General features: G+C 45.1%; 2 protein-coding genes across 2 annotated transcripts; one reads left to right on the top strand and one right to left on the bottom strand.

The window, feature by feature from the left end:
- Positions 1 to 39109: 39109 nt before the first annotated feature.
- UBALD2 (UBA like domain containing 2) lies at positions 39110 to 57925 on the top strand. Its single transcript, XM_088482506.1, has 3 exons — positions 39110 to 39350; positions 44736 to 44798; positions 52966 to 57925. Exons 1-3 carry the CDS (start codon positions 39231 to 39233, stop codon positions 53284 to 53286), a joined length of 504 nt encoding a protein of 167 aa, XP_088338632.1. The 5' UTR covers positions 39110 to 39230; the 3' UTR covers positions 53287 to 57925.
- Positions 57926 to 63007: 5082 nt separating this feature from the next.
- Positions 63008 to 182711, bottom strand: QRICH2 (glutamine rich 2). Its single transcript, XM_088482743.1, has 16 exons — positions 182298 to 182711; positions 160153 to 160257; positions 152325 to 152435; positions 147893 to 147991; positions 137790 to 137862; positions 133858 to 133946; positions 128914 to 129036; positions 128344 to 128418; positions 118018 to 118182; positions 111134 to 111255; positions 103411 to 103476; positions 98064 to 98165; positions 87214 to 87373; positions 86850 to 86937; positions 68761 to 68877; positions 63008 to 63150 (listed from the first exon to the last, which is right to left on the bottom strand). The coding sequence occupies exons 1-16, from the start codon at positions 182709 to 182711 to the stop codon at positions 63008 to 63010; spliced, it is 2052 nt and encodes a 683-aa protein (XP_088338869.1).
- Positions 182712 to 205045: the final 22334 nt, after the last annotated feature.

Below are 205045 nucleotides of genomic sequence, written 5' to 3'. Positions count from 1 at the left end.
CTACTGTGTGCGCATCCTAAGGCTCTTATAGAAGGTAATAGAGAAAGGGATATGCAGTTGGGAAGCCGGCGGACCTAATCCCAACAGCCGGCTTCCCGACTGCCTTATCCCGGTGAGGGTCAAATGACAGGCGTCTAAATCTAGACGCCTGTCATTTTACTGCTGGGAGACCGGCGCCCGGCATCCTGATCGAAGGGACGCCGGGCGCCAAGCGCGGATAGCCGCGCGGGAGGGGAGATAGATTTAGTGTTCCGGGGGGGGGGGGAATTTAGGGATAGGCACCCCCCGGGAGGTTAGGTTTAGGCTACGGGAAGGGAGGGTTAGGCCCCCCCCAGGGGGGGATTTAGGGTTACGCACCCCCCCCCGAGGGACTTAGGTTTAGGCGGTGGGGACGGGGGGGTTAGGTTTAGGCACTTAGAGGGGGAATTAGGGTTATGCACCCCTAAGAGAGGGTTAGGGGGTAGAATTAGGTTAGTCAATACTTACTTTAGGACGATCGGGATTTCCTCTGCCGGGATGCCGCTGTCGGGATTCTAACCTAATTTCGAGAAAGGATGGCTGGACGCAATTATCTGGGAGTCCAAAGTAAATCTACTAAAGGAAATCCCAGACAACTATTTTGTTCTAAAGATACCCAGCAGTTAGCTGCGAAACCATTCCTGGAGGTAAACTAATAAACAGGCTTCTTGATATAGAGCTGAGGGGTCTATTTACTAAGCAGTGTTAGGAGTCAGAGTGAAAAGTGATAAGGTGCCAGCCAATCCACTCCCAACTGTCATTTTACAAACACAGCCTGTGAGATGGCAGTTGGGAGCTGATTGGCTGGCACCTTATCACTTTCTTATCACTTTTCATTCTGTCTCCTAACACTGCTTAGTAAATAGACCCCTAAATCTGGTAAGGCCAAACCTCGACGTTCTTTTGGAAGGGTTAGTCAGATTTTTATTTGAAGTTGGATATCATCGTAAATGACAAATCTGACAGAATTTACACCAGAAAAAAATTATTAACATTGAAAACAGATAGTTAATAAATACACAATTTTTAGACACTAAGGACCGTATTCAATTAGGTGCGAAAAGCCGTGATCGGCGAAAAAGTATCGCCGATTGCGTCTTTTCGCCAGGAGAAATTTATTAGCCGCATTCAATTGCAAAGACTTTTCGTGTACACAGAAAATCAATGCAATGTAATAGGCACAAAAGTTTTGCCTATGAATACCCGGCGGGAAAAAGTGCAGAATTGCGGTTTTGGGGTGCAAAAGTGCGGAAACCACTCTGCACCCTTTGAACAGCCCCCCAAAGGATAACTGCGTCAAAAAAAAAGCAAATAAAAAAAATAGTAACACCCCAAAAAAGCACTTAGGAAATGGGGGCGAAAAAGTACAAAATGGGAGTACAAACGCAAAAACTAGCGAAATAGACTTTTGGGGGGGTCTGCAAGTATGGGGGAGGTGTTTTTTTTTATTGCAGGTGTTTGCTGAAGGTGCGTTGTTTGCGCAACTTAAGACTTGACTTTATCGATTTTTAACTATGTTTGCACCCATTTTCAAGTACTCCAAATTTGACAGGACTACTTACTTTCACCAAAATAAAACTGCTTAATGCTATTCTTCACCACTTGTGCAAAACCGCTATTTTGGAGCAATTGACAACACTAAAGTACCCCAAATAGCTTCAGTAGGGCTAATCGGGGACATCTAGATTGATCCCCAATGTTAGTGCATCTTTTGGGGGGTGTCAGACTGATTTCCACAATTCTTCCAACACTTTTCGCCGAGTTTCGCCGGGACGCGTTTTCGTGTCCTTTGGAATTGAATACGGCGAATAGTGGGAGCATGCGTGATACTTTTTTGCATGCAAAACTGGCGATGTCGGCAAAAAGTCTGGCATGTGAAAAAGTATCGCAAGTGCTAAAACAATTGAATACGGGCCTTAGGGCCAAATGTAATAGGGTGATAGGTTAGAAAAAGTGAGAGTTTAGCAGTAAAACTCTCACACTACTACATTGATCGAGTTGTATTTTCACAACAGGAAACACCTGGATGAGAGTTTAAGGGGTATATTTATCAATGTTCGTTTATACTTTCGATTTGATGTTCGATTTAGCTCACCTCAAACCGAATCAAATTGAAAGTACAAATTCCTCTTTAAATCCTTCATTTACTAAAATTCGATTTTAGAAGCATTTTCTAAATCGAATTCGATTTGGTTTTGAACATTGATTGCTGTTCGATTTGGCATGTTCATGTACAAATCGAACAGCAAATCCACTTCAAAACGAACTTCAAATCCCCGACTGAATAGAACTGCTTCATGCTTTCACTTTCAGCATGAGCAAGTTTGTTTTCACAGATACATGCATACATCAGTGAGATGCATGCATGTATCTTACTGTAACAAGCTTAGAAACAGATACATTTATTAAAAAAAATGATGTGGGGTCCCCCCCAAAACAGAACCAACCCCGGACTTTTCAGTCCTGGTTGTCTAAGTACAGGGGAAAAATTGCGTAGGGTTCCCCCTGTACTTAGCACAACCAGCACTGGGCTCTGATCCTGTCCTGGAATTACAGGGGAAAAAATGCGTAGGGCCCCCTGTAATCTCCAGAACCAGCAACGGACCCTTTCACCGGGCCCCCCAGCTGCAACAACAGCCCTGACCGCTATTCAGCCCAGGCATTCCTGGGGAGTTGGGGACACCCTATTAAGTGGTCCCCTCTCCACGGCACCCCTGGCCTAGACTGATAGCCCGAGGCTAACCCGGCCACCCCATGGCGGTGGGTGGCGGGTTGATAGTGTAAGTGTAGTGCATTTTAAATAGTTTAAAATATTGTCTTTTGCTGTGCGGCCGCTGTGCTTGTGCACAGCCAAACATCGACCTGCTTGCGAGCGCTCAGGCGCAAAAAGAGCGGGTCTGAGACCCAATGTTTTTACTTTTCTTTTATTACACAACACCCACACTATCAACCCATCATCCACTGCCCAGGGGTGATGGGGATAGCCACGGGCTATCAGCCTAGGCCATGGGTGCCCAGGAGAAGGGGACCCCTTTATTGGGGGGGCTCCAACTCCCCAGGGATCCCTGGCCTGGGCTGACTAGCGGTCAGGGCTGATGCTGTGGCTGGAGGGCCCGGTGAAAGGGCTCCACTGGCTGTGGCATCAGCCCCCACTAGAAAGGGTCCGGTGCTGGTTCTGGAGATTACTGGGGAACCCTACGCATATTTGCCCCTGTAATTCCAGAACCAGGACAGGATCAGAGCCCAGTGTTGGTTGTGCTAAGTACAGGGGGAACCCTACACAATTTTTCCCCTGTACTTAGACAACCAGGACTGGCTATGAAAAGTCCGGGGCTAGTTCTGTTTTAGGGGGGAACCCCATGTCATTTTTTTATTAATTTAACTCTTTTTAAGCTTGTTACAGTAAGATACATGCATGCATCTCACTGATATATGCATGTATCTGTGTCAATCTGACCTGCTCATGCTGCAATTGAAACCATGAAGCAGGTTTATTCATTTGGTGATTTGAAGTTCAATTTTGTGTTCAATTTCAGAACGCATCATAGTAAATAAGGGATTTGTTATTGGTCTATGTAAAAGTACCAATGTTTTTGCGATGTTCGATTTTGTGCGGGATTTAAGTGAAATTCGGTTTAGTGTTCAATTTTAAATTCAATTTTGCCTTTAGTAAATACCCATATGTAAAATCGAATGTCATATCACTCAAAAATCAAAATCGACCTTTAGTAAATTTACCCCTAAATCTTGAGAGTTTGCATGTTCTATGACTATTACATTGGTTGAGTTTAAAAATGTGAGTTTTCTCTCACATTTTATAAACTCTCACCCTATTACATTTGGCCCTAACACACCGTTGATGCCCGTTGGTGTCCATTGATTGTGAAACAAACTCAAAACTGATGCTTTAAATCTGTATGTGTGTTGCTAGTTCAATCATTATCTAGTCCACAGGTTCTCAAACTCGGTCCTCAGGACCCCAAACAGTGCATATTTTCCAGGTCTCCTCAAAGAATCACAAGTGAAATCATTAACTCCACCTGTGGATCTTTTAAAATGTGTCAGTGAGTAACGTGCACCTGCTGAGTTACCTGGAAAAAGTGAACTGTGTGGGGTCCTGAGGACAGAGTTTGAGAACCACTGATCTTATGTAGCTTGTCCAGCTGTAGGAAAAAAATATATATAACGATTAAAAAAGTTGTGTTTGTATTCCCTATGGGTTTATAATTAAGAATTTTTTTTAGGAAATGACTGAAGGAGTTTCATGAAGGAGTTTCACAATTTTTGCAGTTTCAAGTGAAATGACAATTGGAATATTATGGATTATGAAATGTATGTAACTGTCCCTGGAAAGGTTGATGACCTTCAATAGTGTGTGGTAGCTCCACCAAGTACAGCATAAGAAGTCTTTTTGGCCACAGTGTATAAGAAAAGTGCAGGAGCATAGAAGTGCATTGAAGTTTAGATTTGGAGGAGAAAGATGGAGTCCTAGTCAAATGTACAGTCAGGTGCATAAATATTGGGACATTGACCGAATTTTAATATTTTGGCCTCTATTCACCACCACAATGGCTTTGAAATGAAACAAACAAGATGTGCTTTAACTGCAGACTTTCAGATTTAATTTGAGGGTAATTACATCCAAATCAGGTGAAGGAATTACAACGGTTTCTATATGTGCCTCCCACTTTTTAAGGGGCCAAAAGTAATGGGACAAACTAAACAATCCTAAATCTAACTTTCACTTTTTAATAATTTGTTGCAAATCCTTTGCAGGCAATTACAGCCTGAAGTCTGGAACGCATAGACATCACCAGACGCTGGGTTTCATCCCTGGTGATGCTCTGCCAGGCCTCTACTGCAAATGTCTTCAGTTCCTGCTTGTTCTTGGGGCATTTTCCCAATATTTATGCACCTGACTGTATATGCTTGTATATTTATCAATCTCATTGTAGCATTGTCACTGCCTTACACATTCACCAACTATTTCTCATGCAATCCTGGTTCCGGTATATCACGTTTTTAACTTGCTGCCATTTATACTATGCTCACCCATCAGAAACAGGATATACATTCTTGAAAATACCATATTTTGGGAGGGCCTAACATGAGTAATGCTGACACTGCTATATTGTGATACTTATAAAATGAACATAATCCAATGAAGGGTGGAAATATATATGTTACACTACCCTCAACATTCAACTGAGACTGCAGTGATCAATGATCTACATTGTCACAGACTGCATCTTGCTCACCATAATGCAATGGCTATGCTCTCTCCCCCTAAGCCAGCCACAAGTGCTTGCTGTGCACGCAGTTCCGGATGACTGGAACACAATGTCAGCTGGTTGCATGTGCAGAACAGCATGGCCACTTGGATATTGCTGTTACCTGATTTTTGGACAGGATTTTGACCCTGCCATTTGTCTGCCCCTTTTTGGATTATATGCTAATGGATACTTGTGCACCAAATTTAGACCAGTCTTTGACCACGGCCTCAGTTTACTCCCTAAACTATTTCTGTTGGGTGTCTGTTGAACTTGGACTAGACTTGATTACTGCCTTTGCTTGCTCCTTTAACCCTTTATCTGCTGGATACCTCTGCTAGATTCTGATTTTTGCCTTATCCTTCAAAGCCTTATGGATTTCCTGTACCTGACCATGGACTGTTTCCGGCTATGAGTTGAGGGGCTGATTCAGACCCGCTCGCGAGCGCTGAGCCATGACTTCTGATTATTTCATCCAGTAGTAGCATGCACTGCAAATAGCATGGGGTATAGGACTGTGCCATCTAGTCTACAGAAATTTTTCATACATTCAATTAGAATTCCATGGTCCATGTACCAAATGCTGCAAAAAGATCCAGAAGCATTAAGATTGAACAATTACCTCTGTCTCTTGCCATTAGAAGATCACTTTCTCAATAACCTTTCCTAGAAAAGGATCATGCAGTTGGGATCTAAATGAGGTTTGTTTTTCTAGAATAGGTCTAACAATTGCTTTCTTTAGTGATTCAGGGAAAATGCATGTGTGCAAAGAGCATTGTACTTTTTTTTGCAAATACTGTACCAATTGTATTAATACACCATATTAGAAGCTTGGTTGTGGCAGGGTACAGATCACAGGGGGCGGGATGCAACCTTCAGATAATGTGAACAATGTTTTCTACATCCAGGGGGTAAAACCTAGTCCGAGATGCCAGATGGCTTACATTTGTTGGCTTGGAGACTTGGCACTCATTTGATGGAACAGTTGGGATTTCAACCCGGATGGAGGATATTTTAACTGTCAAGAAGTTAGCAAACTGTTATGGCATACCTAGGAAAACACATAAACTCCAAGAACCATGCTACACAGGTTTTCACCTATAACAGCTGCCGTTTTGCTTAGAGATGTATACTATCACCGGTACTTGGATGTTGCCAGGACTTAACTCAGGATAGTTGGAGCTTATATAATAACTAGGTAGCTGCAGGAAGCTTAGCTGGAGTGGAGAGACACAAGGTAACCTGTGACAGGAACCTGCAGGTATACCGCTAGCAGCAGTGAGGTTAAATACAATGCTGACAGGTATATTACACAAGCAGGAATCCAATGAGTAATACCGGGGGCAAGGCTGGAAAATGTTTGGGAAAAACACAGACAGTAACTCATGGTAAACAGGGACCGAGGTCACAGCAGGAGCACTGCAATCAGCTTCTGGCAGAACAAGACGCTATAACCGGCAGGGAGGCTGAGCCCTGCCTTTTACCATAAGCAGGGACCAATCAGAATGTCTCCTCAGAGACATGCCCTCTAACCAAAAATCATCTGCAACTGTGCGGCTGCATGTAGTAGCAGCCAGGAGGCATCTCAGCTGCTAGTAACAGCATGAACCATAATCCAGAGCGGCCTCTTCAGACCCAGCTACCATAGTAACAGTCGAGACCAGAATCCCCAGTGGCCGTGAGATGCGGCGTCCCGGTCGCTTAGCAACAGCCGGGACCCACCGAAGATTGTGAGCCGCTGCTCCAGGCATGCAATTTGCTTTCTATCCTAAATAGTACAGTGAGTTGAATTTTAAACATGGTTTCAATAGTATAGAATGCTAAAATAAGAGATATTGTAAGAACTTACCCTTGTTATCTCTATTTCTACGAAGTCCATAGGGTTCCACAGGATACCTTGGGGTATTGGTGATGATGTCAGGCATTGGACACCACAGAGTTACATTTTCTTCCTCCCAGGATGCACTGGGGTCCCTCTTCTATACCCCGCCCCCGAGCCAAGGCATCTCAGTTTCGTAACAAGCCATAGGCCAGAGGAGGAGAACAAAGAGAGAGAAGTCTGGAACACACAAGAATCACATTCTCACCAGAAGGAGACGGATAAACCGGTGACCAGATCAAAGCCCATCTGCAGTACAGGTGCGACAGGGCGGGAGTCCTGTGGAACCCTATGGACTTCGTAGAAATAGAGATAACAAGGGTAAGTTCTTACCATATATCTTATTTTCTACATCAGTGTCCATAGGGTATCCACAGGATACCTTGGGGATGTCCCAAAGCAGTATCCTTTAAGAGTGGGGACACTCCTGTGCTGGAAGGAGAATCCGCCGCCCGAAGGAAGCATCCTGAGAGGCGAAGGTATCAAATGCATAATACCTCACAAAGGTATGGATAGAAGACCACATGGCTGCCTTGCACAGCTGCACTACAGAGGCACCATGACGAGCTGCCCATGAAGAACCCACAGACCGAGTAGAGTGAGCTTTAAGAGAGGATGGTACAGACAGGCCCTCATGAATGTAAGCCTCAGAAATCGCCATGCGAATCCATCCTGCCAAGGTTTGCTTAGTGGCAGGCCAACCCTTCTTATGGAAACTATAGAGGACAAACAGAGAGTCTGATTTCCTAAATGAACTGGTACGGTCAACATAAATCCTAAGAGCCCATATCACATACAAGGAGGCCTCACCAGCAGATAGGTCTGGGGAATTAAAGGCCGGTACTATAATTTCCTCATTGATGTGGAAACTAGATACCACCTTAGGTAGGAACCCAGGGCAAGTGCGCAGCACTGCCCTGTCCCAATGAAAAATTAGGAATGGGGGGGCGACATGAAAGAGCCCCCAAATCTGACACTCTTCTGGCCGAGGCAATGGCCAGAAGAAACACAGTCTTAGCTATGTGCCATTTTAAATCCACTGAGCCCAGTGGTTCAAATGGCGGTCCTTGGAGAGCCCTAAAGAACACAGATAAAGTCCCAAGGAGTCACAGGTGGAACAAAGGGAGGCTGGATGTGAAGTACACCTTGCATAAAAGTGTGGACATCAGCAAGTGAGCAATCCTACACTGAAACCACACTGAGAGGGCAGAAACCTGCACCTTCAGTGAAGCAAGGCGAAGACTGTGATCTAAGGGCCTGATTCAGAGCTGGACGCAATTAGCGCTCGCTCGTTCTGAAAAAGGGTGTGGCTATTCAAATGAACCGTACGCTCCTTGCGGTCTGTTGCCGCCTCCATGTCTGAACGAGCGAACAAAACATGCGGACGTTTATTTGATAAAAACGCCCCCTGGCCGTTCGCATCATACGTTATGTCCGCTATTTATTAGATTAATCGAGTACATCGACGGCGTATGAACTGCTCGCTATTCTTGTGGTTGGTTTTTCCTACCACTACATTGCGAGCAGTTCTGACTATAAAACAACCAAGTGACGTGGTCAATGACGCTGCTGTATTAATTATGCACACCCATAAAACGCCCGCTTTGACCTTTAAGCACTCCTGCGTTCTGATCTCCACTCCCCGTTTTCAAGCACCTTCCCCTGTTACCACCCACATACGCCTCATTCTGTCACTCAAAATAGCAGGCATTCGCTATATAGCGAACAAACGATTTTCAGCCGCACTGACTGAAAAACCGTACGCATGCGTAGATGGCCGAACATCGCTCGGAACGAGCGTACTGCCACTTACGAGCGGCTCTGAATCAGGCCCTAAGTCCGCTTGTAGGAAAGCCAAAATCCTGGATATCCTAAAAACCTGAGGATCATAGCCTCTAGGTCGACACCATTCAAAGAAAGTATGCCACACTCGGTGGTAAATTCTTGCAGAAGCCGGCTTCCGAGCTCTGAGCATGGTGTTAACAACTTAGTTGGAATAACCCCTGGACCTTAAGAGGGCAGTCTCAACAGCCATGCCATCAAAGACAGACGGCCCAGGTCCGGGTGATGACAAGGACCTTGAGACAACAGGTCCGGACGTAGAGGCAACCGCATCGGAGCGTCTATGGATAGGCTCCTGAGACCCGAGTACCAGTGCCGTCTGGGCCACGCTGGAGCTATCAGCAGGAGCGTGCTGCCTTCTTGCTTGAATTTGCGAATCACTCGAGGAAGAAGGGAGAACGGAGGGAAGAAGTACGCATACTGGAAGGTCCACCGGACCGACAGCTCGTCTACCAGAAGTGCCTCTGTCTCTTGTTCTTGACCCGTACACAGGAAGCTTGTTGTTGTGTCGGGAGGCCATGAGATCCATCTCTGGAAGGCCCCACTTGTTCACCAGTAGCTGAAATACCTCCTGGTGAAGACAACACTCCTGGATGCACGTCTTGATGGCTGAGAAAGTCTGCTTCCCAGTTGAGGACTCCTGGTATGAACACTGCCGAGATGGTAGGGAGATTGCCTTCCGCCCACGCTAGAATGCGGGACACCTCTGTCAGGGCCGCCTGACTGCGGGTTCCTCCTTGGTGGTTTATGTAAGCCACTGTGGTGGCGTTGTCCGACTGCACCTGCACGGTGCAGTCCGTGGTGGACATGTCTTGCTTGTTGGAGAGCTTTGAATACTGCCCTTAGTTCCAAGATGTTGATTGGAAGCACAGATTCTGCTGGCGTCCACCTTCCCTGGAAGAAGTGTGGACCCGCACTGCTTCCCAACCTCGAAGACTGGCGTCCATCGTCAGAAGGACCCAGTCCGCAATCCAAAAGGGGCGCCCCTGTTCAGGTGAGTAGTCTGCTGCCACCAGGCTAACGACAGATGTACCTCCGGTGACAGCACCATTGTCTGTGTCTTTATCCGGTGAGGCAACCCATTCCATCTGGAGAGGATCAACCTCTGCAGAGGTCTGGAGTGAAACTGGGCAAACTCCACCATGTCGAACATCGACACCATGGATCCCAGTAACCTCATAGCCAAGTGAATAAACACACGGCGACTACGCAGGCAACTGCGTATTTTTGCCTGTAATGCAGAGATCTTTTCCACCGTCACAAAGATCCTCTGATGTTGGGAGTCCAACAGGGCTCTGAGTTGGAGCATCCTCTGTGATGGCACCAGGGATGACTTCTTCCAGTTTATCAGCCAGCCGTGAGCCTGCACACACAGAGACTGTCAATTGCAGATGGCGCTGAAGGATCTCTGGAGACCGTGCCAACAGCAGAAGGTCGTCCAGATAGGGCATCAAGCGGACTCCCTGCATCCGCAGGTGGGCTGCCATGACTGCCATGACTTTGGTAAACACTCGAGGTGCTGTGGCCAGACCAAAGGGCAGTGCCTGAAATTGGAAGTGTTGGTCTCCTACTGCAAACCTGAGGAAACGCTGGTGTGCTGAGACAATGGGAATATGCAGGTAAGCATCCTGAATATCTAGCGACACCATAAAATCCCTAGGCTCCATCGCCAAAATAATGGAACGCAGGGTCTCCATCCTGACCCGAGGAACCCTCAAGAATTTGTTGAGTGATTTGAGGTTGAGGATGGGCTTGTAAGACCCACTGGGTTTCTGTACCAGAAAAAGATTGGAGTAATCCTCTCTGGGACAACAGGACCGGCACTATAACTCCAGCCTAGAGCATAGAGTGGATCACTTTCCGGAATTCCCGGGCCTTGTCTTGGTCTGGCTTGTGGTGAAAAACCGGCTGGGAGGCCTCCGCCAGAAGGAGAGGGCGTACCCCTGAGAGACCACTTCTCTTACCCAAGTGTCTACGGTTGTGAGACACCAGCACCAGGCAAACTGAAAAAGCCGGCCTCCTACTTTGGGGTCCCCCATGGGGAGGTCTGTCCCGTCAGGCTGAGGGCTTATCGTCCGACTTGGGAGTTGGATGTCTTGTACACCAAGCCTGCTTCTTTGGCTTGGCAGATTTCTTGGCCCCTGCATGTCTAGGAAAGGACTGCACTTTGAACTTACCCTGGACCCTATAGGGCCGAAAGGACGAAGTACCAGACCCTGATGGGACTGTCGCTGATGGCAGACACGCAGACTTAGCAGTTGCCAGAGTGGCCACAATTTTGTCCAGATCAGGGCCAAACAGGTCCTGTCCATTAAAGGGCAAGCATTCCAGTCCTCTTTTGGAATCTGCGTCTGCTTTCCAAGAACGCAACCAGAGGGTGCGGCGCGCAGCCTCTGTTGCTGGGGAAATTCTGGAAGTGAGAAGCCCTATATCTAAGGCTGCCTCATTAATGTACGTAGCTGAGTCTTTGAGGTTACCCACTAACTCCACCTGCTCAGGTGACGAGTCAGCGTCTAGAGACATCTCCAAGCTATCAGCCCAACGCTCCATGGCTCTGGCAACCCAGCACACGGCCATTGCCAGTCTGGACGCCCCCTGCAAGGGAATAAATGGATTTCAGGCATATTTCCACCTTGCGATCCGTAGCATCCTTTAAGGACATGGAGGGCATGGGCAATGTAGCACTCCTCACAAGGCGTGTGACATGAGAATCGACCTGTGGAGGGGTTTCCCATTTGGAAAAATAATTATCGGCAAAGGGGTATGCAAAAGCCAAACGTTTTTGAGACTGGTACCGCCTACTTGGATTTTTCCACGCCTCCTCTAAATGATCCACTAACTGACCAGATAGAGTAAATACAGTGGCATCACCGTTAATATCCTTAAAGAAGGCATATTTAATTTGGCCACGGGTGGGTCGTCATCTGTAATAACCAAGACCGCATGGACTGCCCGTATAAGGCCAGGTATATATATTTTAGACTTGGACTCCACCTCCTTAGTACGAGAGAGCTCCTGATCTGAGAGGGCAAAAATCTCCCCGTCATCAGACGTCATGTCATCCTCATCATAATGAGCTGTCTGAGACATCAAAGACCGCTTAGTAGGCGGCAATGATGACTCCCCCTGTAAAACGTCTGTCAGGTGCTGTACCGTATTAGACAATGCGTTTACCCACGCAGGTTCCTGGGAGACCTGGGGGGGCGAAAGTGGGAGACACTGGGGTACCATCAGCTGTCTAGTGAACCCCTGCATGGGTGATGACCCTAACGACTGCTGCGATAACCCCAATTGGGGAAACAGGGGGCATCGCCAGCTGGCCCACAAGGGTTGTAAGTGCCTTAGCAAAACAAGCCCAGGGCGGTTCCTACACAGGTGCAGTGACAGAAATCGGGCGTGAAATTATATAACATACCCGACATAAACCTTCAGTGTGCCCCTCACCCTCCGCTATTGGTACAGTACATGCAGTACACTTTAGCTGGAGAGGAAATTCACGTTCACTCTAAGACATGATGAGTGTAACGGAGTGTATGTGACTCCCCTCACAGAGAATATGTTTACTGTGAGGCAATGAATACCCTGCAACACCGCACTGCAAGGGCTTTTGCAGAAGAACAGGGATAGTAAAATGGCTGACAGTCAGAAGTGAAAGTACAGGCAGACAGAGCTAGCATTAAGTGTCATACAATGCAGAAATAAATCCCTCCACTATCAGCACTGAGATCAACTACACGCACACACAGCCTGGTAGGAAACAGTGCAGCATACTCTGACCTTACTCTGGAGGAGAGGTATGCGAGGGAACCTGGACCGCGATGCCACCTGTATCAGCTTCCAGTAGCGTTTGCACACTTCATTATAAAATGGCCGCCGAGAGGCAGAGAGGAGGCGGGCCTGGTGGAGGAGCACTGACACAGCCCGCCAGACCGCTGTGGAGAGGCACTGTGCAGCGGGGGAGGTGCCGGCTGTTAGACAGGGAAAGCGCGCTCCCCTGGCATGCTATTAACCCCTGGGATGCCACACTGTACCGCACATGCTGCGGCCCGCTGTCCCTGGTGGTCTAGTGGAAGCGCAGGTTAATACCTGGCTCCACGCGCAGCTTGTCCCCTACAGGACTGTGTTACCGGCGGGTACCCTCCGCGGGACCCAGCCGCTTACCTGCCCCCTTGAATCCAGCCACAGTCCAGGTAATCCGGGGTCACCACTAGCTGTGACCCCAGATACCTACCAGCATCCCCGGATCAGTACCGGCATTCTGGTCCGGCGGGGTGTAAGAGCGACAGCATGGACGTCAGTACTGACTGTCCCTGCTGTACAGCTCATTTGCCACAGCCACAGCTGCATGTAGAAAACTTCAGGGGCCATTATAGCCCCACTCTGCTTGCAAGTGATTCGACTCCTGGCCGGACACCAACGAAACTGACTGTCTTGGCTCGGGGTATAGGAGAGGGACGCCAGTGCATCCTGGGAGGATAAAAATTTAACTCTGTATTGTCCGATGCCTGACATCATCACCAATACCCCAAGGTATCCTGTGGATACCCTATGGACCCTGATGTAGAAAGAAAATTTTTGATTGTCAGCTTTGGTAGCAAGGAGTATTACAGTTGCCCTTTGACTATCTGTTTCCTGCACACACTACACACACTAACACACATGCTGGCAGCACTGCAAACATTCCACAATCTAAACAATGAGAGAGGAAGTGAGTCACCCTCCAAAACAAAAGACACGCTCTCGTGGTTTTTCTATAGGGTTAACAACATTTACACAACTGACACAAGGCCCAATCCTGTTAGTAACATAGGGGCTGATTCAGCATTGCACACAGATTGCCGATTATCGGGAATCTGCGCGTACGAAGGACCCATTCTGCGATTGTGCAGAATGGGTCCTGCATAATCACACGTAGACCCTTCTGTGCATCTTCCTGATTGACAGGCAGAGGCATTTAAGTGGGGGGGGGTCGGGTCTGCCGCAGTTCCCTGAAATGGGTGCATGTCCGCCCCGGTTTCCAGGAGTGGCAAGGCCAGGGACTGCGTTGACTGATGCAGTTTCCTGGCCTTGCAAGCTGGCCAGTCTGAGTAAGCTGAGGCTTACTCATCTGGCTGCGTCCACCATCGCGAACATCGACCACTGATGGTCGCGATGGTGATCCCAGCCTGCAACCTCGGTCGCAGTGCTGGGATCGCAAATGAAGCAGGAGGTGTCATTTCAACTCCTACTCTATTTGCATATTTACATTGACAGAATTGCAAAGCTGACTATGTGCATCTTTGAAATTCCATTTCAACCTGAATCAGCCCAATAGTTTGGTATGCAGCTCACAAAATATCCTTTGCAAAAATCTACTGGAAAACATCATAGAGCGTACAGATCGATATAAATTGTAAACTACCATCAATTATTTGATTTAATTATTTAATGCCCAGCTTTAAGCTTTATTTGTTGTTACATTTAATAGCATATTAGAGCGGAATTGGCGGTTCGATTCCCGTCAGCGGCAGCCCGACAGGAGCAGAGTGCGACGCAGCTGAAGCCCGACAGCGCTGGAAATCCCGATCGTGGATAGGTAAGTATCCACTAACCTAACCTAACCCCCCTAACCCTCCTTAGGGGTGCCTAACCCTAACTTCCCCCCCAAGTGCCTAACCCTAAGTCCCCCGGGGGGGTGCCTAACCCTAAGTCCCCCCCAGGGGTGCCTAACCCTAACCCTCCCTCCCCCTAGCCTAACCCTCCCGGGGGGCTGCCTAACCCTAAGTCCCCCCCGGGAGCCCTAAACCTATCCCTCCCCCCCCCGCGGCTGTCCGCTCGTGGCGCCCGGCATCACTACGATCGTGATGCCGGGCGCCGGTCTCCCGGCGTCGGGGAAATGCGGGCGTCTACATCTAGACGCCCGGCATTTCACCCTTGCCGGGATAAGACAGTCGGGAAGCCGGCTGCCGGTATTTAGGCAGTCGGCTTCCCGATTGCCTCCCATTAGAGCAATTACTTTGGATAGCATTTTTGTTTTCATTTATTTTATGTGGTGACTCAACTGGCTGAACTCATTTTGATTTTCCTTGTTTGTAAAGTTATTCAGTTTAGATAATGAAATCCTAATAATTTATTTTCCTGTTGCACTTGGTACTCCATCTATGTATTTTGTGCACATGCAGTGTTAAAATGCTTCATACATTCTGTGGCAACACACAAGTATATGTTGAGAATATGCAGCACAGTTCATAGGAAACACTGCCTCACCTTGCTACATAATAACACTACATCTGCAACTACCACAGTTACAACATTGCCTAATCTAAAGCACACACCGATGCACACCAAAATGATACATTGTACACATTGTATAGAGTGTACGCCCGATCCATCATTTACTACAGTCATTCATCACATTGTGCCATCTGCTATTCAGCAAAGCAGGTGGGACGATGCAATGAATGACGCAGTGCAGTTACATGGAGCATGTAATGATGCACTGCGCCATCATACACCTAATCGTGCAGTGTGTACGCCGTGCGAGATGTTTCGTTACATCGCACCGCCGCTGAGTCACACATTGTATAGTGTCTACCCAGCTTAAGAAACAGGTTGTTACAATTGTTACAGTCCTGCCTCCTAATAATCAGTAACTGCAGTAAAAGAACCCTGTTTTTTATGGATGCATACAGTATGTTGATGCGGTTTAGGATTTACAACACTGACTGTACACCCCCTAAAAATACATTTTATTTATAATTACATTTTATTTTTAATTAGGTGGCTCATTCAAATACTTTTACTGGGATGTAGTCATAATGTCGACATTTACATTGTAAAGATTCACAATGTTGGCACCACAATGGAGCCGCGAGACCTGGTCACCACTATTTATTTATTATTTATTTTTTATTAACTGTTTTTTTTATATAGCGCAGCTTGTTGTGTTGCGCTTTACAATTGGGAACAACATTAATAGAACAAACTGGGTAATAACAGACAGACATAGAGGTAAGAGGGCCCTGCGCGCAAGCTTACAATCTATGGGGCAAGACCACCAGGGACAATTTGTCAACATTTCAATCATGTCGACATTTCATCAGTGTTGATATGAATGTCAATGTGGTCAATGTTGACATGCCAAGCATGTTGACACGATGAACATCGACAAAATATACCAAACACATTCTAATTCATGATTATTAGCCTTGTTACAAAAAAAGGCTAGCAATACAATAACCTATTTGGACATTACACTATTAGTCATACAATCATAATAATAAAGGTGCTAACTGCATGTAATAAGATAGGGGATTAAATAAAGAGACTACGGCCGGGTATACATCAGAACGATGTGTTCCTGGTCAATCCGCTGGCTGACGGGCTAACATACCGCACTGTGCATACACACTGCACGATGCAGTGGTACAACGGCGCAATGTACCATGCCTTGCTGCATTTAGCACCAAAAGACATTGTGTATGAGCCGTGGGAGCGCACAAATGCACAATATGTCGTTCTCATTTGCCCGAAAACGACATATCGTGCCGATGTCATTCTGGTATGTACCCAGACTAGGGATGACAACATATATCAGAATCACAAGAAATCCAATAAGCAGACAATAAATTAATATTTGGATTTGTCTACAGACCCTGACTGCTTTACATATATAATATTTGTGACTAAATCACTGGAAAGGTTATCGAGGGGAGATATATATGCCCCAGGTTTTTAGCTTCTGTCTGATAATATGAGATATGGTAAGAACTTACCCTTGTTATCTCTATTTCTACGAAGTCCATAGGGTTCCACAGGATACCTTGGGGTATAGGTGTGACGTCAGTCGCAGGGCACCAAAGAGTTAAGCTTTCAGCCTCCCAGGATGCACTAGGTCCCCCTCCTATACCCCGCCCCCGAGCCAAGGCACCTCAGTTAGTTACCAAGCCATAGGCCGGAGGAGGAGAAGGAAGAGAGAGAACAAAGATCTGGACACATACAAGAATCACATTCTCACCAGAGGGAGACGGAAAACCGGTGACCAGAGCAAAGCCCATCTGCAGCACAGGTGCGACAGGGCGGGAGTCCTGTGGAACCCTATGGACTTCGTAGAAATAGAGATAACAAGGGTAAGTTCTTACCATATCTCATATTTTCTACTTCAGGGTCCATAGGGTATCCACAGGATACCTTGGGGATGTCCCAAAGCAGTATCCTTTAAGGGTGGGGACGCTCCTGTGCAGAAAGGAGAATCCGCCGCCCGAAGGAAGCATCCTGAGAGGCGAAGGTGTCAAACCTGTAATACCTCACGAAGGTATGGACAGAAGACCACGTAGCAGCCTTGCAGATCTGAACTGCCGAGGCACCACGTCGAGCTGCCCACGAAGGACCCACAGACCTAGTGGAATGAGCCTTCAGAGAAGGAGGGACCGGTAGGCCTTCATGAAGATAAGCTTCAGAAATAGCCATACGGATCCAGGCTGCCAAAGTTTGCTTTGAAGCAGGCCAACCCTTTTTACGGAAGCCAAAGAGGACAAACAAAGCGTCCGACTTCCTAAACGAAGAAGTGCGGTCAACATAAGTCCTTAAGGCCCGCACAACATCCAAAGAGGCCTCACCCACGGAAAGACCCGGTGAGTTAAAGGCCGGAACAACTATTTCCTCGTTAATATGAAACTGGGAAACAACTTTGGGAAGAAACTCGGGCCGAGTGCGGAGCACTGCCCTGTTCCCATAAAAAAACCAAGAAAGGGGGTCTACAAGAAAGAGCCCCTAACTCAGAAACACGTCTGGCCGAAGCAATGGCCAGAAGGAAAACAGTCTTAGCTGTTAGCCATTTAAGATCCACTGAGCCCAGTGGTTCAAACGGCGGTCCTTGGAGAGCCCTCAGGACCACAGCCAAATCCCAAGGCGCCACAGGTGGAACAAAGGGCGGCTGAATGCGGAGAACACCCTGCATAAAGGTGCGCACATCCGGGATTGTAGCAATCCTACGGTGAAACCAGACAGATAGGGCCGAAACCTGTACCTTCAAAGAAGCAAGGCGAAGCCCATGATCTAGTCCCGCTTGCAGGAAGGCGAGAATCCGAGACAGACGAAACTCCCGCGGTGCATAACCTCTCGGTCGACACCACTGGAAGAACGTATGCCACACGCGATGGTATATCCTCGCGGAAGACGGTTTCCGAGCTCGTAACATGGTACGCACCACAGAGCTGGAAAACCCCCGGGACCTCAGCATGGCCGTCTCAACAGCCACGCCGTCAAAGACAGCCGAGTTAGGTCCGGGTGAAGGCAAGGACCCTGAGACAGAAGGTCCGGTCGTAGCGGCAACCGCAGAGGAATGTCCACGGACAGACCCTGAAGGTCTGAGAACCAGTGCCGTCTGGGCCACGCGGGAGCTATCAACAGGAGCGTCCCTCCTTCCTGTTTGAATTTCCGGATTACCCGTGGAAGAAGGGAGACCGGAGGGAACAGGTATGCGAACCGGAACGTCCACCGGACGGACAGAGCATCCACCAGAGACGCCCCTTCGTCTCTTGTGCGAGACCCGTACACCGGCAACTTGTTGTTGTGCCGGGACGCCATGAGGTCGATTTCTGGAAGACCCCACCTGTCCACCAGTAGTTGAAAAACGTCCGGGTGCAGGGACCATTCCCCCGGATGAACGTCCTGGCGACTTAGAAAGTCCGCCTCCCAATTGAGCACTCCCGGGATGAAAACCGCTGATATGGCCGGAAGATTGCGCTCCGCCCAAACCAGGATCCGAGAGACCTCTACGAGAGCCGCCCGACTGCGAGTTCCTCCTTGCCTGTTTATGTAGGCCACGGTGGTAGCGTTGTCCGACTGGACCTGCACCGGGCGACCCTGGAGAAACTGCTGTGCCTGCTGGAGAGCATTGAAGACCGCACGGAGTTCCAAGATATTTATTGGAAGCTCCGCTTCTGTCGGCGTCCACCTGCCCTGGAACAAGTGTGGACCCGAAACTGCTCCCCAGCCCCGAAGACTGGCGTCCGTTGTCAACAGGACCCAATTTGGAACCCAGAACGGACGTCCCTTGTTGAGGTGGGTCGTCTGTAACCACCACGTAAGGGACAGGCGAACCTCCTGGGTGAGCACAATCGTCTGGGACTTCAGAGACTGAGTCAGCCCGTTCCACTTGGACAGGATCAGGTGCTGCAGAGGTCTGGAGTGAAACTGGGCGTATTCCACCATGTCGAACACCGACACCATGGAGCCCAGTAACCTCATCGCCGAGTGTAAGGACACCCGGCGGCTGTGCAGACAACTGCGCACCCTTGACTGTAAAGCAGAGATCTTGTCCTCCGTCACGAAGATCCTTTGCTGTCCCGAGTCCAATAAGGCTCCAAGATGCAGAATCCTCCGAGACGGGATTAGAGTGGACTTCTGCCAGTTGATTAGCCAGCCGTGCTGTTGCAGCAGTGCAATGGTCAGGTCCAAGTGGCGTAACAGGAGCTCTGGAGATCCTGCCACCAATAACAGGTCGTCCAAATACGGCAACATGCGGACTCCCTGCAGCCGCAGAGAAGCCGCCATGACCGCCATCACCTTGGTGAAAACACGTGGTGCTGTTGCCAGGCCAAAAGGTAACGCCCGAAACTGGAAGTGGTCGCTGCTGATTGCAAACCTGAGGAACTGTTGATGGCGCCAAAGAATAGGGACATGCAGGTAAGCGTCCTGTATGTCCAATGACACCAAGTAGTCCCCAGGTTCCAGCTCCAGAATGATGGACCGTAGGGTCTCCATCCGAAACTTCGGGACCCGCAAAGACTTGTTGAGTGCTTTGAGGTTGAGAATCGGACGATATGACCCATTGGGTTTCTGTACCAAAAATAGATTTGAATAGAAACCCTGGCCCCTCTGGGAGAATGGAACCGCCACTATAACTCCAGCCTGGAGCATAGTGTGCAATACCTTCCGCAGCTCCGTAGCCTTGTTCCGGTCTGATGGGAGACCCGTGGTGAAGAAGCGAGCCGGGGGTCTGTGCCGGAAGGAGAGGGCGTATCCGTGGGAAACCACCTCCAGAACCCAAGTGTCTGTCGTAGTAGTCGACCAACACTGGGCGAACTGTAGCAGGCGGCCTCCCACCCTGGGATCCCCCAAAGGGAGGCCCGGACCGTCAGGCCGCAGGCTTGCCATCTGGCTTGGGGGCCGGACGTCTGGTACTCCATGCCTGCTTCCGGGGCTTGACCGATTTCTTAGGGCCAGCCTGTCGAGGAAACGACTGTGGTTTGGGCCTGCCCTGGGCCCTAGATGACCGAAAGGACGATGGTCCCGAACCAGAAGGAGCAGCGGCCGACGGGAGACAGGCAGATTTGGCTGCCGCCAGCGTGGCCACAATCTTATCCAGATCCGGACCGAAGAGAACTTCTCCGGTAAACGGCAACGCTTCCAGACCTTTCTTGGAATCTGCGTCCGCCTTCCAGGATCGCAGGCACAAGGTGCGACGAGCAGCTACCGCTGCTGAAGAAATTCTAGACACCAGAGTACTAATGTCTAGAGCCGCCTCGTTGATGTAGGTGGCCGAATCACGGAGATTGCCAATCAACTCCGCCTGATCGGCCGGACAGTCGGATTCAAAAGAAGCCTCTAATGAATCCGCCCAGCGCTCCATCGCTCTGGCAACCCAGCAAATGGCCATAGCCGGCCGTGCTGCCCCCCCTGCAAGGGAATAAGCGGACTTCAGGCAGATTTCTACCTTGCGGTCCGTAGCATCCTTAAGGGAGGACATGGATGGCATCGGCAATGTGGCACTACGGACAAGACGGGTCACGTGAGAATCCACCTGTGGAGGGGATTCCCACTTCGCAAAATAATTATCCGCGAACGGATAAGCCACCGCCAGGCGTCTCTGCGGCTGGTATCTTTTGCCAGGTTGTTTCCACGCCTCCTCTAAATGGTCCACCAACTGACCCGAAAGAGGAAAGACTGTGGCATCGCCCTTCACATCTTTGAAAAAGGCATACTTAGATTTAGCCGCTGGGGGAACTTCGTCCTCAATCACCAAGGCTGTGCGGACCGCCCGAATAAGTCCAGGAATATATACTTTGGACTTAGCATCAGCGTCCTTAGTATGGAGAGGTTCCTGATCGTAAGGATCTAGAATCTCCCCATCATCAGACGTCCCTTCGTCATCCTCATAAGGAGCGGACAGAGACGCCACCGGCCTTTTATGAGACCGCATCACAGACTCCCCTTGCAACACATCCGACAAGTGCTGTACAGAACTCGTCAGGGAGTTAACCCACGCTGGCTCCTGAGAACCCGGGAGCGGGGAAATAGGGAGACTGTGGGGTACCACCAATTGTCGTGGGAACCCCTGCATGGGTGACGACACCACAGACTGCTGGGACAAACCCATCGGAGTAAACGCGGGCTGCGGAGCTAACTGGCCCACTAAAGCTGTTAACGCCTGAGCGAAACAAGCCCAGGGCGGCTCCTGTACCGGTGCTGTAACCGTAATAGGCCGCGCCATGGACAAACACTGCCGGCAAAGGCCCTCCGCGCTACCCTCCCCCTCCGCTAACGGTACTTTGCACGTGGTACACTGTAGCCGGAGGGGAAAATCACTTTCAGACATGATGGCACCACGTATGTGACCTCTCTCACCAATTAAGTATTAAATAGGCGAGAGACCACCCTGCAGCACCGCACCGCAAGGGCTTTAGCAGAAAGAACAGGGACAGTAATAAAGCTGACAGTTTAGAGAGAAAAGATTACAGGCAGCAGCGCTAGCACAGTCACATACAATGCAGAAAAATAACAATTCCTGCACTAACAGCGCTGATCACTCAACTACACAGACACAGGGCCTGGTAGGACACAGCGCTGCATACACAGACCTGACCACAGCGGAGGAGAGGTATGCGGGGGGACCCAGACCATGATGCTTCCTTCCAGCGCTTCCAGCAGCGTTCACCATGCGTTCTGGAGAAGATGGCCGCCGAGGAGCAGAGAGGAGGCTGGCCTGGGGGAGGAGCGCTGCCACAGGACCAGTCGGCAGCATGCAGAGAGGGCTGTGTGCAGCGGGGGAGGCGCCGGCTGTGAGACAGGGAAGGCGCGCTCCCCTGGCATGCATTTAACCCCTGGGACGCCGCAGCGCTACCGCTCTGCTGCGGTCCGCTGTCCCAGGGGGTAGTGGAAGCGCAGGTTGGTCGCCTGGCTCCACGCTGCAGCCAGTCCCCAGGGAGCCCCCTGCCTGGGGACTTAGGACCATGTGATCAGCGGGGACCCACCGCGGGACCCCGCTGCTTACCTCTGTCCCCCTTGAATCCGGCCATGGTCCGGAGCATCTGGGGTCACCGCTAGCTGTGACCCCAGACGCCCACCAGCATCCCCGGATCAGTACCGGCGTTCTGGTACCGGCGGGGTGTAGGGAAGACAGCATGGACGTCAGGACTGACTGTCCATGCTGTTCATCCAGTTGTGCAGCCACAGCTGCATGAAGAATAAGCTTCAGGGGCTCTTCTAGCCCCCACTCCAACAGGTGCACCCGACTCCGGCCGGGCACCAAACTAAACTGAGGTGCCTTGGCTCGGGGGCGGGGTATAGGAGGGGGACCTAGTGCATCCTGGGAGGCTGAAAGCTTAACTCTTTGGTGCCCTGCGACTGACGTCACACCTATACCCCAAGGTATCCTGTGGATACCCTATGGACCCTGAAGTAGAAAGAAAGAATCTGATTCTAATTAGCAGCTTTGATTGCCAGAGGGTACAGGTAGAGCCGGCCAGGCCAGGATTTACTTTTTTGTTTTATTTTTTGTGCTGCTAATAAAACTAGCTGCGGTTACTTGTACCAAGGCCCGTGGCTGGTGAACTAATATTTGGCTGCTGCATGACAAGTGCAACCATTTACCCTAGGAGTCGGCACCCTTACCATGATCTTGCCACAGATTATAAATAAGAAGATTATTACCTGCTAATCACCTACTATGCAATACTTTGGTAGAAGGTTTTGTCATCATTATACACTTTGGTTATTAACAACCCATCATTAACCAAGTACTGCACTAGGTAATGCTTAGTGAGATTAAAATAACCCATTTTGAATCGATTGTGTATAGCAGCATAATTACACCATGCAAAATATACAGATGCAAGAGTAAGCCATTACTGCACTTATGCAGTACGGAAATGCATATTTTATGCAACAAAAATACCTATGCATACACACGCCCCCTGTACTTTAGCCAAACTTTTATCCATTCCATTATCATTCTTTAAAATCCAAGGACTGTCATATTTTCAGTTTTTGGATTCATTTATTGTGAGATGACATATTAAATGTGTCCTCATACATCTAGCCTCCTTGCGCATTAAACAGCCCTTCTAGTCGCTTCATGCCGTATCCTGACTCTGTAGCGCTGAGCGTCTTTACGTGCAACTTTTTCACATTCAAACCTGTGTTACCCGTCACAGCCGCTGACACTGTAACATAGCATTTCGCATGCATGTACACCCGCAGGCGCACACAGAATTAGGCATGCCGCATATCATTTTAATCAGCAAAAGCTGCTTGTGCGTAAGATGCATTTCAAGGGATAAAGACACACGAAACGACGCTCAGTGCTACCGAGTCACATGGCGATCACGTTATGTGTAAGGCGATTTGTAGTGCACGGGGGATAGATGTAGGTAATCACATCTGTAGGGTATAGGGTCCCTTCCTAATGAAAGAACATTATTTTCTGTCCCCTTTTATGTAAGTGTGGTTTTTTTTACATATAATTAGCCTCGATAAACCACAAAACACTGCTTGGTATATCCATACTGACAGGTACGTATATCCATAACAGCATTTTTCAACCACTGTGAGCAGTTGTCAAGTGTGCCGCAGCGGTTAGCACAGCGCACTTGTACTGCAGTGTGTTTTATCCTGAGGATGCCAATGTACTGTGTTTTATTCCTGTGGAGACCAATGGGTGTGTTTTGTATGTGGGAGCCAATATGTATGTTTTTTCATTGGTCACGCAGGCCGCATCGCTGGATAGTGTCTTGGCAAATGTAAAGTCTTGTGTAGTGTGTCTCAAGTTGAAAATCACTGATCCATACTTTTACACTGTAACTGAATCTAATGTCTTATTTTTTCTTATATATGCTAAATGGATGACATATACACATCTATGCATTGTTTTCTTTTAAATTAATATTATAAATAAATGATACATAAGAAAACAAAGACATAAGAGAATGTCACAATAATGGCTGATAAACACGTCATAGTTAAATATACCGTATATAACACACAAAATGCCTTATTCTGAGATGGATGCAGAAGCGGCTGCGTCTTTAGCCGCAGTCCAATGGCAGGAGCAGTTTCTCCATCTGACTATGGCCTCCTGTGTGAGTGGCTGTGCGTCTTTGAATTCAGCCGCTTTTGGCGACATACCTGCGACACGCCAGCGTCGGCTTCGCCACCCACGCTACCTACCAGGAATTCCCACTAAAATTCTCAGACCCAGTGTCATACTTCTCTGTGCGCAGACAATCAGCACTCATGCGTGGTGCGACTCGGACACATGCGCAGTACAAAAAACATCAGTCAACTGCGCACATAACAGTCAGGGAGAAGGGGGTAATGTGAACAAAAATGTTTGAAAATAGGGGCGGAAGGTGTGAGATATGATCAGTGTCCATCTGTATTTCTCTTTATCTAGAAGGAACAAAATATTTCACTGTACAAGGTCTTCTGCTCCAGCCACATGAAGCAATGTTGCATCATGCTCCCTTACAGTAAACATGATTCCCAATGATAACCCAATCAAAATAAGTCAGATCATTATTGGGTATGTTGGTAAATACAGTCAGATCATGACTGTGCAGTCTTCTTTTTACCACCAGTGTGCAACCAGATTGGACAGAGGGCCTCATCCAGACCCACTGGCAAGCGCTGAGAGCTCGCAAGTGGGTCGATGTTGAGGCCCTGCGCACGCACAGTGGCCGCACTGCGCGTGCGCAAGCCCTGGAGCGAGAGAGAAATTCTCGCGCTCCGGGGATCACTACAAAAGGGGCGGCTGTCAATGGTGATCGACAGCTTGCACCGTTTTGTAGGCGGGGTGGGGGGGGTGGCTGGCCAAACGGAGGCGTTCCCGACGGAACGTCTGCCGTTTGGAGGCGGCCCCACTGACATCAGTCGTGATGTAAGTGGTGAGCTTCCAGCTCTAATAGAGCCGAAAGCTCACTGGGGCTTGCGGTAGACGAGACCCTACCACAAGGGTCTCGACGCAAGCCCCAATGGTAGCGATGGATCAACCTGGCCGCTCGCTAAAGCTGTGGGTGGTCACCCACTGCCTAGTGAGCATCCAGGAGGCCGGCTCTGAACTTAGAAGCGGCCGCCCTCATTCAGAGCGAGCGCTCGCATTTTGCGAGCGGCTCTGAATGAGGTCCAGAGGCCCCGTTGCCCAGCTCTTGCGCTGCGAAGTAACAGGACACAGACCATGTCTGAGCAGTTTGGTGTGTGATTTTTTTTTTTATTTCGATTATTATTTTTATTCAGTTCTTCAAAAAGAAAGGGATAACTAAACATTTACAAACAGTTAAGCCAATCAAGCAATAGCAGTAAGATATAAATGGGTCAGTCCAATTAGCCGCGAAGGGTGCGAGTTGCCTTTGCCATGGAGTTTAAATGCAGGCAACGCCACCTCATCTCACACCCCTCACGGCCAGCTCTCAGCCCGAATTTCGCTCCATTTTACTCGTAGCCCTAAGGGGCTGTGAGCAATTTTGTGCAAGTTCGGGCTGCCGTAAAGTGCGGCTGTTGTCGCAATGTCTCACATCCACGAGTACATTGTGGCTAATTGGATTGACCCCTAAAAAATATGAGATATGGTAAGCACTTACCTTTGTTATCTCTATTTCTACGAAGTCCATAGGGTTCCACAGGATACCTTGGGGTATAGGTGATGACGTCAGGCATCGGACACCATAGAGTTAAGTTTTCAGCCACCCAGGATGCACTAGGGTCCCCCTCCTATACCCCAACCCAGAGCCAAGGCATCTCAGTTACGTACCAAGCCATAGGCCAGAGGAGGAGAAGGAAGAGAGAGAAAAAAGATCTGGACACACACAAGAATCACATTCTCAAAAGAAGGAGACGGAAAAACCGATGACCAGAGTAAAGCCCATCTGCAGCACAGGTGCGACAGGGCGGGAGTCCTGTGGAACCCTATGGACTTCGTAGAAATAGAGATAACAAAGGTAAGTTCTTACCATATCTCATATTTTCTACATCAGGGTCCATAGGGTATCCACAGGATACCTTGGGGATGTCCCAAAGCAGTATCCTTCAAGGGTGGGGACGCTCGTGTGCTGAAAGGAGAATCCGCCGCCCGATGGAAGCATCCTGAGAGGCAAAGGTGTCAAACGCGTAATACCTCACAAAGTTATGGACAGAGGACCACGTGGCAGCCTTGCAGATCTGAACTGCAGAGGCACCACGTCGAGCTGCCCATGAAGGACCCACAGACCTAGTGGAATGAGCCCTCACAGAGGGTGGAACCGGAAGGTCTTCATGAAGATAAGCTTCTGAAATTGCCATACGGATCCGACCTGCCAAAGTTTGCTTTGAAGCAGGCCAACCCTTTTTACAGAAGCCATAGAGGACGAACGAGGCGTCCGACTTCCTAAACAAAGAAGTGCGGTCAACATAAATCCTTAAGGCCCGCACAGCGTCCAAAGCGGCCTCACCCACTGAAAGATCAGGTGAGTTAAAAGCCGGCACAACGATTTCCTCGTTGATATGAAAACGTGAAACAACTTTGTGAAGAAAATCAGGTCCAGTGCGCAGCACTGCCCTGTTCCCATTAAAAATCAGGAATGGGGGTCTACAGGAGAGAGCAGAGTCAGAAACACGTCTGGCCGAAGCGATGGCCAGAAGGAAAATTGTTTTAGCTATTAGCCATTTAAGATCCACTGAGCCCAGTGGTTCAAACGGCGGTCCCTGGAGAACCCTCAGGACCACAGCTAAATCCCAAGGCGCCACCGGTGGAACAAATGGCGGTTGAATTCGAAGAACACTTTACATAAAGGTGCGCACATCAGGGATTGTAGCAATCCTACGATGGAACCAGACAGACAGGGCAAATACCTGCACCTTCAAAGAAGCGAGGCAAAGCCCATGGTCTAGTCCCGCCTGTAGGAAAGCTAACACTCTAGACAGATGGAACTCCCGAGGTGCATAACCTCTCGGCCGACACCACTGGAAGAACGTATGCCGCACACGATGGTATATCCTTGCAGAAGATGGCTTCCGAGCTCTTAGCATAGTTCGTACTACAGAGCTGGAAACCCCCCTGGACCTTAACATGGCCATCTCAACAGCCACGCCGTCAAAGACAGCAGAGTCAGGTCCGGGTGAAGACAAGGACCCTGTGACAGTAGGTCCGGTCGTAGCGGCAACCACAGAGGAATGTCCACGGACAGACCCTGAAGGTCTGAGAACCAGTGCCTTCTGGGCCACGCGGGAGCTATCAACAGGAGCGTCCCTCCTTCCTGTTTGAATTTCCGGATTACCCGTGGAAGAAGGGAAAACGGAGGAAAGAGATAAGCAAACCGGAACGTCCACTGGACGGACAGAGCATCCACACCTTTTCGTCTCTTGTGCGAGACCCGTACACCGGCAACTTGTTGTTGTGCCGTGACGCCATGAGGTCGATCTCTGGAAGACCCCATCTGTCCACCAGAAGTTGAAAGACGTCCTGGTGCAGAGACCACTCCCCCGTATGAACGTCCTGGCGACTGAGAAAGTCCGCCTCCCAGTTGAGGACTCCCGGGATCAATACTGCTGAAATGGCCGTGAGATTGCGCTCCGCCCAGACCAGGATGCGGGACACCTCTACGAGTGCCGCCCGACTTCGGGTTCCTCCTTGCCGATTTATGTAGGCCACGGTGGTGGCGTTGTCCAACTGGACCTGCACGGGGTGAACCCGATGTGCCTGCTGGAGAGCATTGAAAATGGCGCGGAGTTCCAAGATATTTATTGGAAGCTCCTTTTCCGCCTGAGTCCATCTGCCCTGGAACAAGTGTGGACCCGTGACCGCTCCCCAGCCCCGAAGACTGGCGACCGTTGTCAATAGGACCCAATTCGCCACCCAAAACGGATGACCCTTGTTGAGATGGGTCTGTAACCACCAGGCAAGGGACAGGCGAACCTCCGGAGTGAGCACCATCGTCTGGGATTTTAGACTCTGAGGCAGTCCATTCCATTTGGACAGGATCAATTGCTGCAAAGGTCTGGAGTGAAACTGGGCATATTCCACCATGTCGAATACTGACACCATGGAGCCCAGTAACCTCATCACCGAGTGTAGAGACACACGGCGACTCTGCAGACAACTGCGCACCCTCAACTGCAAGGCAGAGACCTTTTCCCTCGTCACAAAGATCCTCTGCTGACTGGAGTTCAATAAGGCTCCGAGGTGCAGAATACTCTGAGACGGGATCAGGGTGGACTTTTGCCAGTTTATCAACCAGCCGTGCCGTTGCAGTACTGCAATCGTCAGGTCCAAGTGACGTAGAAGGAGCTCTGGAGACCCTGCTACCAACAAAAGGTCATCTAGGTACGGCAACATGCGGACTCCCTGCAGCCGCAGGGACGCCGCCATGACCGCCATAACCTTGGTGAATACACGTGGTGCTGTCGCCAGGCCAAAAGGTAACGCCCGGAACTGAAAGTGATCGTTGCGGATTGCAAACCTGAGGAACTGTTGGTGACGCAAAAGAATAGGGACATGCAGGTAAGCGTCCTGTATGTCCAACGACACCATGTAATCCCCAGGTTCCAGCGCCAGAATGATGGACCGTAAAGTCTCCATCCAAAACCGCGGCACCCGCAAGGACTTGTTAAGGGCCTTGAGGTTGAGAATCGGACGGTACGACTCATTGGGTTTCTGCACCCTGGCCCCTCTGGGAGAATGGAACAGGCACTATAACTCCAGCCTGGAGCATAGTGTGCAAAACCTTCCGCAGTTCCAAGGCTTTGTTCTGGTCTAAGGGAAGACCCGTGGTGAAGAATCGGGATGGGGCTTGTGCCGAAAAGAGAGGGCATACCTGTGAGAAACCACCTCGTGAACCCAAGTGTCTGTCGTAGTTGCCGACCAATACTGGGCGAACTGCAGCAGGCGGCCTCCCACCTTGGGATCCCCCAAAGGGAGGCCCGGACCGTCAGGTACTCCAGGCCTGTTTCCTGGGCTTGGCCGATTTCTTGGGCCCAGCCTGTCAGGGAAAGGACTGTGCTATAGGCCTACCCTGGGCCCTATAAGGCCGAAAGGACGACGTACCCGAAATGGAAGGGTCCGCAGCAGACGGGAGACATGCAGACTTGGCTGCCGCCAGCGTGGCCACGATTTTGTCCAGATCCGGACCAAAAAGGACTTCTCCATTAAAGGGCAAAGCTTCCAATCCCTTTTTGGAATCAGCGTCCGCCTTCCAGGATCGCAACCATAAGGTACGACGAGCAGCAACAGCTGACGAAGAAATGCGAGAAGTGAGGGTACTAATATCCAAGGCCGCTTCATTGATGTAAGTAGCCGAATCCCGGAGGTTGCCTACCAACTCGGACTGTTCAGCCGAACAGTCGGAATCCAAAGACGCCTCCAAACTATCAGCCCAGCGCTACATAGCTCTGGCTACCCAATATACGGCCATAGCCGGTCTGGATGCCCCCGCCCCGCGAGGGAATAAATGGACTTTAGGCAGATCTCCACCTTACGGTCCGTAGCATCCTTCAAGGAGGACATGGGCAATGTGGCACTTCGGACTAGGCGTATCACATGAGAATCCACCTGAGGAGGGGATTCCCACTTAGAGAAATAATTGTCCGCAAACGGATAAGCCACCGCTAAAGGTCTTTGAGGCTGATACCGTTTGCCAGGATGTTTCCACGCCTCCTCTAAATGGTCTACTAACTGACCCGAAAGAGGAAACACTGTGGCGTCACCCTTAATATCCTTGAAAAAGGCATATTTGGACTTTGACACTGGAGGATCATCATCCTCAATAACTAAAGCTGTACGGACAGCACGAATAAGGCCAGGAATATAAACCCTAGACTTAGCGTCCGACTCTTTAGTACGGAGAGGTTCTTGGTCAGAGAGATCCAGAATCTCCCCATCATCGGACGTCCCGTCGTCATCCTCATAAAGAGCGGACAGAGACGCCACCGGCCGCTTGTGAGGCCGCAACACAGACTCCCCTTGTAACACGTCCGACAAATGCTGTACAGAACATGTCAGAGAATTAACCCACGCAGGCTCCTGAGAGACCTGAGGAGGGGAAATAGGGAGACTGTGGGGTACCATCAGTTGTCTCGGGAACCCCTGCATGGGTGATGACACCACTGACTGCTGGGACAATCCCATCTGACAGAACGCAGGTTGTGGAGCTAACTGGCCCACTAGGGTTGTAAGCGCTTTGGCGAAACAAGCCCAGGGCGGTTCCTGTACCGAAGCCGTGACAGTAATTGGTCGCGCCAATAAAAAACACTGCCGACATAGCCCTTCCGCGTTACCCTCCCCCTCCGCTATTGGTACCTTGCACGTAGTACACAGAAGCTGGAGATGAAAATCACTCTCAGACATAATGGCAAGTATGTTACCCCTCTCACTGATACTCGGTAGTATAGTGGGAGAACCGCCCTGCAATCACCGCACCGCAAGGGCTATAGCAGAAGAAGAGCAGGGACAGTGAAAAGGCTGACAGTAGAAAGTGAAAGTACAGGCAGCAGACGCTAGCAGCAGTCACATACAATGCAAAGAAATTAATCCCTGCACTATCAGCGCTGATCCTCAACTACGCAGAGACAGAGCCTGGTAGGACACAGCGCTGCATACACAGACCTGTTCCAACGGAGGAGAGGTATGCCGGGGGACCCAGACCATGATGCCACCGATCAGCAGCTTCCAGCAGCGTTCACCATGCTTCTGCAAAGATGGCCATCGAGGAGCAGAGAGGAGGCCGGCCTGGGGGAAGAGCGCTGCCACAGGGCCAATCGGCAGGTGCAGAGAGGGCTGTGTGCAGCGGGGGAGGTGACGGCTGTGTACAGGGAAGGCGCGCTCCCCTGGCATGCAATTAACCCCTGGGACGCCGCAGCGCTACCGCTCAGCTGCGGTCCGCTGTCCCAGGGGGGTAGTGGAAGCGCAGGTTTGTTACCTGGCTCCACGCTGCAGCCAGTCCCCAGGGAGCCCCCTGTCTGGGGACTCTGGACCATGTTTCAGCAGGGACCCACTGCGGGACCCCGCTGCTTACCTGCTGTCCCCCTTGAATCCGGCCATGGTCCAAAACATCTGGGGTCACCACTAGCTGTGACCCCAGATGCTTACCAGCATCCACGGATCAGTACCGGCGTTCTGGTACCGGCGTGGGTGTAGGAAAGACAGCATGGACGTCAGTAGGGACTGTCCATGCTGTACTTCCAGATGGGCAGCCACAGCTACCTTGAAGAAAACGTCAGGGGCTATCCTTAGCCCCCCTCTAAACAGGTGCTCGATTCCGAGCCGGGCACCAACGAAACTGAGATGCCTTGGCTCGGGAGCGGGGTATAGGAGGGGGACCCTAGTGCATCCTGGGAGGCTGAAAACTTAACTCTATGGTGCCCGATGCCTGACGTCATCACCTATACCCCAAGGTATCCTGTGGATACCCTATGGACCCTGATGTAGAAATATATCCAGCTCAATAAAAATTTATTGAGTAAAAGAAAATATATATATATATATCCGGCTAATATTGACTAAAATGGAAACACAGATAAATTATAAAGTAATGTATAAAAGAATGTTAAAGCGAGCTCAATGACCATCATCAAATATAGAAATATCAGTCATCACACATGAAAGGAATACAACAAATGAAAATTAGAACAATCAAAACAACAGAAGTAAAACAATAATATGAATAGAATTAGAAATAAAAGAAAAGTAAAATAACTGTCTGCCCTTTAGGTGTGGTTAAACGTCCTAGCATTGTGGTTCCAGGACATAGAAATATTATAGTATTTGACCCATCAGAGATATTTCAAACAGGGAAGCGCAGAAACACAGGAGGAGGATGGATGAGGGGGATTACAACATATCCGAAAAAATATATACCTCTATAGAGTGATAACCAATGACTGACTATCAGTATGTATCAAATAATAGAGAATTAGACATTATCAGTACCTAGCTGCCTGTAAAGATAACAATTTGTCGATTGAAAGATTTTAAGACATTTTGCTGCATGGGGAATTCCAAAGAATCAGTAAATATACCCCATATAGCTTAGAATGTTTCTACACCTTTCTCAATGTGTCGGAAAGCAGCTTGTCACTCAAAATAAAAACCTTTAAAAGGTCAAGTTTCGCTTCAGAGACCTGGGGGGGCGGGGGGGTGAGCAGGATGTCCATTTTCGGGAGGATTGCCTTTTGAGCAACTGTCAAATATAGAAGGTTGCAGAGACTGGGTTGTAGGAATAGTAAAGGGACCCATGGGTCAAAATCGTATTTATATAAATTAGAACTTTATTCCAGAAGTGATTGATTTTCTGCAGAACTAAAAGCAATGGTGTAAGATGGCATTGTCCTGTTAACATTTACACAGAAGCGTTACATAATGACCTGGTACATAATGTTTCCTTAGAAAGGGATCACACAGATTTCCAATTATCGGGAATCTGCGCATGTGCCTGACCTGTACTGCACATGTTCAGTACGGGTCTGCGATCCTGCACGCAGTCCAGTGATTGACAATCTGCTGCCATTTCTGGTCGGGGAAGTGGCGGTGACAGCCTCCGTTACCCAAAACGGAGGCATGTCGCCACCATTGGGGGAGGATGGAGAGGCCAGGATCTCCATCGGCTGACTGAGATTTCCTGGCCTCTTATACTCAGCGGCCAGCTTGCGTGACCCCATGGTCACTCAGGCGGGCAACGGGATCGCAGATGATCCAATGCTATGTCCTAGGACACAGCTCGGATCAGTAATGCATGCAAGAGACATGACGCCTCTGTTCTGCAGTGATTTCTGAAAATGAAGTGATTTTGGAAGCTATACTGATTTCTGGGCCTAATTCAGACCCGCTCGCGAGCGCTGAGTGCTCGCAAGCGGGTCGATGTTGGCCAAATGCGCATACGCACGAGGGAGCCGGCTCCGTCGTGCGCATGTGCGAGACCCCGATAGCGACTATGGGTCTCGCTACAAAGGGGGAGTGCTGTCGATGGTGAGTAACAGCACGCCACTGTTGGTGGGCGTGCCGAGGGCATTGCTGCCCAGACGGAGGCATTCCCATGGGAACGCCTACCGTCTGGGGCCGGCCCCACTAACATCACAAGTGATGTCAGTGGGAGTGCTCTCGGCTCTGATAGAGTCGATAGCACTCCAGGGCTTGCGGCAGACGAGACCCTACCACAAGGGTCTCGTCGCAAGCCCGATGGTCGCGATGGTCTTGACCATCACGACCATCTTTTTGGCCGCTCGCTATAGCTAACTGTGATCACCACAGCTATGCGAGCGGCCAGGAGGCCACTCTAAAATTCAGAGGGACGGCCCTGATTCAGAGCGAGCGCTCTGTCAGAGCGTCCGGCTCTGAATCAGGCCCTCTGTTCTATAAGTCAGTCAGCTCCTGATATACCCCATTCCAAACAGTCATTTACTCCTAATCTGCATAGTTATCCAGATTATAGGCCAGGACAGTGTAAAAAAATGAAGGCTGCAGGTGTATTTCAGGATCCAGTCTTCAACCGTACATCAGGTATCCCAGCTAGTACATCATTTAATGAGAAAGTGGCAAATCAAAATTCTCTGCTAACTGTTGAAATGTGAGCAAAGTGCTCCCAGGATTAAACACATCCCTAATTTGTGCAATTCCTTTTCACCTCTAAAGTGCAAATTGTTTATCAGAGAGGCCCAGTAGAAAACCAGGATTACCTCATATACTCATATATTTCATAATCAGGACAGATCTTTTCAATTTTTTGTTAATGGCATGCCAAGTATAATACGTATTCCTGAAATATAATATTCTATCGTGTCAGAGGAGGGAGCTTAGACTTTGGAGTCTGCAGCAGGGCCACAGGGGAGTAAAGATGTAAAAACTCTTCCAACATGGGGTTGAGGAAGCATCGATGTACTCAGTGCCAGATTAATGTCTACACTGGCCTGGAGCTGAAATTTATAAAGGGCCTATTGGTGTGACTAGTGCAGGGCTCGACAAATCCCAGGGGCCAGGTCGCCATGGCTACCAGATTTGGCTGCCAGACTACTAGATTTTGCAGTGAGGGAGGAAGCAGATCCTCATCAACTCATGTGCTGAGTGTCGCCTGCGGTGACTGCTGTGCCTCTGTCCGTCCCGGCCTGCACTGACGACTCCTCTCCAGTAGTAGGGTCTATGGAGTGACCACGAGGGGAGGGGGCTTTGTTGTACTTTCTAGCACCATTATTTTATGTGAAATGTGGTGCGTTATTACTGGGGGGTGGTGCAGGGGAGTTGTGCAGAGCAGTGAGGGGGCCTCCATTTTACTGTATCCATTCAACTGTGACCATTTTGTGGACAAGTATAGTGTGTATAACAGTTGCAGAGCTGTGCTCCTCACTCACTCCTGTAATTTTTTTTTGAGGGGACTGTGGTCTGGCTCCTACACTTTCATCCTGGCTCCTAGATTTTAGAAACATTTGTCAAGCCCTGGACTAATGATGGGGGAGGAGTGCTTGTGAGCAGTATCGTAACAAGGCGGCACTGCACCTTGTGCCTTCCCCGCCCCTTACGCTATTGACATCATTACATCATGCCTAGGGGAGGGGTTGCCTGCACTAGCTCTGTAGTAGTGCTAGTGGCTATCGGGTGCTGTTCCAGGCACCCTTCAAGCCACATGCAGGTGCCGTTACATTAAGGTGCCAGTGCCTGCTCCATTTATTCTGTGGTTCTGAGGTATTTACACTTTCAATGAGCATTGCTGACTGTACTACACTACCTCACCCATCATAGAGCATCTCAGTGACCGACATATATTGCAGAGCATCACAGTAACTGACATATCATACAGAGAGCATTGGAGTGACTGTACAGTTCTGAAATATAATGGCGGACCAATAAACTTATATACAGTACAGGGGGAATAATTAGCAATAAAATACCTGGCCTGCACTATACAGTACAAGAGACAAAGGGGCCCTTTACAGTATAAGAGGAAACAATGAGGCTCAATGTGGATCCTACATTATACATGAGGGGACAGTGCAGGTCTATAAGTGCCCTATACAGTAGTGGGAAGCATATATATCTCTCTCTCTCAACTCACAGTTAGAAGCTGGTTGGATGTGCTGTCTGGGGGGTGATTGGGTGGGGCATCAGATGACCGGAGTTTTGGTTCCACTCGTGGGACACAGCAGTGGATGGACAATAAGGCAGAGCTTAGCGCGGCCGGAGGCTGCATAGTGGCGGAGCTTCGGACGGCTCCCGATGGGGGAAAGGTGGGAGGTGATTAATGTGGCTTCGGATCTGTCGGCCAGGAGGTGAATGGCCAGGGCATTGGAATGCTGTTGGAAGTGACAGGAAATATGTTTTTTTTTTCTTCGGTCTGCACTACGCTGACTGGATCCTGTGGGCATATTTTAATCGGAGGACCTGGAGCTGCAGCTCCACCAGCCCCATTGTTAATCCGGCCCTGGATGTACTAATAACCACTGCACAGTATAAAGCAGGGGTCTTCAAACTTGGCCCTCCAGATGCTGTGGAACTACACATCCCAGCATGCACTGCACATAGTTTTAGCATGCTGTTATATCAAAAAGGTGGCAGTGCATGCTGGGATGTGTAGTTCCACAGCAGCTGGAGGGCCAAGTTTGAAGACCCCTGATATAAAGGAACAAAACTGAGTGTTGATAAGCAGCTATATCAGGGAAGGCTATTCCTCCACATAACCTTACCTTTAGTAATTTGTGACAATATATCCTAGGTTTTTTCCCCTGCCACAAAAATGACAGAAACAATTAAGTACATTTAAGTATGTCTATGCGGGATATGTAAATAGGGATCATTTGCATTATATAAGTTAATTTAGGGAATAATATATATTTAATGACAGCCTAGCATGGAGAGATATAAGTTATTCCAGTTACGTTTTAGCTGTTCAAATTTAGATATTATTATAGAATAATTCACCTTATATAAATCTGACAGATGACGGGGTATATATAATGCCAAGGTATTTCATTTTATCATGGACTATTCGAAAATGAGACAAAGCTTTGGTAGAGGGGGCATCAAGACTGACGCTACCAATTAGGAGAGCTTCTGATTTGTCAAAATTAATTCTGTAGCCAGCAGTTAGAGACCATCAATGGTCATTGGCACATAAGGCTATCTTATATTCTGTCTGACCCAAGTGGATATTGGAGTAAGTCTGACACTGTCGCAGTCGGATTGCCAAAGGCTCTATGGTTAGGGCAAACAACTGGGGGAAGAGAGGGCAGTCCTGTCGAGTACCCCATTGAATATCAAAGGAAATGGAGATAGCCATTGCCCAAGATCTGAGCATAAGGATTCAAGTATAATATTTTCAGTAATGCTATAAAGTCCCCAGGAAACCCAAAGCGACCGAGTCTCAAAAAGATGGTGCCATGTCATTATATCAAATGCTTTTTCAGAGTCAAGCAATAAGAGAACCCTAGACCCTGGGTCCTCAGAGGACTGAAGATATTGCAGCACCATGAGAACCTAGAGGACAATGGTCACTGCCTGCCAACCCCAAATGAACTCTTGTTTGATCCCCATGAATTATAGTAAGCATAATATCCTTCAGTCTTTCTGCTAAGAATTTTATAATCAGTATTTAATGGGGATATTGGCCTGTAGGACACTGGCAGTTCAAGATTCCGCACTGGTTTAGGCAGCACCATAATCAGGGTGGCATTAAAATATAGTTATAGATTTAGTAGAATGTAGAGCATTATAACTTTTGGTCAGTAGAGTCGCTAAAGAATATTTACGAATGTGATCAGGTTCACTGTTCAAACCATCTGGTATCAGTGCTTTGGCAGATTTGAGAGAAATTATCACCTTCTTTACCTCTTCATCTGTAAATGAGGCCATTAAAGAGTCAGCCTGGGCAAAAGTGATATGAGGTGGAGTAATTGTGTCTCCAAAGGTGCATTTATTAAATCAGTGAATGGGGTCTTATCTGTATATATATTAATATCATATATTAATATTAATACCGCGATACTTTTACTGTCACCAACTCAAGTACTGTGTCTATCCCCTTAATGTAGTTATGTTGTTCAACTCATAGGGTCCCTTTATAAGGTTAGAAAGTTAGCTGCTCAATGTATTCCCATAAAGATAGTATTTGTATAGAGAGTATCCCACACGTTCAGCGGTAACTTGGGCTATTATCGTGTAAAAGTGGGCTTTATTTTGGTATTAATGTATCTAAAGCTGGTTACATACTAGACTAAGGGACTAGAACTACACATCCCAGCATGCCCTGCCAGTTTTGCTATTTGGCCATGCTAAAACCATTGTAAGCCATGCTGGGATTTGTAGCACTACTATAAGCTCCTGTGAAGACCCTGCGGCCGACACCATGCTTCTGGATGCAGGGGAGCAATATATCAGGCGGTCGTACACCAGATCGTGCAGTGTATACGGACCATCCGATATATATTGTGCTGTCGCATCTGCCGTCACTGGGTACACACACCGTCTAGTGCAGTGTTGGCTAACCTTGACACTCCAGCTGTTATGGAACTACATAACCCAGCATGCACTGCTACAGTTTTGCTATTAGGGCATGCTAAAACTGTGGCAGGGCATGCTGGGATATATAGTTCCACAACAGCTGGAGTGTCAAGGTTAGCCAACACTGGTCTGTGTACCCGGCATTAGATTTATGAGTGGGATTTACTTTAAAGGCGGAAAATAGAGACATTTCATTTTGTTGGTACTTGTGTACTTTACGGATTCATTGCAGAGAGAACCCAATGAATGTTTTAAATGGTACTTGTGTACTTTATGTACACAAGTACCGAAAGTTGTCCCCACCTAAAGAAGAACGTTGTCGCTCGCCACACTTCGGGCTCTGTGCTTCTCTACGCTTTCCAGAAGGTTATATTCCCCCTCTATGCCCACTTGGATGGTAGGGAATGACTCTGGACACTGGCTGATGACGTCAGGGTCCTCACTTATTATTATTATCAATCATGGTAATGTCTAAATCCCCTTCACGTAGAGGACCCTGACGTCATCAGCCAGTGTCCAGCGTCATTCCCTACCTTCCAAGTGGACATAGAGGGGGAATATAACCTTGTGGCGAGCGTAGAGAAGCACCGAGCCCGAACCGTGGCGAGCACACAACTTTCTTCTTTAGGTGGGGACAACTTTCGTAAAGTACACAAGTACCATTTAAATCATTCATTGGGTTTTCTCTGCAATGAGTCCGTAAAGTACACAAGTACCATTTTGTTTCCAAATAAGATTGTGAGGTGGTTTTAAACTACTCCACAGTATTTTGGGTGTAGTTTTAATGCAATAAAATACATGGCCTCTTATGTTAACTTAAACATGTCACTGTTTTTTCATTCCCATGCTATGCATTATAGTGTACCTGACCATCCCACAGTAACCACCGAGGGACTAAGCTCCTGTTAGCAGTGAAGCTGTGGAGTTACTAATGTGTGAAACTACAAGATCCCTCCGCATTGATGCCGGAACGCCCCAGTGTTTGCACTGTACACGCGGCGGCGGCGGCGGGGTCTCCTAGGACTCTCACCCTCACAAAAGTCCTCAATGAACTTGGCCACATTTCCCTGTTGTCACATACGGGCACTCAGCGACCAATCAGGCACCGTCAGATCCCTGAGCCCTGCGTTCAAACTCTCCAGCTACAGCCAAACAGCGGCTTCCAGGCCTAGTCGGCTCCTGGCAGCCAATTAGCGGCCGGCGTGACTATCTCTGCGCTCGTCAACACAAACAGGCAGCCTATCAGCACGGTCCAAAACATCAAGATAGGCGGGCACAACAACAGAGAAGACGTCTTCGCCAATCACAGAGCGCCGAGACCCAAAACAAGCCGGAGAACCAATAGCCGAGCGGCTCACGGAGCGCAGTGACATAGATTGGCAGCTCTATGAACTAATGAGTGGCTGCGGTGCAAAGCCAAGCCCCGCCCTACAGTGGGTGACGCGCTGGGAGACTATCTGTGGCTGGAGAGGACATAGCGGCGAGGCGGCCGGGCGTGGAGCGGTGCCCGGGGATGTCGGTAAATATGGAGGAACTGCGGCACCAGGTTATGATTAATCAGTTTGTGCTGGCGGCAGGGTGCGCGGCGGATCAGGCCAAGCAGCTACTGCAGGCGGCACACTGGCAATTTGAGGTGAGACGGCGCATACTGTTTATACACACGCCCTGTGCTGAGATGTGTATACACAGACATACACCACGCTGGTAGCCGCACACGCCAGCTCTCCCTTCACATTGTATGTATACAACACACATTTACACTGCATGTGACATGCTGAACCTGTGTCTAAATAGTTACCTGTTTTTGTATCTCACAATGCTAATTCATGATTATATGTTAATAAATGTGTGATTGTAATTAAAAAAAACAAAACCTATGTATGTGTGTACCCACTACTTTTTGCACTATGTAGTGAATGCCTTGTGGTAAGCAAGGTTGGCATTGTTTTGTTTTTTTCCTCCTAACTGTGCCAGCCAAGGATTGTTACCACCATAATGTATAATAGCGTGGGATCTGCCCTAGTGGCCACGCTGACATTGGAAAATTTGACTCACTAAAGTATATATGTAATGTATAAAGCTTTCTTAAAAAAAAACAACAACTTTGCTTTAGTTTGAGCTATAGACCATCATATTTATACCTTTTTGTATTGTTGCTATGGGGTTAAAACTAATGATTTAAATAAAAGCCAGTGCTTTCTGTTCCATAGTGGATAGCTCACTAAACTACAGTATACCCTTATTTTAATGCTCCTTGTAAAACCTATTTATATACACCACACTAATACCACTTTCAGATCGTCAACCTGGGAAATACACGAATTTATCAACATATCGGGGACTTCGACCATGGTCATTTGCCTTCACACATAGCAAAAACCATGGTAGATGGACGTTCACATGCTAAAACCCGTGTATTTGTACTATGTATGAAAGGGGTATAATTATCATTCCTATTCAGGAATTTATCCTAAAGCTGGGTACACACTAGACGATGTGTGTACCCAGTGATGGAAGATAGGACCGCACAATATATCTGGCGGTCAGTACATACTGCCCGATCAGGTGTATGAATGCCTGATATATATCGTTTCCCTGACGGATATTTAGATTGGCCTGCACTGCAGACAGATCTGAAGATGCGACGAGTGACACACACAATAGTACGTACACACTGGACGATGTGGTTGATTTGTCATTCAGATGTGCCTCAAAACGACAAATTGTTCAATTTATCGTCTGTGTGCCCAGCTTAAGATAATGCAGGCATGCTTGTTTTTGTTAATTGTTTGGGTATATTGTGTTTGCCCACTGTGCTTTATATTTATTTACAGTGTATTTGATGACAGCAGACTTCCCATATGAAGTACACTTTTGAAAATTATGTACATGGTTTTTCATATAACCAAAACTTGTATAGACCACTTGGATTTTACATGTAGAGAAAAATATGCATCAACAAAACAATAATATATTTTATTCTAACAATTTAAATGTTTTTTTTTTTTGTGATTATATGAAATAAAAAATTACACATATATATGTGTGTGTGTGTGTGTGTGTATATATGTGTAGGACAAATTAAATCATCACACCGAGGGGCATATGTATCAAAGCTTGATGTGAGGTAAAATTATGAAATGTATATCACAACTATCACTTCTTAAACACCGCCTGCAAAATGCAAGTTAGAAGCTGATTGGTTGGTGATCTATATCTCACTATTTTATCTCACATCAAGCTGTGATACATATGCACCCTATATGTGTGTGTGTGTGTGTATATATAATATATAATTTCTATATCTCCCATAATGCCCTTTTTTATTTATTAATAATATATATTATAATAATATTACATGAGATTTGGAGTCTGTTTAGTCTGCATTTGTGACCAATGATCCTTTGCTGAATCCTATAGAAGTGGTAGTAATGGTGTGAAGCCCACTTCTATTTATAAACACAGTAATTGTATCTCTCATATGTACTTGCTTGAACTATGAGCCTAGAATATAACCATGTTGGCCATCTGTTAGGAGGTGCTGTTCATAGGGATAATTCAATGTGAAACCGTTTTGAATTAGAGGATGTTAAAAATGACATGGCCTGCTGACTAAACATTTGACAGAAGAAGGAACTACAAACCTATATATACGCATGATCATCCATTCCATATGGGCCGATTTAAATTTTTTATGGGGTCGACTATAATTAATGGGTACCCGACAAAGCAATTTAATGTTGCTCTAATTGGGGGTGAGTACTGCAGGTGCCCACATTTCTGCTCAACGCTTCCTGAGGTGGCGAGCAGCAATGTGCAGAAAGTCCTGCATTTGGGCACCAAAACAGCGCTTTTTGCATCATCCCCATTAGTTTACGCGGGTTTAGTCGCTTTGTGGGGCTAAACCCTGTGCTTGTGGACACGACAATTGCAACAATTAATGGGCGGCCAAAGCAATTGAATTGCTCCATCGGGCGGCGATTCATTATCGCGCCCCCCCCCTCCAAAAAAAAAAAATTGAATCGTCCCCATAGTCTCACATAATGTGTGTACACTTAATATCTATAGTTGTTCATGATAAACATTGAAAGCATAACCTCCATGATGTGGAAAATCCCCAGATCTGCAAGTACATTTTTGCATTGCATGAAAACTTTACTTGGTGAATGCAGGTTCTCCCTTCACCCCCCACATAACAATAGAATATACTGTCACTTTGATGGCGTGGCCTGCCTTGTTTTATTGCTCTAATAACTTTCCTGGCTAATTGCTGTAGGATTATTTACAAATATTGCTCAAAGGTGCAAATTTACTGTAAACCATAGCTGTAAATAAGACCTTTTGTTTTTCTGTGTGTAATTTGCTCTAGTCTAGGAACTAATTTTGTATTGCTTTTCAGGTTTACTGCAGATTTGCACCTCTGAGCTATATTAGTAAATGCCCCTTTTATGTGAGCGATTCTCATTCCAAAGGGCAACCGGAGTCGTGTGGCTGCTTCTTGGTATATGGCATTCTTTTTTTTCTTTTTTTTTGGCAGTGGTGACAATGTTCTAAAGTAGGATTTGTCACTAATTGGCTGTATGTCAATCGATGTTGACGCTTCACTATCGCACACAAAATATGTTTGGTGAAGCCAGTAGTATATACATATGTAAAGGAATGGGATGAAATGGGACAATTTGAGGACTGTTCAGTTAGCGGCGCAGTGCCAGCAGTCTATTGCTTTTCCTGCACATTGTAGCCACCAATATTGCAAATTTTTTCTTGGAAGTGAAAATTTATCGTAACTGTAATTCCCAGAGATGAACGCAGCTGAAAACCGCAGCCGCTCATTCCTGGGAATTGAATATAGAGAAGTGGACTGAACATAACAAGCAGAGGAAAAGCGTGATAATAAGGGAGGTGTGCTTAAATAAGAATACATATCTATGTAGTCTTCCTTTTTGGATGGAGTAAAATGTTCTAATTCTGAATATATATAAAACAATGTTTTATTAATAAATGTGTGTGCAGGAATGCTTTATTGTGAAACAGTCGTCGGATTTATTTATTATTTTGAAGCATGTTTGCGGTACCTCACAAAGGAAAAGGTTGCGATGCCCATCTATACCTCATTATATTTAGTCTAGACCCTAATTTACATGACTCCCTAGTGGTTGCATATTTAATTTAAGGATGTTGAGTGTCTCTAAATATCCATTCACGTGAGATAATGCTCAAAACTTATATCCGAACAGTATTTGTCGAATAGCTTTTCTTTTGTTCTATATGCACCCCTGAGCATGGTGTCACACACAGGCTTTTTCAGCTCCAGAAGTGCTCAGGCCTGATCTCTGTTGCAGCTGGAAAGTGCAGTGATTAAAACGTATTGTGTATTTGAGTGTTCTGAATGTAATGCATTTTAATTGGAGAGCGTTTTACTGAGTGCTGTGGATATTTGATGTCCATGTTTTAAAAACTGCTCTGGTTTATTTAATGCATCATCTGTGTTTTATTCCTAGAAATGAATGATTGCAACTGAACAGTTTACACTTTTTACTTTAAATATGGGGAAACATGTTTTATGTTCCCTGTAAAATTGTATTCTGTAAATGATGACTAAAAATAATACTTTGACATATTTAAAAAAAAAAATACAAACCTACAACTATTGACAATCAAATGCTAATGTTTAATACCCCTTCAACTATTTTTTTTTTTTTTATTGCATGTCCTGTAGTTTGAGTATTCAATGTTTTGTTTTTTTTCATTACTGTTGTAAATGTTTTTCAAGACAAATGATTACAATATATTTACCTCTGTACTGTGTTTGTTAATGAGACGTTCAGCATTTGAAATAGGATGTGTTGAGGTCTCGTCTGTGTCGCATGTTTCTATTGTGAAATTCCGCAGTGTGGCTCTTGGGTAGTGAAGGAGTTAACCCTCATTGTTATTGTTGTCAGTTTTGTCTCCTCCTGGCTCTGCTGCTCACACACACATACAGATGTACACATACCTACTCTTCTCTTTCATTTATTGGCAATTTGGAAAATCTGTGTCAGTTGTGTTTATTAATGGACTATGCGTGTAACCCTCTTATCCAAAGACCAAATTCATTGTTTACAGTAATACATGGAGTAGGTGGGGGCAGGGCAGTTCTCTCCACCGTGTAATGCTTTCTGCATCTGTTGCACAATAATGTATAAGGAAGACAGTGTATGATCCTGCGTCTGTTCGTCACAAAGTATAGAATAATACTGTACTAATGTATACTTTATCGTAATGTGAAAGGCTTGTTTTTTTTCATGAACATATTAGACATGTATAAGATACAACAGCTTGATCTTTGCAAATCACTTGCATTTTGATGAACATGGTTATTGTGCTTCATGTATAACTGTGTACACTTCTAAGCAGGAGCTGTGTCTTTTGTTCAGTCACGTTATGGCGTGAAAGCGGTCTGATATACACAGACCTGCTAAATGAAAGCAAAGCACTCCCATGTACAAGATTATTACATCTCAGGTTTATGTATGTCTCCAGCTGTCTGCATGTAAATCCATGTGCCATATTTTTCATCTTCACATTTACTGGCAAATACTGAATGGGCTAAATAGCATAATGTGTGCTTATTAGATCACCGAGAACCCTGCGTTTTATGCTTCAAAGTCAGTAGAATTGTTTAAATTGTGTTTTTTGCTTTTTGTGAGGTAATATGTTCAATGAAAGCAGCCATCATTATTTAGTCTGAGATGTTGGACCCTCCCTTTCTGGCTGTACATGTCTTAGACAAATCTGGGTTAATTCTTGTTCCACAACACCAGAGGTGTGAGTTCTGTGTTTACATGCCATCCATCTCCTCTCCAGACCAGCTTGCATGTTTACTCAGTGGGGTAGCCTTTGTACTTGTCAGCTCACTTTCACACAGAAAGGCCATAGCTGTTTTTGATTTCCAGTTCATCTTTTGATTGTTGGTTAATTTAAAAAGGTTTGTTCCACATAATCTGATTTCCCTTATTTTGTTCTTCTCTGTATTCAGACAGCTCTCAGCACCTTTTTCCAGGAATCCAACATACCCAGTGCACAGCATCATCCGCACATGGTAATTATGATTGCCCTATCTTGCATGACATTTGTTGGGTGTTCTATCAATATCTAAAGGGTTAATGTCACTCTTTAAGTACATGGGTCTGTCCCTGCTGACAGGAATGTGTAATGCAGATCAGTGAGTGATTTTGGTGTCCTGCAATGCATGTGAACACAGCAGGGAGCAGAGTGTGTAACCACCACAGCAAAATGGCCTCCAGCAAAGTGAGAGCTTCTGGTGGGCTGGGCAGCAGAATCTAGTTTTGCATAAGTGTCTGGTTTATATATATATATATATATATATATATATATATATTTCCTCTGGCAGCGGCACTCCACAAGAGATAACAGTAGGCAGGAGTAATGCATTACTCCTGCCTACTGTTATCTCTTGTGGAGTGCCGCTGCCAGAGGAACTATATCTGGGACCATTGTTGGTTACATGCGGAGGGCACCCTTCTTTGCTGATGACTGTGAGTGCCATTTCCCTGGATATATTATTATATATTCTCCATAGTAGCCGTATTTTAGATTCTTCATTTACTGCAGAATTTAAATATTTAGGCTCAATAAATTAAGATTTTTGTTTTCTGTAACCTGAATCTTTCCTTTTTAATAAAGGTAATTTCAATATAAAGATAACTATAAGCTAGTGGTTCTCAATCTCTACCCTCAGGACTCCACACAGGTCACGTTTTCCAGGTCACCCAGCAGGTGCACAGGTGTAGTCATTACTCACTGACACCTTTTATAAGATCCACAGATGGAGCTATTTATTTCACTTTTGATTCTGTGAGGAGACCTGGAAAACAAAGACCTGTTTGGGGTCCCGAGGACCGAGTTTGAGAACCTATGCTATAAGCCATATCAAGTGACCCTGAACTCTTGGAGGTACCAGGTACCTTTTGGGTGGCACAATAAGGCTTTTTTCGGGCGACTAGTCTGCATTGAGAGGGCAAAAAGAATAAAAAATTAGCCTGGTACATCGCTGTCAAAACTAACACACTCCCAGTCTAGGTTAAATATATATAAAATAAGAATGTTTGGAAGCATCTAACAAAATTAGCTTTCTCATTAGTCTCTGACATAGGGGGTCTTCTTAATGGGCACCCAATAATGCAATTCAATTGTTTTTGGGCACCCGTTAATTATTGCACTTGTCATACCCAATTAGACCAAGTTTAGCCGCATAAAACTGCTAAACCCTTCTACAGTCCTGGTTAAGGCCGCCAAAACCAGGAATTATCGCACATTTCTGCTCGCCTCCTCAGCAGGGGAAGAGCAGAAATGCAGGCGCCTGCGGATATCGCGTCCAAACAGAACAACAATTGAATTGTTTTGTTGGTTGCACGGTACTGACAGCCACTGGCGCTAACAATTGAATCGCTCCCTTACAATATATGTAAGGCTTTCTTGAGCAAATGTACTATTAAATAAACATGTCAATTCTTCACTGTAGTTTTCTTCACTGTAGTTTTCTTTATAGAAATTTTAATCAGAAGTCAACTAACCGCTAAAGTACACCTTTAATGCAATATTAATAGAAAAGTGTAGTAGCAATTTGCTGTTATTAAATCACACCCACACAATCTATGGTCAATTTGGTCAGAATGATTTTTGTCGGTTTGGTTATCCCTTATCTTTGCTAAATCCATGGCTAATATTTTTCCCAAAAATCGCTTGGAAATTTATGTATTTTTTTTTTTATGATTGAGTTAGGTCAAGAACATCTATTTCTAACTTCTCCAACACGAACAGATGCCGGGCGCATGCGCATACAATATAAAAAGACACAAAATAACCAATGTATAGTATTGTCATAAAAATGGAGTATAGCCTATATGTGGAGAAATGCTAATTTGTTATAGAGAAATTATGGGCGTCCCCCACCCACAATAAGACACCACTTTGTGTTCATAAAGGTTTTTTATCTTCTACTTGTGATTCAATCCCACCACCACAGGTTTAAGAGGAGATAGCGTACCCCGCTCACTTATTTGGAGGTATCGCTAAATACATAAAGGTTTCTTTTATATGTTCCAAGTATATATAGCAGCAAAGACTAATCAGTGTACCACACTAACGGTCTATCAGACGTATTCACTCATATGAAGGTTTCTTTTAGGGTTGATGAAACCAAGCCAACAGGAGGTAAAAGATCCAAATCCATCAAGTTTGTATAAATTCTGTATGTGTGCTGATCATGCAATGGTAAAAGAAATTTCTCTTGAAGGATATATCCGCTTAACCTCACAAGAAGGTGGTTGACCGTATTCTTCATGTGAAAACCTTGTTAATTGTATGCATCAATCACCCCTATTCTAACTACCTAATGTTGCACATTATAATCATGGACCTAATTCCTTGTAAGAAAGACAACCAGTGATTCTGCCTGAACTTCCTCCTTTGGCTCTGAGTTCCAGTCAGACTATCCTCACAGTGAAAAATCCCTTTCTATGTTGGTAATGAAAATGGCAATTCCCAGGTCACCGTGTATTCCCCCTGGTCCTGGGTGGAAAAAAACCTTTGTTGTCCTTTTTAAATATATTTGTAAACCCCAGATTGTTTTATAATTTAACCTACCAATGAATCCTCTTGCGTTCTTCATAAGTCTTCCTTATACACCATATTAACATGCTCACAAGTGATTGTTAAAATTACATTTTGGTTTTTTTATGCGTTTATGGCCTGTTTTGTGAATCCCGGGATTGTATTGGTAGAAGCTGTTACCAAACAACTGTGTATATGGGCCATATTGTACATCCTGATTCCTTTACAGATAACTTAACTCCTCCCACATGCAGAAAAAGTGTATGATAGAACATTTATAAAGCTGTGCATGCCATCCTCTCAGTCACAGTGACGTCACTGCTCCAGTTAATCATTCAATCCACATAGAGTATCTGTCAGTCCCTCTGTATAACTTGACAGCCACCTGCCCTTCGGTAATTAAAATTACTGGTGCGTTTATATGTATTTTATTACGCACTGTAATACACAACCTTTTTGCTTTCTATTACTATTACAGCTTGTATTTGTTTATTTGTGCTTCTTTCACCTCCCCACATCTGTATCTCATCATATCTGTATCCCCACAAATTAACAGACATGATGTGCCGTGATTGTTTTTTCAGGTTGTTGTAAAGATTTACTGATAATCATTCCTCTAGGAAAGTTGATTTTTCTTTTTTGTTTGTTTTTGTTTTTTTATGCTCTGTGAGGTTACAGGCAAGAAAATTTTTTAACCTAGAAATAGTGGCGTAACTAGGGTATTTGGAGCCCAAGGCAAATGTAAAAATGGAGGCCCCCCTCCCCTTCTACTATGTGCGCGCGCCGAAGAATGGGCGTGGTCACTTAAAAATGGGGTGTGTCCACATGACACACCCCTTTATCGTCACTCTGAACATTCCTTTCCATATGCACCTCAACCCCAGTAGTGCCCCTTATACAGTTCCCCCAGTATGCAATGCCCCCAGTAGTGGTCCTCCCTATGCAGGCCCCCAGTAGTGGTCCCCTAGTAGTAAGCCCCTAATATAGTGCCCCCAGTAGTAGTTTCCCCCCCCCCCCCGCAGTAGTAGCCCCCCCCCTATTAATGGTGCCACCAGTACTGGCAGCTCCCCCCCCTCCAGTAATGGTGCTACCAGTAGTAGTAGAAGTAGCTCCCCCCCAGGATTGGTGTCCCCAGGAGTAGTAGTAGTAGCTTCCCCCCCCCCCCCCCCAATAATGGTACCCCCAGAAGTGGTAGCTCCCCCCAAAGTAATGGTGCCCCTAGTAGTGGTAGCTCCCCCTCCCAGTAACTGTGCCCCCAGTAGTAGCAGAAGCTCCCTCCCAGCAATGGTGTCCCCAGTAGTAGTAGTAACTCCCCCCCAGTAATGGTGCCTCCAGTAGTAGTAGCTTCCCCCCCCCCCCCCCAGTAATGGTGCCCCCAGTAGTAGTAGCAGCTCCACCCCCCTACCCCCCCCCCAGTAATGGTGCCCCCGGTAGTAATAGTAGAAGCTTTCCCCCCCCAGTAATGGTGCACCCAGTAGTAGTAGCTTCCCCCCCAGTAATGGTGCCCCCAGTAGTAGTACCCCCCCCCCTCCCCCCACACCCACCCATAGTGCAGACACGCAAGTTACAGAAAAAAATGCACTTGCCTGAATCCACGCTCCGGCTCCGGTCACTGCTCCCGTCACACGTCAGTCCTCCCGGGCTGGCGCTCTCAGCATTATGGGAGAGACGTTATGACGTCTCTCCCATTACCCACTGCATGAGCCGGAAGGCAGAGCTCATGAGTGAGCTCCAGCCCGACTCTTGCAGTGGGCGCTGCAGCAGTCAATGAGTCTGTCTGACTCTCATTGGCTGCCGATTCACACACAAATCGCTGCTGCTTGGCGGTGATGTGTGTGTTAGCACAGCCTGAGCCCGCCTCCCACCCTCCTACTGGCGCTATTGGGTAAGCGCTCAGAGGGAGGGAAGGGGCTGGGCTGTGCAGCACAGGACTGGCGCTGGGCGCAGGGAAGCCTAGTGCCGGTACTGTGTAAATGTGTAGCGCTGATTGCACACATTGCGGTCGGCGCTACACTGCATAACTAGGGCGGGCCCCCCCCCCCCCCCACCTTAGATACGCCACTGCCTGGAAATCTATAAAATGTATTAAAGTACACAGACATCCCTGACAAGCATAGTAAGAAATGCCCAGAGAACAGAATAATCTAACCCAAAAGTGTAGAATGTGAGCTTTGCTCCGCTTTTATCTATATTAGTTGGATATCATATTTGTACCTGCATTTAAAAACAGGAAGGAGTGATTCTGAGGCGTTGGGGAAATGGTATAGTGAGGAGATTCTGCATTTTTGTTAACTCATTTCCTGCTAAAGTGCAGGGCCTGCAGCACGTTTACAATTAAAAATACATTGTCCTAAAAATCCAGTCCTGGTTGTTTATAGCTGATAAGGCGTGGGAGTCTGACCATCCAGTGTCTGTATAAGTGACCTTTGATTAGCTCCTCCTTGTGTTTACACATTCTATTTTAAGTGTCCTTTGCACCCAGCATATCAATATGTCATAAGTAGTCACTCATCTCCCGTATACAACTGGTAATGCCATGTGTCAAAATGGAAAACTACACTATTCAGACATCGGTGAAGAACTGCACTTTTAGGGCCTGATTCTGAGTCTGACGTAGAAGCGCACAGCAGCGTCTATTGGCGGTCGCTTCTCTGTGACTTTATGCAAATGCAGCTACACAGTTCTTTGTGTACATTGTGCCGGCGAATGTGCACAGAATTATGGTGCATACACACGATCAGATTTTTTCTTCAGATATGGACGATAACGATTTAAAAATCGTTCAGTCGTTCATATCTGAAGGAAAATCGTTCATATCTGACATGCCTGAACGATGGACGATCAACGATGCGCGTTCCCGTTTGTCAGATAACGATATCTGACATCTGATGGGTTTGCAGTCAGACTTGGACGATTCCATTCATTTTAATGCAGTCAAAAATCGCTCAATCGCTCAAATCGTTCAAATCGTTCAGATCGTTCAGATCGTTCAGATCGTTCAGATCGTTCAGATCGTTTAATCGTTCAATCGTTCATCTGACAAATCTGACCGTGTGTACGATCCAAAAGATGCTCACTTTCAGCATCTGTACATAGTGTTCACGCGAGACCGGTGGCAGGGCTTCCCTGTGCGCGCGTGCGTTCCCGAAAAGGGGGCGTAGCTGACCAGGATGGGGTGTGGGTTCACGTGACACATCCCCCAATTCGTCACTCTTGGGGGAAGCCCTGCACCTTTGTAAAAGCTCTCCCCTCACTGTGATTAGCTGCCATGAACACTACATCTATTCACGCGCTGACGATCAAAACTTTTCCCACCTGCGGGGACACTGCGGACTGGTAATGTGGTTGGTTAGAAAATTGAGCCTCTGCAAAATCATTCGCAATTGGCGATTTCCCCGGCATTTTAGGTGAGACGCTTATTCTGAGATCGCATAGGGTTGCTCAGAGGTTGGATATGCGACCAATACTTTCACTGTTGTCTGTAAGGGATGGATGTGAGATGCTGGAGGTGGGTGGCGGCTGGCGGAGTCATTAGCATATATTTGCAAGACCACTGTGTATGAAATTGTAGCAGTGACTGGCATTGTGTGCACACACTGGACGACTCGTAAAGATGCAGTGTCGTCAACTATTTCCCTTAAACTCCCCGGGAAACTTTCCGGCACTCCTGGACAGACTGTCTTGCTAAACTGTGCATTGTGACTAACGACCTACCGTGCGTCCTTAATGATTTCAGTGCATCGTTAAAGAGATTGGCAGATCTAACCTGCAGTAGGTAAGATCTGAAGATACTACAAATGACCCGTGGGACTGCACATCGGATCGTTATTGTTCCTGGAAGCTGCACGATTTGCATGTTTTTAAACAATGTATCGTTCCGATGCATCGTTTTTCGTGCAAATTGTGCCTAAAATCGTCCAGTCTTATGTCTTAACAAAAAATGGCAACTGTTTAAATTCTCTGGATCATGATGCACATTGCTAATTAGTTACAATTACCATATTTTTTGTGTCTTTTATGTTTGTAGACTTGCTGTCACTACCTTACAGTGCTGTTAATGTTATCGTTCAGATGACCCGTGGTCCTCTTTCTTCATATGAAAAGAGCACACTTTTATAGTGCAAATTAAATCAATGTAAAATGATGATTATGAGCAACTGGACCTTCTTCGTGGCTTAAAATACAGCAGCAATAAGGACCACTAACTGCACACAATGTTTATAACAAAAGAGCCTCTACACTAAAAATGCAACTGGGGAAAATACTTGACAGAATTTTCCCCAGGATCTATTTCACAGGCACTCTACCTGGCACTGTCCTGCTCCAGGAGTCTGCCGGCCAAGAGTTGTGCTCTGTCTTTATGGGCTCGATTCAGTTGAACACGAATTAATGACAGGTTGAGTTTCCCATATCCAAATATTCCGAAATACGGAATTATTTTGGCATGACTGAGATAATGAAACCTTTGATTTTTGATGATTCAATGTACACAAACTTTATCTAAAGCACAAATTATTAAAAATTTAATAAAATTACCTTCAGGCTGTGTGTATATGAAACATAAATGAAAGTCCTATGTACACAAACTTTGTTTGAGCCACAATATTATTGAAAGTATTATATAACATTACCTGCATGCTGTGTGTATAAGGTGTATATAACACATAAATGCATTTTGTGTGTATATTTGGGTCCAATTCCCAAGATATTTCATTATGATATGCAAATATTCCAAAATACGGAATATTCCGTTATCCAAAATTCCTCTGGTCCCAAGCATTTTGGACATGGGAGACTCCACCTGTAGCTCTGGGAGGGAGCTCCCGAAGCTATTCAATTCAGCGCGCTGTTAAGGATTTCTTCTCGCACCTTTCCAGGGGTGCGAGCAAAAATCTGACAAAAGTACAGGCGTGATGCTGTTTTCTGTCCTTAGCGCCGCAGAAACAGCATCGCGCTGGGAAGTTTAGTCGGAGAAGGCCCGTTCTTGCGACTAAACACCCTGTTTAAGGAGCGGGAGAACGGGCATTCTCTTCTGACCCAACCACGCTGAATTGAATAGCTCCGGGAGCTCCCTCCTGCCATTATTTCATTTGCGTTCAATTGAATCGAGCCCTAAGAGACACGGCAGGATTTGGACGGTGGGAGCATTGCAGAGAGCGTAGCTGGGAGAGTGCAGATGTGCACTGTGTGTCTGCGTGCATTGCTGGACGCAGTTTTATCTGTGTCCAGCCAGCAAGTGGTAAATATCTGCAATAGTCTTTAAAAATTATGTCTGTGTCTAGTCAGATTACACTGCCCTCATCTGGCTGGTAAATTTACCTGGGGTGAACACTGCTTAAATGAAGAATAATTTTGTCTCTACAGCAAAATTCTACTGGGCATCACATATGGAGTGGACGTCTGTGCCTGTACAGGTCCTGCTGTTCCACGGTGTATTTTTGGCATAACTTTTGAGTTGTTAAGCCCACAATCATTACTTATTTATGAGGATTAAGTGTTGTATTTTATTATCTTGATGTTTTTTTAATCCTTGCCAAGAAGTCTAAAAAATGTTTGTATCCTGAATAGTTATTGATGATTTTATAGAAATTTTAGTAAATTTATTAATTATGGCCTTACTTTCTTTATTTCAGATGTGTACACCGAGTAACACCCCAGCCACTCCGCCCAACTTCCCTGATGCTCTGGCCATGTTCTCTAAGCTGCGGACCTCTGAGAGCTTGCAGAACAGCAACAGTCCAGCCGCCTCCAATGCTTGTTCTCCTCCAGGCAACTTCAACCCCTATTGGGCCTCCTCACCACCCAGCCAACAGCCTGTTTGGCTTCCTCCAGCCTCTCCCACCACACACCTCCATCATCACCACCACCATCATCCACAACCAGCATGGCCTCCCAACTCGCAGCCTGCAGGGGGCCCCCAGAAAGCCATGACTGCAATGGATGGGCAGAGATAAGACTGGGTTTGAGTGCACTGAAGAGGGGAGGAAGCTGTGATGAGTGGCTCCCTTCTCTTTGTTTTCCTTCTATTAAGTTTTATGAACTGACTTTTTTTTTTTTTTTTTCTAGTCTGTTTTATTTTATAAATAAGAGGTTCTGATTTTTCATCAAGAACAGAGAAAGTAGAAGGAGGGGTAAGAATGGTGACCTCCTCCACATCACTTTTTAATATATAAGTATAATATATAAAGATTTGAATTTATGAGAGGTGCTGGAGGGAGGGGCTTGGAGCATGCAAAGACACGTTAATAAATACATAACCTGTTCTGAACCTAGAAGGAACACCTTTTAACTGTTTAACAAATGGAAAGAAACTTTGTGATTGTTCCTCCTGTCCGCTACTCTTCCTCAATCTGTAATCATAACAGAATATTTTAACCTAGTCTTTTGAAATGATCTAGAACCACATTGTGTCCATCTGTTCATTGCTGGATAGTCAGAGTACAAGACACCGGCTGGATCAGAGGATCTTCTATGGGCAGTTTTAGGATGCTTGCACAGAAGATAGTAGCTTGGCTGTGACTTAGAGTTGGTGCTTGGTAAAAGGTTTTTACTGATAGACGCCATTCATCCTAATGCTCCTTCTGTCTTATCATGTCTGGCATCAGAGCAATACCAGCTTCATCAATAACTAAGTTTGTTATCCACTTACAATACCTCAAATTGGCACTTCTGGAATGACGGTCATTATGGGAATATGGAATAAAGAAAAGAGCGCTACAGTGGCATCCCAAGTTGTTGTTTTTTTATTTTGCAGGAGGGTTTAAACTAAAGACAAGTTTCAATACCATACCGCAGTTTCTATGTTATGAAGGACGAAAGGAAATGTGCATAAAGCCATGCCTAGATGTGGAAGGAAATACCTTCAAGTGGTCATCTTTTTATATGCTTCTAAAAAAGGAGGCATCCTATGGATATTTGAGACCTTTTCTCCACTTTTGCTTCCATGCCCAGCTGGGAGCAAAACAGTTTGTGCTACTCCCAGAGCAAAAAAACAAACCACCAGATGACGTCCATAGCAACCATTGTATCTGGCCCAAGGCAAATACTGCCTTGTCTGCAGCTCCTCTGTTGTCACGTTATACAGTGTGTGCTGGTACAATATTATAAACCTATAAACGTCTCCAGCTACACAAATTTATAATAAACATTTAATGGAGCTTATTCACCAAAAAGAGATGTTTGTGTAATAACATTTAAAGTGGCAGTATGAAGAGAACTATTTTAATCATGTTTGGTAATATTATGGAATAACTGAAGTTCAGTTTTATGTATATTGTTCTTTTCACCAGATGTAGGTGTTGGGCAGTGTGACCTGCAATTACTGTCAATAAAAAGGGGCTTTGGCTAAAAGCATTCCATTACTGGCTAAGTATGTGGCACAGCTTGGAGGAGGAGCGGTACACAAGTGCCATATTTTTATCAGGTAGTTTCTTATTCAAAATATTACACTTCCATTTTAGTAAGTGTATCAGTTAATTAGTATGGTTTATTCTTACTATGGGCAGAAACTGAGTTACCGTAGTTTTAAAAGGGCTACCAGTAATATTTACAGATAAGTATTTAGTTGTCTTACTGAGGATATTCATATTAAGGATAAACACCTGCCCTCTTCTTACTGTCCAAATTAAATCCAATATAAAAATGTCTGGTCATGAGAACTATTAATATCTGTATTTGTGAATAAGTACACAATGCGTTTTCATACAGGTTTAGGGGGGTATGGCATGTTTATTTCACCCAATTGAGTGGTAAAACATTGGACAAGTTGGGGAGATTATGGTATGTCTCTGTATATCTCACATTTGTTGTGGCAACTGATATATTGTGCTGACCAATGTCCATGTTCTCCGATAATACTTTGGTCATTTCAGAATGGGCTGATCTAGCTAGTTAACAATCCTATTTAACAGATTCTGGCTTGGGTGTACCAAATGACTGAGTTTGAAACAAACGGTATGCTAAGGCCCCAATCTGTGTACACTCGGTGTTGGGATGACCTGTGTTGTGAACGCACAAGAATTCATATTTAATATATAGAATAAATCAATGTTCGACATTGATCAAATGATTACCTGTGTGGGTAGCTTTAAACAGTACATCCTCTCAAAAATGCTATAAGAAAAATATTAAAAGCATTTTGCCTAATTAAACGTATTATGATGGGTATTGCAGTTTACCGAAAATTATGTTTCAAATAGTCTATCCAATAGTGGCATTTGGAAGAAAGTAGACTAAAATGTATTTCCTTTTTTATCTGGGGGTTGGGGTGTAGTAGTCATACTGGAAATGCTTTAAACTGCTGATTTGGGGCAGTAGTTAATATCGGGAGTTATTCCATTGTTGTACCCAACATAATAATGTTTGTTACGTGATTGCTCTACGCACTCTGCCGCAGCAGTTACAGCCCTATTGACTGTGAAAGTAATTTGGTAAGTTTTCAAGCCTTCCACTATTCCCTATACTTAAATGAAAGAACAGTATTCCTGTTCTGACAGAAGCTTTGTTCAAAGCATTTTATTTTATTTATTTTTTTCTCCCTGAAGTATAGTTTAGTGTATTCCGCCACTAGGTGGCACTGTTTTTAGTGGTGGATCTAATTTCAGTTCTATAAAGTAAGGAATGCTAGTGTTCATAAATGTGACCGATTTATACTCTTCATAATCTCTAGTTTGAAATGCCTGCGTTCACTATCTGTGTGGAGGCAGCCATGTAGAAGACCAACTCAGTATTTGTGAGGATTCCTATCCCTCCTGTCTGCACTGACATTATTGATGAATACGGCAGTGCAGTGGTAAATTTATAGTGTAATACATTTATTTAAGTGCATCTATAGGCGTCGGATAACAGGAAATCACTCCCCAGGGCTATGCGTTTGTTATTGTGATACAGCAAAAGCAGGGGCCAAACACACCATTACTCTGTGTCGTCATGAAAATGAGGCATTATAGGACGTCACCGAGCTAAGCCACTTTACTGCAGGTAGTTAATAGTATTGGGAACATGTCAAACTTGTTGCATTCTTTAGTTGCAAAAACATCTATCATAAGCATTTTCAATTACACTAATCCCAAATGAGTGAATGCAGTGACCTTGCTGAGAAGTTTGGAAAAAACCTTAAGGGGCTTAATGTTCCTTCGTCGTACTGTAAATGTGAAATTAGGAATGTGACAAACAATTCTGCCATCCATATAGTGGTTTAGGGCCGGTACCTTAATCTACCTCTGCAATTAATGGCACCTGTAATGTGCTTGTACGGGATGGGTGCTTTTACTCAAATACCAGTTTAGCTGAACTTACTAGCAATTAGTCATTGTAACAAATCCAATGTGTGTTGGCGATTTGTATCTTTTTTTTTTTTTTAATCTTTTTGTAAAATGCAGTCTATAAGTATGTCTTCTCTTTGCCTGCTATGCTGTTACTTTCTGTTGTCCATGTCCCCAATTAATTTAATACTTAAACCATGCCCTGTGTGGCAGTGCCCCCAGGCTATTGAATTGTAAATGTGGAAGATTGACAGGAGGCCTTTTGGGAGGAGCTGAAGGTATTAGGGAATAGACCAAGACCGTATCTGCATGCAGAGGAATACAAAGGGAAAGTACAGTGTGCTCTTGTGATTTTGGATTTGCTGCAATATTTCCGTGTGATGGGTAAGAACATGGGAATCTATAGCTTACTATATTTCTGAACAAATAGCATCGGCATTCATCTGATCAGTCTAATGAGATTACTAAAATGTTATCCATGTTAACAAGCTCATTATGACATGCAAGTCTGGCTATAGTTAAGGAAGAGGCTTTGCTATTTGTAATAGGCTCTTCATTGATGGAACAAGGCATGTAAAACCACTTGGGCTTAAAATAATTGCAGTGAAATGCTTCTTGTTTCTGGATTACATCTTCAGTGCATTTACTAGAAAAGAGAGAATCTTGTGGTACTTCTATTTTTACTGATTAGATAAATCAGTATTTTATATAGAACAGTCAGCAGCCATACTCCTAAAGGTAAAGTAGTATTTTACATATTCAATACAGTCCGAGCTACCAACTGGGTGACACAGAGCTTTTATACATAAAAAAATGAACTGAATAGGGCTGCACTTTTAAATCCGGCCAGAACATTGGGAGTAACATACAAAATAAAGTACTTGCATTAAGGTAATGCAAGATGTAAAAGAGTATAGTACAGTCAGGTCAGTGACTGGTTGCTCAGTGTGTGTGTGTTTTTTTGACCATGGTCTGAGAAGCCATTTTACTGTTTGAGTGGTGATGGCTGAAAGATTAGGCCAAGTCAGTCCTCTGCAGTAGCATTGTGAGTTTGACATTAAATATAATATAGTACACTGGTAATAGTTGAAAACCTAGTATGCAAGGTGTATTATAAACCTCATGATGTGGGCTTGCGTGCCCTTCTGGTTAAATGGGTTTGTATGCACAATCACAGGCAACTAAAGGGGGCAGGGGAGGCACGTAGCTCCTGCTTTCTCCTCACACAAGTGGGTATTGGGTCAAAATCATGTTTAACTCCAAGTACTGAGGAGTATTCTTTTTATTTTTAATTTAAAGAGAAAAAAAATAAATGCTTTTTTTAACCCAATCTGAGCAGTCTGTATTTTTGAACAGTATGATGACAAAGTGTTTGTATATCTTATAAGCTTATGTAGTAGCATATTTGACAAAAACCTAGCTGTATAACAAACATTGGTGTTCCAACATTTAAAATATTCAAATGTTTGGAATCTAATGTATGAGTGGGGTTAGTGATAAGTTGCAGTTAGTGTGTGTGTGTGTGTGTGTGTGTGTGTGTGTGTGTGTGTGTGGAGTATGGAAGGACAAATAGCTTTGTGCACTGCGCATGCAAGTTAACAAAAAGCTTCAAGTAACATTAACGCATACAGCTGTAGCAAACTTTAAACTGACTTAAAATGCATAACTTGCCACTACAATGAAAAATACATGATGCATTAACCACTTGCCTGGCGTGGTGGCATCAGATGCCACCACAGCAAACTAGGCTTTCCCTAATATGGTCGCATCCGATGGAACTATGTCTGAGACACATACTGGTGGCTGCCAAAAGTTAATCTTCCAGCTGCCAGGCTCTGCACCTCCAACCAGCCCCTCAGTTGGCATGGAACCTCTCGGGTGGGAGAGGGGGTACAGAAGGGTGAACCTGGGCTGACTGCATTGCAGCACCCATGCCTCCCCCTGCTGCTAATCTGTCATTATTTGATAATTGGGAACTGCTACCGTGCCTGTAAAATGAGAATTTTTATATTCTTTCGTACAGAATTCACATTTTGGTAACATCACACCAAAACATCACCAGTGGTTTCTGAGAAGCAATTGTTGCTGCTCATCTGTTTGGTAAAGGTTAACACCATTTCCAAACTATTTGAATGTCTATTTTACACTGAGAGAACTTTTACAAATGGAGAACAACAGCTGACAAGCTTTGCAGGTGTGTGTGCCTGAGCAAATACAGCCAAAGATCACACTATGGGCCTGATTCAGACTCGGTCGCAAGCGCTGAGCGCTCGCAACCGTGTCGATGGTGGCCCACAGCGCATGCGCGAGACCCGGCTAGAGACAGGCAATCCGTCGCTCCGGGTCTCGCACCAAAGGGGGCAAGCTGTCGATGCTGAGTGACAGCTCTGGGCCTTGCGATGAACGAGACCCTACCGCAAGGGTCTCGTCGCAAGCCCGATGGTCACGATGGTCTTGACCATCGCGACCATAATCATGGCCGCTCGCTATAGCTGTGGGTGGTCACCTACAGCTATGCGAGCAGCCAAGAGGCCGCTCCAAAAAAAAAAAATAGCCCGGCCCTGATTCAGAGCGAGCGGCTCTGAATCAGGCCCTATGCTCCTGAAAATGTACACCCAGGCTGTATCTGAGGATCTAAAGGCCTCTGCATAGTAAATGTTAAAATTCATGACTTTACTATCTGAAAACTACTGAGTTTGAACATGTATGTCTTTCATGGCTGGTACCCTATAGGCTACATTGCAGTAGCTTTGGTTTGAAAAGTTTCACCCAAATTAAATGCAAGGCTTCTGTGACGGTGTCCTCTGGGCAAGTGAAATACTGTAAATGAGAAGTTGGGTAAATCTAATGCAAAATTCAATATTTGGTGAAAACCAACGCATTACCACAGGAACCTCATATCAACTTTCACGCATGGTAGTAGGGGTAGATGATTTGCGGTCATTTCTCTTTTTTGGCCGGAAGAGACTCAATCATTGAATCCAAAATGAACTCACCTTTATATTAAAGTATTCTAGAAGAAAATGTGAGGCTGTCTTTCTCAAAACTGAAACTTGGCCAAAACATAGTTACAACAGGACAGAGGGATTGATTCAGAGATGGACAGAAATGCAGAGCCTCACACAAGCATCTGTGCAATTTCGTCCATCTAAAATGCTAATGTAGAAGGTGCCGGGAGGAAACAGACACCTTCTTACTGTGATCGAGGTCAAAACGGCTCTGCATGCGAGATTGCAGGACCCGTTCTGCACTTGCACAGAATAGATCTGTCGTATGTGCAGACCACTCACTATCGGAGATGCACGCTAACCATTGGGTTACATCTCTGTATCAGGCTGAGATCTGCAAAACTCCAGCAACCTACAGCTGAAAAGGAAAAGCTGTTATTGAAATGCTGAATCAAAGTCCAGATTTGTTCTCCATAGATCTCCAACATCAGTAAGCTGAAGCAGTGTTGAAGGGTATTTACTCAAATAAGAGACAAACGTGTAAAAGGGTTGGGTACGGGATTCCGACTGTCAGAATCACGACAGTGGCATCCCGGCTATATTTAACCCTAACCCTGTTCCTCCCCCTAACCATAAATCACCCCTTATATAGCCTAACCCTAACTCTCTTGTGTAAGTAGACGCCTCCTGCCGCCTTCTGTGATTTGCTGCTGGATCTGAAAACACAGCATGAGATCACTCTGTGATCGGTCTTCTGAAGTGTTTTTTTATGCTGCCGGGCCAGTGACACTGCATCTGAATACACAGGCACTCATCTCGGCACACCTCAAAAATGGGGCAGACGCCCCCATTTTCAAGAACTCTGTCCATTGCCGCCCAGTCCATAACACCAAACAGCCGCAGCATGCCAATTATCCTGTAGCTTAGGGGGCACTGTAAGCGATCTCACACAATCATAGATGTATGTAAACTATAGGGCTTGTGTACAGCTCTGAATTAGGCCCTTTGTCCTTGGAAAATTAAATTTTCATTGAATGTGTCCAAATAAGGTATTTTATTTCCTTTTATATTGTCTCTAACTGTGAACGGTAAATAATCCCTTTAAAGACACATCTTCCTGTACTCACTGGTGCACCATTCTCCAAAAACAATTAAGGAAAAAGGTGATTATACTGTCCTACTTAATTTTTTTCATGTACATATAACTAAAGAGTTTCATACTCTAAATTCTTCAGACCTACCCCATTCTTTGGTGAGAGCTTGCTATCTAATGCTGGGTACACACTGACAGCTATGTTGGCCGATCAATTGATCGGCCAACATATCGGGTGCCCGTCGGCCAGGGTGTACCAGCGATATGTCTGTGAACGACGTCGATCACAGACATAGCGTCGGCTCTGCTGCACAGCCAATGGCAGATATATCTCTATGGGTGGTCCGCTAACTGTCGGTACACTTGCAGCAGAGGCCAGGAGAGGGGGTCGCATCACAACCCCTGGCCAGCAGGACCCACGGCCAGGAGAAAACATACACACTGAACTACTATCATCTGCAGATATATCTATCAGATGTGTACCCAGCTTAAGGGTAAATCTATGGCAGTCAGTGCAGTTTTACAATGTGTCCTAAATGGGTGGAGATTTGTGATTATGAGGGGAATTCAATATGAAACGTAAACTTCGCTGTCGAAGTTTACGTTTCATATCGGAGCTTTTACCTGGGATAAAGTATCGGGCGCGTGTCCGCTTATCCCCGTATTCAATATGAAACTAACGAAAACGGTAGCCTGCGAAGTGGGATTTGCGTAAAGTTACGACATTTTCCTTAAAAAAATTGTAGGACCCCCCTAAAGTTGTAAAAACATGGGGGATCACTATGGGTACCCCCGTTTTAGCCTGTAATTGAAAGTCGGGGATTTAAATAGCCGCAGCAGGTGTTTTTTCCCGACATTGAAGAAGTGATGCAGAAGAGCACTTAGGTTATTTTTTTCGTTTTTTTAAGTGGTCCCATCAAATTTGGGGTACATGAAAATGGGTACTAGCATATTTTGATGTCCCTAAAGTAAGTTTTTAAAAATTCTGCATTTGTGCACCTGCCGCTATAAATCTATTCTAGAAAACATATGCCGCATACTTGCAGAATAGCCCTGAACCTATTTCCCTATTGTTAAACAATTTTTTCCCATTTTTTTTTTTTCACCCCAATTTTTTAATTAATTTTTTTGGGGTGTCCCTATTTTTTTAAAAACTTTTTTTGACACAGTTCTTTTTTAAATGTCATTCCCAGGGGTGCAGGCTATTTTTTTTAAGCCTGCACCCCTAAACCCCAATTCTGCACTTTTTTTCGACACCTATTCAGTGGTGAAAAGTTATCCCCGTTTTTTATCAAAGACTTTTCGAACCTGCGAAAAATATTTGAAATTGAATACGGTGTAAAACTAAAACTTGCGATAATGACGTCATAGGTGCGATATTAACGCAAAAACTGAGTTTTCGCTCCCATATTGAATACCCCTAAAAGTCTCTATATGCAATGCAGCTTGTGTATATTATGTGTCCAGATTAGAATGGCTGGTTTGACAACCTTATGTATAATGCAAATTCTCTTTCCCTTAAATCAGGGGTCGGGAACCTTTTTTTCTGCCGAGGGCTATTTTGTTATATATAACATTGTTCGCTGGTGCAGGCCATGCCCCCTCCGTGTGATGTCACATAGTGGAGGGGCCACAATCGCCAGTGATTACAGCAATGCCCAGAGCATCCTGAGGATGCTCCGGGGAGCTGTAAGGGCAGCGGTGTGACCATCTGAAGTGCCCTAAGGACGCTCCAGACGGCACTGCTGCATAGATTCTGGCTGCAGTGTGCCATTCTAGGCACCCTGCTACCCAGATGAAGCTAGCAGACAAAAGCTCAGAGGGCCAGACCAAATTATTCTGAGGACCTTATACGGTCCCCGGGCAGGAGGTTCCCCATCCCTGCCTTAAACATAAATGATCTGGACAGATTTTTCAATTGACTAATGACCTAAATCTTCTGAAAATGGCTTAGTAACTTGTGCTACCTTGAGGAGACGCATGAACATTTGGTCTGTAATACATGAATGTAATGAGAAGAAAGGAAAGCATTCCAATTGTAATATCTGTACAAATGCTGATAAAGTGCCACTTGGGTACTGCTGAGAGTAGGAATCCTGGACAAAGTGCCTACATGTGTGGACCCTATCCATACCTTCCTATATTACCCAGTTCAGCAAGCCAATGCTCTTACAATGACTTAGATAGTTATTTGTTAAAAAGATACGCCTTCACAATGAATGTAGCAGTGTCCCCTTCTAGGGAAAGCATTTCCAAATAACATGTACTGCAGTTACTTTATTGTGCCACCTTATCCCAACATTCCAGTGCAAACATGTACTATGTGCATGGACTATACAATCTAAATATCAATCTACAAATTCAGATTGTTTTACAGCACCAGCTTCTGTCCATACTGCTGCTTGATAGTTGTATCTATCTGGAGTGCTAGATTCTTCTGACTCCAGCTAGGGCTATCTGCTTGTGCATCAAGATGGGGAAGAGAGGCAGAACTAGGATGCTCCTCTGATGTCTCTGACAAAACGAAGGATTTAAAAAAAGAATGAGGGACATTAAAATGCATAAATGTGACAAAATATATTATTTGTAGCTAATACAGCATGTTTACTACAGTAATATTAATACAGTTGCACTAGCAGGGGACAGCTTTCTTACATGGCTTAATATAGTCAACATCCTTGGTGCCCAAATAGTGTGGGGAGCATGCAGACCTGGGACTTTTACATGGTGGAGAGTGAGTAGCAGCAGAATATGATGAGATCCAGCAGTGTCTGAGATACTATGTCAGTATTACTTTAGGTCGAAGCTTGAAAATAAAGGGGAGGCTATGACTATTTGGGGAGGTAAAAATTATTAAAACATACACTAAGCAATGTATTAAACAGTCATGTTTTATATATGAAAACATGCAAATAAAGCCTGTTGTGAAATTGTTACAATTAATAAAAACATTTTGTGGTTTTGCTAGTGCTACACACAATTGCTAGAAAAACTGGAGACACCTGTCTAGTAGCACATGGGTCCTCCTTTCAGTTGGATTACAGCAGCAACACAATGGGGGCATGGACTCCACAAACTGTCCGACGTACTGAGTAGATGGTGTACAACATTCCTCCTGAATAGTGTTGCACAATTCTCTGTTCGCCTGTGGTGGAACCCTGCTATTGATGGCATGTTGAACTGCATCCTACATGTGTTCGATTGAGTTAAAATCCAGCGAACAAGGGGGCCAACTCGTGATGCCAAACTCTGAGGAATGCTGAAAGTCTACTCACATCTGAGTGACTGCAGAACATGAAGGGTGTGGTATAAGAGATAGACAAAAAATAGTTAGACAATGTCTAGATCTATCCCAGTTGTTAGACAGTCAGTAGATCGACAGGTACAAAAGGTCGACACACTAAAGGTCGACATGATCAAAAGGTCGACACGGAAATGGTCGACATTTTTTTTTAAATATTTTTTTGGCGTAAATACCATTCGGCCCCTTGCGGGCTCGTGTCGCTCGCCACGCTGCGGGCACGGTGGCTCACTTTGCTCGCCACATGGATTTATTCCCCCTCCATGCCCACTTGGATGGTAGGGAATGACGTTGGACACTGTCTCATCTTAAGTGCCTAACCCTAAAAAAAAAAAGTCGATCATTTTTGTGTCGACCATTTTCATGTTGACCTTTTGACCATGTCGACCATTTGTACCTGTCAACCTTTAGTGTGTCGATCTTTTGTACCTGTCGATCTATAGTATTGACTAACAACTGGGGTCGATCTAGACATTGTCTAACTAATTACTGTCTATCTACAGTCCGGCACCCAACATGAAAGGGTACAAATGATCCATAAGGATGGTAACTTAGTTTCCGCCAGTCAGTGATGCCTACAGCTGTATCAGGGCTCCTAATGCGTGCCAGGTGAAAAGACTCCACAACATAACTGAGCCACTGCCGCCCTGTACTGTCTCTTGTTGGCATGCAGGGTCCATTGCCTTGTAGGGTTTTCTCTACACACTCAATCGCCCATCTGCTCAAAATAGTTTGAAGCTCGACTTGTCGGACCAAGCTACACACTCGCAGTCAGTGTCCAGTGGCGGTGTGCAGAGCCTTGTGCTGTAGGGTCAACAGTGGGACTTGAGTGGGCAGATGGTTCCTGTAATTTATAAAACAAAGGGAACTTTGTACTGTTCGAACAGTGATGTTACTTGTGGCCCAGGGTTTACTGGCCCACAGGGAGTGGGCCCCATCTCCTCCTCTAGGGATCATGTTCCAGACTGTGCAATGAATTGTACACTGTTACTCTATTGGATGGGTCAGTTACCGTGAAGCAGGGCCACTGCAAAACTTCGGTTCTTGGTTTTCTTCTATAGAAACTACACCAATATTTGCCTGATGGTTAGCCAAGCTACTGTGGTGGATGACCACACCAATTTAAGAATGGGCTTCTACTACTGCATTCCCCTGGTGGGCCATTTATACGCCAGTCCGGCACTGTTGTGGCCCCAGCATTAAATGTTGCAGTTACATGCGGCAGTGTCGCACACCAGTCGGATGTTACAATGCATACTAAACTATGCTGTCCACGAATGTCCAGTGTTTCGTCAGCCTCAGCAGTGGTGTTGCACGCTGGGTGTCTTTCCTGATGTGCAGTTATGGTACACCCTTGAAATTATTGCATGTAAAAATCCAAATTTCTTGTCAATTTTTTGAAGATGACCTCTAGCACCTACTATCAAGCTTCATTCAAAGTAGCTTAAATTGTGGTACGCACTGCAAATTATACGAGAACAGATTGCAGATCTATCAGCCTAATATATAGTACTTCACTTGCGGAAGATACCATTTACTGCAGGGGTGTGGGCATGTACTGGGAAGGAAGCAGCTGTCTTGAGTTTTTCTGGCACGTGTGTGTATGCGTAAGTCTGTCTCTTTGAGAGAGGTTTACTAAATGGCGGATTTTCAATGTCGCCAATGATTGACAGCTTTGACTGATGGATTACAAAGGTCAATAATTTTGCCAAATCAGGTGTTTAGCATTAATTACTATTTCTATTTCTAAAATAACTAACAAACCTTGAAATGTCTATCTCTCCGCAATAAATTAAAGTATGTAATGTTAATAAGTCTATGCTAATTAAGGTATATGGTTTATAAAATGGCCAGAAGAAGTAGGTCCCAGGAAACCAAGTTTATAGGCAAGCACATTCTGCTGGGCTTGTGGTGGTCTTGTGGGAGAATGCACCTCTGCGTGCAGTATAGGAGAGGTGCGAGGGACACAAAGTGCTCTAGTGAATGCAGTGTTTAGGGGTAGAACGACGTTACATAGATCTTTTGCATAGAGCACAGGTTCTCAAACTCGGTCCTCAGGACCCCAAACAGTGCATGTTTTCCAGGTCTCCTCACATAATTACAAGTGAAATAATTATCTCCGCCTGTGGATTTTTTAAAATGTGTTGGTGAGTACTGACTACACCTGTGTACCTGCTGGGTGATCTGGAACATGTGACCTGTGTGGGGGTCCTGAGGACCGAGTTTGAGATCCACTGGCATAGAGGTCTTGTCTGTTTTATATTTAAACAGCCCCTCCCCGCCACACACACCCTTTCCCCTCCGGGACTGCTTTAACAATGTTTCTGTAGTGACCCTGACCTGTCTTCCCCATTGCCGTAAACATTCTGGCTGACATTCATCGGATGTTTTTAGATTTATCCACTTTTTACATTTGCCAATAACATTAGATTATACTTCATTTTTTTTGGTTTAGTTAAACAATAGCTCATTCAATTTTAAGTACATCAATTGGTGTTGAGGGATTTTTGAATTGACTGTCATAAAACAACATAATTTGGCTATAGTTATTTGTAATTGGCTGAATATTGATTTCACACCCAGTAGCTATTTATAACACATTTCCATTTGTCGCAACATCTAAATGATTATTATATTACATGTCTCTGTCATTGCTGTCATCCTGACTCTTAAGGGGTATATTTACTAAGGTGTGGGCAGTGGCGGTTCTAGGGACGGGCTAACAGTCCCGGTCCCCCCCCCCCCAGCGCTAGCCGCCATAGGGAGGCTCCATTTGCCGGGCGCCTGCTGATATTTGTTATCAGCAGGCACCCGGCTCCCTCCCTGCAGCAGCAGCCGAAAGCTATGGGAGGGACGTCATGACTTCTCTCCCATAGATCCGTGGAGCCGGAGCTAACTCCTGAGCTCCGGCTCCAGCAGAGAGCACTATGAGAGGGACGTCATGACGTCTCTCCCATAGATCCATGGTGGAGCCGCGGTCGGACCGGATAGCAGCGGATGCAGGAGCGGGGCCTAAGGGTAAGTATTGTGTTTTTGTATTTTAATTGTATTTTTTTTTCCAGAAGGGAGGCCTGGGGGCATGGCTATAGGGGGGCATTACTACTGGAAACATGGCTATAGGGGGCATTACTACTGGAGGCACTACTATAGGGGGCATGGCTATAGGGGGGCATTACTACTGGTGGCACTACTATAGGGGGCATTACAACTGTGGGCCCTACTATAGGGGGCATTACTACTTGGGCACTACTATAAGGGGCATTACCTCTGCAGGCACTACTAATCAGGGCACTGCATGGGGGGCACCACTGCTGTGAGCATTGTATTAGGGGCACTACTACTGTGAGCATTGTATTAAGGGCACTACTACTGTGGGCCTTGTGTATAAGGGGCACCACTGTGTGTCATAACATGAATAAGGGACGTAATTTGAATTGGGGATACTGTATTATAAAGGTAATTTCTGTGTGTGGCACAATGTATTATACAGGGCATTACTGCCTGTGGCATGTATTATACAGGTTCTTACTGCATATGGCATAATGTGTTATACAGGGCATTACTGCGTGTGGCATAATGTGTTGTACAGGGCATTACTGCGTGTGGCATAATGTGTTGTACAGGGCATTACTGCATATGGCATAATGTGTTATAAAGGCCATTACTGCATGTGGCATAATGTGTTATACAGGGCATTACTGCGTGTGACATAATGTGTTATACAGGGCATTACTGCGTGTGGCATAATGTGTTCTACAGGGCATTACTGCCACATGGCAATTATTCACAAAAACAAGTAGAAAGAAAACTGATTGGCGCAATAACTGCCGCACAACAAAACTCCAAAGGATTCCTTATAAGCCTTTACAACCAATTACAATTACAATCCTTCCTCAAAAGCAACACACACGTTTTAGAATGCTGTCCTACCTGGGGGCTCAAACTTATCACCTCTCACGTGGCAGTCAGACACCTTACACCTGGAGCTTCTGAGGAAGGATTGTAATCCGAAACGTGTTAAGCTTGGTGGAAGAGTGGAAGGGACATGGATCTGTGGACTCAAAGAGTAAAGGACTATCCAAGGATTGGGTTGGGTGTCCGGAACCCCCATCTTTGCATTTGTTTCCATCTTCTGGTACCAGTATCCATGTGAATCCCTACATTGTATCAACTTGGCGATGCTATATGTTTGTTTATTTTTATAACCATGTGAGTGTAATAAAAGCTTGTTTTTTAATCTGTATTGCCTATGGAGTTACACTATATATATTTTCTTGTTCCCTTTGAGGAAAGAAAAAGGTATATTGAAGGATAAAGGGGACAAAGAAAAAATACTAATTGATGGACTCTGAAAGAAAACATGTATTGAGAAAGTAAGAGACCGTACTTCATCCATCTCTTGTTTGAACTACTAACAGCGCCTATTCAGAACTCTTTTTTTTTTTTTATTGACATGGCAATTATTCGCCACGAGGGGAGAGCTTGTGGGAAGCCCAGCACCTTCATAAGTGCTTGGCACGCCCCACAGTGTGATGAATTGGGGGTGTTCCGCAAGGGGGAGGGGGGTGCGGGCAACTGTGAACTTTAGCCCTGAGCGCCACAATGTCTAGAACCGGCCCTGGGTGCGGGTGTTTAAAAGTGGAGATGTTGCCCGTAGCAACCAATCAGATTCTACTTAGATTGATCTAGCACCTTCTAGAAGATAATAGCTAGGACCTGATTGGTTGCTATGGGCAACATCTCCACTTCTAAAAATTTAGTAAATATAACATTAAGTTCCTCCATATACCTCTAACTACAACATCAGTTCATAAATAGGATACCTGAGTTGCATCCAGTTGGCTTGGCACTCTGAGGGGGATGGGGCAGAGTCCTGATATCCCATGAGGCCAGAGAGGTTTCAGATGCCTGAGAAATTTTCGCACAGGTTTTGGAATCCCCTTTGGAATTTAAATAAAGGTAATTATGAAAAATGTAAAATTGGTAATACAACTATCTATATGACCAGGAGTTTTGCTCCACCATATTGATCCTCTCTGATCTATTATAAGGAATGACTATATTACTCTCTATTGATATGCACCACAGTACAGTAAATCATTCCCTTCTTTATCACCATGTGTTTGCTGGGGTTATTTGTTAAGAAATGTTATATTTTTCCTTATTGCAAACCAATGAAAAGAATACAAACAAAAGTAATTTCAGGAAAACATCCGTATAAAAACCCTATTTCTCCTTCATCCACCAGGGGACACTGGAGCCTCAGTACAATGGGGTATAGGAGTGTGTTAACCGGGAGCTGGCACCTTTAAATAAAAATCTACTGGTAGCTAGCTCCTCCCCCTCTATGCCCCCCCAGGTCAGTCTAAAAAATGTGCCCTGGGAGCTGGACGTAAGCCTCCTTAGGGCTCCGGAAATATACTCTACAGCATGAGGACAGACAGGCAGCCTACTGCCCCTGCCTGTCTGCGCCGAGGGAGCTGCCAGGGAGATCCTCACCGCTGCTGCATGCGGTTGGCGCTGAGGTCTCCTGCTACAGAGACCTCAGTCTCTAGGGTACCCAAAGACGCACTACATGCAGTGCACGTCGCGGGACCCAGTAGAATATGCCCGCCGCCGGCAGCACAGGCAGGGTTAAGGTTAGTGTTCCCTGGCTCCCTGGTTAGCAGAGGAGCCAGGACATGTATTTCGGCGGGCATTCACAGTGCGCTCCGCTAGCGCTGAGAGCTCTATAGCGGGGGGGCGGAGCCTAAGTTTCCCTTCTGCTCCTGCCTCCCAGCAGCCTCAGCGCTTCCAGAAGGTCGCTGGTGGCCATTTTACACGCACTACAGGGTGGAGAGAGCTGTGCAGGAGTCAGGCTAGTGCTCTGTGTATCAGCACTTGCATTTTTTATTCTTGTTATCAGCACTCTTCTGTTAGCGCTGCAAGCATTATAGTTTATCTCCCTCTGTGCCCCTTTCAGGTCTCTGTGTGGTGTGATTGAAAAATCTGTTAATGCATTACTGTCCTTTTCTCTGTGTGTGTGGGTGTGGTGTCTGTAACAGACATGTCTACCAAGGGGTCTAAAGCTGCACAAAAGTCTTTTTCATGCCAGACTTGTGGTGAAAAATTCACACAGGGACAATCTAATGATTCCTTACTGTGTGATAAATGTGTGTCTTTACCTCAAGATACTAATCTTGAAGTCTAGCCTAGGTGGTCTGAACAATTGACTGCAGTTATATCAAATCTGTCATCAGAGCTGGAACCCGCTCGTAAGGACAGGGAGAGGCTGAGACAAACAGCAGCTGAACCAGATTGGGCTCGCTCTCTGGCCAGATCTGTTGAGGGACTAAAAGCAATGTCCCAGGCCCCACCTGCTTCTTCTTCTCCTGCTCAAGTCCTTAGTAAGAGATTGATTCATAATCCCTTACACTGGGATGAGTCAGATGAGGAGTTGCAGGACACTGAAGAGGGCGAGGTTCAGGAAGAGGAAATTTACATTCCTGAAGACCCCAAACCTGCATCTCAGGGCGTGGATGCTTTAATTTCAGCAATACGCCAGGTGTTGCATGTAGAGGATTTAGAGGTTACTGAAAAACCATCTATTTTCGGTAAAAGATTTAAACAGTCTGTTACCTTTCCAGCATCAGAAGAGCTGGATGAGATTCTTTTTTCCGCATGGAAACACCAAGACAAAAAATTTAAAATCTCTAAGAAATATCTGTCTTATTACCCTTTCCCACCTGACAGTAGGAGATTATGTGAAACTCCTCCAGCTGTGGACCCGTCAGTAGCCCGTCTTTCCAAGAAAACGGTGCTTCCGGTGCCTGGCGCGGTTTTCCTAAAGGAAACCTCGGATAGGAAGATGGAACACACATTGAAATCCTTGTATACAGTTGCAGGGGTTTTGATGCGTCCAGCACTAGTTAGTTGCTGGGTAAATAAGGCCATTGAAGCCTGGGCGCTGCAGCTGGCTGAGGGGATTAAGACAGGTACGCAAACTGACGACTTAATTCAGTTAGCCGAACAGATCGCAGAGTCGGCTGCTTTCCTCGGAGAAGCGTCTAAGGACATTTGTAATCTATCCGCCTGATCTTCATCATTAGCTATATTTGCTAGAAGGGCTCTGTGGCTGCGTCAATGGCAGGCAGATGCAGTCCAAGAGAGCGGTAGAGGCCCTTCCCTTTACTTCCATACTTAGTTCCATACTTAGACGATCTATTGATAAAGGCCTCTTCGGAAGCTCGGCTGTTAAGGGACATTCGCTTAACTCAGAGCACCCTCCTGCAACACGGTTGGATACTAAATTTCAAAAAGTCCTCCCTGATCCCCACACAGCGTTTACTATTCCTGGGAATGATACTGGACACAGTGCAGCAAAGAGTTTTCCTGCCTCAAGACAAAGCTGCCTCCATTCAGCATATGGTGCAACTGGTCTTACAACATCGCCAAGTGTCTGTGCATCTCTGTATCTGCCTTCTGGGGAAGATGGTGGCGGCCTTCAAGGCGATTGAGTATGCAAGATTTCATGCCCGTCCTTTTCAACTGGATCTCCTCTCCCAGTGGTCAGGATCCCACCTTTTTCTCCATCAGAGAGTTCTCCTGGCACCTCAGACTCGAACATCTCTCATTTGGTGGCTGAACCCTTCCCACCTGCTGGCAGGGAAAAGGTTTGCGGTGTGGGATTGGACCCTCCTCACCACGGACGCAAGTCTGAAGAGCTGGGGAGCAGAGACTCTGGGAAAGCATTTTCAGGGGCACTGGACACAGCAGGAAGCCAGATTGCCCATAAATATCCTAGAGTTGAGAGCGGTATTTTATGCTCTCCAGCTGGCGCATCCGCTGCTGGAGGGGCAGGCAAGCAGAGTGCAGTCGGACAACGCCACTGCAGTGGCGTATATAAACAGGCAGGGCAGCACAAAAAGCAGAGCCGCCATGAGGGAGGTAACCAGGATTCTGCTTTGAGCAGAGGAATTCGCAGTAGCGATTTCGGCGATCTTCATCCCAGGTGTAGAAAACTGGGAGGCCGACTACCTCAGTCGGCAGGATGTTCATCCAGGGGAATGGTCTCTCAATCCTCAGGTGTTCCAGCAACTAACTCTAAGGTGGGGCTGTCCTCAAGCCGACCTTATGGCATCAAGGTTAAAACCACCAACTACCAGTTTACTACTCCAGAACAAGGGATCCACGGGCAGCTGCAGTAGACGCACTGTCGGCTCTGTGGAAGTTTCATTACATTTACCTATTCCCTCCGTTTCCGCTCATTCCGCGCCTGCTTCAAAGAATCAAGCGGGAAGGGATCAAGGTGCTTCTGATAGCACCAGATTGGCCCAGACGAGCATGGTACTCCCAGATACAGAATCTGTTAATAGACGAGCCGTGGCCACTGCCTCTTCAGGACGACCTCCTTCATCAGGGCCCATTTGTTTATCGCGACTTAAGGCGGCTTCGTTTGACGGCCTGGCTATTGAAAGGGCCAACCTCAGAAAGAAGGGTATTCCGTCTAGTGTCATTCCCACAATGATTCGGGCTAGGAAAGAAGTCACTTCTCAACATTACTACCGCATATGGAAGACATATGTGGCTTGGTGTGAGAGACGTAATTCTCCTCCTTCAGTCTTTAAGGTATCACGTCTCCTTCTTTTTCTTCAGGCTGGTCTCACAGCAGGCCTTCGTCTAGGTTCATTAAAAGTACAGGTATCCGCATTGTCCATTTTCTTTCAGAGGAAATTGGCTTTGCTTCTGGATATAGAGACTTTTCTCCAGGGAGTTGTGAGGATTCAACCCCCCTTTGTGCCTCCCACAGCACCATGGGATTTGGATTTGGCCTTCCTCCAGTCTGATACTTTTGAGCCATTACAGAGAGTGGAGATAAAGTACTTACCCTGGAAGGTGGTTCTGTTGGTGGCTCTCGCTTTGGCAAGGCGTGTGTCAGAACTCAGGGCCTCATTCAGAGGCGGTCGGAGGATGCAAGCGGTCGCTCAGAAACTGGGCGGCCACTTGCATCCTGACCGCCCGCCTCTGTTGCGGTCGTTAACCCACAGCCTAACACCCACAGCTCTAACGACCGCTCCGGTGATGGTCGCGATGGTCAGAGACCATCGGGGCTTACGACGAGACCCTAGGGTAGGGTCTCACTTGACGTAAGCCCGGGAGAGCTTCTGGCTCTGTCTGAGCCGGAAGCTCTCCACTGGCCGCCCCCAAACGGTAGGCGTTCCCGTTTGGGCTGCCACCCCCCGGTCCGCCTTCCAAACGGGGCGAACTTTGGATCGAGACCCGCTACGACCGGCGCTGTCGGTCGTAGCGGGTCTCACGCATGCGCACGCCGCCGCCGTCGTGCGTATGCTCTGTGGGGGGCCATCGACCCGGTCTGAGTGCATCGGCGCTAACGACCGGGTCTGAATGACCCCCTCAGTGCTTTATCCTGCCGCCCTCATCTTATTTTCCATGAGAATAGGGCGGAGCTGCGTACTCAAAGGGCTTTTCTTCCCAAAGTGGTGACGGCTTTTCATATAAACCAGCCTATCGTGGTTCTGGTGTTTTAAGGATGACTCTTCCAATTCAAAATCCTTGGATGTAGTCAGAGCACTCCGGATTTACATTGAAAGGACTGCCTCCCTCCGTAAATCGGATGCTTTGTTTATTCGGTTTGATGTGGCCCGTCCAGGTTGGCCTGCCTCCAAACAGAGCATTTCTAGATGGATTCGCTTCACTATCAGGCAAGCATATGTGGTGGCTTTCAAACAACCACCGGGTCCTATTACGGCGCATTCTACGCGCTCGGTAGGTCCTTCATGGACGGCTGCTCGTGGGGTTTCCTTAAACCAACTTTGTAGCTGGTTTAAGGAAACCAGCATTTTTGCGCGCAATAGACACGCACTTTTGCGTATGCAGCTAAGGGTAAGTCATACGGTTGTGTAGTAGTCGCATTATTGTGTATGTGACTAGTCGCACAATAGCGTATACATAGTTACGGTTGTGCTGCCACGTGTTTGAACAAAGCCGTTGAGGTTTACATTTTTCAATTGTTGCCAATAACTGGGTTAACGTGTATTTTTCTGCGCAGGAAAAAAGTGTGTAACTGTGAGTGTTCGTTTAGGGCGTAACTCGGGACCTAAATGTTAAGGGTATCGTAGGACCCTTAAGTGCTAGGCGCAGTGAGGTGGCCTAGTGATTCGGTAGCAGCATACCGTTTACTTTTCCACAGAGCAGGTGTATGGTTTGTTATTTTTGTTAGGGTTCGGCCCCCAGCGTGATTATAGCGTTCAGTAATCAATGTGTGTGATCTGTTAGGCTTATTTGAACACTGTGACCGGACGCCTTTCGCCTAGGCCGGCCCTGGTCACGGGTTAGCGTTTTCGGACTCACAGTCAGTGACCACCTGTCACTGACTCCGCCCACTGCGCCGTGGGCGTGTAACGATGCTGCCACCACCAAACTCTACCATCGGCGTTTGGAACCGCTTTTTACTTTCATCCTTTGATTCATATATCACACCGTGACAAAATATCTATGTAGGATGACCAGAAATAATATTCGCTTTGGTCTTCCTGCAATAATCATGAAAAAACAAACACTTCTAAGCTCTTAAGGTGCATACACACAACGATTTTTTGAATGATTATCGCTAAACGATATCGTTTAACGATAATCGTTTGAAAAAATCGTTCACTTTCTGAGTCAAACGATGAAAGATTATTGTTCATGCGCGTTCACGTTTGTAGTTTGTAGTTCAGTCAGACTTGTCAACTCAACGATTTTCATTAAGCTAATATGCAAAAATAATTTGTAGTTCATAAAAATCGTTCATTACATTTAAATGAACATAGTAAATGAACAACTTTAGTAAACGATTTTAGTTCATTTTTTCAAGGTAGAAAATCGTTTACTAAAATCGTTCATTAACTCAATCGTTGTGTAACTTTGCTTGGTATCGTATACAGACAGAGTCTCCCTAGCCCGCATTTCAAAGGAAAGGCTTCTTCAGTCAACACCCAACCCTCCACTGCCAGGCTAGGGTAATTACCATATCCATCCCTAGGTGAGGATGTCTAACGAGCAGTTTGTCTCCAAAGGTCAAGACATGTTACATTTCTATAAGTGCATTTAAACCCATATTACATACAAAAAAATGTTCAAACATGTCATAGACTATACTACTACACTTTATACACCAATGCATTGCAGATGCAGCGCTCTACCGGACCATATGTGTATATTAATACAGGTTACTATGAACCATGTGCAGTGTGCTTTTAAACTGTCCACTTTAACTGTTTCAGCGCTGGTTGCAGTGGGAGCTGGCTCTCCCTGTCCCGCACTCCCCCAGTGCAGCGGGTCCAGGCCGCGTCATATAGAACACTAAAAGCACACTTATTAACACTCAGCGCCTAGCCCAGAGTATACATTTACAATGGGTGCCTGGCGCCTTTTTGTCCTTTTTAAAAATGGCGGCACAGCACGGGAGTTAACCCCTTCAGTGCTGTGGCAGCCATTAACCCCGTGTGGCCTGCCTCCAGCCACACTCACTATAATTGAACCGCATAATCATGGCTAGATTGTGATTGTGAGCTGGTGGGAGGGTGGACGAAATCAACTGGAACACAAAGGGTACTTTGCTACCCCCTAGCAGTTGAAACGTAGTCAAAAAGGGATTTTATTGTATGGGAGCATCTTCCTTCCATAGGTGAGTGAAAGCATCTAGAGGGTTCGGTGGATACACCCTTTTTCCAAGGCGTCCACAGGTAAGTGAAAGTATCTTGACTGTCTTTCACCAGTTTAAATCATTATTGAAAAACGTAGGAGTTGTCTCAAGATGAGAGCCATGCAAACAATAGAGATGTTAGACAATGATGTGATGCTAATGGAAGCGCCGCTTGGATCGGCCCATCGTATTATGCATACAAACTACTGTACTTATGCAATAAGGTATTGTGATGTATGGGTTAAGATAACGATGAAGAGTGTTAGACCGTTTCCCAGAATTGGTAGTTTTGATAAAGATGTATTGAATAATGTCCGGGACCACATCAGTCTGATGCGGTCTCAAGGTAAGAAGGTAAAATATTATGAATGTTTAAAATAGTGGCAGCATGAAGGGGATGCATGGCTTAAAAATGTGCAAGCGACACAAACTAGCGTCGCGAACGCATTGCCAGAAAATACACCCGCAGTGCTGGATTGCAATGCGTACGAGCCGCAAAATAGTGCGTATGTGCAGCAAGGTAGCATTGCGGAAGGTATTGCCAGCAGTTCCCGTGCACCACCACCACCTTATGTGGATGGGGGTGCAAGTACAGTTATCGAAAAAAAAACATAAAAATTTAACAAGCAGTTTGTACCCTCTCTTAAGCAACCATAAAGAAAATGTTCATAATGTGGATGATGAGCCTATTGTAATGTCTGCCGTTTCCCATGCTGTACCATGACAATCACGAGTGGTGCCGCCATCTCCATCGGTAACAGCAAGGGAAGTGCTAACACCCTCTGCACCTGTAGAGGAAGTTGTTAATACCAACAGCAACAGATTAAACCCCCAGCCAGGTAACAAGGTCAAGGGTAGCAGCGCTGCCGGTCTGCATCCCATTCGGACAATAACTGTTCCGAATGGAAATGCAGATGCGAACGGTGTAGTGCCCGCGAGGGAAGTGGTAATGCATTGTCCTTGGACAAGGGCAGAACTAAATTCCATCATAAATGATTTCCCCGATCCCAAAAAGGAACTAGCCAAATGTCAAAGATTTTTGAGGAATTTGGGTAGTTCTCATGAGCCAACTAATAAAGATTGGCGAGTGGTGTTAAGGGCCTATCTACCACGCAATATAGACGTGACAAAATTTATCACAGATTGTGTATTGGATGGTGACGTTCCCTTAACAGACCAAGTAAATCAAGGTAACATTTCCCGCATTGTAATTCAATTGGGTATATATTTTCCAGTAGTAGTTAACTGGAACAAAATTTTCACCATAAAGCAAAAAGAGAGTGAATCTGCAGAAGATTATTGCGACCGGGCTCTGCAGGCTATCACCCAGTACACTGGGTTAGAGGATATTAAAGATAGCACTCACCACAGGGGAATGATAGTCACGGTACTCATGGACGGTCTTAAAGAGAACCTAAAGACCCGGGTTCAGACCTCGCAGCCTGGCTGGAGGGTAGTCACAATAGACACCCTCATAGAATCTGCCATAGAACATGATAAAAACATCTCAAAGAAGAGAGAGACCCAGAGCGAAAAGTTAATGGCTGTCAGTATCCAGGCTCTGGAAGGAATGACGGTAACATCACAGCCAGCAGACACATCTGCACCCACACTCACACCTGAACAGCTACACGCTCTCACTAATCCCATGCAACAGCAAACACAGCCCTATCCCACATACCCTACACAACCACAGTCCCATACTACCCACAAACTTCATGCCCCCCACAATACCCATATCCTCCATATCCCTACCCATATCCACCACCTTTCCCCCCTGCTCAAATCTTACAACAATCGGTGTCTTAATCTGATCCACGAGCATGTTTTAATTGTAAACAATTAGGACATTTTAAATAGAAACTGTCTGGTAAAAAGGGTAGGACCCCCAAACTAGAGAGTACCTGGATATCCCCATAAAGGATATGCACAGAAGCCAGCAAATGTCCAACAGGACCAGCTCCAACAATTGTGGCCGTTAATGCATTATTGTAGAGTGATAGCCAACGCTAGGGGTCAAGTCATACCTGTAGTCTACAGATAGTCAGGTTAACGGGAAGTACTAGGGAAGAACCGGTCATGATGGTTGATGTAGCTGGTACTAAATATCCTTTTCTTGTAGACACAGGGGCGACCAGGTCAGTGATAAAATCTCCCGTTAATTTACAGGTGACCAACGAGACAGTACCAACAATGGGTGTAACAGGTAAAGTGCAACATTATCCTTTAACAAAGTCCACAGAGGTTACTATCGGGCAGTTGCATACCAGGCATTCTTTTCTCCTAGCTGCTGCGGCTCCTACTAACCTACTGGGCAGAGACTTGTTATGTAAGATGGGATGTGTTATATATTGCACCCCTGATGGTGTATTTTCAGATATCCCAGAGAGAATGGTATACGAGGTGCGGGATATGTTGGACACTCCTCAAAGGATAATGTATCACTCTACAGTTTTAAATGAAACTCCATCACAGGTAGATGAAATGTTGTCCCTAATTCCAGATTCCCTTTGGACTAAAGATGGACAGGACACTGGATTAATGGCAAACGTAAGCCCGTAATGGTAAATTTAAAAAGCGGTAGGCAAGCTCCAAAAATTCCCCAGTACCCACTAAAACAGGAGGTAGAATTAGGGGTTTTTCCAATAATTGAGCGATTATTGCAACAGGGAATTTTAGTTTGTACAGCAAGTGTAGCCAACAGTCCCATCTTTCCAGTGAAGAAGAGTAGTGGGAGGGGTTATAGGCTGGTACAAGACCTTAGATGTGTTAATAAGGTAGTAGAGAGCCAATTCCCCATAGTGCCAAATCCAGCTGTCATCCTTATGCAGATCCCACCAAATGCAACCCATTTCACTGTCATTGACCTCTATTCTGCTTTCTTCTCTGTGCCTCTCCACCCTGACTGTCAGTATGTATTCGCATTCACATACAGAGGTGTACAATATACATGGGCACGGTTGCCCCAAGGTTTCATAGACAGCCCCAGTATCTTCTCCCAGGCCTTGCACGACTGTTTACAATTTTTTCAACCTGCCAATGGATCTGTTCTAATTCAATATGTGGATGATTTATTGCTATGTTCTGACTCGTTTATGTCATGTTTGAAAGATACTAAACTTTTGTTGCTTCATCTCTCGCATACAGGACACAAGGTTGCTATGGACAAACTACAGCCGTGCCAATCCAGAGTAAAATATTTGGGACACTGTCTAACTCAGGGGTTATGACATCTCACAAATGACAGAATCCAGGCCATACAGAACATGACACTGCCGCAGAACCAGCAGCAAATTCGTACCTTCTTGGGAATGTGTGGATACTGTAGAATGTGGATCCCAGGTTTTTCTATTTTGGCCTTGCCTTTACAGGACTTTCTCAAAGCCCGATCGTGTCATACACACAGAGGAATCAGAGCAAGCTTTCCTTAATCTTAAGGATAGTCTGACAAAAGCACCTGCATTGGGAATACCTGATTATGAAAAACCTTTTGATTTGTATTGTACGGAAGCCAATGGTTGTGCTGCAGGTGTCCTCACACAAAAACATGGTGATGCCAGTGGGCCCGTTGCATACTGCAGTGCCCAATTGGACACTGTGGCAAGATCACTCCCCACCTGTTTGAGAAGTGTAGCAGCTACTGCTCTATTGGTGAGTAAAAGTGAGGACGTAGTACTGGGCCATGATATGATTGTATACACTCCTCATGCTGTATCTGCTCTGCTGAACTCTACCCAAACCAGACATGTTTCTTCAGCTAGGTTTACCAAATTTGAATTAGCTCTAATTGCACCTGCAAACATCACTGTTAAACGTTGTAGTACGCTGAATCCAGCAATGTATTTACCATATGTACAACATGATGTACAAAGGGTAGAAGGGGACGAGTTGCTGGCGGGAGGTGAGTTCAGCAGACATAATGATGCACACGATTGTATGGAATATCTAAATCAGACCATTACTGCTAGACCTGACATACGTGACACACCTTTAGAGAATGTAGATGTGACTTTTTACACGGATGGGAGTTGTCATAGACAAACAGACACAGGTGAGTTATGTACAGGTTATGCTGTTGTAAATGACACAGACATCATAGAAGCTGAACCTCTTGGTCCTCCTCACTCAGCCCAGGTGGCAGAGTTAGTAGCACTAACAAGAGCGTGTGAAATGGCAGCAGGCAAGTCTGCTAACATTTACACTGACTCTAGGTATTCGTTCGGGGTGGTGCACGATTTCGGGGCTCTATGGCATCTGAGAAATTTTATGACAGCAGCAGGCACACCAGTTGCACACTCCAGACACATAAAACAATTATTAAAAGCAAGTCAACTGCCCAAAACAGTGGCAGTAATTAAGTGTAAAGCCCATACATGTGAGGATGATCCGGTGTCACAGGGCAACAACAGAGCCGATGAAGCTGCAAAATGGGCAACAGGGTTAAAAATGTTTTCTCCAACTGCACAAATTATGTCTTTTCAAACAGTTGACATGCTAAAATTAATTGAGATGCAAAATTTGTGTTCAACTCTGGAGGGACGGACAAGGTAAGCCAGTAGCCCCCAAAGCATATTACCCCAGCCTGGCTGAGGCAGCCCACGGTCTGACTCATCTAGTAAAGCAAGGTATGTGTAAATTGGTGAGGGCATACTAGTGCGCAACGGGTTTTTCTTCCCAAGCAGAAAAGAGAGCAATTTCCTGTCTGACCTGCTTGAGGAAGAACATAGGGAAAGCGCTCCCTACCGAACCATCCCACATTCCATCAAATGATGGACCTTTCCAGGTAATACAAATTGATTTCATCCAATTACCACCCTGCAGGAACCTTAAGTATGTGTTAGTGTGCACTGACGTATTTTCCAACTGGGTTGAGGCCTACCCAGCGGCCACTAATACTGCTGCGTTTACTGCCAAGAAAATAGTTCAGGAATTTGTATGCAGGTACGGTATCCCTAAAATCGACAGTGACAGGGGTACTCATTTCACAGGTGATGTTTTTCAAAATATGTGTAAGCTGATGGGTATTAATAGCTGACTTCACACCCCCTACTGACCGCAAGCCAGCGCCAAGGTAGAGAGGATGAACGGGACTATTAAAAACAAGTTAAGTAAAATCATGGCAGAGACTGGACTAGGATGGACAGAAGTGTTACCACTGGTTCTGCATAGTATAATTACCACTCCTAGACCCCTCTAAATCTGTCCCCCTTTGAAATACTGTTCGGTAGACAACCTCATTTGATTATAAGTCCACAGGAAGACTTGAAGGGTAACAACGAGGTAACTGTAAGGTATCTTATATCAATGAGTAAGCAGTTAAAACAACAGCAGCAGAAACTGAAATTGTTGTCCAATGATATGTCTGAAACTAACTGTCATGATGTTGAACCAGGAGAATATGTTATGATCAGAAATTTCTTGCGTTCAGGTTGTTTGACTGATCGGTGGGAAGGTCCATACCAGGTGCTGCTGACAAGTACTACACCTTTGAAGGTGGCTGAGAGAGATACCTGGGTCCATTCTACTCATTGCAAAAAGGTAATCAACCGGTGGAGAAACAAGTCGGAGACAAGGCTGATAACGTGGACCTGTCTATCGCGAGCTTATTCCGGGAGGATTGAAAAGGTCGTAGTGAGATACCTGAACTAAAAGAAATTTGTTGTGACAATGGACTGGCCTGCTGTGTTCATTTTCATATTCTTTTCCAGAGTTTTCACCATTCTGGTTGGTTCGGGGATATCCGGTTTCTGTGATGAGGGCCCAATTGAGGAGATGGGAGCTGATGGCAGTGCTGATGGAGTGGAGTCAGGAGGAGTGCAATGCCAATCAGGGGAGTGTCTGACCAATCTCAGTACTGTTATTGTTAAGAGAGCTATAATTCCGGATACTCGGGGATGGTGTGGAGGTTTATCATCTGAAGATTCCTGTATTTGTGAGCTTTGTGGGTCCCTAGTTGATGAGAACTGTATTCAACGGTGCCAGCCAAATATAACCCATACTGGGGTGGGTATCCTTTAGAGGATTATCATAGCATGGTAGGCAAAGTGTTAAATCAAACTGATTGCTGGGTGTGTTCACATGTGCCACATGGACAGCATAACGTAGGGTTGGTGCCATTTCTGTTGAATATCACGGAAATTTTAGAATTACAAAATGTGAAAACATTGGATGGAAAATTCCTCTCATCCAAACCATCTCATTTCAAACTCTATCAATTCTAAGTAGATAGATCACTTTTGTGTTTAAACATAACCAACCCCAATAAACCCGGGAGTTGGGAAGTGACGGGGAATAATCAGACGATGACCTTCTCAAAGAGAGCTGATAATGAGTCCATAAACCATGATCTGTTACGCTCAATTAAATCCAGTGGGAATCATTTTAGGTACTGGTACACATTGAGTTCCACCAAAGAAATAATTGGTAAGGTGCCAGATTGTTATTGAGCTAAAATAATACAACCAGAGACTTGCATGTACCAGATGGAAGACCCTGAGATAGGATTGTTTGCAAGGGAAATGTGTTTAATGATAATGATACATACTATTCCTTATGTTCTTCCCGATAATGTGTATTTTATATGTGGAAGAAAGGCGTATAAGTGTCTCTCCCCGAGTTCCGAAGGTTTGTGTTACCTGGGAAGAGTAATCCTAGAAGTTATGACCCTCACACATGTTGAAATGCTCGGTATCCATAAAAACACACCATCACCATATCTTCACACGCAGTATGAACACAGAGGCAAACAAAATATGATACCTGGTGACGTGCATAAAGCCACTCAGCTAATTAGTGAGACAACTGGCTTCCAAGTTTTAGTCACACTGGATCCCACCAGAATCGCTCGGGGTACATTAAATTTTAGACATATTCAGGAACTTGCTAAATTGATAGATAATATCACTGAGATGTATGATGACACATTCAGGTATACAGGGAGAGAATTGCAAGCGTACAAAAAAGAACTGGTGCAACACAGACTAGTGCTGAATTATTTAACTGCTGTTACTGGAGGGTATTGCGTAACATTGGCCACCCAATTTGGAGTAAAATGTTGCACCTATGTCACCAAGGATACCAGTGACCCCAAAGAGGTGATAGACCGGAAGATGGACGAATTTCTGCAGCTAAAATGGGAGTTTCGTAAGAACCATAATGCTTCAGTGGCTGAAGTAGGGGAGAAAATAGAAGGATGGGTCTCATGATTGAACCCAGTGAAATGGTTCTCAGGCCTAGGGGAATGGGTCCAGGAAGTGATCGACAGCATAGGCAAATTCTTTATCCTTATACTGATTGTCATCATAATAATTGGCCTATGTGTCCGGTGTGTTCCTATTGTGTTGAAGTGTGGAAATTGTAAAAATAGAGTAAAACAAAAGAACGAAATTATGATGGTGGTCAGTAATGGCAATATGAATACTGAGGTAAATATAGAACTGCACTACAACCCTGAACTAGGAAACACCATCATCTAATGTATTATATTTAGACGTGCATAGAATGTATTATTGAAATGTTACTTTTGAAACACCTCAGATAATGTAAAGTCTCAATTTCCCTTCAAGACTGCCTTTATAGGATTGATGCATCCCCACATCACCCCCATGATCTTCCAAGATCTGCGGTGTGCGTATAATAGTAGTCTTATGTCCCCAATCATAGACACATTATTGATGGATTAAGAACCACCTTGTGCCATCCCATAATAACACTAAATAGTATATAAATGTAAGCCTAAATTATATTTTAAAATCAGATTGTGATAGCATGTTGTTCGCTATCAAAGGGTGGACTGTCGAAGCTGGATAATTGGCTGAGACAAGATCAGCTTAAAATTAGATCGTAACTATGCCATCTTGCGACTGGCCGCAAGATGCCATCTTGTAAATGAGATCGCAAGACGCCATTTTGCGAGTGGCCACCCAGCGCCATTTTAGCTAAACTCACAAGTACATATGGCGATGTTACTGTTAGCATCATGCAATTGCATCTTACACCATTCCTCATACACACATAAATACGCACAATTGCGCTGTTAGCTAGTCGCACATTAGAGAATGCATAAGATCCTGTATGAAAATGCTGTTTATTAGCGTCATGCGCACGCATCTGCCCCAAGTTAACTAGCGTCTTTCTATCAAACCCCACATACTTACACATTACATATTTACATACAAGGTTCCATAAGCTTTAAAGTATAAGATTCAAGTTTGTTCATTTATTATAATTGCTGTGAAATAAAGGTTATTTAGTAGCTCAGGTTTAATACATAAGTATGCCGTGCTTTGTATTATATTGATCTGCACCCTCTCCACAGCTTCCCGGTATCTTTGGTGGGAAGATCGCAACATGCACTCGCAACTTAAGGACCGCAGAGACTTCAAGCACCGAAATGTACATAATAAGACCAACTGTTAGGATTTGCATGAGGCTGGAGACAGAGGCTACTAGCTGCCAGAGGCTGGACTGTGTCTATTTGAATCAACCTGTTAAATGCTCTGTAACAGTTGCCTCCCCCTAGGGGAACCAATGGCATCAGCAACCAGCCTTTCTATTGTGTTGTCTATTTCTGGGGGGGTATAAATATGTGTGCTCTGACCCTGGGTTGCTAGTCTTCTTGCTGAATGCTGATTGACGGAGGTTTCTTGCTGATGCCGGGATCTGGTCCAGAGCGCATGCGTATGTATAACTGAACTTGGGTCTGTATAATTTCTTTGCGCTAAATTGTACTTAGATCATAGCGTGTAACTGACTGTACTTTTTCTTGAATAATACTTTGTGCTTTGGAACCACAGGTTCAAGGTCTGGAGTCTTTATTTACTATATGGCTGCGTACGCAAAATAGCGTCATCCTTAGAGGTTTATAGGATGGATATTAGAAGTTATAGGCAGGAGTGTATAGAGGTTCAAAGTCAGTATTGTTGTTCTCAATAAGAAACTTTTGGCAGGGCCGCAACTAGGAGGGGGTTAAGGGGGCACGTGACCTGGGTGCCGGACTTGAGGGGGTGCCGGGAAGAGGCTTCTGGGAGGCTAGGTTGCTGCTCTTGTGGGTTTGGAGCAGCATCTCGGCCATGAGAGGCACAGAGACACCATCAAGTCTAATGTGGTGCCGATCGCAAGCCAATCTGCAAAGCCTGCCAAGTCCGTGAGCTCCAATTGGTTCGCGAGCGGCGCCGCATTACAATGACTGCAGTACTGACAGTTCCCCAGCGTGTGGCAGCCCTGTCCTGTGCCACCCCGAGCTCACCCACCGCACGGCCCTGGCAGGTAAGAGAAGGGAGGTGGCGCCTTACTGTGGCTTAATGTGTAAGGAGTCTTACTGTGTCATAATGTATAAGAGGCATTACTGTGGCAGAATGTGTTGTAAGGGGCATTACTGTGTTGCATAAAGCGTTGTAAGGGACGCATTTCTATATATCTGCTTATTATTCCAAGTCGTACAGAACAAGGGTCTTTCTGTGAAATTGGGTGTTTCCGGGCTGAAACAATACAAGCGTGAGAGTATTGTGGGCATGTATCGAAGGCTCTGTGCGATTCTGAGTGGTGTGTCTGGAATATATACCAACACATAAATGCAACACACCTCTAAGTTTCCAATCGGATGCTGTCACAGCAATCAAACGTCCAATTGTCATATACACATACACACACACACTGATGCATTGCATCAATGTCACATACACACAGATGCATTGCATGAACGTCATATAAACATATACACACACGGATGCATTGCATGAACGTCATACACATACACACATGGATGCATTTCATGAACGCCATATACACACACACTTATGTATTGCATGAGTATTGCATTTTAACACCATGTATTGTTTGTTTATATTTCAACCTCTAATTCATATTTGTGATGCATGGTGAGAAATGGTGAACAGAATTGGTACAGTCAGCCACATGTACAGTTCACCATTCTCTATAGCTCCCTAGATAAAGAAAATGTGTTTAATGTTTTTATTTTCTATAATATGGCACATGAACAAAAGGAATTATTTGTAGATTTTGTTAATCTTTTTGTTTCACCACCTTATGTCTCCACTTGCCAATGTATCTCCTCATTCCAACCACATCACAGCTCCTGTAGTTGCACAGACTTGGCACAAATGGCTGGTAATGCTTCTGCCTTACAGTAGCCAAACACATTCTTCAGCAGAAGCTAGAAATGTTATTATACTACTTTATGTACCAAGAGTTCTCCACACCTCTGTAGACTGTAAGCTCATATGGGCAGGGCCATCTTTACCTTCTGTTTCATGTCAGTATAAATTACTTATTGTATGCCCTTATTATACAGAGCCTCATAATGGGCGGGATGCATGACGCATCGCATTCAGGTTGCAATGCATCCCGCCACTCTTCGCATGCATGCCGGTGTTAATTACGCCGGTTTGCATGAACAAAATCACAAAGGACAGCTCACTTGGTAAGAGCTGTCCATTGCGAATGAGGGACTTCCGGGTCTATGACACAGAAATCCTTCTGGTGTCATTTTGCGCATGCGCAGAATGACACACACACCGCAGGGGGTGCTGGGAAGGATCCAATTGGATCCCTCTCACAGCACTCTCCAAATAGAAGCCCCATGGCTTCTATAGGGTAACTGCATCAGAAGATGGCGTTACCCACCACATCCAAGCCCCGGAGATGCAGGTGTCCAATGATGGGGGCAGGGCTGGATTATTAGAGCCATTAACCCCGCCCCCACACTGCAAAATGGCGCAAATAAGGCATCTATAAAGAGAAGGCGGTGCCAAATAACACAATTATGATGGAATTGTGTCATATTGGACCCACCCACGGCCAGTGATTCCCAGCATTATCTCCCCATCTTTACCACTTCTGAAGGAAGTGGGTGGGATGCAGGAGGAGCACCAACTCTTCTAAGAGCCCGGGGGACTCCAAAAAAAATTTGCCAGTGTTTCAGAGGTTCCAGGAAAGTTGGTAAGTATGCACTAATAGTACAGCATGAATTTATAGATTCCATCTCCCTCATCTGTCTAAGAAACCTAAACCTCAAGATCATGCTATGGATCACTCCTAATATACATCTCTAAGCCACTTATCAGCCACAATGCAGTCAAACGTAATAGTAAACCTCCATAGAGCAACAATTTGCATCAGCCTCTAAATTTGCTGAAAGTAAGAATTACATGTAGGTTCCTTATGATCTATCACTTTACGATAAGTTAATAAAAGATTGTTCCTTACCATCCATGGTATGAATGGCTGGAAGACGGATATCCATCCTACCCCGATAGATGTGCCCATCCAAACCTTGAAGATCTACCTCCCTCTGCTGGTGTCAAGATGGAATTAGAATAAAATGTACGGTATGGGAAAGTACAGAGTATTGCGTAGAATAACAGGTTATAAGGAAATAAATAACAGCAGCTCTATATTATACGCAGCATATAAAATATGCCTTAAAAGCAGGGAAGAGGGGTAAAGAAAGAACCCATAGAAAATAAAACTATAATGATCAAAATGTAACAAGTTTTTGCATGTGTTGCAATTGATAGTAACATGTATATAATATATCCTAATTATGTCACTCATGATTAATTTCTCTTACCTTTAGGCCACCCATCATATATCCTTCCTCTTGTGGGGCACATGGGGTGATACCCTGCAGCCTGGTATAGCGCCGTTGAGAGGAGGTCAGTGTGTGACTTCCCCCGCAGCTTCGGGAGCTTGACATATATCCATAATCACTAAGCTCAGGAATGTGTTCACTAATTCAAAAAGAAAACAGCACAAAGGATGAAACCAATTTCCACTTAAGGTCTTCTAATAATTTCAACTCACACATGCTGGAAACTTTCGTACAGTTGCATGTTACTTAGACATGCCTAGAGACCAGAGAAATCACAGCAAAACATGTGCAAGAGCCTTGCGGGAGAACGGGCTATAGAAATAATAAAATAAATAAATTCTGATGGAGTAGGCGAAATATTCTGCAGAACAATTTGGGAAATTTTGCTCCTTTTTGGCCTTGTCGATAAACTTCCTTAACAAAGGTCCCTGTTTGGTTTTGCCATGCCTCTAACCTGCAGAGTGGTGATGGGTGTATAGGGCATTCATTACCATAATGAGATAGGTCCATTTTTAAATTATGCTGGGTCATACTTGCCGACCTTTTGGCTGCCCCTTCGGAAGGAAGGGGTGGGGCTTGCCAGGTTTTTGGGTCTGAGGTGTAATGATGCAATTTCACCACCGTAGCTGGGGGGCAGAGCCACGATGACACCATTCATTGAGTCATCGGCCGCCTGTGCCACCCACTTCACTGGGGAAGTGGGCAGCTATGGCCAGATGGCCCCAGCTTCCAGGAAACCTGTTCACCTTTCCAGGTGGCCAGGAGCACCACATGATTTTCAGGAGCCTCCCAACCATTCTGTGGTAGGCAAGTATGTGCTGGGTACAACAGCAGTAAACCATATTTTAATCCTTACTTATTTTCATGAGGTGCTATTTTATGATATATGCCCGTAATGTTGTGATGATTTTACCATGGTTCAATGTTATGTGCTGCTACTGCACACTTACGGAGATTATATCCCTGCGGATACACCAGCAGATTGGTATAGTCATCGTCTGTGCAGTAATAGTCTGGAACAGAGGTAGGCAACCTCCGGCACTCCAACTGCTGTGGAACTACACATGCCAGCATGCCACGCCACAGTTTTAGCATAACTTATCTGTAAAACTATGGCATGGAATGCTGGGATGTGTAGTTCCACAGCAACTTGAGTGCCACAGGTTGCCTACCCTGTTCTGGAATTATTTTGCTCTTTGGATATGAAGAAACAGGGCTAACTGCGCCTTCTTTAACGTTTGTAGGCATATCTGTAAGGCCTCTAGTTCTGTTAAGTCTGATGGAGTCTCGGTTTGTACAAAGATATTTCTTTCTGGATAGTGATGAAATGTTATCTGTCTAAATTATTTATGATATCTACAACCAGGACCCATTTATCTTTGATAGAGTGTAACCATAAGTGTGCATAATGCATAGTTCTGCTCCCTATAGTAGTGATCACTGTGATTTGGCATTTCACTTTTAATCTAGAAAGCCTGAAAGGGCTACCTAGGGACAGAAGGGACATCATAGCTGTTGTATTGCCACCCTGATTTATAACTTCTTGTGTCTTTTGAAATAGTAACATGATGAGGGAGGCTGAGAACCTGGATCTTCTTCAATCGATTTACAGTAGATCTCCTTCCAGAGGAGTTCAGTATCATGGGATCCTATTTCTACATTGTGTGTATCTCCCCCAATCTATAAGCGCGCAACTGAGCCTAGGGTAATACAGAATTTCTTTTACTTTTTCAGGAGATCTAAAGCTTCTCGAAACATGTCCTGTCTATAGGGTTTCTAAGTGGACCCCTATTTCCTAGTGTGGAATAGCAGTCTTAGCAGATGTGCTGGATATAGGGCTTATGCAGAGTTGAAGAGCGTATTTTGCGTGAGTTAACACTGTGCATGTGATGCCTCATCGTATGCATATTAATCACATCTACACTTAACAACCAAAGAGGCAGAACTGGGTTGTATTCCGAGGAATCGTATTGACAAATATGCACATTTTCTCTTGGCTTCTTTTGGCCAATATATGCCTTTGTTAATAGCCCTATAATTAGGTGTGAATTGCTGAAGTCTGGAGCCTTCATTCCCGAGCTCAGGCTGACTGCAGAAAGTGCTGGGATGGTGTACCCATCCGGCCTACCATGTAGGACGAGGCTCCCATATGCGATTGAGCTGTATTTGAATATAATCAGGATTAATTGAAAAGCTAAGTACAATTAGATAATTTTAATTAATTAACTTAAACTGTGTGTGTATTGTCATTAATGTCACTCTGTTGCTGCACTCCTGAATGCTTTGTTTCCACCGGAAACACCATCCAATTGTTGCACCAGTAACGATGGAATGACACTGCGGCTGACCAAACCAATTGTTTGGTGGCAGTATATTGAAAAACATTACATCACGTTATCCTGTATTTTCATATAACACATACTTCCTAGCATTTCATTAGTCGGGACAATAGTCTTGACTGATGGGAAAGTACAACAGAATCATGATTGTCTCACCTAAGTCAGGATATTTGGGAGGTAAGCACATGAGGCAGCATTGCATCCTCCCAGTAGTAAAGACAATGTTAACATTTTGCATGTCGGCTGTATTAATTTTTTTCATGCAGGTGAGCACTTGGCACCACAATCTTTCTGCATCAGTGTGCTTGGAGCCCACCACCCTAGAGGAACAGAAAAATCTGATGCGGCACAGGGCGCATTTAAGACCCGTTACGGATTTGGAATAGCGGAAGAGCACTCACCGGAACGCTGGACGGAGCGTCAGAGGTCTAACCAGGGCCGGTGCAACGTTTCTCGGCACCCTAGGCAAAACTGCAGCCTACTGAACCGCCCCCCAGCACCGCCAGCAATACCCACTTCCAGCCCATCAGGTGAAAGTGACGAAGCGTCATCTTAGTTTCAAAGCCACCACCTGAATTTAGTACAATAATAATGTCTCTCTTAGAGACATCCTTAATATTGTGATGGGCAGACTCTACGGCACCCCTCCCCCCAGATTCCGGTGCCTCTAGGCAGCTGCCTAATGGTAGACCCGCCCTGGGTCTGACCTGGAAGTGACAGACATATGACAGTCATTATTCAGAAGCCACGATGCAGCCATTGCAGCTGTCAGGAGCAGGTAAGTGACCACTGTGTCACCAGGGACAAAATATCGACATTCTAACATGTCAATATTTAATCAATGTCAAAATGATGAATGTCGACATGGTTAATGTCAACATTCTAATGTCAACAATATGACTGTTGACATATCTTACCACACCTCCTGTCTTCTATATATAGTTTTGAGTATGGTTTCAAATCACCTGCAAGGTTAAAGCTTCACCAAAATGACATATCCCCAACTAATAGAACAGTGACGGGTCCTCTGCTAGTACCTTTGCTGATCAACAGATTCCACCTGTGCAGTCTTCTCTCCAGGACTACGAGACAGGCAGTGAAGTCACAGTTGAAGGTCAGATCCAAGACTGTGTGCCGAGCAGTGGGCTACCCCCTTACCTGCTACCAGCAGCTATCTTTTGAGTGATATATATTTGTAAAGGTTGTTCCAGCGCAAGATTTCCTTTGATGAAACCACTGTGAAAAGGGCTGGAGAAACGCGTCAGTGACATTTTCCCAGCAAGAGGAATGTACTTCATGCTGTCAGGCTGGAGGCAAAAAACACAGAGAGAGTGCACCCCTTGCTCACTGTAAGCACAGTATTTCTGCAAGTCAGAATATATAGGCTCTGGATAAAAAAAATGGAGCTCCAGCACAAAGAGGCAGTGAAGAGGCGGTAAGAAACATGGGACAGTGAAAGCTCCATTGTGGGCAGCTGGTTATCAAATAGTGCATACAAATAGTTGGCACTTGTGCTTATAACAGTGGCACCTGTAAACCCTGTAGATCAGTGATTCCCAACCTCGGTCCTCAAGGCACACCAACAGTCCTGGTTTTAGTGATATCTATGCTTAAGCACAGATGGTTAAATCAAAATAACTGAGGTACTAATTAAGCCATCTGTGCTTAGGTATGACTAGCCTTAAAACCTGGACTGTTAGTGTGCCTTGAGTACCATTGTTGGGAACTCCTGCTGTAGATCCATACCGCTGGTTGTTTTTGGTGGATGACATCATGCTGGTTTTACATCTGATTATTAGAGACATTGGAATCTCTCTATGTATTTTAAGCAGTGGCGGATTTTACCTAGGGGCAGCAGCCCCCCCCCCCCAGTAAAATGTGCCACTTTAGTGAGCCAGTTGCAGTCCGTGAGTGCACTGGCTACCCAGGGACTGGCAGTGGCTTCCCAATGGAAGCTGTACCTGCCCGGCAGATGCAGGACAGGCAGGCCCAGAGGGATGTGTTTTCTGCCCCTGGGACTGCCAGTCAGGCTGCGATTTAGAAGAGAGCAACTTCGAGTGGAAGCAGCTGCTGCGTCTTTCGACTTCGAGGGGCTGCAGGCGATGCAGTCCCTCGCAGCCAAAAGAGAGTGCATTGCACTCTGGCTCCTAATACGCCTCTGAAAATAGCCTGGAACTCTATAAATATACTAATTTTAGAGCTCTGAACTTTGATTGACTTACTAATTATTTTTCTGTAAAGAGCTCCACCTTCACCCTTTGTGTAATTATGGACCTGATTCTGAGTCGGACGCAGCCCCATTTATGTCCGCAAACAGTGAGTTTTAGCAAAGTGTACATGTGCAAAAGCAAATTTACGCAATTTTGCATATTTTCGGGTCAGACAAATGTTGCCTGGAACCCCTCTTGCGTGAAATGTGCATTTCTGGGGGAAGCTGGTTGGCAACATTGTGGCCGTATGTAAATGATCAGTCTTGTGGCAGTGTCATGGGAGCAGTGTCGGACTGGGACATGAAGGGCCCACAGGGGAAATGCAATGGTAGGGGCCCACTGAAGGGAGGTGATGCATAGCTAAAGGGGTGTGGCCAGTGTCGGACTGGGGCATGAAGGGCCCACCAGGGGATTGCAATAGTAGGGGCCCGCTGAAGGGGTGTAACCATCTACCAAAGTGGGTTTACGTGTATGTGCAAATAGATGAAGGGGGAGTTAACTTGCGATAGACCGTTAGTCCTCTTAAATACAAGAGAAAGGGTTGTCCTGATCATTGCCAGACTAAGGTCCACATGGGCCTGGAGCTGAAATTTATTAAGGGCCTATTGTGTGGAGGTGTGACTACTGATGTGGGAGCGTGACCAGTGCAGTGTGGGTGTGGTCAGCACAGGGTGTGTGGTTTGTGCCACGGGGTGCAGGGGCAGGATTTTTATGGGGGGGGGGCGTTTCCAAATACAAATATATATTATGTATTGTGTGTATAGTTATTATATATATATATATATATATATATACACACACACACACACACACACACATACATACACATATGTCACACGTACCTTACATGCACACACATATATACAAAGACATGTCAGATTAGCAATAGAACTAGAGAGTCTTGGGCCGAGTAGCAGTGCCACCAGTAGTGGTCCCCCGATGCAATGCCCCAGCAGTGGTATTTCTAAGCAGTGCCCCCAGAAGTGGTCCCCCCCTATGCAGTGCCCCCAGTAGTAGTCCCCCCTATTCAATACCCCAGTAGTAATCCCCCCTATGCAGTGCCCCCAGTAGTAGTCCTCCCCCCCATACAGTGCCCCCAGTAGTGGCCACCCTCCCCTATACAGTGTCCCTAGTAGCGTCTCCCCGTATACAGTGCCCCCAGCAATGGCCACCATCCCCATACAGTACCCCCAGTAGTGCCCCCCCTATGCTGTTCCAGTCTCTGTGCCCCCTTACACACACACAAAAATGCAACTTACCTGATCCCTGCTCCTGCCAATGACCACCGCTGTGCGCTCCACCGGGCCTGCTCCCGCTTGACACTATGGGATTCGAGAGCGGGACGTCTCTCCCATCACCCGCTGCGGAGTGATGGGAGAGACCTCATAAGTGAGCTCCTGCTGGCTCCCTCAGTGGACAACGCAGCAGCCAATGAGAGTTTGTCTGACTCTCATTGGCTGCTATAACAAACACACAACCACCGCCGTCGGCTGTGTGTTGGTAAACTGTGTAGTGCAGACCGCTCACTGCAGTCTGCCCTACACTTGGGGCCCGAGGGACACTAGCAGAGGTGCAGCGGCGGCTATGGGCCCCTGCACCAGAGCAGGCTACCTGGTGCAATGCACCGACGCTAGTTCCGCCCCCAAACAAACTTACCTTGCAGCAGATTAGATTGGTACAGGAACGAGCAGGCTGGCACCATTTAATTAGGCCCCTTCCCCTCATGGCAAAATGCCGCGATTCGCGGGTCAGTCGGGAGGGCGGCAGGGCCAAATGAATAGGTTCGAATTAAATTGCGTCATATTGGCTCAGCCTCCTCCATATTGACCCGCGAATTGCAGGAATTTGCTGTGAGAGGGCGGGGCTTAAGAACATGGTGCCTGCACTCCAGTCTGTCAGGGGGGGTTTCTGAGTACCCAGAAACCCCCCATGTGTGCGCTACTGGGCTGTGGCTAATTCCATGGGGGTATAGCTAGCGCCTACCTTCAACTATTTTAATTGATAGGAGCAGATTCAATTACTCACAATCTGAGATGCGGATTGTGCTAAATATGCCCCTTATAGTCTTATAATATCGTTATACCAACCCTTGGACACTAACATAGAATCATAAACTGATACAGGCAGCCGCATCCCACAGACAGAGTAGAAATCACAGTCAAAGGGTTTCAGGATACTAAGCTTAAATCACAGCACAGATATTAACCCCTTAACTAGCGACGTTACATGTGATGCGACTGCAGCTAGGAGCGCTTCAGCTGGCAAGGTCGCATCGCATCACCAGCGAGTACATCGCGTATAATTGGATTAACCCCATAGACTTCTGAATTGCCAGCTTGGAATCACAAAGAAAGAGTTGACACAATAAATGGCAAAATAGCCCAAAATTATACATTGTGTTGTCAATTCTTATTTCAATAACAATAACACTGAGGATGATAAATTTGAAAGTGGAATATTTGTATGTGCCGGGCAGGTCTTAAAAAGTTCCTAAACTTGAGACACTGGTCTTTCTATGCCGCCTGTGTCTGTCCTGTTCCTTCCGTCTTCTTCTTGACTCTGTTCCTGATACAGTGCGGAGCGAAATTGCGATCGCAGCTACAAATTCGTACACATGTATGTGGCGTGGAACGCATGGACTTTTTTTGCCATGCGCAATATTGATGGATGGAACGCACACCCATCATATCCGGCCATGCGCAGCAATCAGCTGGAATTGAATACAGAGTGAAACGCATGGAACTTCCTGTAATGCGCATTATTAAAGATTGGAATGCATGATGATATATCCGGTCATGTGCAGTAATTGGTCGGGATACCGACTGGAACGCATATTGCGGAAGCATATTGCTCATTTATGGACTCGTAATTATACACGTATGTTCTTAATGATCTAAATTCAAGGGGGTATTTATTGAGGATCAGGGAGGATCAGCCACAAACGCTTCTGAGGAAGAACCAGTCCTGGTTCGAAACACGTTAAGCGGTGTGGCTGCATTAACTGCTGGACGCTGTGGTGGAGATATTTATCTGATTTGGCCGGAATTGTTATGAAATACCGGTTTGATTCCCGTCAGCGGCAGCCCGACAGGAGCAGAGTGCGACGCAGCGGAAGCCCGATAGCGCTGGAAATCCCGATCGTGGATAGGTAAGTATCCACTAACCTAACCTAACCCCCCTAACCCTAACCCTCCTTAGGGGTGCTTAACCCTAACTCCCCCCCCCAAGTGCCTAACCCTAATCCCCCCTCTAAGCGCCTAACCCTAACCACCCCCTTCCCCGCTGCCTAAACCTAAGTCCCCCGGGGGGGTGCCTAACCCTAAGTCCCCCCCGGGGGTGCCTAACCCTAACCCTCCCTCCGCCTAGCCTAACCCTCCCGAGGGGCTGCCTAACCGTAAGTCCCCCCCCGGGAGCCCTAAACCTAACCCTCCCCCCCCGCGGCTGTCCGCTCGCGGCGCCCGGCATCACTACGCCCGGCATTTCACCTTTGCCTGTATTTAGGCAGTCGGCTCCCCGATTGCCTCCCGATTTGGAGGAGTATTGAGGAGTATCCGGAACTCTGTTTACAACACTGATATAAGATCTGGCCTGATGAGTATATGCTGATCCCATACACATGCTGATGTGTTATATGCTTGTTATTATGTTATACTTGTGAGTGCATTTTAAAGAATTAAAACTTTTTAAAATTGGTATAAAAGGTGTCTGCACTACTGGTTTTCTTTCTTTTTTTCATATTATCCAATTCCGATTATCAATGTTGGAATATATATGCTGGAATTATCCTTCACTACATGACCTATCTGAATGAGGATGATCTATATGGATTGACCCACAAATCATTAAAAGAGTTTAGCAAAAAGGATTTGCATATTTATAATGACGCTGGACTTTTAAGGGTGATTATCCTTTTTTATGATTGCATGATTACAGTTTTTTTGCCAATTATTGTATTATATTATTGCTGAGCTGTTATTTGATTTGGGTAGTTGTGTGAACCTCCCTTTAAGACATATGCTGCATTCTTAATCTGTTTTTGCGCATAATCACAGAAATCCCTTTTTTCCCCAGAGTGTCACAGTGCCCACCATATAATGCAGAGAGTGTCACAGTGCCCACCATATAATGCAGAGAGTGTCACAGTGTCCATCATATAATGCAGAGTGCACCAGTGACCAACATATATTTACAGAGTGCCGCAGTGGCCACCATATAATGCAGAGAGTGCCGCAGTGCCCACCATAAAATGCAGAGTTGCCGCAGTGGCCACCATATAATGCAGAGAGTGCCGCAGTGCCCCCATTCGTGGCCTGCTAAGCCCCACCCCCTCACTGAAAGGGGCGTGGCCACAAAGCCCTGAGGCCCACCGGGGAATTACACTATTCCCCGCCAGCCCAGTCTGAGCCTGCATGGGAGTGATGATGGTTGCGGCTGTGGACGGATAAACAGTGGGCATCGCAGGCTCCCACTTGAAACCATACGGACATTCGCATTAGCCTTTTAAGATGGTAAATCTGTCTTCCATGGCTTCCCGCAATTACTCGTACAGCCACTTTGTGTCTGAATCAGAATCGGGCCCAATATTTTCTGCCACTCTTTTCACTCAGGTTATATGCTTTCTACCAGCCTCGATCTACTCCCCTAAATGTATGCTTCCCTTTGTGTCATGCAGTGGCAGTGGCCCTAACTTCCACTCTACCAGCCTCTATCTACTCCCCTAAATGTATGCTTCCCTCAGTGTCATTCAGTGGCAGTAGCCCTACCTTCCACTCTACCAGCCTCTATCTACTCCCCTAAATGTATGCTTCCCTTGGTGTCATGCAGTGGCAGTGGCCCTACCTTCCACTCTACCAGCCTCTATCTACTCCCCTAAATGTATGCTTCCTCTGTGTCATGCAGTGGCCCTACCTTCCACTCTACCAGCCTCTATCTACTCCCCTAAATGTATGCTTCCTTCTGTGTCATGCAGTGGCAGTGGCCCTACCTTCCACTCTACAAGCCTCTTTCTACTCCCCTAAATATATGCTTCCCTTTGTGTCATGCAGTGGCCCTACCTTCCACTCTACCAGCCTCTATCTGCTCCCCTAAATGTATGCTTCCCTTTGTGTCATGCAGTGGCAGTGGCCCTACCTTCCACTCTACCAGCCTCTATCTACTCCCCTAAATGTATGCTTCCTCTGTGTCATGCAGTGGCCCTACCTTCCACTCTACCAGCCTCTATCTACTCCCCTAAATGTATGCTTCCTTCTGTGTCATGCAGTGGCAGTGGCCCTACCTTCCACTCTACAAGCCTCTTTCTACTCCCCTAAATATATGCTTCCCTTTGTGTCATGCAGTGGCCCTACCTTCCACTCTACCAGCCTCTATCTACTCCCCTAAATGTATGCTTCCCTTTGTGTCATGCAGTGGTGGTAGCCCTACCTTCCACTCTACCAGCCTCTATCTACTCCCCTAAATGTATGCTTCCCTCGGTGTCATGCAGCGGCAGTAGCCCTACCTTCCACTCTACCAGCCTCTATCTGCTTATATTGTAAAGCCCACATCTCTCATACTCAAATTCCTTGCCCGAGTGTCCTGGAGTGCTGCAAAGGGCATACCAGCAATTTCTAATTGTCATACTGATGGCTTTCATTGGTCCCCAAAAATTAATCTGCTTTTTCTGCATTTACTGTCGCATGTTATCTGAACTGGTGGATGCTCTTTAGTACTGCTGCCTTAAATTGGCCAATTCTGACTTTAGACTGCCAGAATAATGAACGATTGATAAGATATTTTGATGTTTCCAAATAGCTAGTTTTCATATATTGTGTAACTCTTAAAAAATTAGCACACACAGAAACTAAATAAACATTAAAATCAGTGAAGACATAGCCCTTCCCCCTCTTGTTTGCTATTGGTGGGGATATCTGCTGTGCATTAGTTTCGGAGGTTTCGGATGCATTGGTAGCAATGATGTCCAGCTTCATTCAGGAGACCGCTATCTTTTCTACTTATGCATTAGTCCCATGGAGCACATACTGTTATATGAATGCTTCTGTAAAGATGTAAGTAGAGTAACTAGCCGTCTTGTTCCAACAAGAAATAGTTTTTCTGGAAGTGTGTATAAAAATAAATTTCCAATACCTGTAAATAATATGTGAGCTTATTCACAAAAATCTATTGCTTTGTTGATGGAGGGAAGTTCTAGAAACAAAAAAAAGATTCTGACAAGAAATAATTTCTAATGACTCTGAAGCAGCAAAATGTTATGAATCAAGTTCTATGTGACCTGTCTACTAACCTGCGTCCGTGCTGCCGGATTTGTTCTAGTTCAAACACCGTAAAGGGCCGGTTAGAGCGATGTGATGGTAGCCCAGGAAGGGTTGGGATGGTTAATATCTGTCTATTCACAAAATGAGAGGAAAACAGGTATTTAGTTCTAACAATCTATTTCTTTGATTCCATTGAGGACTATGCCCATGGGTCATAGAGGCTGTTCATAGAGTTAGGAACTTCATTTGTATTTGGCACATATTTAGAAAATGTCTCTTCCCCCTAATATCTCCTCCGCATGAACCTCTGCATTAACTAAGCCCATATAATAAGTAAGAAAGGCTCAAACAAACAAGAACAATTTTCCTGTCTGGAACTCTGCTGAACAAAAGAAAAGCATAAAGGGTGAAACGCTGTGTCTGCCATAGGAACCAGAGAATTGGATTTATCGTAAATATAAAAATCCTGTTGTCTCTACTTCCCTCATTAGATGCAAAAAGTGATGGTAAAATCTTGTGAACATTTGTACAGAACCCGTGCCCCAGGAAGCACTCACCGATCTGACATAATGAGCTATAATATTATCATGTGCTTTTTAGTTGCTGGACAACATCCCTTTTAGTGTCTCAGAGTCTTCTTCAGATAAAGATCCACCCTTCCCTAAAGATAGGAAAACAATGTCTTGAGTTTGGTGGAATTTAAGACCACCTAAGGTTGAAAACCCACATAGGGAAATGTAATTGGTAGTTCTCCCAGTTCTGAAACTCGTTTACCAGAAAAACCATGGAAACCAAATTAAGGTCCCATGGAGCTACTGGAGGAGCATATGGAGGTTTGACAAAGGTAATGCAGATAGTAATGCAAAAATAACAATAGAACTATTTTTTGGTAAATTATTTTTGTATTTTTAAACACCGAGCACCTTTGTCTATTTCTTCACATAATCAACTCCTTCATTTAAACATTTATCATATCACATGCTTCTCCTCCCCCTACTTATTGTATCATTTACTCCTAACTCCCCACAGCGGCACCTAACACTTGGTTGCTCATGTCCTGCTGCTTGTGTTATGTAGCTATGTTTATAAACCATGTCCTTGTCCTACATTACTATTAACTGTTTTTCTTGCTCATTTATGTACTGTGTAAGGCTTTGAGGTGCCATATAAATAAAGGATAATAATAATAAATCTGTCCACAAGCTTTAGAATCCCTTTGTTGAACTCTGCTGCCTCCAGTCCATTGAACCAGTTGTTTATTGCACGCTTCATCTCATTATCCTTTCCAAAACGCTTTCCGTCCAGGAACTCTTTGAGGTTAGTGAAAAAGTGAAACCGATTGGAGCAAGCTCCAGACTATAGGGTGGATGATCGAAAACCTCTCATCCAAAACAGTGACAAATGATGGACACCTGGTTAATCTTCATCATGCACGTATGTTTGTCCATTATTGAACAGTTCTCACATCACCATACACCTACTTTACTTGATGATATATTTTGCCAGATCTCTTTCTGCGCATTAAAGAATCTATTAACCCTCCACACTTTACAGTCGGAGGGATTTTGTATCAGGATGCTGGTGGTCGAAATCCCAGTGCCGGTCAGAATACCGGCGCGGGAATCCGGACATCGCTTGAGATGCCGATACCGGAATCCCGATAGCTGGCATCCAGAACGTTAGTATAGCGGGGCGGGTTAGGTTTAGGCCGTGGGAGGTTTAGGTTTAGGAACCACTGGGGGGGTAAGGTTAGGCTGAATGAGTGGAGGATTATGATTAGGCTGTGGGGGTTAGGTTTAGGCACTACCGGGGGGGAGTGGGGTTAGGGTTAGGCACTAAGGGGGAAGAGTTAGGTTTAGGCACTAACGGGGAGGGTTAGGGTTAAGGTTAGGATGCAGGAAGGAAGGGTTAGGGGATGAAGAGGGGGGGGTTATCATACCTATCGAGCCCCTGTCGGGATTCTGAGCATCGGGATGCCGCTGTTGGTCTTCTAACCGCTGGCATCCCGACTGTCGGTCTCCCGTATGTATTCCAATTTTAACAATGCACAACATTGCTAAAAACAACCATAACAGTACGACACTCACAGAGGGCTTAGAAAACTGGCTAAGGAGACTGTTGGACCATGAATTTGGGAGGATGAATGACCTGCGCAGCGGGAATATGCAAACGGTCTTTACTTTCTGCATTACCCTCGCACATGCCATACACCCTCTGCAAAAATGTTTGCTCCACTGGTACAGTAGATACATTCTTTTGAAAATAGAATGAGAGGGTTGAGATCTGTATGCCAATTTCATGCGATGTTGCCAGGCTGAAGAGTAGAGCAGAAAACTGATGATAAAGAGATTTTACTGCAAATCTGAGAAGATACCGATGGTCCTCCTAGTTTGGGACATGCAAATATGCCTCTTTGAGGTCAATGGAAGTTACTTGTCGTGCTTATTGACCTTAAGGACTCCATCTTGAATCTGTGGAGAGACTCTGGCCCATGTAAAGGTGCATTTATCCAAACAAAACGTGCAGGTGCTTGAATTACTGTTACAAGAATCCATGCACACCCACGTCTTCTATGTTCAAGCGGGACATCACTCACCTTTGCTTGAGAGTCACCACTTTGGAGATAAGACAATAATACCTCTTATAGGCTTCTTACACAACTCCATAACACACAGATCCAACAAGCCATCAAAAGGAGAGCCATGCATTTCCAAATTTATGATCTCGATAACTGAGGCCTGCAAAATTATGGGTCTATTTACTAGGTCTTGGATGGAGATAAAGTGAACGGAGATAAAGTACCAGCCAATCAGCTCCTAACTGCCATGTCACAGGCTGGGTTTGAAAAATGACAGAAGCTGGTTGGCTGATCTCCGTCCACTTTATCGCCATCCAAGGCTTAGTAAATAGACCCCTATATTTGGATATGAGGACTTCCTGAATATGTCCTCATACATGGCTTCTTTGATGCTCCTACAAACAATTTTGGCAAAACTCTTGAATTAGACCACAATGACACTGGGCACATAGAATCTTAACAATGAGGGGTCAATGCATAGAAAGCCCCAGAGATGTGATATGTAGCTCTATCACTTCACGCAAAAGGAGGAACTCTTAAGAAAAAAACAAATGTAGATGGTATGGAATTAAATGGCCACAAATTACTCATCTTTCAAGATCTCTCTAGTGTACACTACAACGGTATAGTCTGCTGAAACCCTATATAGCAGAGCTACGCAACCGTGATCTTAAATACATATGAGGATTTCTTCTAAACCTCCAAATGATGCACAGAGTGATATTGCTCTCCAAGCGGGCACTTTCAGATCTGGATAACTTCTGCTCTGCTTTAGTTCTAGATAAGATCACTGTTCCCAATTGGCAAGACCTATCTCTCCCTGTAGACACACTGACTGGTGTGCCTCAAAGTGAATGTTGAAACACAAGAAAATATATATATTTTTTTAAATAGTGAAATAGCAGGAGTCTGTGAGATCCTCAAGGTCTGAGTACAGTTATTTGTCTTCCTCTTGAGGGGGAAAAGTTAGAATCAGATTCCTCACAGAACTAAGTAAAGGTGGCACCCTTACTTTTGTCAGGTTAACTAGTTACACACAGTCCGATAATTTGTCGTCCTGATCAAAAACAAAGTGATTTTTCGGCAAATTGAAAGCTCCAATAACTGTGCGATACATTATGCCAGTGGCGGGACTAGCGGCGGTGCAGCCGGTGGCTTGCACCTGGGGCCCATAGCCGCCTGCATCCAACAGCGCCGCTGCACCCACCGCCAGTGGCCCCCGGGCCCCACAGTATTTAAGTGTAGTGCAGACCGCAGTGAGAGCAATCCGCACTCAACAGTAACAAATAATCCGCCTCCAGCAGCAGCTGTGTGTTTGTTATAGCAGTCAATGAGAGTCAGACAGACTCTCATTGGCTGCTGAGTCCACGGAGGGAGTCGGCTGGAGCTTACTCATGAGCTCCGCTTTCCATCTTCCCCCGCAGCGGGTGATGGGAGAGACAGCAAGACGTCTCTCCCATAGTGCAGAGCAGGCCGGGATGAGCGGCCTGGCGGTCGCGGCAGGAGCGGGGATTCAGGTAAGTTATGTGTGTGTGTGCGTGTGTAAGTGTCACAGGCACTGCATAGGGGGGGCGCTACTAAGGGGCACTGTATAGGTGGGGTTGCTACTGGGTGCACTGTACGGGGGGGGGCAACTATTGGGGGCACTGTATAGAGGGGGAGACCACTACTGGGGGCAATGCATATTCTTGCACCTGGGCCCACCTATCTCTAGTTCTGCCACTGCATTTTGCAGTTTTTTTTATTAGAAGTTACTGATTTTCCGCCACATCACACTGATATTGCATATGTCCGCCCACAAGGAGGATGACATAGTGACAGGAGAACATAGGGAATATGGGCAGATTATTGAGAATGCACGCACACTGCTCGAAATCGGGAAATTGAAGCAGAGATTTTCAGTCTTGTATGACAGATCAGATAAACGAAGGAATGCATTTGTTGATGCTTTCTAACCGTATTTTCAGTGAAACGCTGAAACGATCGTTCATACGCACTATACAATAAATCAGGCCGATCACCCATTTATTGTCAAATCGGCCCAATAATTGTATAGTGTGTACTTAGCTTTAGGAGCTTCAAAAATCTACTCCTGAGACTTTGCTGCCTTTTTCTAGCCATCATGATTGCAGTATACTACTTCCTGCAGTGCAATATTGTCCAAATAATGTTTCAGAGATTGTAGTAACAGTCTGTTTGAAGTCAACACTGCTTTTATACAGACAGGGGGTTTGTAATTAAACATCATATTTATTTGGGACACCTGTAGGAATTGTTTGCATCATCTTTCAAGGCTTAATTTACTTCCATTGCTGCAGAACAGCTGTAAGTTCTTGTTCCATGGAAAAGTTTTTTTAGAAGTCTGAAATTTAACCTCAAGCAGTTTACCACTCATCTTTGTACCATTTCAGGGTAATTACGGGACTTGTTTTTGTTTGCTTAAACTTCTATTACAAAATGGGAAAAATTGGGGGTGTTCTAGCAGAAAATGAGTGCATTTACTCATTTCAGATAAAAATGTAATAAATTAATTGAAATACAGAATACACATTTTTATTCCTGCAGCCATTCTCTCTGGGTGCTTAGTGTAAAATGATATCTCCAGATGGGAAGGTATATAGAGGGGGTGGGAGGAACTTTCAGAATTTGTGCAGAATTCAAATGAAGTGTCTAACACTGGACCTGCCCATATCTCATGGTTGCAGTGTCCCCCAATCGGATGATAGAGAAACAGGGGGAAAAATATTCTGGTGGAACACATATTAGGTTAAGTACTTAAGAAATAAAATAAAACTTACGGTCCTGGCACCACCATATTGACTGGACGGTCACAAGAGATGCAGTGAAATCTTGTAATCAGTTGCCTGGGGGTAAATAATGCAAAGGTTGAACAAACTGTTATTCCCCCCCACTGCCAGTGCTATTTTTAAGCAGGAACAAGCAGGAACTTCGTTCCTCAACCTCTCAGTAACTATGACATAATGTGCTGGGCCAACATGTATTTTCTATGAGATAAGTTTTATTTTTAAAAGTCCCTTTTCAGTGTTTTCTTTTCTAAATACCGTTGGTGTACGCTGGGCTGAACATTGACCCGGGGAGCCTGTTCTGGGCCTTCCACTGGATGGATTTGGATGAAAACTTCACAGAAGGGTGGCAATTGGTCTGGGATGCCTAATGGAATGGTTGGGGTCTACTAGTGGATGGATTTGAACATCACATAATAAACGTAATAACTTTAAGATTTAAACCCGGGCAACGCCGGGTACGTCAGTTAGTGTAGAATAAATAAAAGGAAAAAAAAAATCTAAAATAAATTGATCAAATTAACTTATAAGGAACTGTTCAAACTTCAAATGTCTTTATAAAACTTGATTTCTGTTTGGAAATATTTTGAAACAACTGAAATGCCAATTACCAAGAATTAACCATTGGATGTATATAATACATGAGTCAAATGGAACTTCTGGAGATATTTTCTAAACTAGGTATAAAAACTACTAAGAATTGTGGTTGCTGTCAATTTAATAGTTGCGGCACACTTCGCAGTTGGATTTGACCTCCAAACCGCTGGATTTACTATTTAGAGGTTTAGAGGATGATTGTTAAACAGCAGATGTATGGCAAATGGCAAAACCACCAGCGCTTTGGTCACAATCGCCAGAAATAATGCTGGAAAAGCTGTTTAGTGAATCCTCATATTCTGATTGCCAAACACTTAATAATTATGAAGGCAATCATTGTTGATTAAGGGGCAAAAACAATTAATTTTTCTTATGGGTGCATCATTGTTTTATGAATATTCTAGGACATATTAAAAGATTATTTTAAGAGGGCAATATTATTTTAACATTCTTGTAAGGGAACAATATTATGTAATACTTAAATTTGTTTATATTTTAAGGACAGGGGCTTTTATTATTACATGAATTGGGCACCATTTATACTGACATGAAATTGTAACTGCCCCCATCATAAATAATTATTGACCCCTTCATTTAATTAATACATAATATTGTCCCATACAATTATGTTAAAATAATTGCTCTCTTTATTTCAACAAACACATATTAATTTGCACCCCTAATATAATCAGAAAACATTTTTCCTCCCACATGTATTGTGGTATTTTGTAACTTGCTGGATTTTTGGTGGCTTTCTAGTGGTTTTGCTTTTAGTAAATCTAGTGGGTTGAAAAAAATTGGAAACCATTTGTTTCACAAAATTTACATTTTAGTACATTTCAACCTAATTTTAAGTAAGTGCTGAGAGCACAGGATAATAAATAGATGTAAGAGCCCAGGAGGTTATTGTTGTTTGCTTAGTTTATTATAAAATAAACATTTAAAAGAAACCAACGTACTGGAAATAATATGTCAGCGTAATTCTTAAGTTTCTGTGTTTTATTTTTGTTTATAAAGAAACTGTTTTGCATCTATATTTATTCATGCCAATTTATCACAATTTAGATAAGATAAACATACTTTTTTTTTTTAAACATTAATTTTTATTGAATTTTCAATTTTGTTTTTGTAAAGACATACAAAAAAAAAAAAAGAGGCAGGGTACAGAAAAAAGAGAAAGGGGAAAAGTATGACAAGGGTGAAATACAGGCAATTGTCAATCAAAATCAAATCAAAACAAAACAAAATCAGTGTATGACCTACACAGACAGTAAAAAAAACACTCCATAACTCCCATTATACAAACCAAAATATAGAACACATCCAAACTTGGATATATCAATGTGTGGTTATTGGAAGGCATGGATCCGTCATTATAAATTCATGCCAGCTGCACCACTTAATCATTGGTGAGTTAACAGAAGAAGAGTAAGAGCAATTTAGAGTTTCCATCCAGAAACTATAATTTATTTTGGACTAGGGGTGTGCACCGGCCACTTTTCGTGTTTTGTGTTTTGGTTTTGGATCTGGATCTTTCTTCGTGTTTTGGATCTGGATTGGTTTTGCCAAAACCACCCTTCCGTGTTTTGGGTTCTGGGTTCTGGGTTTTGGATCTGTATTTTTTTTAAAAAAAGAATAAAAACAGCTAAAATCACAGAATGTGTTGGTTTTTCTGCTCCTATGCTATTATTAACCTCAATAACCTTAATTTCCACTCATTTCCAGTCTATTCTGAACACCTCACACCTCACAATAGTGTTTTTATGTCCAAAAGGCTATGCTAAGCAACACGAGTGGGCGGCACAAACACGTGGCCCATCTAGGAGTGGCACTGCAGTGGCAGACAGGATGGCAGTTTGAAAAACTAGGCCCCAAACAGTACATAATGCAAAGAAAAAAAAGAGGTGCAAGATGGAATTGTCCTTGGGCCCTCCCACCCACCCTTATGTTGTATAAACAGGACATGCACACTTTAACAAACCAATCATTTCAGCGCCAGGGTCTGCCACACGGCTGAAATGATTGGTTCATTTGGGCCCCCACAAAACAAGCTGGCAATTAATCTGTCCCTGCACAAACTGGCTCTACGTAGGCAAGATGTCGTCCTCATCCACCGATTCCTCACCCTCTTCAGTGTTGTGTACATCCTCATCCTCACAGACTATTAACTCGTCCCCGCTGGAATCCACCACCACAGGTCCCTCTGTACTTTCTGGAGGCTAGTCTCCCTGGAAGAGTTGGTAATTCATTTTTATGAACATCATCTTCTCCACATTTTGTGGAAGCAACCTCCTACGCCTTTCGCTGACAAGGTTCCCGGCTGCACTAAACACTCTTTCGGAGTACACACTGGAGGCAACTCAGGTAAAATAGAGCCAGTTTGTACAGGGGCCTCCAAATTGCCTCTTTTTCCTGCCAGTACAGGTACGGACTGTCTGACATGCCTACTTGGATGCTGTCACCGATGTAATCCTCCACCATTCTGTCAATGGTGACAGTATCATATGCAGTGACAGTAGACATGTCAGAAATTGTTGCCAGGTCCTTCAGTCCGGACCAGATGTCCAAACTTGGTCCTGCCTGCCCTGCATCACCGCCAGAGGGTTGCTTAGGATACCTAAGTTTTTTCCTGGCAGCCCCAGTTGCGGGAGAAAATGAAGAAGGAGCTGTTGACATGTCACGTTCCGCTTCAGCTGACAGTGTTTTCACCAGCAGGTCTTTGCACCTCTGCAGGCTTGTGTCGGCCAGAAAGAGAGACACCACATAGGCTTTAAACCTAGGATCGAGCACGGTGGCCAAAATGTAGTGGACTGATTTCAACATTGACCACCCTGGAATCCTGGCAAAGCGAATGAAGGGCTTCATCCACAAGTCCCACATGCCGAGCGGAATCGCTCCGTCTTAGCTCCTCCTTCACTTTCTCCAGCTGCTTCTGCAAAAGCCTGATGAGGGGAATGACCTGACTCAAGCTGGCAGTGTCTGAACTGACTTCACGTGTGGCAAGTTCGAAGGGCTGGAGAATCTTGCACAACACAGAAATCATTCTCCACTGCGCTTGAGTCAGGTGCATACCCCCTCCTTTGCCTATGTCATAGGTGGATGTATAGGCTTGAATGGCCTTTTGCTGCTCCTCCATCCTCTGAAGCATATAGAGGGTTGAGTTCCACCGCATCACAACCTCTTGCTTCAGGTGATGGCGGGGCAGGTTCAAGAGTGTTTGCTGGCGCTCCAGTCTTCGGCATGCAGTCGCTGAATGGCGAAAGTGGTCAGAAATTTTTCGGGCCACCCAAAGTGTCTCCTGCACACCCCTGTCGCTTTTTAGAAAATTCTGCACCACCAAGTTTATTGTGTGAGCAAAACATGGGACGTGCTGGAATTTGCCCAGATGTAATGCCCGCACAATATTGGTGGCGTTGTCAGATATCACAAATCCCCAGGAGAGTCTAAGTGGGGTAAGCCACTGGGCGATGATTTCCCTCAGTTTCTCTAAGAGGTTGTCAGTGGTGTGCCTCTTACTGAAACCGGTGATACACAGCGTAGCCTGCCTTGGAACGAGCTGGCGTTTCTGAGATGCTGCTACTGGTGACACTGCTGTTGTTGCTGCATAAGGTGATACATCTACCCAGTGGGCTGTCACAGTCATATAGTCCTTAGTCTGCCCTGTTCCACTTGTCCACATGTCCGTGGTTAAGTGGACATTGGGTACAACCGCATTTTTCAGGACACTGAGGACACTTTATCTGACGTTTCTGTACAGTCTCGGTATCGCCTGCCTAGTGAAGTGGAATCTAGATGGGATTTGGAACCGGGGACACACTACCTCCATCAATTGCCTAAATCCCACTGCACTAATGGCTAATACCGGATGCACGTCTAACACCTACATAGCAGTCAAGGCCTCAGTTACACGTTTTGCTTCAGGATGACTGCTGTCGTACTTCATCCTCCTCGCTAAGGACTGTTGGAGGGTCAATTGTTTAGTAAAAGTAGTGGTGTTCCTACTTCCTCTCTGGGATGATGAACGACTCCCAGCAGCAGCAACAGCAGCAGCGGCAGCAGGAGGCGTAGCAATGCAGGATCCTCCGGAGGAATCCCGTATAGGAGAGTCAGTCATGCCAGTGACATGGCCTGCAGGACTACTTCCGATCCTGACTAAGGAGGAAATTGACGAGGAGGGAGTTGACTGTGTGGTTTGCAGGCGCTTGGATACAATAGGACAACGGGATTTAGGTGTCCCTGGACTGCTTATGGTCTTAGCCAAAGTTTCTGAACTTGACAGTAACTTTTTATGAACGCGCTGCAGGTGCCGTATAAGGGAGGATGTTCCTAGGTGGTTAACGTCCCTACCCCTACTTATTTCACCTTTACATATGGTACATATGGCAAGACAGTTGTTGTCCGGATTTGGATAGAAATATTGCCAGACCAAAGAGGTGGAATGTTTGGTCTTCTGCCCAGGCATGACCGTGATGGGCTTTTTCATCCCACGGACAACTGTCTCCCCCGGAGCCTGATTTAAACAAACCACATCACCATCAGAATCCTCCTCGCCAACTTCCTCCTCAGCGCCAGTTACACCAGTATCCTCATCCTGTTATACTTCAACAGTGACATCTTCAATTTGCATATCAGCAAGTGGACTGTGGGTGCTCCTTTCAGCACTTGCAGGGGGCGTGCAAATGGTGGAAAGAGCCACCTCTTCCCGTCCAGTGCTGGGAAGGTCAGGCATCGCAACCGCCACCACACTTGGACTCTCCTTGGGGATTTGTGATATCTTCTTAGAACGCACAGTTCTTCGCTGTGCTTTTGCCAGCTTAACTCGTTAGATTTTTTTAGCGGGAGGAGGGATTCCATCGTCATGTGAAGCTGAACCACTAGTCATGAACATAGGGAAAGACCTTAGCCGTTCCTTGCCACTCCGTGTCGTAAATGGCATATTGGCAAGTTTATGTTTCTCCTCAGATGATTTAAATGTTTTTTTCAAGGTCATTTTCCTGAACTTCGTCATTTGGGATTGTATGTGCCCTCTACTATGACATTGGGCATTGGCCTTGGCAGACGACGTTGATGGCATGTTATCGTCTATGTCATGACTAGTGGCAGCAGCTTCAGCACTAGGAGGAAGTGGTTCTTGATCTTTCCCTATTTTATGTTTATCGGAGAAAGTTTGGTCCTCCATTTATGTTATATTGATATATACGTGCGGCTAAGGCGCACACAAACACAGAAAATAATTTTTTATTTTTGTTGGAGAGTAGTGCACTTTGTGGGTTACACCACCCTTTAAGAAATGAGCCAGCCGGCTCTTTACTTATGGGACACAGGCGCACGCTTGGCGCTGCTCCTTTGTTGATGCACGTGCAGCTGCAGCCCACACAATTCACAAAGACAGAAAAAAAAAAGAAGAATTTGGGGGTTACACCACCTTTTAACAGACAGACAAACGCTTGGCGCTGCTGCTTTGAGGATGCACGTACAGTGCAGACAATTCACAAACACAGAAGAAAATGTTTTATTTTTGTTGGAGTGCACTTTGGGGGTTACACCATCCTTTAACAGACAGACGCACACTTGGCGCTACTCCTTTGTTGATGCACGTGCAGCCACAGTGCACACAATTCACAAACACAGAAAATATTTTTTTATTTGTGTTTGGAGTGCACTTTGGGGGTTACAGCACCCTTTAACGGTCAAGCCAGCCGGCCCTTTACCTATGACACAGGTGCATGCTTGGCGCAACTTTGTCGATGCACGTGCGGCTACTGCGCACACAATTCACAAACACAAAAAAATATATTTTTTTATTTTGTTTGGAGTGCCCTTTGGGGGTTACAGCACCCTTTAATGGAAACAAACACAAAAAAATATATTTTTTTATTTTGTTTGGAGTGCCCTTTGGGGGTTACAGCACCCTTTAATGGACAAGCCAGCCGGCCCTTTACTTATGGGACACAGGCGCACGCTTGGCGCTGCTCCTTTGTTGATGCGCGTGCAGCCACAGTGCACACAATTCACAAACACAGAAAAAATATTTATTTTTTTTGCACTTGGGGGGAGCACCCCTGATGGACAGAGCACCCCATGGACAACACTACAGCACCCTTTTAGGACTGGGACACTGCACAGGACTGTGGAGTGGACACAGCCCCTATGGACAACTGACTGCACAACACAGTCCAGCCAGCCCCTATGGTCTTTGGAGGAGTGGACACAGCCCCTATGGACAACAGCAGCACAGCACAACACAGCCAGCCCCTATGGACTTTGGAGGAGTGGACACAGCCCCTATGGACAACAGCAGCAAAGCACAGCACAACACTAAACTACACTACACTACACAGCCCAGCCAGTCCTAACTTCCACCCTCCCTCTTCACTGTCCACAGCCGAGTGAGAAAATGGTGCCGACGCGGGTACCTTATATAGAATCCAAAACCCGCAAGACCCGGAAGGCGGGATGATGACGTTTTGCCTCGATTTCAGATCAGAGTCAGGCGGGAAAAGTCGAGCCTGACTCGGATCGGGAGGGCTCGGGGGGGTTCGGATTTCAGAAATCCGAACCCGCTCACCCCTATTTTGGACTTTATCAAAGATCGGGGGGGAGGCTTAACCTGCTTCCAGAACTGGGCAATAGCTGCCTTGGTATCAATAAACACCATTCATGGCTAATAAAATATCTATGGTGGGTGGGAACATCATCCTAAACATACATTTTTAATGCAAAAGTTCTAGTCAGGAGTTTCTAGCTTATTTATAGATGCAATGTGACAAATTACAAAATTTGTGTTTTTATTGTATACTATGCAAATGTTTTTGGTAATTTGTGCGATAGATGAAAAGGATGCCATTTAATTTGCCATCTCAGGCAGCAGAATGGCCATGCAGTAACCTACTACCTACCACTGCTTAAATTACCTAATCTTTAAAGATTCTAATCCTTTTGACAAATAACAGCACTGACTTAATCTCAATATATCTGGGACTCTAGACCATACAGCAAATACATATAAATATAAAAACTACATACAACAACTAGTTACAGGTACTTTGTTACAAATAGTGCTTTATTTATTATACGAATTCCCCATTCCACTTAGTGATCTATACTCAGAGCTACTTACTTGCGGATACCTGCAGCTTCATCTGATTCATACTGGGCAGGCCGTTCCTTCAGCAATTGGCGGATTTCTTTCCAACGGTCCTCTAATTTATTCTTAAAAGGATCCAGCTCCATGCGGTCCAACTGTAGAGGTGAATCATATAATACAGACACATATCTGTATACAGGTGTTTATATGTACGTTATAGCTAGCATCCTATACATCCACAACATTCTATCCATGGCAACCTTTCTTAAAATATATAGGCCAACCCAAATTGTAAATGTGGATTGCCATAATAAGCATAATCATATATTTTAAGACCAATGCAATGAAGCTCAGATATGACTTGCGTGAATACTATTTTCTGCTATTTGATCAGATCTAAGTGTTTGCAGAAATGTGAAGATCCACCATATTTTAGCACAATTCACAAAATGTAGCCACTTTCTGCAGTACAGATAAGAAAAAGGACAGATATACTCTTCTCACCCCCTAAAAATACTGAAATGACAAGCAGATGCATATACTCCCACCAGACAACTGACATCTTCACGAGTTGCAAACCTGCAATGTGGTTTTTTCAGGAGGGCACAAAAACAAATGGTAAATACGGCAGATTAAATAAACATTTGGTTGACTAATGTTATAAATTATGGTATATATAATATATAAATGTTGGAAAGCAAAGTGATATAAACCCCTTTTATTTCCCAGAACAGTGCCTGCATTTGTTGTAAGCAAGGTTTTATGTCAGGAACTAATATGGTCAGTCCGGTTTGATGCTACTCGCTAAAGAGGCATGACTACTTGATCTTTAGAACTGACTATCAGGATTCCTTGCATGGAGGTATGGACTTAGGAGCTCACTCAGACCCGCTCACAAGATGCGTACGCTCGCTCCCAGCATATGCAAATTCGGCAAAGTGACGGTATGGCAGGCGATCGCACGGCAAGGCATATGCATGCCCACTATGTCTTGGCGTGCGATCGCTTTGTGTATGTAAACACCCACCAGCCTATCTTAAGACGCCCACTTGCACACGTCATCTCCACGAAGTGTATGTACCATCAGTACATTGGGTACCATCGGATGCGATCGCAGCGCTTGAGGCAGACCATACTCTACCACAAGCACTTCAGTGTGAAATACAACCAGGTGACGTGTACTATGACGCTGCCTGTTAATTATGTACGCCTCCGCAACAGCGTTAAGACGCTCAGGCACGCCTGTGTTTGCACCTCCACTCCGCAGTTTCTAGCGGCCTGCCCCTGTTACCACCCACAAACGGCTTCTCCTGTCACTCATTCTGCCGGGCAGTCTATGCGCAGCGAGCGAACTCTTCCCGATCTCTCTCACTGGTTCACACACGTGTACTGGGATGCGTACGCAGAATGCGAAAATCGGCTAGCTGAGAGCGAACGCTTCTTAGCGACTAGGTCTGAATCGAGCCCTTAGTTGCTAACATCACTCAGGCTATGGTCCCATGTGAGTACCAGACATGACCAGTAGAATGAAACTGACTGACCAAGGTGCAGATGGAATGAGCAATAAAGCACTAAGGATACTGGTGGCTGCAATGTATAAGTGTGAATGAAACACAAGGGGCATGGGTATGGGATGCCGGCGCTCGAGATACTGGCGGTCATAATCCCGACGCTGGCATCCCAACAGGGTTAGGATACTGACACATGTCAGGTAAGTATCCTAACCATACCCCTAACCCTCACCGATCCCTAAATTTAACCTCCCCCTAGTGCCTAAACCTAACCCTTGCCCCCTAGTGCCTAACCGTAACCTCAGTACTTAGCATTGAGATGCCGTGCCAGGATTCTGACTGGTGTCAGGATTCTGGTGCAGTCATTGTGAGCGTCTGCATCCCAGCTGTTTGGATTTTAACTACCTCCTGCACAAGGCACATTAGATACTGAGAGACCAGTGGTAACATCCAACGGACCAAGGACTGCAGGTGATATCTTGCGGCAGGGATAACGAGAGTTGGAACCAAATGTAGGAGCCAAGATGTGTCAGAGTAGTAGGGCCAGCTGAGACTAAAGCTGGGTACACACTGTATAATATAATGTACGAGATATCGTTCTGATGCGGATTGGAACGTTATATTGTACACATTGTATAGTGTGTACAATCCGATCAGTCTTTAACGATGGTCGTTCATCCCATCATTTCAATCTGCTGTTCTGCACAGCAGATGGGGCAATGCAATGAATGACGCGGTGCTGTTACATGCAGCATGTAATGATACATTTACACATTGCGCTGTCGCACACCAGATTGTGCAATATGTATAGTTACATCGGATCACAACGTCGCTGGGAAAGCACATCATATATTGTGTACTCAGCTTAACATTGTGCCAAAAGTCTGGTACACAGAGCAGGCTCAAATAGCCAGCCGGGAGGACCACGGGGTGCCAGGGTCAGAACTATGGGAGACAATGGAGGCGCCTGCCTGCCCCAATTAGGGCTGTAACTATGTACCCGGAGTGTACCGTCACATCCGCCCAATACATGGCACCCCTTCCCAGCACCTGAGAAGCCACCATACACTAGTGGAGAACTCCATGTCAGACCACCAGCTGTTGCCTTGGTCTATCTATAACCTGTCTGCATGCAATTGCTACATTACAGTGTCAGCGGCTGTGTCCGGGGGGGTGCACCAAATTATAACTTGCGTCAGGGATGAACTTACGCCACTGCAGGGTGCACCTAATTATGCTGGTGGTAATGTGACTGCAGTTATAAAATAGTCTTCTGGCTGCGCACCTGCCGCTAAAGCAGAGGAAAGATCTTTATGTTTTCCTCTGCTAAGGATCAAAGTACAAGATGGAAGATAAGATGTCGGGTCTGGTGTGTAAGAGAATACTTCTTCACAATTACCATTTTATTTGTTTTTTATACTAGCTTAAATCTGAAAATGTTGTATATATAACATGTCTTTACAGCTATGCGGATGTTGGAGTCATGCAACCATTGAAAATGAAAAAGTTGCTTGAAATAAGTAAAAAATAAATAAAAGAAATTTACCAACAAGAAAGCAAAAACTTATTGGTAGCTGATTTTTACTCTGTGCTTTAGTCCCTGGTGCTACATAGGACCTGATCCAGAGTCACACGTAATGCCAGTGGGCCTGATCCAGAGTCACACGTAATGCCAGTGTGCCTGTTCCAGAGTCACACGTAATGCCAGTGGGCCTGTTCCAGAGTCACACGTAATGCCAGTGGGCCTGATCCAGAGTCACACGTAATGCCAGTGGGCCCGATCCAGAGTCACACACAATGCCAGTGGGCCTGATCCAGAGTCACACGTAATGCCAGTGGGCCCGATCCAGAGTCACATGTAATGCCAGTGGGCCCGATTATGGGCGCCGAGAAGGGGGGGGAGCGGGTACAGTTTACCCGGGCTTGCTAGAGGGGCCCGGCTGGGGCCCGTGCCCGGCGTTGCCCCCCCTCCCTCACAGCAGCTCAGCACACAGCTTGTGCCGGGCTGCTGTGTGAGACTGCTCGCGGCTGCTGCAGCAGCCGGCAAGTCTCCTATGGCTGTGGGGGGAGCGATCAAACTGATCGCGCCCCCCCCCCTGCTTAGCACTGGGCTGGGGGGCTTACAGCGCCCCCCTCCCCGGCGCGCATTGCCGCTGTGCGGCGCTGAAAAAGTGATTATTATTTATTTTTTCCAAGGGGACGTGCCCACGCCTCCCGCAATTAGGCCACGCCCCCTCCATTACCAGGGCCCGGCCAGGCACTCAACAGCCCTGGGCCCGATCCAGAGTCACACGTAATGCCAGTGGGCCCGATCCAGAGTCACACATAATGCCAGTGGGCCTGATTCAGAGTTGTATGCTAATGCCATTGCAGCTGCTGTGCGAAAAATATGCAAATGTCGCAGACACTGACTAATGTATTGAGACGCCCACCTGCAGCTTTTCAAATCCAAGCAACTGCATACAAAGACACAGCATCGGTCGCAGAACCTTTGATAATCTGAGTTGCTCTTTGGTCACTCAGAATGGTCGCGTGTACTGAGATGCTGGAGACACTTTCACTGCGTATGGGATCACAGGCGCAGGCTCTGACATGCCCTGAAAACATGCCTGCATTTTTAGCTGGCACTTCCCATTACCTCCCACAAACGCTCCCTGACTGTCAATGACACTGCGAGTAAATAGTGATTGCGAGTGACTACACTAATGTACATTGATGCATGTGCGACTCAGACGCATGTGCAGCTTTCCAATTATCGCTCAACTGCGTAAACATCACAATAGCGTATAATTCTGGATCAGGTCCAATATTTGCACAAATAGATAATGTTTTTCATATACGCAAGCGTCTAATAAAGGCCTAATTTATCAAAGAGTGTTATCATTTACAACAAGTGATAAAAATTGTTGCGTATGATAAATGGTGCTCCAGCCAATCAGCTCACGCCATTTTTCTAACTGATGACAGTTGGGAGCTGATTGGCTGGAGCACCATTTATCATACGCAACGAGTATTATCACTTGTTGTGAATGATAACACTCGTTGATAAATAAGGCCAAGTCACTAAAGAGTCACAGTGGATGCGTCCCATGACGTGTATGCACAGAGGCAGTGTTGAGATTGAGACGCAAGGTATCCAAAGGGTCTTAAAAATGTGCTAGGCATTCCTGGGCAGTGGTTATTCAGACACTAGAATATGGTCCGCCTTATGGGAGTGTCGTGGTACTGGCTGCAAACTCAGGTGCTGAATCGCTTACATAGGAAGCCATACTCTGACGGAGATTCGGCACCTAGCTTGGTGCTGGTGCAGGTTTGGATGGTGCGACAAGCGATACTTCAGCATCTAAAGATGCTGAAAGTGGGCGTCTGACTCTTTGCACATGCAGATGCACAACTGCATACCAGGGAAAGGCTTCTCGTGGTATTTTCATATAGTCGCACCAGTGGACGCGGCATCATCCGTCTCCGAATGAGGCCCATTGTTACCTGTTCCCTGTCTCCAAGAATCTATACTTTATACCATCAATTAGGAATTATTGTAAAGAAATGGAATTTCTCCAGCAATGAGCTCAGCATTTATATAAAAAAATAAGCCACTTCCAATTTGCCCTAGTGCTAGAAAGCTGCATATATTCTATTGTGAATGAAAATGACACATACATGGACTACATGATCATAACTAACCTACTCTGGGAAAACATATACAAATTACTGCACTACTAACTCAATTACTCAAGTATCATTGTTGGGCTAATCTTTCACAGTTACTTTTAAATTTGTTATCTTAGCAATACAACTTACAACTTGCTTTAGTGTCCAGCTGCACTCAGTATGAACTATTCCTTTATTATTCTGTCACCCAGAAAAACTAAGGGCCTGATTCAGACCCACTCGCGAGCGGCTGTCCGCTCGCAAGTGGGTCGATGGTGTGCACTGCGCATGCGCACGACGGAGGGAGCTCCGTCGTGCGCATGCGCGAGACGCGACGAGCGAAGGACTTTCCTTTCGCTCGGAGTGTCTCACCAAAGGGGGCGTGCTGTCGATGTTGATTGACAGCACGCCCCCTTTGGTGGGCGTGCCTCCCAGACGGGGGCGTTCCCAAGGGAACGCCTACCGTCAGAAGCCGGCCCCACTGACATCGCTAGTGATGTCAGTGGGAGTGATTTTGGCTCTGATAGAGCCAAAATCACTTCTGGCCTTGCGGTTGAGAAACTCAACCACAGGCTTCGGCTCGCAGTGGTGATGGTCGCGATGGTCAAGACCATCGCGACCATCAACCTGCACGCTCGTATATGCTGTGGGTGGTGACCCACAGCTATACGAGCGTCCAGGAGGACGCTCCATAATTATGGAGGTGGGCCCTGATTCAGAGCGAGCGCTCTGGTCAGAGCGTCCGGCTCTGAATCAGGGCCTAAGCCTCCACCTCTGGAACTCTCTCCCTCTCCCCATCAGAGGGCCTGATTCAGACCCGCTCGCAAGTGGGTCGATGGTGGTCCAGTGCTCACGCGTGAGCCCCGGAGCGAGCGCAAAAAGCACTCGCTCCGGGACTCACTACAAAAGGGGCGGCTCTCGATGTTGATCGACAACTCGCCCCATTTTGTAGGCGTGGCGGGGGGGTGGCTTCACAAATGGAGGCGTTCCCATGCGAATGCCTGCCGTTTGTGGGCGGCCCTACTGACATCCCTAGTGATGTCAGTAGGTGGACTTCCTGCTCTAATAGTGCAGGAAGTCCACTGGGGCTTGCGGCAATGAGACCCTACCACAAGGGTCTCGTCGCAAGCCCGTTGGTCACGATCATCGCGACCATCATCATGGCCGCTCGCAGAAGCTGTGGCTGGTAACTCACAGCTATGCGAGCGGCCAAGAGGCCGCAACACAAAAAAAAAAGCACACGCCCTGATTCAGAGAGAACGCACGCTTTTTGCGAGCGGCTCTGAATCAGGCCCTGACTCTCCACCTTTCTACAATCATTCAAACGGGCTCTCAAGACTCACTACTTCATTAATGCTTTCCACTCTTCATCATAACTTGTGGCTACATGTTCCTTCCTCCCCGTCTACCCCATCTGTGTCACACCTGTTTATCTACCCCTCCCTTTTAGAATGTAAGCTCTTACGAGCAGGGCCCTCTACCCTCTTGTGCGTCTCCTTACATTACATTCATCTATTTCTTACTCCCCACTAGGGCATCTAACACTTGGTTGCTTATGCTCTGTTGCTTATGTGGGTATTATGGTCGCTAATGTAGCAATGTATATAATCCATGTCCTTGTCATGCATTGTATTGAATTGTACTGTATTGTAAGTCACTGGTCAACTTTTTGTTTATGTACTTTGTAAGGCGCTGCGGAACATTTGTGGCACCATATAAAGTAATGATAATAATAATATACATGAACTGACTCACTTTACTCTGCATTTCAATGTTGATCTTCTCCAGCATTTTCTGCCAGTCCTGCTCCTGCCCGCTCACTCTGCCCAGCAGCTCCTGCATCATACCGCTCAGTTGTTCAGTGGTCTCATCAAACCGTGCCTGACTCACATTATCTTCCACTGCAAGCTTTTCTGCTTGCTAGCCAGCCAGGGAGAAGATTGGTAGAATGAGAGAAGCATGACAAAGATAAAATGATAGGCAACATTATACACATATATATAAAAAACAAGGAAAAGAGAGGAACCAGTATTATAGAACTAGATGGGCTCATATGGTATTTCTCAATTAAGTACTAGCATGCTGTGCCCGGTGTTGCCCAGGTCAAGGAATTAACAGCACCACATATTGTTTACCTACCCCAATACACAGTCCCCTCTCTTTTCTCCCTCTCCTCAATATAGCCCCCCCTTCATACACTCTTCAATACACAATCCTCCACTTCACTCACTGACAACATTATACAGCCCCCTCTTCACTCACCGTACCTAATAAACAGTCCTCTTCATTCAACATACCTAATACACAGTCCTCCTCTTCACTCACCACACCTAGTACACAGTCCTCCTCTTCCCTCACCATACCTAATGCACAGTCCTCCTCTTCACTCACCATACCTAATACACAGTCCTCCTCTTCCCTCACCATACCTAATACACAGTCCTCCTCTTCCCTCACCATACCTAATACACAGTCCTCCTCTTCACTCACCATACCTAATACACAGTCCTCCTCTTCACTCACCACACCTAGTACACAGTCCTCCTCTTCACTGACCACACCTAGTACACAGTCCTCCTCTTCACTCACCATACCTACTACACAGTCCTCCTCTTCACTCACCATACCTACTACACAGTCCTCCTCTTCACTCACCATACCTACTACACAGTCCTCCTCTTCACTCACCACACCTAATACACAGTCCTCCTCTTCACTCCCCACACCTAGTACACAGTCCTCCTCTTCCCTCACCACACCTAATACACAGTCCTCCTCTTCACTCACCACACCTAATACACAGTCCTCCTCTTCACTCACCACACCTAGTACACAGTCCTCCTCTTCCCTCACCACACCTAATACACAGTCCTCCTCTTCACTCACCATACCTAATACACAGTCCTCCACTTCACTCACCATACCTAATACACAGTCCTCCTCTTCACTCACCATACTTAATACACAGTCCTCCTCTTCACTCACCATACCTAATACACAGACCTCCTCTTCACTCACCATACCTAATACACAGTCCTCCTCTTCACTCACCATGCCTAATACACAGTCCTCCTCTTCACCCACCATTCCTAATACACAGTTCTCCTCTACACTCACAACAATATACAGCCCATTCTTCACTCATTGTCCCCAATATTCAGTCTTCCTCTTTACTCACTTACAACAATATACAGACCCCTATTCACTCACTGTCCCCAATACATAGCCCTCCTCCACTCTCTTTGGAATTGTTCAACAGGTGCCTATTAGCATAAGGTAGTATAATGGGCTTCTGTGGGTGCCCGCAACTACAGGCACTTTGCATGCAACTCAGAATAGCCCCAGGGGGTGTCTATCCCCTCCCAAAAATGGTTCTCCCCCTCGGGTGTTGTTTCCCCTTCCCCGTTTTTATGATAGAGGTAAGTGTGTGTGTGTGTGTGTGAGTGAAGCAGCATCCGATGCTCCTCCATGGGAAGCTGTCGCTCAACCATGCCATATCCCAGGGCCACAAACCCAGCCTATTATAGGCTAAGAGGAGCAGCAATTAGCATCTTCATAGCCTCTCAGATGTCAGTGTCTGATGCTCCATGTGGGGTTGCTCTTTGTGCAATTAAAATACTGGCTGAGTTACATGTCAAGTATTCACTGTTTTGGCACCTTACAAACTGCTTAGTTTTTCCTAATGGCAGCACTGTCCTGTATATACTGTGTATATTAGTTGACAGTGATAACCTACAGCAGAGGTTCAGAAACTCTGCCATTACAGTTCAGGTTTTAAGGATCTCCAAGCTTGAGCACAGGTGAATTAATTAGTAACCATCTTGGCTCAAGCATCCTTAAAACCTGGACTGTAATGATGGAGTTTAGGAACCTCTGCCCTAGAGGGATAATACAAAATTGGTCCTTTCCTTTCACACTCCACCTTATTATGAATATTAATGGTTTGTAATAATGTTTTTTGTCTTATCAGTGTGAACTTGAAAAGAGGATTATTGGCAATTACAACATTGCTGACATACAAACTAGCCCAGGAGCTGGGCACTTAAAAGTTAATGAGTTAACAAAACTTAAGCTCCTCCCCTCTGCAGCCTCTCCGCAATGGCTCTTCAGTGAAAACTTAAGCTGCATACACACGTATAGATTTTCTGTCCAACCATCCAACTAGTTGATTGGTTGGAATGAATATCTGGTAAGGTATGAAAGCAAATGGCAATCAGCAAGTTGCTCCCAAATGCTTGAAAATTGACAAAAACTGTTGTTTGAACAAATTGTTTAGATCAAACATTTAACAAACTTGTCTGAACGTCCATTTTCATCTGTTTTCTGGCATTTAGGAGCAAATTGCTGATCATCAGTTACTCCTATACGTTACCAGATTTTCATTCCAACCAATCAACTAGTTGGATGCTTGGACAGAAAATCTTTACGTGTGTACCCAGCTTTACAAAGCCCCAATGATAGGGTAAACAGTGGACCATAAGGCGCAAATTTACACTCCAAGAAACATTCAGAGATTAATAATTGTATTTATATGGTGCTTTTCTCCCACAGGACTCAAAGTCGCTTAACAGACATCAGAAAAAATGGTACATTGTTAAAGGATTAGGTATTGCAGAAAATAGAAAACCACATGGAGATAATAAAAAAAAAACAGGACCTAAAGAGCACAATAAACATTAACTGAACCAATAAGCGTAAGGGCAGGAAAACAATATTCCTCAAAAGGAATCAAGGAATCTGTGATATTGAAATAAAATAACTACCAAAAATCTGCATCTCTCTTTCTTCCTATTGTGGACACTGCAACCATTGGAATGTTCCAAACCAGTCCCTATGGGAGGATACGGCCAGAAATAGATCTGTGCAGCACCTTTTGCTGAAAGAAAGCATCCTTACATACAAAAATGTTAAAACTGTAAAATTTGGTAAAATTATAGACCTAAGATTAGGTTGCTGTTCGACACAGAATGGGATTGAAATGCCGGTGGCTCAAATCCCAACAGCGGATGGCAGACATGAGGAGATCCCGGCTGGGGTAGGTAAGTATACTAACCCTCCCCTGTCATCCCCCTAACCCTCCGTTAGTGGTGCCTAAGCCTAACCTCCCCCTCAGAGGTGCCTAAACCTAACACCCCCTCCCTGCACCCTAAACCTAACGCTCTCGGGGGGGGTGCCTAAACCTAACCTCCCACCGGTGGTGCCTACCCCTAACCTCCCCTCGGTGGTGCCTAACCCTAACCCGCCCTCCTAGGGGTGCCTATCCCTAATCTCCCCCCCAAACCTAACGCTAACCCCACTAGACTCCCTATTAATAACCCTCCCCACTGCAGTTAACGCTAAGGGCGCCCCGGACTTACCTTTGTTTGGGCTGGCGTCCTCAGCGTTCCGGCGTTGGGATTAACATAGGTGTCGGTATTTTGACGCCTATGTTACATCCCTTGCCTGGATTCCGCTGTCGGCATTGAGGCCGCCAGTCTCATCACTACATCCCGTTTGACACAGCTAATTGGCTGGGGTCCCATGATGCACAGCCCATGAAGCACTCACTCATCTGGTAGACTGAGCGGAGATATTTTTGGGAACTGATTGTTCTGAGCTGAAGAAAACTTGATGGATTACTTCTCTAATCCTCCTAACAATTATGAGTTTTGTTGCAAGCAATATCTTTTCTGCATGTCATAAAGTACAAGCAGAGAATCTGACTTTCAAAAACCAGAAGATCTTTTCAAACAGATCTTCAATGATGCAATGTAACCATGTCTCACAGGGGCCTAACTAGGTATTTGAAGACCCCATAAAAAAAGTTTAAAAGGACCCCTATGCACCACCCAATGGTGAAAAAGTTATATAATACATGTAACTTTGACAAGGGCCTCAAAACAGCTGCACCCCTTGCAGCTATGGTGCCTGAGAATCCAGATTGTTTCAAAGAAAAGATCAATACTCTGATTGATATGAAAATTAAACAAATTTTGGCTAACAATATGGTTAAAAATATGACAGCCCTGTGATCATGGAATATCAAAAAAGGTGACATATGATAACGTTTCCAATTCAGAAAAGCTCCTTGCAGAGGAGGTGGCCAAAGGAATACTGTCATCCATGTAAGGAACAATGGACCTGATTCAGAAATGTACGTAAACCCGATGGTGTTTTTTCTCTTTTTTTACTTTCTGGGGTAGCATGGCTATAAGTGGCAATAGATAAATGAATTGACTGAAAATTCTACAACTATCATTGCATCCACTAAGCGTGCCTGTAGATCCTTGTGTCTTGAGCAGAACCAATTCTCATTGCAATTTAAGCGAGATGCCATCATGCTGATCTCTGGAAGACCACACATTTTTATATGCTGGTGAAAAGACAATCCCCACGCATAACGGTTTGTTTGCTCAGGAAATAAACCTCCCAATTTTCCACTCCTTTTGTCACATTTGTATTTGTCTTTGGAACCGTCTGAAAGCTGGACGGCCTAATATAATTCCTGCTCATGGACTAGAACAGAGATATAGGAGTGTATTGGAGTGCACTGTGTGTTAAACTGGTAGGGAAGATTTGGCTGCTGGTGACTGGAGTCACTGGTGACACAGCTGGAGTCTTGATGGGAACCAGAGGATAGGTGCTTGAGGCACACAGGTGCAGGTATATAGAATAGGGAAAGCTTTAGTACATCAACCAGGCTAGAACCAGTAGAATTCTGGATCACATGGAACCCGGAGTAGCTCTGGACCAAAGTACTGAATGACAGGAATGGGACCGGAATGCTGGACAACCATAATGTGACTGGAATGCTGGACAACCAGAATGGGACTGGAATACTGGATAACCGGAATGGCACTGAAACACCAGAATGGGACCAGAATGATGGATCACTGGAATGGAACCGGAGTACTGGCACCAGCAGCGCAGCAAGGTGGCAACTGCACCCGAAGTCTCAAGGCAAAGATAGAGAACCCGCAGGAGTAGCACAAAGCTAGGCTGCAGACACTATTGCACTGGCACCGATAGTCTCAAATTAAAATCCTTTTATATCCCCAAGTCATCAAGGATTGGCTACAGGCGTCAGGTGATGGAATACTGGTCTCCTGTTGGTGGGGATCTGGTCACCTAATCCAGATGTCATGGCGGCGTCCAGCAGCCGGAGCCGGGTAGGATGCCACTCGTGGACACCGGGGAAACCACTGACAGCTACAGAGAGAGGTAGTAGCTGTCACAGCTGGACAGATGATGCCTGAACACGCTGAAGATCTGCCATGGAGCAGGAGCATGGAGTCAGCTAAGTGACGTGGCAGCAGGGCAGAGAGAAGTGGTTTGTGACACCTGGAATGCATATTGCTGAAATTGCTGGAATATATATTTCCTCACATTTAATGATCTTGGCTGATACCTGCATTACAAGGGAGATTTTGGTTCCGTCTCGATGATTTATGTAAGCTGTAGCAGTGACAGTGTTTGATGGACTATGGACTACCCTGCCCTTCAGGAAAGGTTGAAATTTTACCAGAGTTATTGTCACTGCTTTAAGTTTAGGACCATAAATGGGCATCTCTGACCTTGAAGATAAAGGTTCAGTGTCCCAACTCCCCATCCTTGACTGCAATCTACAGTCACAATGGTTCAGTACCAGATGGGGAAGCACCAGCCCCTGTTCAAATTATCTGCTCTCAACCACCACAAGAGAGATTGTTGGTTGGACATGGAAACATTTGACACAATATTGTTTTGAAAAGTCCAGGAATGGAAGCATCACATAATGCATTGCATCAAAAGTGAAGACCATTTTCTCCAATAGCTTCATGCATAAAATAACAATTGTTCTTTTGAGATTCAAGATAACTCCCAAAAATATGGATGGTGAACACTGCGCTGAGGGGTAATCAAACTTGATTTTTGAAAATGTATGATCCACCCTTGAGACACAATGATTATAGTCCTCCCAAAGATTGATAGAAGCACTGTCTATAATTATAGGCAAAATACATAACTGAGACCTGGGTCTTGGTCTTGGTTACACAATGCAACTTTGCTTATCTCCAGTAACAGGGGTGATGATGAATATCTTCCAAATTAGCAGTTAAATCCTTACAACACATTTTTCTCCTGTGCAAATGGTTGTTCATCATAAGAGTATCTCTATTATACCTCTTACACAAAGGTCTGGAAAGGAAGCTATTCATTGGTCTTGTAACAACAGAAGATGGGCTCCACTTCATCATTTCTGGGTGCAGGTGCATAACTATTCAACTGAGCAGTTTAAAAATGATCTGCCTCTAACCCCTGAATGGGCGCTTTTTGGTATTTCTCCAAAGGGCCAAAATATCTCTAGAGGTGGTAAAAAACTGCTGCTTGCAATTAGTGCGACAGCTTCTAAGGCTATTTTCCAAGTATGGATACACCCTGAATCTTTGTCCTTATTTAAGGTCATACTCTTTTCTCTTTTCCGGATGGAATGGGAGAGAGTGGTGTTGGAGGGAGATAAGAAAGTGGAACAGTTTTTGGGTGTGTGGGAAAGCTACATTACAACTTTATCCAGTGCTGTTAGATCTCAACTCCACGGCTCATTGTCCAATTCTGTTTGGTATATGTCCCAAATGATAGAAGATGATCCTCCCATTGTCCTCTAGTTTTCTCCTTTTCAGTTGGTTATGGGGAATTTAAGGGGAGGGTGCGAGCGCAACTCTTTTTTTTTTTCTTTTCGTTTTTTTCTCTTTTGACTATTGTTTTTATCGGTCAATATTGCTATATATTAAGATGATGGTATCATATAATGTCTCTGTGAATCTTCATCGCCCTAAGGTTATCCTTAACCTTTGGAATGTTTTGTTTCCAAATCTCATATTGTAACCAAAGTCGTTTCATTTGTTGATATTGTACAACTACTTTTGTGTTATACCTTTTCTGACAATGTGATACACTGATCATCTATTGGTCATATGTAGCTGTACATTCTATTTGTCATATGCTGCCGTAACATTCATTGCTTCAATAAAAATAAATGACAAAAAAGAAGATGGGCTCCACTGCAGACAAAGCTGAGCGTTCTACAACCCTGTTCTTTGCTCATCAAAGGCTTTGGAGGACTGGTGCAGGGGGCTACCTACCTTTCTACCCCTCTGTTGTAAGTCATGTCGGCTAAATATACCTCCTAGATGTAGAATTGTAGGCCGGGATGTAACAAGAGTGAAATCTTTAACATTTTGCTCACATTGCATTCCCCAGAAGGGAGAAATCTCTTTCATTCAGTGTCTTGACAGATAATCGTATCAAGTTCTGGAAAAATTAGCATATTTTTATAAAAAAGCTGAGACTCAAGTATTTTTGGACTTAATATCAGCATTCCAGACATCAACCAAAGTGCACATCTAGCAACTATGGTTCAGGCTGAGACAGTAATAAGGCCTGCACCCAGGACTGCCTTGCCCAAGTATCCTGATGTATTCCTGATGAATAAAGGTGGCAACTCTACCGTCTGCCTGTCAGACTGTAACCCCTCAATGTCCTGTTCTGACCATATATCAATGGCTTTATTGACCTATTCCGATGATAAATGGATCTTAATGCAGCATCAGCGCCACATAAATAGATTACTAAAATATCCTCAAATGTTTGGCCCCTACCATACTTGAGGGGCGGAATTTGGAATGGGTATTGTTAGCGATTGGATAAGCTGTTGTGTCCACCTTAGGTGGAAATTCTCAGCTAGTGATCTTGTTAGATGACAAAGCATAAACTACAAGATATTTCCATGGAATTTGGGATTATTTGATCTGGGTTTGGCCAGTCCTACCCAAGGAGTTCCTTTGTACATGAAGCGCTGCAGCAGCCAAGAATAGTAGAAGTAAATAAAATAATGTAAAATAAAGTGTTTGTGTTTGGCTGCCAAAGGCTACTGATTCCTTGGGCCCTTAGTTATAAACTGGGGAGCAACTGCTGTGGGGCTGTACAGGGAAGAAGCTTAAGCAACCCATTTGTGGGTGGGTCTAGCATGTGAGATGCACCCACTCACAGGAGCATGGCATAGCACCCAGCAGCTGGGACTAAAGACTTCACTACTGTATTAGGATGGCGGGACAGTCCCATAATAGCTGCATTTTTAGCAGCATGTATGTAGATGCTAAAATGGAACACAAAAAATGAAAGCGCTATAGCTTTATATTGTACATCTCTCATGTAAATAACACATAAACAAAATCTATTTTCTGTCATAGGGATAGATGTATGAAGAATTTAAGTTTGACATAACATCAAGTCATCTTATACACACACATTCCGCAGCACATATCCAAACCCACTGCTCCATGCTCCTTCCTCACCATCTACCCCATCTGTGTTGCCCCTGTCTGTCTGCCCCTCCCATTTAGAATGTAAGCTCTCATGAGCAGGGCCCTCATTCCTCACGTGCTTCTCCTCCCCCTACTTATAGTATCTTTTACTCCTAACTCCCCAATTGGCACCTAACACTTGGTTGCTGAGACCCTGCTGCTTGTGTTATGCAGCTATGTGCATAAACCATTTCCTTATCCTGTATTGTTTTATATTACTATTAACTGTTTTTCTTGTGTGCTCATTTATGTACTATGTAAGGCGCTGCTGAACCTTTGTGGCGCCAAATAAATAAAGGATAATATTATTATTATTATTATTATTATTATTATTATTAAGTCCCACAGTAGCAGTGTCCCCAATAGGAAAAGAAAGTGGTACAGTTAGCAGGGGGAAATAGGCTATGAATATTTCTTTGCATGTTATCTCAGAGGCCAGGGTCGAAACTAGGATTTTTGTCACCAGGGGCAAAACAGTAATTTGGCGCCCCCCCCTGGTAATTCCCCCTGCAGCAGTGCCCCTATAGTAATGTCCCCTGAGGTAATGCCCCTGTAGTAGTGCCCCTGTAGTAGTGCCCATATGATAATGCCCCCATAGTAATGCCCCTGTAGTAGTGCCCATATTGTAATGCCCCCATAGTAATGCCCATATATTAATACCCCATAGTAATGCCCCTGTAGAGCCCATGCTCCCATATTAATGCCCTTGTGGTAATGCCCATGCCCCCATTATAATGCCCCTGTGATAATGCCCATGCCCCCATAACAATGCCCCTGTGGTAATGCCTCTGTAGTGCCCATGCCCCAATAGTAATGCTCCTGTAGTGCTCATGCCCCTGTAGTGCCTATGCCCCCATAGTAATGCCCCTGTGGTAATGCCCATGCCCCCATAGTAATGCTCCTGTGGTAATTCCCATGCCCCCATAATAATGCCCCTGTAGTGCTCATGCCCCATTAGTAATGCCCCTTATTGCCCATGCCCCCATAATAATGCCCCTGTGGTAATGCCCATGCCCCCAATAATAATTCCCCTGTGGTAATAGTAATGCCCCTGTGGTAATGCCCATGCCCCCATAGTAATGCCCATCCCCCATAGTAATGCAGCTGTGGTAATGCCCATGCCCCCATAATAATGCCCCTGTGGTAATGCCCATGCCCCTGTGGTAATGCCCATGTCCCCATAGTAATGCCCCTGTGGTAATGCCCATGCCCCCATAGTAATGCCCCTGTCATAATGCCCATGCCCCTGTAGTGCAGCTTATTAAAAAAAAAATACTTACCTTGAACCCTGCTCCTGCATCCAGCGTCGCGTCCACTCCGCCGGCTGCTCCTCGGCACTATGGGGGAGACGTCATGTGCCCATGGGGAGAGCCGGAAGCTGGAGTTCGGGAGAGAACTCAAGCCTCCGGCTACACCGAATCGCTGCAGAGAAGGACCCAGGCGCCCGCTGGTAATAAATATTACCAGCGGACGTCTGGCTTGGAGCCTCTCTGCAGCGTCAGGCTGGAGGTCACTGGCACCGGGAACAGCGGCTCACCCGGTGCACGTGCACCTCCAGCCCCCCCTAGTTGCGGCCCTGCAGAGGCTGACCATAAATGAAAAAGAATGTGAAGCCCTACAGGGCTATATGGCTATCTAAGGCTGTTTCCACCAGTACCTGTTACATTACAGCGAATAATGGTAATGTGTCCTCACTAGGGCTTATTTCAAATGTGTGCGTTTAGCCAAGTACTGCAGCACACAGCCACCCGGAGCTTACCACGTCTATCTCCAGATCTGTGTGTTCCTTGTCCACTTTCTTCTCATCCAGTTTCTCCAAAGACTGGTACAGGATCTGATGAACAAGACAATGTGTGATGCACTGTGATCATCCAAAAAAGGATGCAGGTGAAATGTAGAAGAGGGAGTGTGGGGGATTTAGGAGTAGCTAAGTAGGGGGAGAGTTTGAAAGAAAAAAAGAGAGAAAAGAGCTAAACAGATCATGATGGGAAGCCAAAAGGGTGTAAACGGCAGTGATGTAATTAGGGGTGTGTGAGCGGTGCCACGGCACAGAGCGCAGTGCCCTGTGGGCGGCACCGCTGCTCACCTATGGCCTCTGCATATGGCTAGCAGGGTGCCTGGAACGGCCAAGCGGAATTGCTTCCTCAATGCCGCTGGACTCTCCAGGAAGGCACCCTGCAGCTTTACAGCCCCCCGGATCATACTGAGGATGCTCCGATCAGAGCTGTAATTACTGGGGCTGCCAGTACAGGTGGCAAAAAAAGCCCTGCTAAAGCCTTGGTAAATAGGAATAGAGGATGTAATAATAAAATGTTTAAGCCTTCCTCACATTGATGTGCTCCTGCTTCTGCTGATTATCCTGGATTAGCGATTCAGTGGTCTTGTTTAACCGCCCACACTCTTCCTGCAGCTGCAACATTGTGTGCTGGATATGACCAAGGTGTGCCTCGTCCTGAGAGAGCAAAGTAAATTGTTTAGAGATTATGGAAAACAAAGAGACATGAGAAAATCTAAAGTGAGTGGTTTGGATAATCAAACTAAAATGAAATGCCCAAATCCTTTCTCCTGGTCAAAAAATAGTAGCCCAGTGCTGGACAAATTCCAGGAATCAAAGTAGCCATAGTAATGATTATAGCTCCAATGTCACTTCAAATTCGAAAAGTGGTTGTAGACAATAAAAGTCGTGGTCCATAGACATGGTTACCAGAGACTATTGGGACTATGCTACATGTTCAGTTACCTGAATCAGAAGCTGAGATACCTTCTTGCCCTGTTGCCTGGCTATGTAATCAGTCACCAGTTCCTGAAGCTGTCCATACCTGCAAACTGGCTGGCAGACCTTATCAAATATATAAATGCTGCAAGCTAGACAAGTTATCTCTGCCTAGGATGTGGCAGTGAGGACAAGTAGCTGAGACTTTGTACCAACTTGGGTTCAGGTAATAAAGTGGCAGTGAGAATAGATATACGGGCCTTCATGCCATCCTGGGTTGAGTTCTGGCTGTAAAGTGGCAGTGATGACAGATGATGGATGAGTCTTCATGCCATCCTGTGCTAAGACTTCAATGACAGTGAGAGGTTGTGGGTGGCTGTAAGATTGTTGGGGGAGACTCATGGCAAAGATTGTTGAGAAGAAACATGTTATATTCTGTAGAAATTATGGGAAGATGTCTGTAAGAGAAACAATAGATCACAGGACAGTTTAATCTGTGTCTATAATTATTAGTATGTTACAATAAGGAGTGATTGAGTCTGATGGCCATTTATAGGGCTAGAAAGGAGTTTTGTTTTCCCTACTGATTTGAAAAAGTAAAAAGTCTCTTTGGCAAATTTTATGTTTTCTTCCTCTGGATCAACAGAACTCAGACTCTTTTCATTTCGATGGAACAGTGTATATTCTCAACCCTATGAAGAACTAGCTGTTGCCCGATTGTTCGCCCACAATGAAATCGCTTCTGTTAACATTTTTGTTATTTCAGGTGTTCTAGTTGTATTGCTTTGCATAGGGACCCTGTCGCTGGAGTGGCCCACATGACCAGCTGCGCTATAAAGACTGGTGGCAGCAGTGCCTTCACCCACCACTCACATCAATGTCACTGTGCACCCTGTGAGCAGACTGCTACGTAGCCTATCCTATTCAAGTGAGCGGACTCAAAGCACCTCTCCCCCCACCCTTACCGGCCGTGCGCATGGTTCCACTCCTATCTATTGCATTGATAATGCTAATACACTTTGTTCAGCTTTATCGTGATGGATCGAGATGAAACAAAGTGTACGCTATTTCCAATACAAAATGAGGCAGTTTTCATGAAAATGGGTTCAGTAGTTTTTCCGCCAACTTGGAACAAACAGACACAATGTTCTTATTATATCAGTATAGATGTAACCTTTCACTTGCCAGGTTCAACCAAGTGTAAGTAAAATTATGTAAAATTTCAGTTCAGTTAAATAAATGTACACTAATTGCAGAAAACTGTAGTTTATTTAGTAATTTTTACAAAGTGCTATTTCATAGAAAAAAGCAAATAACATACTTATAAGGACATTTGTGTAAACTAGTTAGTTGCTGTTTTGCAATAAAAGTTGACTTAAAGCAAAAGACGCAGTGTGTTATCTGTTGGCTCTGGGAGAGAATGTGTTAAAATGATATTTGAAATTCTGATTTAAAACACTCATACAGTAGATAGAATGCTTTCTGTTGTACGCCATATGCAGACAACACACACAATTAGTGAAAACTCATCAACTCAGTGGGTGTAGATCGCCACCTTGTGTCCATTGTTTGTAGCAATGTTCTGACCTGTAGGTGAAGGGATTCATCAGCTACTGACTGCTCCATACTGGCTTTTCCCTGCTTCTGCTTCTCAAGCAGATCCTCCTGTCCCTTCTCTATGTCTTGATTGTTAGCACTTGGTGACAGAATGGGACATTCACATCAAATAATCTGTATTCTTCAATTACACAACTCTAAGGAATAGTTTTCTCTACTCTAATTGAGGTACATAACACTGCAAAACAGCAACTGGAATGAATATTAGACACGAGGGTGAAGAACCAAAGTTTTGTTTAGTGAAACTCCCCAATGTACATCTACAGCTACCTGTACTCTTCTCACTCTTTCATGTACTTTTTCCCATCCTCATTCGTTCTTTGGACGAGATGTAACGGGGTCCAAGTTTTCTGTGTGAGACAAACTCAAACCTTCTCGTACATTTAAAGGTCCATGTTTGTCTCACCATTAGGCAAATGTAATAGCCTATGAACTGAGTTTGAGGCTATAACATTTATGGGAGTCCGATGGGGTGGCTGCATGCTAGGGAGCACTGAGCAGACTGAAAAATAAAATTGTACTTCACGGTGTGTGAGTCTTGTCTTTATAATATTTCTTTTGCAGGTGAACTAGAGGTATCAGTGGGCCCTTAATATTTATTATTATTTATTTATTATTTATTAATACCCCATATGCTGGTACTTGTGGTTTTCCAAGTACCAGCATGTGGGGGAGACTTGATGGGACCCCTTTTCTCCAGCAAAAGACAATGTTATTATTTACATTTTTTAACACACATTCACACTATCAATCCGGAACCTGGTGGCCAGGGGTGCCGGTGATAGTTCCAGACTATCAGCCCAGGCCTGGGGTGCCCTGGCGAGAGGAAACCCTTTATTGGGGGGGTCCCCACTTTCCCAGGGTTCCCATGTCTGGGCTGATTAGCATCAGGTATAATGTTTTTGGCCTGGGGACCCGGTGAAAGGGTTTCCCTGTCTGTGGCATTATATCCCCACTAGAAAGAGTCTGGTGCAGGTTATGGAAATTCCGGGGACCCCTACTCACTTTGTCCCCTGTATTTCCACAACTAGGACTGGCTCAACAGAGCCTGGTGCTGGTTCTTAAAATACAGGGGACCCCTACACATTTTATCCCCTGTATTTTAAAAACCAGGACAAGCTCAACAGAGCCTGGTGCTTGTTCTTAAAATACAGGGGAACCCTACGCATATTTCCCCTACATTTTAAGAACCAGGACAGGCTCAACAGAGCCCAGGGCTGGTTTTGCTTGTGGGGAAGGGACGCACGTAATTTCTTATTTTTCTTTAATGTTTACTTTTTTTAACAAACAGAAGCATGCATGGATCTCATGGATCTGTGCATTTTTCTGTGTAACTCGGACCTGTTCAGGCTAGACTCACTAGCCTGAAGCAGGTCTGTTTTTTTTTCAAGTTTACAGACAGTAATAGTGTGCGAGTTAAACACTCACATTCTATTACATTGCCTACGTTGTGTCCTGGATGCGTGTTTTGCCATTGCGAGCTTCGGGGGTGTGAGAAACATGTGAGTTTGCATGCTTTCACACCCTAGTACATAGGGTGAGTTCTAAAAATGTGCGAGTATAGCTCTATATCCGCACATTTTCCAAACTCGGACACTATTACATCTCGCCCTTTATCTTTCACTATTATTTAATCTAATCTTTTGATTTTTATTATTTTGTTTTGCTTTGCTTATTTTAATTTTCACTATTTAGTTCCATTTATTGAAGCCAATCCTGCCACATTTTTTTAATCCCGGGATTCGGGGTTGAAAAAAATCTCAATCCCGGGATTGAGTTGTACAATGAAAGACACATTTATAAAAGAAAGAATATAATAATAATTATAATATACACATTCATTGCAGGAACAAAAATAAAACACATTCATTGACCCCAAGCCACCCACTGAAGAATAATTCTGACCTCACCTCCTAGCTGTCAGACTCTCAGGCTCAGCCACTTTAGCAGATGAAAGTCAGTGGAAGAAAAGAGAGGCGCTCAGTCTCCCAGTCCCTCCCTCGCCCGCCTCAGCCACTTAATTTCATTGTCTGTACTCTGCAGAATCTCTCTGTGCATGCATAGTGCACTGTGTGGGCTGGAGTCTGGACTGGCGTGCGGCTGAGTGACCTATGACGTCACTGCGCCACATTACCATTACAGGTCCGGTAATGTCTAAATCCCCTTCACGGAGAGGACCCTGACGTCATCAGCCAGTGTCCAGCATCATTCCCTGCCATCCATGTGGGCATAGAGGGGGAATATAACCACCGTGCCCAAAGCGTGGCGACAATGTATTTCTTTAGCTGGCTGTCATGGGCAGGAACTGCACTTCCGCCCTCACTCACGTCACTTCCAGGTCCCTAGCACAAAGGGGAAATACAGCCTACCTTACAGGTCCTGGCCCAGGACGCGTCTGAGTCGCTGAAAGAACTCAGCGCTGCTGGTGCCAGAAGAACAAGTAAGCACAGTCAGTCTGTGACTGCAGTTAATTGCATGCGCCGCTGCGGAGGACGATGCAGCAACGCATTAACTTTGATCCAGAGATTGGTGCCTTCAATCCCGCAATTAAAATCCGGGATTTTGTGGCTAAATAATGGGATGCAGAGAATGGCTTCCCTAGTTCCACTCTTTCTCTGCAAGGTAATACATAGCGTTCTCCCAGCCTCCTCTCTCACCTGCGGTGAACTAGCTCCAGATTGAGCTCACTGGTTTCTGACTTCTGGTCACTAATTACTCTCTGTCTCTCATGTCCACTGCTTTCTGCAACTGTTCCAGTTGAAAGTAGCAATATGTGAGTAAATCACAGAATTGGATGGTTGGAATTCAGTGAATCTCACAAATAGAGCAAATAGAAGGAAAATGGGATTGGTAAATAAGAAGAGACTGCATAAAGGAAGAGTAGCTGAGTGCTAGAGGTATAGAATTAATCAGCTGAGGCTGCGAAAGAGACAACTCCCTCACCGGTTTTATCTCCTCTTTCAGGTCCTCAATCTCTCGACACAGGATGTTCACCTTCTCCTGAAGGTCAGGAAGATTGTTGGTGTGGTCACCTGGAAGGAGATGGGGTACATTTTACATAACATCAGTATTTGGCCAGCTGCTCAGGGCATGCATGCTGAGCCTTATGCTACATACAACAGGGAAATATATTTGTGAGATCAGAGAGAATAAAGTTGTGTGTGTGTATATGTGCGTGTATGAGGGGGAGGGGGATCATGCGATGTAGCAATAGCTTGTAAATGCTTAAAAGACTATCCAAAGTGTAAACCAGAGGTTCCCAAAAGCAGTCCTCAAGGCTCCCCAACAGTACAGGTTTTAGAGATATCCATGGTTGAGCACAGGTGGTTAAATCAAATAGACTGAGGTACCAAATAGGTCACCTGTGGTCAAGCATGAATATCCTTAAAACCTGGACTGTAAGGGTGCCTTGAGGACCGAGTTTGGGAACCTCTGCTGTAAACAATAAAAAAAAAACAGCTTTGCAATTTATGGTGGATTGCAGAGCATCAAATATTGTTCTGTGACCCTCAGAAGGCTGGTTGTGGACAAGTTCCACTGTGGAGTCTATATAACCAATGAACAATGTGCTAAACAAATAATCAGTGTAATTCATTGCTTTCAATCCTCTGTGACTACGCAGCCTATTCATCACCACTTAATTTCTACAAAAGCAGGTGAAAATGCTGAATTGCTACGGATTCCGCAGTGAGTTAGAATGTTAATTATCGGTGTCTGAACGGACCCCGTAAATTAACATCGTGAATAGACCCCCTACATGTGATCAGGCATATATTCCACTATGTGGTATTTTCACCCAGTAATTAATTTTTCAAATGCACCATTTTTTTGCAACAGCTGTATCATACTTGCCTACTTTTGAAAAAGCATTTCTGGAGATTTTGAAAGCAACACCTATGAGCGCGGCGGAAAAGTGGACGTGTATTGCTACATCTAAGAGGCGTATCATAAAAACTTATATCCAAATGTAAACAAGCCCAAAAGCAGTTAATACGATTTTTTTGTTGATGGAATCACACTGACACTTTTCAGAAAATGCATGTAGCCATAGGGATCATTGTGCCTTATAACCAATGCAGGGAAATGCTACTAATGATCCCATTTGAATATATATATATATATATATATATCTGTATTTTTTTTAATATAACAGCTTCAAGATTGGGGGTAAGGCACAATCAGGGAGATTGCTAGACTTTTCAGGGAGTCAGAGAGATTACTACTGTCGAAGCTGAGTAATTGGCTGAGACAAGTTAAGTTTAAAATTGAATCGCGGCGACGCCATCTTGCGACTGGCCGCAAGACGCCATCTTGAAAATGAGATTGCAAGATCCAATTTTGCGAATGGCCGCCTAAGCGCCATTTTAGATAAACTCACATTTTAGTACATGTGGCGATAATACTATTAGCACCATGCGATTGCATCTCCCATCATTTCTCATATACACAATAATACGCATAATAGCGCTGTTAACTAGTTGCATATTAGCGAATGCACAAGACCCCGAATGAAAACACCGTTTAGTAGCTAAATGCGCATGCATCCGCACCAAGTTAACTAGCATCTTCATATCAAACCCCGTACACCCACACATTACATATTCACTTACAAGGTTCCATTAGCTTTAAGATATACGATTTAAGTTGGTTCAGTTAATATAAACGCTGTGAAATAAAGATATTTGATAACTAAGGTTTTATACATGCTAAACAAGCCGTGTTTGGTTTCGTACTGATGCGTACTCTTTCCACAGTATTCCGGTGTTATCGGTGGGGAGATCGTATCATGCATTCTCGAGTTATGGATCGCAGAGACTTCAAGCAACAAAATGTATTAACTGTTAGGATGATACAGGGGGCGGGAAGGGAGAGACCCCCAGCTGTTAGAGGCAGGGAGAGTCTATTTGAACCAGCCTGTTAAATGCTCCGTAACAGACGGATCCCCCTTGGGAACCAATAGCATCAGCAACAAACGTCTCTATTGTTTTGTCTATTCCTGGGGGGTATAAATATGTGTGCTCAAACACTGGGTTTTTAGTCTTCGTGCTGCATGCTGATAGACGAGGGGTTTCTTGCTGATGCCTAACACCTGGTACCGGAAGCGCTGCGTATGTATACTGTACTTGGGTCTGTATAATTCCTTTTTAAATTGTGTCTGGATCAATTGCGTGTAACTGTCTGAACTTTTACTTGAATAATACTTGTGCTTTGAAACCACAGATTCCGGGTCTAAGGACCTTATTCAGAGGCGGCCGTAGGTCTACGACCGCACGGCCGCCTCGATGTTTGGCAGTGCGCATTCGCACGAGGGAGCCGGCTCCCTCGTGCGCATGTGTGAGACCCGCTACCCATGGGAACGCCTACCGTTTGGGGGAGGCCCCACTGACATCACAAGTGATGTCAGTGGAGAGCTTCCGGCTCTGACAGAGCCAGAAGCTCTCCGGGGCTTATGACAAGTGAGACCCTACCCTAGGGTCTCATCGTAAGCCCCGATGGTCGCGATGGTCACCCGAGCGGTCGTTAGAGCTGTGGATGTAAACCCACAGCCTAACGACCGCAACAGAGGCGGGCGGTCAGGATGCAAGTGGCCGCCCAGTTTCTGAGCAACCGCTTGCATCCTCCGACCGCCTCTGAATGAGGTCCTAAGTCTTTATTTACTGTATGACTGCGTATGCAAGTTAGCGTCATCCTTAGAAGGTATAGGCAGGTTATAAGAAGGTATAGGAAGGAGTGTATAGAGATTCTGATCCAGTATCGTTACTACTATTTCAGGGAGTCTCTCTGACAATGAGAGGAGAGTTGGCACGTATGAGCTGTATCATCACTTGCTTTCTAGATTTACAAATATGTAAATTATAGTGAATGTTTTTTAGCACTAAATGTTAGCTCACATTCACAATCACATTTCAACAATCTGAAAACCTAAATTAATAAAACTGAGCAATAAAAAAAAGAAAACCATACACTTGCGCTATATGATATTCTAGTAAAATACACCTGTAATGAGGGATGTGCAAAATAAATAAATAAAAGGAAATGGTGTTAAAAGTCCAAATGTCATAATGCCACAATGGGTATTTTATACTGAACTACACCACTAAAACAATCTCCAAATTTATAGTGATAGTTCTCTGCTCTGTTTGTCACATTTTCAAACTCTGCAGCAAATCAGGGGAAGCAAAGTTGTTAAAATAGGTTCCACAGCCCCCCTCCCCTAACCCCCGCTGATGAAACATAACAATCGTCTGCCCGATGTGTCGTGCCTGATGTCACAACTTGGCGGGCATTTACATGTGCCCGCCCAGTTGTGATGTCAGTCACCAGCGGCCAGTGCAGCAAGTGTACGAGCGGCCGACGGACCACTCGTACACACCACGCTATGCTTTACACCTGACGCATATCGTCTGTACACTCTGGCCGAAGCACACGTGATATATATGTGTCGGCCTGTGTGCACCCAGCGTTGCACACACATTTAACTTCTTCCAGGCTAAGGCAGAGTCAGACTCTAGCTAGGGGCTACGTCACTGTGGCAGATTGCTGCATCCTAGTTAGTGACCTGGCATGTAGCACAATCTTTGCTTCATAAATGACTTCTGAATAAATTCCTGATTAAATACTTTATAGCTGTCCTGCCAGTAAGGTTACCCAGGTCACACTACTGTGTACAAAAATACAGGTTTAGATTTCATTTCTCCATTACATTACCAGGGATGTGCAATTCAACTTGGATTCAGTTGATATCAGGTTGCAATAACAAAATAAGGTCACTGTTTTCATGTTGGCTAATGACCAGTTTCAGAAACTTTACTACTTTACATAAATCCAGCTTTATGTTATTGTGTTTGCTGTAGTACAATATATACAAGTTTTACTTGTAGTACTTTCTTGTGGATGTCCAGTGTCTGTAATGTCTGGCTTATCTCTCCCACTAATGGTTTTGGAATCCTGTTAAGAGAAGAAGAGAAAACCATTAGGCCTATGTTCTAAGGGCCTGATTCAGACCCGGTCGCTAGATGCGTACGCTCGCTTCCAGAGTATGCAAATTCGGAACACACTCAGCAAGGCAGGCGATCACATGGCAAGGCATAAGCACACCCACTATGTCTTGGCGTGCGATCACTTTGTGTATGCAGACGCCCGCCAGCCTGTCTTAAGACGCCCACTTGCGCACGTCATCTCCAGGAAGTGTATACAACCATCGGTACATCAGGTACCATCGTGAGCATTCGCAGCACTTGTGGTTGCCTTTACCCTACCGCAAGCACTGCGAACACTTCAGTGTAAAAACCAGCCAGGTGACGTGTACTATGACGCTGCCTATTAATTATGCACGCCTCTGAAACGGCGTTGAAACACTCAGGCACACCTGCGTTCGCACCTCCACTCCCCCGTTACTACTGGCCTGCCCCTGTTACCACCCACAAACGGCCTCTCCTGTCACTCATTCCACTGGGCTGTCTTTGCTGGGCGGGCGAGCGAGCGCTTCCCGATCGCTCGGACTAGTTCACGCACGTGCACTGCGATGCATGTGCACATTAGCAAACATCGCCAGCAACGAGCGAACGCTTGCTAGCGACTGGGTCTGAATCAGGCCCTAAGCCTTTTGAGTGGACGGAGATAATATATCACACAATTTTGAGATGCAATCTATATATAAGTGCTACATTTAGATTTAATGCATGCTCTGAGCAAACGGATACAGTCATTGTACTATAGAAACACTGGGTAAATGAGGTTATTGTTCATTGTGAAAACTCAATTGAAATTACATAAGCTTGTGCCTAAGCAGATTGTTGACTTCTATCTTAAGTGGAAATAATGGACAAAATTATGCTTGCCTACACTCCCAGACTTTCCTTGAGACTCCTGACTTGTTGAAAGTAGACAACTCTCTTGGATCCTGCCCATTTTCCAACAAAGTGGGTAGCGCCATGATGATACAGTTCAACTTGAATGTTGTCATCATGGCCCCGTCCCTGGTGCATACAGCAGCAATTTGCAGTATTATACCGTTGGGGGCGAGGCTGGAATTTTGCAAATCATTGCAACATTCACCCCCTGCAGATAGCACCCGGACATACCATCTCTGGGTCTTTTGGAGACTAACATGGAATAGGGCAGTAGTTCCCAAACTCGGTCCTCAGGAACCCACACAGTTCACGTTTTGCAGGTCACACAGCAGGTGCACAGGTGTAATCATTACTCACTGACACATTTTAAAAGATCCACAGGTGGAGCTAATATCTCACTTGTGATTCTGTGAGGAGACCTGGAAAACATGCACCGTTTGGGGTCCTGAGGACCGAGTTTGAGAACCTGTGGAATAGGGCATTTCAGGTCGTGAACGGGCAGAGACGATGCAGTCGGACACAACCATCCTGATTTGTGGGAGTGTCATGGGAGTCTCGTGGGTGTACATGAAAAGCTCGGTGCATATGCGGTGCAGGTGCCCATACTAATGGTGATGGATGTGGCAGACAGCATAAAAACAATGTGCGGCATAGGTTTCCGCTTGCACATGCACGAACACGCACATTAGTAGATCATATACTCGCATTAGCATAAGGTAGTAAATCGGATTACAGGGGCTGCCGGCAACTACAGCCACTTTGCGTGAAATTCAGAATCAGCCCCATAGGCTCATTTTGCTACAGTGCATATATTATAGGTGCACAATTTCAATTAATAGCAGCAACCAATAAACTATCATGGCCTGACGCCAGGGCCGGTGTTACCATTACGCTGCTTTAGGCAATTGCCTAAGGGCGCCGGCTCCTGAGGGGCGCAGTTAGTTGACTGAAGTCGCCAGCACAAGAATTAAAAAAGTCTCTGAAAGATACATCCTTTTGCTACTTAGTACTGACAGCAGAAGCTGATTATGTAGACAGCTGCTGCACCCGTACTTTTCCCCTGCATTCTATTCATGTATAACATGCCTGGCTGGTTCAGCATTGCGGGCCGGTAGCAGTGTCCGTCCTCTTCCCTTCTCCCCCTCTTTGAAAGTACACATATGACCTGAGGTATTTATATACATTTGTGGTATATTCAGCCCATAATACAGCCAGACACTTTCTGGGGCAGCTCACACATCATGTGGAATAGTAATATTACAGAAGTTGCATTGAATATTGGATGGATCATAGCTTCATGATCAATTTAATATTCATTATGAAATATGGTGCTGATGTGGTGTTGAATGTACACCTGGTTAGCGTATGTTGTGTAAATTTACACTGTGCATTCTCAGAAAATGAGCGTGCCTTAAAAGCGGCTGTGCACAGTCATGTGCACTTTAAACCCTTACCACCAAAGAGGAGGAACTGGGAGTTTGGATGAGGGGTAGCGGGGAGAAGAAAAGAGTTTGGGGGGTGGGTGTTGGGGGTGCTAGGCTGAAGCTATGCCTAGGGTGCCAAGAAACCTTGCCCCAGCCCTGCCTAATGCAGAAAGTATTACAGCAGTTTGCATAGTGTTTCTGCATGATTAGAAAGAGAACACAAGCATATCTGGGACTGTAGACACACTCAGAATTGGAAAGGCATAATGGGGGTGGGAATGGGTGTTCTCACACAAGCGAAGCTAAGGGCCGATGTTGAGATGTACACATCTCAGGATATGTATGACTCTGTATTTATGCAATGTTAGCATATGAGCCCATACTAACATGGAACAGAATACTACAGTTACCACCTGCTCAGTTAAATCCAGCTTCTAAAGGTGCGTATCCACTACACGAGAGTAGAATGACTGTACGAGTACAACATTGTAATCATGCAATCGTTCATCATCCTGTGCAGTGGATAATGTGCCCACACTGAACAATATGTTGCTCAGTGCAGGCACCCTCCCTATTCACCGTACATGCACAACCTGTCGATGTTGACAGGTTAGCCTGCATGTTCAGGTGATGACAAATGAAAAGCGGGAATGCGCATCCCTGGTCGGTTTCGACATTTTACTGCATGATTAATGAACGATTAATGAGCGACTGAACGATTACGATGTCGTAATTGTTCAATCGCTCATTTTTCTCATCTAGTGGATACGCGTCTTAAGAAGAACCTCTCCACAGCGGCAGAAACTATCATTATGTAACGCTGCATGTCTGGCACCGAGCGTTCATAACTGAAATTGATGTAGAGTCACAGGCATATCATGCACATCTTCACTTGTGACTGTGTAGGTGTAAAGCTGGGTACACCTTGGATCGATGTGTACCCGGACGTTATGGTAGTCGATGGGCTGACATAACGTATCTCCGGTACACACCAGAACATTGTAATGATGGATGGAATGATCTCTCGTTTGTCCTTCATTACCTTGCACGCCGCTGCATATTGTCCTGTTGGATAACTGAGGGAGCACTCAGACTAACTTTACACACTGAATGAAATGACCGATATGTTGGTCCGATTCGGCCAGAAAGGACATATCGGGCCAATATCACTCCAGTGTGTACCCGGCTTAACTGGGCTATAATGGGGTGTTCTCATATAGGCTAAAGTTCAGAGAGGATGTGTTGACAGAAATGTGGCCCATATAGAGTTGTGTGTATGCATAAATGTATAATATATTTTGTCACACAGATCTTTTGCATCAAGGCTTGTGCAAGTGCACACTGATAATGACGACAGCTACGCATAGGAGCGATCTGTCCTCAGAGTTGCATACCACTCTGCATGCTGATGAATATACATATTTAGGGGCCCATTTATCAACGAGTTTTATCATATGCAATGAGTGATAATACTCATTGTGTGTGATAATGGTGCTGCAGCCAATCAGCTCCTAACTGTCATCTGTTTGAAAAATGACAGCTGAGAGCTGATTGGCTAGAGCACCATTTATTACAGAGCTCATGACGGAGGCTCAGTTCTTCACACCCTCATCAGATAAGGTAACCTGCATATCTCACGGCCGGGGTACAACATGGATGTTTAGCACACACCCAGGAGGCTGTGCCGAAGGTACCCGGTGATTACTACTGTCATGTCTCAATCCAGTTGCAGATGTTTCTAACAGTGGCATATTCTCAGAGGGGAGGGCAGTTTAAGTTCTATTGAAATTAAATTAGCTAATTTATTTGTGCATGTAAGGTGTATTTGAGCACCTTATTATTCTGCTCACCTAAAGATTTAGTCATTTTCTTTACAGATATTGTGGACATTATTATAACAAATATAGGTATATACTGTGACACAGTTAGGTAAGGGGGTCCCTCTCCTGGGTAGAGGACTCCTTCCTTTCACACACAGCAGCTGGGAAACAGTACGCCAGACTGGATGCAAGTACAAGCTGGTCGGCGCCAGTCTTTATCGTACAATCTCAGAAACAACATAAAGAAAACATAAACATAAATCCTAGCCCTGTCGGGGCACTAACTTCACAGGTAGTTCCCTCACTACCAGAACCTGGCAGGGCCTAATGCCCTCGCCAGCAACAAAGGCACAGCACAGCACTTACAGTTAGGTTTTCAAGTGTCTCTGAGCAAACTCCCTGTCTGCTCTCCCAGGTGAGACACTCAGCGCTAAACACATTAGGCTTATATTGGCCACTCTGAGGTGGAAACCCGAACAAGCCTGTTACCAGGCTGCGAGAACCAAAACCTGGAGTGGCCGTGGGTGGAGCCCTCCCTCTCCTCTCACCCACAACCCCCAGGTCCCAAACCGGCTTTTCAAAAAGCTGAAACTCAAGCCTGCTACACTGCAGACTTTCTTCTGGGGGTTTAAAACACATAAGACAGGAATATGAGACAAATGTACCTGCCACAGACCACTTTACCAGTGATCCTATCACATATCCCCCCCCTTTGTTTTGACCTGTGGGGCGGAACAACTGAAGCCCCCAATCAATGAACGCGTGACAACGCGTCAGCATTGGCCAGCTGGCTTCCTGGCCTGTGTTCCACTGAAAATTTAAAAGTTTGTAACGCCAAGAACATCTCATAATTCTCGCATTACTGTCCTTATTTTCGGACATCCACTTCAAAGGGGCATGGTCAGTGATCAATTTGACCTTTCTTCCAACCAAGTAGTACCTGAGAGCCTCTAATGCCCACTTTATGGCCAACGCCTCCTTCTCCACTGTGGCATAGTTTCTCTCATGTACATTCAACTTTCTGCTTAGATAGAAAATAGGGTGTTCCTCACCCTCCTTGTTCTGGGACAGGACCGCTCCTATACCTACTTCTGATGCATCGGTTTGTACTATGAATTCCCTTTCAAAATTAGGAGTCATCAGGACTGGTTGGGAACACAACGCTACTTTCAACTCCTGAAAAGCTTTCTCTGCCTCAGGACTCCATTCTACCATGACTTTTTGTTTGCCTTTGGTCAGGTCAGTCAGTGGGACTGCCATGGTGGCAAAGTTGGGTATAAACCTCCTGTAGTACCCCGTAATTCCCAAGAAGGCTCTCACCTGCTTCTTATTCAGAGGCCGTGGCCAGTTTTGTATGGCATCAACTTTATTGAGCTGAGGCTTTATCAGGCCTCTGCCAATGGTGTATCCCAGATATTTTACTTCCTCCATGCCTAGACAACACTTTTTTGGGTTGGCTGTCAAACCTGCCTTATAGATGGAGTCCAAAACTGCTTGTACCCTGGGTAAGTGAGACTGCCAATCAGGACTATGAATGACCACGTCATCCAGATAAGCAGCCGCATACCGTCTATGGGGCCTTAGAATCCTGTCCATCATTCTTTGGAAGGTAGCAGGTGCCCCATGTAGCCCAAAGGGCAACATCTTGTACTGAAACAAGCCCTCTGGTGCTGAAAAAGCTGTCTTTTGTTTGGCGCTCTCGGTTAACGGTACTTGCCAATACCCTTTGGTTAGGTCAAGAGTGGTTAAATACCTTGCCGTCCCTAGTCTCTCAATCAGTTCATCCACTCTTGGCATCGGGTAGGCATCGAATTTTGAAACACTGTTCAACTTTCGGAAGTCATTGCAGAAACGCACACTCCCGTCGGGCTTTGGAATCAACACAATGGGACTTGACCATTCACTATGTGATTCTTCAATAACCCCTAACTCTAGCATATTTTTAATTTCTTTCGACACCGATGCTCTTGGTGCTTCTGGTAACCTATAGGGCTTTAGATTAACTTTAACCCCTGGGTCAGTGATGATGTCATGTTTAACGACCAAGGTTTTCCCAGGTACGTCAGAGAACAGCACCCTATTTCTGACCAGAAACTCCTTGACCTCTCGTTGTTGAATTGCCGACAGGGTTTTTGCCACTGTCACTTCGGGAACTAGGGGTCCTGGATTTACTGGAGCAAAGCTGCGTAACCTAGCATTGCGGTTGTATACCCTCTGCCGTGCCTGTTGAGCCGGTTCCAGGTGCTGTCTTATTATTGGCACCTCTATAATAGGCACTGGAACTAGTGGACCCTTAAAATGTGGCCTGGGAGCATGATACTGACACTCAGGGCAGGATGCGCAAAAGTCAGATACCTCTTTATGAAGCCTGGGCCAGAAAAACCTCTGCATTATTCGCTCAGTGGTTTTCTCTACCCCTAGATGGCCTGCCGTTATATGACCATGGGCCAGATACAACACTGTTCTTCTGTAGGCTTTGGGAACTATTAGTTGTTCCACAACGTCTTCCCTCTTCTTAGTCACCTGATATAACAAATCCTGACACATTGCCATGTGGGGATAGGACAAAGGACTATCAGGGTCTATGGGTTTACCATCAACTACTTTTACATTCTCCCTGGCTTTTACCAAAGTAGGGTCATTCAACTGCTCCACGGCAAAGACCTCTCTTCTGACCTCTAAATCAGGCAGACGATCCACTGGCCCAACAACACTTCCCACCTCAATGGGAGGCACATCAGTTGGCGGGCCACCGTCACGCTCCGCATTCTCTAGTTCGCCAATCATAGTAGAAAAAGGGAATAACTCTGACTCAGAAGAAACTCCCTCCTCCACTACATCGACAACCTTCTCAAATGGATCGGGGTTGTTCACTTCTGGAACAAAACGGCTTTCCCACAACTTCCAGAAGTGAGCAAAGTCTCTCCCCAATATTGCATCGTACATCAGACCATGCACCAAACCCACAGAAACTATAGAAGAACCACATGGTGTCTCGATGTTCACCTCGGCAGTAACATAATATCGAGTATCCCCATGTATGCAGGTCACACCAACAGTTTTCCCCTTACGCCTCAAGGGGTTCACCAGCTCAGCTTTTATAAGTGTCACCAAGCTACCAGAGTCTAACAGTGCCTCTACTCGGTTGCCATCTACAGTGAGTACACACATGTGCTTATCAGTCTCAGCCTGCCGGTCAGCCGTACAGGCTGTCTGTGCAAAGAAAGACCCCCTGCGGTAGACATGAGCAGTATCACATTGCATAGGTTCAGTTGTAAGTGAACAATTAGCGGAAATATGGCCGAAGTCACCACACCGGAAACACTGAATCATATTAATGTCTAGTCGTTTACAGGGCAAGAACCTTCCTGGCCTGGCAGGCCTGTCTCCAGGTTCTACACCCTCAGTCTTAGGTACATCCCACCTCCCAGCACCCTTCTCCCCTGGAACAGTCTTACCAGTGTCTCTGGGAGTTCGCCGGTGCGCCATCGGGGCTCGGTGGGGCATACTCATCAGCTCCTCAGCCGCCACATACCTCTCCACCAGCTCGACCAACTGGTCCGCGGACTTAGGGTCTGCATGGCTCACCCACTTGCGCAGAGTCACAGGTAATGATCGCAGGTACCGGACCATCACGACCCTTTCCACGATCTGTGGTCCCGTCAGCGTCTCGGGCTGTAGCCATTTTGAGGACAGATGGACGAGGTCATGCATCTGTGAACGAGGAGGCTTGTCCATATGGAACTCCCAGCGGTGGACCCGTTGGGAACGAACAAAGGTGGTGACTCCCAAGTGAGTTAGGATCTCCTGTTTTAGTTTTTTATAGTCCTTGGCATCAGCCAGGCATAAGTCGAAATATGCTTTTTGTGGCTCCCCAGACAAAAAAGGTGCCACCAGACTTGCCCACTGCTCCTTGGGCCAACTCTCCCTTTCGGCTGTTCTTTCAAATGCGGCGAGGTAGGCCTCCACATCATCGCTCGAAGTCATCTTTTGGAGGAAGTGACTGGCTCGTATGGAGTGAGTGGTGGTGGGAGGACCAGTGGTAACATCTCTGGGCTGGGCGACCAGGTGCTGTACCACCTCTTTTATGGCCTGGCTGTTTTCCGCTAAGGCCCGGCTGTTTTCCGCTAAGGCCTGGCGGGTTTCCTAGACGGCGACCTGTTGTTGCCTCTGGGCTGTCTCCAAGGCCAACAGTTGCACCCTGGTGGATTCCTGCTGAGCCCTGGTAGATTCCTGCTGAAGTTTGTTCGTCTCCTGCTGAGCTCTGGTAGATTCCTGCTGAGCTGTTGTAGCTTGGAGCAAGGCCTTAATAATGTCCTCCATTTTGTCCTGGGGTGTAGGTTGGAAGCTGAACCTTGCCTCTCTGAGCATTGGCTGACGCCTCCTCTATGGGACTCCAAGGACACAGTGTTATTTCCACACTCACAAATTGGGTGTCTGTCCCTTTAATTTTTAAACGGAAAGTTTTCCTCTCGCTGCAACTTCAGTGTGTGTGGCATTCTCCACCATATTGTGACACAGTTAGGTAAGGGGGTCCCTCTCCTGGGTAGAGGACTCTTTCCTTTCACACACAGCAGCTGGGAAACAGTACGCCATACTGGATGCAAGTACAAGCTGGTCGGCGCCAGTCTTTATTGTACAATCTCAGAAACAACATAAAGAAAACATAAACATAAATCCTAGCCCTGTCGGGGCACTAACTTCACAGGTAGTTCCCTCACTACCAGAACCTGGCAGGGCCTAATGCCCTCGCCAGCAACAAAGGCACAGCACAGCACTTACAGTTAGGTTTTCAAGTGTCTCTGAGCAAACTCCCTGTCTGCTCTCCCAGGTGAGACACTCAGCCCTAAACACACTAGGCTTATATTGGCCACTCTCAGGTGGAAACCCTAACAAGCCTGTTACCAGGCTGCGAGAACCAAAACCTGGAGTGGCCGTGGGTGGAGCCCTCCCTCTCCTCTCACCCACAACCCCCAGGTCCCAAACCGGCTTTTCAAAAAGCTGAAACTCAAGCCTGCTACACTGCAGACTTTCTCCTGGGGGTTTAAAACACATAAGACAGGAATCTGGGACAAATGTACCTGCCACAGACCACTTTACCAGTGATCCTATCACAATACATTATGGATTCATTAATCTCAGTATATACTGTACTGTACACCTTATAAGGATTGCCTGGGGCAGCATCTGAAGACCATGGCTCCGGGCGACCGGTCAGAAGTTCTGCCACTGGCAAGCAGAGGGTTTTTTTTTGTATTATCCTCCTGATTCGTCTGCTCTGCATTGTCACCTTGGGATTCGGTCAAATTTTTCAATAAATCTGTGATGCTGTAGAGTTGTAGCAGCTCCTAATAAGTACTGCTGTCCGGGGCCGTAACTAGGGGTGTGCGTGTGGTGCCGCTGCACCAAGCCTTGTGGGTGGCACCGCCACTCACCCACTCTCCCTGCATCTGACTAGCAGGGTGCTGTTCCAGTCAGAATCCCTGCAGCAATATCTGCTGCCCGGAGCATCCTTAGGATGCTTCAGATGTGCACACCACTGTCCTTACAGCCCCCCGGAGTATCCTGAGGATGCTCTATACATTGCTGTCATTCCCAGTGATTACGGTCCTGCCACCTCCGCATGACATCATGTGAAGGAACCGTGGCCTGTATGTGTGCTGGGACCCGCAGTTACAGCACTGCTCGTGTCATTGGCTATAATACATTACTCAATTCTCCTTCAGTGAACAGCAACTAGTGTGACTGTGTTAACAATAAATGTCACTAATTCTTTGTTATAAAATCTGGCAATGGTAATGTTAGTGTAAACAAACATGACATTCTGCACTTCTACATGTACTTACAGGTAGAGCTGCCAATTTTCCTCCAGGCTACTTACTGGGCATTTCACCAAAGCCTCACACAATTCTTCCAAATGTACTATATTGTTCAGCTCATCTGCACTGGGAAACCTTGCCAAGTTCTCCTCCAAGTCCTTCTACCATAACACACACAGAAGAGGGAACAGATTTTGCTACATTATTAACATATAAATGAAGATATTTAATAAGTAAATGTGTCCCATGCTACTGCAGTTACTTTACTCTCCCTATATTTATCAAGAGGAATGTAAATAGGTATTACAATCTTGTACACCTACATTTTATGCTCTTACCCCTATCATCTTCTCTCTTACCCCCAGACTCTGAGTTCAAGTACTTGTTAGTGCAGCGTAGCTATTTTGCTTCACCCTATGTTTCCTTTAGCTGGCACTCTACTCACCCCAACATTTATAGAGAAAAAGAGAATCAGTTTTATTAGGTGCGCTCAGATCCTCAAATGACGCTATGTATAAAAACAGTTTTTATTGGATATACATTCAAAAACAAGTATCCTTTTGTCTATAGTAACAAGAGTACTAATGTCCTACTCTATTTGTTGTGTATGAAAATAAATATTTTTTTGTTTTTATAAAAATTGTATGTCCTTAAAAAAGGTCATCAAGTTAAATATAATATTACAATTTATATAGAAATACAGTCAGGTCCATAAATATTGGGACATTGACAGATTTTTCAGATTTTGGCCTCTATTCACCACCACAATGGTTTTGAAATGAAACAAACAAGATGTGCTTTAACTGCAGACTTTCAGATTTAATTTGAGGGTAATTTGAGGGTAATTACATCCAAATCGGGTGAACGGTGTAGGAATTACAACAGTTTCAACATGTGCCTCCCACTTTTTAAGGGGCCAAAAGTAATGGGACTATCAACTCAAAAGCTATTTCATGGACAGGTGTGGGCTATTCCCTCGTTATTTCATTATCAATTAAGCAGGTAAAAGGTCTGGAGTTGATTCTAGGTGGGACATTTGCATTTGGAATCAGTTGCTGTCAACTCTCAATATGAGATCCAAAGAGCTGTCACTATCAGTGAAGCAAGCCATCATTAGGCTGAAAAATCAAAACAAACCCATCAGAGAGATAGCAAAAACATTAGGTGTGGCCAAATCAACTGTTTGGAACATTCTTAAAAAGAAAGAACGCACCAGAGAGCTCAGCAACACCAAAAGACCCGGAAGACCATGGAAAACAACTGTGGTGGATGACAAAAGAATTATTTCCCTGGTGAAGAAAAACCCCTTCACAACAGTTGGCCAAATCAAGAACACTCTCCAGGAGGTACATGTATATGTGTCAAAGTCAACAATCAAGAGAAGACTTCACAAGAGTGAATATAGAGGGTTCACCACAAGATGCAAACCATTGGTGAGCCACAAAAACAGGAAGACCAGATTAGAGTTTGCCAAACAACATCTAAAAAAGCCATTACAGTTCTGGAACAACATCCTATTGACAGATGAGACAAAGATCAACTTGTACCAGAGTGATGGGAAGAGAAGAGAAGGAAAGGAACTGCTCATGATCCAAAACATACCACCTCATCAGTGAAGTATGATGGTGGTAGTGTCATGGCGTGGGCATGTATGGCTGCCAATGGAACTGGTTCCCTTGTATTTATTGATGATGTGACTGCTGACAAAAGCAGCAGAATGAATTCTGAAGTGTTTCGGGCAATATTATATGCTCATATTGAGTCAAATGCTTCCAAACTCATTGGACGGCGCTTCACAGTGCAGATGGACAATGACCCGAAGCATACTGCAAATGCAACCAAAGAGTTTTTTAAGGCTAAAAAGTGGAATATTATGCAATGGCCAAGTCAATCCCCTGACCTGAATCCGATTGAGCATGCATTTCACTTGATGAAGACAAAACTGAAGGGAAAATGCCCCAAGAATAAGTAGGAACTGAAGATATTTGCAGTAGAGGCCTGGCAGAGCATCACCAGGGATGAAACCCAGCGTCTGGTGATGTCTATGCGTTCCAGACTTCAGGCTGTAATTGCCTGCAAATGATTTGCAACAAAGTATTAAAAAGTGAAAGTTAGATTTAGGATTGTTTAGTTTGTCCCATTACTTTTGGCCCCTTAAAAAGTCGGAGGCACATATAGAAACCGTTGTAATTCCTACACCATTCACCTGATTTGGATGTAATTACTCTCAAATTAAATCTGAAAGTCTGCAGTTAAATCACATCTTGTTTGTTTCATTTCAAAACCATTGTGGTGGTGAATAGAGGACAAAATATGAAAATTCTGTCAATGTCCCAATATTTATGGACCTGACTGTTTATATCCACTGACTTAGAGCCAATCCAGACTAAGTTAAAACGACGAGGTGAATCCAACTAATTAATATACAGGGGACTACATCAAGATCACTTTCCCTGGCTGAAGGACAAGTGTATGTATGCACACATAAAATTGGACATTTTTAGTGTCCGCTATGGAGAACTGCTATCTTTATAGCTTAACACGTGTGTGCTAAATAAATAACTGGGCATACACTATACAATTATCTGTCAGATATCTGTCCAATCTGGCTGGTTGGAATGAAAACCTGGTAATGTATGGGAGCAAATGACAATCAACCGTTTGCTCACAAACACTGAAGAAAAGACAAAAGATGTCATTCAGACAAATTGGTTAAAACAAATTAGTTTAACCAATTTGAACAATCATTTTTGTCCATTTTCTAGTGTTTAAGATCATATGGTCGATTGTTATAGGCTCCCGTACATTACCAGATTTTCATTCCAACCAGCCAGATTGGACAGATATCTGACAGATAATTGTAGAGTGTATGCCCAGCATAAGTAACCCAGAAATAATTTAACCATCAACTGTCTGTGTTAAACAAATGGGAACAATTAATAGAACAAACATCAAAAGTAAACCTATGAATACAGCCCCCACATAGAGCTGCTGTTAATGACTATATATTATGCTTACAAAGGATGAATTATCCTGATGATTGATTGTAGAATAAAAGTATCTAGCAACATAGCTATACCATATATATATAATAACAAATCATCACCACAAGCCTTAGGATACATGTTAAATATATAGCATAATATGCGAGCATATAGTCTGGATTGAATAAGTACAGAGAAATCTGGATTGATAAATTTCTGGCTGACAAAATGAAAAATAGAATTTTCTGACACATTTGTTTCTTAAATATCTCTGCAGTAAATGTATCAAGTTTAAAATTATAGACACATCTTGGAAACACACACAGTGACAAGATTGTAATACATGTATAAATAAAGACAGCACACAGCCGTGGTTTTAAATATCTCATTATTCACAAATAACATTTCTTTTCTTTATCACTCTCTTTTTCTATAGAATTTTTTATATTATATTTTGCTTGATGACCTTATTTAACAACATACAATTTTTATAAAAACAAAAAAATATTTATTTTCATATACGTACAACAGAGTAGGACATTAGTATTCTTGTTACTATATATAGACAAGAGCATACTTGTTTTTTTAATGTATATCCAATAAAAAAATGTATACATAATGTCATTTGAGGATCTGATTGCACCTAATAAAACAGATTCTCTTTTTCTCTGTAAATTTTGGTCTGTATATACGAATCAGTAGGTAGCACCAACAATATTTCAATAGAATTAATACCCCAACTATTGATAAATATGATTTGTAGTATCCTCATTCTGTTGTTATTATCTATCTAATAACTTGGTGCGGGAGCACTCTTTTCTTTACTCTCCTCACCCCTCCACCTATTCTCTTTCCAAATGAAAGCTATAATTTGTAAACTGTTACTATCTTGTTGGTAAACTCTCTCCAATAAGTATCCCTTATCACACTTGAGAGTGTGAAGTATAAACTCACGGATACAATGTATCTGTAGAATCTACAAATATCCATCTACAAATATTTATCGCATTAATTGTATCAAGCACATTACAAGATCCACTTTGGGGCTGGGGAGGGACAGGACCTGGCAGTTATGGTCAAGCTCTGAAAACCTTAATAAATTGGTGAAGTCCGCAGTGTCTATTGAGTATAATGGGGACAGCGGATATCCTGCATTGCTTAAATAAATGTAGGAGATATCCTTGCTATCTCCTGCATTCAGACTATGGTAAATTGTAGGGTTATTCTGCATGATATAAGGAGTTAATATGTTAGATACATTTATAGCATTCTCACAAATACTAGTTTAGTTGCCTCCATTGTGTGTACTGATGTACTTTAAGGTGTCTGGTTGGTGAAAGGATTAACAGAGGGACATTAAATCAGTAAAATGTGAATATGTTTTCATTATGAAAATACCTTATTTTGATCAACCAGGCTTCACATCCATCTACATCTTAAAGTCTAAACCCCATAAATTGCTGCAGTAATTCTTCTTTTATTCCATTGAAGAAAGTGCCTGTCTACTTACCACCCGCTTCTTTATAGACTCCAGCTCTTTCTCTAAGTTGTCCACATCTCCCTTTCCTGCTGCTGTCACCTCCATGTGGCTCAGTCGCTGCTCCAGCTCCCTTAGGTTCACCTGAGTATGAATAACAGAATAACTTCACCTTCGATCATACAGCTGAAGTGTAGCCGGTGGTGTAAGTATTTTTCTTCTGTTATTGATCATCAACCTACAGACTTGTAACTTTCAGAACCTCATATTCCTTTTTAGCAAAGTCTTCCAACATTAGAGAATAATTTCAGGGCCGTAGCTAGGGTAGTGCGGCCGGTGCCATTTGACAGGGCACCACAGCTTAGGGGGCACTGTTTGGGCTTGTCAAATTTCTGTTTATTATCATTCTTGCTTGTAGCTTCCTCTTATTTCATCCCCAGCATCTCCTGGCCTCTCCTATCTCTTCCCTTTCCCTTCCCCATGAAGCCATGGCCCTTTTTTGGGTGCATTATGTCCCTTTGAAAAATGAGGGGTGCGCCAATGCTCTTTCTGGCACAGGGTACCAAAAAGTCTAGCTACGGCTCTGAATAATTTCCATCAACACTGTTGTTGGTTTGCAGGTGTTGGGTATGGAATAGTCTATTAAACACTAATTAAACATGAGAGGTTACACTTACTTATTATAACATTACCACAGCACATCATCATAACACACTTCTAATAGATGAGTGGTTTGATTATAGAGTATACAGTATAAAGACACCTGTAAAATATGGCCTTATCTATGGTTACATATATGCTGAAAACTGACAAAACTGATGGAGCAGATACAGAGTTAGACGCAAGTTAGCTGTAGTCCCTCCCACATTGAATGCATGGAACCAAAGGCGTATATTCTCCTGTATGCAGAGTGATACGCCAGGACCAGCACTATTTGTGAGCTTGGCATGATACCCGTCATCATAAGTGTACGCCTACACCAGCCATATACTAAGTGCAAACGATACATCTTAAAACATGCATATTTGCCGTAATGCACAACTCTACATACCCTGCTCTTCTGCTGACACACCCTCACTGAGCTTAGCCTATGTGCCTCATTATCACCCACATATATTTACCGCAGCAAACAGAAAAGAGCTGCGTAGCCTGTAGTTGGGAATGCTCCTGAGCATGCACAGTGCGAAAACACACAAGATCCTTCTGCAAAACTGACTTGCATTTCATTCTGCCCCAATATTATTTTTCAACAGTATCAAATTTAGGACTTCCCTTGTCCCCTGAAATATATTGGTGGCAATTCAATTAAATGCAGCGTTGAACATCACCAGGAATGAGTGCCCGGCGCTATTCAATTGTCCTCATTGGGGCGATTCGATTCAACGCGAATTGAATAGTGCCAGGAGGGCGCTCCCAAATCTATTCAATTCAGTGCACTGTGTGGTCTCGCGTTTTAACAAGCGTGTTAAGGCATGGTAACTGGCATTTTCTGACCAAAGTGCAAGTGGCACGCAGCTGTTAGCGCCGCGCTAAGCAGAAAAACAGCTGCACATCCGGCACTTTGGTCGGATTTCTCCTCGCATTCTCCACTTTAAGTGTTGTCCGCGATGCTCTTAGCGCACATGCTAAGACCGCTACTAGCATTGTGGCACTAGTTTAGTTGGACTTCTGCTCGCACCTCAGGAGGGTGCAAACAGATATCCCCCTAGCCGCGGGTTAATAGCGTGGCCAACTGAATATCTCCGGGAACACATTCCCGGCACTAATTAACATTGCATTTAAATTAAAAACAGTTGTTGATACATGATTTGAAGCCATTCTGCGTGCAATGCCTGGAGCATTTCTCTACTCTGTCTGTAGAAGCATCCCACCAATTATAATAAATGTAGTTCCTGACATGTGGCCACATGTCAGTTTTGTGCCACTGAACATCGCACTGCCTGGTTTAAATGTTTAATCAGGGTACAGTATTGTACCCGAGCAATAGGTGATTTGGCTTGTTCCTTGGGGGGCTATTGATCAAATATGTATTTGCCTTAAAGCATGTTTCTACATGATTAAAGCAAAATAATGAAGTGGACTCAGATGAATTTGCAATCCACAAAGAAACCTGTTAGTTAAATAAATCTTGTGTTTTATTCATGTTTTAATTACCCCATACTCCAGTGGACCTTTTGGAACAACATAATGTGCAGGAACACTGCCAAGACAGAAACTGGCAGTGTGCTCTTTCATTGCTTCGAACAGAATCAGGGACATAACTAGGTATTTGAAAGCCCATACACTGTGCGATTTTCTGACATTAAGATGTGTTGTACGATTTCCCTTAAGATTCTTCCCTTGAAATTCTCTCTACGATTTGGTCAAATGGTGTACGTATGTACATACATACGATACCGATGAGTTGCCTCCGATTGCATATCGTTAACGATGCATCGTTTACTGCCAAAGACCTCACGATGAATCTACTGGAATCTGAATAGGGGAGGGCTTAGCTAGGGGGTGTAAAAGGCAGCATCCATTTTAGATCTGTGCACACCCTGCTCAGTGACTAGTGAGACTTGGTTTTATACCCTGCTGAACGTTGTACTTTGCTAGTTTGTTCTAGTTTGATTTAAGGCTTGCCTTTCTAGGGATGTGCAGGCTCGGATAGGTTCGAGTTTGCACGCTGAGTTCGGATTTTTCCCTCCAAAAAAACGGAACTCAGAAAGAGGCAAAACGTCGTCTTGCATGGACAAACATCATCATTCCTGGACAAACTCCAAGAATGATGATGTTTGTCCATGCAAGATGACGTTTGTGTATTTTCCTTTTTGATGGATTCCTATCGCCATAAGCTTCTGTTAGCCTATGGCTATCTGAGGCTGAAAGGAGTGGCTGACGAGGAGGGAGAGTCGCACCCATATGCCCCTGCTGATGGAGATTAGGGAGAACAACCCAGACGATTATCGCAACTACCTGCGTATGGATGATGCCACCTTCCAGGAGTTGTTGCTTTAGGTGACCCCCTATATCCAGAGGCAGGCCACGGTAGACACCAGCATTAGGAGGGCCATTCTGGCTGAGGAGATGCGATGCTGAGGTACCTGGCTACAGGGAGGTCGTTGGAAGATCTGAAGTTTGGGACCTTCATTTCCCCCCAGGCATTGGGGCACATCATCCCAGACACCTGTGAGGCCATTGTGAAAGTCCTGAAGTTCCAGTACTTCCAGGTGAATAAAAACACAACAATTTATTTGACTGTGAAAAATATATTTTTGTTTTATTTATTTTTGATCACATTATTTATATGTAACAACCAACATGACTGTATTTAACGTTGTTAATATTGTAACCAACCTGACTGTTTTTTAGGGTTTTATAAAACCAACATGGTTTGTATATTCTCAAAATTAGTATATCAACCATAGAAAAATGGCTGATACAGAAGAATTAATCCTTCCTCAAACTTTTTTCCCTTTACAGGAACACACATATATTTCACACAAATAACAGGTCTATCAACCAGTTTTTTGTTGCCCAATAAATAGCCAGCTGCATGGTATAGGGTGTGTCAGATGACGGATTGAAGAGGGCAAGAAGCGCATGGCGCAAGTGCAGATTGAGGCCCTACCAAACAACAATCTACCCTTTGCGCCATGCGTTTGGTCACCCTGTCCAAACCGCATCGTCCGCACTGCATACCATGCAGCAGGTATTGGGAGACAAATAACTGGCTGATCCTATATTGTAATAGTAACTATTAAAAATGTCCAAATTGGGGAGCCTCCTCTACCTCGGACAACATGGCTCGATATAGAAATTCTGAGGAGGATGTGGAGGGGTAGGATGCTTCTGGCGTACTGTAAGTGGGAGGGGGTGTGGGTTGGGATGGGGTTGGCCCCATTCTTCCAGTGTCCTGGTAGGTTGGTAGTGGATCTGAATGGGATGCCATATACCCATGGGCCGCATGGGACGCGGAGGGGAGTAAAGGCTTTATAGTCACCCTTGATGTGTTTACCAGTTACTTAATTTTCCCCTGCATAATAATATTGTATATTAGCCTTTCAGTATGGAGTTGCTGGTTTGGCGAGGGCTTGCTTAACTTACTGTAAAAGTGGATCAGGGGTGGCCAGGTTTCTATGTGGCATTCTTCGAGCACGGCGCGGTTCGCTCTGGCACTTCTGCACCACTTTCAGGAGGCTGGGTTAAGTGTGGGCTTGTACTCTGCTCAAACTCAGGCATAGCAGAGTGTAGGAGGAGAGATAGAAAATATTCATCTTAATATACTGTATTTTTTTAAATATTTTGTTTAGTTTGATTCTAGATTCCAACATCGGTGGAGGACTGGAAGACCATTGGTGATGATTTCGAAAGCCGGTGGAATTTCCCAAATTGCGGAGGAGCTATCGATGGTAAACACATACGCATTACCCCACCTGCCCACAGCGGCTCCTTTTATTACAATTACAAGGGATTTCAAACTATTGTGCTGATGGCGGTGGTAAATGCGGAGTATGAATTTATTTATGTTGATGTGGGGAAAAATGGCCGTGCTTCTGATGGTGGATCCTTTGAACAAACGGAATTTTATCATAGACTCTCCACCAACCGTTTAAAATTGCCAACAACAGCGTTTACGAAGCATGGCCTGAACTATGTGTTTGTGGCAGACGAGGCATTTGCTCTACATGAGCATTTAATGAAGCACTCTGTGGTCATGGCCTGTTGTGTTCTACACAATTTATTACATGCAAAAAATTATATACAACAGGGACCAATGGGTATGACCATCAACGACTAGGAGCAACCACACGATGGTGTCCAAATGCCCACTGTCACAACACCCACAGAGAGGGAGACACTACCAAGTGCACGGGCAAAGCAGGTCAGGGAGCAATACCTGGCCTACTTTAATGGAGTGGGGGCAGTACCATGGCAGGAGGACAGTATCCGCTGTCCCTTTACAAAGACAATAATAAACTTACTAAATTCAGAGAGGATCTTGGCTCACTCCCTGAGTTCTCCAAAGACTCCTCCTCGAGGGACCATGTCCACTAATAGACTTCTAGAGGTTCGCTGGGGCTTTACTTCATGGAGGAACTCCAGAAGATTATAGTACCATAAGGTGCTAATATAGAGGTCATCTGCCCCCGCTCCTGATACTCGCGACCATGAGGATGGTTGCCTCCTCATGGTATTTGAGGCTGAAGGTCACCATGTCGTCGATTGCAGCTTCCTTTTTTTGTTTGTTGCTGTAATCCTTTGTTTTTTAACGCGCCAAAGGCACTCATGGGACATAGGGCCTGATTCAAAGCCGGACGCAATTAGCGCTCACTCGTCCAGAAAATAGGGGTGGCTATTCAAATGAACCGTTCGCTCTTTGTGGTCTGTTCACGCCTCTAGGTCTGAACGAGCGAACAAAACTTGCGGTCGTTTTTTTGAAAAATACGCCCCCTGGCCGCTCGCATCCTACGTCATGTCCACTATTTATTAGATTAATCGAGTACATCAACCAGCGTATGAACTGCTCGCTATTCAATTTTGCGAGCAGTTCTGGCTATAAAATAACCCAGTGGTCAATGACACTCCTGTATTAATTATGCACACCCATAAAACGCCCGTTTTGACCTTTAAGCACGCCTGCGTTCGGATCTCCACTCCCCGTTTTCAAGCACCTTCCCCTGTTACCACCACATATGCCTCCTCCTGTCACTCAAAATATCAGGCATTCGCTATTTAGCGAACAAACGATTTTTGGCCGCACTGACTGGTTCGCGCATGCGTATTGCGTATTACGATCCGTACGCATGCGCAGTTGGGCAAACATCGCTCGGAACGAACGAGCGTCCGCTTACGAGCGGCTCTGAATCAGGCCCATATACAGCTCCAGGAAGCCTGTTATGAACTGGCGTTCCCTTACGCTTTTTATTTCTGTTGACAAAAAAACATAAACTGCTTTAATATATATACTTACTATTGGACTATTCTAAAATGTTATGCTTTTACACAGTTTGTTTTTATATATTTATCACGGTTTAATTTTGCTACTGTTGAGTTCATTTTAAATTAAATATATTTTTAATAAAAATCAAACACAAAGTTATTTGACTACATTAATCTGCACCAATGAGGGTCCATTATATCTAAACAATGATGTGCCAAGGTAAAACATTGGTGGCACAGTGGTATAAACAATGGTGTGCCAGGGGAAAACTCATTGGTGGAACAGTGGTATAAACAATGGTGTGCCAGGGGAAAAATCATTTGTGGCACAGTGGTATAAACAATGATGTGCCCGGGTAAAAAAAAACATTGGTGGCATAGTGGTATAAACAATGATGTGCCAGGGTAAAAAAAACATTGGTGGCACAGTGGTATAAACAATGGTGTGCCAGGGGAAAAATTATTGGTGGCACAGTGGTTACAGGTTGTACAATGAGGCTGTATAGTACATATATACTCACTTGGCAATGCTCACGTGTACATGATGCTGCTTGCTCTTCTCCGTTGCGTCGTCTCTCACAAATCACAAAATTGAGAAGGGGCGTGGCCAGGGATTTTCCAAGTCCTCGTACATTGTACATCGTATCGTAAATCAAGCAAAACTACTACGATGTGTGTCACATCGTACACCTTAGGTCATAATCTTACTGTTTTCCCATAAGATCTAAGATGCAGAATTACGATGGCGGGGATACGCATCGTCATCGTAATGGTACAAATAACACACACGATGTACATGATTGGACGCTACTATTTATCTAAATCGCCCATATCGTGCAAAATATCGCACCGTGTATGGGCCGCATAATAGCAAAAGTTTGTAAGACCCCCTATGTACCAGCCAATAGTGAAAAATGTATATAACACATGTAACTTTGGGCCTGATTCAGCAAGGAACGCACGGATGCAGATGCATGCAATTGGTTGATGGTTTTGCTCTGCGCATGCATCACATTGCGTGTGCGCGAACAGCCAGTGTGATGGAGTATGTGTACACAGGGACAAGTGATTGACAGGAAGTGCCGTTTGTGGGTGGTGACGGGTGAGTGGTCGGGCAAACGCAGGTGTGCCTGCGCGTTTGGAAGGTGTTTCAGGGGCATGCATAATTAAGCCCTTGCGGCAGCGGACGCAACCTGAGGTCCAGTTGCACACAGGAAGTCTCGCTATGTCTGTGGGAGGGTCAGCTCAACCACTATTGTGCGTATGGGTCCGATGGATCTCGATGTTACTGATGTTTCCGCTGTCTTGCCAGATAAGGGGGGCGCACATAAAGGGAAGTGGGTGGTATTATGAAGTGCTGGGCGTCTGCTTATTCTGCTGCAAATGCCATGCGTATGCATTCATTAGCAAAACCATTGACCGTTTGCGTGCGTCTGCATCCGTGTGTTCCTTGTTGAATCAGGCCCTTTGACAAAGAAGATGGGCTCCCCTCATCTCTAGACCCTATAGCAGCTGCCCCTCTTGCACCTATGGTAGTTACGCCCATGAGTACCACCAGTGCCGGATTAAGACTTGTGGGGGCTCTGGGGCAACTAAGTTGTGATGCATTACAGATATTGGCCCCGGCAGCTAACGCCATCTGAAGGTGGCGTTAGCCGGTATAGCCTATGGGCTACACCGTGCACTATTAGCCGATGGAGGGATCCACCAGAAACCCTCCCCGTCTATGGTGGATGTGCATTCGCATCACCCCCTGCAGTGGCTGGCCGTTCTCCGGAGACATCGCAGGGACGGTCTCCTTTCGGAGCCGTGTCCCTGCATGTCCCGGATGATACATCCGGCCGAAGAGATGGCGTTTTACAAAGCGATCAGGGGCGTTACTGGCATACACCTTGATAAAAGGGGTCCTAAATCTCTCATGTTGTCTGTCACTCACCAGCCCCACCGTCTCTGCCACTCTCTGCAGCTGTCCCTCCACCTCGTGCTGGGAATCTCTGAGAGAGCTGATCTCATGTGCAAGTTCCTGAATAAGTGTCATGGTCTAAAAACAGAGAAGACAAAAACAGAGGTAAAATCACGGTCACTGATTCCACAAACATAAGGATCAGAAAAGAATGGGTACTCTGATTGGTGAAAAGAAACTATTGCATTACGCTATAGACGGAATACAAAATAAAATCAACCTTCTCTCAGAGTAGACTAAAAACAATATTTGTAGTATAAAGGGTGCAGCAGGATGTGGGGTGTTAAATGGGTTTTCACCTTCATACAACATTCATGTATTGTGGTTTTCCACTTACTAAATATATTACTTTATCTTTCCGGCTCCCTTCTAAGTTTTCACCAAAGTCTTAACATCACCTTTGACAAAGTTTATTTTTGATATTACACAATTCAGTTATGCCTTGTGTGGTGAATCCACCTAGGAGTTTTGTTTTCTATAGAACGGTAAGGTAACAAGATAAACAACCTACCTACAGCCTAAACAAAAACAAAGAAAAAGTAAGATAATGCAATGTTTCCAGGGGAAGTTGCACAATGGCACATAAAAGCCAATAGCAAATAATTTCAAGGTGAAAAATAACTTTAATTAGCATGTGAGCTTCAAACCGGTTTTATTGCACCATGGATTACATACTTGTGCCAGCATCTCAGGCCTAACATCCAGGCCTCTCTCCAGTCATGTGATCAAGGCTACTATGTGCCACTTGCTTCTTTATTAGTAGAGGGAATAACATCTTGATTTCCTATTGTAAAGCTGCACAAAGGGAAACGTGCACTACATGATGTATCATATATCTAATATTTTGTCAATGTGTGGAAAATATTACACAAGTTTCTTTCATATTAGAGTACCATGATCTCACTATGGGGCCCATTATATCGGGTTTTAGACTGTATAATGACAATTTATTATCATTGATTATCACAGCAATAGTAAATTATGCAGCGCTGGTATACATCAAGAATCAAATGAGGTTCCATAGGATGAATTGTGGGAATACTTGCCAACACTCCCTGATTGTCAGGGAGACTCCCTGAAATAGTAGCAATCTCCCTGACTCCCTAAAAAGTTTATCAATCTCCCTGATTGCACTTTACCCCCATTATGAAGCTGTTATATAAAAAACCCCATAAATATATACATTCAAATGGGATCAATAGTATTGTTTCCCTGCATTTGTTATAAGGCACAATGATCCCTATGGCTACATAAATTTTCTGAAAAGTATCAGTGTGATTCCATCAACACATATCTTACTAACTGCTTTGGGGCTCATTTACATTTGGATGTAAGTCAGTATTATGACACGCCTTTCACGAGTAGCAGTACACGTCCACTTTACCGCCGCGCTCATAGGTGTTACTTTCACATTCTCCCTTAAATGATTATTCAAAAGTAGGCAAGTATGATTGTGGGTCTTGTTACAGTTGGAAACCTTAAATAGTCTCATATGAGCCCATAGTGGAGAGAGAAAGCAATATAGTGGTACTTTGGTGTAATTCCATCTATTTTATTTAATCTCAATCTAACATAGTTTAGGTACTTACAGAAGATGAGAAGTCATCAGTGATGCAAGTAGAATTTTTTATAGGTGCTCTATGTGCACACCACAAAAATTGACATGACCACAAGACATGAGGGGCATGACCACACATCACAGGGGCATGTCCATGTGACTTGTCCCCTTTGCTCGGCACTCTGGGGACATGCAGCCAGGGCAGGGAGTATGATGCACCGTCATGATGTCAGTGTCGTGCTCCAGGCAGCCGTAGGAGGAGCTGTCACGCCACCGGCGCAGTATGCAGCTAATAATGGGGTAACAGCTAGATCCCCTTCCGTAGATTGATCATGACATCATCAGCAGTGTCAAACATCATTCCCTACAATCCAAGTGGGCATAGAGGGGGAATATAACCTTGTGGCGAGCGTAGCGAGCCACCGTGCCCGGTGGGGTTAACTTTCTTATTTTGGTGCACTGTGTGGGCAGGAAACTACACTTCCACCCTCAGTGTACATCACTCCCACATACAATAACTGAAGTGGAACTAGTCTTTACCCTAATAATGGTGCCGCAACGGTAAAATGGCAGGACAGTACAGCATACCAGCTACTAATTTCTTAATGGTATGCCGTACTGGCCCGTACTGCCTAACTTTCTGTACTAACGGTCATGCAGAAAAGATGGTAAGAGGGAAGGAGGGAGGGCTATTTATGCAATGCAATGTGTGTGGGGATGCGTTCTCCATTAACTTAATGGTGAGATATATTCATTATTGGTGAGGTGGAGGTGGGGTCAATTTAATTTAAAATGGGAGTCATGATAGTGCCTATTATTAATAGGTGGGGTCCATTAATGCTGGGGTTGTTTAGGAACTATTCATTAAACATGGGTCTAAATTTGGTGAGAAAGAGGACTATAATTAAATGTGAATACTACTTATTTAAGTTTTCCTATGTGGGGAAATAAGTGTATTTATCAAACAATAATACTAGCAAATACTGTTAAATTATGGACAGGTTGGGGAGAAATTGATCTATTTATTAAATGTTAATTTACTTTTTTATATATAAATTGTATTGGTTTTCAATAGTTATTTTGAGTAGAGGGAATAACAGAGTATAAATAACACTCATGACTGTACATGGAACTGCAGCAATGGGGTAAGTGACGTTGTCTGACACAAAACATGAATAAACATGCAATAGGAGAAAATAGTAACATATACAAGTGGGATCACTGAGAGGGGAGGGGTAGGGGTGTGAAACAAAAAACAGAAATAGAGAAGGGGATGAGTATACTCAAGAGAGGAACAGCACAAGGAGAGCCGTCAATCTTGGAGAGCGTGTGAACTCCCTAATGCACTTCCCATTTTTCGTGCACCATTCCAGAATCCAGACAAGCAGCAACATATCTTAAGACAAGAAGAGCAGCAACAGGTAGAACTGGTAGTAGAGAGTAGGACAATGCTTTGACCTGATTCTTACGGGACACTCAGTCCAACTTTGGTTGACTGTCCCACCCAGTAGGAACTTTATCCCCAAGGATAGTTGGGCTCTGCTCATATAGTAACAGCTGTGTGCACGTAACAGTGGTGTGTCTTCAGCAGCAAGAGAGGAAGATCAGTCTTGCAACAGCATTTAAGATGGTTTGAAGTAGGGATAAAAAGTTCATGGGAGTGTCAAATAGGAGCAACTTGCAATAGTTGAGACGGGAGATGTTGAGAGAATGAATAAGAGTTTCTGGGTAAGTAAGGGGCGTATACTGACAATATTTCTAGCACTATGTTGGAAATGTTCCTGACCTGAAATAACATTCCTTTAGTGGAGTAGATCACATAACAAAGTATTGAATAACATACTAATTAGAATGATTAGTTTGCTTTGGAAGAAAAACAGTTGTTAATGTTGTTTTATATGGGCCTAGTCATCATACAATAAATGGCCCGGTAACCATTCGGAAATGCTAGTTTCTTCATGTTTAGGTTACCGGGCCATTCATCATGAGGGGTCCTATCGGACCCCCCCCGGTATTCAGCAAACCACGAAAACTGGAAGTTTTCGGAGTTTGCTTCCAAGAACAAGTGCCATCTTCAGACAGCGCATGTTCTCGGATCCCTGCTCCTTCCTATGGGAAAGAGTTCTGGGGATGCGAAGAGGGATCCGAGTGGATCCCTCCACCGCCTCCTCACCCTCTCCCCGGCGGCTTTGCACCTGTGTGACCCGAGGTCACGCATGCATAGCCGGAACGATGGGGAGCAGGTAAGTAACGCAGCTACAGAAGTAGCTGCGATACTTTCCACGGGGACAACTGCTTTTTGGAGCAGTTGTCCCCTCACCGGAGCAATGATGAATTTCTCCGGTGTCACGTTTCCCCCGCTGTGGGTTGGATACTTAATTATCCCTCACAGCGTGTTCAAAACTTCATCATCAGAGGCCAAACGGCCTTCAATGCTGAGTAAGCCACATGGTTACAACTTTTTCATGAAATATATATTCTGATGCAAACTCACCCTAGTAAGATAACAAAATTACTGACTGTTGTAAGAAAAAAACAACTAAAACATTCTATATTGTACCGCCAGTGTAGGAGTATTTGTCAGGAACCTTCATCATGGTGAATCACAGTATGTTCAGAATGTCACGTTGATTTTTAATGGTGTAGAGATAAAGTGGAAGGAGATCAAGTACCAGCCAACCTTTCTTCCAGATTTGATAAATCTCCCGCTAAATTCATTAGCTAATTATGTAGCAAGTAATGAATCGGTATGAAATAGCGATGGCTAAATAGCCACTGGTTCTCATACCGACGCCGGAAGTCCGACCTCGGACATTTTGCCTCAAATTGAATATGGCCCAAAGATGTATGAGGACCCTGTTAGCAAGTTTACAGTCTCATACTGTAAACTCTTCACCGGGACTGCGTCTTATTGATGTGCTGTGCACTCTGGGTTTCCTTGATAAATTACTGTGATTCTTTATAAATATGCCCCTAATTCAAATTAAACGGTCACGATTTGGTTTATGCAGAAAAAGAAACTGCTTTGGGCACAATAAGGCTTTGGCCGCAGGTCAGGCATTGTAAAGTTCTTTTCCCTGCTTTGTAGTATCAGCAGTGGAACTGTGGGCTTGATTCAGCTTTGGAAATAGGGCCTGATTCAGAGCCGGACGTTCTGACCAGAGTGCTCGCTCTGAATCAGGGCCCTCCATTAAAATGGAGCGTCCTCCTGGATGCTCGTATAGCTGTGGGTCACCACCCACAGCATATACGAGCGTCCAAAAAGATGGTCGCGATGGTCTTGACCATCGCGACCATTGGACTTGCGAGGGAAACCCTGCGGTAGGGTTTCCCAGCCACAAGCCCTGGAGTGATTTTGGCTCTATCAGAGCCAAAATCACTCCCACTGACATCACTAGTGATGTCAGTGGGGCCGGCTTCAGACGGTAGGCGTTCCCATGGGAGCGCCTCCGTCTGGCAGGCACGCCCCCGGCACGCCCACCAAAGGGGGCATGCTGTCAGTCACCATCGACAGCACGCCCCCTTTGGTGCGAGACCTGGAGCGACAGCTTGGCTGTCGCAGTCCGGGTCTCGCGCATGCGCACGACGGAGCACCCTCCGTCGTGCGCATGCGCAGTGGGGAACATCGCCCCACTTGGGAGCGTACTGCCGCTTGCGAGTGGGTCTGAATGACCCCCATAGAGTGAGATTTAGCACTTAACTGATCATCTTGGTGAAACCATGCTGCACTGCAGGTGGGGCAGATTTAAAATGTGCAGAGAGATGTAGATTTGGGAGGGAGGTGTCCAAACTGACATCTAAAGTTCAGTGTAATAATAAAGCTGTGCAGTATTTGTGGGCTACATATAAAAGCAGCCAGTATTTACACTACATGCAAACAAATTTATGTATTTACACCCCTTGCATTGCAACATGGTTTGTCCAGGTACACAGTTAATTGCTAATTCTCACACTATTCCCAAAGCTGAATCAGGCCTTGTGTCATACTTGCCGACATTTCGGCAGGGAAATCCGGGAGGGGGCTGGCAGGTGCGTCCAGCAGGGAGCATGGGGCGGGTCAAATAGGCGGAGCGGGGGCGTGCCAATGTGATTGCATCATAGTGGCCCCGCCCCCAGCTTTATAATGCCAACATTACTGGCATTATCATCACACCCCCGCACCGCCCACTTTTGCGACTGGCACGGGGATTAGCGGGGTTCCGGCATCCATTTCGGGGGACTTGCCTAGTCTTGCGGGGCGGAAATCCAGGCACCCATGTGTATAACTGGTGGCCTAGAGGAATTGGCATGGTTTGGTCATACCTCTCTACCATCTCATTTCAGTTCCAATTTGAGTACTAGGACTCCTGAACGCCAGGTAGATTAATTCGCACTGCGCATGCGTATGTATCGCAGTGCACGTGCGCAAACTAGCATCTGCAGAGGCTATGCAGACCCAGAGCAGAGTGATTGACAGGAAGTGCCGTTTGTGGGTGGTGACAGGGGTGTGGTCGACCGAATGCAGGCGTGCCAGTGCATCTCAACGCCGTTGCAGGGGCGTGCATAAATTAGCCACTGCGCTACCAGATGCAGCCTGAGGTCTCATAGCTTGCACTGAAGTTAGCAATTCCTGAGTGAGATCTGACCTGCCTTAACTGTGCGTATGGGTCCAATGTTACTCGATGTTACCGATTAAGTCGCTATACATACGGATGTGTGTAAGGGGAAGTTGGCGTCCTTATGTTAGGCTGTGATTGCAATATGATTGCAAACATTTGCATTTCATCATTGATATTAGCAGTTGCATAGCGTGCGTATTAGCAGAATAGTGATCCTTGTTGAATCAGGCCCAAATGTCCGCGCACTGCTGTTGTGCATAGCAGAGCAGCAGTGAACAGGCAGCGCACACTCCTGCCACTTGTGTGTGGCAGTGAAAGGGTGGTAGAAGAGGGACAGGAGAGGGTTGACAGATAGCCTAGCTCGTTTTAGTACTGGAATTGAACCCAGGTTTGTGGCTATGCCCACTCTGTCACATGGACACACCTCCTGTCCCATTCAGCTCAACTCTAATATTGGTTGTGGTTTGGCATCTTTACCTTGTCCTATCACTGCAAACATAAGTGATTCTGGGCCCATTATGCAGTGTTTTAACATAGCAGACAGAGGCATAGTATAGTTCTTAAACAACAAAAGATTAAAAAAATCCTTCCAGATTTAGGGCCTGATTCAGAGCCGGACGCAATTTGCGGACGGTCGTTCAGGAAAAGGGGGTGGCTATTCAAATGAACCGTTCGCTCTTTGCGGTCTGTTCACGCTTCTATGTCTGAACGAGCGAACAAAACTTGCGGTCGTTTTTTGGTTAACTACGCCCCCCGGCCGCTCGCATCCTACGTCATGTCCGCTATTTATTAGATTAATCGAGTACATCGACTAGCGTATAAACTGCTCACTATTCTTGTGGTTGGTTTTTCCTACCACAAACTTGCGAGCAGTTCTGACTATAAAATAACCCAGTGACGTGGTCAATGACGCTGCTGTATTAATTATGCACACCCATAAAACGCCCGTTTTGACCTTTAAGCACGCCTGCGTTCGGATCTCCACTCCCCGTTTTCAAGCACCTTCCCCTGTTACCACCCACATACGCCTCCTCCTGTCACTCATATTAGCAGGCATTCGCTATTCAGCGAACAAACGATTTTCGGCTGCACAGACTGGTTCGCGCATGCGTATTACGATCCGTACGCATGCGCAGTTGGGCAAACATCGGTCGGAACGAACGAGCGGCCGCTTACGAGCGGCTCTGAATCAGGCCCTTAGTGTTTTCATCCTAGTTGCCTAAATGCTGGTTGTAGGTTCCAAAATAAATACTTGCTCTGTTTTTCTACCCAATGAAAATACTGCTACCAATTGGCAATAATGAGTTAATACCTTGTCACAGACACTGCAACTCAGATTTCAGTAATTAGGCTATCCCAGTAACAATGATGAGCTGTTTGTTGATGTTGGTAGACTGTTATTATCTGTAATGAGACCCGTGGGGGTCATGTTAAATAATTCAACTGGGGAAGTTACTGTGTTTTGTACCTGAGTGCAGCAGGAGGAGACGAGGTCACAGAGTTGTGATACAGTACATCACATGTTCCAGCACATGTGAAAGGAGTAAATAAATAACACTGGTTATAATATTTTATATTATGGATGAATAAACAATAAAAAAGACTATGGGGTCTATTTACTAAGCAGTGTTAGGAGCAGTGGCGGGCTGGGCCGGGGGGCAGGGTGCCATGTGCCCCCCGGGCTGCAGCGTCATGCTGGCCGCGGGCCGGTGCAGTCTGTGTCACTGTGAGAGTCTGTCAATGAGAGTCTCATACTCTCATTAGCTGCTGCTGCGCCCACTGCGGGAGCCGCTCCATCTTCCGGCTCCCGCAGTGGGCAATGGGAGAGACGTCATGATGTCATATGACGTCTCTCCCATAATGCAGAGCGGCCCGGCCCGGGAGGACCGACGGAGGAGCGGATGGCGACGGCGGGAGCGGGGATTCGGGTAAGTGGTTTTTTTAATTTTGTTTTTTATATTACGTGTGTCTACTAGGGGGGGGGTGTCTGGCACTACTGGGGGCACTACAAAGGGGGGACTACTACTACTGGGGGCATTACAAGGGGGGTGGGGGACTACACTACTGGGGGCACTACAAGGGGGGGGACTACTACTACTGGGGGCACTACAAGTGGGGACTACTGCTGGGGGCACTACAAGGGGGAGGGAACTACTACTACTGGGGACTACTACTACTGAGGGGCACTATAAGGGGACTACTACTACTACTACTGGGGGCACTACAAGGGGGGTGGGGGACTACTACTACTGGGGACTACTACTACTGGGGACACTACAAGGGGGGGACTACTACTACTGGGGACACTACAATGGGGGGACTACTACTGGGGGCACTACAGGGGGGGGACTGCTACTACTGGGGGCACTACAAGGGGGGACTACTACTAATGGGGGCACTACAAAAGGGGGGACTACTACTACTGGGGCCACTGCAAATGGGGGGACTACTACTACTGGGGGCACTACAAAGGGGGGGACTACTACTACTGGGGGCACTACAAGGGGGGGGGACTACTGCTGGGGGCACTACTGGAGGCCTGCATAAGGGTGTTCTCTCCTGTGGCACACGGGGGCACTGCATATGGGCACTACGACAGGGGGCTGCCCTAATCTTTATTTTTACCTTACATTAATCCCATATGGACCCGCCTCCTCCCTGGAACACTGGAGGGGGGGGCACCGTAGCACGCATATTCTTCGGACACACACGCTACTCCTCTGCCAGGGCCGCCTGCATGCATTTGCCCCCCAGGCTAAAAGTTGCCAGCCAGCCCCTGGTTAGGAAACAGAGGGGAAAGTGATAAGGTGCCAGCCAATCAGCTCCCAACTGTCATTTTTGAAACACAGCCTATGAGATGACAGTTAGCAGCTGATTGGCTTGTACCTTATCACTTTTCACTCTGTCTCCTAACACTGCTTAGTAAATAGACCCCTATATAAGGTATGGATACTGTGATATGTTTATTCAAGTAGGTTTTTGTCATGCCACATTTATAAAAAAAAGAAAAAAAAGAAAGAAAAAAAAGGTAAAAAGTCAGAAATAGACCATGCTTGCCTACTTTTTAGTGAAATAAAAGTTGGAGGTGTTTTCCTTGTGCATGTCACGGTTGTACGGTACATTAAATTTTTTCTAGCGCTTCAGCATTCTTATTAACACATGTTAACCAGCTGATTATGTCTGTGACATTGGTGTGTGACCCCCGTGTACCAATAGGGAGTCAATTGTAGACTAATTGAAACCTGCTTGTGAATTCCTATTTCTCCACAGAGAAACACTCCCCTAGCGCTGGTAAAATCTCCTGGGAAAATTTTATTTATTTATATATTATTAGTATTATTTTTTTTATAATCCAGTATTTAGGTGCTTCGGATATCTCCCACACTGCCAAGACATACTGATATGTCAACTGGCTCCTGACAAAAGTTACTTAGAGTTTACAAATCCTTATGGGTAAGGAGGCAGACCAGCTGTTTGAAGGTGGTGTAAGCATGGGCAAAGTACAGTTCGTGCAAAATGCATCACACATTGACCATAAGAAAGACATATATGTACCTGTCAGGAGGCAGATCACATAAGGGTTCTCAACCCTTGGTGCAAACTGATGATAATGATGATGATCAGCGGCCGCTTTGGATTGCAGTATCCATCTGATTTACATTGTAAATGTCTAGTTTTTGCGTATGAATGGTATATTGTCATTTACTACTACCACTGACGCTGTCAAGCCACATCTATTTAGATAAACCAGTACATATAATACTGTTTACTCTGGTTAATCAGGTGCATAAATAAAATATGCTGTTTATTGGAGACATTAAGTGCGGGTAACTATGAAACACTATGGGGTTTATTTATAAAGATATTTTTCAAAGCCTCAGATCTTGATGTGGTATTTAAAGCACTTATTACGTCGGCAATGAGGTTGTGTGGATGTAGCTGTGGGCAATTCAGACCTGGGTGTAATCAGAATTACACTTGTTCTCGGTGTAACTTTTGCAATTAGTATAAAATAGGAGGTGCAAGTGTGCACTGGTGATGATTACTAGAAGCAAACAAGCTTTCAATATGGGCGGGCACAAAGCAATATGCATACAACTCTGCATAATAGACAGACTGTTATCTGTGCACTCAATTTGGTATCAACATACCGTACACCCGATTTTCTTCCAACTCTGTGTTCTATGGGCCTGATTCAGAGTTTTACACTATTAGCATAACTGCTAATATATGCTAATGGAGGCGTCTTGTGTAAATAGATCATAATGTTGACAGTTATAATCTCAACTCAATGTCGACATTAGGGTTGTCTGTGGGTGGGAGGGTTAGGGTTAAATTGGGAGGTGAAGGTTAAGCACTAGAGTGAGGGTTAGAGATTAGGGTTAACAAAAAAATAATTACCCGAACGCCGGAGGATTGGAGCACTGACCTGGAAGTGACGGTCATATGACTGCCGGGACCCAGAAACCATGCTGGAGTCACTGCAGCTGCCCCGAGCAGGTAAGTCACTGCTAGGCCACCAGGGATGATATGTCGACATTCTAACATGTCAAAATTTCACCACTGTCTACATGATGAATGTTGACATAATGACTGTCGACATATCATACCACACCCACATGAATGTGTTGCCAACCTCTCAAAATAGAATATAACGTGGTATTTCCATAAATATGTGGCCCAATACCTGAAGACCACTGTTAATAAAACAGTGATGACACTCATTCACTCTGAAGCTAATGCAGAGATCACCAGCATCTTAACATAAAATACGATTTTCATTAGTACACATGCATACAAAAAAACACAAGTCTGTATGTAGATTTATAGGTATCTGACACTAATGCCTCTCTATGCTTAGTGAGGTGAACACAGATATTTCTGATATCTGGTGCGGTACGCTCATATGAAATTGTCCCTATTAATGAAAATGTCACTATAATTAAATTGTTACGATACAGCACTTGGTACCAAATTACTGGATCTGATGGGCAGCCTGTATTCCTGCTTAGCGGCTGCCCAGCATCCATCACTCTCCTGGCGGCATATGTAGGTGGGCTCCAACTCGCCTGGTCCAGCTGCGGTATCTCCTATAGCGACACATACTTTGCTCCTACTCAGCCTTAAAGGCATAGGTGCATCACCGTGATTTCACATTGATGCCAAATTTGAATCAGCAGCCTATTTAAAGGCCTGATTCATTACGGATCACAACTGCGATTGCAATAGCAATTACGCACACAGTCTCACTGCGATAGTATGCTAATCCATTGTGATCGCTATGCCGTCGCAGCACAACAAAAGGACGCCCACTGTACCTTACACACATCCGTAATCCTTAGCAAGACTGTGAAACCATCGGTAATATCTAGTACCATCGCAACCTAACGCACACTTGCACAAGCTCTGGCCTTGCTCAGGAATGGCGAACCTCGTCGCATGCTATGACTACTGGCATCAGATAATTTATGCACGCCCATGCAATGGCGTTCAAACGCACTGGCACGGCTGCGTTTTGATGACCACCCCCATGTCACCACCCACAAATGGCAGTTCCTGTCAATCACTCTGCGATGGGTCTGCGTAGTCACTGCGATCACAGTCCCGAACACAGTGGCTTGTTCACGCATGCGCAGAACGCAACAATCGGCCGATTGCGTGTGTAATCGCAGTTGCAATCGGTAATGAATCAGGCCCAGAGTAAGACTCTGAGCACTATTCAGTGCCAGAGTATTAGGTCATTTACCTTGCTCCATTGGTTGCTTGATTTCTGTTTGTGTACCGGACCCTGCTTGTCCTGAGTACGATTCTCCGCCTTTGTCCCAGACCTAGGCTCGGTATATTGTACGGCTTCCTGCCTGTGCCCCTGATCTCGGCTTGTCTCACCGTACTGCTACTTTGCTTGAGACCCTGACCACGGATTCCCTGGCTACACTCTTGCCTACTGATTATGTACCTCGCTTCTGTTGCATTGCTACGCTGTCACCTCCAAGGGGCAGCTAGAGGGCCGTGACCAGTGGATTCCCAGCTGAGAAGCCCATCCTGCTTTGCGGCGGTTCATGACAAAGTCTGGGGGGGTCCATTAGACTGCACGCTTTGACCCTGCCAGCGCAAATCCTGGTCTTACGGTATTTAATCCACCCAGATACAAGATATAAGTGCTGCCACTTAGTCCTGCAAAAAAAGGTTATTTCCAGAGGAATGAGTGCAAACGTACCTTAGTAAATAGGTCCCAAAATACAAAATAGTGACATAGTATACACAATAGTCCTCTGTTGGAAGATATGATATTACAATTTCATGGCCTTAATAATTATTATTATAGTTGTTGTTTTTATTATTATTATTATCATCATCATGTGTTTATTTGTAGTGCATGAAATACTCCAGAGACAGAAGGGAAAACAGTATGTACATTAAATATAGGACACACAAAGTAGATGAGAAGCAAACACAAAGTTGGGAAGGTTTTGCTCATGGGAGCTTACAACTGTTACAGTATGTCCTAGCTTGATCAGCTGCTCATGTCATCCTCTTACTGGCCAATGTATAAAGTGCTGAATTACAGGGATGACATTTAAAAGCCATTTTTGAAAAAAATATTCTAATGAATAGCGTGGGATTATCATGATGATAATAAGACAGTGGGGCATACTGCGTCCTGACCTCAGATTGCAGGTAAGATTCTCCACATTCCTGCCCACTTCACTAGGAAGTCTCCGCAGGTCCCAAGAGTAGGCATGTATGCAGTGGGGGAAACAGGACATGCATAAACAGTTACATACAAGGTAGACAATCTAAATGCAGACATGAAAACAGAGTAAGATCTAATAAAGAGATACATTTTCAAATAGTGTTTAAAGATTAAGGGGCCCATTTATTAATTATCAGGTTTTTTAACTGATAATTCTAATTTATATTAAATTTTTATGGTTTAAAAAAAATTATCCAGGGACCTAGATCTAACAACATCAATGAAATTTTGGCTAAGAGTGAAAATTAATTTTATCTTTAAGTCTAAAACTCTGATCCCCACTGGTGTCAATAAAGATTTTGAGATTAAGTGGTTTTTATGATATCTTTTAAGTTTCCATATTACTATTATAAGTTTTTAAACAATTCTGTTTGAATATTGTTTTAATATTGTTTTTTTTGTTTTTAATAATATGTTCTTTATTTTTATGCTTCTATGTATCAATGGGAATCACTGGATATTTGGACTATCCCAAAATGGCGACTACCTCAATTGAGGACAATTCTACATGAATATATTAACTACATAAAAGAATTTTATCCACACGGTACACGAGTGACAGTTCCGGAAGTGTGTAGATGCGGCAGGATCTCCGGGGAAAGAGATCCTGAAGGATGCAGACAGGACAATGCATACAAGCCGGAACGGATAAGTGTCCATCACAGGGACAGTTATAATCCCGACACGGAGACGCGTCACGTCCGGCTTCCAGCCGGAAATTTGAAAATAGCGGGAAATCTAACTGCCGTAATAGATGTGAGGAAAACATATAGCGGGGAGTTGAAAAGGCTCTTTGGATAGAGAATCCATGTCTGGAAATAGGTAAGAAGGGGACGGATAAAAGGGGGTATATACACCCATGATGTTAGTATCCTCATTTATGCCTTGAGAAAGATAAACACCATATCGAAACGCGTTGGAAAAAAGAGGATTTAAATAAGGATAATTTGGCTCCAAACCAAGGACGTTGGAAGTGGTATCCAGGGACGCCTGATGGACTGCTGCTAATGCCCTTTTTTGTCTACTTTCTGCAAAGTGGACTACTACATCTGGTGAGGGGCCAATATATTTTCTTTTGTTTTTATGTGCATTTATGTTTATGAATAAAACTGTATTACACTATATGGAGTTTCTTTTCCATTTATATGTATGAAATTTCAACTGGAGATAGAGAAATATGGTCACATGGCAACCTGAATCTGGGAAGTTTAGCCACGTGTAGACCACATCTTCTGGTAAGGATTTTGTTTTATATATGTCCTAAGCGGACAAGAGTTTGACTATATTACCCTATGTGGTTTTATATGTTTTTTTCTAGGGAAACACGCCACTTCAATTAAAAGAGGAAGATCCCCAGTGTGGAGAACTTTCAACCTCTCAAAGAGTTTATCCTCTAGCGCCCGAAGTTCCATTTGGTGATACTTTTATGTTTTATGTGAATTCTAATTTCTCATTGCTGCTAATTGCGGCAATAAGGAATTAAGGGCCTGACTTACCATAGTCACTCGCAGCGACTATTTATTCTCAGTGTGATTGACAGTCAGGGAACATTTGGGGGAGGTAATGGGAAATGGCGGCAAAAAATGCAGGTGTGTCTTGATTGTTTTGTGGGCGTCGCACCCTTTGCCTATAATCCCGTATGCAAGACATATGGCTCTAATGTCTCAGTTCCCACAGCCATACTGCAGGACCATAGACTCACTCAGGAAGGCAACAATAGAATGATCTGCGACCGATGCTGCGTCTTTGTACGCAGATGCTGCAACATTTTACAAAGATGCTTGGATTTGTAAAGCCGCAGGTGGACGTCTCAATACATCTCCCATGGGCTGTGACATTTGCATATTTTTTCTCATCGCAGCTGCGTACAAAGACGTAGCAGTGTCGGCAGGGCTGTACAGAGCCAGCCCGGCCCCATTGCTATTGGGGCGTGGCCTAATTGTGGGAGGTGTGGCCACCATACTTAACGACTTTAGCTCCCTCCTTCCAGAAGGGAGCTGTCGGTCTTTCACGGTGGAGGGGCATGACGCAGCAATGACTTATCATTGGAGGTGGAGCTTGGGGCATGACAGCGTGATCGCGTCATCATGGCCCTGCCCTCTCTTCACAATACCGAGATTGTGGGGGGGCTTCGGGGGCCAGGAGGCTTGCCTGCCTTTCCGGGGGGCTGGGGTTGGCACCCAATTTTCAGGAGGCTCCCGGCTGAATCGGGAGGGTAGGCAACTATGGTGGTCACACCCCTTTAGAAAAAAATGAAAAAAATAAACACTATTTGCAGCGCCGCACTGGGGAGGGGGACGCAGTGAGCCCCTCAGCACGGTGCAAATCCAGGGAGGGGGACGTGATCAGTGTGATCGCTCACCCCCACAGACAGAGGAGAAGGGACAGCTGCTCAGCAGCAGTCTCCCTGCTTCCTCTGTAGCCCAGTACCCAGCAGCGTGTGTTGGGCTGCTGAGAGGTAAGAGGGAGGGGTGGTGGTGTCGGACCCGGACCCTCCTGGGTCCATTCAACAAGCCCAGACCTGGGTAATTAGTAAAGCCCCCCCCCTTTCGGCGTCCTTGAGTGGCGGCACTAGCGTACAACTCTGATTAAGGCTCTAAGTACCGGCGGAATGTATCTTTAAACACTTGCAGGGACAGGGGCTCCGACAGGAGCCTAACCCTACGATTTATAAAAGGTAAGTGATGGCATTAGCATATAAGAAATATTATAGGTAAAAGTGAGAGGTGGCTGCCTGATGTATGGCGCAGGTCAGTGTAAGATCTAAGATAATGAAAGGGAAAGTATCTTCATATGAGTTGTGAGTTGTATGAGTGGTTGTGTTGTTGAGGGCTTTGTACATAAGGATGAGATATTTAAATGAACCCTGGAGAACTCGGGGAGTGAGTATAGGGCTTTGCAGAGTGGTGTGGCGTTTGTGAAGCAGCAAGAAAAAAAGATTTAAGATGTACATATTTAAGCAGGTTGAGGAGAATGTCAAGCAGGATGAGGTTGAAGTAATTAAGATGGGAGATGATGAGAGAAAGTGGATAAGAGTTTTGGTAGCACCTTGGATATGAACAGGACTTACCCAAGAACTTAAAAAAATAAATAAATACATTTAAATACCTTAATGCTACCAAAAGCTTAGCTCCAATGATCATTGCTGTTACAGCTCACCTTAGGCTGGAAATGCTTTTAGGGTTATGCCAGTTTCCAGTTTCTGATAAATAAATATATATATAAGATATACCACAAGTGAAATTTTTCCATAATTGGCCATTCCAGTTTTAGCTGCTTCATCTTCTTTAATAGGAGAGTTTCATGAAACATTGAGAGGACCTACAGCAGACAACTAAAGCAAGCTACTTTATTATACAACAGGGTGAGTCATAGGGTATAGTATGTAATAGAATTAATTACACAATGAACATTATGGAAGTGCCAATGAATTACTTATATTTCTCTCCTGGGGACAGAGATAAATATTTGTTACCATGCAGAGTGGTTGTTTCTGGCTCTGGTTTGTAAATTATTATCCAGTTCCCTGAAAATTAAATTCTTTTTCATTACATACTTCAATGTGCTGGGGGTCTCTCTTACATCTACTCTCTCATAGAGACTGGTTTCTAAGCAGCCAGAAGCGCGTATGAAGCAAGAGGGAGGCTTCTCTGCAATGTAACACCATAACAGGAAAATACCATACACTTATCTACTTTTAATTCTCTTCTCCAGGAGAAGCCTGATAAGAAATGCAAATGACCACTTTGGCTGGGATCTTTACATTATTAGGCCCCGTTGCCGCAAAATGCCATGAATCGCAAGTCCATAGTGAAGGGTTGAGGCTTAAATCGCACAAATCGCTTCATTATAGCCCCACACAATTCATACAGACCCACAATTCCCGACATCTCCCCATCATGCCCAGTTCTCTAGGAAGTGGGCGGTTGTGGGAGATCCACCCACTCTTCCAGGATGCAGGGGACTACCCGAACAATCTTGAGTCTCCCGCACCTTCCTGGAGAGTAGGTATGTATGAAGTACCATTACCTACCTTTCCACAGTGCCAATCACTGCATAGCACGTATATGCTTCTACTATGTGCATATACTTTTTATACAAGATCAGCAGAGGGAAAATAAATAAGCAGGTGACAGAATACATAAGGTACAGATCAAAACAGGTAAAAGAGAATAATGTCCAGGATTATATCAAATACAATTATACAGTTCAGTACTTATTACAACATTAGCAATTTTCTTCCAGATATCCTGTCACCAAGTACTACATTGGATTTTTATTTGCTTGTTACATAGGGTCTGATTCTGAGTAACAATCAATCTGCACGGGATGCAGTCAGGAAGGGAAGCCGACGGTCGAAATGTCGACATTATACCTCTGTCGGGAGTCCGACGCCCGGCATACCGAACGAAGGTAAGCCGAGCGGCGACCGCCGTGGACAGCCGCTGAGGGGGAGGGTTAGGTTAGGGGCTCCTGGGGGTGACTTAGGGATAGGCTCCCCCCAGGGAGGGTTAGGGTTAGGCTAGGGGAAGGGGTTTAGGTACCCCTGGAGGGAGGTTAGGGTTAGGCACCCCTGGAGGGAGGTTAGGGTTAGGCACCCCCCCAGGAGATTTAGGTTTAGGCTGCGGGGATGGGGGGGGTTAGGTTTAGGCACTTAGGGGGGGTTAGGGTTAGGCACTAGGGGGGGAGGTTAGGGTTAGGCACCCCTAAAGGAGGGTTAGGGGGGGGAGTAGGGCTAGTAAATACTTACCTTTTTAGCTGTCGGGATCTTCACTGCTGCCGGTCTTCCGACGTCGGGATTTGAACTGACATAGGTCCGGCTGTATTTCATACAGATCCCATGCAGTGCTGATGTTCAAGTAGCGACTATTTGCAACTGTGCATGCGTAATCATTTCTGAAAACCCCTACGGCGCATGCATTACACAGAGTGAACACACAAAGGTGCTGTTGTGTTTGGATCAGACAGTATCAGAAATGAAGTGGATAAGTGATCAGCAGTCAGTGACAGGGAGGTGCCAAGTAGTGCAGCAAAAATGGTCCGTTCAGTGGGCGTGTTATGGGAGTGTCACGCCACAAGCATAGAAGGCCATGGTCAAAAGAAGAAATGAATATGCCTGCCATAGGACTGGTGCAAGTTTGATGGTGCAATAGATGGTGGCATATAAGGGCACACCAATCAATATTACATTGTGCACATTTTTGTGTACAGTTATACTACCGACATCATTAAAGTACTTTAATTAGCAATTCACCGGGGTCAACATCATGGTACCGGGATTATTGTGATGACAAGAACATTGTAGACAATATTCTTATAGATATTATGACTGCATTCCTCCTGTGTCAGTTCCCTATATATAACTCACAGCTATCCTGTATAAAGCATTATATGCTCTCTCCTGGACCAGCTTCCTATATAGCTGACAGCTCTCCTGAATAGTGCATAGTGCATTTTATTACATGTTCCCACCAAGACCAGTTTCATATATTGCTCACAGCTCTCCTGTATAGAGCACTTTATTACAGGTTCTCTCCTGGACCAGCTTCCGGAATGGGTATGAAATCCCGGCACTCGGGATGCTTGCTGTCAATATACCGACAGCAGCATCCCGATAAGGGTCCGGTAAGTATGTTAACCATCCCCCATTCTTCCCCTAACTCTAACCCGGCCCGGGATGGGTGTACCCTTAGTACCCCCCTGTCGTTGGGCCTGCAGCCATGGTTAAATGTTTTGAGAAGTATTGGTTTTGACAAAGTGTGCTGCTTCAGTTTTTTTATGATGGCAATTTCCATATACTCTAGAATGTCATGAAGAGTGATCAGATGAATTGCAATTAATTGCAAATTCCCTCTTTGCCATGACAATGAACTTAATCTCAAAAACAAAATTTCCACTACATTTCAGCCCTGCCACAAAAGGACCAGCTGACGTCATATCAGTGATTATCTCGTTAACACAGGTAAGAGTGTTGACTAGGACAAGGCTGGAGATCACTCTGCCCTGCTGATTGAGTTAAAATAACAGACAGGAAGCGTTAAAAGGAGGATGGAGCTTGAAATCATTGTTCTTCCTCTGTTAACCATGGTTACCTGCAAGGAAACACGTGCAGTCATCATTGCTTTGCACAAAAAGGGCTTCACAGGCAAGGATATTGCTGCTAGTAAGATTGCACCTAAAACGATCATTTATTGGATCATCAAGAACTTCAAGGAGAGAGGTTCAATAGTTGTGAAGAAGGCTTCAGGGCGCCCAAGAACACCCAGCAAGTGCCACCACTGTCTCCTAAAGTAGATTAAGCTGCGGGATCGGGGCACCACCAGTGCAGAGCTTGCTCAGGAATGGCAGCAGGCAGGTGTGAGTGCATCTTCACGCACAGTGAGGCGAAGACTTTTGGAGGATAGCCTGGTGTCAAGAAGGGCAGTAAAGAAGCCACTTCTCTCCAGGAAAACATCAGGGACAGACTGATATTCTGTTCAAAAGATACAGGGATTGGAATGCTGACTGGGGTAAAGTTATTTTCTCTAATGAATCCCCTTTCAGATTGTTTGGGTCATCTGGAAAAAAAGCTTGTCCAGAGACGGAAAGGTGAGCGCTACCATCAGTCCTGTGTCATGCCAACAGTAAAGCATCCTGAGACTATTCATTTGTGGGGCTGCTTCTCAGCCAAGGGAGTGGGGTCACTCTCGATTTTGCCTAAAAACACAGCCATGAATAAAGAATGGTACCAAAACATCCTCCAAGAGCAACTTCTCCCAACCATCCAATAACAGTTTGGTGACGAACATTGCCTTTTCCAGCATGATGGAGCACCTTGCCACAAGGCAAAAGTGATAACTAAGTGGCTCATGGAACAAAACATCGAAATTTTGGATCCATGGTCAGGAAACTCCCCAGACCTTAATCCCATTGAGAATTTGCGGTTAATCCTCAAGAGGCGGGTGGACAAACAAAAAAATCTGACAAACTCCAAGTATTGATTAGGCAAGAATGGATGGCCATCAGTCAGTATGTGGCCCAGAAGTTGATTGACAGCATGCCAGGGAGAATTGCAGAGGTCTTGAAAAAGAAGACTCAATACTGCAAATATTGACTCTTTGCATAAACTTAATGTAATTGTCAATAAAGCCTTTGACACTTATGAAATGCTTGTAATTTTACTTCAGTATACCATAGCAACATCTGACAAATAGGTCTAAAAACACTGAAGCAGCAAACTTTGTGAAAACCAATACTTGTGTCATTCTCAAAACATTTGGCCAAGGCTGTACATGAATTGCTACTTAATAAAACTATATATCTCATTGAACTGATGTGATATATAGTGAAAAGTAACAATTCCATATCGCAAACCTACATGAATATAACACATAGGGCTCTATTTATTAACATTATTTTTACTAAAATAAAGTGAAAAAGGGTGTTTTCACACCCTTTTCACATTATTTTAGTATCACCTAAAGTTACTTCGTAAAATTCTACTCCAAGCCCTAATTATCACTTATTTTTAGTAAGCAGATCGCATTTCCCATAATTGTAATGGGAAATGTGATCTGGCCAAAGATACTAAAAATAAAATGTGAAAAAATACCGGGGGAAGTCCTGTGATAATATCGTCAACTGGAGGGTCTTCCCCGGTTACCGGACTCCTGCCCGGAGCCGGCCCCAGTGATCAGCTGTGTAATCTAAACAGACCACACGCTGATACACTGTAAAAAACTTAGTAAAAAAAAAAACTTACCAGAGTCCAGGGACCGTGATGTCCTTCCTCCGGTCACCTGGTCTCCCATCCTGCACTGGGGCCCGGTCGTCACCTGACTGAGTCCCAGTGCAGGATGGGATGTCAACTGACCGGAGCCACGGAGGACATCACCGGAGCACCGATCACTGCAGGTAAGTGTAATTAAGGGAGGGGGGGGTCGTGGGGGGCGGGGCTTAGCAGTGGGGGCGGGGCTTAGTGAAGGCCGGTCGCAGCATGCGTGGGCACTTATCATGGTATTTTTTGCGAAAATACCGTGATAAGGCTGCGGAAGGGATTCGTAGGGACAGAGCTTTATCGCAAGCTCTGTCCATGCAAGGGATTTTTAGTAAATTCCTGTGATATTGCCTGAATTCGCAATGCAAATTCAGTCGGTAATGTCACACTACAATCTGCATTCAAAATGCAGATTGTAGTAAATAGAGCTCATAATCACAGATGGTTATAATTTTAAGAATAGATTATCCTGGCGCCAATAGCACTGTAATCCTAATAGACAATAGTGAATATTGCTGCTGCAAACCTCGAGTGTTGCCAATTCTCTCAAGCAAACATAAGAAAAAAGTAAAATAGGTGACGCAGCACACAAAAGCAAAACAATCATCAAATGTAAATAATCTTATTTATTAAAAAGCATATATACTGTATGTATATTTAATATCAAAAGTACAGTAACATAAAATCTAAAAACGCTCCCTGGAATGTATGCAAGACATTATATACGAGGTGCAAATTACATATATATTGTATGTAATGATACACCACTAAAGGACAAAAGTTTTATCATTTTCACAACAGTATAAACAAATATCTAAATAAATAATAATCAAAAATATTGTTGATTACTAAGAGAAACAATTTGTCTATTTATAATTACTGGATGGGCCCTACATATAATATGTATTTGTAATAACCAATGAGTATAAGTCCAAAAGTATGACCCCCCCCCCCCCACCAGGGATGTAGACATGGAGCAATGTATGGTATAACTGTAAAGAGGATAACCCTGCATCATCTCATCCATCAGACAAAAATTACATTCAAAACATTTCAGACAGGACATATAAAATAGATGATTCTTATGAGGACTGCAAAGGTCATACATACATTACAATCCAGGGAAAGCTGAGAAATAGTATAGAAATCAGACCCAACATCCAAGAATATCAAACGCTCAAATATGTTACTTACATGTACATCCAATTTAACAGGTGTCTGCTCTATATATTTGTTGTCAGATAATTGCATGAATACATAAGTATGCAGCTTGGGGAGAGGGTTTGGAGGCAGATGTTTTTTTTTGGTTCCACATTATTATATCCTGACACCTAAATTAGCCCTCACCTGGCATCACCCAGCAAACTGCCACCCTTCAACAAGCAAAATGCTAAACTGAACTGCAAGAGTGCTAGGCAATAATATTGGAAGTATACCACTGTTTTTCTTTACCTTAGACACACCGTCCTCATTGGCCTCAAGTTTCTTCTTCAGTTGCATCATTTGCCACATATCTTCTACCGGGGTGGTGCCGCCACACTCTGCTTTTGTTCTTCCCAGAAAATCTGTTGCTGTAGGCAGTTTATTAAATGCCTCTAGCTGCCTTTCCATCTCCAGGACCTTGTGCTCTAGCTGGTGGTAGACATTTGCTACCCGGCCATTCTGCCCCTCTTCCACTTTAACTAACCCAACTGGTGGTTTGTGCAAACTGCTTTCTTCATGGATTTCAGCTTTTACATCTTTGATGTTCAAGTGCTGGAGGATGGCATGAAGAAGAGTATGCAGAGCATTAAAATTAACAGCACCAACTTCAGGCGTCCCAATGGACATATTTGCCAAGTCAAAAAGACTGATAAACATTGCCATTCTCCTGTTCAAATGAAATCACAAATCTACATCAGGTGTTGTAATACATAAAAAAATCAATGTATATATAAATATAGATAAAAGCTATAGGAAAGCAGAGGCTGTGCTGCTCATGCTGTGCCAGCTGCTTGCCGTGGAAAGTAAGTAAGACCATGCTGTGTCCTCCTTGCTACAAGCAGCTTTAGAAGACACGCCCCACTGGCTGAAACCCAGCCACAGGTCTCTGACAGCTGTAGTGTCTCGGTTGCTAAGCAGTGGTGTGGAGCAATTTTCAAGACACATTTAAATTAACATGAAATTGTCCTTTGTTACCTGAAGGAGGAATAGATAATGTTTATTAATTTAAAATTATTTACACATTAAACATTTCAGTTTTTTTCTTCCTTTATTTGGCTGTTGTCATCTCCTTATTTGTTTTCTTGTTTACAGCAAAGTAAATTCAATCATTTGTGTTAATAATTGTGATTATTTATATTATAAAACTGCAGTAATGTCACCTAGAGGAGCTCTAAACTTAGAATGGACATCAGACAACGTGTAGGCTTTGCAGCACTTTTCTTTTTAATACTGGTTAAACAAATTGTGCACATTTTCAATATGTAATACATTGTCGATGGTCAAATCAATTACTCACATACAGTACTGAATCTGTCACATAATACCCTTATTGCATATCTCCCCATTCCCTTTTCCTATTCCCTCTTGGTTGGATAGAACACCCACTTTCAAAATATCCTTCTTAGATAAGCGGTCATTGACTCACAAAAGTTCCTTTCTATTTCCAAAATGCAATAAAGTACAATGGTCAAAACCAGCATCAGTTCCTACCCTCTTGGATGAGAGGGGCTGCCACTGCCCGTGCTAGTCCAGACAAAGAGGAGGAAATATGGATAGAGGATAGAGGACCTCATTCAGAGTCGGTCGTTGCGGCCGCACGGTTGTTCGCATACAATGTTTTTCTTTCTGCGCCTGCGCACGGCTAGCAGTGCGCATGTGCGTACGAGCTCTACCGATCACAAATACTGTCGGTCGTAGGGCTTCCGACACGGAAGTGGGTTGCTAAATTTGATTGACAGGAAAGGCTGTTTGTAGTAGTATACGGGGGTGGTGGTCTGTAAACGGAGGCGTTCTTCAGCGTTTCCAGGCGTCTTAGGGGAGTGCATAAATTACCTGCTTCGTACGATCAAGAATTGCGGATGCATGAAAACGTCACTCTACGAACACGCTGATCGTCCAGGCTAAGGTAGGCAAGAAGCGTCCGTAAGCCACAACAGTACAATCGTTAATCTGATGTTACCTGCGATGTTTCGATTTTGAACCACACAAACCAAGCAGCTAAGATTGCTGCATTGTAACTATTAACACTGCTAATTACCTTGTAACTCATTTCACTTGCGTGTGCATTAGTGAATTCATAACCAAAATGTTTCTTTGTGCTTTTTAAACAGTTTCTTTTTCAAACAGTTTTTAAAACATCTAGCATTGTGTTTTGCGTAGCAGCCTTTTCAGATACCACACTGTTTAAACCTTGTATACATTGATATAGTTAAAGATAGACATTTTTGGGTTGAAATTTTTTTATTTTTGTGAAATTTGCCTTTCATCACAATGCCAAGAATAATTCTTTTGGCAACATTTGTATATAATTAAAATAAAGAAATTAAAATAAAAAAATAAATTTTGGGTTAAAAAAAAAAAGAGCTTGAGACATTGGTGACCAGAAATATGGGGACTGGACAACAGGTGAGGGAGGAGATATCCAGGGCTACTTGCGTCATTTGGGCCGGCTCGGAGGAAAAGGTAAGCTACGGACAGCCGACTGGTGTGTAACACGCCGACTGGCCTGGCCAGAGGTAGATGGTATTTCCTCTGGCCTAGGCATAGGGCTCTCCATACTTGCGGGGGTGGCTGTTGGGCTGCCAGAGGTGGTGGTCCTGGGAGAAAAGAAATCTCGCTCCATCATGGCAGGTGGGTTGGCCTGCTCCTGGGTATTGGCCAAACGATCTAGGGCCCCAGCAATGGTCTCCAGGGCCACCGCCACCCTCACCAGAGTGGTCTCCATCCTCAGAAGAACACATGTGTTATGCTGAGTTTGGGAGACCAACCTGGTGAGGAGAGGCACTGCTCGGTCTGATGTTTGCCCTGCAGTAGACTCCACAGGGTCCCCAGATGGAGTACTTGGATCCTCCCCTGCAGAGTCCCCATCTGTGCTGGACCCAGACCTGACCTCAGGAGCAGGCACTACCTCCTCTGAGTCTGGAATATAAAATTAAAAATGTTATTTGTTTTTCCCCACAAAAAAAAACAGAGACGTTTCAGCTTTATACTTTTTGCCTTACAAAATTAAATTACCTTCTTGCACATGTGGAGCATTGAAGTCGGCCATGTCAGTGTCCATAGTGGACACGCCGACTATCTCCTCTTCCGTCACACATCCCTGAGCCAACGTCTCCAACCTTGTCAAGGCCAGCTCCTCAGGGATGGGACCACCACCTGTCCCCGCAGCATGGTCCACCCTACTCCGTAGCTTCCTCTTCAGTTGGTATTTGAAATCTGTCCAGCGGTCAATGTTATTTTTGAAAAATTAAGTGTTATTTTTTAGAAATAAGATCAAGCTTTGGCCTTCAGTACACTCACAATATCATTTTCTTACCGTTTTTTTACGACTTTCTGTGTTTTGTAGGTTGTCCCCACAGCATTAACAGCCCTGGATATCTCCTCCCAAATCCTGTCTTTGGCTCCAGCCCCCATATTTCTGGGTGCATTGACTAGGTTCTCCATTGTCATGGTCACCAATGTCTCAAGCTCGATCCGTGAAAATGGAGGGTTTCTTGGCCTTGGCCTGCTTGGGCCCGCCTCCTCCTCCTCTACTGCTGGACTTTGATTCCCAGCACCTTCAAAAATTTTAAAAATAGTAAAAAAATTTAACAATTGTATGGGAAATATGACCAGTTCTTGTGTTGTGTCAAAAATGTGATTGGAACTTACCTGGCTCAGTTGGCCTCTGCTCACCATGCTCCTCGCTTGCCATTCTGCTAACCTGTGAGAGAGCATGAAGAATACTGCTTCTGCAGACTTCTTTATAGATGTGATCGCATTTCCCTAACTACAAATGCACACCTTTCCTGCATTCCGTAATCACTGCGTGGGTCGGGCTAGATGTGATCGCATCCCTGGATTGGTTACCCGTGCATGCTTATTTCCCCAACTACAAATGCACACCTTTCCTGCGTTCCGTAATCACTGCGTGGGTTGGGCTAGATGTGAGCGCATCCCTGGATTGGTTACCCATGCATCCTTATTTCCCTAACTACAAATGCACACCTTTCCTGCATTCCGTAATCACTGCGTGGGTTGGGCTAGATGTGAGCGCATCCCTGGATTGGTTACCCATGCATCCTTATTTCCCTAACTACAAATGCACACCTTTCCTGCATTCCGTAATCACTGCGTGGGTTGGGCTAGATGTGAGCGCATCCCTGGATTGGTTACCCGTGCATCCTTATTTCCCTAACTACAAATGCACACCTTCCCTGCATGTTTCAATAATTGGTGTTTGGTTTCTTTATTTAAGGCAAAGCCAAATGTTCCCTTACTTGTGGGTTGTAGTTGGAGTGTTTGGTGGTGCAGGAGGTGTTGGATAATAGTGAAATAGTTTGAATTTGATAGCGAGGTGCTTGTGTGTGTAGTTTGTGAGGTGTTTGTTTGAATTTGATTGCGAGGTGCTTCTGTGTGTAGTTTGTGAGGTGTTTGTTTGAATTTGATTGAGAGGTGCTTGTGTGTTGTATATTTATTTGGTATTATTTTATTTTGGTTGTGGGTTTTTTTTTGTGTGTTTTATTTTTTGTGTGTGTGTTTGTTTTTTTGTTGTGTTTTTTGTGTTTGTTTTTGTGTGGTGTTTTGTTTTTGTGTTTGTTTTTTTGTTGTGTTTTCTTGTGTTTGTTTTTGTGTGGTGTTTTGTTTTTGTGTTTGTTTTTTTGTGGTGTTGGTTTTTGTGTTTGTTTTTTTTTTTTTTGGTGTGTTTTGTTTTTGGTGTTGTTTTTTTAAATTAAAATTGATGTGATAAAGCAGAAGTTTTTTGAAATTGCAGGCTTTCCACATGTCACAGGGGTAGTGGATGGCACTCACATAGCACTTCAGCCCCCTGCATGCAGGGAACAAATATATCGGAACCGCAAACATTACCACTCCCTAAATGTAATGGTGCTATGTGATGCCTCCCTCCAGATCCTCTCCCTGAATGCTAAATTTCCAGGCTGCAGCCATGATGCGTATGTGCAGGGCTGCCATCAGAGATTGTGGGGCCCGGGACTGTCAAAATAGTCAGGGCCTCTCCCCTTGGGATGGGGGGGCAGTTTGTCAGAGGTGGGCGTTGCTGTGAATGTGGGTGGAGCTATAGCAAAGGTGTGGCATTAATTGGTACATAAACCATTTGAAAAAAAAATATCAAAGTTTGGGCTGTGGGGGTGGGTATTATAACATGTTAATCTATAATATAGAGGTGAGGGTGTGACAGCGGGATGAGTGTGTGAGAGCAAGGTCAGGGTGGGAGAGCATGGGGAGGGTGAGAAAGCATGGAGGGGGAGAGAGCAGGGGGAGGGTGAGAGAGCGTGGGGGGTAAGGTAAAAGTGGGAGAGCAAGATGAGGGTGGGAAGGCAAGGTAAAAGTGGGAGAGCAGGGTCAGGGAGGGAGAGCAGGGTCAGGGAGGGAGAGCATGGTGAAGGTGGGAGAGCAGGGTGAGGGAGGGAAAGCAGGGTCAGGGTGGGAGAGCAGGGTGAGGGAGGGAAAGCAGGGTCAGGGTGGGAGAGCAGGGTCAGGGTGGGAGAGCAGGGTCAATGAGGGAGAGCAGGGTCAATGAGGGAGAGCAGGGTCAGGGTGGGAGAGCAGGGTCAGGGTGGGAGAGCAGGGTCAATGAGGGAGAGCAGGGTCAATGAGGGAGAGCAGGGTCAGGGTGGGAGAGCAGGGTGAGAGAGGGAAAGCAGGGTCAGGGTGGGAGAGCAGGGTCAGGGTGGGAGAGCAGGGTGAGAGAGGGAAAGCAGGGTCAGGGTGGGAGAGCAGGGTCAGTGAGGGAGAGCAGGAGTCTCTGTACCTGGATGGGAAGTGGGATCCCCCGCAGTCTCTCCTGCCCAACTGAGCACTTCTTCCTCTTCACAGCGGCTGTAGCAGGTAGCTTCTCCCCCTTGCCACTTCTGCTCCCTCCCCCGCTGCTGCTGCTGTCCCTTTCTCTCCCCCGGCTGCTCTGCTCCCGGCCCAGCTTCTCCCCGCTGGCTGGCGTTTGCCGGACTGGCTGCCGCTCACGATCATACCCGGACAGAGACAGGGCCCAGGGGCCGGAAGGCAGATGCATTTTAAATTTAGTGCCGGCTGCAAGTTAATCGGAGTGTGCGAACCGGCAACCAATCAGGAGCCACCGCTGTGGCCACTCCTAATTGGCTGCCGGTCCGCAAGCTATCACTGGCTTGCGGCCGGCACAGCTTTCAAAATGCCCTCGGAGCTTGTCTGGTCTGCAGCCGGCCGGGCCCCCTTTCTGTCCGGGCCCGGGACTCTAGTCCCGGCAGTCCCCCCCTGATGGCGGCCCTGCGTATGTGATCCAGCATTGAGATTTTGCCCAAATTAAGCACACTGCAAGCTGGTGACGTGTGGATTCTTGGTAAGTAAAAATCCAGTATGTCTTTCTAGTAATAGTGTAAACAGGTTCTCATGGTAAATGTATATCTTTTGGTGTCCCATTTCCATCAGGTGACAGTGGATATCCTTGCACGCCCTGGCTGCTGACTCCTTATTTGACTCCCACACCAGGGCCCCAAACTCACTATAATGCCGCATTTACTGCCACCAGGCAGGTGGTGGAGTGCTGTATCGGCCTTTTAAAGGGCCGGTTCCGGTGTCTCCATCACTCTGGTGGTGCACTCATGTACTCGCCGGATATGGTTTCTCACATTGTGGTCATGTGTGGGATTTTACACAACATTGCAATAAGGAGTCGAGTACCCATGCAGCCAGAGGAGGCCTTGCCAGAGGATGGCCCCCCGGAGGAAGGTATTGTGATGCTGTCGGGGGGGGGGGCCGGACACGATGATGTTGTTTCACGTTTTTTTAGGTATGCATATTTACATTTTTTGGGAAAGAAAATACAATTTTGCAAAATGAATTTTAATGTGGCCCTTTTTCTTTTGTTTTCTTTTTTGACCAACAAAATCATAACACTTTCCAAAACATGGATACAAAATGGAACCCATTGGCAATACTCTGTATGTTTTTTGACTACTAACACATTTTGCACGGATATCCCCCAACATGTTTAGTTAATTTGCCTTTTGTTTTAGTAATTGATATGTTTTCCATTCCAAAATCTGTTTGTTTTTTACTATACTTGTTTATGTTTGACTAAGCCAGATGTTTAATTTGCCCAAACCATGAGGACATTTGTTATGTTTGAATCTGTTATCTTTTTTTTTTACCATTAAAAGCCTGTTGGCAACATGTTTGTTATGTAATAAATGTTTTAAATGATGCAAAAATGTTGTTGCTTGTTTGTTTTAAAAATTTGTAAGCCATTTTGAGGTGTATAATGTATGCCAAACCATAATTGTAAAATAAACAACATTACTGCAAATTTTCGTAACGTTTACCAATACATGTTTTAAGTTCTTACACTATGGAAAGGCACCCACCTTTGTTCCTAAAATTTTTCCCATGCAGAATTACACCCTTTAATGTGTGGCAAAAAAGAGGACAAATGTGGGAAATAACACAACTTTAATTTTTTTTTTTTTTAGAAATGTCATAAAAATGTAACAAAGAAAACATTAAAAAAAACTACACATCCTCCAAACGCCCCACTATTCTTTGGAGGCAGCAGTAGGCCTGCAATAAATAGCCCGATGTTTCGTGCAGCTTCTCCCGAATATCCCTCAGGATGTGGGTTAGATCTGTTGAAAAATTGTTAAAAATGTGGAATAAATACTTCATTACAATTAGAAACATTTGAACATTACACATTATTCAATGTACCAAAAAGTGTTTAAACACACTGATATTACGGTGTGTTTGAAACTATCAGACACACATTATTAATAGGTTTCTACTTTTCTTTTGATAAAAAAATGTTAAACCCTAACTATGTGGCATAATCCAAAATCCACTATGATGATGTTACAAATAATGGGAGGTGTATTCTTAAGTCATGATGGCCATATCCTTAAAACACAATGCACGTATTCACTTCTAGAATGTTCTTGATAAACCAAAAAAAAAATTTTTTTTTGGCCTATAAAAAACATCACTTTGCCTAAGTACATTAGTGCATTTTAAACACAGTGTACACAACATCAACAAGGGTAGTCTGGTTCCTAGCACCTTGGCAAGTTTGGTGACAGGTTTTTGGACATTGTAAAATACTAATCCAAATTTAAGCATTAGTTCCTCAAACTCCCAAAAATAATTAAAATTAAAAAAAAAAAAAAATTTTGAGGACCACAAAACAAAAATAGGGCCAGAAAATAAACATAAGGTTGTAAGTCTGAAAAACAGCATTACTGCGCAATGATGTTAAACCCCATCCAGCAAATTAAAAAACAAAAACAAAAAACAAATACATGGCTAACAACAACACCCCAAAAAATTAAAATCAAAAAAACATACCCTGAGAGTGATCAGACACAGCAACAGATTGTGCTGGTGAAGCTTCGGGTGAGGGTGAATATTCGGGAGTGGGGGGAATGGTGGAAGGGGAAATGGAGGCGGAAAGATCACAGGGAGGGGATATTTGGGACATTTGGGATGAGTGGGCAGGGGAGGGAGGCAGACTTGGGGAGGATTGGAACAGGGAGGGAGGGTTACTGGGGGAGTATGGTGGTGGGGAGGGAGGGCTGGGTTGAGGAGATGCAGGTGAGGGCTGCTGGTTTGAAGCTTGTCTTTGTAGACGCCGTGCCCTTCTCTGTCTCTGCTGGGGTTCTAAAATGTAAACATAAAAACACAAACAAAGTTTTGAATTTCGGGTACACAATACAAATATACATTCTGTACAATAGGGACAACATACAGGAGGGTTTTTTAACATTGACTAAAATAATTGGCAAAGGAACATACATTTTTAACAGTCCACTAATTAATACTTTTAAACAAATGCATACTTACGTCTGCGTATTTGCAAACGCAAATTCCTGAGGAGCGCTGGCGACTGGCGGCCCAGGTCCGACCAGCGACGCTCTAACTGAGCAATATTTTGGCAAAAGCCCGCTGATCGGAGGGCTCGCCTCACCTCCGCATAGGCGGCCCGTTTTGCCCTATTTGTAATGGGCGGCACAGCCTGGGTGATCCGCCTGTCCATGATGTTTACCAGGACAAGCAGCTCTCTCCTGGTAAACGCTGCGGCTCTCATGATGGCAATGGGCGTTTTTACAGAAAACATGAAATATACATGGGGTAGAAAAAATATGATTGGCTAAAATATTTACACTTTCATCAAAAACAACACTATTGGCCAATCCTTAAATCATGTGTTCCGAAAAATAAGGTCACATTTGATTGGCTACAACACGCAGTGTGCAATTGCAAACATAAGAGTGCAAATGATCCTATCGCAAAATGCACATGCATTTATAAAGTTAACACAATTAGCAAACGGACATTCACAGTTAATACACCTTACTTTGTTTTTAAGATTGTGTGAAAAAATAATGTGTGAAAAAATAAGAACGGAGAAAACAAACACGAAATGATCAATAAAGTTTATTGACACATGAGAAAAACCTCGTTTTAAAGAACAGCAAGAGTTAAACACTTAATTAGATAATTGCCAACAAGCTAACAACAAGCTGATCGATAGTCCATGTAAACATGACATGTGACCATCAAAACAGCACATACGGCCGCAAACATCAGAACATAATTAGCATACAGCGACTGACAGCGCCTGACTACGATTGACTCGATCGTTCGTTCAGATCAGTCGGTAGCTAGAGGAGGTGCAGTGCTAACGAATGGGCGTCACTTTGTTTATGATCGCCCTGCCGTACGATCGGATTTTGCGATCGTTGGTCGTACGACCGTGCGGCCGCAACGACCGACTCTGAATGAGGTCCATAGTCCTGGGCCGACCAGGACAGTCCGTTCCCTTTCGCAATGGGTCTGGCAGGTGTTGGTACAGGTGATTGGTCTGCACATGCGCAAAACACCGGCAACTAGAAGCAAAGTAGGGCTGTCCAAAAGGCAGAGCAGGGGTTTCCCACTGGTAGCAAGCTCTCTGGCAGCCGCAGGGGAAGAAAACACCTCTTCCTGGAACTGCCTGTCCTGTGTGAGATTAGCAGGTAGTGCTTCCAATGGGAAGTCACTGCCAGTCACATTGTAGCCAGTGCAGTCACGGACTGCAATTGGCTCACTGAGGTGCTGGATTTTACTGGGAGGGCTGCAGTCCTGCAATCCCTAGTTAAAATTGGCCACTAGTCAAAACGCCTCCATCAACAATCATTAATTTTTACTGACACCTGATTTATGTAAATTGGAAATGTATACAATGGCATTCAAAGCAATATAGCAGAGAAGGGAGCTTAAGGTGGGCACACTCTATATGAGATATTGGAAGATCCTGCAACCTGCAACAGATTGCAATGACCATCATATAATGTGTATGGGCAAATTCACCCAGTTTGATGAATTAGGTGGTTGCATCCAGGGTTGCCGAGAGCTCTGACGGCCTGGGTATTGGAAAGGGACATGGCCAAATAAGGAGGCCGTGGTCCAGTAACATCAAGTGCGGTAAATGGCTAGTATCAGAGCCAGATTTACAGATACATACAGATACATACAGTATGTAATACCCCCCTATGCAAGGTATTATGTGCGGACAATTCCCAGCAGTCCCTGCAACTGCTCAGTCGGTCAGGAGCAGGTCTCGTGACTAGTGTCAGGCAGGTGTCAGTTGGAAGGGAGCAGACATTGGTAGTTGGAGTCCTGAGGTGACAGAGAGGAGGACCAGACCTGTGCCCCTACCTGGCAGCAGACGGTAGCGGGAGGCAGCCAGAGACATGGTAATTTGCAGATGGAGCACCGGGACTGTCTGGGAATGGAAAGGCAGTTACCTTGCAGAGTCTGCCGTGATCCTGTGCAGAGGTTGGAGGATATCCTGGTGTGTCGGCTAAGCGGTAAGCAGTAAGCAGAGACACCGGACCCTTTGTGAAAGCCCCAGTCAATCAGTCAGCAGGTAGACTGTGAGCCTCAAGCCCATAAGACGGCAGCTAACTACCATCCATCCTTATGGTGGGTACACACTACACGATATGCTCCCTGAGCGATATCGTGTAGTGTTGTCCCCGGCAGGCTGTGCTCAATGACGAACGACCCGCGAGAACGCGCGTCGTCGTTATCGTTCATCTTTTTGGGGTTAAAAATGGACAATAAAGTGGACAACTGAACGATATCGTTATCGTTCAGTCGCCCACTTTATTGCCCAGTGTGTACGCACCTTTATAGTAGCAGAGCAGTTCCCCTCAGTACTGACTATTAATACTGGAAGGCATCTTATTAAGAAATACTGCCGGATATCTCTCCCTGGAAAAGGCAATTACAGCTAGGAAAGTAACTCGAGTTTTCTCCAAACATTAATTCTAATGTACACAACGAGGCTGTCACAAGCTAATGTAAGTGCTATTTAATTTAAATTTCAGTAACCCGGGCAACTTTATGTGCACCATCAAAGTGGATAACACCGAACTGACTAATTGAAGTTATTAATTACCCAATAATTAGCTGGCCAATAGGGATTAGTAATAGTTAGAAGAAAAGTATTGTTTGTAAGTGTAATGAAAAATTTTGTTTTGTTATTCTAACTTTTCACTCCACAGTGTCCTGATTGAACTCGACAATCCCGTCAGATCAGAGTTCCTGTAAAATAAAAATTGTCTCTGTTATAGTTGTGCACAGTAAAATTACATTGAAGTTATACATTATCTGTCTGGAATATAATTGATGTATTGTTTAAGTTGAGAGCCTGTTAAAATAAATTTGACGTAGCCACAGTAAGATTGTATACTGTTATTGCCTTACCTCACTGTAGACATCCCTAGCAGAAGGACCTAATACTTAATTCCGCTTACTAGAGTAGCGAGGATTCATGTGGGCATTATACAAAGGTGTAGGAGTATATAGTCCTGGAAATTTGGTGAGTTTTGATCAGGGATGTGCTGAAAAGGAAGACAGGGGAGGCAGTACCTCGCCTGCCATACACTTTTTAGTCCAGACTGGTGACTGGAAGATATTTTGGGCAGTCCGTACACACTCCACGATCTGGTGTATGACCGTCCGATACGTCATTCCCACGCCGTATCCAGAAACATGTTGTCGGCCGCTGGATCTTCAGATTGGCCTACACTGGATGATGTGGACGATTTATCATTCCCCAAAACTACAAATTGTCCAGTATATCATCAACTGTGTACCCAGTTTTAGGGAAGCTGCTCTTTGAGATATTCCTGAAAGGTTTCACATTTTTTAAGAAAATCTCAGCATTGGGGGAACACTGTGCACCAATGTACTTCCATTCTTCATTAAGGTTAATACTGTCTAACTCTAAACACATCTGAATGTTTATTAAAATACATTTTAGATCACCAAGATGGAAAACAAAACCATCTTTTGTTCATCTTCAAGAATTCCCTGCTATAATGATGGGATTTATATACTTATGTTAAATCCTTTTCTCTGATTCTGTTAAAGGACACTGCGTGCCCAATCTTTACGCTCTGGTTCTCCTGTTATATATTTACTTAGTTAATGTTTAGGAGAATGTTGTTGCTTTCTCTCGCTTTGATTTTTTCCTCTTGATTCTCTCCTGTGGGGTTTGGTTAGAAATATAACTGAGTTTCCTGCTGGTAAGGGATATAGAGGCAGGAGTAGAAGCAGACTCTATAGAGATATTGTTAATGTGTCAAACTCCAGAAAGTACCCTCTTATCCCAATCAGTGGCAAAGCTCCTTCATCTGAAAATAGGTGCTTCTGCCCAGAGCCAGATTAATGCCTAGTGCTGGGAATAATCAAGGGACTATTATGAGAAGAGGAGGCGTGTGACCAGTGCTGTGTGAGTGTGGCCAGTGCCATGTGGGTAGGGCCAGACTGGCCATCTGGCAGTTCTGGCAAATGCCAGAAGGGCTGATGGCCAGATGGGCCAGTCTGGCCAGTGCCGACGAGGGACCATTGTGACAGCCACGGGCACCGCCGGCCATTGCTGCTATACATTGATTGGCCGCGCGCTACCTATTGCTATAACGAGGCAGTGCGCGGCCATATTATGTTACCTAGCAGCGCAGGGCACCGACTTTCAATCACAGCTGTGGTCTGCCCCACCACTATTTCCCTTCTGCTGTCAATAAATCTTCTCTCATCTTTATAATATCGGACATGCACAGACACCATTGCTACCTATGGGAGCTGCAGGAATATAACAAGCGAAACATGGAGACAGAGAAATTTGTTGTTTCTTCACACTTTTCTGATTAGTATTTGATAAAAATGTTTTATTCAACTAAAAAGCTGGAGAAAAGTATTTTATGCCTTTTATAAAGACTCCTAAATCTGAAATATCTCTGCCTTCTACATCCCCTACCTGCAGGTTGAACCATCAATGGCCCCTGATCCCGCATTTCCAGACTGCAGCCTCCGTGGCTGATGTTAAAACTAGTGCTAAACAACCACTGTCAGATATTGTGGCCATACACTGTAAGATATATAACTGTATAATGTATGCCCAGCATAATTGTTACTAACCATCGATGCCAATCTCTAAATTCTACCATGGAATGTAACAGACAACCCCAGCGAGAGTGTGGAGACAGAACCCAAACAATCAGACAGACTGGAACTGTTGAGCAGCCCTGGCAGTCCCCCTGCGTGCACGCGTGTCCGCAAAAGATGCGTGCCTTTCCTCACAAGGGCGTGGCCTCATCTCACAGTAGCGTGCCGTGAGTCACGGGGGCATGGCCTATCAGCACGCCTCCTGTCTTTCACTATCCCTGACTGAGCAGAGCTTTGGGAGGCGAAGCTGCTCGGCTGGGGTTTGATGCTGGACCGGCCCATCTGGCCATCGGCCCTACTGGCATTTGCCAGAAGTGCCAGATGGGCAGTCCGGAAAGACAGAGAGAGAGCAGTTGCTGAGGGTGCCTGTGTCTTACATTTTTGATGGGCTTTTGGCTCTGGGCTGTCTCGGTCTGTCAAACTGTGAGCTAAATTAGGCAGGACTTGTTAAACGTCCTCCTTTAAGCTGGGTACACACCTTTACGATTGACTGGCCAATCACACGATATCAGATAATCGGCCCGACGATTGTATAGGTTTGTATGCTGTAGAGCAAGCACATTAGTCCATCTTATTTGCAGTTTAATATTTTACATGCCCGACCTCCTGATCCCATAGAAGAACGTGCACACCGAGCCATTTATAGTTCAGTGTGTACTGGGATCACACTGATCTGATAAATGCTCCAGGGATCGGAGTGTTTAATCTGGTCAGCCAAGTGATCGGCACAGTGTGTACCCAACATTTGTCCAGTCTTTATCCTGAGCCCCTTCAACAAAATTATCTGTTCCTCTCAACAGAGATATGAGCCTTTGAAAGCTCCTCAAACCACTGAGCAACCATCATTATAACCTCTCTATAATGAGATTTCCCTGCTAGACACTGCTATACCAGAGACCCCACTACTCATCATTAGTCTGTTCCCTTTCCATCCGTTTCCAGCATCCACTAAAGGGTTGGCTCCCCATTCACCCTGTCTGCTGTAGTCACAAAATAAATGGCACCAGGATGCACTATGGGAAGAAGGCAAACCTGCGGAGGCAACTCATTTGCAGTGTGATGCTCTGGGCAATGTTGTGAGGGAAACCTTGGGTTCAGGCATTCATGTGGATGTTACTTTGACACGTACCACCAACCTAAACATCACTGAAGACCAAGTACATCAATTCATGACAATGGTATCCCCTGATGGCAGTGGCCTCTTTCAGCAGGATGATGCGTCCTGCCACACTGCAAAAATTGTTCACAATGGTTTGAGGAACATGACAAAGAGCTCATGATGTTGACATTGCCTCCAAATTTCCCAGATCTCAGTCTGATTGAGCATCTGTGCGATGTGCTGGAGAAACAAGTACGAACCATGGATGCCAAACCTCGCAACTGACAGGACTTACAGTAAAGGATCTGCTACTAACGGTATTGGTGCCAAATACCACAAGACACCTTCAGAGATTTGGAGTTAATGTCTCGATGGGTCAGAGCTGTTTTGGTGGCAGGAGGAGGACCTGCACAATACTAAGCAGGTAGTTTTAATGTTATGCCATGTACGCGCGCACGCACACACACACAGACACACACACACACAGAGATAGGATTTATCAAACATGACATTAAATATATAAAAGTAAAAGAAACATAAACAAACTTTTTAGTTAAGTATATAAATAAATAAATATGTATGTATGTACTGATGTAGTGAATGTGCTCATCAAAATAAGATGTTCAGGTTCTTGTAGGTGATGTTTGGCGCCCCCATCTGGTTTTGGCAATTTCAGAACCTCATGCACGGACCAGATGAATTTTCAGAGGAGGTTAATGATATTTGTATGTTTAATCACTTGTTATTTTGAATTCACATTTATTGCTTTAAAATACAAATTGGTCGATCCTATTAGCTGTGATGATCTTGCCGGCGTGAGTCATCGCGGTAATGGCCGCACTTTACGGCAGCCTGGATTCACGGAATTTTGTTCGCAGCCCCATAGGACTTTGAGCACAATTCTGCGAATTCGGGCTCAGAGCGGGCCGCGAAGGGTGCGAGGTGGTGGTCCATTGCCAGGATTTTAATGCCGTTGTAACGGCAACTCGCACCCCTCACAGCTAATTGGAATGACCCCTAAGGGCTAAGGAGCTTGTTTTTCATATACTGTATATATTTACTATGTTTGGCACTCCAGTAGCTAAATGCAAAGTGTGCAGTATCCAAAGATAAGTATAAGTACAAAGAGCAATTTAGCACAAAGGGCCTGATTCGTTAAGGATCGCTATTGCAATCGCAGCTCTGGAATAACACGCAGGTCTGCTACGAAAATATGTTAATTATTGCTATCGCAATGTATCGTCACACTGCCAGCATAGTCACGCTGACTGCTTCCCATTACCGCTATCTCACATCCTGTGTATACTTCGGTAACATTGAGTAACATCGCCCCCTCACACATAATTACAGCAGCCCTGACCTTACTTAGAATAGAAATTGCTAACCTCATTGCACGCAGTAAATATTCAAGCTGTGTATGCAGTCACAATGGCTAATTTAGGCTCAGCATTCAAACAGACAGGCACGCCTACGTTTCTCCAACCACACCCCCATCACCAACCCCAAATTTTGGAGTGTTCTCCCACACTCCTGGAAGAGTAGTCCAGCATCCCAGATCCTGCCAACTATTGTGTGATGTGGATGGTCTGGTGTCTTGATGACAAGATACACTGCAAATCACGTCATCATCTTTTCATCCCCACTGTCTGATTCACAATTAATGGTGCCTCACTTTTGCACCTAGGGCCTGATTCATTACGGATCGCATCTGTGATTATGCATGCAGACAGACGACTGTTGCATACTGTGCATGCATTGCAGTACGCAAAGGGATCACTGCGGTCAGACTAATTGGAGCTTCAGTGAGCAGTCACCACCCACTTTTTATGACCTCATCTTTGTGAGCCATATCTAATGACATACATAGGTTTTGCAAGGCAAGGTGCAGTATAAACGGGGTCTGATCCGGCTCTGACACTGGTTGGAACCATATTCGAAAACACGGGTCAGACCCAGGGTTTTGGTGGAAAAGGTGTATAAGTAAGGAAAAGCACATGAGGGAAGAGAGCCCTGCTCATTAGAATTTACATTCTAAAGGGGCAGACAAACCGGCGTGACACAGATGGGGTAGACAGGGAGGAAAGAGCATGTAGAAGCGTGTTAGGATGAGAGCTGGAAGGCCTTCACGAAGTACCCACAAAGTTTAGACTCATTTAACTCTTGTCAATCCAAGACAGGGCGTTAATTAATTATGTTCAGTGTTCAGTCCACTATCAGCTATTTGACAATGCAATCAGGATGATTAGAAGGCAGGGCAAGGGGGCCCTTAAGGCAAAACTGAATTATGAATTATTCTTACAGTTTTTACTAGTCTACCCTGGCAGTTTTAAACTCATGGGTTTTAATTTGATGGACACTTTTTCAAAGATAAATATATGCCCATAAATTATGCAATTCCTATAATTTCGAGACATTTATTTTTTTCTGAATTGGTGCTTATAGACTCTAAATCGGTAGCTCACTACTGGATGATTTTTGCTGGCAGGCTTTGCGCAATCAGACCAGTGTAGGGGGCTGACGGGAAATCTGGCCATACTGACAATGGCCCTGATTCAGAGCCGCTCGTAAGCGGCCGCTTGTTTGTTCTGAGCGATGTTTGCCCAACTGCGCATGCGTACGGATCGTAATACGCATGCGCGAACCAGTCAGTGCGGCTGAAAATCGTTTGTTCGCTAAATAGCGAATGCCTGATATTTTGAGTGACAGGAGGAGGCGTATGTGGGTGGTAACAGGGGAAGGTGCTTGAAAACGGGGAGTGGAGATCCGAACGCAGACGTGCTTAAAGGTCAAAACGGGCGTTTTATGGGTGTGCATAATTAATACAGCAGCGTCATTGACCACGTCACTGGGTTATTTTATAGTCAGAACTTCTCGCAAGATTGTGGTAGGAAAAACCAACCACGAGAATAGCGAGCAGTTCGTACGCTGGTCGATGTACTCAATTAATCTAATAAATAGCGGACATGACGTAGGATGCGAGCGGCCAGGGGGCGTAGTTTCCAAAAAAACGACCACAAGTTTTGTTCGCTCGTTCAGACATAGAGGTGTGAACAGACCGCAAAGAGCGAACGGTTCATTTGAATAGCCAGCTCTTTTTTCAGAACGAACGACCGCAAATAGCGTCCGGCTCTGAATCAGGCCCATTATTCCCAATCGTGGTGTCAGTCATGATTTATGGAGAGAAGCTAGCTAATAAGCAGATCATGTTTTGGGGGCCCATTTATCAAAATGTATTTGAGGTAAAATCCCCGAAAACACAAGTTTTCGGGGGTTTACCTCAAATACTAAGTATTCCCCAGATGTATTAAGGAGGGACCACAGCAGGTATCTCTGACACCTGCTGTAATCCCTCCATTACCACTGGCAGCCGTATACTCCATAGGTTTCTATGGGGGAAGCGATGCTGCCAAATGTACCAATAGACGGAATGCGATGCATTCCAGATATTGGCCCTGGCAGCCAGGGGCTGGCTGGCAACTTTCAGCCTGGGGGGCAGACACAAGCAAGTGGCCCAGTTTTTCTACTAGCAAGTGCATTGTAAAATTTGGTGTGACATGGTTTCCGTAATGTGCGTGTGGTTTAAATAGCAAATGAAGCATATGAGGGAAAATTGTTATGACAAAGAGCTATAAATAAATACCATCTATTGTGTGCGTCTCCTGGGGGCTGGGTTGAGCAGCTGTGCCCGGCCCTTTGTTCCGCCTTCCTCTAAAACTCTGGCCCTCATTCAGAGGTGGTCGCAAAATGCGAGCGGTCGCTCTAAATGAGGATGGCCGCTTGTATTTTGAAGTGCGGCCTCCTGGTCGCTAGCTAAGCTGTGGGTTACCACCCACAGCTTTAGCGACCGACCAGGTTGATGGTCGCGATGGTCAAGACCATCGTGATCATCGGGGCTTGCGACGAGACCCTAAGGTTGGGTCTCGGCAACCGCAAGCCCCAGGGAGCTTCCTGCTCTGATCGAGCAGGAAGCTCCCCACTGACATCACTGCTGATGTCAGTGCGGCCGCCCACAAAGTGGAACCACCCCCCCGCCATGCCTACAAACGGGGCGAGCTGTCGATCACCATCGACAGCCGTCCCTTTTGTAGTGAGCTCCGGAGCGAGAGAATTTCTCTCTCGCTCCGGAGCTTGCGCACGCGCAGTGTGGCCGCTGCGCGTGCGCAGGGCCTAAACATCGACCCGCTTGCGAGCGGGTCTGAATGAGGTCCCTCTGTCCCACAGAGTGTGTGTGTCTGACCCGGACAAAGCAGGGTGCAATTCATCGATCACAAAACGAGCAGGGTGCATTTCACAGTTAACAAAACGGGCAGGGCATAGTGCCCTGCTAAAAGTACCTAGTGGGAACACTAATAATATACATACATACAGACACATTAAGTCCACACACATGCAGGGGAATTCAATTCACAGCGATGTTGAATAGCCCTGGGAGGGAGCTCCCAAAGCTATTCAACGCAATGTTTGGTCGGGCTAAAGGATTTCTTTTCGCACCCCCCTGGGGATGCGAGGAGAAATTCTACAAAAATGCCGGCTGGCACTTTAGTCCCAGAATGCTGGTTCTCGCGATTAAATACCTAAGTTGGGTGGTGAGAACCAGCATTCTCCGACGTAACAGCGCGCTGAACTGAATAGATCCGCTCCCTCCCTCCCGGTCCTATTCAGCATGGCACTGAATTGAATTCCGCCCATGGACATTATAAAGTACAAAACAACATCCCTCCTTACAAAGTTTATGCCACACTAACACATATAACTTTTATACAAGATATGATAGATAGATAGATAGATAGATATGAGATAGATAGACAGACAGACACACTGTATATAAGCCCCACCCTCCACTTACCTGGTTTCTAAAAGTGTAGAGAAGAAAGGATGTTCTCCTGCATTCTGTGGAGCACTCCTCACCTCTGCACTCACTGTCTCTCTCCTCCCTGGGTGCCATAACGCTTCTTATTCATCTCAGCTTCCCTGTCAAACTCCCCGATAAGCTCTGCCCCCTTTTTCCACTTTCCAGCCTCTATGGATCCTGGGAATGAACACCTGGCTCCTCATTGGTCGACAGCGATCATTTCTTTGTAGCTTAGCATGGGGGCAGCCATTTTTTATTAGCCTCTTTAACTTAGATATCACTCGCTGCGTAGCTGGTCTTCCCCTGTCAGAGCTGAAGCAGCACTCTCTGCCACAGCCAGACGGCCTTCAAGTACTAACAATGTACCGGCCCGGGGGGCAGATGGCACCCTGCCCCCCGGCCCAGTCCGCCACTGCTGGCAGCTAACTCTTCCCGGCTATGGTGGATGTGCAGTCCACGGGATTGCGCATGCGCACTGCCCTCTGTAGTGGCCGGCCGCTCTCCGGAGACATCACAGGGACGGGCTCCAAAAGCAGCCCGTGTCCCTGCATGTCCCGGATGATACATCCGGCCGAAGAGATCACTTTAAGCAATGCGATCAGGAGCGTTACTGGCATGCCCTGATCGCATCGTAAAAGCGATCAATGATATATGGGCCCCATGGTGTGATAACCTGAGCATGGTACAGACCAATAACAATCATCCAGCATCTCCTTCTTTACGTTCAGGACAAAGCACGTGCCTGGTGAGCACAATATAGAAGCTGAGGTTCATTTGTGGCAGAAGTGGGGCCTTTTCCTGTAACTCGCTGAGAGTGTTCTTTGTGCTAATAGCGGCACTTTAATATACTGTCAGTGCACTAACTGCCTATGGTCTTCGAGAAATAGACTATAGCAGTCTCTAGTTCCTATGATTTCTCCCATTTTAAACAAAGTATCTTATAAATAGCTTGTGTCACCATAATGCGTTTCAATTGATGTAATAGTCTTTGTGCATGATACTGCTAGCTAATTTTGGATACTGTGACTAAAAATCTGTTTCATGTTGCAATTGGACTACTGTGTTGTAGAATTGTATCATTTTATACTCAATGGTTATAGGATGTGCATGAAATTTTGGATGTGTGCTGTTTTGGCAACATTGAATCACTGCTTGGCTACATTGATTGCCAATAGCCTGTCAGAAATAGATGTAAAGTTTCTTTATTTTCGCAGCAGGGTATTATATCACATTTAGGGGGATCTTGAATCATGATTCACCCTGTTATGTATAAATATTTGTTACATGTTTAATGTTTGTCCGAACCTATTTTAAACAGTGATAATAAATGTTACGTTTTATTTATTTTTATATTTTCAAATTTAGTGCCCCTAAACGAGTCTTCTTTTTCTGTTTTGCTCTGTTTGATTGTACCTTTCCGACTCTGGGGAGCACCGCCAACATTGATTAATTACCATCTGTGGTCTAAGCAAATTACTGTCATGTTGGTCTTTTTCACAATTAAACCTATTTGAAATCCTGTGCGGCTCTCACCCCCCTCTCTCTTGTGAGAAGTGGGGAAGGATAAGAGCAGTGCGGTCGCATAGTTGCGTGGTACTCTGCAAATACTCGCATTTTCATCTGTCCGCGTAATACAGGTGGGTCACTGATATGGCAGTTTGGCTACGCATTCAGGCCTGATTAAGACCCGGACGCTATGCTGCGCTCGCGCGCATTGAGTGATTTTTAGCAATCTAGTCGCCATGCGCATGCACAAACCAGTCATTGCGATGGGAAAGTGCTCGCCCGTAGTCCGCAGTCGGGCCGCTATTTTGAGTGACAGATAGTGCCATTTATGGGTGGTAACAGGGGAAGGTGCTTGAAAACGAGGGTGTGGATGTGCAAACGCAGGCGTGCCCGACCGTCAGAACGGTGTTTAATGGGTGTGCACAATTAGCAAAGTAGCAAAGTAGCATCATTACACACGTGACTGGGTTGTATTTTAGCCTGAACTGCTCGCAATGTTGTGGTGGGAAAAGGCTACCACAAGCGCTGCGAGCAGCTCCGATGGCTGTCGATGTTGCCTATTATTCCTACAACTGCCGGAGATGACGTGTGTTGCGAGTGGCAAAGGGGCGTCTTTATACAGGTGCGAGCGCATAGTGCGGCTGCTCGCTATTACTTAGTGGGAGGCTTTACGCAACGCAGTGCGAGCACATGATTTAAATAGCCAGCCCCTTTTAGCCAGCGAGCAGCCGCAAATAGCGTCCGGGTCTGAATCAGGCCCTCAGTTCCTATTTACTGGACAGTTGTGAGATGCAAGATTCGAGTTCATGGTGTAGGCGATATGAGAAAGTCCCTGGGTGATTGTGGAACTACTGCACCCATCAATGGTATGTAATCTGATACAACAATTCTGTGATTCTGTCAAAGTGGGTGCAGTGAAGAGACTGCGGTAAGAGAGTAGTGCCTAACTTCTTCTAAAGTATTGTGCTGGAAGAGTTGAGATTCTTCAGCTACGGGTGCAACCATTACAATTTATGTAGGAGGTTGTTAAGAATGTACATATATTTATCTGCTGGAGGATAAGACTTGCAAATAGAAGCCGTTTATTTTGCATGATCTGGTACCCAACAATTTGTGTAACATTCACATTGCATCATATGACAATACCCATGTCGGGTTGGGTACGGGATCCCAGCGGTCGGGATGTCGCTGGTCAGAATACCGACAGTCAGAATCCTGCCACCATAGGGAAGTATGCTAGCACTAACCCTAACCCCTACCCTAATAGCTCCAATTATATGGTTACCTGTGAAAGTTTTCATCAGTCGCTCTTTTACAAATTTATTCAAAGATGTGGGGGTTCGATGGCAATGTCCATCACTTTCTTCATTGCATATGCACTGCCACTGTTTACTTTCCTTTGTGCATGTGCAGCCACAAATCTTCGATTGTTTCCAGCAATGGTTAAAACCCAACCACCATCGATGGACAACCCTAGCATGCGCTGAAGATATTGCCACCATATATTGGTATAGAACAGTGTAAGGTCACTGTTATGTTACCCTGGGACAGAGAAGCAGGGCTGTTATAAACTGTGTCCATGTTATTGCTGCTGACTTCACACCCACACACACCTTATAGGAGAGCAGCTCTGAGGAGACCATGGGGAGTGCCCGGCAGGAGCCGAAGGGTCAGCAAGTGTAGCTAGGATGTGGAAACTCAGTGCCTAGCATGTACTGCCCTCTCTTAACATCGGTAAAATATTGGCACAAACCCATCAATGGATTCTCCGTCGACCATCAATGTTTGCTAAAGATCAATGACCCGTAGACAACCCTAGCAATGAGTTGAAGGGGAAGACAGATGTAGGACTATGCTCCTCTTATTACATGAATCCATTAACTCTACATTGTGCTAATTTAGCACAGTATGGTTCTAAATGATTTGTTAACATTTACCTATATAGCATACTTTCCAACATTTCTAATCTTGTAATCGTGACTCTGTGCGTGGCATAGGCACAAGCATAAAAGGGGTGCAGCCTCATGTGTGAAGGGGCTTGGCCTGACAGCATGCCCCTATTTCTATCACTCTGGGGGTGTGCCCAGC

The sequence above is a fragment of the Taudactylus pleione genome, unplaced genomic scaffold (genome assembly GCF_031769625.1).
Source record: "Taudactylus pleione unplaced genomic scaffold, aTauple2 ptg000290l, whole genome shotgun sequence".
Lineage (NCBI taxonomy): Eukaryota > Metazoa > Chordata > Amphibia > Anura > Myobatrachidae > Taudactylus > Taudactylus pleione.
Note: the sequence above shows the minus strand (reverse complement) of the source record. Positions and strands in the feature narration are given on the sequence as shown.

Coding starts and splice junctions, on each gene's coding strand:
- QRICH2 (XM_088482743.1), bottom strand. CDS start 182,711: ATGGCAATGTTTATCAGTCTTTTTGACTTGGCAAATATGTCCATTGGG. Junction 68,878..86,849: donor AGCCATTCATACCATGGATG/GTAAGGAACAAT, acceptor TAAATTCCAAAG/GGGATTCCAAAACCTGTGCG. Junction 63,151..68,760: donor GCCAACTGGATGCAACTCAG/GTATCCTATTTA, acceptor TCGTTTTGTCAG/AGACATCAGAGGAGCATCCT.
- UBALD2 (XM_088482506.1), top strand. CDS start 39,231: ATGTCGGTAAATATGGAGGAACTGCGGCACCAGGTTATGATTAATCAG. Junction 39,351..44,735: donor CGGCACACTGGCAATTTGAG/GTGAGACGGCGC, acceptor CTCTGTATTCAG/ACAGCTCTCAGCACCTTTTT. Junction 44,799..52,965: donor CACAGCATCATCCGCACATG/GTAATTATGATT, acceptor TCTTTATTTCAG/ATGTGTACACCGAGTAACAC.